The following is a 288,358-nucleotide window of genomic DNA, read 5'->3' as shown; positions in this document are numbered from 1 at the left end:
ATCAGCCAGTGTCTTTTGTCCATTGGTTATGTTTATATGCATGCATACAAGTCCTTTAGTTGATCTCTTACCCCCCTACCTCCTGCCCCCCAACCCTCCCCGGTCTTCCCGCTGCAGTTTGACAATCTGTTTGAGGCAGCTCTGCCTCTGTATCTATTATTGTTCAAAAGTTTATAATGGTCTCTATTATCCATGAATGAGTGAGATCATGTGGTATTTTTCCTTTATTGACTGGCTTATTTCACTTAGCATAATGCTCTCCAGTTCCATCCATGACGTTGCAAATGGTAAGAGTTCCTTCCTTTTTAGAGCAGCATAGTATTCCATCGTGTAGATGTACCACCGTTTTCTAATCCATTCATCTACTGATGGGCACTTAGGCTGTTTCCAGATCTTAGCTATGGTGAATTGTGCTGCTATGAACATAGGGGTGCATATATCCTTTCTGATTGGTGTTTCTGGTTTCTTGGGATATATTCCTAGAAGTGGGATCACAGGGTCAAATGGGAGTTCCATTTTCAGTTTTTTAAGGAAACTCCATACTGTCTTCCATAGTGGCTGCACCAGTCTGCATTCCCACCAGCAGTGAACAAGGGTTCCTTTTTCTCCACATCCTCTCCAGCACTTGTCGTTTGTTGATTTGTTGATGATAGCCAGTCTGACAGGTGTGAGATGGTACCTCATTGTTGTTTTGATTTGCATCTCTCGGATGATTAGTGACTTTGAGCATGATTTCATATGTCTCTTGGCTTTCTGAATGTCCTCTTTTGAAAGGTGTCTATTTAGGTCCTTTGCCCATTTTTGATTGGATTGTTTATCTTCCTTTTGTTAAGTTGTATGAGTTCCCTAGAAATTTGGGAGATTAGGCCCTTATCAGATATGACATTGGCAAATATGTTTTCCCACACAGTGGGTTTTCTCCTTGTTTTGTTGATGGTTTCTTTTGCTGTGCAGAAACTTTTTATTTTGATGTAGTCCCATTTGTTCATTTTCTCTTTAGTTTCAAGTGCCCTAGGAGCTGTATCAGTGAAGAAATTGCTTCGGCATATGTCTGAGATTTTGTTGCCTTTGGATTCTTCTAGAATTTTTATGGTTTCCTGTCGTACATTTAAGTCCTTTATCCATTTTGAGTTTATTTTGTGTGTGGTGTAAGTTGGTGATCTAGTTTCATTTTCTTGCATATATCTGACCAATTTTCCCAACACCATTTATTGAAGAGACTATCTTGGCTCCATTGTATGTTCTTGCCTCCTTTGTCAAATATTAATTGAGCATATTGGTTGGGGCTGATTTCTGGGCTCTCTACTCTATTCCATTGATCTATATGCCTATTCTTGTGCCAGTACCAGGCAGTTTTGAGAACAGTGGCTTTGTAATACAACTTGATATCTGGTATTGAGATCCCACCTACTTTGTTCTTTTTCAGGATTGCTGCAGCTATTCGAGGTCTTTTTTTATTCCAGATGAATTTTTGGAGAGTTCATTCTAGATCTCTGAAGTATGCTGTTGGTATTTTAATGGGAAGTGCGTTGAATTTATAGATTGCTTTGGGTAGTATGGACATTTTAATGATGTTGATTCTACCAATCCATGAACATGGTATGTTCTTCCATGTGTTTATGTCTTCTTCTATATCTTTTTTTAACGTCCTGTAGTTTTCTTAGTAGAGGTCTTTTACCTCTTTAGTTAAGTTTATTCCTAGGTAGCTTAATTTTTTTGGTGCTATGGTAAATGGGATTGTTTTTATAATCTCTCTTTCTGAAAGTTCACTAGTGGTGTATAGAAATGCCTCAGAATTCTTGGGGTTAATTTTGTATCCTGCTACATTGCCAAATTCATGTATTAAGTCTAGTAGCTTTTTGATGGAGTCTCTAGGGTTTTGTATGTATAATATCATGTCGTCTACAAATAAGGACAGTTTTACTTCCTCTTTTCCAATTTGGATGCCTTTTATTTCTTCTTCTTGCCGAATTGCAATGGCTAACACTTCCAGTACTATGTTGAACAGGAGTGGTGAGAGGGGGCATCCCTGTCTTGTTCCTGTTCTTAGGGGAAATGGTGTTGGTTTTTGTCCATTGAGTATGATGTTGGCTGTGGGCCTGTCATATGTGACTTTTATTATGTTGAGGTATGATCCTTCTACTCCCACCTTGCTGAGAGCTTTTATCAAAAATGGGTGTTGAATTTTGTCAAATGCTTTTTCTGCATCAATTGATATGACCATGTGGTTTTTTTCTTTCAATTTGTTTATGTGATGTATCACGTTTATTGATTTGCGGATATTGTACCATCCTTGCATCCCTGGGATAAATCCTACTTGGTCATGGTGTATGATCTTTCTGATGTACTGCTGAATCCGACTTGCTAAGATTTTGTTGAGGATTTTGGCATCTATGTTCATGAGGGATATTGGCCTGTAATTCTCTTTCATTGTGTTGTCTTTACCTGGTTTTGGTATTAGGGTGATGCTGGCTTCATAGAATGAGCTTGGAAGTGTTCCTTCCTCTTGAATTTTTTGTAGTAGTCTGAGGAGGATAGGTTTTAGTTCTTCCTTGAATGTTTGGTAAAACTCCCCTGTGAAGCCGTCTGGTCCTGGGCTTTTGTTTGCTGGAAGCTTTTTGATGACTGCTTCAATTTCTTCCATAGTTATTGGCCTGTTGAGATTTTTAGATTCTTCCTGATTGAGTTTTGGAATGTTGTATTTTTCTAGGAATTTGTCCATTTCCTCCAGGTTGTCTAGTTTGTTGGAGTAGAGCTGTCCATAGTATTTTTTAACAATCATTTGTATTTCTGTGGGGTCTGTTGTTATTTCGCCTCTATTGTTTCTGATTTTGTTTTTTTTTGTTTTTGTTTTTGTTTTTTACCTGTTTGGATTTGTTTTATTTTATTTTTATTTATTTATTTTTTTATTGCTTAAAGTATTACAAAGGGTATTACATATGTGTCCATTTTATTCCCCTGCCCTAGACAGTCCCCCAGCCTCCCCTATCCCCCAGTGTCTTATGTCCACTGGTTATGCTTATATGCATGCCTACAAGTCCTTTAGTTGATCTCTTACCCCCCTACCTCCTGCCCCCCAACCCTCCCCGGTCTTCCCGCTGCAGTTTGACAATCTGTTTGAGGCAGCTCTGCCTCTGTATCTATTATTGTTCAAAAGTTTATAATGGTCTCTATTATCCATGAATGAGTGAGATCATGTGGCATGTTTCCTTCATTGACTGGCTTATTTCACTTAGCATAATGCTCTCCAGTTCCATCCATGACGTTGCAAATGGTAAGAGTTCCTTCCTTTTTAGAGCAGCATAGTATTCCATCGTGTAGATGTACCACCGTTTTCTAATCCATTCATCTACTGATGGACACTTAGGCTGTTTCCAGATCTTAGCTATGGTGAATTGTGCTGCTATGAACATAGGGGTGCATATATCTTTTCTGATTGGTGTTTCTGGTTTCTTGGGATATATTCCTAGAAGTGGGATCACAGGGTCAAATGGGAGTTCCATTTTCAGTTTTTTAAGGAAACTCCATACTGTCTTCCATAGTGGCTGCACCAGTCTGCATTCCCACCAGCAGTGAACAAGGGTTCCTTTTTCTCCACATCCTCACCAGCATTTGTCATTTGTTGATTTGTTGATGATAGCCAGTCTGACAGGTGTGAGATGGTACCTCATTGTTGTTTTGATTTGCATCTCTCAGATGATTAGTGACTTTCAGCATGTTTTTATATGTCTCTTGGCTTTCTGAATGTCCTCTTTTGAAAGGTGTCTATTTAGGTCCTTTGCCCATTTTTTGATTGGATTGTTTATCTTCCTTTTGTTAAGTTGTATGAGTTCCCTATAGGTTTTGGAGATTAGGCCCTTATCAGATATGACATTGGCAAATGTTTTCCCACACAGTGGGTTTTCTCGTTGTTTTGTTGATGGTTTCTTTTGCTGTGCAGAAGCTTTTTATTTTGATGTAGTCCCATTTGTTCATTTTCTCTTTAGTTTCAAGTGCCCTAGGAGCTGTATCAGTGAAGAAATTGCTTCGGCATATGTCTGAGATTTTGTTGCCTTTGGATTCTTCTAGAATTTTTATGGTTTCCTGTCATACATTTAAGTCCTTTATCCATTTTGAGTTTATTTTTGTGTATGGTGTAAGTTGGTGGTCTAGTTTCATTTTCTTGCATATATCTGTCCAATTTTCCCAACACCATTTATTGAAGAGACTATCTTGGCTCCATTGTATGTTCTTGCCTCCTTTGTCAAATATTAATTGAGCATATTGGTTGGGGCTGATTTCTGGGCTCTCTACTCTATTCCATTGATCTATATGCCTATTCTTGTGCCAGTACCAGGCAGTTTTGAGAACAGTGGCTTTGTAATACAACTTGATATCTGGTATTGAGATCCCACCTACTTTGTTCTTTTTCAGGATTGCTGCAGCTATTCGAGGTCTTTTTTTATTCCAGATGAATTTTTGGAGAGTTCATTCTAGATCTCTGAAGTATGCTGTTGGTATTTTAATGGGAAGTGCGTTGAATTTATAGATTGCTTTGGGTAGTATGGACATTTTAATGATGTTGATTCTACCAATCCATGAACATGGTATGTTCTTCCATGTGTTTATGTCTTCTTCTATATCTTTTTTTAACGTCCTGTAGTTTTCTTACTAGAGGTCTTTTACCTCTTTAGTTAAGTTTATTCCTAGGTAGCTTAATTTTTTTGGTGCTATGGTAAATGGGATTGTTTTTATAATCTCTCTTTCTGAAAGTTCACTAGTGGTGTATAGAAATGCCTCAGAATTCTTGGGGTTAATTTTGTATCCTGCTACATTGCCAAATTCATGTATTAAGTCTAGTAGCTTTTTGATGGAGTCTCTAGGGTTTTGTATGTATAATATCATGTCGTCTACAAATAAGGACAGTTTTACTTCCTCTTTTCCAATTTGGATGCCTTTTATTTCTTCTTCTTGCCGAATTGCAATGGCTAACACTTCCAGTACTATGTTGAACAGGAGTGGTGAGAGGGGGCATCCCTGTCTTGTTCCTGTTCTTAGGGGAAATGGTGTTGGTTTTTGTCCATTGAGTATGATGTTGGCTGTGGGCCTGTCATATGTGACTTTTATTATGTTGAGGTATGATCCTTCTACTCCCACCTTGCTGAGAGCTTTTATCAAAAATGGGTGTTGAATTTTGTCAAATGCTTTTTCTGCATCAATTGATATGACCATGTGGTTTTTTTCTTTCAATTTGTTTATGTGATGTATCACGTTTATTGATTTGCGGATATTGTACCATCCTTGCATCCCTGGGATAAATCCTACTTGGTCATGGTGTATGATCTTTCTGATGTACTGCTGAATCCGACTTGCTAAGATTTTGTTGAGGATTTTGGCATCTATGTTCATGAGGGATATTGGCCTGTAATTCTCTTTCATTGTGTTGTCTTTACCTGGTTTTGGTATTAGGGTGATGCTGGCTTCATAGAATGAGCTTGGAAGTGTTCCTTCCTCTTGAATTTTTTGTAGTAGTCTGAGGAGGATAGGTTTTAGTTCTTCCTTGAATGTTTGGTAAAACTCCCCTGTGAAGCCGTCTGGTCCTGGGCTTTTGTTTGCTGGAAGCTTTTTGATGACTGCTTCAATTTCTTCCATAGTTATTGGCCTGTTGAGATTTTTAGATTCTTCCTGATTGAGATTTGGAATGTTGTATTTTTCTAGGAATTTGTCCATTTCCTCCAGGTTGTCTAGTTTGTTGGAGTAGAGCTGTCCATAGTATTTTTTAACAATCATTTGTATTTCTGTGGGGTCTGTTGTTATTTCGCCTCTATTGTTTCTGATTTTGTTTTTTTTTGTTTTTGTTTTTGTTTTTTACCTGTTTGGATTTGTTTTATTTTATTTTTATTTATTTATTTTTTTATTGCTTAAAGTATTACAAAGGGTATTACATATGTGTCCATTTTATTCCCCTGCCCTAGACAGTCCCCCAGCCTCCCCTATCCCCCAGTGTCTTATGTCCACTGGTTATGCTTATATGCATGCCTACAAGTCCTTTAGTTGATCTCTTACCCCCCTACCTCCTGCCCCCCAACCCTCCCCGGTCTTCCCGCTGCAGTTTGACAATCTGTTTGAGGCAGCTCTGCCTCTGTATCTATTATTGTTCAAAAGTTTATAATGGTCTCTATTATCCATGAATGAGTGAGATCATGTGGCATGTTTCCTTCATTGACTGGCTTATTTCACTTAGCATAATGCTCTCCAGTTCCATCCATGACGTTGCAAATGGTAAGAGTTCCTTCCTTTTTAGAGCAGCATAGTATTCCATCGTGTAGATGTACCACCGTTTTCTAATCCATTCATCTACTGATGGACACTTAGGCTGTTTCCAGATCTTAGCTATGGTGAATTGTGCTGCTATGAACATAGGGGTGCATATATCTTTTCTGATTGGTGTTTCTGGTTTCTTGGGATATATTCCTAGAAGTGGGATCACAGGGTCAAATGGGAGTTCCATTTTCAGTTTTTTAAGGAAACTCCATACTGTCTTCCATAGTGGCTGCACCAGTCTGCATTCCCACCAGCAGTGAACAAGGGTTCCTTTTTCTCCACATCCTCACCAGCATTTGTCATTTGTTGATTTGTTGATGATAGCCAGTCTGACAGGTGTGAGATGGTACCTCATTGTTGTTTTGATTTGCATCTCTCAGATGATTAGTGACTTTCAGCATGTTTTTATATGTCTCTTGGCTTTCTGAATGTCCTCTTTTGAAAGGTGTCTATTTAGGTCCTTTGCCCATTTTTTGATTGGATTGTTTATCTTCCTTTTGTTAAGTTGTATGAGTTCCCTATAGGTTTTGGAGATTAGGCCCTTATCAGATATGACATTGGCAAATGTTTTCCCACACAGTGGGTTTTCTCGTTGTTTTGTTGATGGTTTCTTTTGCTGTGCAGAAGCTTTTTATTTTGATGTAGTCCCATTTGTTCATTTTCTCTTTAGTTTCAAGTGCCCTAGGAGCTGTATCAGTGAAGAAATTGCTTCGGCATATGTCTGAGATTTTGTTGCCTTTGGATTCTTCTAGAATTTTTATGGTTTCCTGTCATACATTTAAGTCCTTTATCCATTTTGAGTTTATTTTTGTGTATGGTGTAAGTTGGTGGTCTAGTTTCATTTTCTTGCATATATCTGTCCAATTTTCCCAACACCATTTATTGAAGAGACTATCTTGGCTCCATTGTATGTTCTTGCCTCCTTTGTCAAATATTAATTGAGCATATTGGTTGGGGCTGATTTCTGGGCTCTCTACTCTATTCCATTGATCTATATGCCTATTCTTGTGCCAGTACCAGGCAGTTTTGAGAACAGTGGCTTTGTAATACAACTTGATATCTGGTATTGAGATCCCACCTACTTTGTTCTTTTTCAGGATTGCTGCAGCTATTCGAGGTCTTTTTTTATTCCAGATGAATTTTTGGAGAGTTCATTCTAGATCTCTGAAGTATGCTGTTGGTATTTTAATGGGAAGTGCGTTGAATTTATAGATTGCTTTGGGTAGTATGGACATTTTAATGATGTTGATTCTACCAATCCATGAACATGGTATGTTCTTCCATGTGTTTATGTCTTCTTCTATATCTTTTTTTAACGTCCTGTAGTTTTCTTACTAGAGGTCTTTTACCTCTTTAGTTAAGTTTATTCCTAGGTAGCTTAATTTTTTTGGTGCTATGGTAAATGGGATTGTTTTTATAATCTCTCTTTCTGAAAGTTCACTAGTGGTGTATAGAAATGCCTCAGAATTCTTGGGGTTAATTTTGTATCCTGCTACATTGCCAAATTCATGTATTAAGTCTAGTAGCTTTTTGATGGAGTCTCTAGGGTTTTGTATGTATAATATCATGTCGTCTACAAATAAGGACAGTTTTACTTCCTCTTTTCCAATTTGGATGCCTTTTATTTCTTCTTCTTGCCGAATTGCAATGGCTAACACTTCCAGTACTATGTTGAACAGGAGTGGTGAGAGGGGGCATCCCTGTCTTGTTCCTGTTCTTAGGGGAAATGGTGTTGGTTTTTGTCCATTGAGTATGATGTTGGCTGTGGGCCTGTCATATGTGACTTTTATTATGTTGAGGTATGATCCTTCTACTCCCACCTTGCTGAGAGCTTTTATCAAAAATGGGTGTTGAATTTTGTCAAATGCTTTTTCTGCATCAATTGATATGACCATGTGGTTTTTTTCTTTCAATTTGTTTATGTGATGTATCACGTTTATTGATTTGCGGATATTGTACCATCCTTGCATCCCTGGGATAAATCCTACTTGGTCATGGTGTATGATCTTTCTGATGTACTGCTGAATCCGACTTGCTAAGATTTTGTTGAGGATTTTGGCATCTATGTTCATGAGGGATATTGGCCTGTAATTCTCTTTCATTGTGTTGTCTTTACCTGGTTTTGGTATTAGGGTGATGCTGGCTTCATAGAATGAGCTTGGAAGTGTTCCTTCCTCTTGAATTTTTTGTAGTAGTCTGAGGAGGATAGGTTTTAGTTCTTCCTTGAATGTTTGGTAAAACTCCCCTGTGAAGCCGTCTGGTCCTGGGCTTTTGTTTGCTGGAAGCTTTTTGATGACTGCTTCAATTTCTTCCATAGTTATTGGCCTGTTGAGATTTTTAGATTCTTCCTGATTGAGATTTGGAATGTTGTATTTTTCTAGGAATTTGTCCATTTCCTCCAGGTTGTCTAGTTTGTTGGAGTAGAGCTGTCCATAGTATTTTTTAACAATCATTTGTATTTCTGTGGGGTCTGTTGTTATTTCGCCTCTATTGTTTCTGATTTTGTTTTTTTTTGTTTTTGTTTTTGTTTTTTACCTGTTTGGATTTGTTTTATTTTATTTTTATTTATTTATTTTTTTATTGCTTAAAGTATTACAAAGGGTATTACATATGTGTCCATTTTATTCCCCTGCCCTAGACAGTCCCCCAGCCTCCCCTATCCCCCAGTGTCTTATGTCCACTGGTTATGCTTATATGCATGCCTACAAGTCCTTTAGTTGATCTCTTACCCCCCTACCTCCTGCCCCCCAACCCTCCCCGGTCTTCCCGCTGCAGTTTGACAATCTGTTTGAGGCAGCTCTGCCTCTGTATCTATTATTGTTCAAAAGTTTATAATGGTCTCTATTATCCATGAATGAGTGAGATCATGTGGCATGTTTCCTTCATTGACTGGCTTATTTCACTTAGCATAATGCTCTCCAGTTCCATCCATGACGTTGCAAATGGTAAGAGTTCCTTCCTTTTTAGAGCAGCATAGTATTCCATCGTGTAGATGTACCACCGTTTTCTAATCCATTCATCTACTGATGGACACTTAGGCTGTTTCCAGATCTTAGCTATGGTGAATTGTGCTGCTATGAACATAGGGGTGCATATATCTTTTCTGATTGGTGTTTCTGGTTTCTTGGGATATATTCCTAGAAGTGGGATCACAGGGTCAAATGGGAGTTCCATTTTCAGTTTTTTAAGGAAACTCCATACTGTCTTCCATAGTGGCTGCACCAGTCTGCATTCCCACCAGCAGTGAACAAGGGTTCCTTTTTCTCCACATCCTCACCAGCATTTGTCATTTGTTGATTTGTTGATGATAGCCAGTCTGACAGGTGTGAGATGGTACCTCATTGTTGTTTTGATTTGCATCTCTCAGATGATTAGTGACTTTCAGCATGTTTTTATATGTCTCTTGGCTTTCTGAATGTCCTCTTTTGAAAGGTGTCTATTTAGGTCCTTTGCCCATTTTTTGATTGGATTGTTTATCTTCCTTTTGTTAAGTTGTATGAGTTCCCTATAGGTTTTGGAGATTAGGCCCTTATCAGATATGACATTGGCAAATGTTTTCCCACACAGTGGGTTTTCTCGTTGTTTTGTTGATGGTTTCTTTTGCTGTGCAGAAGCTTTTTATTTTGATGTAGTCCCATTTGTTCATTTTCTCTTTAGTTTCAAGTGCCCTAGGAGCTGTATCAGTGAAGAAATTGCTTCGGCATATGTCTGAGATTTTGTTGCCTTTGGATTCTTCTAGAATTTTTATGGTTTCCTGTCATACATTTAAGTCCTTTATCCATTTTGAGTTTATTTTTGTGTATGGTGTAAGTTGGTGGTCTAGTTTCATTTTCTTGCATATATCTGTCCAATTTTCCCAACACCATTTATTGAAGAGACTATCTTGGCTCCATTGTATGTTCTTGCCTCCTTTGTCAAATATTAATTGAGCATATTGGTTGGGGCTGATTTCTGGGCTCTCTACTCTATTCCATTGATCTATATGCCTATTCTTGTGCCAGTACCAGGCAGTTTTGAGAACAGTGGCTTTGTAATACAACTTGATATCTGGTATTGAGATCCCACCTACTTTGTTCTTTTTCAGGATTGCTGCAGCTATTCGAGGTCTTTTTTTATTCCAGATGAATTTTTGGAGAGTTCATTCTAGATCTCTGAAGTATGCTGTTGGTATTTTAATGGGAAGTGCGTTGAATTTATAGATTGCTTTGGGTAGTATGGACATTTTAATGATGTTGATTCTACCAATCCATGAACATGGTATGTTCTTCCATGTGTTTATGTCTTCTTCTATATCTTTTTTTAACGTCCTGTAGTTTTCTTACTAGAGGTCTTTTACCTCTTTAGTTAAGTTTATTCCTAGGTAGCTTAATTTTTTTGGTGCTATGGTAAATGGGATTGTTTTTATAATCTCTCTTTCTGAAAGTTCACTAGTGGTGTATAGAAATGCCTCAGAATTCTTGGGGTTAATTTTGTATCCTGCTACATTGCCAAATTCATGTATTAAGTCTAGTAGCTTTTTGATGGAGTCTCTAGGGTTTTGTATGTATAATATCATGTCGTCTACAAATAAGGACAGTTTTACTTCCTCTTTTCCAATTTGGATGCCTTTTATTTCTTCTTCTTGCCGAATTGCAATGGCTAACACTTCCAGTACTATGTTGAACAGGAGTGGTGAGAGGGGGCATCCCTGTCTTGTTCCTGTTCTTAGGGGAAATGGTGTTGGTTTTTGTCCATTGAGTATGATGTTGGCTGTGGGCCTGTCATATGTGACTTTTATTATGTTGAGGTATGATCCTTCTACTCCCACCTTGCTGAGAGCTTTTATCAAAAATGGGTGTTGAATTTTGTCAAATGCTTTTTCTGCATCAATTGATATGACCATGTGGTTTTTTTCTTTCAATTTGTTTATGTGATGTATCACGTTTATTGATTTGCGGATATTGTACCATCCTTGCATCCCTGGGATAAATCCTACTTGGTCATGGTGTATGATCTTTCTGATGTACTGCTGAATCCGACTTGCTAAGATTTTGTTGAGGATTTTGGCATCTATGTTCATGAGGGATATTGGCCTGTAATTCTCTTTCATTGTGTTGTCTTTACCTGGTTTTGGTATTAGGGTGATGCTGGCTTCATAGAATGAGCTTGGAAGTGTTCCTTCCTCTTGAATTTTTTGTAGTAGTCTGAGGAGGATAGGTTTTAGTTCTTCCTTGAATGTTTGGTAAAACTCCCCTGTGAAGCCGTCTGGTCCTGGGCTTTTGTTTGCTGGAAGCTTTTTGATGACTGCTTCAATTTCTTCCATAGTTATTGGCCTGTTGAGATTTTTAGATTCTTCCTGATTGAGATTTGGAATGTTGTATTTTTCTAGGAATTTGTCCATTTCCTCCAGGTTGTCTAGTTTGTTGGAGTAGAGCTGTCCATAGTATTTTTTAACAATCATTTGTATTTCTGTGGGGTCTGTTGTTATTTCGCCTCTATTGTTTCTGATTTTGTTTTTTTTTGTTTTTGTTTTTGTTTTTTACCTGTTTGGATTTGTTTTATTTTATTTTTATTTATTTATTTTTTTATTGCTTAAAGTATTACAAAGGGTATTACATATGTGTCCATTTTATTCCCCTGCCCTAGACAGTCCCCCAGCCTCCCCTATCCCCCAGTGTCTTATGTCCACTGGTTATGCTTATATGCATGCCTACAAGTCCTTTAGTTGATCTCTTACCCCCCTACCTCCTGCCCCCCAACCCTCCCCGGTCTTCCCGCTGCAGTTTGACAATCTGTTTGAGGCAGCTCTGCCTCTGTATCTATTATTGTTCAAAAGTTTATAATGGTCTCTATTATCCATGAATGAGTGAGATCATGTGGCATGTTTCCTTCATTGACTGGCTTATTTCACTTAGCATAATGCTCTCCAGTTCCATCCATGACGTTGCAAATGGTAAGAGTTCCTTCCTTTTTAGAGCAGCATAGTATTCCATCGTGTAGATGTACCACCGTTTTCTAATCCATTCATCTACTGATGGACACTTAGGCTGTTTCCAGATCTTAGCTATGGTGAATTGTGCTGCTATGAACATAGGGGTGCATATATCTTTTCTGATTGGTGTTTCTGGTTTCTTGGGATATATTCCTAGAAGTGGGATCACAGGGTCAAATGGGAGTTCCATTTTCAGTTTTTTAAGGAAACTCCATACTGTCTTCCATAGTGGCTGCACCAGTCTGCATTCCCACCAGCAGTGAACAAGGGTTCCTTTTTCTCCACATCCTCACCAGCATTTGTCATTTGTTGATTTGTTGATGATAGCCAGTCTGACAGGTGTGAGATGGTACCTCATTGTTGTTTTGATTTGCATCTCTCAGATGATTAGTGACTTTCAGCATGTTTTTATATGTCTCTTGGCTTTCTGAATGTCCTCTTTTGAAAGGTGTCTATTTAGGTCCTTTGCCCATTTTTTGATTGGATTGTTTATCTTCCTTTTGTTAAGTTGTATGAGTTCCCTATAGGTTTTGGAGATTAGGCCCTTATCAGATATGACATTGGCAAATGTTTTCCCACACAGTGGGTTTTCTCGTTGTTTTGTTGATGGTTTCTTTTGCTGTGCAGAAGCTTTTTATTTTGATGTAGTCCCATTTGTTCATTTTCTCTTTAGTTTCAAGTGCCCTAGGAGCTGTATCAGTGAAGAAATTGCTTCGGCATATGTCTGAGATTTTGTTGCCTTTGGATTCTTCTAGAATTTTTATGGTTTCCTGTCATACATTTAAGTCCTTTATCCATTTTGAGTTTATTTTTGTGTATGGTGTAAGTTGGTGGTCTAGTTTCATTTTCTTGCATATATCTGTCCAATTTTCCCAACACCATTTATTGAAGAGACTATCTTGGCTCCATTGTATGTTCTTGCCTCCTTTGTCAAATATTAATTGAGCATATTGGTTGGGGCTGATTTCTGGGCTCTCTACTCTATTCCATTGATCTATATGCCTATTCTTGTGCCAGTACCAGGCAGTTTTGAGAACAGTGGCTTTGTAATACAACTTGATATCTGGTATTGAGATCCCACCTACTTTGTTCTTTTTCAGGATTGCTGCAGCTATTCGAGGTCTTTTTTTATTCCAGATGAATTTTTGGAGAGTTCATTCTAGATCTCTGAAGTATGCTGTTGGTATTTTAATGGGAAGTGCGTTGAATTTATAGATTGCTTTGGGTAGTATGGACATTTTAATGATGTTGATTCTACCAATCCATGAACATGGTATGTTCTTCCATGTGTTTATGTCTTCTTCTATATCTTTTTTTAACGTCCTGTAGTTTTCTTACTAGAGGTCTTTTACCTCTTTAGTTAAGTTTATTCCTAGGTAGCTTAATTTTTTTGGTGCTATGGTAAATGGGATTGTTTTTATAATCTCTCTTTCTGAAAGTTCACTAGTGGTGTATAGAAATGCCTCAGAATTCTTGGGGTTAATTTTGTATCCTGCTACATTGCCAAATTCATGTATTAAGTCTAGTAGCTTTTTGATGGAGTCTCTAGGGTTTTGTATGTATAATATCATGTCGTCTACAAATAAGGACAGTTTTACTTCCTCTTTTCCAATTTGGATGCCTTTTATTTCTTCTTCTTGCCGAATTGCAATGGCTAACACTTCCAGTACTATGTTGAACAGGAGTGGTGAGAGGGGGCATCCCTGTCTTGTTCCTGTTCTTAGGGGAAATGGTGTTGGTTTTTGTCCATTGAGTATGATGTTGGCTGTGGGCCTGTCATATGTGACTTTTATTATGTTGAGGTATGATCCTTCTACTCCCACCTTGCTGAGAGCTTTTATCAAAAATGGGTGTTGAATTTTGTCAAATGCTTTTTCTGCATCAATTGATATGACCATGTGGTTTTTTTCTTTCAATTTGTTTATGTGATGTATCACGTTTATTGATTTGCGGATATTGTACCATCCTTGCATCCCTGGGATAAATCCTACTTGGTCATGGTGTATGATCTTTCTGATGTACTGCTGAATCCGACTTGCTAAGATTTTGTTGAGGATTTTGGCATCTATGTTCATGAGGGATATTGGCCTGTAATTCTCTTTCATTGTGTTGTCTTTACCTGGTTTTGGTATTAGGGTGATGCTGGCTTCATAGAATGAGCTTGGAAGTGTTCCTTCCTCTTGAATTTTTTGTAGTAGTCTGAGGAGGATAGGTTTTAGTTCTTCCTTGAATGTTTGGTAAAACTCCCCTGTGAAGCCGTCTGGTCCTGGGCTTTTGTTTGCTGGAAGCTTTTTGATGACTGCTTCAATTTCTTCCATAGTTATTGGCCTGTTGAGATTTTTAGATTCTTCCTGATTGAGATTTGGAATGTTGTATTTTTCTAGGAATTTGTCCATTTCCTCCAGGTTGTCTAGTTTGTTGGAGTAGAGCTGTCCATAGTATTTTTTAACAATCATTTGTATTTCTGTGGGGTCTGTTGTTATTTCGCCTCTATTGTTTCTGATTTTGTTTTTTTTTGTTTTTGTTTTTGTTTTTTACCTGTTTGGATTTGTTTTATTTTATTTTTATTTATTTATTTTTTTATTGCTTAAAGTATTACAAAGGGTATTACATATGTGTCCATTTTATTCCCCTGCCCTAGACAGTCCCCCAGCCTCCCCTATCCCCCAGTGTCTTATGTCCACTGGTTATGCTTATATGCATGCCTACAAGTCCTTTAGTTGATCTCTTACCCCCCTACCTCCTGCCCCCCAACCCTCCCCGGTCTTCCCGCTGCAGTTTGACAATCTGTTTGAGGCAGCTCTGCCTCTGTATCTATTATTGTTCAAAAGTTTATAATGGTCTCTATTATCCATGAATGAGTGAGATCATGTGGCATGTTTCCTTCATTGACTGGCTTATTTCACTTAGCATAATGCTCTCCAGTTCCATCCATGACGTTGCAAATGGTAAGAGTTCCTTCCTTTTTAGAGCAGCATAGTATTCCATCGTGTAGATGTACCACCGTTTTCTAATCCATTCATCTACTGATGGACACTTAGGCTGTTTCCAGATCTTAGCTATGGTGAATTGTGCTGCTATGAACATAGGGGTGCATATATCTTTTCTGATTGGTGTTTCTGGTTTCTTGGGATATATTCCTAGAAGTGGGATCACAGGGTCAAATGGGAGTTCCATTTTCAGTTTTTTAAGGAAACTCCATACTGTCTTCCATAGTGGCTGCACCAGTCTGCATTCCCACCAGCAGTGAACAAGGGTTCCTTTTTCTCCACATCCTCACCAGCATTTGTCATTTGTTGATTTGTTGATGATAGCCAGTCTGACAGGTGTGAGATGGTACCTCATTGTTGTTTTGATTTGCATCTCTCAGATGATTAGTGACTTTCAGCATGTTTTTATATGTCTCTTGGCTTTCTGAATGTCCTCTTTTGAAAGGTGTCTATTTAGGTCCTTTGCCCATTTTTTGATTGGATTGTTTATCTTCCTTTTGTTAAGTTGTATGAGTTCCCTATAGGTTTTGGAGATTAGGCCCTTATCAGATATGACATTGGCAAATGTTTTCCCACACAGTGGGTTTTCTCGTTGTTTTGTTGATGGTTTCTTTTGCTGTGCAGAAGCTTTTTATTTTGATGTAGTCCCATTTGTTCATTTTCTCTTTAGTTTCAAGTGCCCTAGGAGCTGTATCAGTGAAGAAATTGCTTCGGCATATGTCTGAGATTTTGTTGCCTTTGGATTCTTCTAGAATTTTTATGGTTTCCTGTCATACATTTAAGTCCTTTATCCATTTTGAGTTTATTTTTGTGTATGGTGTAAGTTGGTGGTCTAGTTTCATTTTCTTGCATATATCTGTCCAATTTTCCCAACACCATTTATTGAAGAGACTATCTTGGCTCCATTGTATGTTCTTGCCTCCTTTGTCAAATATTAATTGAGCATATTGGTTGGGGCTGATTTCTGGGCTCTCTACTCTATTCCATTGATCTATATGCCTATTCTTGTGCCAGTACCAGGCAGTTTTGAGAACAGTGGCTTTGTAATACAACTTGATATCTGGTATTGAGATCCCACCTACTTTGTTCTTTTTCAGGATTGCTGCAGCTATTCGAGGTCTTTTTTTATTCCAGATGAATTTTTGGAGAGTTCATTCTAGATCTCTGAAGTATGCTGTTGGTATTTTAATGGGAAGTGCGTTGAATTTATAGATTGCTTTGGGTAGTATGGACATTTTAATGATGTTGATTCTACCAATCCATGAACATGGTATGTTCTTCCATGTGTTTATGTCTTCTTCTATATCTTTTTTTAACGTCCTGTAGTTTTCTTACTAGAGGTCTTTTACCTCTTTAGTTAAGTTTATTCCTAGGTAGCTTAATTTTTTTGGTGCTATGGTAAATGGGATTGTTTTTATAATCTCTCTTTCTGAAAGTTCACTAGTGGTGTATAGAAATGCCTCAGAATTCTTGGGGTTAATTTTGTATCCTGCTACATTGCCAAATTCATGTATTAAGTCTAGTAGCTTTTTGATGGAGTCTCTAGGGTTTTGTATGTATAATATCATGTCGTCTACAAATAAGGACAGTTTTACTTCCTCTTTTCCAATTTGGATGCCTTTTATTTCTTCTTCTTGCCGAATTGCAATGGCTAACACTTCCAGTACTATGTTGAACAGGAGTGGTGAGAGGGGGCATCCCTGTCTTGTTCCTGTTCTTAGGGGAAATGGTGTTGGTTTTTGTCCATTGAGTATGATGTTGGCTGTGGGCCTGTCATATGTGACTTTTATTATGTTGAGGTATGATCCTTCTACTCCCACCTTGCTGAGAGCTTTTATCAAAAATGGGTGTTGAATTTTGTCAAATGCTTTTTCTGCATCAATTGATATGACCATGTGGTTTTTTTCTTTCAATTTGTTTATGTGATGTATCACGTTTATTGATTTGCGGATATTGTACCATCCTTGCATCCCTGGGATAAATCCTACTTGGTCATGGTGTATGATCTTTCTGATGTACTGCTGAATCCGACTTGCTAAGATTTTGTTGAGGATTTTGGCATCTATGTTCATGAGGGATATTGGCCTGTAATTCTCTTTCATTGTGTTGTCTTTACCTGGTTTTGGTATTAGGGTGATGCTGGCTTCATAGAATGAGCTTGGAAGTGTTCCTTCCTCTTGAATTTTTTGTAGTAGTCTGAGGAGGATAGGTTTTAGTTCTTCCTTGAATGTTTGGTAAAACTCCCCTGTGAAGCCGTCTGGTCCTGGGCTTTTGTTTGCTGGAAGCTTTTTGATGACTGCTTCAATTTCTTCCATAGTTATTGGCCTGTTGAGATTTTTAGATTCTTCCTGATTGAGATTTGGAATGTTGTATTTTTCTAGGAATTTGTCCATTTCCTCCAGGTTGTCTAGTTTGTTGGAGTAGAGCTGTCCATAGTATTTTTTAACAATCATTTGTATTTCTGTGGGGTCTGTTGTTATTTCGCCTCTATTGTTTCTGATTTTTTTTTTTTTGTTTTTGTTTTTGTTTTTTACCTGTTTGGATTTGTTTTATTTTATTTTTATTTATTTATTTTTTTATTGCTTAAAGTATTACAAAGGGTATTACATATGTGTCCATTTTATTCCCCTGCCCTAGACAGTCCCCCAGCCTCCCCTATCCCCCAGTGTCTTATGTCCACTGGTTATGCTTATATGCATGCCTACAAGTCCTTTAGTTGATCTCTTACCCCCCTACCTCCTGCCCCCCAACCCTCCCCGGTCTTCCCGCTGCAGTTTGACAATCTGTTTGAGGCAGCTCTGCCTCTGTATCTATTATTGTTCAAAAGTTTATAATGGTCTCTATTATCCATGAATGAGTGAGATCATGTGGCATGTTTCCTTCATTGACTGGCTTATTTCACTTAGCATAATGCTCTCCAGTTCCATCCATGACGTTGCAAATGGTAAGAGTTCCTTCCTTTTTAGAGCAGCATAGTATTCCATCGTGTAGATGTACCACCGTTTTCTAATCCATTCATCTACTGATGGACACTTAGGCTGTTTCCAGATCTTAGCTATGGTGAATTGTGCTGCTATGAACATAGGGGTGCATATATCTTTTCTGATTGGTGTTTCTGGTTTCTTGGGATATATTCCTAGAAGTGGGATCACAGGGTCAAATGGGAGTTCCATTTTCAGTTTTTTAAGGAAACTCCATACTGTCTTCCATAGTGGCTGCACCAGTCTGCATTCCCACCAGCAGTGAACAAGGGTTCCTTTTTCTCCACATCCTCACCAGCATTTGTCATTTGTTGATTTGTTGATGATAGCCAGTCTGACAGGTGTGAGATGGTACCTCATTGTTGTTTTGATTTGCATCTCTCAGATGATTAGTGACTTTCAGCATGTTTTTATATGTCTCTTGGCTTTCTGAATGTCCTCTTTTGAAAGGTGTCTATTTAGGTCCTTTGCCCATTTTTTGATTGGATTGTTTATCTTCCTTTTGTTAAGTTGTATGAGTTCCCTATAGGTTTTGGAGATTAGGCCCTTATCAGATATGACATTGGCAAATGTTTTCCCACACAGTGGGTTTTCTCGTTGTTTTGTTGATGGTTTCTTTTGCTGTGCAGAAGCTTTTTATTTTGATGTAGTCCCATTTGTTCATTTTCTCTTTAGTTTCAAGTGCCCTAGGAGCTGTATCAGTGAAGAAATTGCTTCGGCATATGTCTGAGATTTTGTTGCCTTTGGATTCTTCTAGAATTTTTATGGTTTCCTGTCATACATTTAAGTCCTTTATCCATTTTGAGTTTATTTTTGTGTATGGTGTAAGTTGGTGGTCTAGTTTCATTTTCTTGCATATATCTGTCCAATTTTCCCAACACCATTTATTGAAGAGACTATCTTGGCTCCATTGTATGTTCTTGCCTCCTTTGTCAAATATTAATTGAGCATATTGGTTGGGGCTGATTTCTGGGCTCTCTACTCTATTCCATTGATCTATATGCCTATTCTTGTGCCAGTACCAGGCAGTTTTGAGAACAGTGGCTTTGTAATACAACTTGATATCTGGTATTGAGATCCCACCTACTTTGTTCTTTTTCAGGATTGCTGCAGCTATTCGAGGTCTTTTTTTATTCCAGATGAATTTTTGGAGAGTTCATTCTAGATCTCTGAAGTATGCTGTTGGTATTTTAATGGGAAGTGCGTTGAATTTATAGATTGCTTTGGGTAGTATGGACATTTTAATGATGTTGATTCTACCAATCCATGAACATGGTATGTTCTTCCATGTGTTTATGTCTTCTTCTATATCTTTTTTTAACGTCCTGTAGTTTTCTTACTAGAGGTCTTTTACCTCTTTAGTTAAGTTTATTCCTAGGTAGCTTAATTTTTTTGGTGCTATGGTAAATGGGATTGTTTTTATAATCTCTCTTTCTGAAAGTTCACTAGTGGTGTATAGAAATGCCTCAGAATTCTTGGGGTTAATTTTGTATCCTGCTACATTGCCAAATTCATGTATTAAGTCTAGTAGCTTTTTGATGGAGTCTCTAGGGTTTTGTATGTATAATATCATGTCGTCTACAAATAAGGACAGTTTTACTTCCTCTTTTCCAATTTGGATGCCTTTTATTTCTTCTTCTTGCCGAATTGCAATGGCTAACACTTCCAGTACTATGTTGAACAGGAGTGGTGAGAGGGGGCATCCCTGTCTTGTTCCTGTTCTTAGGGGAAATGGTGTTGGTTTTTGTCCATTGAGTATGATGTTGGCTGTGGGCCTGTCATATGTGACTTTTATTATGTTGAGGTATGATCCTTCTACTCCCACCTTGCTGAGAGCTTTTATCAAAAATGGGTGTTGAATTTTGTCAAATGCTTTTTCTGCATCAATTGATATGACCATGTGGTTTTTTTCTTTCAATTTGTTTATGTGATGTATCACGTTTATTGATTTGCGGATATTGTACCATCCTTGCATCCCTGGGATAAATCCTACTTGGTCATGGTGTATGATCTTTCTGATGTACTGCTGAATCCGACTTGCTAAGATTTTGTTGAGGATTTTGGCATCTATGTTCATGAGGGATATTGGCCTGTAATTCTCTTTCATTGTGTTGTCTTTACCTGGTTTTGGTATTAGGGTGATGCTGGCTTCATAGAATGAGCTTGGAAGTGTTCCTTCCTCTTGAATTTTTTGTAGTAGTCTGAGGAGGATAGGTTTTAGTTCTTCCTTGAATGTTTGGTAAAACTCCCCTGTGAAGCCGTCTGGTCCTGGGCTTTTGTTTGCTGGAAGCTTTTTGATGACTGCTTCAATTTCTTCCATAGTTATTGGCCTGTTGAGATTTTTAGATTCTTCCTGATTGAGATTTGGAATGTTGTATTTTTCTAGGAATTTGTCCATTTCCTCCAGGTTGTCTAGTTTGTTGGAGTAGAGCTGTCCATAGTATTTTTTAACAATCATTTGTATTTCTGTGGGGTCTGTTGTTATTTCGCCTCTATTGTTTCTGATTTTGTTTTTTTTTGTTTTTGTTTTTGTTTTTTACCTGTTTGGATTTGTTTTATTTTATTTTTATTTATTTATTTTTTTATTGCTTAAAGTATTACAAAGGGTATTACATATGTGTCCATTTTATTCCCCTGCCCTAGACAGTCCCCCAGCCTCCCCTATCCCCCAGTGTCTTATGTCCACTGGTTATGCTTATATGCATGCCTACAAGTCCTTTAGTTGATCTCTTACCCCCCTACCTCCTGCCCCCCAACCCTCCCCGGTCTTCCCGCTGCAGTTTGACAATCTGTTTGAGGCAGCTCTGCCTCTGTATCTATTATTGTTCAAAAGTTTATAATGGTCTCTATTATCCATGAATGAGTGAGATCATGTGGCATGTTTCCTTCATTGACTGGCTTATTTCACTTAGCATAATGCTCTCCAGTTCCATCCATGACGTTGCAAATGGTAAGAGTTCCTTCCTTTTTAGAGCAGCATAGTATTCCATCGTGTAGATGTACCACCGTTTTCTAATCCATTCATCTACTGATGGACACTTAGGCTGTTTCCAGATCTTAGCTATGGTGAATTGTGCTGCTATGAACATAGGGGTGCATATATCTTTTCTGATTGGTGTTTCTGGTTTCTTGGGATATATTCCTAGAAGTGGGATCACAGGGTCAAATGGGAGTTCCATTTTCAGTTTTTTAAGGAAACTCCATACTGTCTTCCATAGTGGCTGCACCAGTCTGCATTCCCACCAGCAGTGAACAAGGGTTCCTTTTTCTCCACATCCTCACCAGCATTTGTCATTTGTTGATTTGTTGATGATAGCCAGTCTGACAGGTGTGAGATGGTACCTCATTGTTGTTTTGATTTGCATCTCTCAGATGATTAGTGACTTTCAGCATGTTTTTATATGTCTCTTGGCTTTCTGAATGTCCTCTTTTGAAAGGTGTCTATTTAGGTCCTTTGCCCATTTTTTGATTGGATTGTTTATCTTCCTTTTGTTAAGTTGTATGAGTTCCCTATAGGTTTTGGAGATTAGGCCCTTATCAGATATGACATTGGCAAATGTTTTCCCACACAGTGGGTTTTCTCGTTGTTTTGTTGATGGTTTCTTTTGCTGTGCAGAAGCTTTTTATTTTGATGTAGTCCCATTTGTTCATTTTCTCTTTAGTTTCAAGTGCCCTAGGAGCTGTATCAGTGAAGAAATTGCTTCGGCATATGTCTGAGATTTTGTTGCCTTTGGATTCTTCTAGAATTTTTATGGTTTCCTGTCATACATTTAAGTCCTTTATCCATTTTGAGTTTATTTTTGTGTATGGTGTAAGTTGGTGGTCTAGTTTCATTTTCTTGCATATATCTGTCCAATTTTCCCAACACCATTTATTGAAGAGACTATCTTGGCTCCATTGTATGTTCTTGCCTCCTTTGTCAAATATTAATTGAGCATATTGGTTGGGGCTGATTTCTGGGCTCTCTACTCTATTCCATTGATCTATATGCCTATTCTTGTGCCAGTACCAGGCAGTTTTGAGAACAGTGGCTTTGTAATACAACTTGATATCTGGTATTGAGATCCCACCTACTTTGTTCTTTTTCAGGATTGCTGCAGCTATTCGAGGTCTTTTTTTATTCCAGATGAATTTTTGGAGAGTTCATTCTAGATCTCTGAAGTATGCTGTTGGTATTTTAATGGGAAGTGCGTTGAATTTATAGATTGCTTTGGGTAGTATGGACATTTTAATGATGTTGATTCTACCAATCCATGAACATGGTATGTTCTTCCATGTGTTTATGTCTTCTTCTATATCTTTTTTTAACGTCCTGTAGTTTTCTTACTAGAGGTCTTTTACCTCTTTAGTTAAGTTTATTCCTAGGTAGCTTAATTTTTTTGGTGCTATGGTAAATGGGATTGTTTTTATAATCTCTCTTTCTGAAAGTTCACTAGTGGTGTATAGAAATGCCTCAGAATTCTTGGGGTTAATTTTGTATCCTGCTACATTGCCAAATTCATGTATTAAGTCTAGTAGCTTTTTGATGGAGTCTCTAGGGTTTTGTATGTATAATATCATGTCGTCTACAAATAAGGACAGTTTTACTTCCTCTTTTCCAATTTGGATGCCTTTTATTTCTTCTTCTTGCCGAATTGCAATGGCTAACACTTCCAGTACTATGTTGAACAGGAGTGGTGAGAGGGGGCATCCCTGTCTTGTTCCTGTTCTTAGGGGAAATGGTGTTGGTTTTTGTCCATTGAGTATGATGTTGGCTGTGGGCCTGTCATATGTGACTTTTATTATGTTGAGGTATGATCCTTCTACTCCCACCTTGCTGAGAGCTTTTATCAAAAATGGGTGTTGAATTTTGTCAAATGCTTTTTCTGCATCAATTGATATGACCATGTGGTTTTTTTCTTTCAATTTGTTTATGTGATGTATCACGTTTATTGATTTGCGGATATTGTACCATCCTTGCATCCCTGGGATAAATCCTACTTGGTCATGGTGTATGATCTTTCTGATGTACTGCTGAATCCGACTTGCTAAGATTTTGTTGAGGATTTTGGCATCTATGTTCATGAGGGATATTGGCCTGTAATTCTCTTTCATTGTGTTGTCTTTACCTGGTTTTGGTATTAGGGTGATGCTGGCTTCATAGAATGAGCTTGGAAGTGTTCCTTCCTCTTGAATTTTTTGTAGTAGTCTGAGGAGGATAGGTTTTAGTTCTTCCTTGAATGTTTGGTAAAACTCCCCTGTGAAGCCGTCTGGTCCTGGGCTTTTGTTTGCTGGAAGCTTTTTGATGACTGCTTCAATTTCTTCCATAGTTATTGGCCTGTTGAGATTTTTAGATTCTTCCTGATTGAGATTTGGAATGTTGTATTTTTCTAGGAATTTGTCCATTTCCTCCAGGTTGTCTAGTTTGTTGGAGTAGAGCTGTCCATAGTATTTTTTAACAATCATTTGTATTTCTGTGGGGTCTGTTGTTATTTCGCCTCTATTGTTTCTGATTTTGTTTTTTTTTGTTTTTGTTTTTGTTTTTTACCTGTTTGGATTTGTTTTATTTTATTTTTATTTATTTATTTTTTTATTGCTTAAAGTATTACAAAGGGTATTACATATGTGTCCATTTTATTCCCCTGCCCTAGACAGTCCCCCAGCCTCCCCTATCCCCCAGTGTCTTATGTCCACTGGTTATGCTTATATGCATGCCTACAAGTCCTTTAGTTGATCTCTTACCCCCCTACCTCCTGCCCCCCAACCCTCCCCGGTCTTCCCGCTGCAGTTTGACAATCTGTTTGAGGCAGCTCTGCCTCTGTATCTATTATTGTTCAAAAGTTTATAATGGTCTCTATTATCCATGAATGAGTGAGATCATGTGGCATGTTTCCTTCATTGACTGGCTTATTTCACTTAGCATAATGCTCTCCAGTTCCATCCATGACGTTGCAAATGGTAAGAGTTCCTTCCTTTTTAGAGCAGCATAGTATTCCATCGTGTAGATGTACCACCGTTTTCTAATCCATTCATCTACTGATGGACACTTAGGCTGTTTCCAGATCTTAGCTATGGTGAATTGTGCTGCTATGAACATAGGGGTGCATATATCTTTTCTGATTGGTGTTTCTGGTTTCTTGGGATATATTCCTAGAAGTGGGATCACAGGGTCAAATGGGAGTTCCATTTTCAGTTTTTTAAGGAAACTCCATACTGTCTTCCATAGTGGCTGCACCAGTCTGCATTCCCACCAGCAGTGAACAAGGGTTCCTTTTTCTCCACATCCTCACCAGCATTTGTCATTTGTTGATTTGTTGATGATAGCCAGTCTGACAGGTGTGAGATGGTACCTCATTGTTGTTTTGATTTGCATCTCTCAGATGATTAGTGACTTTCAGCATGTTTTTATATGTCTCTTGGCTTTCTGAATGTCCTCTTTTGAAAGGTGTCTATTTAGGTCCTTTGCCCATTTTTTGATTGGATTGTTTATCTTCCTTTTGTTAAGTTGTATGAGTTCCCTATAGGTTTTGGAGATTAGGCCCTTATCAGATATGACATTGGCAAATGTTTTCCCACACAGTGGGTTTTCTCGTTGTTTTGTTGATGGTTTCTTTTGCTGTGCAGAAGCTTTTTATTTTGATGTAGTCCCATTTGTTCATTTTCTCTTTAGTTTCAAGTGCCCTAGGAGCTGTATCAGTGAAGAAATTGCTTCGGCATATGTCTGAGATTTTGTTGCCTTTGGATTCTTCTAGAATTTTTATGGTTTCCTGTCATACATTTAAGTCCTTTATCCATTTTGAGTTTATTTTTGTGTATGGTGTAAGTTGGTGGTCTAGTTTCATTTTCTTGCATATATCTGTCCAATTTTCCCAACACCATTTATTGAAGAGACTATCTTGGCTCCATTGTATGTTCTTGCCTCCTTTGTCAAATATTAATTGAGCATATTGGTTGGGGCTGATTTCTGGGCTCTCTACTCTATTCCATTGATCTATATGCCTATTCTTGTGCCAGTACCAGGCAGTTTTGAGAACAGTGGCTTTGTAATACAACTTGATATCTGGTATTGAGATCCCACCTACTTTGTTCTTTTTCAGGATTGCTGCAGCTATTCGAGGTCTTTTTTTATTCCAGATGAATTTTTGGAGAGTTCATTCTAGATCTCTGAAGTATGCTGTTGGTATTTTAATGGGAAGTGCGTTGAATTTATAGATTGCTTTGGGTAGTATGGACATTTTAATGATGTTGATTCTACCAATCCATGAACATGGTATGTTCTTCCATGTGTTTATGTCTTCTTCTATATCTTTTTTTAACGTCCTGTAGTTTTCTTACTAGAGGTCTTTTACCTCTTTAGTTAAGTTTATTCCTAGGTAGCTTAATTTTTTTGGTGCTATGGTAAATGGGATTGTTTTTATAATCTCTCTTTCTGAAAGTTCACTAGTGGTGTATAGAAATGCCTCAGAATTCTTGGGGTTAATTTTGTATCCTGCTACATTGCCAAATTCATGTATTAAGTCTAGTAGCTTTTTGATGGAGTCTCTAGGGTTTTGTATGTATAATATCATGTCGTCTACAAATAAGGACAGTTTTACTTCCTCTTTTCCAATTTGGATGCCTTTTATTTCTTCTTCTTGCCGAATTGCAATGGCTAACACTTCCAGTACTATGTTGAACAGGAGTGGTGAGAGGGGGCATCCCTGTCTTGTTCCTGTTCTTAGGGGAAATGGTGTTGGTTTTTGTCCATTGAGTATGATGTTGGCTGTGGGCCTGTCATATGTGACTTTTATTATGTTGAGGTATGATCCTTCTACTCCCACCTTGCTGAGAGCTTTTATCAAAAATGGGTGTTGAATTTTGTCAAATGCTTTTTCTGCATCAATTGATATGACCATGTGGTTTTTTTCTTTCAATTTGTTTATGTGATGTATCACGTTTATTGATTTGCGGATATTGTACCATCCTTGCATCCCTGGGATAAATCCTACTTGGTCATGGTGTATGATCTTTCTGATGTACTGCTGAATCCGACTTGCTAAGATTTTGTTGAGGATTTTGGCATCTATGTTCATGAGGGATATTGGCCTGTAATTCTCTTTCATTGTGTTGTCTTTACCTGGTTTTGGTATTAGGGTGATGCTGGCTTCATAGAATGAGCTTGGAAGTGTTCCTTCCTCTTGAATTTTTTGTAGTAGTCTGAGGAGGATAGGTTTTAGTTCTTCCTTGAATGTTTGGTAAAACTCCCCTGTGAAGCCGTCTGGTCCTGGGCTTTTGTTTGCTGGAAGCTTTTTGATGACTGCTTCAATTTCTTCCATAGTTATTGGCCTGTTGAGATTTTTAGATTCTTCCTGATTGAGATTTGGAATGTTGTATTTTTCTAGGAATTTGTCCATTTCCTCCAGGTTGTCTAGTTTGTTGGAGTAGAGCTGTCCATAGTATTTTTTAACAATCATTTGTATTTCTGTGGGGTCTGTTGTTATTTCGCCTCTATTGTTTCTGATTTTGTTTTTTTTTGTTTTTGTTTTTGTTTTTTACCTGTTTGGATTTGTTTTATTTTATTTTTATTTATTTATTTTTTTATTGCTTAAAGTATTACAAAGGGTATTACATATGTGTCCATTTTATTCCCCTGCCCTAGACAGTCCCCCAGCCTCCCCTATCCCCCAGTGTCTTATGTCCACTGGTTATGCTTATATGCATGCCTACAAGTCCTTTAGTTGATCTCTTACCCCCCTACCTCCTGCCCCCCAACCCTCCCCGGTCTTCCCGCTGCAGTTTGACAATCTGTTTGAGGCAGCTCTGCCTCTGTATCTATTATTGTTCAAAAGTTTATAATGGTCTCTATTATCCATGAATGAGTGAGATCATGTGGCATGTTTCCTTCATTGACTGGCTTATTTCACTTAGCATAATGCTCTCCAGTTCCATCCATGACGTTGCAAATGGTAAGAGTTCCTTCCTTTTTAGAGCAGCATAGTATTCCATCGTGTAGATGTACCACCGTTTTCTAATCCATTCATCTACTGATGGACACTTAGGCTGTTTCCAGATCTTAGCTATGGTGAATTGTGCTGCTATGAACATAGGGGTGCATATATCTTTTCTGATTGGTGTTTCTGGTTTCTTGGGATATATTCCTAGAAGTGGGATCACAGGGTCAAATGGGAGTTCCATTTTCAGTTTTTTAAGGAAACTCCATACTGTCTTCCATAGTGGCTGCACCAGTCTGCATTCCCACCAGCAGTGAACAAGGGTTCCTTTTTCTCCACATCCTCACCAGCATTTGTCATTTGTTGATTTGTTGATGATAGCCAGTCTGACAGGTGTGAGATGGTACCTCATTGTTGTTTTGATTTGCATCTCTCAGATGATTAGTGACTTTCAGCATGTTTTTATATGTCTCTTGGCTTTCTGAATGTCCTCTTTTGAAAGGTGTCTATTTAGGTCCTTTGCCCATTTTTTGATTGGATTGTTTATCTTCCTTTTGTTAAGTTGTATGAGTTCCCTATAGGTTTTGGAGATTAGGCCCTTATCAGATATGACATTGGCAAATGTTTTCCCACACAGTGGGTTTTCTCGTTGTTTTGTTGATGGTTTCTTTTGCTGTGCAGAAGCTTTTTATTTTGATGTAGTCCCATTTGTTCATTTTCTCTTTAGTTTCAAGTGCCCTAGGAGCTGTATCAGTGAAGAAATTGCTTCGGCATATGTCTGAGATTTTGTTGCCTTTGGATTCTTCTAGAATTTTTATGGTTTCCTGTCATACATTTAAGTCCTTTATCCATTTTGAGTTTATTTTTGTGTATGGTGTAAGTTGGTGGTCTAGTTTCATTTTCTTGCATATATCTGTCCAATTTTCCCAACACCATTTATTGAAGAGACTATCTTGGCTCCATTGTATGTTCTTGCCTCCTTTGTCAAATATTAATTGAGCATATTGGTTGGGGCTGATTTCTGGGCTCTCTACTCTATTCCATTGATCTATATGCCTATTCTTGTGCCAGTACCAGGCAGTTTTGAGAACAGTGGCTTTGTAATACAACTTGATATCTGGTATTGAGATCCCACCTACTTTGTTCTTTTTCAGGATTGCTGCAGCTATTCGAGGTCTTTTTTTATTCCAGATGAATTTTTGGAGAGTTCATTCTAGATCTCTGAAGTATGCTGTTGGTATTTTAATGGGAAGTGCGTTGAATTTATAGATTGCTTTGGGTAGTATGGACATTTTAATGATGTTGATTCTACCAATCCATGAACATGGTATGTTCTTCCATGTGTTTATGTCTTCTTCTATATCTTTTTTTAACGTCCTGTAGTTTTCTTACTAGAGGTCTTTTACCTCTTTAGTTAAGTTTATTCCTAGGTAGCTTAATTTTTTTGGTGCTATGGTAAATGGGATTGTTTTTATAATCTCTCTTTCTGAAAGTTCACTAGTGGTGTATAGAAATGCCTCAGAATTCTTGGGGTTAATTTTGTATCCTGCTACATTGCCAAATTCATGTATTAAGTCTAGTAGCTTTTTGATGGAGTCTCTAGGGTTTTGTATGTATAATATCATGTCGTCTACAAATAAGGACAGTTTTACTTCCTCTTTTCCAATTTGGATGCCTTTTATTTCTTCTTCTTGCCGAATTGCAATGGCTAACACTTCCAGTACTATGTTGAACAGGAGTGGTGAGAGGGGGCATCCCTGTCTTGTTCCTGTTCTTAGGGGAAATGGTGTTGGTTTTTGTCCATTGAGTATGATGTTGGCTGTGGGCCTGTCATATGTGACTTTTATTATGTTGAGGTATGATCCTTCTACTCCCACCTTGCTGAGAGCTTTTATCAAAAATGGGTGTTGAATTTTGTCAAATGCTTTTTCTGCATCAATTGATATGACCATGTGGTTTTTTTCTTTCAATTTGTTTATGTGATGTATCACGTTTATTGATTTGCGGATATTGTACCATCCTTGCATCCCTGGGATAAATCCTACTTGGTCATGGTGTATGATCTTTCTGATGTACTGCTGAATCCGACTTGCTAAGATTTTGTTGAGGATTTTGGCATCTATGTTCATGAGGGATATTGGCCTGTAATTCTCTTTCATTGTGTTGTCTTTACCTGGTTTTGGTATTAGGGTGATGCTGGCTTCATAGAATGAGCTTGGAAGTGTTCCTTCCTCTTGAATTTTTTGTAGTAGTCTGAGGAGGATAGGTTTTAGTTCTTCCTTGAATGTTTGGTAAAACTCCCCTGTGAAGCCGTCTGGTCCTGGGCTTTTGTTTGCTGGAAGCTTTTTGATGACTGCTTCAATTTCTTCCATAGTTATTGGCCTGTTGAGATTTTTAGATTCTTCCTGATTGAGATTTGGAATGTTGTATTTTTCTAGGAATTTGTCCATTTCCTCCAGGTTGTCTAGTTTGTTGGAGTAGAGCTGTCCATAGTATTTTTTAACAATCATTTGTATTTCTGTGGGGTCTGTTGTTATTTCGCCTCTATTGTTTCTGATTTTGTTTTTTTTTTGTTTTTGTTTTTGTTTTTTACCTGTTTGGATTTGTTTTATTTTATTTTTATTTATTTATTTTTTTATTGCTTAAAGTATTACAAAGGGTATTACATATGTGTCCATTTTATTCCCCTGCCCTAGACAGTCCCCCAGCCTCCCCTATCCCCCAGTGTCTTATGTCCACTGGTTATGCTTATATGCATGCCTACAAGTCCTTTAGTTGATCTCTTACCCCCCTACCTCCTGCCCCCCAACCCTCCCCGGTCTTCCCGCTGCAGTTTGACAATCTGTTTGAGGCAGCTCTGCCTCTGTATCTATTATTGTTCAAAAGTTTATAATGGTCTCTATTATCCATGAATGAGTGAGATCATGTGGCATGTTTCCTTCATTGACTGGCTTATTTCACTTAGCATAATGCTCTCCAGTTCCATCCATGACGTTGCAAATGGTAAGAGTTCCTTCCTTTTTAGAGCAGCATAGTATTCCATCGTGTAGATGTACCACCGTTTTCTAATCCATTCATCTACTGATGGACACTTAGGCTGTTTCCAGATCTTAGCTATGGTGAATTGTGCTGCTATGAACATAGGGGTGCATATATCTTTTCTGATTGGTGTTTCTGGTTTCTTGGGATATATTCCTAGAAGTGGGATCACAGGGTCAAATGGGAGTTCCATTTTCAGTTTTTTAAGGAAACTCCATACTGTCTTCCATAGTGGCTGCACCAGTCTGCATTCCCACCAGCAGTGAACAAGGGTTCCTTTTTCTCCACATCCTCACCAGCATTTGTCATTTGTTGATTTGTTGATGATAGCCAGTCTGACAGGTGTGAGATGGTACCTCATTGTTGTTTTGATTTGCATCTCTCAGATGATTAGTGACTTTCAGCATGTTTTTATATGTCTCTTGGCTTTCTGAATGTCCTCTTTTGAAAGGTGTCTATTTAGGTCCTTTGCCCATTTTTTGATTGGATTGTTTATCTTCCTTTTGTTAAGTTGTATGAGTTCCCTATAGGTTTTGGAGATTAGGCCCTTATCAGATATGACATTGGCAAATGTTTTCCCACACAGTGGGTTTTCTCGTTGTTTTGTTGATGGTTTCTTTTGCTGTGCAGAAGCTTTTTATTTTGATGTAGTCCCATTTGTTCATTTTCTCTTTAGTTTCAAGTGCCCTAGGAGCTGTATCAGTGAAGAAATTGCTTCGGCATATGTCTGAGATTTTGTTGCCTTTGGATTCTTCTAGAATTTTTATGGTTTCCTGTCATACATTTAAGTCCTTTATCCATTTTGAGTTTATTTTTGTGTATGGTGTAAGTTGGTGGTCTAGTTTCATTTTCTTGCATATATCTGTCCAATTTTCCCAACACCATTTATTGAAGAGACTATCTTGGCTCCATTGTATGTTCTTGCCTCCTTTGTCAAATATTAATTGAGCATATTGGTTGGGGCTGATTTCTGGGCTCTCTACTCTATTCCATTGATCTATATGCCTATTCTTGTGCCAGTACCAGGCAGTTTTGAGAACAGTGGCTTTGTAATACAACTTGATATCTGGTATTGAGATCCCACCTACTTTGTTCTTTTTCAGGATTGCTGCAGCTATTCGAGGTCTTTTTTTATTCCAGATGAATTTTTGGAGAGTTCATTCTAGATCTCTGAAGTATGCTGTTGGTATTTTAATGGGAAGTGCGTTGAATTTATAGATTGCTTTGGGGAGTATGGACATTTTAATGATGTTGATTCTACCAATCCATGAACATGGTATGTTCTTCCATGTGTTTATGTCTTCTTCTATATCTTTTTTTAACGTCCTGTAGTTTTCTTACTAGAGGTCTTTTACCTCTTTAGTTAAGTTTATTCCTAGGTAGCTTAATTTTTTTGGTGCTATGGTAAATGGGATTGTTTTTATAATCTCTCTTTCTGAAAGTTCACTAGTGGTGTATAGAAATGCCTCAGAATTCTTGGGGTTAATTTTGTATCCTGCTACATTGCCAAATTCATGTATTAAGTCTAGTAGCTTTTTGATGGAGTCTCTAGGGTTTTGTATGTATAATATCATGTCGTCTACAAATAAGGACAGTTTTACTTCCTCTTTTCCAATTTGGATGCCTTTTATTTCTTCTTCTTGCCGAATTGCAATGGCTAACACTTCCAGTACTATGTTGAACAGGAGTGGTGAGAGGGGGCATCCCTGTCTTGTTCCTGTTCTTAGGGGAAATGGTGTTGGTTTTTGTCCATTGAGTATGATGTTGGCTGTGGGCCTGTCATATGTGACTTTTATTATGTTGAGGTATGATCCTTCTACTCCCACCTTGCTGAGAGCTTTTATCAAAAATGGGTGTTGAATTTTGTCAAATGCTTTTTCTGCATCAATTGATATGACCATGTGGTTTTTTTCTTTCAATTTGTTTATGTGATGTATCACGTTTATTGATTTGCGGATATTGTACCATCCTTGCATCCCTGGGATAAATCCTACTTGGTCATGGTGTATGATCTTTCTGATGTACTGCTGAATCCGACTTGCTAAGATTTTGTTGAGGATTTTGGCATCTATGTTCATGAGGGATATTGGCCTGTAATTCTCTTTCATTGTGTTGTCTTTACCTGGTTTTGGTATTAGGGTGATGCTGGCTTCATAGAATGAGCTTGGAAGTGTTCCTTCCTCTTGAATTTTTTGTAGTAGTCTGAGGAGGATAGGTTTTAGTTCTTCCTTGAATGTTTGGTAAAACTCCCCTGTGAAGCCGTCTGGTCCTGGGCTTTTGTTTGCTGGAAGCTTTTTGATGACTGCTTCAATTTCTTCCATAGTTATTGGCCTGTTGAGATTTTTAGATTCTTCCTGATTGAGATTTGGAATGTTGTATTTTTCTAGGAATTTGTCCATTTCCTCCAGGTTGTCTAGTTTGTTGGAGTAGAGCTGTCCATAGTATTTTTTAACAATCATTTGTATTTCTGTGGGGTCTGTTGTTATTTCGCCTCTATTGTTTCTGATTTTGTTTTTTTTTGTTTTTGTTTTTGTTTTTTACCTGTTTGGATTTGTTTTATTTTATTTTTATTTATTTATTTTTTTATTGCTTAAAGTATTACAAAGGGTATTACATATGTGTCCATTTTATTCCCCTGCCCTAGACAGTCCCCCAGCCTCCCCTATCCCCCAGTGTCTTATGTCCACTGGTTATGCTTATATGCATGCCTACAAGTCCTTTAGTTGATCTCTTACCCCCCTACCTCCTGCCCCCCAACCCTCCCCGGTCTTCCCGCTGCAGTTTGACAATCTGTTTGAGGCAGCTCTGCCTCTGTATCTATTATTGTTCAAAAGTTTATAATGGTCTCTATTATCCATGAATGAGTGAGATCATGTGGCATGTTTCCTTCATTGACTGGCTTATTTCACTTAGCATAATGCTCTCCAGTTCCATCCATGACGTTGCAAATGGTAAGAGTTCCTTCCTTTTTAGAGCAGCATAGTATTCCATCGTGTAGATGTACCACCGTTTTCTAATCCATTCATCTACTGATGGACACTTAGGCTGTTTCCAGATCTTAGCTATGGTGAATTGTGCTGCTATGAACATAGGGGTGCATATATCTTTTCTGATTGGTGTTTCTGGTTTCTTGGGATATATTCCTAGAAGTGGGATCACAGGGTCAAATGGGAGTTCCATTTTCAGTTTTTTAAGGAAACTCCATACTGTCTTCCATAGTGGCTGCACCAGTCTGCATTCCCACCAGCAGTGAACAAGGGTTCCTTTTTCTCCACATCCTCACCAGCATTTGTCATTTGTTGATTTGTTGATGATAGCCAGTCTGACAGGTGTGAGATGGTACCTCATTGTTGTTTTGATTTGCATCTCTCAGATGATTAGTGACTTTCAGCATGTTTTTATATGTCTCTTGGCTTTCTGAATGTCCTCTTTTGAAAGGTGTCTATTTAGGTCCTTTGCCCATTTTTTGATTGGATTGTTTATCTTCCTTTTGTTAAGTTGTATGAGTTCCCTATAGGTTTTGGAGATTAGGCCCTTATCAGATATGACATTGGCAAATGTTTTCCCACACAGTGGGTTTTCTCGTTGTTTTGTTGATGGTTTCTTTTGCTGTGCAGAAGCTTTTTATTTTGATGTAGTCCCATTTGTTCATTTTCTCTTTAGTTTCAAGTGCCCTAGGAGCTGTATCAGTGAAGAAATTGCTTCGGCATATGTCTGAGATTTTGTTGCCTTTGGATTCTTCTAGAATTTTTATGGTTTCCTGTCATACATTTAAGTCCTTTATCCATTTTGAGTTTATTTTTGTGTATGGTGTAAGTTGGTGGTCTAGTTTCATTTTCTTGCATATATCTGTCCAATTTTCCCAACACCATTTATTGAAGAGACTATCTTGGCTCCATTGTATGTTCTTGCCTCCTTTGTCAAATATTAATTGAGCATATTGGTTCGGGCCGATTTCTGGGCTCTCTATTCTATTCCATTGATCTATATGCCTATTCTTGTGCCAGTACCAGGCAGTTTTGAGAACAGTGGCTTTGTAATACAACTTGATATCTGGTATTGAGATCCCACCTACTTTGTTCTTTTTCAGGATTGCTGCAGCTATTCGGGGTCTTTTTTTATTCCAGATGAATTTTTGGAGAGTTCGTTCTGGATCTCTGAAGCATGCTGTTGGTATTTTAATGGGAAGTGCGTTGAATTTATAGATTGCTTTGGGTAGTATGGACATTTTAATGATGTTGATTCTACCAATCCATGAACACGGTATGTTCTTCCATCTGTTTATGTCTTCCTCTATATCTTTTTTCAACGTCCTGTAGTATTCTGAGTAGAGGTCTTTTACCTCTTTAGTTAAGTTTATTCCTAGGTAGCTTAATTTTTTTGGTGCGATGGTAAACGGGATTGTTTTTATAATCTCTCTTTCTGAAAGTTCACTAGTGGTGTATAGAAATGCCTCAGAATTCTTGGGGTTAATTTTGTATCCTGCTACATTGCCAAATTCATGTATTAAGTCTAGTAGCTTTTTGATGGAGTCTCTAGGGTTTTGTATGTATAATATCATGTCGTCTACAAATAAGGACAGTTTTACTTCCTCTTTTCCAATTTGGATGCCTTTTATTTCTTCTTCTTGCCGAATTGCAATGGCTAACACTTCCAGTACTATGTTGAACAGGAGTGGTGAGAGTGGGCATCCCTGTCTTGTTCCTGTTCTTAGGGGAAATGGTGTAAGTTTTTGTCCATTGAGTATGATGTTGGCTGTGGGTCTGTCATATATGGCTTTAATTATGTTGAGGTATGATCCTTCTACTCCCACCTTGCTGAGAGCTTTTATCAAAAATGGGTGTTGAATTTTGTCAAATGCTTTTTCTGCATCAATTGATATGACCATGTGGTTTTTTTCTTTCAATTTGTTTATGTGATGTATCACGTTTATTGATTTGTGGATATTGTACCATCCTTGCATCCCTGGGATAAATCCTACTTGGTCATGGTGTATGATCTTTCTGATGTACTGCTGAATCCGACTTGCTAAGATTTTGTTGAGGATTTTGGCATCTATGTTCATGAGGGATATTGGCCTGTAATTCTCTTTCATTGTGTTGTCTTTACCTGGTTTTGGTATTAGGGTGATGCTGGCTTCATAGAATGAGCTTGGAAGTGTTCCTTCCTCTTGAATTTTTTGTAGTAGTCTGAGGAGGATAGGTTTTAGTTCTTCCTTGAATGTTTGGTAAAACTCCCCTGTGAAGCCGTCTGGTCCTGGGCTTTTGTTTGCTGGAAGCTTTTTGATGACTGCTTCAATTTCTTCCATAGTTATTGGCCTGTTGAGATTTTTAGATTCTTCCTGATTGAGTTTTGGAATGTTGTATTTTTCTAGGAATTTGTCCATTTCCTCCAGGTTGTCTAGTTTGCAGGAGTAGAGCTGTCCATAGTATTTTTTAACAATCATTTGTATTTCTGTGGGGTCTGTTGTTATTTCGCCTCTATAGTTTCTGATTTTGTTTATTTGGGTCCTCTCTCTTTGCTTCTTGGTGAGTCTGGCTAGAGGTTTGTCAATCTTGTTTATCCTTTCGAAGAACCAGCTCTTGGTTTCATTGATTATCTGTTTTATTTTTTTGGTCTCTGTTATTTATTTCTGCTCTAATCTTTATTATCTCCTTCCTTCTGCTCACTCTGGGGTTTTCTTGTTGCTCTCTTTCTAATTCTTTGAGTTGTAGAGTTAGATGATTTACTACCGTTTTTTCTTGTTTTTTGAGATAGGCCTGTAGAGCTATAAACTTCCCTCTCAGGACTGCTTTCATTGTGTCCCATAGGTTGTGGATTGTTGTGTTTTCATTGTCATTAGTTTCCAGGATGTTTCGAATTTCTTCTTTGATTTCATTGGTAACCCAATCAATATTTAATAGCATGCTATTCAGCTTCCAGGTGTTTGAGTATTTTGGGTTGTTTTTATTGTAGTTTATTTCTAATATTATGCCATCGTGGTCTGCGAAGACGCTTTTTATGATTTCAATCTTCTTGAATTTGGGGGTACTTTGCTTGTGACCCAATATATGGTCTATTTATGAATATGTGTCATGAGCACTTGAGTAGAATGTATATTCCGTGGCACTGGGGTGAAGTGTTCTGAAGATGTCTATTAAGTCCATCTGATCTAGTGAGTCATTTAGGATTGCTGTATCTTTGCTGATTGTTTGTCTAGAGGACTTATCCAGTGATGACAGTGGTGTATTAAAGTCCCCTACTATGATTGTATTGTTGTCGATCTCTTCTTTGATATTATCCAGAAGATTTTTTATGTATTTGGGTGCTCCTGCATTGGGGGCATATATGTTTATCAGGGTTATATCTTCTTGTTTTATTGATCCTTTTAGTATTATGAAGTGGCCTTCCGTATCTCTTGTTATGGCCTTCACTTTGAGGTCTATTTTGTCCGATATAAGTATTGCTACCCCAGCTTTCTTTTCTTTTCCATTAGCCTGAAAGATATTTTTCCATCTCTTCACTTTCAGTCTGTGTGAGTCCTTTCTAATGAGGTGGGTCTCTTGTAGACAGCAAATGTATGGGTCATGATTTTTTATCCATTCAGCCACTCGATATCTTTTGGTTGGAGCATTTAGCCCGTTTACATTTAAAGTTATTATTGAAAGGTACTTGTTTGTAGCCATTTCTTTTTTTGTGTGTGGCTGTTTTCTTTCTGGGATTTTTATTTCTTCTTTTTACACCAATCCCTTTAGCATTCCTTGCATTGCTGGCTTGGTGGTGATAAACTCCCTTAGCCTTTTTTTGTCTGTGAAGCTTCTTATTTCCCCTTCAATTTTGAATGATAGCCTTGCTGGATAGAGTATTCTTGGATTCAGTCCTTTGCTTTGCATCACTTTGTAAATTTCTGTCCATTCTTTTCTGTTGAGAAATCATTTGACAATCTAATGAGAGATCCCTTGTATGTAACTTTCCGTCTCTCTCTTGCAGCCTGTAAGATTCTCTCTTTGTCCTGAATATTTGCCATGGTAATTATGATGTGTCTTGGTGTGGGTCTTTTCGGGTTCACCTTGCTTGGGACTCTCTGGGCTTGTGTGACTTTTTTCTTCCCCACCTCAGGGAAGTTTTCTGATATTATTTCTTCCAATAGGTTTTCTAATCCTTGTTCCTCTTTCTGTTGTTCTGGCACCCCTATTATTCATATGTTGTTTCGTTTCATGTTGTCCCAAAGCTCCCTTAGGCTCTCCTCCTGTCTTTTAATTTTTTTCTCCAACTGAAGTACAGTTTGGGTGTGTTTTGCTTCCCTGTCTTCTAATTCACTAATTCGGTCTTCCGCTTCTCCTAGTCTACTGTTGATACTTTCAATGGTGTTCTTTATTGCAGCTATATTGCACTTCATTTCTTCTTGGGTCTTACTTAAGTTGTCGATTTTTTCATCTGTTTCTTCTTGCTTCTTGGATAAGTTGTCGATTTTTTCCTCCATCCGGTGTATGCACTCTAGGACCCTTATTCTGAATTCTTTTTCTGTCATGTTGTATGCCTCTGTATCACTTAGCTGCTTTTCTGGTGAGTCCTCCTTTTCTTTCCTTTGGGGATTTCTTTGTCTACCCATGTTTGATCTCACTGACGTATATAGATATTGAGTCGTTCAGTGGCTGCTCCCTAGGTGGCAGTGGCTCCTCGGGCTGTGGTTGCTCCTTGGGCGGTTGTGGTAGCAGCTGCTCCTCTGTTGTTAGCGGGTCTTCTGATGGGTGCTGTTCACAGCTGTTGTGGCTCTTCTGGCTGGTGGAGGGAGGCTTCACCCACAGCAGCTGTTCCTCAGACAGAGCGTGTGGAGATCAGGAGGCCGCTGTTGCTTGGATCTGCTGCGTTGATTTAAAGGCACAAAATACAACACAACAAGGCACAACGTACCAGGCACTTTCTGTGGGGAGAAGCAGAGATTCTCTGAGTTCACGTAGTCGTGCTGCTTGAGAGCCATTGTTGCCGGGTTAGTAGCTGGTCTCTGGATGCCGGTGACAGTCACCCAAGATGGCACGGTCTCCGCGGTTGTGCCGGCGAACCTGGAGAGGTTTCAGCCTCAGCCTCTAACCGTTCCCTTTATCTAGGATTTCTCTGTCTTTCCTGGCTGCAGACTGTCTCAGCTGAATCTCCTCTGCTTATTCGGGCTGTATGCTACCCGTTTCAGCTGCCCGCCCTTATCTGCTCCGGTACAAGGCACCGACACGTCTGTCTAAACCTCCGCCATTTTCTTCCTCTGTTTCTGATTTTGTTTATTTGGGTCCTCTCTCTTTGCTTCTTGGTGAGTCTGGCTAGAGGTTTGTCAATCTTGTTTATCCTCTCAAAGAACCAGCTCTTGGTTTCATTGATTTTCTGTATTGTTTTTTTGGTCTCTATGTCATTTATTTCTGCTCTAATCGTTATTATCTCCTTCCTTCTGCTCACTCTGGGGTTTTCTTGTTGCTCTCTTTCTAATTCTTTGAGTTGTAGAGTTAGATGATTTACTACCATTTTTTCTTGTTTTTTGAGATAGGCCTGTAGAGCTATAAACTTCCCTCTCAGGACTGCTTTCATTGTGTCCCATAGGTTGTGGATTGTTGTGTTTTCATTGTCATTAGTTTCCACGATGTTTTTTTTTTCAATTTCTTCTTTGATTTCATTGGTAACCCAATCAATATTTAATAGCATGCTATTCAGCTTCCAGGTGTTTGAGTATTTTGGGTTGTTTTTATTGTAGTTTATTTCTAATATTATGCCATCGTGGTCTGCGAAGATGCTTTTTATGATTTCAATCTTCTTGAATTTGGGGGTACTTTGCTTGTGACCCAATATATGGTCTATTTTTGAATATGTGTCATGAGCACTTGAGTAGAATGTATATTCCGTGGCATTGGGGTGAAGTGTTCTGAAGATGTCTATTAAGTCCATCTGATCTAGTGAGTCATTTAGGATTGCTGTATCTTTGCTGATTGTTTGTCTAGAGGACTTATCCAGTGCTGTCAGTGGTGTATTAAAGTCCCCTAGTATGATTGTATTGTTGTCGATCTCTCCTTTGATATCTTCCCGGAGTTTTTTTATGAATTTGGGTGCTCCTGCATTGGGTGCATATATGTTTACCAGGGTTATATCTTCTTGTTGTATTGATCCCTTTAGTATTATGAAGTGGCCTTCCTTACCTCTTGTTATGGCCTTCACTTTGAGGTCTATTTTGTCCGATATAAGTATTGCTACCCCAGCTTTTTTTCTTTTCTGTTTGCCTGAAAGATATTTTTCCATTCTTTCACTTTCAGTCTGTGTGAGTCCCTTCTAATGAGGTGTGTTTCTTGTAGACAGCAGATGTATGGGTCATGTTTTTTTATCCATTCAGCCACTCGATGTTTTTTGTTTGGAGCATTTAGTCCGTTTACGTTTAAAGTTATTATTGAAAGGTACTTGTTTGTAGCCATTTCTTTTTTTGTGTGTGGCTGTTTTCTTTCTGGGCTTTTTATTTCTTATTTTTATACCAGTCCCTTTAGCATTCCTTGCATTGCTGGCTTGGTGGTGATAAACTCCCTTAGCCTTTTTTTGTCTGTGAAGCTTCTTATTTCCCCTTCAATTTTGAATGATAGCCTTGCTGGATAGAGTATTCTTGGATTCAGTCCTTTGCTTTGCATCACTTTGTAAATTTCTGTCCATTCTTTTCTGGCCTGATGTGTTTCTGTTGAGAAATCATTTGACAATCTAATGGGAGATCCCTTGTATGTAACTTTCCGTCTCTCTCTTGCAGCCTGTAAGATTCTCTCTTTGTCCTGAACATTTGCCAGGGTAATTATGATGTGTCTTGGTGTGGGTCTTTTCGGGTTCACCTTGTTTGGGACTCTCTGGGCTTGTGTGACTTTTTTCTTCCCCACCTCAGGGAAGTTTTCTGATATTATTTCTTCGAATAGGTTTTCTAATCCTTGTTCATCCTTCTGTTGTTCTGGTACCCCAATTATTCGTATGTTGTTTCGTTTCATGTTGTCCCAAAGCTCCCTTAGGCTCTCCTCCTGTCTTTTAATTTTTTTCTCCAATTGCAGTACATTTTGGGTGTGTTTTGCTTCCTTGTCTTCTAATTCACTAATTCGGTCCTCCACTTCTCCTAGTCTACTGTTGATACTTTCAATGGAGTTTTTCATTGCAGCTATATCACTCTTCATTTCTTCTTGGGTCTTACTTAAGTTGTTGATTTTTTCATCTGTTTCTTCTAGCTTCTTCCATATGTTATCGATTTTTTCATCTGTTTCTTCTTGCTTCTTGCAGAGGTTGTCGATTTTTTCCTCCATCTGGTTTATGCACTCTAGGACCCTTATTCTGAATTCTTTTTCTGTCATGTTGCATGCCTCTGTATTACTTAGCTGCTTTTCTGGAGAGTCCTCCTTCTCTTTCCTTTGGGGGTTTCTTAATCTAACCATGTTTGATCTGACTGACATATCTAGACGTTGAGTCGTTCAGTGGTTGCTCCCTTGGTGGCAGTGACTCCTTGGCCTGTGGTTGCTCTTCGGGCGGTTGCGGTAGCAGCTGTTCTTCAGTTGGCAGCAGCTCCTCTGGTGGGTGCTGTTCACAGCTGTGGTGGCTCTTCTGGCTGGTGGGGCGAGGTTTCACGTACAGCTGCTGTTCCTCAGCAGAGGGTGTGGTGCTCAGGAGGTTGCTGCTGCTTGGATCTGCTTTCCAGGGGAGTTCTGCTCTTCCCTGCTGCAAACCGTCTCACCAGCTGAGCAATTTTGCCAATTTGGGGTGGATGTTATTAGTTTCAGCTGCTCACTCCATTTCCTCCGGGACACAACCTGGGACGCGTCTGCCTATATCGCCGCCATCTTCCGTCTCCAATATATATTAATTCAATAAATTTTCCCCAATCTTGTTCTAACTGGTTTGGCTCAATTGACTGAAGGGTCCCAGGTTCGATTCTGGTCAAGGGCACATGCCCCGGCTGCAGGCTTGATCCCCAGTGGGGGTGTGCAGGAGGCAGCCAATCAATGATACTCTTTCAGCATTGATGTTTCTATCTCTCTCTACCTCTTCCTTCCTCTCTGAAATCAATAAAAATATATTTTAAAAATAATAATATAACAGTGAATATTAACTGTAATTGAAAAAAAAAATTTCCCCAAACTAAAGGGCATGTGTTTCCAGGTTGAAAGATCCCATGACTAATGAAAATGGACCCACAGAAAGATACATCTTCATAAAATTTCTCAAACTTGGGTTAAAAAGATCATATAAGCTTCCAGTAATAAAAACAGGTCATATATAATGGATCAAGAATCAGAATGACTTTGTATTTCTCCATATCAATATTGGAAACTAGGAGATGATGAAAAATGCCTTCAAAATTCTGAAGAATAATTATTTTCAATCTAGAGGTCTGTACCTAGCCATGCTGTCAATCAAGTGTGAGTATAGAATAAAGACATTTTCAGACAAGCAATGTCTCAAAAATTTACCCCTCATGTACCTCTTGGTTAAAACAAGTTTTAAACTGCCTTAGCTGGTTTGGTTCAGTGGATAGAGCGTCGGCCTGTGGACTGAAGGGTCCTGGGTTCGATTCCTCTCAGGGCACATGTCCAGGTTGTGGGCTCCATCCCCAGTGGGGGGCATGCAGGAGGCAGCCAATCAATGCTACTCTCTCATCATTGATGTTTCTATCTCTCTCTCCCTCTCCTTTCCTCTCTGAAATCAATAAAAATATATTTTTTAAAACAAGTTTTAAACCAAGAAAGAGAAAAGACTTGGGTTAGTGGGAAAAGAATCCAGCATAAGAAAGAGGCAAAAGGTAATCTTCAAGGTGATGGTTAAGTAGATCCCACCAGCAAAGAATAGAAGACAAACAATTCATACAGGCCAGAGGCTTCCGTAGAGATATCTTGATACCTGACAAACCTAAACACATGGACAGGAGATGGAGGTAATAAAGTGTTTCAAGTTGAATTCCTGTTAAGCTACTTAAATAAAATTATTTTTAAAAATACAATAATTATTAGTTCCAGGAAAACCAAAATTTTGTGTCAGTAAGAAAAGTATTTGTGATACTTCATGGCTCAATTGCAAATAATGTCTACTTAGCCACCATACCATAAACACTAGATAGTGTTCAAACCAAAATCATGATATTCCTATACTGGAAGAACGTAGAGATAGGAAGTGTCCTTGAGTGAGGTAGAGGACAAGCTGTGTGTAAGTTTTTCAATAGACAATGACAAAAACTTAAAAGTGAAGAAGTAACTATCAGATGTTATTTAGAGAACCAAGAAGTACCAAAAGAATAAGCTAAAAGAGTTGAAAGCTCTTGCCTCAGGGGAGTAGGAAATTATGGGGGGAAAATCACTTTTTTCATAACAGAACTTGTAGAATTATTTAACTTTGTAAACTATAATATTGTATAAGTTTAATGAAAATATAAAGAAAAGGCATGCCCATTATAAAAACTTAGAAAATTTGGAAAAGCAAAAAAAAAATTAATGTTTTAAATCACAAAGAAACTTACTACTTCTCAATATCCATATTTAATATTTTGCTATATTTTTTTTCAGGCTTTTTACATGACCAATATTTTTTCTGTTAATTTAAAAAATATGGAAGGTATGTTTCACAAATTTGTGTGTCATCCAATTTTACATAGTTGTGATTATCCTGATACCTTGGCTTTTCTCTCTATTAATGTCAATGCATATATATTTTCCTGTTATATTATTTTAAATAGCTGTGTAGTGCTCCACTGTGTAGATATACTATAATCAATTTGACTATTCTCTACTATTGAGCATTTAGATTGTTTCCTTTTTTGCCAGCATAGCTAATGCAGCAATGAACAGCTTTATAATTTTTCTGTACTTTAAATTATTTCCCTAGTATATATTCTGTAGAGTGATACTGAATTGTATGCCCCCAAAATTCATATGTTGAGACATTATCCCCTAATGTGGCTGTTTTGGAACTAGGACACATAAGGTTAAGTGAGGTCATAAGGATAGGGCCATATTTCCATAGGGCTAATCTATATCTATATCTATATCTATATCTATATCTATATCTATATCTATATCTATCTATATCTATACTAGCAAAAGCCTAAGTGACCATTATGACCGAATGACCCGGAACGACTGTAACAACTGGTGGCTATGATTTGCACTGACCACCAGGGGGCAGATGCTCAACACAGGAGCTGCTCCCGGCCCACAGATCCAGATTGCCGCAGGATGGGGCCTGCCGGCCAGCTCCCAGCCCTCCCCGCAGCCAGCAGGCCCCCATCGCCTGATCAGGGCCTGACACAGGGCTAGAATGGGGAACAGGGGGTAGGTGGTGATGGATGCAGCCCTTTCCCAGGGGGACTGAGGGCTGGCTCCCTACTCGGGCCTGGCAGCCAACCTCCAGGGTTCCTACCCCTGGCCAGCAGGCCCTGATCAGTCTGCCACCTGCCCTTGGCGGTTGGCCCCTCCACCTGGCCAGCAGGCCCTGATCGCCTGATGGGGGTTGGGCCCCAGGCTGGGATGTGGAACTGGGGGTGGGTGGCGGTGACCAACCTCCCATGGCGCCTGGGCGGGGGTCTGCAACCTCTCACCAGCTACCTGGGAGTGGGAGTGATGGTGATGGAGGTGCGGTGAGAATGCTGGGTGTCTGCCGAGTTCGCTCTCACTTCCCCTGCTACCCTTCCCCTGGACGCCAGGGCTCATGCACCGGGGAAGCTCCTGCGCTCAGGTGCTAGATGCCCATGAGGAGCCCACACACACACCCATGCAGCCTCTTCCCAGTGAGCCAGGCTGCAGTTACCAAGGCCACATGGGCGAGTCGGGCTCCCCGTGGGTTCATGCAGGAGCCAGTCTGCGAGGCCAGCCGGGAGAGAGTGTGCTACCTGCCCAGCTTCTGTGCAGTGCTGCTGGGTGGCCCAGAGGCCCATGCTGACCCCTGGCCGGTGGCATCTGGCCACGCTCACCACATCTCTGCATGGGGACTTGGGCACTGTGACTCAGGTGGAGGGGGGTATGTGGGGGCCCAGCTTCCCAGGTGCTGCCCAGGACCCAGAGGTCAGCGGGGACCTGCCCTTCCATATCAAATGCTCGTGCTTCAATCGCCATCCAGGCCTAGGGACTGCACCGGTGCAAAAATGTCATGTACCGGGCCTCTAGTGTCCTTATAAGCAGAGGAGGAAACACAGGAGGTCTTTCCTCTCTCTCTTTGTCTCCCTTCCTCTGTCTCCCATTCTGTGCACACAGAGGCAAGACCATGTGAGGTCGAAGCAGAAGGAAGCTTCTCTGCAAGCCAGGAAGAGAGCTCTCACCAGAAACCAACCCTGATGGCACCTTAATCTTGAATTTCTAGCTCCAGAACTGTGAGAAAATAAATTTCTGTTGTTTAAGCCTCTCAGTGGTATTTGGTTATGGCAGCACTAACACACATGCTTACACTGTATCTTTTTTTTTTATTGCTTAAAGTATTACAAAGGGTATTACATATGTGTCCTTCCCCCCCCCCACCCCACCCTTGACAATCCCCTGGCCTCCCCTACCCCCCATACACTGGATCTTAAAGCACCCATGGATGGAAATGTGGACATAAGAAATACCCAAATCTATAAGAATTTTTATGAGTTTATTTGAGCCAAATTGATGACAATTGCTGGGAAGCAAAATCTCAACAGATTGAGAAAATGCTCCAGAGAATGCCAGTTTTGCACCTTATTTTATACATTAGAATCAGAGAAAATATAAGGTGGTTACATTAGTGGTAGGTTAGGGAGGCAAAAGAAAGCAAAGCAGGGAAAGCTCTGGGATTGGATAAAGAGTAAAATGTAGAGGTACATACTTCTTTTACATTGGTGAGTATAGGATAGTTATAAATTAACATTTACAACACATAGAGATGGTATGTGGGGAACAAGATAACAATGTGGTCTCTGCTCTGGTGGAAGGTTATGTCCTGAGGGGTCTGGAAAAGGGAGATTATTCTGCCATTCCAAAGGCATGTTATTGTAGATGCAAAAAGACAGTAGACAGGCTCATTAAGGTAAAGATTGACTTTTGTCAAGGAAGACACCAGCCTAGGACACGACAACCCACCATGACTCATAGGAAGTTTTAATTTCAGACCATCCTATGTGGTTACTTTAGGTCTCTGAATTTGTAAGCCCCCCTGAGTTTGTCAGGTTTAGTATGTGGCCCTTTTTTTTGTCCGTAAAAACTAGACTTCTGGTCTATAGTGTATGTAGATATCAAATTATAATGTTGTATACCTGAAACTTATATAATGTTATTAATCAATGTTACCTCAATTAAAATTAATAAATAAAGCCTTCATGTAAAAAGGTCAATGTCCTTGGGAAGAATTACACAAAGGGCTATTGTCAGTTGTTCATGCCCTAGTGTGATAATTTTATATGCTGCTTTCTCCTTTACAGTGGAGTGAAATACTGGCACCTGGAGGTGGAACTCATTGCAGCTAACAAGGGATTGGCAGGGCTTCTGGAAATCACAAAGACCTAGCAGTACTGAGTTAATCAATGCCAAAACAAGACTTAATAATTATTTAGATTTGTAGCTCAAGTTGTATAAATTGCTTATCAATATGAATAAACATTGTCTGTCCTCCTCCTCTTCCAAATATATCATAAGTCCACACTTTCTTCCTATCTCCACTGCTCAGACTCTAGGACAAGATATCTGACTATGCCCCCTGTGCCCATAATCTGTTCTTTTCACCACTACCACAGTATATTTATACAAATTGGAAATCAGATCTTGTCTCTTCCCTGCTCAATACTGGTTTCTATCACATTTAAAATAAAATTCAAACTTCTTACCATTTTATATTTTGCTAGAGGCCCAGTGCATAAAATTCGTGCACTGGGGGGTGGGGAATCCCTCAGCCCAACCTGCGCCTCTTGCAGTCCGGGACTCTTCGGGTGATGTCTGTGGGGATTGGGCCTAAGCCGGCAGGTGGACATCCCTCTCGCAGTCCAGGACCACTCGCTCCTTACCGCCTGCCTGCTCGCTACTCCTTACCACTCAGCTCACTGCTCCTTAGTGCTGCCCAGCTTCTGGCTGAACAGCACTCCCCCTGTGGGAGCACACTGACCACCAGGGGGCAGCTCCTGCATTGAGCGTCTGCACCCTGGTGGTCAATGTGCATTATAGTGACTTGTTGTTCTGGTCATTCCGCCCTCACTTAGTCTTTTATTATATAGATACTAGTAGCCCAGTGCACAAAAATTTGTGCACTCGGGGGTGAGGGTGAGGGGTGGGGCCAGACGCCTCAGCCCGACCTGCACCCTCTGTCATGTTCCTGGACCCCGGCCACTCCTGGCCTAGGCACAGGCCTACAGGCTTGGGGTAGCCTGGCTCCTGAGGCCCCATTTTATCAAGAGAACAAAGTCGGCATTAGTTACAGCCCTCACCAAACCCAGTACAGTGCATCTGTGCATACAACTGCCTCGTTCATGTGCCTGCTTCGCCCTACTGAATTACTAACATCTTGAGGTCATAGTGAAAGGGCGAGGGCTATGCCCTCCATCTTACCCCGGATCCTCCATTTTTGGTCAGCAGCATTAGCCATGTGCTTGGCAAGGAGCTTCTTCCCGGAAGCCCAAGCCTCTGCTAGCCACACCTAGGATTTCTTTAAACTAACCAATGACAATCAAGGGAAGTGCGCACCATAGACACAACCACATCCTGTGTAAAAAGACCCCGACTTGCACCTGGCCAATCGGCAGGGCCCACAGTCCTCTCTCCTCCCCTTACTCCAACCCCCCTATAAAACCCCTCTTCCCACAGTGGACTTCAGGCAGCCTGGGAGCTAGCTCCCACAGAGCTAGCATCTCTGGCCCCTGCCACTGCATCGGCGAGTGTGGTTGGGGAGCACGAGCTAGCTCAAATAAAGACTCTATCTGCTTTTGCATCAGACTCGGCTGGCTCCCTGGTGGTCTATTGGGGATCCTGAAATCTGGGCTTAACAATAGATCTGTCTTATCCTGCTTCACCTTCAGTGCCTGGCCTGGTGCCAGGGACCTGAGAGGGTTTGCTGAGTGAGTGAATAATGAGTGAGTGAATGAGCGAATGAGTGAGCGAGCAAATGAATGAGCAAGCAGCTAAGGGGCGGGAACTTCTGCCACGTTGCCAAGGCAACGTGGCAGAAGTTCCAGCCCCACTCCAGGCTGCCTGAAGTCCACTCTGGGAAAGTTCCCACCCTGCTCCCAGAGGCCTGGTGCCCCTCTCCTGGCTGCATACTGAATTACTAACATCTTGAGGACATAGCTCTGTCTTATCCTGCTTCACCTTCAGTGCCTGGCCTGGTGCCAGGGACCTGAGAGAGTTTGCTGAGCGAGTGAATGAGTGAATGAATGAGAAAGTAAGTGAATGAGCAAGCAGCTACCTGTCGGGATAGCTCGCACTCCACTCTGGGCTGCCTGACGCAAACCCTGGCCAGTTCCCGCCCTACTCCCAGTGGCCCCATTCCCCTCTCCCCGCTGCATAGTATGTGCAGGGCAAAGGCGGCCCAGGTGTGCGTGTTGGCAGATCAGTGCACCTGCCAACCTGGGATCCCTGGGGGAGGGCTGTTTGTGGGCTAAGCCAGTGGCTGATCAGTGCATTAGGACCTGCCAGCCATGCATCCCTGCGAGAGGGCCGTTTGTGGGCGTGTCCGGTGGCAGATCACTGTGGTCCCGCCTGCCAGCCCTGGGTTGGGTCCCAAACGGGCAACCTGCCGCCCCGGTCGCAGATAGCAGGCCCGGATGGCAGGGGGGCAGGCGGGATGGCGCTGTCCCACCCTGCCTGTAGTATGCAAATTAGCCGCCATCTTTGTTGGTGGTTAACTGCGCCATCTTGGTTGGCAGTTAATTTGCATATCACCCTGATTAGCCAATGGTAAGCGTGTCAGAGGAACGGTTAATTACCATGTTTGTCTATTATTAGCTAGGACTAGTGGCCCGGTGCACGAAATCTGTGCACTGGGGAGGGTATGTTCCTCAGCCTGGCTTGCACCCTTTCCAATTTGGGACACCTCGAAGGATGTCCTACTGCCAGTTTACGGGGATCGGGCCTAAACCAGCAATTGGACATCCCTCTCGCAATCCAGGACTGCTGGCTCCTAACCACTCACCTGCCTGCCTGCCTGCCTGCCTGCCTGCCTGATTGCGTCTAACCACTCTGCATGCCGGTCTGCTCACCCCCAACTGCCCCCCCCCTTGCTGCCGGCCTGATTGCCCCCAAATGCCCCCCCCCGCCAGCCTGATCACCCCAAACTGTCCCCCCTCGCTGTCCTGATCACCTCCAACTGACCCCCACTGATGGCCTGCTTGTCCTCAACTGGCCCCCCTGCTGGTCTGCTTACCCCCAACGGCCCTGCCCCCCACCAGCCTGATCACCCACAACTGCCCTCCCCTCTTGTTCTCTAACCGCCTCTACCTCGGCCCTGCCACCATGGCTTTGTCCAGAAGAACATCTGGAAGGTCTCCCAGTCTAATTAGCATATTACCCTTTTATTAGTATAGATGAATTATTTTATAGAATTGGCATTTTATTACAGATGGTTTCCCATGGCATTTTTTCTAAAGAAGTAAAAATTACTTTAAAAAATGTTTCAGGAAGACTTTGAGAAATTTACAGTATCTGCTTTTCTTCCAAGAAAGTTGTCACTTTTATGCCATAGTGAGAATTATTTGTATGCTTTGTATGTCAGCATTGGGCCACTGTGACTGGGGGGCACTTAGCTTGACTTGAGAGTAATTATCTTGCTCACTGGCTGGGAGGGAGGGTGTGTGGCAGAGGAGATAAATACTCGGTTCTGGATTATTCATAGATTGCTGACTTTCTGGATTGCTTGTGCAAGCCCCTCTTTTTATTGATGTCCACCTTCTATTGACAGACATCTACCTTGGTAGAGAAATGAGATGAAACTCTTTCTTTTCATTGTAAAAAGCATTTGAATTTCTAAGGTGTGATCAGGCCTCCCAGCCATCCACAGTCAAGGTACACATTTTCATGGAGGATGTTCCCACTCTTGAACAAATCAAAACAATTTTTTTTTTAATTTAAAGTTTCTTCTATAACTGCTTTCTCGTTACTTAAAAGTTAGTTTTTTTGAAACTACTTCCAAAGCTTTTCAAGCTGTATATGTCCTTGGAATGAATTTATAAATTAGAATTGAGCCTCGCCAGTGTGACTCAGTGGTTTAGCATCGATCTATGAACCAGGAAGTCACAGTTTGATTCCAGGTCAGGCCACATGCCTGGGTTGTGGGCTGGGTCCCCAGTACAGGGCGTGTAGGAGGCAGCCGATCAATGATTCTCTCTCATCATTGATGTTCCTTTTTTTAAAAACATATTTTATTGTTTTTTTACAAAAAGCAGGGAGAGTGATAGAGAGTTAGAAACATCGATGAGAGAGAAACATCAATCAGCTGCCTCCTGCACGCCTCCTACTGGGGATGTGCCCACAACCAAGGTACATGCCCTTGACCTAAATCGAACCTGGGACCCTTCAGTCCACAGGCCGATGCTCCATCCACTGAGCCAAACCGGCCAGGGCTCATCATTGATGTTTCTATCTCTCTCCCTCTCCCTTCCTCTCTGAATCAGTAAGAATATATTTTAGAGAAAGAGATAGAGGAGTGTATATGTTTGTAATTAATGAAACATGTATTTGATGCTCTTAGAAAGTCATTTTCTTTCATTAAAACTTGTGCGGTATAGGGAACTACATAGATTCTCTTAATTTGAAGAAAGAGGGAAAGGTACTAATTCAGAGTTCCTTGAAAAAATGTGTCACTTATACATTCTTTTTATGTTTATTTTTTTAAAATCAAAAACTGAAATATTTTCTATTCAGAAAATGTATTTGGATCTAAATATCTTCTACAATTTAAAACCTAAAATATAAATTTAAATATTTTAAAAATGGTTGGGATGTTTGTTTGTTTTTTAAATAAGTTAGGTTACTGAAGTTCTACATGTTACTGGATCACCTGGGGTAATTTTCTGATTGGAAAATTAACAATTATAGTTAGAGGGGAGGACATGAGAATTTTTAAAGAACATATTCAATTTACTTTAGAAGCCGAACCTCTCTTATCATGTGACTTGTTTTGCATGTTTGTTAAACTATTTTATCACATAAGCATTGCTGCTATTGGAACAAATAGTGACAGTTGATTCAGGTCATTTGAATGTCCACTGTCTGTTTTAATTTGTATGTTCGTTTTGACTCTGTCAAATGCTCAAACTTCAGTGGAAGTCATGAGAACCTATTACTTTTGCCTGCTCCCTCCTTTACTTTAGAAATATTCTTTTTTACTCTGAGGGACCTTAACTTTGATGTAAGGGATTGTTTCCATTGCCAACTGTTTTCTTCCTTGCCAAGTAAGACAGTTGTTGTGAACTAGTCATGATGCCTTCCCCAGGATATTTGCAGATGTAGTTGGGAAAAGTCATTTCATCCCCAACCTCTGCACGTCAGGTGCTGGGGTGCTGGGGGTGCCATGGCAATCACGGGGAAGCAGGCCAGCCGGCATCTCTGGACCCGGGGGTTCCGGGGTGCCGGCTGGCCTGGGCCGAGGCTCTCTCTGCCTCCGATCGCCATGGCGATCACGGGAGGGCAGGTCAGCCACCCCGGGGGGTCCTGGGGTGGGGCTGGTCTGCACCTAGGCTCTCTCTGCCTCCGATCACCATGGCGATCAGGGGGAAGCAAGCCAGCCGGCACCTCTGGCCCCTGGGGGTTCTGGGGGTGCCTGCTGGCCTGCGCCTGGGCTCTCGCTGAATGCAATGCCATGGCGATCACGGGGAAGCAGGACAGCCGGCACCTCCAGCCCCTGGGGGTCCCGGGGGTGCCAGCTGGCCTGTGCTGGGGCTCTCTCTGCCTCCAATCACCATAGCGATCACAGGGAAGCAGGCCAGCCGGCACCCCCGGCCCCGGGGTCCTGCTCCGGGGTTCTATCTGCCTGTGATCGCCATGGCGATCACGGGAAAGCAGGCCAGCCAGCACTCCCGGCCATGGGGGTTCCGGAGGTGCCGCTGGCCAGGGTTCTCTCTGCCTCCAATCGCCATGGTGATCATGGGGAAGCAAGTCAGCTGGCACCCCAAACCCGGGAGTCCTGTGCCAGGGCTCTCTCTCCCTCCAACCGCCATGGTGATCACGGGGAAGCAGGTCATCTGGCACCCCTGACCTGGGGGGTCTGGGGGTGTCAGCTGGCCGGGGCCGGGCTCTCTCTGTCAGCAATCGCCATGGCGATCACAGGGAAGTAGGCCAGCCAGCCCCAGGGGTCCGGGAGTACTGGCTGGCTTGGGCCCGGGCTCTCTTGTTATGGGTTGACTAAGTGAGATAGACCACAGACTCAGAATTTAAATTTAGGAACTTTTATTAAGCTGGCCAGCTGTCTGCAGTCCCAGCACCCCGCCGAAGCAAAGGCGAATTGCAGCAATGACTGCAAGCGTTACAGCCTATTTATTTGCAAAAACTACAAAGTTACAAAGCCTTGTTTACGCAATTTGTTCCCGACACAGTATAGCATTATCACCTTCCTATCTATGTTCTCCGGGAACAGAGAGCACAGTATATTGAGGAGGGACCATGAGACCATATCTCAAGGCCTGACCTGATGTCAGTACCTTCCTATCTGTCTGTTCCAGGAACAGACAGTACAGCGCGCCCAGATATGCAGCCCAGTACATTCCCTACTGGTCTTATTGGGAATCAAATCTTTGATTCAGCGTCCTCCTCTAAGATTCTGGAGTATTGGGTGTATAAAACCATTAACTTTACAGCCTGTATTTGATTTTGTATGAAATTGAGGAGGCATCTGGCAATGCAGGGGCCAAATATGAGCCCTAGGAGGAGCAGAACGACTGGTCCTGCCAAGGAGGAGAGCAGGATAGTTAGCCAGGGGGACCAGGAAAATAAATTCTCATACCAATTGCCTTCAGCCTTTCTAGCCTCTTCTCGGTCAGCCAGCCGTTTTCGCAGCTGGCTAAGGCTTTCCCTGATCACCCCCGAGCGGTTGGTGTAAAAACAGCAAGACTCCCCAAGAGCCAGACAGAGGCCTCCCTGCTTCAGGAAAAGCAGATCTAGGCCTCATCTGTTTTGTAATACTACCTCTGCGAGTGAACCAAGGGAGTCCTCCAGTTGGCTAACAGAATTTTCGAGAGAGCTTAAATCTTGATCTATCTGCCTACTTAACTCTTTATAATTCTGGTGGCCGGTTGCTAGGGCAGCTGTTCCAACGGCCGGGGACCCTGCTAGTCCTATTCCCATAAGGAGGGGGACTAGGATGGGGGCCCTTTTAGCCCTTCTGGGTTCGAGGTTTAAATGTTCTCGGCCCCCTTCTCCCAAATAGTAATATACCTGTGGGAGGATATGAGTTAGAATGCATAGTCCAGGGTTCATCCGATTCTGTAGGACTGGAGAGAAGGTGCAAGGGGTTATACCAGTTGTACATGCCCACCAAGTCCCCTTCGGAGCTGCTAAGTAGGTGGGGGTCTCTCCTGTATAATTCTTTGGAAGTATGATAGATGAATTACATAGATCTGTATAGGTGGAACTGCTAAGGGGGTAGTTCATAGGGTACACACAAGTCCCGGGGTTTAAGATGTCCCCAAGAGTAAGTCCTTGGTGTTTGTGTCCCCACATACACAGTCCGTCTGGCAGACTTTCTGCCAAAAGGTTCCTGATGGCAGAAGCGTCCTTCCCGAGCTGGGCCCCTGCCCCTATCCCAACATAATAAGGAGGTTCAGGGTTGAGGCACAGCCAGCAATCCGCGGTCAGGTTTGGGGAGGTGCGATTTAGGAAAGAAAACATTAAGTCCAAGGATCCCAGCAGCTTCTGGTTTGGTTTTCCTGCGACTGTATCCAAAAGCTGTTGTAGGTCCCCAAGGGCTGGCGAGGTCGTGGCTGCAGGTGGAGTAGGGCTGGGGCTCCCAGAGCTTTGTGACCCAGGGGAACCAGGAGGTTTAGCTGGGGCTGGGTGCTGTGGCTGGCTCGGCCTCTCTGGCTTGTCTAGGGGACGCAAGGGGCCAATCGGGTTGAACCACCGGGGAAGAGTCCGGCATTGAATGGTGAAGAGCTGGCCAGGGTCTCGGCCGCTGACATAGAGTCTTAGTCCCCACATCTTTGCCCCTTCCCATTGGTCAGTCCGCCAGGCGAGAGGCATGAGGAGGACGGGGTTACAATTTCTGATCCTGCAGTTCTTCTTTGGGGCCCCAGGTCGGACCTCTCTGTTGGGACGGAGGAGCTTGTCGGTGGAAGGTTTTTTCCATGGGGCTAGGGTCTCACAACCCCAAGAGGCACAATAGAAGTCACCCTCTCCTCCAGTTACTACCCCCTTCCCGGGGGCAGACATAATGTCGAGTGTGCCACAATTCTTGCTCTAGGGGTAGGTCTCCGCACCCGTAACCCCTGGCTTTGGTGACCCGGAAATGGCCCCCGCAGCCATACCCAGTCGATGCAGTTTTGCTACGGGAATTTCCCCAGTTTTCTCCAAACAGTTTACAGAGATCTGTCGGGATGACAGGCGCCGCTTTTCCAACAACAGAGCCTATAACAGTCCCATCAATAGTACGTGTGACCTCCCAAGAGTAATTTCTGGCCGAATGGGGATTTCCCAGTCCCGGCTGCAGGCAGATGAGGAGAGTTAGGAAGAACACCGAGTGAGTCTGACCTTCAACAGGTCTCCGGTCTTCTGGACCCGCCATCCCTCGACGCTGTCGTTCGTTTTCTTAACCTGCGTACCATGGATCCAGTGCCTCTTTCCTGCAACTTTGATGGCAGTTGGAGTGCTCAGCACCACCTGGTAGGGTCCATCCCATCTAGGTTCCAGGCTGCCAGGGTCGTGGCGCTTTACCCAAATGAGTTCTCCCGGAGAGCAGGCAGGCTGTGTTGGACTGGATCTCAGCATGTCCTCCTCCTGTAAGGCTCTCCCCACCCGTCGTGCCGATGTGGCGCTGCTCTGCAAAGCCTGTAAGGACTTAAGCAAATTTTGGGTAGACAGCCAGGCAAGATCTTCCTCTCTTAGATGGGGAAGAAGAGGTGGTGGCCTGACATACATAATTTCAAAAGGGGTGAGTCCCTTTATGTATGGAGTGCACCTAGCTCTGAGGAGAGCAAAAAGGAAGGAGACTTACCCAGTTTTCACCAGTCTCTAATTTTAACTTAGTTAATGTTTCCTTTAAGGTCCGATTCATCCTCTCTACCTGTCCAGAACTCTGTGGTCTATAAACACAATGCAATTTCCAGGTAACCCTCAGGGCCTTAACTATGGATTGTGTAACTTTGGCGATGAATGCTGGGCCTTTATCGGACCCCATGTATAGTGGCAGGCCAAACTGGGGGACAATTTCAGTGAGGAGTTTTCTAACTACTACCTGTGCTGTCTCTGCCTTGGGTGGGTATGCCTCAGGCCAGCCAGAGAAGGTATCAATGGAAACCAGCAAGTATTTATACCCTCCTTGTCCTCCTGGTATCTCGGTGAAGTCCACTTCCCAGTGTTCTCCAGGGTTCTGTCCTCGGAATCGCTGTCCCAGCGCGGCCACAACAGGGGGCCCTTGGTTTACCCGGGAACACACTTGGCACCTCCTAGCCACATCTTGGGATATTTTCTGGAGCCCTGGGATGTAAAATTCTCTTCCCAGTAGCTCTGATAGCTTCGTTCCCCCCAGGTGGGTGCTCTGGTGGGTCTGGGAAGCAATGGTCTGCCCCAGGGCTTCTGGCACTACAGGCCTCCCATCTGGCAGAATTAGCCATCCAGCCTCTCCTTCCCGGGCCCCTAGTTTCACAACTAGCCTCTGCTCCCCCGTCACATAAGTAGGCTTCTCTGGGAGCCTTCGTGCTGGCAGGGCTACGAGAACTTCCAGGGGCCCTACTGGTCTTTTAGCCACGTCCTTGGCGGTTTGGTCTGCAAGTCGATTTCCCTATGCTTCGGGACTATCACCCTTCTGGTGCCCTCGGCAATGAATTACTGCCACTTCTTTTGGCCCCCATATGGCTGCCAGGAGATTAAGTATCTCAGAAGCATTTTTAATGTCCTTTCCTCCTGAGGTCAGGAGGCCTCTTTCCTGATATAAGGCCCCATGCATGTGTACAGTGGTGAAAGCATGCCAACTGTCCGTGTAAATGTTCACTCTTTTTCCCTTTCCCCACCAGAGGGCCTGAGTGAGTGCTATGAGTTCTGCCTTTTGGGCTGAGGTGCCTCGTCCTAAGGCCTCTGCCCAGAGAACCTCCTTTTGTGTCACCACTGCCGCCCCCGCATACCGGGTACCTTCCTCTACGAAGCTGCTCCCGTCCGTGTAGAGCAGGGCTGGGCAAACTACGGCCCGCGGGCCGGATCCGGCCCTTTTGAAATGAATAAAACTAAAAAAAAAAAGACTGCACCCTTTTATGTAATGATGTTTACTTTGAATTTATATTAGTTCACACAAACACTCCATCCATGCTTTTGTTCCGGCCCTCCGGTCCAGTTTAAGAACCCATTGTGGCCCTCGAGTCAAAAAGTTTGCCCACCCCTGGTGTAGAGGGTCTCATCTGGATTCTGCAGGGGCTGGTCCATAAGGTCCTCTCGGAGGGAAGTGAAGGCAGTCAATGTCTCCTCGCAGTCATGCAAAGGGGGCTCTGCCTCCTCATCAGGGAGGAGTGTGGCCAGGTTCAAGGCAGCTGTTTTCAGGAAGCTGATTCGTGGTGGGTCTAGCAGTAACACCTGGTACTGGGTAATGCGGGCGTTGGACATCTATCTCTCTGGGGGGGCTCCTTAATAAGGTCTCAACTGCATGCGGAGCAACTACTTGGAGATTTTGGCCAAAGGTTAGCTTTGAGGCTTCCTTTACTAGTAGGGCAGTGGCTGCAATGGCTCTCAAGCAGTTGGGCCATCCCGATGCCACTGGGTCAAGTCTCTTAGAGAGATAAGCTACGGGGCATTTCCATGGTCCCAGGGGTGCGTGAGGACCCCTTTCGCCACCCCTTTGTTCTCAGCTACATATAGCTGGAAGGGTTTGGTTAGGTCTGGCAGGGCAAGTGCCGGGGCGCTTACCAGGGCTTCTTTCAGTCTCTTATAAGCCTCTTCTTCCTTTTCTGTCCAGACCAAGATGGCCTCCTTTCCCCCCGTTGCAGAGTATAGTGGTCTCGCAATTTCTGCAAAACCTAGTATCCATAGCCTGCAATAACCCACTGCCCCGAGGAACTCCCGGACTTGCCTTTTGGTGGTAGGCCTGGGGATTGACAAGATGGCCTTTATTCTGCTACTGGATAAAGTTCGCCTACCCCCTTCTATGTTGTAACCCAAATATGTTAGTGCATAGCTGAGCTTTCTTGGTTGGAACCCGATACCCCAAATGATCTAGGGTGGTCAGCAACTCTCGAGTGGCCTGTCTACAGTCCTGTTCCTCCTCCGTGGCCAGTAGGAGGTCGTCTACATATTGGAGCAGAGTCACCCGTGGATGGTCCTGACAGAACTCCTGGAGGTCTTGGTTTAGGGCCTCATTGAACAGAGTGGGTGAGTTCTTAAACCCTTGTGGCAACCTAGTCCAAGTTAACTGTCCAGACTCTCCCTCTGTCGGGTCCACCCACTCGAAGGCGAAAATAGATTGACTCTGCTTTGCCAAGGGAAGGGAGAAAAAGGCATCCTTTAGGTCTGAAACAGTATAGAACCGGTGCTCTGGCTTGAGGAGGCTGAGAAGAGTGTAAGGGTTCGGAACCGTGGGATGGATAGTCTCAACCCTCTTGTTTACTTCCCTTAAGTCCTACACCAGCCTGAAATCCTCAGTCCCTGGTTTCTGTATTGGCAACAGGGGAGTGTTCCAAGCAGATTGGCAAGGAATCAAGATTCCAGCCTCTTTCAGCCTCTTAATGTGCTTGGCGATTCCCACTCTCGCCTTCTGGCTCATTGGATATTGCCGGACTCTGACTGGGGTGGCACTGCTGGTCAGCTGGATTACAATTGGAGGCCAGTGTTTAGCTAACCATGGCAGATTGTCCTCCGCCCAGACTCCCGGGATAGCCTGTCTTAATTGTTGGAGATAGGCATTTGCTGAGACTTCCCCAGGCTCCTCCTCATGTAGTAAATATTCCTCCTGTAAGGGCAATGTCAGGAGATAGATCCCCGCAGTCCCTGGGTCTTGCAACTTGACCTCTGGCCCTGGCCCTTCAAAAGAGATTGTGGCCCGTAATTTACTCAGCAAGTCCCGGCCTAGCAGAGGGTAAGGGCACTCTGGCATTACTAGGAATGAGTGAGTCACTGAGCCATTTCCTAGGTCACTGATTCGACCTTTAGTCCATGGGTAGGATTTCACTTTTCCAGTTGCCCCTTTGATGGGGATTTTGGTCTTAGAGACTGGACCCGCTGGCTGTTGCACGACAGAGAAGGTGGCTGCCGTGTCCACAAGGAAGTCCACCTTTTGGCCCCCCACTGTCAGAGTTATCCTGGGCTCTTGGGGGCCAGCTGAGCCCTGACAACCCTAATCCACCTCCTCCACCAGCACGGGAGTCGGTTCCCCCGCACGTACAGGGCACTCCCTTTTCCAGTGTCCTTCCTTTTTGCAAAGTGCACACTGATTTCTTCCAAGCCTGGGTTGGACTCCTTTTCTCCCACGAGGCTTTCCTTTATTCTTATTGTCACTCCGGCCCCTTGGGCCTTTTTCCTCATTCAGGGCCAGGAGGACCTTGGCCATCCGGGTGTTTAAACCTGCCGTCGGGTCCTCCCGATTGTTAAAAACCTTCTGCGCTACCTCAACCAACTCAGAGATTGATTTCCCCTCAAAGCCTTCTAACTTCTGCAATTTTTTTCTAATATCTGGGGCCGACTGGGAAACAAATGCAACAATGACAGCCCTCCGATTTTCTGGCTCATCAGGGTCAATGGGGGTATACACCCGATAGGCCTCACACAGCCTCGAGGAAAGCTGCCAGGCTCTCATTAGGCCCCTGGACTGTCTCTGTCACCTTAGAGAGGTTTGTGGGTCTCCAAGCAGCAGCTCGGATGCCCCCCAACAGAGTCTGGCGATACCGATCGAGAGCCTCCTTTCCCCTCTCACTATTGGGGTTCCAGTTAGGTCGCCTGGAGGGAAACACAGCCTCTAATCTGTCTTGGTCAGATGTAGGCTGCCCATCCGGGCCCAGAACAAATCTCCTCCCTTCTGCCTATACTCTCTCTCTCTCCTCTGAAGTGAAAAGAGTTTGCATCAACTGTTGGCAATCATCCCAGGTAGGTTGATGGGTAAAAAACACAGACTCTAAAAGAGAGATTAACCCCTATGGGTTCTGGGGGAAAGAAGGATTCTGGTTCTTCCAATTGTACAGGTCACTGGTAGAAAAGGGGACATAGACCATGAAAGGTTGCCCGTCTGGACCCAAATCTAAAGGGCCTGCCTGCCGTAGTGGCAGCATAGGAACTGCAGGATTGGCGGATGCTGCTGGGTCCTGCAGGTTCTTCCCCTCTCGCTCTCTCTCTCCATATGCTGTCCCTTGCCTAGTGTGAGGAGGGGAGAACGAAGCTGGGTACTGGACTGGTGTTTTCCGAGGAAAGGAAACCGGCTGTGGAGGAGGCAGAGGTTCTGGGCCAGGGTTTTTAGCCACCGCCAGGCCGGCGGGTGGGGAAGCATACGGGGGAGGTCTGACCTTGGGGAGTGCCTCCTCACTTGAATCCTGGAGAACAGGGGGAGTCTTGTCCTTCTGGGCCGAAGCCAAGAGGACTGTCTGTCTCTGTTCCAATTTCTTTTTCTTATTCTGACAACTCTTTAACCACCTTGGTTTTTCAGCCAAAATATCGACCCACACTTGAATATAGGGAATTTGGTCAGGGTGACCCGGCCAGCCATAGACAACATGGTGAACCCGAAAAGCGGTGGTTAAATCATAAGTCCCTACGTCCGGCCATCCCACCTGGAAAGTGGGCCACTCCCGTTCACAGAATTTCTGCAAATCAAAAGCATTAACATCATATTCGTAGTCTCCGGCTCTCTTCTTGAAGTCCTGAAAATTCTTAAGAAAACATTGCAGCGGGATGCACACAGAAGCAGACGACGACTGCCCCATTTTGAAAAACACCAAGACAACAAACACTAAGACAAACAAATACCAGACAGACAAACCCAGTGCAGCCTACAGCCGCACGAACCAGGGACCCCGGCCACTGTCGTGGCCGCGGGTCAGGACCAGGAGTACCGCTGCGTCCAGCCCTCCGTATAGGTCCTTCCGTCGGACGTCCCAATTCCTGTTTAAAGATCAGTCCTTACCTCTATCGAGAGTCCAGGTGGCTCGGTTTCCGAATTGAAAGTTTTGGGTGGAGTGGAGGCCTCCTTGGTAGTCGTTCTCCACAGGTGTGGGGTATCTCGCTGAGTGCCTGGCGACAAGTGGGGGAGAGCCTCCTGCCTTGAATAGGGGGTCCCTCTCCTCCCTGCCTTGAATAGGGGGTCCCTCTCACCCCTGCCGGGGGAGAGCCTCCAGCCCTAAATAAGGGGTCCCTCTTCTCCCTGCCGGGTATCTCACTGGGGCCTCCAAATGTTATGGGTTGACTCAACGAGATAGACCACAGACTCAGAATTTAAATTTAGGAACCTTTTGCCGAAACCAGTTTGGCTCAGTGGATAGAGTGTCGGTTTGTGGACTGAAAAGTCCCAGGCTCGATTCCAGTCAAGGGCATGTGCCTGGGTTGCGGGCACATCCCCAGTAGGAGATGTGCAGGAGGCAGCTGATCGATGTTTCTCTCTCATCGATGTTTCTAACTCTCTCTCTCCCTTCCTCTCTGTAAAAAATCAATAAAATATATTTAAAATAAAAAAATAAAAATAAATAAATTTAGGAACCTTTATTAATCTGGCCAGCTGTCTGCAGTCCCAGCACCCCGCCGAAGCAAAGGCAGAACTGCAGCAATGACTGCAAGCGTTACAGCCTATTTATTTGCAAAAACTACAAAGTTACAAAGCCTTGTTTACGCAATTTGTTCCCGACACAGTATAGCATTATCACCTTCCTATCTATGTTCTCCGGGAACAGAGAGCACAGTATATTGAGGAGGGACCATGAGACCATATCTCAAGGCCTGACCTGATGTCAGTACCTTCCTATCTGAACAGACAGTACAGCGCGCCCAGATATGCAGCCCAGTATACTCTCTGCCTTCGATTGTCATGGAGATCATGGGGAAGCAGGCCAGCCGGCAACCCCGCCCCGGGGGTTCCGGGGGGGTGCCAGCTGGCCTTCAACGGGGCTCTTTCTGTCTTCATCGCCATGGCTATCATGGGAAAGCAGGCCAGTCAGCCCCAGGGCATCCAGGGCTGCCAACATGCCTTGGTCCGGGCTTTCTCTGCCTCCGATCATCATGGCGATCACAAGGAAGCAGGCCAGCCAGCTCTGAGGGGTTCGGGGGTGCCGGCTGGCCTGGGCCCGGGCTCTCTCGGCCTCCGAACACCATGGAGATCATGGGGAAGAAGGCCAGCCGACAACATGGGCCTTGGGAGGTCCAGGGGTGCCGCTGACCTGCGCCTGGGCTCTCTCTGCCTCTGATCGCCATGTCGATCACAGGGAAGCAGGACAGCCAGGGCTCCCGCAGGTGCCAGCTGTCCTGTGCTGGGGCTCTCTCTGACTCCAATCACCATGGCGATCACAGGGAAGCAGGCCAGCCGGCACCCCTGGCCTCGGGGGTTCTGCGGGTGCCGGCTGGCCTGAGCCGGGGGTCTCTAAGCCTCTGGTCACCATTTCAATCACCAGAAGCAAGCTAGCCAGCCCGGGGGTTCTGGGGGTGCCAGCTGGCCGGGGCTCTCTTCCTCCAATCGCCATGGCGATCACGGGGAAGCAGGTAAGCAGGCACCCCCGCCCCGGGTGTTCCGGGGATGACGGCTGGCCTGCGCCGGGGCTCTTTCTGAATCCGATGTCATGGTGATCACGGCTAAGCAGGCCAGCCGGTCCCGGGGGGTCCAGGGTTGCCGCTAAACTGCGCCTGTGCACTCTCTGCCTCCGATTGCCATCGCCATCACGGGGAAGCAGGTCAGCTGGCACACCCGGCCCTGAGGGTTCCGGGGGTGCCGGCTGGCCTTCAGCTAGGCTCTCTCTGTCTCCAATCGCCATGGCGATCATGTGGAAGCAGGCCAGCCGGCACCCCTGGCCATGGGGTTCCTACGCCTGGGCTCTCTCTGCCTCCGATCGCCATGGCGATCACGGTGAAGCAGGCCAGCCGGCCCCAGGGCTCGGGCTCTCTCTGCCTCCGATTGACATTGCGTTCAGGTGGAAGCAGGCCAGCCGGCACCCTCGGCCCCAGGGGATCCTGCGCCAGGGCTCTCTTCCTCCGATCACCATGGCGATCATGGGGAAGGTGTCCAGGGGTGCCGGGTGGCCTGTGCCAGGGCTCTCTCTGCCTCTGATCACCATAGCGATCACGGGGAAGCAGGCCAGCCGGCCCCAGGGAGTCCGGGAGAGCTGGCTGGCCTGGACTCGGGCTCTCTCTGCCTCCAATCGCCATTGAGTTCAGGGGGAAGCAGGCCAGCTGGCACCCTCGGCCCCGGGGTTCCTACGCCGGGGCTCTCTCCCTCCAATCGCCATGGCGATCACGGGGAAGCAGGCCAGCCGGTCCCGGGGGTCCTGGGGGTGCCGCTGAACTGCGTCTGGGCATTCTCTGCCTCCGATCTCCATGGCAATCATGGGGAACCAGGCCAGCCGGCACCCCCTGCCCCGGGGTTCCCCGTTGGCCGGCTGGCCTGTGCCGGGGCTCTCTCCGTCTTCATCACCATGGCAATCATGGGGAAGCAGGTCAGCTGGCACCACCGCCCCAGGGTTATGCGTCGGGCTCTCTCTCTCTCCGATCGCCATGGCGATTATGGGGAAGCAGGCCAGCCGGCCCCAGGGTGTCCGGGGGTGCCGACATGCCTGGGCCAAGGCTCTCTCTGCCTCCAATCGCCATGGCGATCATGGGGAAGCTGCCCAGCCTGCACCCCCGGCCCCAGGGTTCCACGAGTGCCCGGTTGCCTGTGCCCGGGCTCTCTCTGCCTCTGATTGCCATAGTGATCACGGGGAAGCAGGCCAGCCAGCACCCCCAGCACCGGGTGTCCAGAGCTGGGGCTCCCTCTCCCTCCAATCGCCATGGCAATCATGGGGAAGCAGGTCAGCTGGAACCCCCGGCCCTGGGTGTTCCGGGGTGATGGCTGGCCTGCGATGGGGCTCCCTCTGCCTCAGATTGGCAGGGCAATCACAGTGAAGCAGGCCAGCCAGCCCGGGGGTTCCGGGGGTGCCAGCTGGCCGGGGCTCTCTCTGCCTCCAATTGCCATGGTTATCTCGAGGAAGCAGATCAGCCAGCACCCCTGCCCTGGGGGTTCCGGCGGTCCCGGCTGGCCTGCGCCGGGGCTCTCTCTGCCTCAGTTCGCCATGGCAATAACAGGGAAGCAGTTCAGCTGGCACCCCTTGCCTCTGGTATTCCGGGGGTGCCAGCTGGCCTGCCCCTGGGCTCTCTCTACCTCCGATCACCATAGCGATCACGGGGAAGCAGGCCAGCCTGCCCGGGGGTCCAGGGGTGCTGGCTGGCCTGCGTCGGGGCTCTCTCTGCCTCCTATCTCCATGGCGATCACGGGGAAGCAAGCTAGTCGGCACCCCAAGCCCCGGGCGTCCGGGGTTGCCTGTTGGCCTCCACCAGGCTCTCTCTCCCTCCGATCCACAATGCGATCACCGATCACTGGCCGCAGGCAGCCCACAACCCCTGCCTGCGGTTGTTGCCTTGCCTGCCTTCAGGCTTCCCAATGGCGATCTCCTGATGGGCAAGGCCGCCTATGCCCTCCCCCCACCTCTTTCCTGCCGCCTGGGTTTCCGATCCCTTTCGCCTCCCATGATTGTGCCTATGTATGCAAATTAACCGCCATCTTTGTTGGCATTTAACCACCATCTTGGTTGGCAGTTAATTTGCATATTGCCCTGATTAGCCCATGGGAAGCGTGTCGGAGGTACGGTTAATTACCATGTTTGTCTATTATTAGATAGGACTAGAGGCCCGGTGCACAAAAAATTGTGCACTTGGATAGGTCTCTCAGCCCGCCCTGTGCCCTCTCGCAATCTGGGGCCCCTTGGGGGCCCCTTCCCCTGGCTGCTGGCACCAGTTTTTCTCCGGCGCCTGGAACCCAGGCCTTCGCTCTTCGCCGGGAGGGGCCCGCACAGTGGGCGAGGGCCTTAGCTCTTTTAAAAATACTTCTGAATGTTTGGTAAATAACCCTGTAGGAATCTACTTTCTGAAACATGTTGGTTGTTAAGGGCTGATTTGGGTAATCAACAAAATGTATGTTAAAACCCTAATTCCCAGAACCTCAGAATGTACCTGTATATAGAGATAAGATCTTTAAAGAGGGGATTACATTAAATGGAGGCAGTTCCAGTGGGACCCTTAGCCCATCTCACTGAAGTCCTTATAAGAAGAGGAATGTTGGGGTCCTGCCTCAGCAGATCCAGGGGTTCCCAAAGGTGTGGATGGAGTCGGCGAAGAAGGAATGACACAGAGGCAGTGTTCAGGTGATCATCATAGCCAGGTTCTCTTTTTATTGTCCAGTGACATCTGTATTTATACTATTTGATCCTATAAGCATGCCTCTATAAGCTTTTTTTTTGCCGAGGAGAGCATGGGGTCCATTTATTGGGGGGTCAGTCAAAGGGGGAGCTGGCTAGGGTGGGGTAGGGCAGCAACTTGTCTGGCCCCCAAGAAACCCAACTTGAGTCCCGAGCCTCAACCGCTTTGTAGCCAAAGTCTTCCTCCCCCTTTATCTGCACGGGGGCCAGCTCTGGAGTCAGCGGGACTCCCGCCCAGCACCCTTCCGCCCTCTGGGCCACTTGCCAGAGGCCGGGCTGCTGGCTTCTTTAGGCGCTGGAATCCTCCTGGGCGGGGACAGCCCCTCTTTCTCCGGAGGCTCGTTCTCAGCATTGCCTGGGGTGGGGGTGTCTGTGCCCTGGCTGCCCCCATCCTCCAGTAAGATGGGGAACTGGCTGGACAGGTAGTCATTGCCGTAGGAGTCCAGCACCTGCATGAGGAACCTCCGCTCCTGCTGGAGTCTCTGTGTTATCCTCTGTATCTGATGGAGCCTGTTCAGGACCCACTCGTTCACCTGCTCGATCTCCCTGCAGTGTGACCCAGCACATGGTACTTCCTGTGATTGAGTTCCCGTTGGCACCTCCGTTGCTGGCCTCCAGCTTTGCAAAAAGACACAGCCCATCCAATTTCACAGCCAGGCACCCAGGCCCCAGCCACTAAGCCTCCTGGGAGTTGTAGTTCTCTATTTCCGGCTTGCCTCCCTCGCCCCACCCCCACCCAGAGTCCCAACTGAAAGGCCCTGCTGGCTGGTCTAACCCTGCGGCCAGGCATCTGAATCACCTCCTCTTTATTCCTGTCCCGACACCACGCCATCTGACCATGGAGACTCTCCTCTTGGGAGGCCCCTGGGTCTCCTTCTGGGTCTCCTCAGCCCAGGCACTGGATCGCATGCCCCAGCGGCGATGCAGCCCTGGCGCCTGGGTCTCCTTCTGGGGCCTGGCTGCATCGCCCCGGGGACCGGATAGCGTGCCTCAGCTGCGATGCAGCCCCAGCCCCTGAGTCTCCTCAGCCCAGGCACCAGATTGCGTGCCCCAGCGGCAACACAGCCCCGGTGCCTGGGTTGCCCTCTGGGTCTCCTGCTGGGGCCTGGCTGCATCGCCCCTGGGGTCCAGATGGTGTCCCCAGGCAGCTATGCAGCCTGGCCTCTGGCCCCACCTCTGGGTGTTCTCCCATCACTGGTGATCAGTGATCTGAGAAGCCAGGTGGGGCAGGGAAGAGGCAGACATCCACCTCTTCCCTGCCCCACCCAGCTTGTCCGATTACTGGCCCAGGGCCGGCAAAGGCAGCCAGGTTCTCCTATCACAGAAGCCAGCAAAGGCTTGGCTTCTCCGAGCAAAAGCAGCTCGGTTCTCTGGCTCTTGGCTGCCACCTGGGTTTCCGATCGCAGTCAGCGGCAGGCGGCTTCTTCCCTCCTTCCCCTTTTGCCTCCCAGCATTACGGCTACATATGCAAATTAACCGCCATCTTTGTTGGAGGTTAACTGCCATCTTGGCTGGCAGTTAATTTGCATATCGCCCTGATTAGCCAATGGGAAGGGTTGCGAAGTTACGGTTAATTACCATGTTTCTCTATTATTAGATTAGATGTGCATTATTTTATATTGCCTACAATTTACTTCAAAACTTTAGGGTATTGCTGTGTAATATACCTTATTTAATCTACTGTAAAATGTATATTTTTCCACTTTTTATCACCCCTGAAATTGGGGTGAATTTTATCATTAATCGTATGTCATAGTTTGAAGGCAAATTTCTTTTTCTTGGTGCATAAGAGAATGACAGATTTCACAACCTATGACATCTTGGTTTCACAGAAGCAATTATTTAATGAAATGGCGTATCTGTCTACAAAATGATCTTTTGAAATACTGGTCTAGGGTGTGGGCAGTGGAGGTAGGCAGAAGGGGTGAATTTAGTGTATGTTTTGTTGTTTTATTTTTTATAGAATTTATTGGGGTGACACTGGTTAACAAAATTATACAGGTTTCAGGTGCACAATTCTACAACACATCATCTGTGCACTGTATTGTGTGTTCACTACCCCATGTCAAGTCTCCTTCCATCACCATTTATTTCCCTTACACCCTCCCCTACACCCCTCCCCCATCACCACACTTTAGTATGCATTTTGAAGTGGAGAAGAACCAGGCAATGTTTATTCATATTGATAAGAAATTTATACAATTCATTGTAAATTAGTTTTAATCCACACTCTGGGAGTGGTTAGTCAACATTTAAATCATCCTAATCAGGAATATGCACTCAGGAGTGGTTAGTTAGCATTTGAAAGACCCTACTCAGGTTTCCACACTCCAGCCCCTGGATGTTCACATTTTCCAAAATGAGCCTGTGCTAAAGCAGGAGTTCTTAAACTTTCTTTGTGCCATGTGCCCCTTTTGTCAGCTGGTGAACTCATCAGTCATTTTTTTTATCAATTTATGTACATTTATGGCTTTATACAATAACAGCAAAGATCGTTCTTGTGTCTGTCAGTACATCAGCATCATCAGGCACTTCTCAGAAAGTATTGGAACAGGAACATGAATCTTCACTGTTACTAAACTCAAGTAGCTGTGCCAGGCTGTGCACCACACTCAAGGAGGAGGCAATGATTCACACCCGGCATCATAAACCACACTATGTTTTTACTGAATGATTGCTCCCAAACTAAAATCACAAGAGAAACCTCTCATTTAAATGCCAGTTATAAATTAGACCTCTTAAGAGCTGAATGTAAAAAATTCAGCTTTCGGGGTAGGTAACACATACCTAGTGGTTGAAAGTCTAAATTGCACTAGTATACCTTTCGAGAACTGTTTCCATGTTAAGTGGCCTTCTCTTCTTGGAATGTTCTATTGACTTGTATATTTTAATTCACTTTAAAAGCTTTTGCGTAAGTTAAGAATTTCTTTTTTTTAACGTATAGATACTTTTGGGATTTTATTGTGTCAACTTGACTGGGTTTGGGGTGCTCAGATATTTGGTCAAACAATATTTGGGTGTGTCTGTGAGGATATTTCCAGATGAAATTAACATTTGAATTGGTAAACTGAATAAAGCAGATTGCTCTCCCTCATGTGGGTGGGCTTTCCAATCAGGTTTTCCAATCAGTGGAAGACCTGAATAGAAGAAAAATATTGACCCTCCCCTAGTAAGAAAGAATTATTTCTTTCTGGCAGCCTTTAAATTGGGATATTGTTTTTTTTCAAACTGACATATCAGCTCTTCCTGATTCTAAAGCTTGCTGGCATTTGGATGGTAACTAAAGATCAGTTCCCTTACCTGCATACTCTGCAGATCTTGGGATTTGCCTACCTCTTATCATACCAGCTAATTCATATCTCTTTATATATATTCTTTTCTTTAGCCTTTAGCAACCTAAACTATAATTCTGATCACTGTTTTAATATTTTTCAATTACCTGTAACTGAAAGACCAAGTTAATTTGCTTTGTGTCCCACTTAAAGCACTGGCATTTTCAAGTCATAAGGATGCCTGAAGTCAGCACAATAAAAGTAACAGGTGAACAAAAAATGGTCCTCTTGCCTGCTTGAGAAGGCTGTGATTTCTACATACTTAGCCCAAAACACATTTGCTTTGGTTTGTCTGTAAATTACATCTCTGTTGCCTTGGTTTTTCCTACATGTTTTATAAGAACACAAGTGTCCCTGATAGATTTCTTACAGAAGGCCAGCTCTATGGTAAGATTACCACTGTAACTTGTACTATTTTGAAAATTCATTAAACAACCACGTCTCTAACCATCTTCATAGTTGGTCACTCCAAAATATGTCTGGTTTTAGAAACCCTAGTTCCCCTCAGTAGTGCCTCCTGCATATGGAACAGAGTACTCATGTTTCTGTTACCACAACTACCACTTCTCCTCCCATGCCATTACACATGAACCTCAGAGACAAATACAGCTAACACTACTATTAACATCTCACTGCTTCATAGAGTGACTTGTAAAAATATATTTCTTCTTCCCAAGTCCGTGTAAATATCTTTTTCCCTTCAAATGTTTCTTTGTGTAGAATTCTAACACGAATCCTGGCTATAATGAACTCCAGTGAAAGGCACCTTGTCTATTTTGAAAACATTATGTGACCTCTATAATTCTTTTCCTATATGAATCCTGACTTTCTGGAGTAATTAGTGTATCAGTGATTGCACATGATTGCTTCGTGAATTGTTCAAATATCACCTATGCAGCTTGTTTGATTTATTTTTTTTCTGGTTTTTACTGTTATTAAAAGCATATTGTATTACAGTGTCATGTTTTTAGTGCATAAAGTAAAATACAAAGGATAATAATTAAAACCAATTGTGTTGAAATGCTGTTAGCAGAATGTTAGAGATATAATTTTGACATTAATATGTGTGCTTCTTTATTAACTCAGCAAATAAGAAGATCTAGCAGCAGGCCTAATAATCACCATAATTTTGAAATAGTGATGAATATAAATGGTCTTTTGAGATATTGGCAACAGTTATAATGGGAAGTGAAAATATCTTCAATATGTGTTGGTGACAAAGTCACAGGTATTGCTAGTAAGACTATGGTATGTTGACATTCAGTTAGAAATTGATAAAAAATATAGGCACAATTTTCTCCCAACAAAGTCCCCAGGCTCCCCTGAATTATCTCTGCAGGACCCAAGTTTAGGAAACCTTGCACCATAGACTCCATTAATTAGCATGAGATATAAGAAATAATATTTCATTGGTGAAATGAATTATGTTCAAAATATGTGGAGTGGCTAGAGATATTGTCTAGATGCCTCTACCCTTTCATGAATAGAATATAAAAATCTGGCAAGTCAGCCCAGTAGCTCAGCACTCTTGGGAATGGCTTTATAGGCCTCAGACTCTATTCAGTGGTTCTCAACCTTCCTAATGCCGCGACCCTTTAATAAAGTTCCTCATGTTGTGGTGACCCCCAACCATAAAATTATTTTCGTTGCTACTTCATAACTGTATTTTGCTACTGTTATGAATCGTAATGTAAATATCTAATATGCTATATGTGTTTTCTGATGGTCACGACCCACAGGTTGAGAACCGCTGCATGTGGTTCCATATCCTGCTATATGGTCCCTAGTGATGCCTTCCTTGTGTAGTCCCTTCTCACGTTGAATAGGAATGACCTGTGGAACCAATAGGTTACTATATTATGGAAATGACTGTGTGTGACTCCCAAGACTATGTCAGAAAATACATTGCAGCTTTTGTTTTTCTCTATCTTGGATCATTGTTATGAGAACATTGAAGCAGCCCTATGGAGAGGCCTAGGTGGTGGTGAACTGTGATCTCCCTCCAGCAACTAACACAGTCTTACTAGACATGTGTTGAGGGCCACTAGTAAACAATGGGCATCTTTAAATATGTTGACTGAAACTCATAGCAAAGGCAGAGCCACGCCCTGGGGGCGGACCTAATCAAGAGATTGGGACACCACTCAGTTTGACCTTCCCGCCCAGTGTTAATGGGGTGGATCTCATGATGTCGCCAGGAACTCAAGGCTCACCCAGATGTGATGTAACTTCCTGTTATTCAAGTATAAATAAATCTGCTTATGGTGCTGACGCTCTCTGCATCTGTCCTTCCATCAGAGGGCAGATGCCACACCCAGGCCTAGCTTTCACTCTATTTCTGTCTCAGTCTTGTGTTTTTTCATTTTTCCTTAAACCTCATTGCGTTCTAATCAATATTTATCAACCCCCATTTCTCTCTTTCTGCTCTGGTTGCGGGAAGAGAGAAACCCCCCTCCAATAGACATGTAAGTGAACCACCTTGGAACTAGGTCCCCAGCCCATTCAAGCCTTCAGATGGCTGTAGCCCTAGCCAACATCTTGACTACAACCACTCAACTAAGCTACTCCCAGATTTCTGACACACAGAAACTATGTGAAGTAATAAATGTTTGTTGTTTTGAGGCACTAAATTTTGGGGTAATCTGTAACACAGCAATAGATATACCACTTAATAGAAGATTTTCCTGCTCCACTGATCCTGTTACCATACAATTAAGTCATCTGTTTCAGGGAAATCTTTTTTTTTTTTTTTTTTTTAAATATATTTTATTGATTTTTTTACAGAGAGGAAGGGAGAGAGATAGAGAGTTAGAAACATCGATCAGCTGCCTCCTGCACATCTCCCACTGGGGATGTGCCCGCAACCCAGGTACATGCCCTTGACCAGAATCGAACCTGGGACCTTTCAGTCCGCAGGCCGACGCTCTATCCACTGAGTCAAACCGGTTTCGGCTCAGGGAAATCTTTTATGCAAGGAACTTCCTGGAGTTCCCAAAGGTCAGAGAACATGTACCCAGTTTACAAGATGAGGCTATATGGATGCTTTGGTCCCTGATGGGTAAAAACTGTATGAGCCATATAATTCTTCCTGACAGTTACCTTCAATGTCAAGTTTTATCTAGTAAGGAGATGGTGGGAGAGGTGACCTATAGCTCTCACCTACCTTTAATTTTCAGAGGCTCCCTAAGTCTACAAAAAACAATGGGTTTAGGTCTATTTGCAACACATTTGCAAAAGCCTACAGGACCTTAGATAATCAGACTTTTATCTACCTCTCTGAACTAATTTCTTACTACCTACTCTCACTTCTCTCCAGCAACACTGTCTGTACTTGTTTGCTAGAGGTGCTGTAACTAAGTACCAAACACAGAATGGCGTAAACAAAAGAAATTTGTTGTCTTGCACTTCTGGAGGCTAGAAGTGGAGATCAAGATGTAGGCAGTATTTGTTCCTTTTGAGAACTGCGAAGAAGGATCTATTTCAGGGGTGGGCAAACTTTTTGACTCGAGGGCCACAATGGGTTCTTAAACTGGACCGGAGGGCTGGAACAAAAGCATGGATGGAGTGTTTGTGTGAACTAATATAAATTAAAAGTAAACATCAGTACATAAAAGGGTACAGTCTTTTTTTTTTTTTTAGTTTTATTCATTTCAAAAGGGCCGGATCCGGCCCGCGGGCCGTAGTTTGCCCACGGCTGATCTATTTCATGACTGTCCCCTCGCTTCTGGGGTTTGCTGGCAATTTGGGGTGTTCCTTGGCTTACAGAAAGAAGCATTGCCCTGACCCCTGTCTTCATCTTCACATGGTTGTTCTTCCCATGTGCATATCTGTGTTACATTTCCCCCTTTTATAAGGACACTAGAGGCCCAGTGCACAAAAATTTGTGCACTCAGGGGGGTCCCTCAGCTCGGCCTGTGCCCTATCGCAGTCTGGGACCCCTTGGGGGATGACCACCTGCTGGCTTAGGCCCACTCCCCAGGAAATTGGGCCTAAGCTGGCAGTCAGACATCCCTCTGGCAGCCCGGGAGCCCTCGGGGGATGCCCACTTGCCAGTGGGGAGCAGGCCTAAGCTGCAGTCGGACATCCTTAGTGTTGCTGAGGAGGCGGGAGAGGCTCCCACCACCACCGCTGTACTGGCAGCCGTCAGCCTGGCTTGTGGCTGAGCAGAGCTCCCCCTGTGGGAGCGCACTGACCACCAGGGGCAGCTCCTGCATTGAGCATCTGCCCCATAGTGGTCAGTGTGTGTCATAGTGACCAGTCATTCCCAGTGGTTCTGCTGTTAGGGTCAATTTGCATATTACTCTTTTATTATATAGGATAGAGGCCTGGTGCATGGGTTGGGGCCGGCTGGTTTGCACTGAAGGGTGTCCCAGGTCAAGGTGGGGGTACTGCTGGGGTGCCTGGCCAGTCTGGGTGAGGAGCTGATGGCTGTTTGCAGGCTGGCCACAGCCCCTTCAGGGTGCGGGTCCCCACTGGGGTGCCTGGCCAGCTTGGGTGAGGAGCTGATGGCTGTTTGCAGGCTGGCCACACCCCCTTCACAGTGGAGATCCTGCTGGGGTGTCTGGCCAGTCTGGGTGAGGAGCTGATGGCTGTTTGCAGGCTGACCAAACCCCCCAGCGGGGACCCTCACCCCATGAGGGTGTAGCCAGCCTGGGTGAGTAGCTGATGGCTGTTTGCAAGCTGGCCACGGCCCCCAGGCACCCAAGCTCCCAGTTGAGGTTGGCTGAAAGCAGGTATCTGGGATTTATTTATCTTCTATAATTGAAACTTTGTTGCCTTGAGCAGACCTCTATTCCTGTCCCGACAGGACAGGTGGGAAGCTTGGCTTCCTCCATCGCCGGGGCAACCAAGCCTCCTGCTTGCTCCAGCTCTGTGGCTGCCAGCCACCATCTTGGTTGGGTTAATTTGCATATAGTCACTCTGATTGGCTGGTGGGCATGGCTTGGGGCATAGCGGAGGTGCAGTCAATTTGCACTTTTCTCTTTTATTAGATTAGATTGGTCATATTGGATTGGAAGTCCACCCTACTCCAGTCTGACTTTACTTAATCAATTACATACAAATAAGGTCATATTCTGGGGTACTGGGGGTTATGCCTTATGGACTCTGAGAAAGAAGATACCTACTAAGAAGGGTTCCTGTGGCTAACTAGGCTCAAATTAAAAAAAAAAAAACACAAACAAACAAAAAAACAAAAAAACAGAGCCTAACAACCATTTCTACACTGGAGGCTTCTCACACAACTGCACTTCAGGGAGAAGCCTACACTCTGTACTAAAATGCCTGTTTGCACTGTGTTTCTGCTGTCTGACCCAGCCCTTATAAAGGAGTTTCTGGTATCCTATTTCCTCATCCAATCAGAGCTGTGCAGCTATATCCCCCATTACATCATCACTGGCCAATTAGAGCAGCTCATTTCTGGCCAATCTGGAGAGTGCCTTTTGGACCAATCAAACCTCAATTATTTGAAGTCCTCATCTGCATGAGGATGACCCAATCAAGGACCAGGGGCAGGAGCTTCTGTCTATATATAAGCCAGCTCTCCTCTGGCTCTGGAAGTGCATGTTCTTTTTCCAACAAAGACTGGAGACTTCATTTCCCCAGCTGAGCTGAAATATCCAAGGTGTCTCCCTGGAACAGAGTGGAGCAGACCAGTGGAGCACAAAGCAGATTGGCATGGAGCAGAGCAGAGCTGTCTAGCCAGAGAGGGGCTTGGCCTCTGGACCACCTGGCCCCAGAGCTGGCTCACAGTTGAGCTGTTTTTACAGCTGTGCTGTATCACAATTGAACTGTTTTGCACTGAATAAAGTTTCCTTCATCACTGCATCCCAAATTGGGGATTCTTGTTGGCATTGACTTGGCACCAATAACCATAGTTTGATAGCCTTCAACGTATACATTTTTCAGATGACACAATCTACCACATAACACTGGACTTCTTGCTGTTTCTCTAGAACACTGAGCTCATTTCCACCTCATGTCCTTTATACTGGTCCTTCCATCTAATACCCCAAAGAAGCATGACTGTTCTCTTCTCAGCATTAAATGTCATCTCATATCACCTTCTTAAAGAGAGCTTCCCTGTTTCCCCAATCTAAAATAGCCCCTCCACCACATATACATCATTCTCTGCTCCATTACATTTCAATTTTCTTCATAGCTCTCATCACTACCTGAAATAGATGTCTTTTTAACCTGTTTTTATTAGCCCTTCTCACCAGAATATAAGTTCTATGAGGACAGGGAACTTGTCCATTTTATTTATTGCTGTACTATCATCTCCTAACACAGTGCCTATTAGTACATCCTATATAATAAAAGCATAATACGCTAAGTGTCCGGTTGATGGGTCGGCCATTCAACCAATCAAAGCATAATATGCTAATGATATTGTAAGGCTGCTCAACCACTCGCCATGACATGCACTGACCACCAGGGGGCAGACAGTTGACCAGTCAACCAGTCACTATGACGTGCACTGAACACCAAGGGGCAGATGCTCCAACCAGTAGGTTAGCTTGCTGCTGGGGTCCAGCCAATCAAGACTGAGTGAGACAGGCTGGACATGCCCTGGAGCCCTCCTTCAGTCCCTCTCGCTGTCCCTCCTCAGCTGGCCAACCTCCCATGTCTCTCCCTGGCCCCAATCATACACCGATGGGGTCCCTTGGCCTGGCCTATGCCCTCTCACAATCTGGGACCCCTAGGGGGATGTCAGAGAGCCGGCTTCAGCTCAACCCACAGGGGTGTGCTGCTCAGCCAGAAGCCGGGCTCATAGATGGTGAGCACAGTGGCGGTGGTGGCAGCACTAAGGATGTCTAACTTCTGGCTCTCTGATATCCCCCCGAGGGCTCCTGAACTGCTGAAGGACCCCCTCACCCCTGAGTGCACGTATTTTGTATTTAATAAATGTTAGTTAAATGAGCATTAAATGATTAAATGTTCACTTTGTTGAGTTTCTCATTTAGTCTCTGGAAAACCTAGTAGAATCAAATTTTCCCTGACAAAATGGAAGTTTTCATAAACTCAAGATATTAATTTCCCTCCTTTGAAATGAACTAATCCTCTTTAAGAGACCAATTATAAAGCAATAAAATAATATTGCTTCTCTCCCACAGAGTTACCTGTTTTTCCTCTGCTTTTACTACCAGGAAACCATCCAATGATAGCAAACAATCAGAGATCAGAGTGAAGAGAGGTCAGTTCCAAGGCAGAGGCACATTTTTAATGTTTCCTCAAAGATTGTCTACCACCTGCTCTCTCTCCAGCCTGACTAGTTCTTTTCAGGTACAGTAGGCACACATTAATGTGTGTGGCTGGACTAATATAAAAACCTTGAGTTAGAGCAATGGCTATACTTTGTTCTTCAAGGTGTTTTTTTAAATAAGTGTCCACTTTCAGTTCTAACCTGCTTGAAAGTAGAGAGGTGAGTTTATTGACCTTCCACCTGCCTCCCAGCTTGCAGCTGTAGGGCAGGTGCAAAGATGAAGTAATATCCAAACAGTCTTTTGGGGGTTTTGGTTATTGTTTGTTTTCATATTTCCTTAACCATCAAAAGAGAACTCTAAACAGAACTTTTAATGTGTATTCACCTAAACTCAGGCTTTTCCTGTAATAAAAAGAAGGGATTGTTTGTGGTTTGTGAACTGAGAAGATTCAAGCAAGGGGGGAAGGGAGGTTTAGTTTCTAAACTAATTTTTAAAAGACAAATTTTTGTTAAATAAAGGGAAGTATGAATTTAATTAAAGCATTTTTTTGCGAGATCCATTCTCAACTTTTTTCCATTTATCCTTATACCAAACATTCCTAAGTCAGTAGGTTTTGAGTCCTTGTGGGTTGCAGACCCCTTAGAACAGTGCTTCTCAAATTTAATATGCATGTGAATCACCTGGTGATCCTGTTAAAATGAAAATTCTAATTCAGTACATCTGGAGAGGGAATTGTAGCATAAACCAAGTGGGTTTTCAAGCTTTCCCTTTTAAGGACTCACTTTGACTTCAGCCAACCTCCAAATGCCCAATGCAGCCCTGTTTTCCAAAGCCCTTTGCTGCAGTACCCCATTCTAAGTACCTCTTCTTGCCAGACACCCCAGTTTACAGATCTTGCTGTTTATACCCCATCTTCAAATTTGCCTGTCTTTTTAAAAGATATTTTACTTTTCAAAAAATATGTTTTTATTGATTTTAGAGTGAGAGGAAGGGAGAGAGAGAGAAACATCAACGTGAGAGAAACATCCATATGCTGCTTCCTACACATCCCTTACTGGGGATCTAGCCCACAACCTGGGCATGTGCCCTGACCAGGAATTGAACTGGTGACCTCTCGATGCATGGGATAATGCTCAACCAACTGAGCCACACTGGTCAAATCTATAGGCAGAAAGAAGATACCAGAGAGCAGAAAGCAATTGCTAGGGGCTCAAGGAAGGCAGGAATGATAGTAACTGTTTAATGGTATGAGGTTTCCTTTCATGGTGATAAAAATATTCTTTGACTAGATACTGGCTATGGTTGCATAACATTGTGGATGTACTAAGTGCCACTGTGCTGTGCACTTTAAAATGGTTAAATGGTGAATTTTATGTGTATTCTTGCCCGTGTATAGACTGACCAGTGGGCACATGGCTCTCCTCTCAGTTCACTGGCCTAGCGGTAGGTGTGGGGACAGCATTCTAGGATTGAGCCTCAGAGCACCTGGGCCACCTTCTTTAACCCATCCAGCAATTCTCTTCTTTGTCTCCCCCACTAGAAATCCTCCCTGGGTTTCAGGATACCACTTGTCTATCCAAAATCCAGTTCTATTTTCTTTACTAACTTTGATGACCCATGGTGAAGAGTCTTAAACCAGAGTCCAAATCCTTAATAATCAAAAACTTGTTTTTGACAGCAAGAAAGTCTCAGTCTTCAAATTTTAGATAATCTCATCTTGTACTCTCTGGAAGGAAGGACAACTATTTGCATCCTGTTCTGGGAAAGTTCCCTTACCCCTAGAATGAGCTAAATGTTTCTAATAACACAAAAGAAAAATATTTTACAAAACAAGTTGCAAAGAGAGAATCTTAAAAGCAGCAAGAGAAAGAAACTCAGTTACCTACAAGGGAATACCCATACGACTGTCAGCTGATTTCTCAACAGAAACTTTGCAGGCCAGAAGGGAGTGGCAAGAAATATTCAAAGTGATGAATACCAAGAACCTACAACCAAGATTACTTTATCCAGCAAAGCTATCATTCAGAATTGAAGGTCAGATAAAGAGCTTCACAGATAAGGAAAAGCTAAAGGAGTTCATCACCACCAAACCAGTATTAGATGAAATGCTGAAAGGTATCCTTTAAGAAGAGGAAGAGGAAGAAAAAGGTAAAGATACAAATTATGAACAACAAATATGCATCTATCAACAAGTGAATCTAAGAATCAAGTGAATAAATAATCTGATGAACAGAATGAACTGGTGATTATAATAGAATCAGGGACATAGAAAGGGAATGGACTGACTATTCTTGCGGGGGAAAGGGGTGTGGGAGATGTGGGAAGAGACTGGACAAAAATCGTGCACCTATGGATGAGGACAGTGGGTGGGGAGTGAGGGTGGAGGGTGGGGCGGGAACTGGGAGGAGGGGAGTTATGGGGGGAAAAAAGAGGAACAAATGTAATAATCTGAACAATAAAGATTTAATTAAAAAATAAAATTAAATTAAATTTTAAAAAGTTGCATTTCATTATTTTAAAAAATGAATTATTTATATTCTCCTTTACTTGCAACCAAAATCATTCTAACTCATTTACCCCACAGCATATGTTATGTTAATGATAGGGATTATACTCTGTCAAGCTTGAGCTCTGAAAACTTGAGGTTTTACCTTCATTCTCAGGCAGAGTAGGAAGTTCAGTGGCAGGGAATAGTCACACAAAGTCATTGTTTGCTGTCTGTATTAGTTTCCTATATCTGCTGTAACAAATTACTACAAACTTGGGGGCTAAAGACAACACAAAGCTATTGTCCTACAGTTTTGGGTGTGAGAAATCAGCAATGGATCTTACTAGGCTAACATCACGGTTCTGGCAGGGCTGCATTCATTTCTGTAGGTTCTAGGGGAGAACCCATATCCTTGCCTTTTCCAGCTTCTAGAGGCTGTCTACATTCCTTAGTTCATGGCCCCATTCCATCTTCAAAACCAGGAACAGGGGGTTAAGGTCTCGCATCACATCACTCTGATCTCTTCTTCTGCCTCCTTCTTCCACTTTTAAGGATCCTTGTGGTTACACTGAGCCCATGTGCATAATCCAGAATCAACTCCCTATTTTGAGGTCAGCTGAATAGCAACCTTAATTCCATCTGAAACCTTAATTTCCCTTTGCCATGTAAGGTGACATATTCACAGGTTCCAGGAATTAGAATGTGGACATCTTTGGGGTCATTTTACTGCCTACCACGCCAATAGTTGACAAATGTTTATTGAGCACCTACTATTCATAGAGATCTTCATGCTCTGCCTTAGGGAGCCACCTGTGTGAAAGAGGACTTAGTCAGAAAGGGTAAATAAAAATGGAAGGTTTCACAGGCTGCAGGAGAGATAAGAAGAAAAGAGGAAATACTGCTATGAAAATTAGAAGAGGGTGTGGTGTGATTGTTGAGGTGTTCAGAGAAGGCTTCCTGGAAGAGTCAGAACTTGCTTAATCAGATTCAAAGAAAGAGAAAAACTTGAATATTGCTTTAACAATATTCAAAGATTGAACTGAATTCAGTGAGTTAAACAAGTCTTACAGATAGTTAAATTAATTAAACAAGGAGGCCATTAGATTGAGATGGCTCTAAAGCATTGGTGGCCCATGTAAGCAAATCAAAATCTATGTCTGTTAATGCCTCAAGGTTAAAAAAACAGAAGCCTAAGGATACCCAATCACAAACAGCCAATTAGGCTTGAAGCTATAATCCATCAAATAATTTCTTGTTTTTGCTGCTGTACCTTCTCTATATAAGTAATTTCCCTAGCTAGTGTCCCTGGAGTGCCCCTAACCACTTGTGGTTTGGTGCTGCTCAATTCAAATAGATTTTTGCTCAAATAAACTCTTTGTATGTTTAATATGCCTCAATTTAACTTTTAACAATACATATTTTGAGTGTGTTAGGTCTGATCAAATAATTGAATCAATGTCCCCTCCCCTGGAAAACTGACCTTTAGATCATTTTGCAACCAACATTCACTTTCACTTAGACCACATTCCATTTGCTAAGACTAGTGACTTTCTGCTCCAGACTTGCTCCGGATCTGGACCCACCTAGAGAATTCCCTACCGAAAAAGCCTGCCTAGAGCCCTTTAAAACCTCTGACTCCCTGGTCCCTCGGGGCTAGAGCCATTTTAGAGTTCAGCCCAATCTGGTTTCCAGATGACCTAATAAATTTATAATTCTTACCCCTTTTGGCCACCTGCTTACCTCCTTTGGCAACCCTAACATTGTGTAGCTTTTCAATGTAACAGTTGCAAAATTGGTAACTGGAATGGTGAGCTGAGGGGTTTTTTCTTGGGGTCCTGTCTCGTGATGCCGAAGAATGAGCTCTGTGGACCAGAAGATTTAAGCAAAAGTGTAGGAAATTTATTACAAACAGATTCAGACTCCCCGAATGGGCACGGGGAGCCCAATAATGGGCTGCCCCCTAAATCCTTGTAGTCCAGGGGTATATATTTGCTACAAGCCTACCTCTGTATCTATCTGTGTTGTCACCTGATTGATTCCTTGGATTGTTTTTGCCTAGCAGCAGACCTGAACTTTTCCTTTCCTATGTGTTCTTTCTCTGTTCCTATGCTGAACTTTCTGTTGCTGCAGGCCCTCCCTTATTTCCCCCTGCCTCCTGCTTTGAGTCCAGAAACATTTTATTAATTCTGCTTGGTTGGTTCCTGCAGTTAGGTTGGCTCAAACTGCCATGTCTGCCCCTGCCTATGTTCCATCTGTCTTTGTTTTCCACTGGACCCCTGCTCTCTCAAAATGACAGTACTCACTGCTATACCAGTGACACCTCTATAACACTTACCCACTTCAAAAGCACTGTTACAAGCTCATTTGATGCACACCAAAGTCCTGTGAGGGAAATAGGGAGGGCAGGGAACCACATGAACTTTGTCATCATTAAGTCCTCAGGCCCCTTTCCAGGCCTAGGTCTGTGCCTCATGTTCCTTCTTCCTGGTAGCCCAGGCACACAGCCAGTTTTCTCTCCTGGTAGCTGTCTTCGTAAACCTCATTGCAGAATGAGACACTGTTTCTCCACCTCCCTGCTTCCTTGCTGCCATTTAAGTCAAACAAATGGGTTCATTTAATTGAAGGTTTACCTGCTGACTACTTTGGACAAATGGGGATAAAGCTAACAGATAAAGGAATGGCAAAGGTTCCATAATCTTACAAAGTTTATATAATGAATAGCCTTTATAATTTCTGTTCCCTTTTCAATGGTAAAAGCAAGTATTAATTGGGTCCAGGCCCTCAGTTTATATTTTCTTAGAGATCATTATCATCGTAGCAGCAAGCCGTATTGTTCTAATGGCATAGTGACTCTAATTTTCACAAAATTTAATTTTATGAATAAATAAAATGAGGCAGACTTCAAACCCAGGTAAACTGGCTCTGGATTCTGTGTTTCTAACCACTACACAGTACTGCCTCACTGCCTTTTCCCTGCTACCACCCACCGTCTGCCATCAGTATAGGTTGACACGTGGACATTTTCTCCATGAGGACATTTAGCTCACTAAACTACAGATGAAGAAACTGAGGCCTGGAAAAGGTAGACTTTTCCAAGGCAGCATTGGTAGTGAGCGGGGAGCTGGAAATTAAGTCCAGCTCCATCAAACCATTATCTTTAAGAATGGCTACTTTGTGAGGTCTGATTCTGATCTAACACAGTGAAAAAAACCCTGATTTTAAATTATTCCACATGCACTAATCCCTCTTATCATTATGGAATATTTCATTTTTGGATACTGTTCAAAGCAAGATTAATACTTTTAAGGGCTCTAAGCTCTAAAAAGAGAAGGATGCTCTACCAGCACCATCTTCTATGGTTACAAATTAAAAACAATTATAAACAATAAAATAAACACAACAAAGTATTACTTTTCTTAGTTCTTTTTGAAATTTTAACGATTAAATACTTCAAATAATTATTAGAAGCATTTTTTTTCTGGGTGTCCTAAGCACATGTTTAAACTGTTAAGTAATTTAGCACTGACTGTTACATATTAATTCCCGGAAAAGGTGTACAAGAGTTATCATTGTAAAGGTAAGTTGGAGACAAATGATGACGAAGACAAGTGATCAGGAAGAAGACAAAACAAGCAAATCAGGGCATGGCTCTGTGTTTGCAATTTACAGAAATCCACCTACCATGGATGGGATCATCAGTATACAGGAAATATTTCCAAAAGACTATGGCCTATAGTATAACTGTGGATGAGGTATTAATGACATTAGAATACTCCCTAGAGGTCTCCAGGAAGTAGTCAACCTTAAACTTACAGTTAATCTATAAACCTGGGAAATGCAAACATTAAGACAGGTCTTGTGAAACAAAGAGGGAGGGGAGGTATTATAATGTCTAGAGCATTGGTTCTCAATATGGGGCACATGCCCCACAGGGGGGCAATTCGAGAATGAGTTATTAACATTGAATTTTTTGTACTTCTTATGGTTCTAGGGGGCCTCATATACAGTATGTAAATATGTATATACTATATCTATATATATACATATAGTGACATATTTATGCATTTCAGTTCTCTATTATATGTTTTGAAACTTGCTATTTTTTCATATCACTTCATATTATTATTTTTTAAACAGTTTCTTAGTGATTTCTTCCTCAGTACTTCAACTGTCATTTTGTTCTTTTATTTTTCTCTTTCATGGATGCCATGTTCTTTGGAAGCTTGTTTAGACCAAGTTAATGGCCTTTTAGGCTTCCTCCATGTGAATAGGAGTTCGCTTTTTGTATAATAAGAATTATATGTCATCGGGGGTGGGGGATCAGGATTTTAGAGATGTTTAGGTGGGGCATGGCCAAAAAAAGGTTGGGAACCACTGGTCTAGAGCCAAAAGAAGGAAAACAATTCTTAGAGAATTTACAAAAAAAGGAGATGGATGGTAAAAATTTAGTGTATTTAGTGTGTCCAGCATTGCCCAAGGAACGGGGGCCTCAGATTTGGGCCAGAAATATTTTAGTTGGATTAGCTGGTATAATCTTATTTTGAAAGGACCCAACCTATTCTGCTGCTGCAGCTTAATAATAATATTTATATATATATAAATAGCCAAAGTACTCTTGAAGAACAAGGTGGGGCAACTTGCCCTATCAGATGTCAAGACTTACTATAAAAACCATAGGAATTAAGGCTGTGGCATGGAGAAAACTAAATAGAGAGTTCCAGAACAGACCCACATATATATAGACATTTGGTGTATAATAAAACTGACATTTTAGATCAGTGAAGAAAGTATACTTTTATTTTCTTTTTTTAAAACAAAATATATTTTTATTTCAGAGAGGAAAGGAGAGGGAGAGATAGAAACATCAATGATGAGCGAGAATCATTGATTGGCTACCTCTTGCACATCCCTTACTGGGGATCAAGCCCACAACCTGGGCATGTGCCCTTGACTGGAATTGAACCCAGGACCCTTTAGTCCACAGGCCAACACTCTATCCATTGAGAAAAACCAGTTAGGGCAAGAAAGTATACTTTTCAAAATTGGTGCTCAAACAATTCATTTTCCGTATGGAAAAATAATACATTGGACCCTACCTCACAACATACATGGAAAAAAAAAAAAAAAAAAAAAGGAACACCAGGTGGAACCGAAACATAAATGTGAAAGGCAAAAATATAAAAACTTTTAGGAGAAAATATTAGAGAATATCTTAATGATCTCTGGATAGTAAAGGATTTCCAAAAGAAGGCAGAAAATGTATGTCATAAAGGAAAAGACTGGTAAATCAGAGTACATTAAAATTGAGAACTTCTATTTATCAGAAAACACTATTAAGAGAGTGAAAAGACAAGCCATAAATATAACTAGCCAAAGATTAATCTCAGATTATAAAGAGATGTCTAAGAATCTATAAGCCATAGAAAAATAAATCAATAGAAAGGTAGGCCAGAAACCAGAATAGGCGCTTCTCAAAAGAGAAACCTCAAATGGCCAATAGCTGAATTACAAGATGCTCAACATCATTAGCAACCAGGGAAATGAAAATAAAAATAAAATAGTATTTTATACTCACTAGAATCCTAAAAACAAAAAAGTATGGAAAGTACCAAGTGTTGGCAACCATGTGGAGGAAGTAGAATGTTCATCCATGGCTCATTGGAGTATACATTTATGTGAGCACTTTGGGAAAGGGGTTTGGCATTACACAGTAGAGTTAAACATATGCAAATCCAGGAATCAGAAATTCCACTCTAGGGTATATAACTTAGAGAAACTGTAGCACATGTACATCATTCCATCAACATTATTCCATCATCATATCAAAAAATGGTAGAATGAATAAATAATGGAATATTATATAGCAATATAAATGAACTGAAACTAGACGTATCAACATGTGTTAATCTCAAAACACACAATGTTGAGTAAAAAAGAAAATCATGGGAGCATATATACATACAGCTAAGTTCCATTTATTAAAAAATTCAAAAATGGGAAAAGTTAAATAATATATTGGTTAGGGATGCATTTAGTTAATAAAACTATAAAAAACCACACAAATCAATGATTATCCCCAATTTCAGGAAAGTGGTTACATCTGATGGGGGAGGGGAGAGAGCTAGCAGGGGGATGTTGTCAGGGAGGGTCCCACAAAGGGTTTTAAGATACTGGAAATCAATGTTCTATTTTGTTAACTTAGGTGGTGAGTACATAGATATTCATTCCTTAAAATTATTCTTGATATTATATCAATATTTTATATATCCCTTTGTGTATATTTTATCATTTTATAGTAGAAAAAAATCAGTGCCTAGAACTGAACACACAACTCTAGCTATTCAATCAAACTGGAGACAATCAACTCCCTCATTTTGAGTACTCTGACTTTGTTTTGTGAACCCAGGTGTACATTTATACTACTAAATTTTCTATTATTGTATTTGATTTGGCCATTCTTTTCACTTGTCCAGAACCAGATCATCTTCTTCGATAATAATCATCTTTCAGATACTGAAATTTCTGAGCCAGCCAGGCTTGAGGTCCAAATCACAGCTGGCAGATGTGACAACTCTTCTGAAAGCCTATCTTAAAGCAGATTCCCTAACATGCTCACATCCTGTCCTGCTTCACCTGAGGTTATCTGTTTATAGCTCACCCTAACAAAGGCAATGCCTCACATGAGGTTATGTTGATAAGATGATGAGAGCATATTCTCACTCAAGAAGACTGCTATTTCCTGAAGGGATAAAACCCCAACCGGGAAAACCCCTGTAGTTCTCATAGGTAGGGCTGGTCTGCTACCCAAGCTGATAAAACATAGTTCCGTCCAGAGAAGGAAGGCTGAATGCACTTATTTATTCCTGGAAGCTCTGTGGGTAGGTGTGCATCTTTCATATCTTAAAGACTCACAGAACTTGAGCTGGAAAGAGATCCCAACCCTGAAGAACCTTTCCAGAATCCAGGTTGCTGAATTTTTCCTGCTGCCTAGAGAGGTTCCAAACCACCTCTTCAGAATGGCAAACTGGTTGGTTAACCATTGGCTCTCAGTTTTGGTTCTGGTAAGTGATGTTTAACTGCCTATTTAATTAATCTTAACAGAGTAAGGAGACATTCTGCTTGCTCATATTAGTAAAGCTATTTGAAAGGAAAAGATTACATGCCAATATTGGGCTCATTGATGTCAGTTATCAGTTAGAATTCCAACTCTATGCTTTATATACTCTTCTGTGTACAATATATTCACCACTTTAGAGAAGGGGGGGAAATCCTACTCTAGAAATTGATTGGTAAAGAGATAATAATGTGTTCTTAAGCCACAAGTATTTGAAATTTCAACCTGTTTTCATTTCCTGTCTTCTCTTTTTCTCTTCCATCTCAATTCTAACTACTGCCATGGAGCATTCTATTCTCTCCATCCTTCCTATAGTGCTTACATCAAAATTTCATAAGGCTCTGGCTCAGTAGCTCAATTGTTTAGAGTGCCGTCTCGATACACCAAGATTGTAGGTTCAATCTCTGCTGGTCAGGGCACATATAAGAAGCAACCAATAAATGAGTAAATAAGTGAAATAACAAATTGATGCCCCCCCCAACTCTCTCCTTTCTCTCTCTAAAAGCAATAAAAAAGATTTCATAAAATCATTGAACATTTGAGTTAGAGGTGATCTTAGAGCCTTATAGATAATCGCACAGCACTGTCTATTAGAAATATAATGTGGGCCACATATGTGATTTTTAAATTTTCTAATACTTACATTGAAAAACGTAAAATGAAAAGGTGAAATTAAATTCTAGCAATATATTTGTTAAATCCAATATATCAAAAAGATTATCCTTTCAACATGTAACCAACATTGAAAATATTGGCAGGTTATGACTTATATTTTCAGCATTTCAATCCCCTACGTTTAATTTAGGAAATAGCGCACCTAGAAATTAGTTTCAGTTCTGCTACTAATTGAGTGACCTTGATCAAATTATTTATCCTCTTTAGACTTCAGGGTTGTGTGGTGGGAATTAATGAAGTGACTGGATTAGATACAAATGTAAGGGTGTTTCTAGCTCTAAAATCCTCTGTTTTGTATCCCTATTTTTTGCTTGGAGAGTTCATTGCCCATGATGATGAGTTACATTTAACTGTCTAGTTTTGAATTTATATCCCTCACCAATCATGCTGGCAGGTTCAGGCTTCTTGACATATACTCCTATGCACTATTTTTTAAATGAAAAAATAAATTACTCAAAACTATTTTTATTCCTCTTTCTTGTCAGGTCTTTTACTCCACTTTCTTTTCCATTCATAGCAGAGGAAATGACGTGGGAAATGAAATTATTTACTCTCAGATGTCACTGTATTTCGTCATTTACCTTACCTACAATTTTTTATTAGACCTCTCTGTCCCTCTCAGATCCTGAAATATTTCTTCTCCCTCTAAATTAGTTTCTCTCCTCTATCTTCTGAATCTTGAGATATCTTTGGCTTTCATCACATTTTCCGTTAGGGTCAAAGAGTCTCTGGAAGACACTTATCTCTGGAAAGGGCCTCTAAGCAAAGGATGCAGGAAGAAATTAATTGGTAAAGACAGTCTGATAACCATGCAACTCTATAGCCAGCATTTACTGAGCTCTTACTATGCACCAATCATTGCATTGATTACTTCACATGAATTATTTCATGTAAGACTCACAGCAGTGCTGTGAGGTAAATATTGCTATTATTTTCATTTTACAGGTGAAGAAACTGAGGTTCCGAGAAGTTAATCACATTTATGGCTAAGATTATAGAGATAAAAAGTAATGGAGCTAGAATTTGAACCCAGGGAGTTTGACTCCAATATCACACATTAAATCACTATGCTGCTAGAGGTGTGAGAGTGGTCCAGAGCTAGTGAATCTGAATGGGCAATGTCTGAGATGGTTCTGATCCATCCTGGGGCCAGGGATATATATATTGCAGGCTTTCCCATGCCAGGAGTCCTGATAAATTACAAATTAGCACCTCCAAGCTTTGGCTAGAGCCCAATTGATAGGTCTCCAAGGCAGTGGGCAGTGGATTCCAAATTTCCCCTTTTTGCCAATGCAGAGACAGACCTGGGGATAGACAAATGCAGTTTTAAGAGCTCAAATGAGTCCAAAGCAATGATATGTTAATTTAAAAAGAGACTCACAATCTAAAAACAGGAAAATGTGTGTCAGGGTGTAATTAAAGAGGCCAGCCAATCTGGAATGGTTTAGTCCTTTTCAGATGAGTATTGTTACAGCTATTAAATTTATTCTTTGTTCCTTTGGAAATCCACTATTCACTGATTGCACTCTTTTAGGCAATATTTTAAATGCTCTAGACCAGGAGTTGACAAATGTTTCCTGTAAAGGTCTGGGTAGCAAACATTTTAGATTTTGCAGGTCTCTGTCACAACTACTCAACTTGTTATCACGAAAGCAGCCATAAACAATACAGAGATAAGTAGGCGTGGCTAAATTCTAATACCACTTTATTTATAGACACTGAAATTTGAATTTCATATAATTTTCATGCAATAAAATATCATTCTTCTTTTGATTTTTTTGCAACTATTTAAAAATGTGAAAAAAATGTAAAAACCTTTCTTAGCTTATAGACTATACAAAACAGGTGGTGAGCCAGATGGACCTTGGTTTGCTGAGCCTGCTCATTAGTGTCTAATTCATGTTTCAAAGTTCTAACTCACTCTGAAAGTAAGTTATATACTAGCAAAATTGTATTCATTTAAAATGTAAACAGACTATCTTGGCTGATGTGGCTCAGTTGGTTGAGTGTCTTCCCATGCACCAAGAGGTCACTGTTTTGATTCCAGGTCTGGGTTCCAGGCTCCATCCCCAGTAGGGGCATGCAGGAGGCAGTTGAATGATGTTTCTCTTTCATCTGTGTTTCTCTCCCTTCTTCTCTCTCTCTAAAATCAATAAAAATGTATTTAAAAAATAAAATGAAATGAAAATAGTTAAACACAAAATAGCCAAAGGATGACACTATTTCCTACCCCTTATCTCCTGCTGCCCATACCCAAGTTTCACTTTATTCTTTGCTTTTTTTTCTTCCTCTAGGTTACTTGGTTGGGGCTGAATGTTTTCTTGTTTGTTCATGCCTTCCTGTCATATGAGAAGGGGGACAAGTACTACTACACAAGAGAAATCCTGGGGGTGAGTATCATAGTTATAATGAGGAATCTAGGCATTTTTCTTGTCTCTGACCCTGGCTCCTTTGAGACTCAATTTCCTGATTTCCTCTAGGGGTAGGGTTGCCAGAAAAATTATAGGATGCCCAGTTAAATTTGAACTCTAGAAAAATAACAATTTTTTAAGTATTCCAAATATTTCATAGGTATCCAGTAAGTCCTCACTTAATATCATCAATTGGTTCTACAAGTTCATGCAAAACTATGTATAACAAAACCAATTTTACCATAGGCTAATTGATATAAACAAGAGTTAAGTTCCTATGGCAGCTCATAAACATTATAATTAAACTAGAGGCCCGATGCACAAAATTCCTGCATGAGTAGGGTCCCTAGGCCTCACCAGCAATCGGGGCCAATCAGGTTTCCCGCCTCCCCACTTCCGCCTTCTTCCCTCGCTCCCTCAGCGTCCCGCCACTGCCACTGGTCGCTGCCATGTTCCGCGCTGCCCCTTGGTGGTCAGTGCACGTCATAGCGAGCAATCGATCTCATAGTCGAACTCCTGAGGGGAAACTTTGCATATTAGCCTTTTTTATATATAGATGACCTTAAACAAAACTACTTTATTCTAGGATCTGCTGTACTAAAAAAATTATAGATTTCCCCCACAATCTGAAAGTAGAGCATTCCTATGAAATCTTTTATAAGCCAAAATGGCATAAAGCAAAGAAGCAATAACCATTAATTTATATGGAAAACTTTTTAGCATTTCTAGACCCCCCCAAAATAACCTACCAAATCATACCAAATACACTTAATTACACCTGGTTTTATGCTAAGTGTAACACTCTTATGAACTCTGATATTTAGGACACACATTGCTAACAGATGCACCTAATGAATTAGGATCAAGCATAGATGCTCACAGGTGCATTTTGAAGTTATGGGGGCTTGGTGCTGAGGTAATTCCTGGGAAAGGGCTTAGTGAGGCCAGCCACTGCTCAGGCTGCACACTGCCTCTATAAGAGCTGACTGCAAAACAAATGCTGAACACTATTTTCGCTTTTAACCTTTAAAAAAAAAAAAAAAAAACAGAATCCTCTTTGGGTTGTTTTTGTTTGATTTTTGTTTTTCGGTTAGCAGAAAAGGTACTAATGTAGATCTTTTGCAAAAGCTAATTGGCAAAATGTGAACTTTCGAAAATCAGGGTGATACCTTGTTCCTTTTTTAAATCTGATGTTCAAATTTATCTGAGTGTTCTGTATTTTTGTTCACTAAATCTAACAGCCCTATCTAGGCACATTCCCCAGACCCATTAATGAAAACAAACAATAAACTAGTAGGCAGTGGTTTTCAAACTGGTTTCCACAAAAACAGGTTCTCCTACAGGGTGTGAAGTTCTCCTACTTCAACCAAAGCAGCTTTATCTGTTTTATGGACTCCTGCTTATGATTTTGAGTTTGGTTAAAAATAAATAAACATCTTAAAACAACCGCTGTGGATATCACACAGAAAAATAACTTCCATCAAACAGGGATATAAGAGAGGTGTGTAGGGTTGAGTGGGGCTGTAGAACTCAAGGCCTTCAGAAAGGTGGGGTCAGGTCAGAGTAACAAGATGAAGGAGGCTGGGGAAGTGGCAGATTAAGAATAGAAGATGTAGAGGAGAACCAAGATGGTGGCATAGGTAAACACCTATACTTGCTGCCTCTCACACACACATCAAAATTACAACTAAAAGGCAGAACAACTACCACCCAGAACCACGGGAAAGCTGGCTGAGTGGAAGTTCCACAGCTAGAGAGGTGAAGAAAGCACATTGAGACTGGTAAGAGGTGTGGAGGCGCGGAAAGTGCTGGCACCTGGATATGCTGCTCTTTTAATCGGGAGGGAGACACAAGCTCCTGCTTGCTCTGAACTCCAGTTCCAGGTGAGATTCTGGGGGACCCAGACTCATATGGGGAGAAATTGGACTGTCTGGAATCAGGACAGGAATGCGAGGGCGACTTTCTCTCAGAGGTGCTCGCAGCCATCATTATTCCGCACGGGGGCATGGGGCGCGGAGACCCCAGGGACGTCTCTGGTGCAGGGCTGACTGGCAGCCATTGCTGTTTGCTCCACCCTGGTGATTCCCAGAGACCCCCCCCCCAAATTTACAACCCCACCCAAGCTGTGTGCATCGGCTTTTGCATATGAATGACCTGTCCTTTCTCCGCCTAAAACTGTCAAACTGCAGCTGGGTCAGAGAGCCCAAGAGCTTCCAAAAGAAGGCCCAAGGCCTGGCAGCAGCAGCCTGCCTTGCTTCACAGCTGGGCCTCATTTGGGCACTTCCAAACCCCATACAAAGAGGAAAAATCTGCAGATGTCTCTGTAGCTCCTGCTGGGTGGCCCCAGACAGTGGCTGACCTTGCACCACCTTGGAGATCCCAGAGCCAGTGTACCTAGTGGTCAGAGTGAGACCATACCAGATTACAACTCTTCACATCCATAAGAGACACACTCAAGGGGCAGACTCAGTGAGCACCAAAGCCCCACTGAAGCAAGTCCTGCTCCATAAGGGTGTTTCCTGCTCAACAGATCTTCCAGTGTAGACCAGCTGGTCATCACAGCCAATTGACCTGGAGATCAATTCCTCCCACTGATATCAACAGCAATCAAGGCTTAACTACAACAAGACTGTGCACACAGCCCACAAAGGGGTGCACCAAGAGTGTCCACCTCAGGTGACTGGGGAGGTTGAGCCACTGGGCCCTATAGGACACCTATCACACAAGGCCACTCTATCAACTCAAGGAGACTTAGCAGCTACCCAGTACATGGAAACAAACACAGGGAAGCAGCCAAAATGCAGAGACAAAGAAGCAAGTCACAAATGAAAGAAATGGATGAAAGCAAACTACTGGATATAGAGTTCAAAACCACGGTTATAAGGTTACTCAAGAATCTTCTAAAAACCTCCTAGAAATTTAGGAAGACCCTCAAGGATATGAAAAAGGACCAATCAGAAATTAAGCATACACTGACTGAAATAAAGAATATTATACAGAGATCCAACAGCAGACTAGAGGATCCCAAGAATCAAGTCAAAGATTCAAAATATGAAGAAGCAAAAAACACCGAACCAGAAAAGCAAAAAGAAAAAAGAATCCAAAAATATGAAGATAGTGTAAGGAGCTTCTGGGACAACTTCAAGCATACCAACATCCGAATTATAGGGGTGCCAGAAGAGAGAGAACAAGATATTGAAAACCTGTTTGAAGAAATAATGACAGAAAACTTCCCCTACCTGGTGAAAGAAATGGACTTACAAGTCCAGGAAGCACAGAGAATCCCAAACAAGAGGAATACAAAGTGGACCACACCAAGACACATCATAATTAAAATGCCAAGGGCAAAAGCCAAAGAGAGAATCTTAAAAGCAGCAAGAGAAAAACAGTCAGTTACCTATAAGGGAGTACCCATACGACTGTCAGCTGATTTCTCAACAGAAATGATGAAGGCCAGAAGGGAGTGGGAAGAAATATTCAAAGTGATGAATAGCAAGCACCTACAACCAAGATTACTTTATCCAGCAAAGCTATCTTCAGAACTGAAGGTCAGATAAAGAGCTTCACAGACAAGAAAAAGCTAAAGGAGTTCATCATCACCAAGCCAGTATTACATGAAATGCTGAAGGGCATTCTCTAAGAAGAGGAAGAAGAAAAAGGTAAAGAGAAAAAATTAGGAACAACAAAGTGACAACAAATACATATCTATCAACAAGTAAACCTAAAAATCAAATGAATAAAAAACCTGATGAACAGAACAGACTGGTGAATGTAATAGAATCAGGGGCATGGAAAGGGAGCAGATTGACAATTATCAGGGTGAAGGGGTCGTGGGGGGTGCGGGAAGAGATTGGACAAAGAGTTTACACCTATGGACAAGGTCAGCTCGGGGGGTGGGAGGAAGACCTGGAGTGGGGTGGGAACCGGGGGGAAGGGAGCTATGGGGGAAAAAAGAGGAACATCTGTAATAATCTGAACAATAAAGATTAAAAAAAAACCCAACCACACAGTATATCCTCTGGTGAGGTTTAAAAATAATACTAAATGAAAAGAGATATTAAAAGGCAAAAAAAAGATGTAGTACATGTGTACAAGAGAATATTACTCAGCCATAAGATGAAGTATTGCCATTTGCGACAACATGGAGAGATCTTGACAGCATTTTGGTAAGTGAAATAAATCAGACAGAAAAGGACAAATGCTGTGTGGTTTCACTCATATGTGGGATATAAAACAACAAACAAAACAAAACAAAAGCCTTAGCTGGTTTGGCTCAGTGGATAGAGTGTTGGCCTGTGGACTGAAGGGTCCTGGTTTTGATTCTGTTCAAGGGTACCTGCCTGGGTTGCAGGCTCAATCCCTAATAGGGGGCATGTAGGAAACAGCTGATCAATGATTCTCTCTCATCATTGATGTTTCTATCTCTCTCCCTCTCTGAAATCAATAAAAATATATTTAAAAAGCCCCCACAAAGAAACAAACAAATTCAAAAACCCCACAAATTCATAGATACAGACAACAGAATGGTGGTTACCAGTGGGGAAGGAGAGTGGGGGAGGATGGAAGATGAAGTGGGTAAAGGGGATCAAATACATGATGACAGAAGGAGACTGACTTCGTGTAGTAAGCACACAAAAGAGTATACAGATGTCATATTATAAAGATGTACACTTGAAATTTATGTTATGTCATCCCAAATTTTAATATATATAAAAAAAGAATAGAAGAGGAAGGGGGTAGATAGTGCACATTGGTGTGGAAGTTTTCAGGGGAAAGCATGGAGGTGAGAACGGCTCTCTCACAGGCCCATCAATCTGACCATTACCTAATTAGAGAAGGAAATGTGACTGCTAATTATGGTCTGTTATTCAATAACAACATGTGAGGGATTTGGTTAAATCACTTTCATCTTAACAGTGCCTTTTTCTTTGTTTTTAATCCTCATCTGAGGATATGTTTTTAATTGAGAGAGAGAGAGAGAGAGAGAGAGAGAGAGAGAGAGAGAGAGAGAGAGAGAGAGAAATGGATTTGAGAGAGAAACATCAATCGGTTGCCTCCCGTGTGCACCCTGAGTGGGTGGGGATCAAACCCACAATCTGGCCCTAACCGGTTTGGCTCAGTGGATAGAGTGTCCGCCTGCAGACTGAAGGGTCCTGGGTTTGATTCTGGTCAAGGGCATGTACCTTGGTTGCGGGCACATCCCCAGTAGGGGGTGTGCAGGAGGCAGCTGATCAATGTTTCTCTCTCATCGATGTTTCTCTCTATCTCTCTCCCTTCCACTCTGTAAAAAAAAAACAAAAAAAAAAACCCCACAATCTGTGCCCTGACTAGGAATCGAACTGGAGACCCTTCAGTGCAAGGGAAGATGCTCCAGTCACTGGAGCCACACTCACCAGGGCTTGACATTGCCTTTTCCACTAGCTTTTCACAAAGACCCACCCAATGTACATGTTTAAAGATAGCTTGTCCTTTTAAAAAATCCTTCTTTTCTCTCCATAATCAAAAGATCCATGTTAAGATCACAATTAATTTGAATGTTCTATTCATGGTTTCTTTTATCCTGCTGTTTTCCATTTTAAATGTTGGTTCTTGATCCTCCTTTGGAAACTATAACTCCAAAGGAAGTGTTAATTTGTTTTTAAAATAGCTTTTTATTAAGAGAATGATGCAATTGCCCTAGCTGGTTTGGCTCGGTGGATAAAGCGTCCGCCTATGGACTGAAGGGTCCCAGGTTCAATTCCAGTGAAGGGCACATGCCCAGGTTGCAGGCTTGATCCCCAGCGGGGGGCATGCAGGAGGCAGCCAATCAATGATTCTCTCTCATCATTGATGTTTCTATCTCTCTCCCTCTTTCTTCCTCTCTGAAATCAATAAAAATATATTTTAAAAAGAGAGAGAGAATGATGCAATAAGTTGACGAGTTATTAAGAGCTGAATTGCTTTATGATAAAAAAGACAGCAACAAGAAAATGAATCATGATGATTTCCTGTGGGAATTTCATTTTTAAAGGTCTTCTCTATTAAAAAATCAATTATAAATAATGCTTCATTCAATGAGATCAAATGACAGAAAAATGTATAAATGTGAAAATTACTCTCCCATCCCACTCCCCAAAGATAACCATCCTATATAATAAAAGGGTAATATGCAAATTGACCCTAACAGCAGAACCACTGGGAATGACTGGTCACTATGACACACACTGACCACCATGGGGCAGAGGCTCAATGCAGGAGCTGCCCCTGGTGGTCAGTGCGCTCCCACAGGAGGAGCTCTGCTCAGTCACAAGCCAGGCTGACGGCTGCCAGTACAGCGGTGGTGGTGGGAGCCTCTCCCGCCTCCTCAGCAGCACTAAGGATGTCCGACTGCAGCTTAGGCCTGCTCCCCGCTGGCAAGTGGGCATCCCCCGAGGGCTCCCGGGCTGCCAGAGGGATATCTGACTGCCAGCTTAGGCCCAATCTCCCGGGGAGTGGGCCTAAGCCAGCAGGTGGCTATCCCCCGAGGGGTCCCAGACTGCAAGAGGGCACAGGCCGGGCTGAGGGACCCCACCAGAGTGCACAAATTTTTGGGCACCGGGCCTCTAGTTTATTAATAATTTGGTGTGTGTGTAGTGTGCATAAATACACTGAGATGTTCACAAATGCATCAGACATACGGTTATTTTGTTTTTGAGGTAGATACTATTCTTATTCACCAAAATATTGCTCTTTTTGGTATACCATTCTATTAGTTTTGATAAATACATCAGTAGGACACATCACTTTTTAAAAAATTTTAACCAAAAAAGGATCACGTTGTAGGTATTGGCTGGAAATTTCTTCCCACACTTAGTGTATCGCAGATATCTTTCCATGTTGCTATGTGACAGGTGAAATGCTGGAACCAGCTTGTACCATCTTGCAGTAGCCAGTTGTGTGCATCTCTTACCCAGCATTCAGTGGCGTTCAATGACATCAAGTTGGTATCTTGAAATCTGCCATAGTGGGAGTATTTATATCATGTAAATCAGCAAATCCTGGAAATAAAGACCGTTGTCTCCCCTGAAGGCTGATTATTAAACATTTACTACATCTGTACCACTGCATATAGCTCTTATCCTTTTAAGAACCATAGCACTCCATAGCATTGATGTGCCATAATTTATTTAATCATTCCATAGGCTATTTCTTAAACTTGTGCTCCCTCTAGGAAAATGCAGAGTTATTTGATTTAGTATGAAGTAGAGCAAATACGTAGCAGAGGAAGGAGTTTAAATCCATAGTCAATGAGGCATTAAAGGCAGCAGCAGTGTAATTAGAATATCGGTTAGTGTTGATGATGAAAAGTGAACATAATTTGGGATATTTCAGTGTGCTGCAATGACAAAAAAGATTTGTTCTAGCCCTGGCTTGTGTGGTTCAGTGGTTGGAGTTTCGGCCCACACACCAAAAGGTCGTGGGTTCAATTCCCAGTCAAGGGCATGTACTTGGGTCGCAGGTTCGATCCTCAGCCCCGGGGCGGGGGGCGGGGGACACATTTGGGAGGCAAAAAATCAATGTGTCTCTCTTGCGCCAATGTTTCTCTCTCCCCCAACCTTCCACTCTCTCTAAAAATCAATGGAAAAAATATCCTCAGGTAAGGGTTAACAACAACATCAAATAGATTTATTCTAAAAAGAATTCATCCTATACAAATGGCCCTCACAAAATATGGAGCTTTGAAATTGAAGTTCTGTATTTTTAATTCACTTGCCAATTTTAGCCCTAAGAAACCTCTGTGACTTAAATAAGCAAGATGTGGGAACCAATGTGGAAATGTAGGATCTTTGAGATGAGCAGAGAAAATTTACTTAGAAGTGGAACAAGCTGTTTCTATCAAAAACAGTCGGAGTATGACTCAGCTAAGGGAGAAACACAGGTTATATGGTGGAGCCAGAAATGGAAAACAGTAGGGCAGCTCTTGTTCATTGCACTGCCTGACATTGTAAGCTATTATGGATGTGAGGGAGATCTTGTCTGGCTTATTAAACATATGCAGCAGTGCTTAAGGTTTAGGTTGTATGGAAAAATAGCTTTTGAGCCAAAAAGATTACTAGAAAAAAAAGGCTGAGAAATTGTTAACTCTAACCCATATTCTTCCTTTTAGTAAGTCATTGACAGGCACATATATAAGACCGGCCAGTCAGCTGAACTGCAACAGTAATTGCCTGGCTGCTGTGAGATGGTCATACTCCATAGCCTGCAGTTTCAAGTACATGGAACCAACTCAAAAAACAGTTGTACAGAGTTGAGATAAGTTGGATTTAGCTACCATGGAGTTGAGCATATTCTTTTCAGTATATACCTAATCAAACCTGTTTCTGGGCTAAATACTTCTTTGAAGAACTGATTCATTGTCTCCTTTTCTAGCAGCTTCTACTGCTGGATCAGATTGATCTTGATGTCTGTTGCCTGACTACAGGAAATCAGTTTGAAATTCTGTTCTAAGAAGTTGTACCTTCTCAAATCTCTACCTAAGTTTAACATTTTTGCTTTAAGAGATTCACTAGTTTTGCCTAGGCTTTCTTCAATTATAAAAGACATCTTAAAAATAAGAGGTTATATTTTAATTATTTTATTATATGAATACTAGGGGCCCAGTGCATGAATTCCTGCACCTTGAAAGGAACTGTGTGCCACAAGGCTGTGGTGGGCACAGGGGCAGGTCTTGGCCCATCCTCTGTGCCACCACCCAACCCCTCCCACAGCGGCCCCTGGTCCCGTCTGCCAGCAGTCCTCTCCCACCGCTGCCGCCCCTCTCCTGCCACCGCTCCCACATGCTGATGGCCCTGGCCCCACTCACACCCACTGACAATGCGGAGCTGGTACTGGCACTGGGTGTGAACAGTGGCTCTGGTGCCGGCAGCGGGTGCAAGCAGGGCTGTTGCCAGCAGCAGGTATGAGAGATGGCTGCTGACCCTGATTGCCCCTCAGGAGCAAGGGGAAGTGGAGAAGCCCTGAAGGGTGATTGGGGCTAGCGCCAGGTGCTGGCAGCGGGTCTGAGCGCTGGGCAGGACAGCAGTGTGCAGGAGCAAAGAATTTTCAGTAACCACCAGAGGCTTGCCCTGATAACAGCGACCAGTGCCCCTCCTTGGTCTGGTGCCCCTGCTCACCTACTCTACCATCCTGCTGCTGCTGACGCCTGCACTGTTCTGCACACGCCCCCCTGGTGGTCAGCACACTTCATAGTGACCAGTTGTTTGGTTGTTCTGCCATTCAGTCTATTTGCATATTAGGGTTTTATATATATATACTAGAGGCCCGGTGCACAAAAATTTGTGCACTCAGGGGGAAGGGAGGGCCCCTCAGCCCGGCCTGTGCCCTCTCACAGTCTGGGACCCCTCGGGAGATAACGCCCTGCTGGCTTAGGCTTGCTCCCGGGTGGCAGAGGGTAGGCCCAATCCCTAGGTGCAGCCCCTGGTTGGGCTCAGAGCAGGGCTGATTGGGGAGTTGGGGCGCCGCCCCTGTCATGCACAGAGCAGGGCGGATCGGGAGGTTGCGATGCCACCCTCAGTCATGCTCAGGGTAAGGCTGATTGGGGGGGATGGGGCACCACCCCCTGTCACACTCAAGGCAGGGTTGATGGGCAGGTTGTGGCGCCACCCCCTGTCACGCACAGAGCAGGGCCAATCAGGGGGTTGGGGCGATGCCCCCTGTCACTCACAGAGCAGGGCCCATCACGGGGGTTGGAGCTCCATACCCTGTCATGCACAGAGCAGGGTGGATCAGGGAGTTGGGGTGCTGCACCCTGTCACACTCAGAGCAGGGCCGATGGAGAGGTTATGGCTCTATCTCGTCACACACAGAGCAGGGCCCGTGGGGGGCGGTTGGGGCGTTGCCCTCTATAACCTACAGAGCAGGGCCTATCAGGAGGTTGGGGCGCTGCCACTGTCACACTCAGGGCAGGGCCGATGGGGAGGTTATGGCTCTACCCCGTCACACACAGAGCAGGACCCGTGGGGTGGGGGGCCGCCGCACCCTGTCACACACAGAGCAGGGCCAATCAGGGGGTTGGAGCACTGCAGCCTGTCACACACAGAGCCGCAGGGTGATCAGGGGGTTGGGGAGCTCCCCCCTATCAGGCACAGAGCAGGGCTGATCAGGGGGTGGGGGCGCCTTCCCCTGTCACGAACAGAGCAGGGCAAATAGGGAGGTTGTGGCCCCGCCCCCTGTCACACACAGAGCCGCAGGGCGATCTGGGGGTTTGGGTACTGCCCCCTGTCACGCTGATCCCGGTGCCGGGAGGCCTCGCAGCTCCGCTGATCCCGGTGCTGGGAGGCATATTACCCTTTTACTATATAGGATAGAGGCCTGGTGCATGGGTGGGTGCCGGCTGGTTTGCCCTGAAGGGTGTCCTGGATCAGGGTGGGGATCCCTACTGGGGTGCCTGGCCAGCCTTGGTGAGGGGATGATGGCTGTTTGCAGCTGGTCACACACCCTTCAGGGTGGGGGTCCCCACTGGGGTGCCTAGCCAGTCTGGGTGAGGGGCTGAGGGCTATTTTCAGGCTGGCAGGTGACTGAAGCTCCCAACCACTCCTTTTTTTCTTTTTTTTTAATTCTGGGCCTTCTTTAGCTCTGAGGCTCCAGCTCTTAGGACTCCGCTGCTTGAAAGCAGGTTTCTGGCCTTTGTTTACCTTCTGTATTTGAAACAATGTTGTGATCCTACTGGCTAAAGCCCAGCGACTAAAGCAGGTTTCTGGGGTTTTGTTTAGCTTCTATATTTGTAACATAGTTGCTTAGAGTTGAAGCTCAGAGGCCGGCAGCGGCAGGCGAGGAATGTTGGAGTCCTCCGTCACTGAAGCAAGCAAGCCTCATGTTCGCTTCCAGCTGCCTGGCTGCCGGCCACCATCTTGGCTGGCAGTTAATTTGCATATCGCCCTGATTAGCCAATGGGAAGGGTAGTGGTTGTATGCTAATTACCACGTTTCTCTTTTATTAGATAGGATATAGATTACATGCTTATAATTGCTACATTAGAAAATACAGAAAAGAGAAAAAACAGTCACCATCTTCAATTATATCTTTAAATGTATAAACTTTTTTTAAAATGAAATAAAAGTATATATGATCCACAAGATTGTTTTACATGTGAAAACAACAAAATAATAACTGAGTGCATTAAGCAATATACTAGTTGCAAAGTATTACATCTATAGAATGTGTTTGTTAACATGGAATCATTAAATCCTGTTATCTTTCATATTGATAAATGTACAAACATTTCCAAATCACTGTCATAGGAATTTCTCAATTCAATATTAAATTCAGCAAATTTTCAGTCATTTGCAAACAGAGAGCCTGGCCTGATTGTCCTAGCTACTGAGAAAGAGGGGAGGAAGCTGCAGACTGCCCATTTCCAGGTCTCAGACAAAAGGACTGGACTCATACTTACTGATAAATGCTGAGATAAAGCAGCTGATGGTGTCTTCTCTCCTCTGCTCTAGTCGGCATTGGCCTGGGCCAGAGCTTCTGCTCGCTGCCTGAATTTTAACAGCATGCTGATACTGTTTCCCATGTGTCGGAATCTGCTGTCCTTCCTGAGGGGCACCTGCACAGTGAGTCCCAACCACTCATAGGTCAACTTTTACATTAAAGAAGGTGACTTAGAACACTGAAATGGGAGAAAAAGTGAATTAGGGTAAAGTGTCAAAGAACAACAGTTTTTTTTGAATTGCAGTACATCTTGTATTTCCTTTAGGGCATTCCTCTGAACATCAGTTTATAAAGTACTTTCAATGAAACTAAGCCTATAGGGGAAAAAAGCAAACACATCACAGGGTTTTTAGGAAAAAAATGAGAAATAGGATGGGAAATGACTATAGTGTAAAATGTAACTTTCTCTTAATTTTCACAACCACTCTGAAATATTCATCATTTATGGTTTATAAATAAAGACAGATTTTTTAAAAAGACCCTGGACTCCTTAGTTGGCCAGCCAACACCCAGGCCCTAGGAATGGAAGCCAGAGGTCTCCTTTGGTAGCCAAGGGGGTGGACAAGGGTGGGTGAGTATTAGCATGCTCTGTGTAAGACATGTTGGTTATGGGTTGGTGAATTTCATAAAGCTGCCTGGGAGAAATCTTACCTCCATCACTTTATATTTGTAGTTTTGCAGGCGTACTCTGAGAAAGCAACTGGATCACAACCTCACCTTCCATAAGCTGGTGGCATATATGATCTGCCTACACACAGGTAACTGAGGCAAACCATGAAACGATAGGCTTCCGGGCATTCAGAGTCAAGTCTCCTTCATCCATGCATATAGTCATTCAAAAAATATGTATATTACCTCCGGCATTATTTGCCAGGCCCTGTTTTAGGCCTATTTTCATGGAACTCACATTCTATTCCTTTGGGAACAGGGTGCGTATTAAAAAAAAGGTCTTGGGTCTCTCTACAATAAAGGTTTATTGGGCACCTTCTGTGGACTTGGCATTCTGCTAGACACTATATACAGTATTCTCCTTTTCTAGTGGGGCATGCCTGCCATGATGCTCCTGGGACAGTTCTAACAATCCTTTTCATCTTTCCACTTAGCTATTCACATCATTGCACACCTGTTTAACTTTGAACGATACAGCAGAAGCCGACAGGCCACAGATGGATCCCTTGCTTCTGTTCTCTCCAGCCTATCTCGTCAAGAAAAAGAGGGGGATTCTTGGCTAAATCCCATGCAGTCCCCAAACATGGTGAGTTGACTCAATGGCAAAGCATCTGGGCTCTGGTCACAAACAAGAAATGCATGGTATCCTTGGTGGATATTGTGTCAGGCTGACATTTCTCCTTTCATAGACAGTGATATATATGACATTCACCAGCATTCCTGGTTTCACTGGAGTGATCATCACGATAGTTCTGGTTCTCATGGTGACTTCATCTATGGAGTTTATCCGGAGGAGTTATTTTGAGGTCTTCTGGTATACACATCATATTTTTATCATTTACTTCATCGGCTTGGGGATTCACGGCATTAGGTAAGGTCCTCAGACACCTTTCTCATGTCTAGCTCCTGACCTTGCATAATTCATTGCCTAAACTGTCCTTCTTCATCTATTTCAGTGGAATTGTCCGAGGTCAAACAGAAGAAAGCATAAAGGAGAGTCATCCTCATAGGTGTGCAGAGTTTTTCGAGAAGTGGGATGATCATGATTCCCACTGCAAGAGTCCCCAATTTGAAGGGAACTCTGCTGAGGTAAAAATCCTATGGACAAGGATAGACTCTTGTTAGGAGCTGTTATTTATATTGTTGTTATTATTATTTGTTATTATTACCATTATTAGTTCAGCCAATATATCCACAAAATTCCTACTACCAAGGAACTCCAATATCGCTGGCAACAGGCGATGGTCAGCAAACTCAATAGTCAATAGAGCCAAATATCAACAGTACAATGACTGAAATTTCTTTTGAGAGCCAAATTTTTTAAATTTAAACTGTATAGGTAGGTACATTGTTATTAACTTAATTAGGGTACTCCTAAGGCTTAGGAAGAGCCACACTCAAGGGGCCAAAGAGCCGCATGTGGCTCGCAAGCCACAGTTTGCCAACCATGGGGCTAGGGGATTAGCATTAGCAGAGCACCCTGAAAAGGAATGAATAATGGTTAGTACATGTTGTAAAACCCTCTCCAAAGGCAATAATGATAGCCCATGTTATTAATAGTTTACAATGGGCCAGGTTTGCTGCATAATATGGATGATCCCATTTATGCATAGCAATAACCTATGAAGTAAGTACTTCTTCTGTCTCCATTTTGAGACAAAAGGACTAGGATTCATGGAGATGAAGTAAACTGTAAAGCTCCCACAGTAAGTAACTAGTCCAGCTGGAATTCAGTCCAGGCATTTAGGACTCCAAAGATTGTGTTCTTAACAACTATATTGTCCCAAAACTTAGCTGTGAAATTCCAGTCAATGTTTTTTAGGGGCAGGAAAGCATTCTTTTTTAAAGCTTTATTGAAATACTAGAGGCCTGGTGCACAAATTTGTGCAAGGGTGGGGTCCAGCCGGCCTGCCCTGATGGGGGCCCATTGGCTGGGCTGGCAGGGCAGAGGGCCCATGGGTGGTTGGCCGGCCCACCCCACCCCCGATCAGGGTGTTGGGGGCTGATTGGGGGCTGGGCCAGCTGGGGGGGGGCAGCGATTCGGGCCCAGATCAGGCTGGTTGGCTGCTGCAGTGTGTGTCATAGCCACCAGTCATTCTGGTTGTTCTGGTCGTTCTGCCATTCTGGTTGCTGGGCTTTTATATATAGATAGATAATTGACAAATAAAATTATATATATTCAAAAGTGTACAATGTGGATGAATGATATACATATACTTTGTGAAATGATTACCATAATGAGGTTAATTAACACATCCATCAATTCACATAGTTACCATTATTTTGTGGTGAGAATGCTTAATATCTACTCTCTTAGTAAATTTCAAGTATACTATACAGTATTATTAACTATAGTCACCATACTGTACATTAGATACTCAGAACTTATTCATTTTATAACCAAAGGTTTGTACCCTTTAACCAACATTCCCCATTCCAGACCCCTCACTCCCACCACCAGCCCCTGGTTAACCACTTTCCTACTCTCTGTTTCTGAGTTCAACATTTTTATTTTTTTTTAAATATATTTATTGATTTTTTACAGAGAGGAAGGGAGAGGGATAGAGAGTTAGAAACATTGATGAGAGAGAAAGATCGATCAGCTGCCTCACACCCCCTACTGGGGATGTGCCCGCAACCAAGGTACATGCCCTTGACCGGAATTGAACCTGGGACCCTTCAGTCTGTAGGCTGATGCTCTATCCACTGAGCCAAACCGGTTAGGGAAAGTTCAAAATTTTTAAAAAAGCATTCTTGAGGTTGGCTTTCATTGGTGTTATAAGAACATGCTTAGAAATTATTGTTAGATAGTGATGATCAAGAAATTGGGTTCCAGGGAACTCAAGGTGTGCCTCAGGGTAATTATGTGGATGTTATGGCTTTACTTTGGTTTGCTCATAAAATATGTTAGATTGAAAAATAAATGGAACGGAAAGGTTAACTTGTGGTGCCTCAAAGTGCTCTGAGGATGATTAAAGCTTTTAAATCAGATGCAGAATGAAGAGCAATAGCTCAGTCCTCATCTAGAAAGGGAAAAATACCTAAAGAAATTCTCTAAAGTTGGCATTTAAAATCAATGTGAAAAAGATAAGTGTTCAGTATACTTTTAGGATAATAGGATAGTCATCTAGGGTGAAAAAGCTGTATCTTAATTCCACACTTTACATTAAAATATCGATCAAGAATTCATGGATCAATAATGTAAATGTTAAAAAAAATCATAAAAGCACCCTAAGGCCACATGGAAAATTTTTTTTCTAATACTGGAATATTAATAAAGATATTCTCTAAATAAGATTTACAAAAAGCTAAGAAGCCAGAAAAGAAAACATAATAAATTTGAATAAATATATATTCAAATATATTATTCTTTATATATACTATATATAGTATATCTATATATACACATAATTTTCTATAGCCAAAAAAACCCCATCATAAATAATAAAGACAGGCAACAAATTACTAAGTAGGAAAATTATTTACAACTTACAGACCATAAACTAATTTCCTAATTAATAAATGACTCCTACAAATTAATAAGAAAAAGCCTAACAACCTCATAAAAAAGATATAGAAGATCGAAGAAATGACGATATGTGTTAATCTTAAATATATTAAATTATGGTAAATGTTTTTAACAGTGGAAGAAATGAATTACATTAAGATACTTCTTTTTAAAAACAAACAGATCAGCAAAGATATGAAAATCTGCTCATGTGCTGTGTTGGCAATGCTCCCACACATTGCTGGTGAGAGTGTGCACCTATACAACTGTTTGTAAGGGTGATTTGGCAATATTTATCAAATTTTTAAATTCTATTTCCAGGAGTTTTTTCTAAAAATATACTTGTATATGTGTTAACATGTATTAGGTTATTCATTGTAGCAGTGCTGGATAGAACAAAATACTGGAAATAAATGTTCATCAATAGAGGACTAGTTAAATCATGGGACTTTCCTACAATTATGGGAGTTTTCAGCAGCCATTAAAAAGAAAGAAGCAGCTCTATAGGTACTAATATGGAACAGACTCTAAGACAGCGGTTCTCAACCTGTGGGTCGCGACCCCTTTGGCGGTCGAATGACCCTTTCACAGGGATCACCTAAGACCATCCTGCATATCAGATATTTACGTTACGATTCATAACAGTAGCAACATTACAGTTATGAAGTAGCAATGAAAATAATTTTATGGCTGGGTCACAACATGAGGAACTGTATTTAAAGGGCCAGAGGTTGAGAACCACTGCTCTAAGATGTTAAATGAACCCTGGATGGTGTGGCTCAGTTGGTTGGAGCATTGTCCTGTATGCAGAAAAGTATTGGATTTGATTCCCAGTCAGGGGCACATATCCAGGTTGCAGGTATATACAGGTTACCCAAGATGCGGGTTTGCTCCCCGGTACATACCAGAGGTAACTCATAGATGTTTCTGTCTCACATTGATGTTTCTCTCCCTCTCGCTTTCTTTCTTCCTAAAATCAAATACACACACACACACACACACACACACACTCAAGTGAGGATTGAAAAATTTTAAAAATTTAAAGATGTTAAATGAAAACAGCATCAGGGCAGTGTGTATAGTCTGTTACCATTTGCATTTTAATGCAATATTATCACTTAAATGCATATTCTCCAGAAGGAATTACAAAATAATAACATTGATTGTCTGCCTCTGGAGAGCTGGGGAGCAGGGATGGAAGGGAGATTTGTACTTTTGAATTTTGTGCAGTGTACATGTTACTTACATGTATTACTTATTAAAAATAATTGTAAAAGGACATCCCTGGCATATGTTAACAGCACACTTAATTTCAAAAGTCATAGGAACTTGGAAGCTATAACCAGAAACCTTCTGTATTATTTGATAAGAAGAAAAACAGAAACCTATAAAGCTTGATCAGCCCCTTACTAGTTAAGGCAGTTAAACCCCGGTCTTACATTGCACATCAACATCTATCTTTTCCCCATATATTACCTGAGATAAGGTATATTTGGCCTATTTGGAGGGATACTTAAAACTCAAGGGTTCCTTGATTGGTTACATAATATCCCAAGGGAGAGAATACCAGTTTTGCTATCTAGTTGAATATATTGGTTTGTTTCTTCCATAAACATTAAGAAAAAACTTTCTTCACATTCTCCCCATTTAAAAATTATAAAAAGAAGTCATGTTTATTGTAGAAAGTTTAGAAAATGTAAAAACATATTTAGAGGAAAATAAAAATTTCATAGAGTTCTACCACGTAGATGTAATACATTTTTACCTTCATCTATATCATTGGATGTTTTCCTCTCTTGTCAAATATTCTTTTGAAACATCAGTTTTTAAAAAGTTGTACAGTATACATTTTTTTTCTAGATGGTCATTTTTAAAGACCTTGAGGGCATTATGCTTATTGAAAAAGTTAAAGAGAAATACCATGTGATCTCACTTATATGTGGAACCTAATTAAAAAAAAAAACTGAGCCCTAACCGGTTTGGCTCAGTGGATAGAGCATCGGCCTGCAGACTGAAGGGTCCCAGGTTCGATTCTGGTGAAGGGCATGTACCTTGGTTGCGGGCACATCCCCAGTAAGGGGCGTGCAGGAGGCAGCTGATCCATGTTTCTCTCTCATCGATGTTTCTAACTCTCTATCCCTCTCCCTTCCTCTCTGTAAAAAAATCAATAAAATATATTTAAAAACAAACAAACAAACAAACAAAAACTGAGCTCATATATACAGAGGAGAGATTGAAGGTTGCCAGACGCAGGGGATGAATGGTGGGCAAAATGGGTGAAAGTGGTTAGGAGGTAAAAACTTCCAGTTAGAAATAAATAAGTCCTGGGAATGTAATGTACAGCATGGTAACTAAAGTTAATAATACTGTATTGCATGTTTCCAAGTTGCTAACAGAGCAGATCTTAAAAGTCCTCATCATAAAAACACACACACACAACTTTTGTAACTATGTGAGGTGATGGATGTTAACTAGACTTACTGTGATAATCATTTTGCAATATATACAAATATGGAATCATTATGTTGTACACCTAACACTAACATAATATTATCTGCCAATCATATTTCAATACAAAAAGAAATTAAAAAGACAGTTTGGTATTGACAAAAAATCTGTATGGTATACCATTTTTGTTACTTTTTTTTCTTAGTAAATACTGTGGCCATTATTATACTTGTATATTTATGCACACTTTAATTATTTCTTTATGCTCCATTTCCTAGAAGTGAAATTCTTGGGTAATAGAGAAAGCATGCTTTCCAGGATGCTGAGATGTATTGCCAAATTGTTCCCTGGGAAGATGCTATTAATTTTCACCAGCTGCACATGTGAATGTGCCCATTCCCCTGCATCCCAGTTAATGGTGGACATTATTGTTTAAAGCAGCTTTTCAATTTGAGGGCCTCAAATGCTATTTAGTTTTCTAATTCATTTCTCTGATTAGTTCTCAGGCCAAAAAATTTTCCACATTGTTAACAGTCATTTCTTAATTTTTTTTTCCAGTTTTTCTGAATTCAGCCAGGGATTTTTCCCAAATAAGAAGTAGCATCAAATTGTATAAAGCCCACTCTCAGGTTCACTAGCCCCATTTTCTCCCCAGAGAGACCTAAGGAAGTTATTTACCTGAAACAGAATGAGAAACCTCACTGCACATAGTTCTGATGTATTATGCTTGAACAATTGTGGAAGAAAGGATATAACATTACGAGAAAATACATTTTTTGGTAGCTCCTGTGCATATGGAAGCAACTTGCTATGTTTAAAAAGATTTCAGGGATAAAAAGGCTGCTTTAAAAAAAACAAAAACATGTAGACAAGATAAAAAGTATAATGCCAGCCCCGCTGGTTTGGCTCAGTGTTAGAGCATCAGCCCAGAGACCTAAGGGTCGAGGGTTCAATTCCCGATTAAGGGCATGTACCTTGGTTGCAGCTCCATCCTCGACCCTGGATAGGATGTGTGTGGCAACCAATTGATGTGTCTCTCATACCGATGCTTCTCTCTCTCCCCCACCTCCTCCCTCCCTTCCACTCTCTCTAAAAATCAATGGAAAAAATATCCTCTGGTGATGATTAAAAAAGAAAAAAGTATATTACCATGTTAGGTGTTTTGAGCACCTGAGAAAAGAGGTGATGGATAAGTATCAAGTTTTACTAGGTGAATCGGTTAATAATGCAGATTTTGTAATCAAAGAAAAAACGATTAATTTCAAGAGAAACATCAAAAGTGCTTTATTCAAAGTAATGTCCATCGCTAGCTACACATTGCCCCCATCTTTCAGGTAATTTGTGGATACTGTCCCAATAGAACTTTCCTTGTTTTGAGGCAAACCATTCAGAGACCCAGTTTTCCACTTCTTTGTACGTTTTGAAGTGCTGCTCAGAAAGTGCGTGTGCCATCGGTCAGAACAAGGGGTAATCTGATGGAGCAAGGTCTGGTGAATATGGCGGGTGGGTTAACACTTCCCAGGCAAGATCTTTTAACGTGTCTTTAACTGGTTTGAAGTGTGTGATGGTGCGTCATCATGAAGCAAAATTATTTTGCCATGTCTTCTGGCACATTCTGGTCATTTCATGATCAAAGCGTGGTTCAAATTGATTATTGGTTGTTGGGAGCAGTCAGTATTAACGGTTTCACCTGCTCTTAGAAGCTCATAATACACCACACCTTCCTGATCCCACCAAACGCAGAGCATTGTCTTCTTTCTGAAGCGATTTGGCCTTGCAGTCGATGTTGATGGTTGACCTGGTTCAACCCATGGTTTTGTGCGTTTAGGATTCTCAAAATAAACCCACTTTTCATCGCCAGTCACAATTAGATGCAAAAAAAGACTTTCTTTAGTGCCGTTGAAGCAACAATTTACTGATGACTTTTTGGTTTTCCATTTGTCTTTCATTCAGTTGATATGGAATCCATTTTCCTTCTATTAAGATCTTTCCCATTGCTTGTAAACGATCAGAAATTGTTTGCTGAGCAACATTTAATCTTTCTGCAAGTTGTTTTTGAGTTTGACACACATCTTCATCCAATAATGCTTGTAACTGTTGGTCTTCAAACTTTTTCCGTTGACCTGGACATTCTTTGTCTTTCACATCGAAATCATCACTTTTAAAGCATTTAAACCAGCGCTCACAAGTATCTTGAGATGGAGCATGTTCACCATAAGCTTCCCAAAGTATTCAGCAGCACTTTTCTTCAAAATAAAGTAATAAATTAAAACTTCCCGCAAATGCTCTTTTTTTTGGCACGAAATTCGACATTTTTAAGCGTAAAAATATCTATGATGTTAATACCTTCAGAAAATTTGACATATGAAGTTTTGAAGCTTGTTGTCAATACAACAAAATAGCATACATATCAAATCGCATATATATACCAACACATGTGTAACTCCATCTATTGAAAAAAATCCACATTATTAACCGGTACACCGTATTGTTACCAATAGTGTCAACCACTTTCACTTTTGTTTTCTGTTGTTGTTGTTGTTAATCCTCTCCTGAGGATATTTTCTTCCATTGACTTTCAGAAATAATGAGAGAGAAAGAGAGAGAGAGAGAGAGCGAGAGAGAGAGATTGATTGGCTGCCTCCTGCACGAGCTCTAACTGGAGCCAGGGATTGAATCTGCAACCCAGGTAAGTGCCCTTAACCTGAAAATCGAACCTGCGACCCTTTGGTGTGTGGGGCCAATGTTCTAACCACTGATCTACCTGCCAGGGCAGTTTTTTGTTGTTAATCCTCACCCGAAGGTATTTTTCCACTGATTTTTAGAGAGTAGAAGGGAAGAGAGACACATAGAGAGAAATATTGATGTGAAAGAGACACACTGATTGGTTGCCTCCCACTGGAGAATGTGCCCCTGACCAGAATCAAACCTGGGATCCTTCAGTCTTCAGGCCGACACTCTAACCACTGAGCCAAAGTGACTAGGGCTTGTTTTGTTCTTAATCATCTTCAATTTCACATCTACCTTTTCTGTTTGTTTTTCAGATTGGGCAAGCTATCCTGGAAAACAGTCTTAGATTCTGAAAATTAAGTTACATATAAGTAGTGTCCCCCAAAATGTATACACACTTTAACAGCTGACAACTCAATTTCCTTTTAAATGTTGAAAATGAACTGTATGTTAATAAACACTGACTTTATATATGTATAAAAATATATATGCTTTGGGGGGGACAACCTGTATTTACCATATACTTTCTTTCTGTGCTTTTCTTTTGCTTCCTGGTGAGACCTGTAAAATTTCAGGAAGTGATCTGTTTTATGAGTAACAGATTAGCAAAAGAAACTATTGTAGCTTATTCCTTTCCATTTCTGTTCTCAAGATTTGGTGAAATTAGTGGCTTAATAATGATACACAGCAGAGAATTCAATAAATATTTACTGAAAGAAGGAATAAACTGCTACACAAATAAATCCTAAAGAAGAGATTAATGTGTAACCTTATTCTGTACTCTGTTTCTTTGCAGTCTTGGAAGTGGATCCTTGCACCAGGTGTTCTTTATATCTTTGAAAGGATCCTCCGATTTTATCGCTCCCAGCAGCGGGTTATGATTACCAAGGTAAAGCATATGCACTTTCATGTTGCTGTGATAAGAGTTCTGGTCTTCCCGATTATAGAAATAAATTTCCATGCTGTTACCCTGTAGGGAATAAAAAAAAAAAATCTTGGAGGTAACATACTTCAGTTCCTCCAGTGCTGGACAGAACTATGGGAAGAGGGGTTTAGCAGAAATCATCAACATGGGTCTATGTCAGAGGCTGCAAACAGGCGGCCTGTGCCAGATGTAGCCTACAGACATGTTTTGTTTGGCCCACACACTCATTGTTTAGAAAGTTGAATTAGTTGCTAACACTTAAAAATCTGGATGGAGGCTTTTACATTAAAAATTGCATTTCTGGCTTCTCTTGAAGAATCAGGCAACCTAATAATGCTGTCGGTTCCATAGCGTAACCAATTGCCTGAAGTAAGTAACTGCTATTCCCTTTAGAAAGCATTTATGCTAGCAGTTCACCACTGTCACCAGCCCTCCAGCTTTATTCATTTACTTTGTCTACCGTTCCTGTCACCATTTGAAATGGCCTCCTTTGGTCTCTGTGCCTCATTCATAGGTTGTCATGCACCCATCCAAAGTTTTGGAATTGCAGATGATCAAGCGTGGCTTCAGCATGGAAGTGGGACAGTATATTTTTGTTAACTGCCCCTCAATCTCTTACCTGGAGTGGCATCCCTTTACTCTGACCTCTGCTCCGGAGGAAGACTTCTTTTCCATTCATATCCGAGCAGCAGGGGACTGGACAGAAAATCTCATAAAGGCTTTTGAACAACAGCATTCACCAATTCCGAGGTAGGTCCTAGAGAACTGCAGAGACCCAGACCAGGATGCAGACAGGCAAATATGAGAATACAATTCCTCATTGAACCTTATGTTTGGTACAATAGAACGTAATAAAAAAAAAAACAGGCTGAAATCAGCCATGGGAACTGCTATGTCTCTGGGAGGGTGTTTGAGGTTGTGGGGGGAGGGAGGTGAGACTTCACTTGCCTATTGCCTTCTGTCTTCTGCCAGGATTGAGGTGGATGGTCCCTTTGGCACTGCCAGTGAGGATGTTTTTCAGTATGAAGTGGCTATGTTGATTGGAGCAGGAATTGGAGTCACCCCCTTTGCTTCCATTTTGAAGTCCATCTGGTACAAATTCCGGCATGCAGATCACAACCTCAAAACACAAACGGTACGCTCCCTCATACCACCTTTTATCTGGTGTGGGCCTGACAGGTCCATTGCTTTCATGGGCTAAGCTCTTTACAACTGATGAGCAAGCACCCCTCCCTGGAGTTATGAGACCGAGTGATCACTTCTCTCTGCCAAGGCATCTGCTTCTACAGATTGACCATATGAATAGGGTCTTCATTTTCAATTTGGAGTTTAAAATTACCTTGAAACAAAAATGACATTGGCGGGTGATCTTTCTCCACAAGGGAAATTGTTAGGACTCTGGACATTTGAGCTGCCTAAGGTCTGCTGTTCTGTAGAGGTGATTTCTCGGGTCACCCTAAACTTGATCAACAAATATACAGTATATCTACCTAATCATGTCACTACAATGCACATTGTAAAGGGCATTTATAGAAGGCTATGTTCTCTCTTGGTGATTCCAGATATATTTCTACTGGATCTGCAGGGAGACAGGTGCCTTTGCCTGGTTCAATGACCTATTGGCTTCCCTGGAACAGGAGATGGAGGAATTAGGCAAAGTTGGGTTTCTAAACTTCCGTCTCTTCCTCACCGGATGGGACAGCAACATTGTGAGTTCAAACAACACACTAATTCCCATGTTCGATGCAAGCTGAATGTCAGACCAAAGACGGTGTGTGCTGATTGGAAATAATTTTTGTGTGTGTGATTTCCTACCTGCTCTCACCCTCACATTCAAGTTTAAAAGTAGCTGAAGGAAGAGACAACTAGCAGGGCCTTCTTTTTCTAACTTTTTATTTCTCTGACTCCAGGCTGGTCATGCAGCATTAAACTTTGACAAAGCCACAGACATCCTGACAGGTCTGAAACACAAAACTTTCTTTGGGAGACCTATGTGGGATAAAGAGTTTTCTACAATAGCTACCATCCACCCCAAGTAAGTGTATTCTCCTCTCATTAGTTGAGTTTACAGACTTAGGGTTTAGGAAAGGCATTATGGTATGTTGAACACTCTTGGGAAAAGACCTCCGGGGCAGAAACTACTTGCACCATTCCTAGATTATTGCTTAAAACTGAGGAAATTCCATCTGGGGTTTCAGCCAAATAAGGGTCATGATCTCGTAATTGATGTGAATACGTTTGCTGCACCACAACCCCCCATTCAAATACTGAGGCAAGGAGACTCAGTTCTGATTTGTATTACCAAATGAAATAGAACTGGAACAGTTCAAATGCATTGCTTTTGGCTTAGTGACCTCAAAGCAGCAAGGATTTGGGCTGTATTTATCTAGTTAGCTGATGACCTGACCTCAGTCTTTCTGGAGGGGTTTGAAACACAGGAAAACCTAGTGCCCTGAGGTCAGACATTCTGATGAGAAGGAGATTAAGCTGATTGTATTAGATAAATTCCAGGAACAATTGGCAGGTGAAGATCAATTCAATTACACAAATGGCTTTAATGGCAGCTATAATTTTTATTTAAACCTTAAAACAATCCTGTAAGGTGGGTACTGTTTTTATCACCATTTTAGAGTGGGGGCAAATACTGAAACACAGAGAGGTTAAGAAACTTTCCTAAAGTCACACAGCTGGACAAGTGTCAGAGCTGGGATTTTAACCCAGGCAGCCTGGCTCACTAGTCTAGCTAGCACTTAACCACTACAGGGCACTACAGCTGAACATGTTCTGAATAGAATAGGCAAGGCTGACTACCTAGTGCAGTGGTTCTCAACCTTGGCTGCACATTAGAATCACCCGGCAATCTTTTTAAAATCCTGATTTCTGGGCCTCATCCTCCGGAAATTCTGTTTCTTTGTTATGGGGTGAGGCCACAACATTAGTAACAAAGAAACAGAATTTCCGGAGGATGAGGCTCAGAAATCAGGATTTTAAAAAGATTCCCAGGTGATTCTAATGTGCAGCCAAGGTTGAGAACCACTGATGTGATAAGGGCTGAAAGCTCATTTGGAGCTTGTAAGAAGAAAAAGTAAGAAAACTACTATGAAGAATGTGAGAAGGGTGTCAACAACTGAATTTCTATGCAGAGTTGTCAGTAGTAGAGACCTCATTTTTCCATTCTAACAACATCGCAGCCTTTACTAGCCAACTATTCTTTTCTTGCAGGTCTGTGATTGGAGTCTTTTTATGTGGTCCTCAGGCTTTGGCAAAGTCCCTGAGCAAATGTTGTCACCAATACTCCAGTCTGGATCCTAGGAAGGTTCAATTCTACTTCAATAAAGAAAATTTCTGACTTATAGAAATAAGGACCACAATCTGCATTTCGTCTCTCCTTTGTATCTTCAACAACTTACTTGGTCTGGTCAGACACTTAAGGACAAGAACGTGCTTCTCAAGACTTGACTCTCAGGCATTTTTTTGGTTGGATTCAGTTTTGTTTTTTGAACTTAAAGACAAGTGCTGGCGAAGATGTGCATAAAAGGAGATCCTAGTTCACTACTGGTGGGAATGCAGAGTGGTGTAGCCACTTTGGAAACAGTATGGAGCATCCTCAAAAAATGAAATATGGAAATGCCATTTCACCCACTTCTGGGAACATATCCCAAGAATCCTGAATCACCAATCAGAGAGAATGTATGCACCCCTATGTTCACAGCAGCACTATTTACAATAGCTAAGATCTGGAAACAGCCCAAGTGCTCAGTAGATGAGTGGATAAAGAAGCTGTGGTACATTTATACAATGGAATACTATGCAGCTATAAAAAAATATCTTACCCTTTGAGCCAGCATGGAGGGACCTGGAGAGTATTATGCTAAGTGAAATAAGCCAGACAGAAAGACAAGTATCACATGATCCCACTTATATGTGGAATCTAATGAACAAAATAAACTGATGAACAAAATAGATCTAGAGGCATGGAAGCATCGAAAAGACTGACAAATCTCAGAGGGAAGGGGGCGGTAAGAGATTAACCAAAGAACGTATATGCATATATGCATTGTCCTTGGACACAGACAATAGTGCTATGAAGGCCTGAAGGTGGGGTGGGGGAGGGGGCAGAAACAGAATGGAAGAGGTCAATGGGGGAAGGGAACTTTTGTAATACTTTCAGCAATAAAGATAATTTTTTAAAAGGAACCCAAGAATTTCAGAAGTCACAATAATTGCAAAGTCCATGGAGCCTTTCTTCAGAAAATAGCCATAAATCATTTTAGAATGCCATAATAATTGCAAAGTCCATGGAGCCTTTCTTCAGAAAATAGCCATAAATCATTTTAGAATGCCATGACTACAGCAAGGCCTGATAGCAGAGGTGGATGACAATTTAACCCCAGGTGATTTTGTTGATTGCAAGTGTTACTTTCGCCTGGACCTTGGGTCATATTCTCCCCTCCCTCCCATCATCAAAAAAGATTTCGAAGTAGGGTGCTTTTTTAAAATAAAATTTTATTTAAGAATTAATGACAAAACACAATAAGCATAAATAAAACATAAAAATACCAAGAACCCCATTTCTATATACAATATGAACAGTCTTACTGTTATTTTTAAACATGGTCTTATCCAGTGTGAACAGCCATTTATGCTATACTTATTTTTGCTTGTCAAAAAAAAGGATTTTCTTCTTTGCTTAATGAATGCATCTTTTATTACTTTATCTGGGGTCTCCATTTGGGAAAGAAAATCTTGAAAGTATGCTAATCATAACTGAAATTGTATAACTGAGAGTCAGCTATAGTCATTAGCTTGCATTGTTCTGTTGGAAATAATTGCAAAAACTTGAATTTGATCTTAGGACAATTTAGTCAACAGGGCTCTTTATCGCCATTTTTATTAAGGGGGTGTATTAATCTCTAGTTTTAATAAAAGATAATTTAGAATTTTGATAACATCTTTTTGCTCCGACATACTTATTCATTAGGGAATCATTCCCATAATGACATAAGTCAAATGCCTTTTTTCTCCTGTCAAAATGCTTTTTAATTTCTTCTATCCTCCTGGCTCCGGGATGTTAGTAGTCACAGTGAATCAGTAAAAGGAAAGACCAGGGCCTTTAAAAGAGGGAAAAACCTCACATTTCATTGTGCCCAAAGTCAATTCATCAGATTTAAAAGACTGTTTCTACTGAATTAGCATTATAGCACCTATTTCTTTCTCTTTTTTTAAGTGACCAAAAATGAATAAATGATAGTTTCTAATTATCCAGAAACCTGTATAACTTGTAACTTGGAGTATTTTTCAGTCACTAGTCTGAACAAAATAAAGGTAAGTCCAGATCTTATGGTAGTGAATTATGTTTCATGTATTAATTGGACATTAGTAAAAAGTACTAACAGATGTTTCTGTAGGAATAGATTGGGGTACCCTTACTGTTGCCAACTTCCTGGATTTCAGCTGTCTAAATTTAATAAGGCTTTAGAAACATGCACAATGGAACCTTGACAATATGGTTCTTATTAGACAGCTGCTGACCAAATGATAATTTGGTTTTCAATGAGTTTGGTTTGGAAACTTAGTATTCCTTGAATATCTTATGAGTTCCTAATGAGAGGCTTTACTCTTGATCTCAATGTCTAAATTGTATTGACACTTCCAAGATATGACTGCTGCTAAAATCAACATACCAAGGTTTAACAGCAGTCACCAACCGGTGGCCTGTGGACCACTGGTGGTCCGTGAGGTCCGAAACGTTGGCGACTGCTGGTCTAGACTATTCATGTAAGTAGGCAGAAAAGGTAATGATAATAATAAGTCCAACATATAATCAACATCCAAGCCCAATTTCGGGCTGTGCATGACACCTAGAAATCTCCTAAGCTGTTTTGAGCAAGTTTTTCTTCTTAGGTTGTAATACGAAGTATCTTATTCAGCAAACTCTTATAGTAAATGTTTATATATCAGAGTAGAAAATCTCTCAATTTCAGTGTCTCATAAAGTTGATTATCTTTGCATTCTTTTGCTTGATATATAAGCAATATGCTATTACATTCTCTAAGCCTATTGCAGGCTTTAATTCACTTGACTATACTCCTAATCTGGGGGTAGGATTCTGAGAATATAAATAGGCTCGAGTAGTTCCAGTGGAACTTTACTAATTATTAAGGCACCTCATAACCTCTTGAGGTTGGCCTGATGGAGAGAAATCATGTTTCTCCTTAATGCTACTATGAGAGAAGGAACAGTAGGCTGAAAGAGCCATAAGTCAGAGCTAGGGCACTAATTATGTTCATATCTATCTGCAAGGAAGCAGGCAGGGGAAACAACCATATTTATCTGCTTGCACTCTACATTTGGTCCTCTTAAAATAAATAGGAATGTAAAAGTTTTAAGGTTTTCTGTTTTAATTTCCCAGAATAAATCTGGTTACAGGGTAGGCCTATAGGTTAGTGACTTAGGTAGGATGAAATACATTTTATGCATTTGATTGCTGTTCAGTTTTTATTTTATCTTGAACATGTGAAAAATCAGTGGATTTTGTAACTTTTAAGGTTGACTACCTAGACTGAAGGGTTTTGGGAGAAGGAAATGTCCAGTTTCGTGTTGTTGACACATTAGAACCAGTGGCTAATACATTTTTGTCTTACCTCTGAACTATGCATGTGAATAGACCTACTACTGACAAAAAATGCATTTTGATATTTGGATTTTTATAAACTAAATACATTACTCTGCTAGGCTCTCTGTTTTGTTGGCCTTTTTATCATTTTATAGCTCTAAGCACATTTTATTTTCTTCCTGTAGACTCAGAAGTTCTAGCAAGTTCTCAAAGGGCAAATCTTACTATTCCACAGGAAGCAGACTAAGAAGAAACTAAGTTTCTGAAAAATTTGTTTCTGAGAAATTCTCAAATATAATAAAGAAGAATAAATGGTTAACTTAATAAAAACAGAACTATGGCAATATAACATTGAAGTACAATATTGCAGTAAGGGTAGAAAATACATTAAGGTTTCACCCTTGGTATTCAGCTTTTTAAAGCAAAAAGTTCATGTGTATCAATTTGCATTATACTAAAACTGTGTTCAAAGTTTATTTCAAGTCACAGAAAATATATAAACTAAGACAACAGAATGATCTAGTTTTGTTCTGAGAGAGGTGATGGGAATCCTCCACCTGGCACCAATTTGAGTCATTCAAGGATTAGGATGTAGAAGTCATCTTTTTGCAACATTTCAACAGAGTTATGGAATTATTTTCCATATTTGTTGCCAGGTATTTTTGAAAACCTGTAAGGAAAAGTTGGGAGAAAGCCATTAGAATTGGAGACAAAGTTCTCTTCTCCAAACAGCAGGAAAAAAATTAAAAAGTTGGGGAGAGAGACTATGCACAAGAGTAAAACATCCGGGGCAGATTCCTAAGGTATCTGCCTCCTGCCTCTCAAAAGTAATCATCCTTTACAGCAGGGCTTCTTAACCTCAGCACTATTGACATTAGGGGCCATATAAGTTTTTCTTATGGGAAGATGTCCTGCACATTACAGGATGTTTAGAAGCAACTCTGGTTTCTACCAGTGAATGCCAGTAGCATCGTCCTTCTAAAGCTGTGGCAACCAAAAATGTCTCCAGACATTTCAAAATGTCCTGTAGGTGGCAAAATTGCCTGTGGTTGAGAAACAGTGTTCTAATGGCAATGGTATATAAGTGTGTCAGTGATAGCAGGGATGGATCACAGGTAGTGAGGTACACAATGGAGGGAGAGCCAATACTTTGGCTACAGCATGCACAGATACCAGCAAATAAACATTAAAACCTTGCCTGTGTAAATTGCACAGAGAAAGATTAAAAATGGCCGCAGAGTAGGAGGATGCTGCACTGACATGCTTCTAGGAACAAGCTGGAATTACAAATGAAATATGGAAAGGCTTCCTGAATAATCAACAGAAAACTCACAGGAGAGAACCCTGATACCCAAGAACTGAAGGTGGAGACCACATAGAGACTGGTAGGAGGGGCAAAGGCGTGAAAGGGCTGGCCGGGCGCCCACAGATAGCAACTGAAGTCCCAGAGAGATATCTCAGCTATGTGCGGGGTGCCACTGAGAACTCTGGGATCTAATCCCGAAGCTGGGCTCCCCAGCAGAGAACACCAATCTGAGGAGGGTACCTACATAACATCTAGCTGTGAAAAGCAGTGGGGTGCTGTCTGCCAGGGAGTGGCAGCTCAAAGTTTGGGTACCCTCTTGAAGGGCCAATGCACAAAAATTCCCTGTGCAGCCACCCACCTTGTGCTCTGGCAGAGGGAGGGTGAAGTGGACTGGAGCTGTGAGAGCAGAACCCAGGACTGGGGATTCAGGGGATAGAGTTCAGAAGGCAGACACCCCACGTTTCCTGGGTTGTCATTCCCTCACACAGTGAAGAACATCTTTCCCACCTAGACATCTGCTTTGTCTGGGGGGAAGATAGTCGACACACCCTATTGGAAAACACCTTGCCCCGAGGCCACTTAAGAAATTAAAAATAACAATTAGGCCCTAACCAGTTTTGCTCAGTGGATAGAGATTCGGCCTGCGGAACCCAGGTTCGATTCCGGTCAAGGGCATGTACCTTGGTTGCGGGGCACATCCCCAGTGGGGTGTGTGCAGGAGGCAGCTGATCGATGTTTCTCTCTCATCAATGTTTCTAACTGTCCCGCTCCCTTCCTCTCTGTAAAATATCAATAAAATATATAAAAAAATAACAATTTGCCTCCAGGCAAAAACAAGTGCCCCGCCCTGTTGGAAAAAAAAAAAAACTCACCACACCCGAGGATGATTGCCTGGGGCAATTTAATTGGAATCCTATTAGTCTGCAGACAGAGGCTTTGAATCTTTGCCTGATTCAATTAGTCAGAAATAGCCTTTAACACTGCCCTGCACTAGAGATTGAGAGGTGTAGAGGATCTATACCTAAAACATAGTCACAAACCCAAACAGATAGCCAAAATGAGGAGACAAAAAACAACCTCCAAATGAAAGAACTAGAGAATTCTCCAGAAGAAGAGATAAATGAAGCAGAGATAAGAAATTTATTTGAAACAGAGTTCAGAGTAATGATGTTAAAAATGCTCAACAGTATGAAAAAAAGATATAGTAACTATGAAAAAAGAACAGTCTGAGATAAAGAATGGCATACCACAAATAAAGAACACATTGGAAGGAATACATAGCAGATTAGGGGAAGCTAAGGATAGAATCAGTGAATTAGAAGACAGAGTTGAAAATATCACTCAATTAGAGAACCAAAAAGAGAAAACAATTAAAAAACAGGAGGACAGCTTAAGGGAGCTGTGGGACAATGTGAAACGTAACAATATTAGGATAGTAGGTGTGCTGGAAGAGGCAGAAAGAGAGAAAGGAATAGAGGTGTTTGAAGAAATAATGGTAGAAAACTTACCTAATCTGGTAAAGGAAAAAGTCACACCAGTTCAGGAGGCACAGAGAACCCCAAACAAGAAGAACTCAAACAGACCCACACACAGACACATCATAATTAAAATGCCAAAATTTAAAGACAAAGAGAGAATCTTAAAGGCAGCAAAAGAAAAGTGTTACCTACAAAGGAGTTTACATAAGGCTGACACCTGATTTCTCATCAGAAACTCTACAGGCCAGAAGGGAATAGCATGAAGTACTCAACGTAATAGAAACCAAGGATCTGAGATCAAGATTACTATATCCAGCAAGGCTATCATTCAAAATAGACTGTCAAATAAAGAGCTTACTAGATAAGAAAAGGCTAAAGGAGTTCATCACCACCAAGCCAGCATTATAAGAAATGCTAAAGGAATTGCTGTAAGGGATTGCTGAGAAGAAGAAACAGGGAGAGAAACCTAGCCATACAGAATTAAAGTGGCTATAAATAAGTACCTCTCATTAATAACACTAAATGTAAATGGATTAAATGCTCTAATCAAAAGGTGTAGGGTAGCTGAATGGATACAAAAACATGACCCAACTATATATTGTCTACAAGAGACCCACCTCAAAACAAAAGCAAAAAAAGCTGGAGTAGCAATACTCATATCCAACAAAATAGACTCTAAAAGCATCATGCTAAGCAAAATAAGCCAGTCAGAAAAAGATAAATATCATACGATCTCACTCATTTGTGGAATATAATGAACAACATAAACTGATGAACAAAAATAGAGCCAGAGGGGGGAAAAATATTCTAGAATATAATAGAAGTAATCCTACAACTTTTGTGATATCATACTATGTTAGTACAGTTTTGGTAATATTATTATACTTAAAGTATCTTTATTCTAAAAATATTAATTTTTATTGCATGTAATGTTATATGTAAGATCATTTTCTTAAATAATTGGTTTGTTGCATGTAACATTATCATTTAAAATCATTTTTCTTGAGATATTAATGTTTATTGCATGCAACATTAAGATCGTTTTTCTTGAAATATTAAGGTTTATTGCATGTAACATTATTATATTTAAAATCCTTCTTTAAATAAAAAAACTGAAAAAATAATAACAGGTGTGTGGGGGAGATGTGGAGAAATTGGAATCCTATGCACACTGCTGGTGGGATGTAAAGTGGTACACCGCTATGGAAACCCATCTGGAATTTTCTCAGAAGGTTAAGTGTAGAGTTCCTGTATGACTCAGAAATGCCTCTCCTAGGTATAAACCCAAGAGAAGTGAACACATATGTTCACATGTGCATGAATGTTCTTATACACAAATGTTCTTAGTAGCATTATTAATAATAGCCGAAAAGTAGAACTCAATGTCCATCAACTGATGAATGACTAATTAAAATATAGTATATCCATACAGTGGAGTATCATCTGACAATAAAAATAAGTAAAGTACTGATATATGCTACAAGATGGATAAACCTTGAAACATTATACAAATAACAGAGCCAGTCACAAAAACAACATATTGTATGATTCCATTTAATGAAATGTCCATAGTAGGCAAATCTGTAGTAACAGAAAATGGATTAGTGGTTGATTATAGCTGGGGGAAGAGATAAATCTGGGGACAGGGGGTGATAACTAAAGAGTATGGAGTTTCTTTTTGGGGTGATGAAAAGTCTTAAAGTTGATTGTGGTAATGATTGCAATTCGATGACTACATTGAATAAAAAGCTTTAAATAGGTAATTTGTATAGTATGTGAATTATATTTCAGTAAAGTTGTTATTCAAAAAATATATATAACCTGGATTGGGGTATCAGGGGAGCATGAGTAAAGGAAAAGAGGAAACATGATTGATTGGCTAAGACTTGATCATGTTGAAGCTGGTACCTGGGAGTTTATTATTCTAGTCTCCCTACTTTTGTATATGTTTAAATTTTATATATTTAAAATAAATTTAAATAAAGAAATAAGACAAAAAATAAATTGCATAGAACTACATGCACAGAAATCAATATAGCTTTTAAAAAAATGGTTAAATTGAGTAAGGTCTATCTATAGTCTAGTTAGCAGTAATGTGCCAATGTTGACTTCTTGGTTTTGTACTGCAGACCAAAGAGCTGGAAGGGTACATAAGGTACTATTTTTCTAACTTCCTGTGAATTTACAATTACTTAAAAATAAAAGGTAAAACAAAAAAAACCTTGTCCTGTGGTTTATGTGCAAGGCTTTGAATTGAGATATTTCATAAGTATAATGAACGAATTTTCAGAAACATATCTACCTCCATTATCCCAAAATAATAATTTCCTCACATTATAGGAAATGCCTTCTCTGGCATAAATAAATTAGGAAAAGTAAAAGAGAGGAAGTTCTTTTTATCTGTTCCTCTGAATACAATAGGTACTCTATACTTTTACTGAAAAAAAAAAATAGAATGTATTGGGTATGTGAACTACAAAATTAAAGTACTACCCTGGTCAGTGTGCACTCAGTGGTTAGAGTGTCGTCTCTTGAACCAAAGGGTCACTGGTTCCATTCCCAGTTAAGGGCATGTACCTGAGTTGCAGGTTTGACCCCCAGTCCCAAATGGGGCGTGTGCAGGAGGCAATCAATTGATGTGTCTCTCACACATCGATTTTTTTTCTCTCTCTCTCCCTTCTACTGTAATAATCAATGGAAAACTAGTCTTGGGTGAGGATTAACAAAAAAAAAAATAAGTAAAATAAAAATTAAAAAAAAAAGAAAGTACTGGTCATACCAAAAGTCTAGCTAGCCGTTCATCTATGACAGATATGATGTTTATTTCCAGTCCAGATGTTTTAATGACATTACAAGTATGGATTAAAATACAATGTATTTAGCAAAGACTGCTAGTTAGTGTAAATGAGTTCACTATTATATGATGATACATGGGTGAAAATTATAATATGAAGGGGGTAAAAAGTAGAAATTCAAACTGTGATATCCCAGCTAGTATTGGGACAATGTGAATTTTAAACTGGTTTTAGAAAACAGAATTAGTTATGAAATAGAAGTTGTTGGGGAAATATTTTTTAAAGGAAACACCAATACATGTAATCAAGTTAGGTCCCATGGTTATGATCTCTTTTACCTGACTGATGAGAAAGAAAAATAAGGGCAGCAATGTACAGCCATCTCTCAAATGTATAGGGACTGATGATGATGGTGGAAATTCACTACCTTAATTATGTGCTGTAATAGTTCAATCTCTAAATATTTAATATAAAATAAATACTGGAAACTAAAACATTTATACATTTTACTGAAATGCTTTGTATTTTTCCCATTTTGATGGGACAGTTTGGAATAAAATAACACAACTGATTCTGGAAGGATATATACCAAACTATATTTAAAGGTTATGTCTGCTCAAAAGTCACTAATTATCTGAGAGATGCAAATCAAAACGATAATGAGGTACCATCTCACACCTGTCAGAATGGTTATCATCAACAAATCAACAAACGACAACTGCTGGCAAGGATGTGGAGAAAAAGGAACCCTTGTGCACTGCTGGTGGGAATGCAGACTGGTGCAGCCATTGTGGAAAACAGTATGGAGTTTCCTCAAAAAACTAAAAATGGAACTTCCATTTGACCCAGTGATCCCATTTATAGGAATACATCCCAAAAAACTAGAAACACCAATCAGAAAGGATATATGCACCCCTATGTTCATAGCAGCACAATTTATCATAGCTAAGATTTGGAAACAGTCTAAGTGCCCATCAGCAGATGAGTGGATTAAAAAACCATGGTACATCTACACAATGGAATACTACGCTGCGGTAAAAAAGAAGGAATTCTTGCCCTAACCGGTTTGGCTCAGTGGAGAGAGCATCAGCCTGTGGTCTCAAGGGTCCCAGGTTCGATTCTGGTCAAGGGCATGTACCTTGGTTGTGGGCACATCCCCAGTAGGGAGTGTGCAGGAGGCAGCTCATCGATGTTTCTCTCTCATTGAAGTTTCTAACTCTCTATCCCTCTCCCTTTCTCTCTGTAAAAAATCAATAAAATATATTTTTTTTTAAAAAAAGAAGGAATTCTTACCATTTGCAACAGCATGGATGGAACTGGAGAGCATTATGCTAAGTGAAATAAGTCAGTCAGAGAAAGATAAATATCACATGATCTCACTCATTTACGGAATATACTGAACAACATAAACTGATGAACAAAAACAGATCCAGAGACAGAGAAGCATCGATCAGACCGTCAGACCTCAGAGGGAAGGTAGGGGAGGGCGGGGTTAAGGGGGAGAGATCAACCAAAGGACTTGTATGCATACATATAAGCCTAGCCAATGGACACAGACAACGGGGGTGAGGGCATGAGTGGGAGGGGCAAAGGGGGGATAAGGACACATATGTAATACCTTAATAAAGAAATTAAGAAGAAATAAAGGTTATGTCTGGAAATCGAAATTAAGGAAGCAGAGCTTTTTATCCTGTATTTTTTATATTTCTCTATTTGATTAATTTGGTTAAATTGATTGCATGTTACTTTTGCCATTAGGAAAGAAAGGTTAAAAAAGATTACACCAAATTCAATAGCTGAACAAATGCTCTGTAGCCTTCTGTTGTCCTGATAGGAGCTGACCTACTGAAGGGTGCAGAGAATCTTGCCAAGAGGAGCAGACTGCAGGGAATCTTGATATCAGGAGAGTCTTGTTGCTTAGGGTTGCAGTATATACCCCAAATGCACAAAATTTTTGCCGGACTCAGGCCAGGTAAGTCTGCTCACCTTTCAAGGTGCTCCAGTGGACTTCTGTATTTGTTCCTTTAAGATCAGGATACTCTGCCTCTGTTCGGGAGGCAGCATGGCGATCTGGTCTGCAGTCAGTTGAAGAACCTGCATGATCAAAGCAGCCTGTGAAGAGAAAAAGAAAGGTAGTGAGTTTTAATGATGGCAGTTTAAAAAACCCCACAAAACACCACACCCGCTTTGGTCAAAAAGAAAGGATATTTCACACACAGAAAACAGCCCACCACAAATCAATCCAAACCAAATAAACAAACAAAAACAACAATAGCAGCTGGTGAGAAAAAGCATAATGAAAAGCACAAGCACAACAATATCTAAGATTAGAAGACTCAAAACAGACATCTTTGGAACCCAAAGTTCTTGCAGACTAGAGTGGTATCTGTGAGCCCTGGGAAGTTTTCAGTTTTTCATCATTTTGAACGTCTCTCCTTTTCTCAAGTTTCAGCCCTTCCAGCAGACATGAGTTCCCCACAATGGTCAAATATAGAAACAGAAATATAGTTGTAGGGGATCTGCTACTGTTTTTCAGGGAGAAGGTAGAAAGGGGGAGAAGAAAGAGATCTGGAAATCCAGGTCTATCTGGCCTGCACACAAAAACTGCTATTGGCAGATGAGTCTGAAATGTAAGATAAGCTTCCATTTAAATACATCCATTTAAGGATTTTAGGACTGACTCATAAATTTTCAGGTTAATAAGATCATAAAGAGTTCTAAGAGTAAACACCACTTCCAAAGGGACTCTGAAAATCCAGGACTTGCACATGTTAACTAAAAACAGGAGTCAAAAGAATTTGTGCACACGGAGGCAGTCGGGCAGCATTGTTTACCTTCTCATGGTCCTGTGGAGTGACTTGGTTCTGGCCAGGACTAAAGCCACCAGGCTGGCCTCCACCCTGCATATTGGCTCCTTGCATGCCTGCCCCCTGCATGACTGGGACCTACGTGCACAAAGAGAGATGAGGAAAGAGATTTTTGCAATGTCTCATATAGGCAGACAGAATCCAGTAACAGCAATGTTTAAAAATATGATCTGAGTATGGATATGAGTAAGAAAAGCAAATTAATGATTCTGAAGATCATTTCTTACTGCTAGCAACGGCAGAAGGCAGGGTTTAGGCAGAGATCAATTAACATGTTAGATACATTTGCTTACAACAGCTCCAGCATCAACAAATACCACATAGCACAACTGGATACCATCAAATCAAGCAAAATTCAGCCACACAAGCACAGAGAAAACAGAGCATCCTGGAAAGTAGTGTTCAGTGGAAACAGAAATGAAAGCTGACAGATTTTAGAGATAATGGATGCTGGTCCACTGGGGAAGCTACATTCACAGGGATACCGCCTACCTCTAGTTCAATCAGACATAGGTTGTTCATCCCAAAGGGCCCTATCCCACAAGTAAGGCAGAGACGATCCTAATGGCAGAGGCAGAAAGGAGATGGAAAGGCCTCTGGGGAGAAGACTGCTATTAGCCCAACATTTGTTTTTTTGTAACTTTCCAGAGAGAATATGCAGCAGATGCTAAATGCATACCAAGAAATATATATGACTGGCCCAAATTAAAAGAACAAAGTGCAATTATAACATACTTATTGATATTTAAGATCTTTGGTGAGTTCAATCTTTGAAAACTATCAGAACCCAGGAATAGGCCTCAGAACACCTAGAATAACTTAAATAATCCCTATGCTGAAGTTATGTTTACATTCAGGCATTCACCTACAGTTTAGGTACTCTTATTAAACATAATTGTTAGCAAACTTGTTACCTGCTTCCCCAGCAGATTAGAAGCAGCAAAGCATAGAAGAAATGAGGATAGACTGTTAGGAGCAGATACCACAACAGCAATATGAGGAGCCAGGTGACAGCCTGACAGTGAAGGAAACTAGAAACCAAACAGGAAATAACTCTGCTTTCTATTACAGCATGTACAATAATGGATACATTTAATGGTGACCTTGAGTAGTCAAAATGATTAAAATAAGTTTTTGTATTTTGTTTAAGAAAGGAAGGAAACATAATACACAAAGTTACTTTTCATTTGACTAGTTAAAAATTTGGTAGAATAGTTCTATTATCTACAACATTCATTTACATACATTAACTCACTAGACACTAGAGAGATGAAGCATTAGTACGACTTTATACAGCTTGCTAAAATATTATCACTTCCTGGTCTTTATTGATACTGAATCCGCAGATGAGTCTGAACTTTCATAATCTGTTATAGACCTGAAACATCTTCAAGAACAACCTTTCTGAAGCTTCAGTCAATACTAATTTGAAGTATTGTAATGTGATCTAATCATTCACTAATTGCCATGTAAAGTTTCCAGGAGCACCTATTCCAGGCAGGCAATAATATGGGTGACTACACATCTAGGTTTGCCAAAGACAGTCCCAGTTTATGCTTCTGTCAGAGTAAATACTGACAGCACTCTCACTCTCAAATGTGTCCCTGTTTGATGCGAAGTTATATAATTCCTCTAGCAATAATAATCCTTTTACTGATGACTTTCCAATTTATGTGTTATGGAGGTAATTTTAAAATCTGATTTAAAATGCTCAATTAAGGATATACTGTTAAGTAAAAAACAAGACACAGAACAGCAAAAGGAAAAAATATATACGTATATTCATATTTTAAAAAATAAGAATATATATTATTTGCTAGAATGATACATTAAAAATCTAATAAAAGCAATTATCTATAGAAGATGGGGGTCACAGGGGAGACAGGTACAGGGGAAGAAGTGAGGTTCTTATTGTATATCTATTATATATGAGTGAATGTATTTTAGATATTTAATTATACGTGTACACATGGACTCAAACCATTTTTAAAAAGGTTAGAACATAAAATTTTTATTTTCACTACCTCAGATCTAATTAGCTTTATAGAATCTACTAATGGAAACTATATAAGCCTAATATTACAGAATAATGATTTCAACCACTAGCAGAGATAAAGAAGTAAGACATCATCTAGAAACAGTCAGTCTTCCAACCACTATTTTCAGTGTCTTTCTCCACAGAATTATCAACAGAATTATCTAAACACATCATGTAGTTATTTGCTGTCTGTCTCCCCAACTAGAATGAAAGTCCATAAGAACAGGGACTTCTTTTTTCACAACACTATATCCTTATTACCTATAGTTCTCTTTGGTATAGAGTAGGTGCTCAATAAATATTTGTTGGATGACTGAATGAACACATAAAACCATTTTTATTATAAGGCTACTGACCATAGAGGGCACAATAAACATCGAGGTCCATGAACATATTTTTAAAAAATACAACTTGAGAAACGACAGGTTACAGTTTTCTTCTACACATACCAGAAACAACACACTCATATTTCATGTTACAGAGGGGGGTAGACACACACATATACACATACACAACATGCAGGTAACAGGACAGAGTGGTACAGTGGAAAAAATAGGGGATCCTATTCTTTGCTCTGCCACTTTTTAGCTGTGTGAATTTAGGTAAGTCACCTGAATTCTTGGGTTTCAGTTTCCAAACCTACAAAATGAGAGAACTGGATGACATGTTCCATTTCAGTTCTGACATTCTCTCTCTCTCTGTTTCTCTCTCTCATACACACACTCACAGAGGAGGGAAGGAAGGCACAGAAGCATATGAAAGGGAAAAGAGAGACAGAACTACGTAGAGAAAGGAGGAAGACACATATAGGAAAAAGAATGGGGTAGGGGCTAGAGTGAGATGAAGGTTCTAGCATATAAAAACTCAGGGAAGCCGAAACCGGTTTGGCTCAGTGGATAGAGCGTCGGCCTGCGGACTGGAGGGTCCCGGGTTCGATTCCGGTCAAGGGCATGTGCCTGGGTTGCGGGCACATCCCCAGTGGGGAGTGTGCAGGAGGCAGCTGGTCGATGTTTCTCTCTCATCGATGTTTCTAACTCTCTATCTCTCTCCTTTCCTCTCTGTAAAAACTCAATAAAATATATTTAAAAAAAAAAAACTCAGGGAAGAAAAACACCATCACACAACCAACTGGGGTGAAGAGGGAGGAGATGACAACACACAGACAATCAAAGACAAACATATGCTCTCATAGCTGGAGACAAAAAAGAAAGCAGAGGTAAAAATTCAGTTCCACAGGTTTTAAGGTGAGCATTAGTAAACTGCCTTTCATACTCACTGTTCACTTAGGCTATGCAATGAAAGAAAATTAAAACAGGTTTCTGCAAACCGAAGATTATCTAAATGACCACTAAGAACTATTCATATACTCTAGTGCAGTGGCTCTTAAGGGTTGCGCATTAGAATCGTTTAGGAGTTTTTCAAATGACCCATGTCTAGATTCTATGGATATGATCTTTTAAAAATAATTTTTTAATTTAAAGATTTTTAGAAAGGGAGAGGGGGGGGGGAAGAGGGAGAGAGAGGGGGATTTGTTGTTCCACTTATTATGCATTCATTGGTTGATTCTGGTATGTGCCCTGACCGGAGAGTAAACCCTCAACCTTGGCGTATTGGGACAATGTTCTAATCAACTGAGTTACCTGGCCAGGTCCCAGATATACTCTTTATCTGCTCTGAATGGAAAAGCTCCTGAAATTGTGAGACAAGGTTGCTCTCTTGGACTATAATCCTGTTAATCAGAAATCACTATCCTAAGGGACAGAGAAACTACGGAGATTCTAATCTTCCCTTTCTAACAAGCTGTGAAATAGCCCAAATCAAATAAAGCAGTAATAATCAGGCTCAATAATCAGTTCCAGAATAGATCAAGATTTCACATAGAAGCCAGAAGTGAATGTGTCATACATACCTGTCTGGATCCCTGGGGGCCAACTGCCCCCATGTTAATTGGATTGGGACCCTGGATTCCACTAGGTATAGGGCCTCTAGGGCCAGGGACTGGGCCCCTTGGATCCATGCTTCTGACCTCCATCCCTCTGACTTCCATTGCACGGGCCTCCATTGCACGGGCCTCCATCGCACGGGCCTCCATTGCACGTGCCTCCATCGCACGGGCCTCCAATCCTCTGGCATCTAATCCTCTTGCCTCCATGGCTCGTGCCTCCATCCCTCGTGTGTCCATGCCTCGGGGATCTCTTCCACCTATAAAGTAAGGTCCAAGAAAACCACTGTGTAGCTATTCACCTTTACTGCAAGAAGAATCAAGAACCTAAGAAAGACAGAAATCAATTCCTCTAGCCACATTCCCCCACCCAAACCCCCAATTACAGGAGACTGCTTTCTCCTCCCCAATTTCTCAGATTTGCAGATAAAACTTAAAAATGCCTGCTAGCCCTATTACCCCAGCATTCTTTATCCCAGATTAGAGAAAGATAGCTGGCTTTATCATCAACCCACAACTACCAGTCAATGTTGTGATGTGGTCTGCCCTTACCTCTGCCATCCAAGGGTGGACCCCTCTGATCTAGCATGGGTCCTCTCGGCTCTGCCATTAGAGGTCTGGGCTCAGCTAATGGCCCTCCCCTCATCTCATGTGGGGGCGGGCCACGACTGTCATGGCCAGGGACATGGTGCATGGGTGGACCCTGATGAGGTGGTCCCAGGTAACCTCTACAGATGGAAAAAATTATTTTATTTTAAAACAGAACCTAAAAATAAGACAAAAGTTATCAACCAGAAGATCAGTAAATAAAAATCAGACAAAGAACTTATGTAAACACCAGTCTATGAATGCTAAGAGAGTAACACCAAACAGATTGAAAAAAAAGCTATAGAGATATAAATCAACATATTCTAGAATTTCATATTTGGTCAGGGTACTCATAATTAAAGAGGACTTAAAGTGGATATCCATTATATATAATGAGTATGCAGTATAGTGCTTAAGAACACTGTTAACATATGGGTTCAAATCTAGGCTCCATCACTTATTAGCTGTGTGATCTTGGGCCCATTTACTTAACTTCTCTATGCCTTGGCTTCTTCATCTGTAAAATGGGACTGATATTATATCAACCTCACAGGTTCATGTGGATTTAATGAGATGATCCAAATTCAGTACTCAAAGTAGAGTCAGAGGCATAATTCTCATTAATATAAATTGTTTTAGTATGATTATTACTGCCATTATTAATATTACTACTACTAATAAGCAATATAAGTTTTTCCGGCCTGGGTATGTATGCTAGAATTTCTAACTTCTGAAGATGCAAGCTGTCATGGTTAGTTCAAAATGACATACTCAAATACACAGTTCTGTCCAAGGAGAAGTGCTTAGTCTTGAATAGCAGCCAAGAGGCATAACTGGTATGGAAAGACTTTGTTCTCAAAGCAAGGGAAAATTCTGATTCCTCTAAGCTTTTCCTTCTGTGTCATTGCTTACCTAGGCTCTACCTCTCCAGTTACAGAAAGTAAAGTGCCCCCACGTGGGTCATTTGGAGCATCTCCTAACAGACCTCGAGGAGTTGGGACGTTGGCAGGCAAGGGCCCACGCTGCATAGCTGCTCTGGGGTCTTGCATCGGCACTGACAGGGAAACAAATGGGGAGTTACTGCTGTGAAGGACACAAGGAAACAAGAAATGACTCTATACACCACTGACAACATAATTCAGACACCTTAGAGTGGGTGAAACCTCACCACAGAAGACTCCTCTTGCAGTTCAAGAACAGAAGCAGGGTGTAAGCAGAATCTGTGCCATGTCAGAGGTATGGATGGAATTATATAAAGAGCAAACTGGGGAGGAACCTGCCAAGGACTAGCACTGCAACCTGAAGAAACTTATGGTTTTCCTCATAATCAACCCTAGTTCAAGGACCAGAGTCACAAAAAAGAGGTAGGGTCTCGGAATATGTGAACACTGCCATGGCTCTGCAAGAACCTGCTGTCTCCTTACAGACTGCTATTCCATCCAAGCCTCCTGACACCAGTAGGGAGGGAGTACAGCCTCAGACAGATGCCCATATCATCCATGTTCTCTGCCCTGTGTGAAGAGGTCAATCTTAGGCTTGAGGCTCCAACAGGAAAAAATTTAAAAACAAAAACCCAAAACACTACCCTTTTGGGTTCTGAATGTGAGGATGACTGACAAGCAGCCCTTGTCCTCTCAATGTCCCACCCTGAACACACAAGCAAAAGGAAACCCACAGATACAATGGGTACCTTGAACTCGCTCAATTGATGCAGGCCCGGCGGGTCCCACAGGCGAGTGCTGTAGGGTTCCTAGGTAAGCAGTAAGTTGAAAAGGAGAAAGAGCAGACACTTAAAATAACTTGAACATGCATGCAGAGACATACACATACAGACACTGGAGATTTATATGTGTGAGTTAAAAAGTCAAGAGTTCATTAGTTTGCCTAGGCTATAAAATCTTCCTAAACTATGTTAGCATCTTTGGTTCTGCTTTCATCAGACTGCTTCCAAAGCCGAAGCCTGTGGGACACTGATTTTACTGGGGCAGGAATAACCAGCCACTTTCCATTTTCACCTCTGCTACTATGACTCCCCCTAAATCTCCTTAGAAAAGAAAATATAAAAAGGATGGTTTTGAATTTCTATTTAGGTAAAGAGTATAAACATATTTCATATGTAAAAAATAAAATAACTTATACTGAATGTGAAGGCAAGATTTATTCTGGAGAGGCCCATAACAGAAGTACCAAATGGTGAAATACAGTAAATGATCTTTAGACAAGGAAAGGAAGTATCATTCCTCAAGAAATACTCTGTCACTGCAAGTCTTTCATTATAAACAAACACCATGACAACAGCAAACAAAGACTAATGAGATGACAAAAGCACTAACACTAAACAAAGGTGGCAGAAGGCAAGAGGAAGTATCTTCTTAAACATCTCACGGTCTCCTTTCGCCATTATAAATGTGCCAAAGAAACAGGAAAAGACAAACTAGGTATAAATGGAAAGATTCTTGCTTCCTCTGCTGGATACTGAAGGAAAACCATGAAGGGAAACTCATCTCACTTTGTCTCTTCATGAAGACAGCCTTGAGATGCCTTCAAAACTCGAGCCATTTCCCTGTTAACTTTTGACCAGAAAAATGAAGATAACTACAACAGCAGAAAGGAAGATGTCTTGTGGAAGTATATATTAAAAAGCTATAGCTTGAATTATGGCTTGGCAGAGGTAAAAGTATGACTGAAACCCCAATTCCTTCACACTACTGCAAAAATACTTAAGGTTTATACATAATCTATTGATTAGCTGAGGGGGGTGGGGCACAATTGCACAAAAGCATGGAATACTCAGATGAAGTATTTAGCTAAGAGCTTGTCCTACTATCAACCATCTGACAAGTTTATTAGTTGTCACTTCAGTAACCAACCCCAGAGTATATAGACAAGGAGTAAGTATATAATCCTATTTCTTAATATTTTGCTTAAAAATAGGTTTTGCTTATAGGCCATATGCTAAGAATAACTTAAGCTTCTCTATGCTTGTCCAAAGAAAATATTTTGGAAGTCAATAGAGGTGGTAAGGATTGACAAAAAGAGGATTTTAGGATCAGAGACTTTAGAATCTTAGCTCTGTCACTTACTAGCTGGAAGAGAAGATGAGTTCCCCAAGTCCAGTCCATGTGGCTCAGATATCGGTATTTACTTACCATGTCCCCTTCAGTAAGGGATTCAAAACTCTGAGCTTCCATCTCTTTACGTGAAAACTGAAGTGCTGCTCCCTAACTCACAACGTTGTTTATAAAAATTAAAGTGCCTGACCTATAGTATGCACTCAATTTTATTGTTAGCTCCCTGTTTTCTCACTATCTCTCCTCCTAATGTTGTTTTTAACTGAACCACTGCATTTTCTTTTTCTCCAAACTCTAGTAACATAGAGAATTAATGTGGAGATTTCGTAGTGCTTAATGCTGTGGTATCCAGTGTTACTGCCATCAAGTAGATTTCACAGATCTTTGGTCCCCTCCCAGTATTCTCTGGGGTTTCAATTTAGTCTTCTACATAATCAGCCACACATTACATGCTCATTATTAACATTCCTTACTCAATCAACAGATATCCATAGAGGAAGAGCGAACGTGTCAGTAGAATTATTATAGACTATCAGGAAAAGGTGATATGAATTAAATGGCAACAAAGGATCCTTTGCTTCATCATTAATTCTTGTAGAGCTGGGTTCTGAATCACTAGATGGAAAGTACAGACCAGAGGTGTCAAATTGAATTTTCTGCAATGATAGAAATTATCTGTATCTGTAATATCCAGTAGGGTATCCCCCCATGTGGCCATTGAGCAGTTGTAATATGGAAATGAATTTTAGATTTTACGTAATTTCAATTTGAAATTACTTTAACATTCAAATATGTTGAAGTATATGTGGATAGTGGCTGCCACATTGCCATCTTAGTGCAGATATAGAACATTTCCAAGTCCAGTTCACATTAATCAGATATTACTACCTATTTACCTTGTGCTCGTTCCATGGGCACTGGTCCACTTCCTGGCATTCCAACCTGGGCCGGCATCCCTCCTAGAACATAAAGGGCAAGAAAGAAAACACAAATTAGAACAGTGGGGAAACAATTAGCACGGTGGCTGAGTTAACAAATATCCTCTTTCTGCCTCACAGACAGAAACCTAAAAGGGCAGATAACTACCATCAAACAATGTAGTTATATAGAAGATGGGAATTTGTTAAGCTTCAGTGACAGAAAAGTGAATTAATCTCCAGGAGGAAGCATGCAGGAGGCAGCCAATTAATGATTATCTCTCTCTCCCTCTCGTTCCTCTCTGAAATCAATAAAAAATATTTTTTAAAAAAAGAATTACCCTGCCATGCGTGTGCAGGAGGCAACCAATCACTGTGGCTCTCTCACATCCATGTTTCTCTCTCTCTCTCTCCCCATCCTTCTCACCCTCCCTCTCCCTCCGACTCTCTCTCTCAAAAAAAAAATCAATGGAAAAAATATCATCAGGTGAAAATTAACAAAACAAAACAAACAAAAGATTTACCCTGTCTTGCAAAACTTTCAAATGTCTTGAACATTCACACAAATGAATATCCGTTTATGGTCATCAGAACTCAAAACCCAAGTGTTTTATTTGTAAACAAAAAGGTCCTTTGCCCTATTTATATGTTTGTGTTATATTTTCCAGAAATTCAGAAATGAAGTTACTGAGTAAATTATGGGCACTATATTTTGTTTTGTTAAGGACTTTACCAAGAGCCCTGGACTGATGGCTCAGTTGGTTGGAGCACAGTCCTATGCACTGAAGGGTCTTGGGTTTGCTTCCCAGTCAGGGCACATACCTGGGTTGCAGGTTCGATCCCCTGATCAGGGTGCGTATGGGAGGCAACCCATCAATATTTCTCTCTCACATCAATGGTTTTTCTCTTGCTCCCTAAAGTTAATAAAAACATATTCTTGGGTGAGGATTAAAAACAAAAAAAAACAAACAGAACTTTACCAAGAATTTTCTCCATTTCAGAAAATCACATCACTGATGTCAAAGTACTTGTGGTATTTGTCAGAAAGACATACCTGTATCTGTCTACATTTGTAGCTTTAACATTCATGATATAGATGCAAGCATCTGACTACTACCTTTTATTTTCTAGTATAGTTTTGCCCGAATAATTGTATATTAAAAATATTTTGTTGCCCTAACTGGTTTGGCTCAGTGGATAGAGCAACAGCCTGCGGACTGAAGGGTCCCAGGTTCGATTCGGTCAAGGGCATGTACCTTGTTTGCGGGCACATCCCCATTGGGGGTGTGCAGGAGGCAGCTGATTGATGTTTCTCTCTCATCTATGTTTCTAACTCTCTATCTCTCTCCCTTCCTCTCTGTAAAAAATCAATAAAATATATTTTTAAAAAATTTTTGTTATAAATTAATATATTTTATCTTATCTTTTATGTTATGCTTAGGACATTATGCTGATTTTCTTTTATTTTTGAAATCATGTTAGGTAGGTTATATGTTCTGTGCATTTCATTTCAGGATATTAAAGAGTCACTGCAATGTATCTATTAAGAAAAGGGGCCAAAGATAGAATTGAGAACCATTGGTCTATTCTAACCAGTATGATAACAGTATGATAACTGCTATACAAAAAATAATCATTTACCACAAGTCCTTGTCTGGCCCTTTCCACATAGAAATTCTTCTCTTTTCATCAAAAGAACAACATATGCTGCAAGTGGGGAAAATAGACAAGCTCAACTATTTGCAGTCATTAGTACTTACCTAAAATATCAAGTACACTTCACATTCTCTTATTCCATTTAACATACCAGGCATCAAAGAGCCATGGATACAAAATACCTGAACTGGTGCTAGGCCAAGCCCTGCTACTAAGTGTGATTATGAACAAGTTATTTGATGAAATTAATGTATATCCAGGCTTCCGGATATGTAATGTGAAGGTGTTGGCCTACACCAGTGTGGTTCTTAGAGTATAGTTCTCAGACAAGTAGCATCAGCATCACCAGGGACTTGTCAGAACTGCAAATATTCAGGGCCCTACCTCGGACCTGCTGAATTAGAGTCTGGAGGTGGGGACCTGCGATTTGTGTTTTAATAAGCTCTTTTGGTGATTCAACTTCAAACTAAGTTTGAGAATCACAGGCCAAATTGATTTCAGAGCTGTCTTACAGCCATAACATTTTATGATTTATTCAGACCACTCACCAAAACAATACAAAGATAACTATCTGAAGAAAGTGGTGGCAGAAAGAATTATGGGCATCATTTCTCATGTTATAAATGATCACATAACGGCACTTTTATTGTATCACTTGCTTCTCAGAAATGGAATTGGTGGGTCAAAGTGTATATGAATCTTTAATGTGCGACTTTCTTATAAGGTGGAAAAACTTCACATTTCTGGCAGCAATGTAATTAATGATACCACATTCCCCATCAAGAGTGTCATCTCTCTCTGAAACTCTTGCTGGTTGGATGGGTTTAAGTAAAGCAAAATCCTGCTATTTAACTTGCAGTCCCGACTATAAATGAATTTGTTCTTATTGCCATTTGGATTTGCTCTTCTATGAAGTGCCTATTCATTTTCTTTGCCTACTTTCCTAGTAGGTTATTCTCGCTTCTCATGAACTGTCAAAGAGCTTTGTAAGGGTACCTCAAAAATCTTAGTAGTTTTAAGTTTTAATAACTTCAGAAGTATAAATGCTATACACTCACCAAAAATTATCACTTGAAAATTCATTTACTCTTAATTCCCTCTTCTTGATATCTTTTTTAAAAATTATTTTTCTAATTCTTTAAAACTAGGACTTAAGATTCATTTATTCTTTAATAATATAGGCATTTAAGGATATTCATTTCCTTGCATACCACTTTTATTATTTCCCATAGTTTTTTATATGAAGTGTACTACTTTTTGTTCTTTTAGATAATTTATAAATTTCTACTTTTTTCTTTAATTCAAGAATTACCTAGAGTATGTTCCTAGTACAATTTTTTCCAGTCACCATTTACTTATTTATTTCTAGTTTTATTGGCTTATAATTAGAGAACACAGCCTGTAAAATCTCTGTATTTTAAAATTTGTTTTTATTTTATGGCTAAGTACATGGCCAAGTTTTTTTCTTTACTGTGCCATGGTCATTTGGGGGTGGGGGGGTGTGCATTCTCCAGTCAAAAGATATAAGGCACCTTCTATATATTATATCAAGCTTATTGAGTCCATTATTTTATTCCTTTACATCTTTACTTATTTTTTGTCCACTAACACAATGCTACTCAAAGTGTGGTCCATAGACAATGTCGATCCACATTCTGTGTTAACAGTTCATGACAATGTAAGTATAGAAATGGAGAGCAGTCACTTAGAAACCTTTATAGCAATTTGACATTGCTGTGACATCTGAGTGCATGGTCGTCACACTTGGCTCAGAGTATTTGGATGATTTTCAACTCGTAATGAGCTGCATATGTCATGGCTTGCAGACTTGTCAGGTGTAGTAGGACCATATTACAACTATTTTAAGGTAAATTATTCACTTACAATTCGTAAATATATAAAATACAGGATCTATTTTTTTCACTGAAAATAATTTAAATTTAACTGTAACATTATAGGACAGTGATGGCGAACCTTTTGAGTTCGGCGTGTCAGCATTTTGAAAAACCCTAACTTAACTCTGGTGCTGTGTCACAAAGAAAAATCAACCAAAAAAATGAGTTCGCTTGTACCTCTGACACGCGTGTCATAGGTTCGCCATCACTGTTATAGGATAAATGAAAATTGTGGGTTGCTGAAATTTCTTTAAAAATCCCTTCTTCTGTCCTTTGTCCACTTGTCTCTGTACAAAACAGAATGATTTAGATTCAAATTATCCCCCATGAGTAGTAACACAATCTAACCCAGATTAGATAAATAAGAAGATTGCTTTAAAAAACTTTTAATATTGATATACATTGTGTATTCATACAGGTGTTTCACATAGGGAATCTCGATTTCATGCATACCTTTAGTTACAATTACTGAATGATGAAAATCTACAAAAGTAACAGCAATACTATATTAATTCCTATATATACAATTTCAATGAACAAATTAAGTTTTTAAAATTCTTTTTTCCTTTTGTTCTTTGGTCTGATTATATTTATTTATTAATTTTAGAAAGAGAGGAAGAGACAGACTGAAAACATCAATTTGTTGTTCCATTATTTATTTGATTCATTATTTGATTCTTGTATGTGCCCTGACCAGAGATGGAACGCACAACCTAGGTGTATCAGGAGGATACTCTAACCAACTGAGCTACCCAGCCATGGCCTGGTCTGATTATATTTAATGAAATGGGATTTTATGTCTGTTAAATAAGAAGAAATATGTCCATGTATTCTGTGTTTTTTTCCCCATTATGTTTTTACCCTAATCTAACAGTCTCTGATTTCTAATGGAAGAATTCAATCCATTTACATTTAGTAGAATAATGACTATACAAGACTTTATTCCTTCCCCCTTACTCTACTTTTATTATTACTTACTTCACAATATCATTTTATTTTTCTCTGTATTTGCTGGCTTGCTCTAGTTTCCATTCATTCCAATTTTCCTTTTATTAATTTGGAAGTTTTACTGTACCTTTCCTCTTTACTGTCCTTTTCCCTGCTCTCATAAGATTTGCATATAAGAAATCAATTATTTCTTCCACCTAGGACAGTGGTCGGCAAACTCATTAGTCAACAGAGCCAAATATCAACAGTACAACAATTGAAATTTCTTTTGAGAGCCAAATTTTTTAAACTTAAACTATATAGGTAGGTACATTGTTATTAACTTAATTAGGGTACTCCTAAGCTGGCCTTTGCTAAAAACGTCCTCAATCTGATTGAGGTACATTCGCTGAGGTCAACCCCTTTCAACTCTCCCATCCACACTCGTCTTGTATACTTGTTTCGTCTATCTCCTTTCGTTCATCCTCTCTATATGTCCAAACCATCTCAACATACCTTTCTCAATCCTCGACACTACATCTTCTTTCACTCCACAACGTTCCCTAAAATTAACTTAATAAACTTTACTTTTGTCACCCGCGCACGATCTGCGGACGCGACTAGCACTAACCACTGCACAATGAGACTGCTGACTGACTGGCTCACTCAACTCGTGCATGAATTGTGCACGCCTTCCTGGCACCGCGTCTCCCGTGGCCCGACTGACACCCCCCACTTCTTCTAACGCCACTTCTTCAAAATATAGACTTGCCCAGGCCGAAAACTGACTTCTGCACATGGGCCACAAAGTTTCAATGCCACTGTCCGTGCGCGCCCGCACGTGGTACTTTTGTGGAAGAGCCACACTCAAGGGGCCAAAGAGCTGCATGTGGCTCGTGAGCCGCGGTTTGCTGACCACTGACCTAGGAGATATATTTCCTAGTTGTGTATTAATTTTATATCAAGATCTATCCCATTTGCAATAAAAAAAACTTTAGCAAAATACCAAAATGGTGAAGACTCTAAATGCAACATACCACCGGGAGCTAAGGCACCAGGGCCAGGTCCTGTTACAGCAGTTGGTATTTGTCCTGGTGCTGGAACTCCAGCCTGCATAGAAGCTTGCATCAAAGGAGGTGCACCATTGACATGCATGCCACCCTGACCAGGAGAAAAATCAGAGTATGTAGACATCTCAGTGGAGACTCAACACACAAAGTCTATGACCTTAAAGAACTCTTCAAGCTGATAACCCAAATATTCTACCAAGAATCCTTTTTGTATAGCATGTCTCATGCAAACTTTGAACAGAATATGCAATACACATGAAAAGCCTGGTTATAATACAGTTAAGATGGACCGTATTCTAAAAGCCAAGACTGACAAGTCTTATTTGTGTGTTGAGGCTACATGTAGCACCTATGGTTGACTTCACGACTGGGGCCTAGCAACAAGACTAAAAAAAAAAAAAAAAAAAAGGTGCCTAGGAGACTAGGACATTTTTATAAAGAAACTGCTGGCAGTCTGAATTTTTAAGATGAAATTTTAAAAATCTGACCAATGTTTTCTCACCCCTGTCCTGAGATATAATTCTGGTTTGGGGGGAATATTAATTTTTTAAAGCTACATTAAAGCTCCTGGAGGGAAAGGGATTGTTTTCATTTATATATTCCCCAAAGAAGTGAGCAGTCCCTTGGAATAGAAAGAACTTAATAAAGAAAGTAAAAACTAAGTTGTATTTTTAAAAATTACATATACTCTCAGAGAACACAAACAAAACTCTCAAACAGAACACTGTATTAAAACAGGTTATGAGGTCACACAGAACCAGGTTTAGATCCTGGATGTGCCACTTACGCTATTTTTGGACCAGTTAACCTCTCTGGGTCTTAATTAATTTCATTGTATTTCTGAAAAAATGTTTAATTACAGTAGGGGTTAGCAAACTATGGCCCATGAGCCAAATCTGGCTTGCTACCTCATTTCACAAAGTTTTATTGGAACACAACCATGCACATTTGTTTATGTATTGTCTGTGGTTGATTTCAAACTCCAATGGCAGAGTTGAGTAGTTAGGAGAGATTCCATGGCCTGCAAAGCCAAAAATATTTACTACTGGCCCATTTACAAATGTTTGCTGACTCCCGCCTTAAACCTTTGTATCATCTACGTAAGTGGTTTGCCTCTGCCAATCTGATAGGTAAAAAATGTTAGATTTTTGTACTTTCTGTTTACATTTATCTTTTTTTGAGGTTGAACACTTTCCCATATGTTTAATACATATTTGTATTTCCACTTTCGTGAACTGTTTATGTCCATTGCAAACTTTTCTACTGAGTCATTGGTAATTTTATTACTAATTTTAGATCCTTATAAGTGCTGGAAATATCTACTTTCCAGCACTTATAAGGATCTAATGATAACTTTAAATTCTCTGGAGCTGAGAAATATGTGATTTGCTAGTTTCTTATTTCTGTGGAAGAAAGTGACAAGAGTGTATTTTCTGCTTAGAGTATCCTGAAAAATTCCAGATATACAAATTATATGGTTAATAAAACTAACTACACAGCTTAGGAAATAAATTATATACACAACTGAAGTATCCCATATGGTCCTCCTTAACTGCACCCTGTGTCGCTTTCTTAGACAGCCACTTCAGAAGTCTTACTGGTGTTCTGAAATTTTTTGTAAATTATATACTGAACATAGTCTTTGTAACTCACTCAACATATATTTGGGATATATGCAGATACATGTATCCCATATTTTGGGAATGCTTCCACATTCACTTATTTCCACTTCTGTATGGTATTGTTTTTAAGTTATCTGTGTTGATACCATGTATCCTAGTTCATCTTAACTGCTATATAGAATTATGTTTTTGAAAGTCATTCATTGTGACAAATATAGTTTAACTGTTGCAGAGTGTATCATATTTTCTTCATTCTTTTGCTGATGTACATTTAGAATGTTTCTAATTGTTCACTGTTATACTGTGGCAACAAACACATGCTTCAAGATGACTAAAGGCTCTTAAATAATAACCCTGTTGTTCACATGTGTGGCAAATACTTTTTCCCAATTTGTCATCTGCCTTTGGTGTTTATTTCTTTTCCTCCATAAAGAATTTTTTTCAGTTTTCAAATGTACTGATTTTCTATGGCTTCAGGGTTTTGTGTAACACTTAGAAAGCTAGGTTTTTACTTTTTTCATTGGTAAGAATGGAGATAATAAGAGTGCCACCTCATATAATCGCTGTATTAAATAAAGTATTAAATTATACAGTGTATATAAAATAACAAAGTACCAACCACAGTGCTATACATGCATACACACACAAAATTAGCTTATAAAAGGGGCGTACAGGAAGGACTTCTTTGTTTACGAACTTGGCATCAAATCTATATTCATTCAGATGCCACATAGTCTGCAACCTGGAAACTGCCTTTATGCCTGGAAATTGAAATTACCATCTCTGGCTCTGGTCCATTCTTCTTTCAATATATCCTCCTAAAAAGAAAATGACATTCTAAGACAGATAAAAGAAATGTTAAAGGGTAAAGCCATACCATAGGCTGGGCCCCAGGGGCCTGAGGATTCTGCTGGTTCATTGGCACACCGGCTCCTGAGGGAGGCCCAGCACTGTGGACTGGCTGAGGATTGCCTGCCATCAGTGTTGGGATATTTGTCTGGCGATGCAGAATTTTCTAAAAAGTAAAAAGACAAATCTATGAACTGTCTGTTTAACAAAACAATCAAGTAGTTCCTACCCCTACTCAAGGTTTACCTCAGTATTTCCACAAAAGAACCAGTAGCACTCACCAGGGCGATCTCTGGATCCACAATTCTCATCACTACCTGTGCTTGTAGCAAAGCATAAGCCAGTTGAGGGTTTTGGAGCAACATGTTCCGTGCTTCCTGGGGACTATTCTGGACACAAAGCTGAAAAGATACACAGAATCATCATCAAGTTCAATACTTATTGCTTAGAAATCAATAGTGACTTAGAATTATTCCCATCAGAGAAACGCAATGGTTTTTGCATAGCACACAAAATTCTGTCACAGCAGGCAAGAGAAGGAAGAGGCATTTCAAATACCATAACACAATCATTTAGGAAAAAATTCACATTTTAATATCTACATCTGATATCTATGGGCCACAAAAACCCAGCCAGATTATGTTGATGTGGTTTGTGTACAAAAATGGGAAGCTCTTTGCACAAAATGTAAAATATACTGTGCACATATGGAATAGTAAAGGTGCAAGAAATGGTGGTCAACAGGCACACCTTCTACTTGAGCTCAGGGAATCACTTCCATTTACTTCATCAATAACTCTTGAAAATTTGATGTGATTGGATTTATTCATAATTTAATGCCTCCTCCCACCTTCATCTGTTTCATCAGCTCAAACATCTGCTCCGGTGGAAGACTGGCAACTGCTTTGCTAATAGACTCAGGAGCATCCTCAGGGCTGATGGTCTCTCCATAAGGTGACTCAATGACAGGGGCACCAGTGCCAAGGCCTGATCGGGAAGAAAGTACAAAAAAGTTAAAGAGGCAAAATAAAGAGCTAAATCATTTCAAATATCTACTTTCCAGCACTTATAAGGATCCGATGATAACTTTAAATTCTCTGTAGCTGAGAAATATGTGATTTGCTAGTTTCTCATTTCTGTGGAAGAAAGTGACAAAGTGTATTTTCTGCTCTTAGAGTAAAGCTGGGGCTAGGATCATATAGGTGAACAATGTTACCCTAAATTAGGGATTAAGCATATCAACTTCCTTTGACAAGTAATTTCCAAAGCAAAAGGTTTAAACAGAAAAAGATGCTAATTTCAAAATGGAATTTCTGGATCTACCACCTCATAAAAAAGCCATAAGAATGCCTTAGCGTCTCCACCAGCTACAGATCTGGCAACATAGTTACTGGAGTGGAAAACAACAAGGACATATTTAGTACTACTAATCACTTGGTGGCCTGAATTCATCGTCAAATGGAATTAACTCCTTAGCAACTGAAGGACTTCTAAAGTCAACTTTACCTTGTTTCTCAAAGATATACACTTCCCCAGTGCAGGTACCTCAGGTGGGTCAAGTAAAGAAGCTGTGTGGATAACCATTTAAGCAGATGCTAAAACATACCATAAATGGAAAATCTTCATTGTTACATCTCTACTAACTTGGGTTCATACTCACTCTTCAGTTCTTCTTTGTTCTTTTCACTGGCAGCATTATCAACTCGAAGTGCTCTTCCACTGAATTCACGCCCATTCAGGTTTCTCATGGCACTAAGTGCTGTCTCTTGGTCTTGGTATTCACAGAAGCCATAACCCTTTGGCTTTCCTGTCTCCCTATCATATACCAACCTGAAGAGCAGAACCAAGTATCAGGCATAACTGTTACATACACACAGGGATCCTGCAAACATTGCCATGTTCCAATTTGGTGAACTGTAAGCCAAATAACTATCAGTCTGACTGCCTCACTGAACTATGTTTTAAACAATGAAAAATTTTATTTTAAAATTACAATTGACATTCATAAACATTTTAAAAAATGAATCCCTCTCTCAGCTCAGTTGACAAGATAGGACAGGTCAAAAGGATCAATAGTGAAGGGGCTTACTCAATTTGGTGTGGTAGAAAAAGTCCACACCCAGCAGTGTTGTCAGAAGAAGTGACAATCACAGGGGTGGTTGGGTAGGGAATGCTCACAACTCCACTAGCCTGAGGTTATAGTCATTGTTAGAAAAGGCACTTTTTTTTTTTTGCTTGACTGTGTGTATGTGCAGCAGATTCTGGAGAAAACTCGAACCAGTTACACATACCGGGCTGACGCTAAAGCTGAACATATGTGCATAGGAAACATAAAAGGGGCCCAGGAGATAGTAAACCCTGGGCATACTTGAAAATGGCATGAACTCTGAATGCTGCCTGTATTCCCAAAAATGTATCTTTTAGTAAAAATGAATGTGAATTGTATGGTCTGTGAACTACATCTCAATAAAGCTGTAACAAACAAAAAAACCCCAGAAGAATGCATGTACAAAATCATCAGTAAACCTTGACATTATTTCTAAGGGCCAAATTTGTGGTAATTTTTAAGAAACTCCTACAAATAGCAAAAGAGAATCATACCTGAAACTAACAACGGGTCCAACCTCGGAAAAGATGTCCTTTAACTGCTCTTCAGTAGCTTCATATGGAATGTTTCCCACTAAGGAAGAAAATAGATAACATTAAAATTCTGAGTTTGTAACCTAGATCTTTAGTAAGAAAATAAACAGTATTTTCTTATATCGTGGAAAATATAACAACTGGCTCAAAATACAGTGCTCCTCCAATCCCAGTTCCATGGTACTCCCTTAGACAGGATTTCAATTTTTGCTGACTTTAATTGCAAGAGAAATAAACCACTGAGAATAAATACAAAAGGTGTAGACATGCCTAAATGTCAGTTCACAGACTGATTAGACAAGAGTTAGATTTTCTTTGGTGAAAATACTTAGGCATTGGTATTTACCTGAAGGTCTGCAAGTCTTATCAATAACTACTAAAATAATCTATACTGTAATTTTTAAAACTGGCTCATATGTCCATATTCACACACACACCACAAAGGAGAAAGGCTGTGGATGTAGTGGAAGATGTTTAAAATTATTCTGTACTGCTTTGCCATGGCCCTTCCAAACAGTGCTTTAAAATCAGCACACATACATAAAAACAACTTATTTCGGAAGATTACTTAGAATAGATTCGACGCTCCTTAAAATTTCTTTGATGAGGTCTTAATCGTTTATACATTCATTCATTTACTATCCACCTTAAGACACCAGGTGGCCCCTACCACCATCAACGAACTAAAATGTAAGGGGCTTTAAGCACAGAATGGAAGTCCTTATAAGAGGGTGGAAGTGGACTCAAGTATAATCTCGGCACAATATGTTCTAAAATAGGAGATTAAAAGTAGTATGGGACCGCTGCTAAGCGCCCTCGCTTCTAGAAAACTGAAGCGAGAAAATCAATGAAAGGAGAAACGCATAGAAGCTGAACGCTAGTTTAACTTCCTTAACCACATCGTGGAAAGGCTGCTAAACCGCGGGAGAAGGGGAACATCATTTTACCCTCGAGTCCATCAGCTTGGCCGCCCCACAAGAAAGGCAGGTAGAGCTGTACCCCTGACCTATTACCGGTTCCCAAAGCGATTCCAGAGGTGCAGGGGGCGTTCCTCGCTGCTCCCTGCCTCTTTCTATCCCTCCCTGATGCTTGGCAATACCTAATTCCTCTTACCGAACACCGAACGTAGAGAACGGTCTACCGCTGGATCTCTCACATTCATACCCGCCATAGCTCTCTTCCCGTGGCTTCCGGTTGCCCGGGCACGCTTCCGTACTGCGCGTGAGCCTAACGACCAACACGCTTCCGCACAGCGCGTGAACCGGAAACGCCTGAGCGGGGCTGATGCAAGGCACCTTCCCTGGCGTCATTGCGTCACGGGAGGCGTGTCTTACGTGTTCCGTAGCGTAAACTCTTGGTCTGGGCTGCAGCCCGAGAATAACTCCCTTCTAAGCCGGATTCTTGGCGTTTCCGGGAGAATAGAATCTTCTTCTTTTTTTTTTTTTTTTTTTTTAGGCTAATTCAAGTAATTGTTGACCACAATAATGATTGCAGCAGCGGCGTTACCAAGGTAACAGGGAAGTCATTTCCTAACAAGGGTGGCACTTTGGTTTTAATTATTCCCTCTTAGGGGAGGGAAGTGCTTGGCCCCGCCCCAGGGCATGCAAAAGATTGTCTTGTAAAAGCTGTGAGTGTATGGAGGAAGGGAGAGTGGAGGAAGCCTAGAAGAATGAAAGAATGAGGGGCATTCAACGTCAGAGCATTAACACGTAGCTGGGGAGGTAAAGGGAGAACAGACCCCTCTTTACTCTTTTTTTTTAAAATATATATTTTATTGATTTTTTACAGAGAGGAAGGGAGAGAGATAGAGAGTTAGAAACATCGATGAGAGAGAATCATCGATCAGCTGCCTCCTGCACATCTCCTACTGGGGATATGCCCACAACCCAGGTACATGCCCTTGACGGGAATCGAACCTGGGACCTCTCAGTCCACAGGCCGACGCTCTATCCACTGAGCCAAACCGGTTTCGGCCCCTCTTTACTCTTGTCTAGCCCTTGGGCTCTGTGTGCTTGATGGTGGTGTTGGGGTGGAGTGGCTGAAAGCATTAGAACAGGAAACATCATTGGTGGTACTCAACAAGCAGCTAAGGCATGATTTGAACTAGGGTTGCTTTGACTCCAGAGACTGAATGCTTACTGCCTCCCACTATTACTGAGAAAATGTGGATGGTTTAACATATTACCATTTTGAGGGAAAAGAAGAGTATGTGACCTGGTGATGGTGGATCAATGACTCACAATAATGAACCACCCAAGAATAGGTTGAGGCACTAAGCCAGTGATTGTTCCATTGCAGTTACTCTGTGGAGAATGGACTGTTGGTTCTATCATTTCATCAGCCATCCCTACTCTACTGTTATAAAAGAGGAGGTGGGTGCAAGGTATATTTCCTAAACTTTTGCTTTTTTATAGAGTTTCACTTATAGGCCATGTGCTAATGACCTCAGTGTCTGTTGTCCAGGAGAGTGTTTTTCCTTTTACTGTGACACTTCCAGAGTGACATATTTCTTTTGCCTCCCAGTTATAGCAAAATGAAGACAAGATGGGATGACACTGTTGTAGGTTTTATGACTGAGCCTTGGTTAACACAACGATGTAGGTGCACAATGAAGAGGTGGGGGGGGGGGGACTAGGAAAGGTGTATTTCTACACAAATGGGGCTAAATATATGGGATAGGTGTTATTTGGGACCATTAAGCAGAAGAGAAAAGGCACATAGTGGAGAATCAAAGAATTTGGGAAACCACAGTCAAGATTTGTGGATCATTGGCAGAAAGTTTTGTGGAAAAGTTCTGAGTTTGTATCCAATTGTGTTGATGTTGCTAAGAATCTTAGATAACAAAGTTGAAGGAAGCAGACATTCAAGAGTGTGAGGGCACAGAGACTTAGGTTCTTTTTCCTGGCCATAGAAGGCCAGACTTCTAAGACTGGGGTCAGTACTATTTCATCCTTGACCCACATTTAAAGCTCCTCAAAGAATCAATGGAATGAAATCCCTCATTGATCCTCCAGGGAATACCTGGAAAGGCAGCAACTCCTGGACAGGCATTATTGCATGAAAAAGATCCCAGAAGGCACTGTAGCATTACCAATGTTAGGAGAAATACTCAGTGAGCAGCGCCTAAGGAAACTTGGGGCCCCCAGAGAACACCTGAATGTTTACAGAGATCTGGTCAGTATCTGGATGAAACAATTGGCTTGCTGTCCAGAAAGAAACAACATTCCTAAGTTTGATACTATTGTGTTATCGCACTAGTACTGTACTTTCTGGTAATATTTAAGGGTTCAGCTCTGAAGCTACTCTACAGAGAGTTGTCTAATCCATTAAAACTGGTCATTCTGGTTTTTGATTTTAGCATTTTCATTTTTTATTTCTTACCTAACTACTTTTCTTCTCAGCTCATACTCAGTGAATACATTTCCTGTATTCCTTACCCAGAAGGTTCGGGATTCTTCACCAGCTCAAAGGCTGCCTTATGAGATATGTTGCTTGGGAGCAGGGCAAGGACTTAGGTGGTCAACTTAATTGGAGGAAGATTTCTCGTGCTCTTGGCAATGGCACGATGACCTCTTGTTTCTGATGAGGACTGCTACCAAGCCAAGCATTGGGGAAAATTGAGTAAGGAAAGGAAGTCTGATTTTTATCCTTAGATCCCACCAGGCTTGCCTGTCTAAAACCTTTGTTTATTTGGTGGCATGTTCTGTTTCAGAACCAGAACTCTGAGAGGCTATTGCTTTGGCATGTGCAATCTAGGGCTTAGCAAAATGAAGGTGGATATCACTGGACAGCAGTTAAACTCCAAAAGTGTGCTGCTGGGCTGGATAGTGAATGAGGATAATGGTATTAGGTTGGGGTAAACAGGATGACAATGATTAAAAAGCTAATATTTGTGAAGGGCCAAATAGATTACAAAGCTTTTCTATATAGATCTTATTTGACTCTAACAATTCCTGGGAGATAGCTTTAGTACTGTATTTTTTTTTTATTCTGGTAAAATATACATAAAATAAAATTGACCATTTTAACACTTTTAAGTGTATAATATAGCAATTAATTATATTTACATTGTGCAATCATCATCACTATCCATCTCCAGAAATTTTCATTTTTCCAAACTGAAATTCCATACATATTAAATACTAATTCCCCATTTTTCCCTCTACCCATCCCCTGGTAATCACCATTCTATTTTCTGTCTGTTATGAACTTAATTACTCTAGATACCTCATATAAGTGGAATCATAACAGTATTTTTCCTCTTGTAACTAGTTTATTTCACTTTAGCATAATTTCTTCAAGGTTCATCCATGTTGTAGCATGTGTCAGAATTGTCTTCCTTTTTAAGGCTGAATAATAAATATACCATTGTATGTATATACCACATTTTGTTTATTCACCCATTGAGGGACACTTGGGTTGCTTCTACCTTTTGGCTATTGTGAATAATGCTGCTATGAACGTGGCTGTAAAAATATTGATTTGAGTCCCTGCTTTCAGTTCTTTTGGGTATATACCAAGAAGTGGAATTGCTATATCACATGGCAATTCTATATTTAATTTTTTGAGGAACCACCATACCATTTATGATAGTTACAGCACCATTTTTCATTCCTATCAGTGATGCCAAGGGTTCTCACTCATTTCATTCTCACCATCATTTGTTATTTTCTGTGGGTTTTTTATTTTTAATAATAGCCACCCTAAATGAGTGTGAAGTGGTATTTCATTTGGCTTTGATTTGAATTTCCCTACTATATTGGAAAAAATCTACCATTCCCCTCTCCTGTGTCTCCTTTACTTTCACGCAGAACACTTCACTTCTGACAATTCTGGTGACCAAATATGGGTTGTTTTCCCCACAACAAGCATTTCTCTGCAACACCAATGGCTGTCCTATAATTCAGTTCTGGTACTATCTAGTGTCAGATCCCACAGGTTAAGTGCTCAGTCTTACAAGATTGCCCCCATCTCTCTTCAGATGCCAGTCCCAAATCCAGGTTGTCACCTGTGCTTCTGATCAATTGATTATAAATCAGTTTCCAATGACCCTCTCCTCAGGTTCAAATAATTTGCTAGAGTGGCTCACAGAATTCAGGAAAACAGTTACAGTACTTACATTTACCAGTTTATAAAGTACTAGTGACCCAGTGCATGAAATTCATGCACATTAAAAGGGAATTAATTAGAGGAAATATTTTAATATTGCTATTTTCCCTTTCGCTATAATAGAAGTGTCAGAGATGAAAGAAAATTAGTAAAACATAAATGAAAATCTTCCTCCTGTCAGCGTCTGGGGTGCGTTGCGGGACCCAGAGTCAAGTCCCTGCCCACCTGCGGCACCTCAAAATCACGCAAGATCCAGACCTGGCCAGCCCCACCCTTGTCAAGCCCTGCAGGCAGGGGGCACAGCCTCAGGTCCCCTGGCCCAGCACCAGGTGGGGGGTGTGGCCTCAGGTCCCCCGTCAAGCCCCACATGGTGGGTGGCGCAGCCTCAGGTCCCCCGTCAAACCCCGCCGGGCGGGGTGTGCAGCCTTAGGCCCCCTGGCGCACCCTCAGGTCCCTCAGCCCAGTGCCAGGGTGGGAGGGGGCGTGACCTGAGGTCCCTCGGCCCAGCACCAGGGTGGGTGACACAGCCTGCGGTCCCCCATCAAGCCCCGCTGGGTGGGGGGCATGGCCTGAGTTCCCCTGGCCTGGCGCTGGGGCAGGGGATGCTGCCTGAGGTTTGCTGTCAAGCTCCACCTGGTGGGGGGCGCAGCTTCAGGTCCCCTACCCTGGCCCAGCACCACGCAGCCTCAGGTCCCTGCTGATTGCTCATTAAGGCTCGTTATAGGAACTGGGCCTCCGCTGTTGGTCCAGCCATCTTGTGTTGCAGAAACCCCGCCTCCGCTGTGGGCGCTGCCATATTTGTGATGGTGTGATGGTCAATTTGAATATTCCCTCTTTATTAGATAGGATATGATGAAGGATACAGATGAACACCCAAATGAAGACATACTAATATATAGGGTAAGGTCAGGAGGGTGCAGGTGCTTCTGTCCCCATGGAGTTGGGGAACCTCCTGATAGGTGGATGTGTTCACAGACCTGAAAGTTCTTCGAACGTACTTTTGGGACAGTTATGGAGGCTTTATCAGGTAGGCATCATTAATCATTAACTTAATTTCTAGCCCCTCTCCCCTCTCTGGAGGATGGGGGGCTTGGACTGAAAATTACAAGCTTTTAATCATGGCCTGGTCATTCTGGTGACTAGCTCCCAGCCAAGACCTCACCCAGAGTTGCCTAAGTGCAACAAAAAGTGCCCCTAATGCTCTTCTCACTTAGGAACTTACAAGGGTTTTAGGAACCCTGTGTCAGGGATGGGGTCAAAGACCAAATATCAGAACAAGAGATGGTCCTAGTGTTTTTATCACTAAGGAAATTACAAGAGTTTTAGGATCTCTGTACCAGGAACTGGGGGCAGAGACCCATATACATATTTCTGTTATCTCAAACCTAATGATTAATGAGATTGAACATCTTTTTATGGCTTATTGCCCATTTGTATATTTTCTTTGGAGAAATATCTAAGTCTTTTTCACATTTTTAAGTCAGATTGTTTTTTGTTGTTGAGATGTAGGACTTATTAGATATATGATCTGCAAATATTTTCTCCCAATCTGAGGCTTGCTATTTTACTCTGATAGTGTCCTTTGACACATAACAGTTTTTAATTTTGATGGAATCCAACTTATTTATTCTTTTATTTGTTACTTATGCATCTGGTGTTACATCCAAGAAATTTTTAGAGTTGGAAACCAAGATGGCGGCATAGGTAAACACCGAAGTTTGCTGCCTCGCACAACAACTTCAAAAATACAACTAAAAGACGGAACGGACATCCAGAACCACAGGAAGGCTGGCTGAGTGGAAATTCTACAACTAGAAGGAACGAGAAAAGCATACCGAGACTCAGAGGAGGCGCAGTGCGGAAGTAAAATACTAAGGTGCGGAGGTGCATGCGGAGCGGGCTGGCGGCAGAGACGCGGTTGTCGTTTTTGATCAGGAGGGAGTCTCAGGCTCTGAGCTCCAGTTCCGGGTGAGTCTCTAGGGACCCAGACTCATACAGGAGAAGCGGGACAGTCTGGCATCGGTCAGAACTCGAGGGCAGCTTTCTCTCCAAGGGGCTTGCAGCGATTACCGGGACATTGAGAAGCAGAGCCTCTGAGGGCAGGACTGAGAGCAGCCATAACTGCTAGCCCCGCCCTGTTGATCCTGTGGGACCCGCCCTGCCCAAGCCCTGCAGGGAGGCTTTTGCTGGATAGCCTAAGACAAAGGCTAGATTAGCACCTCCCTAGAGATCCAGGAGCCAGTGTACCCAGAGGTCAGAGTGGGACCATCCAGCTTGCAGCTCCGTGGAACCATAAAGGACACACTCAGGGGGCAGACTCAGTGAGCACCAAAGCCCCATTGAAGCAAGTCTTGCCCCAGAGGGGTGTCTCCAGCACAGAAGTTCTCCCACTGCAGACACAGCTGATTCTCACAGCCAATTGGCCTAGAGGTCAATTCCTCCCAGTGATACCTACAACAATCAAGGCTTAACTACAACAAGACTGTGCACAAAGACCACAAGGGGGTGCACCAAGAGTGCCCTCCTCAGGTAATTTGAGAGGCTGAATCACTGGGCCGTAGAGGACACTTAGCACAGAGAACCACTTTATCAACACAGGGAAGCATAAAAAATGCAGAGACAAACAAAAAGGACAAAAATGACAGAAATGGAGGAAAGCAAACTACTAGATATAGAGTACAAAACCAGATTTTTAAGGTTTTTCAAGAATTTTCTAGAAACTGCCGGTAAACTTAATGAGATCTACAAGAAATCTAATGAGACCCTCGAGGTTGTGGTAAAGGACCAACTAGAAATTAAGCATACACTGACTGAAATAAAGAATATTATACAGACTCCCAACAGCAGACTAGAGGATTACAAGAATCAAGGCAATGATTTGAAATACGAAGAAGCAAAAAACACCCAACCAGAAAAGCAAAATGAAAAAAGAATCCAAAAATACTAAGATAGAGTAAGGAGCCTCTGGGACAGCTTCAAGCGTACCAACATCAGAATTATAGGGGTGTCAGAAGAAGAGAGAGAGCAAGATATTGAAAATCTATTTGAAAAAATAATGACAGAAAACTTCCCCTACCTGGTGAAAGAAATAGACCTACAAGTCCAGGAAGCACAGAGAACCCCAAACAAAAGGAATCCAAAGAGGACCACACCAAGACACATCATAATTAAAATGCCAAGAGCAAAAGACAAAGAGAGAATCTTAAAAGCAGCAAGAGAAAGAAACTCAGTTACCTACAAGGGAGCACCCATACGACTGTCAGCTGATTTCTCAACAGAAACTTTGCAGGCCAGAAGGGAGTGGCAAGAAATATTCAAAGTGATGAATACCAAGAACCTACAACCAAGATTACTTTATCCAGCAAAGCTATCATTCAGAATTGAAGGTCAGATAAAGAGCTTCACAGATAAGGAAAAGCTAAAGGAGTTCATCACCACCAAACCAGGATTATATGAAATGCTGAAAGGTATCCTTTTAGAAGAGGAAGAGGAAGAAAAAGGTAAAGATACAAATTATGAACAACAAATACACATCTATCAACAAGTGAATCTGAAAATCAAGTGAATAATCTGATGAACAGAATGAACTGGTGATTATAATAGAATCAGGGGCATAGAAGGGAGTGGACTGGCTATTCTTGGGGAGGAAAAGGGTAAGGGGGATGCGGGAAGAGACTGGACAAAAATTCTGCACCTATGGATGAGGACAGTGGGTGGGGAGTGAGGGAGGAGGGTGGGGTGGGAACTGGGTGGAGGGGAGTTATGGGGGGATAAAAGAGGAACAAATGTAATAATCTGAACAATAAAGATTTAATAATTAAAAAATGAAATGGAAAAAAAAATTTTTGTCAAATGCAGTGTTATGAAACTTGTCCCTTATGTTTTCTTCTGAGCTTTGTAGGTTTAGCTCTCACATTTAGTTCTTTGATCCAGTATGAGTTCATTTTTGTATATGATTTAAGGTAAAGGTCCATCTTCTTTCCTTTGTGTGTGCCTATCCAGTTTTCCCAGCATCGTTTGTTGAAAAGACTGTCTTTTCCCTTATTGAGTGGTTTTGGCAAGCTTACCAAAAATCCTTTGACCATGTATATGAGGCTTTATTTCTGGGTTTTCTATTCTGTTCCACTGATCTATATGTCTTTCTTTAATACAGTATCACACCGTTTTGATTATCGTAGCTTTGTAGTAAGTTTTGAAATCAGGAAATGTGAGATCTCCAGCTTTGTTCTTTTTCAAGATTGTGTGACTATTCAGAATCACTTGATATTTCATATGAATTTTAGGATGGATTTTTCTACTGCAAAAATTTCATTAGGATTTTAATAGGGATTGCTTTGAATTTTTAGATCATTTTGGTGGTACTGATATCCTAACAATATTGAACCTTCCAACTCATAAACAGGGGATGTCCTTCCATTTATTTGTCTATTCCTTAGTTTCTTTTAGCAAACTTTTGTAGTTTCAGTATAAAAGCCTTTCACCTCCTTGGTTTACTGTATTCCTGAGTATTTTATTCATTGTAAGTTAGATAGATAGTCCTCCTTGGTTTACTTTATTCCTGAGTATTTTGTTCTTTTTAGGATAGATAGATAGACATATATTAGTTTCAAGTGTACAAAGTAATAATTTGGTATTTGTATATATTGCAAATGATCACCACAATAAGTTTAGTACCATCCATTACCATACATAATTACAGTTTTTTTTCTTGTGATGAGAACTTTAAAAAAAATTTTTTTTTATTGACTTCAGAGAGGAGAGGGAGAGGGAGAGATAGAAACATCAGTGATGAGAGAGATTCATTGATGGGCTGCCTCCTGCATGGCCTCTACTGGGGATTGAGTCCACAACCCGGGCATGTGCCCTTGACTGGAATTGGACCTGGGACCCTTCAGTCCACAGGCCAGTGCTCTATCCACTGAGCCAAACCAGCCAGGGCTGTGATGAGAACTTTTAAGATCAATTCTCTTATTAACTTTTAAGTATACTATACAGTATTATTAACTACTAGACACCCGATGCATGAAAATTTGTGCAAGAGTAGGCCTTCCTTCCCCCAACTGCTGGCACCGCCTTCCTTCCGGCACCCGGAACCCAGGCTTCCCTCTGGTCCTGGCTTCATACGGAAGGACGTCCAGTCTAATTAGCATATTACCCTTTTATTATTATAGTCATCATGTTGTACATTACATTCCCAAGACTTACTTATTTTAGAACTGAAGTTTGTACCTGCGACCACCTTCACTTATTTTTTTCACTCCCCACTCCCTGCCTCTGGTAACCACCAATTTGTTCTCTGCATGAATTTTTTTCTTCAGATTCCACATATAAATGAGATCATATGGTATTTGTCTTTCTCTGTCTGACTTATTTCAGTTAGCACAATGCCCTCAAGGTCTATCCATGTTGTCACAAATGATAAGATTTCATTATTTTTTTTATGGCTGAACAATTTGGCATTGTATGTGTATACTACGTTTTGTTTATCCACTCATCTACCCATGGGCACTTAGATTGCTTCCATATCTTGGTTCTTGTAAATAATGCTGCAATGAACATATATCTTTTCAAGTTAGTGTTTTTGTTTCCTTTGGATAAATACGCAGAGGTGGGATTGCTGAGTCATATGGTAGTTCTGTTTTTAATTTTTTGAGGAATCTCCATATTGATTTCTGTAGTGGCTGCACCAATTTACATTTCCAGCATCTTGAATGAGGGTTCCCTTTTCTCCTCATCCTTCCAACTGCTTGTTATTTCTGGTCTTTTTTATAATAACCATTTAATAGGTGTGAAGTGATATCTCATTCTGGTTTTGATTTGCACTTCCCAGATGATTACTAATGTTGAACACCTTTTCAAGTATCTGTTGGTCATCTGTATGCCTTTTAGATCCTTTGCTCATTTTTAATTATATTGTTTGTTTTTGTTATTGAGTTGTATGAGTTATTTGTATATTTTGGATATTAAACCCTTATCAGATATATGATTTGTAAATATTTTCTCCTATTTGATAGATTGCCTTTTCATTTTCTTGATTGTTTTGCTGTGCAGAAGGTTTTTAGTTTGATGTAGTCCCACTTGTTTATTTTTGCTTTTGTTGCCTTTGCTTATTCTTTTTGTTTCTATCTATACCAATAAAAGATAATATGCTAATTAGACTGGACATCTTCTGGACAAAGCCACAGTGGCAGGGGCAGTGGCAGAGGCGGTTAGGGGTGATCAAGCTGGCAGGGGGGGAGCAGTTAGGGGGCGATCAGACCGACAGGCAGAGGCAGTTAGGGGGTGATCAGGCCAGCAGGGGAGCAGTTAGGGGGTGATCAGGCCGGCAGGCAGAGGTGGTTAGAGGCCGATCAGGTCGGCAGGCAGAGGCAGTTGGGGGTGATCAGGCCGGCAGGCAGAGGCGATTAGGGGTGATCAGGCAGGCAGGCAGAGGTGCTTAGGGGCAATCAGGCAGGCAGGCAGAGGTGCTTAGGGGCGATCAGGCAGTTAGGCAGGTGAGCAGTTAGGAGGCAGCGGTCCCAGATTGCGAGAGGGATATCCTGGATTAGAGAAGGTGCAGGCTGGGCTGAGGGACCCCCTCCCCCCATGCATGAATTTTGTGCACCGGTGCTGGGGTTCATGTTCCAGCATCAAGAAGGGTTCAGGAATCTGGAAAAGGCTGTGCGTAGATGACATAGGAATCCAGAGACTACTAAAGAGTCCAGAGACGAGATATAATTTTGAAAGGCATTGGGGGTCAGAGGACTTTCAGCTAAAGGAACTGAAGACTCCCTCCTTGTCTAGGACCCTTGCTTTTATTAACACAACTTGTCCTAAGGCAAGGTAGAGATAATACATGTCGAAGGGTAAGGTTTTAAAGGTACAGAAGCATTGTCAGTTTGGGGAATAGCCTACGGCTGTTCAGGTGTTTGGCCAGTAGAAGGCAATAACATGTAGATTAACACGCCCTTTAACTGTCTGGCAGCCACAAGCAGTTTCCTATTCAGGTTTGGGGAAATGCCTTTAGCCATTCCCAATAGGTGACTACATGTGTGACTCAACCCTGTTGAGTCCCCAAGTTTCATCAACCTTTTGATGAAACTCTTGAAATTATGACATGCTGGAATTGGTTTACGGCACACCAGGCCTCTAGTTATAAATATAATTGTTTTCTTAATTTCCTTTACACATTGTTCATTGTTAGTATATAGAAATGCAACCAATTCTTGTGTGTTGATTTTGTATCCCACAATTTTGCGGAATTCATTTATTAATTAGTTCTAGTGGGTTTGGGGATAAATATTAGGGTATTCTACATATGAGATCATATCATCTGCATACAGAAGTAATTTTAACTCTTCCATTTCAATTTGGATACCTTTATTTTTTTTTTACATAATTGCTGTGTCTGAAATCTCCTTTGTGATGTTAAATATTGTTTATCTGAGAATGTTTCAATTTCACCTTCATTTTTTTGAAGGACAGTTTTGCCAGATATACCAGTAGAATTCTCAGTTGACATTATTTTTCTTTCAGCCCGATAAATATACTAGAGGCCTGGTGCACAAATTCGTGCATGGGTGGGGTCCCTAGGGGTGGCCTGTGGGGATCGGGCCGAAACTGGCAGTCCAATGCCGCTTGCCACTCCTGCCTGCTGCTCCTACTCATCCTGGCCCCAGCTGTGTCTGCTGTGGGCTCACACCCAGTCAGTCCCAATTGGGAGAGGCTCATGCCACCACAGGGGCGCTTGCCAGCCATAAACCCTGTGTCTGGCACCTGTCCCAAGGCGGGTAGGGGCGGGGGCAGGATGCAATTGGGCCTTCGGGCGGGCGGGCAGTGGGATGCCCTTGCTGGATCTGTCCCACTGATGTCCACACCGGTTGTTGGGAGCTACCTGGCAGCTGCTTTTCTATTGTTTCTTCCTTGCAGAGTGTCTAGCGAGGGGAAGCGGCTGCAGTTCCCGAGGCTGACTTCCAGGAGACCAGCGGTGCTGTTGGGATCATGCCAATGGCACCGGTCCATTGGTGCCTGCCCCATTCTCCAGAGATTGGACCTGCAGGACCACTGAGGGAGTGAGTGGCTGCAGCTGGGCTGGTGGGACACTGGGACGGGTTGATAAGCTGAGTGGCGCTACCGCTGTGGGAGCACACTGACCACTAGGTGTCTAGCTTCTGCATTGAACATCTGCACCCTGGTGGTCAGTGCATGTCATATGGACCAGTCGAACGGTTGTTTGGTCGCTTAGGCTTTATATATATACTAGTAACCCAGTGTACGAAATTCGTGCACATTAAAAGGGGATTAATTAGAGGAAATATTTTAATATTGCTATTTGCCCTTTCTCTATAATAGAAGTGTCAGAGATGAAAGTTAGTAAAATGTATATGAAAATCTTCCTCCTGTCAGAGTCTGGGGTGTGTTGTGGGACCCAGAGTCAAGTCCCCACCCACCCACATGTGCCTCGAAATCGCATGAGACTCAGACCCGGCCACCCCCCCCCCCCATTGGGCTAGATCCAGACCCGGCTGGTCCCACCCTTGTCAAGCCCCACTTGGTGGGTCACAGCCTTAGGTCCCCTGGCCCAGCTCTGGGCGGGGGCACAGCCTGAGGTCCCTCGTCAAGCCCTGCTGTGCAGAGGGTGCGGCCTGAGGTCCCCTGATCCGGCACTGGGGTTGGGGGCGCGGCCTGAGATCCTCCAGACAGGACCTGGGTGGGGGGGGGTGCACCTTGAGGTCCCTTGTCAAGCCCCTCCAGGCAGGGGGCGCAGCCTCCAGTACCCTGGCCCAGCGCCGGGGCGGGGTTGCGGCCTCAGGTCCCCTGGCCCAGTGCCGGGGTGAGGGGCACGACCTGAGGTCCCCCGTCAAGCCCCGCCAGGTGGGTGGAGCGGCCTGAGGTTCCCTGGCCTGGCGCCGGGGTGGGCAGCACAGCCTGAGGTGGGGGGCGCAGCCTGAGGTCTCCTGTTGCCCCGACCCGCGGGGCATGCAACGTGGGTACCGTGACGATTCCTGTAAGGGAATGAGAGGATAGGAGACACGAAGAAATGGAGGCAAGACAAGATCCTGATCAAGCCTCAAATTTTACTCTTCCAGCGGCAGAATATATATTGTTTTAGGGACGGGGGTGGGTGGGTGGAGAAGCCTATTAGCTTATCAGCAGGGTTGTAGCAGGCTCCCGTTGTGGCGGTAGTTGCTTCAGGGTATGAGATAATTATCTTTAGCTGCTGACCAAACCTCAGGACACACGTGGTTTCTGGTAACTAGGAGTTCCTACCAGAAACTTATTGTTCTTAAGATGGCTTTGTCTAGGCCAATATCTCTAATGGCTCCCAACATCCTGTTAAGCCCCACTGGGGCGGGGGTTGTGGCCTGAGGTCCCCCAGCCTGGCACCAGGGCATGGGTAGTGGCCTGAAGTCCCCTTCAAGCCCCATGGAGGGGTGGGGGGGGCGCAGTCTCAGGTCCCTGCTGATTGCTTGTTAAAGCTCGTTATGGGAACTTTTCCTCAGCTGTGGGTGCCGCCATCTTTGTTGCAGAGTGACAGTCAATTTGCATATTCCCTCTTTATTATATAGGCTAGATAGATTATCTCATTCCTTCTGGATTTTGAGACTTCCACTGAGAAATTTGCTGATAATTTTATTGAGGATCTTTGTACATAAAGAGTTGCTTTTTTCTTGCTTCTTTCAAGATTCTCACTTTGGTTGTTGAGAGTCTGATTATAATGCATCTTGATGTAGTCCTCTTTGGGTTTATCTTACTTAGAGTTCATTATGATTCTTGGACTTGTATATCCATGGTTTTTTTCAAATTTGGGAAGCTTTCAAATAACCTCTTTGCCCCTTTCTCCTTCCTTTCTTTTTTAACCTTCTGGAACTCTCATAATGCATATATTGCTTGATGATGTTCCATAACTTTCTTAATCTCTGCCCACTTTTTTCTTCATTCTATTGTGTGTGTCTCTTGCTCCTGAGGCTCCATAATTTCAAATGATGTGTCTTAAACTTCACTGATTCTTCCTGTTTGCGTCTACTGTTGAACCCCTTTAGTGAACATTTCAATTCAATTATTATATTTTCAACTCTAGAATTTCTGTTTGGTTCCTTTTTATATTTTTATCTCTTTGATGTTATTCTACTTTTTAAAATACAGTATTTTCCTTATTCTTTTAGTTTTTGTGTTTTCCTTTGGCTCAGAGCATATTTAAGTCAGTTTTTTTAGTCTTTGTCTCATAATTCTGATGCCTGTGTTTTTTTTCAGGGACAGTTTCTGCCACTTTACTTTCTTCCTTTGAATGTGGCATATTTTCTTGTTTTCTTGTATGCTTTGTGATGTTTGTTTGTTTGTTGAAAATTTGACATTAAAAAACAGTTTTCAGATAGGCTCTGTGATGAGGAAAACACTAATTAACCAGGATAGTTGTGTGCCTCGTGATAAGCCTTATGTGGCGGCTTAACGTCTTCTTAGACCTTTTCTAGGCATACATCTTGTATGGGCCTGTTGTGTGCTTTATCCAATTTCCCTAAGTAAACATTTTAAGAAGTGTCCTAGTTTCCTAAAGAGTTTCACCTTTGCTTTTTTTCTGGGGAGTTTTGATGTTCTATTGTGTCTTCTCATCTAATATCTGCCCCAGGTGTTGTGAAGCTGTGGTACTTCTGCAGCTTTCATAGCAATATCCATCATTTCCTGTGGCTTTTCCTAGCCTGACATCTAAGCTATGCCACTTTTCTGTCTGAACTCCAAGTTACGTAATACAGAGATCAGTACCTCAGGTAGCCCCCAGGCCAGTGGTCGGCAAACTGCCGCTCGCGAGCCACATGTGGCTCTTTGGCCCCTTGAGTGTGGCTCTTCCACAAAATACCGACTTTTGTGCATAGGCCATGAAATTTCAATCTCACTGTACATGCGCGCCTACACGTGGTATTTTGTGGAAGAGCCACACTCAAGGGGCCAAAGAGCCGTATGTGGCTCGTGAGCCACAGTTTGCCAACCACTGCCCCAGGCAGATTAGAACATTGCAAAATAGGTCCACCTTCCTTTCTCCAATTAGAGGGATGGCATTGGCAGCTGGGCCACTTCTCGCCCTAAATGGTGCTGTGGACACTGTGGGAGAAGGAGGGGTGGAGTACGGGTATGTAAAAACTATGGTATTTCCTGCCATTTTTGTATGTAGATTTTTTCTTTATTAAGCATTTGTTTGGTTGCTGTAGACTGTTTTTCAGAGCTCCTATAAAGTCATTTTAGCCACTCCCTACTTGCTTATGAAAATGTTAATATGGGTAGCAGGAGGAGAGGCTGCAGCTTCCTAGTCTGCTAAGTTGCAGATGTCACTTAAAAAGGTAATATTCTATCCTATATAATAAAAGGCTAATATGCAAATCGACCAAACTGCGGAACAACCAGTTGCTATGACATGCACTGACCACCATGGGGCAGTGCTCAACACAGGAGCTGCCCCCTGGTGGTCAGTGTGCTCCCACAGGGGGAGCGCCGCTCAGCCAAAAGCCCTGAGCCGGGCTCACAGCTGGCGGTGGTGGGACCCTCTTCCAAGGGCTCTCATACCAGGAGGGGGCACAGGCCGGGCTGATGGGACACTCCTCTCCCCCACCCCCACCCCCCAGTGCATGAATTTCATGCACTGGGCCTCTAGTCTATTTTATAAACAAGGATACCAAAGCTCAGAAAGTGACTTGCATAGATCACACAGTTAATAAGAATCAAAACTGGGATTTAACTCTATTTCTTCTTCCAAGTTCTGTTATTATTTAAAATAAACCTAGTATTTTAGAATAATTTTAGATTTACCAAAAAGTTACAAAAATAGTACAGAGAGTTCTCATATACACCCACCCCCTACCTTGCACACAGTTATCTTTCTAATCAACATGCTAGATTAGTATGGTTCATTTATCACAATTAATGAACGAAAACTGATATATTATTATTATTATTATTATTATTATTATTATTAACTAAAGTCCATATTTTATTCAGATATTCTTAGTTTTTGCCTAGTGTAGTTTTCTGTTCTAGGATCCCATCTAGCATACCACATTACATTGTTGTCAAATCTCCTTTGGGTGCAGTTGACCATGACAGTTTCTCAGAATTTCTTTGTTTTGATGACCTTGACAGTATTAAGGAGAATGACTGAGGTATTTTGTAGACTGTGCCTCAATTGGGATGTGTCTTATGCTTTTCTCTTGATTAGACTGGGGTTATGGGTGTTTGGGAAGACCACACAGATAAAATCTCATTCTCATCATCCTATCTAATAATAGAGAAACATGGAAATTAACCATAACTTCGCAACCCTTCCCATTGGCTAATCAGGGCAATCTGCAAATTAACTGCCAACCAAGATGGCAGCTGGCAGCCAGGCAGCTGAAGTGAACAGGAGGCTTGCTTGCTCCAGTGATGGAGGAAGCCAATGTTCTCCGCCTACCGCTGCCGGCCTTTGAGCTTGCACTCTAAGAAAGTGTTGCAATTATAGAAGCCAAACAAGCTCCAGAAACCTGCTTTCAGCCAGCTTCGGCCTCAGAGCTTAGAGCGGCAGTGATGGCAACAATGTTTCAATTATAGAAGGTAAACAAACCCAGATATCTGCTTTCAGCCAGCTGCAGCCTCAGAGCTGGAGCGGGCTCTCAGCTCCAGTGACAGCTATAGAAGGTAAATAAATCCCAGAAAAAAAGGAAAAAAGAACAAAAGGAGAGGTTGGGAGCTTCAGTCACCCGCCAGCCTGAAAACGGCCCTCAGCCCCTAACCCAGACTGGCCAGGCACCCCAGTGGGGACCCCCACCCTGAAGGGGGTGCAACCAGCTGCAAACAGCCATCATCCCCTCATCCAGGCTGGCCAGGCACCCAAGCGGGACCCCACCCTGATCCAGGACACCCTTCAGGGCAAACCAGCCAGCCCCCACCTGTGCACCAGGCCTCTATTCTATATAGTAAAAGGGTAATATGCCTCCCAGCACCGGGATCAGCGTAGCAGCGAGGCCTCCCAGCACCGGGATCAGAGGAGCAGCGAGGCCTCCTGGCCCCTGGAGCAGCATGACAGGGTGCAGCGCCCAAACCCCCTGATCACCCTGTGGCTCTGTGTGACAGGGGAAGGCGCCCCAACCCCCTGATCAGCCCTGCTCTGTGCCTGATAGGGGGGAGCTCCCCAACCCCCTGATCGGCCCTCCTCTGTGTGTGACAGGGTACGGTGCCCTAACCCCCCCATGGGCCCTGCTCTGTGTGTGACAGGGTGGAGCCGCAACCTCCCCGTTTGCCCTGTCCTGAGTGTGACAGGGGGGGAGTGCCCCAACCCCCTGATCGGCCCTGCTCTCTGGGTGACGGGGCGGTGCCCCAACCCCCTGATCTGCCCTGCTCTATGTGTGACAGGGGGCGGTGCCCCAACTCCCCTATCGGCCCTACTCTGTGCGTGATGGGGGAGCTCCCCAACCCCCTGATCGGCCCTGCTCTGTGCCTGATAGGGGGGAGCTCCCCAACCCCCTGATCGGCCCTCCTCTGTGTGTGACAGGGTACGGTGCCCTAACCCCCCCATGGGCCCTGCTCTGTGTGTGACGGGGTGGAGCCGCAACCTCCCCATTGGCCCTGTCCTGAGTGTGACAGGGGGGAGTTCCCCAACCCCCTGATCGGCCCTGCTCTCTGGGTGACGGGGCGGTGCCCCGACCCCCTGATCTGCCCTGCTCTATGTGTGACAGGGGGCGGTGCCCCAACTCCCCTATCGGCCCTACTCTGTGCGTGATGGGGGAGCTCCCCAACCCCCTGATCGGCCCTGCTCTGTGCCTGATAGGGGGGAGCTCCGCAACCCCCTGATCGGCCCTCCTCTGTGTGTGACAGGGTATGGCGCCCTAACCACCCCCCCCAATGGGCCCTGCTCTGTGTGTGATGGGGTGGAGCCGCAACCTCCCCATTGGCCCTGCCCTGAGTGTGACGGGGGGAGTGCCCCAACCCCCTGATTGGCCCTGCTTTGTGCCTGATAGGGGGAGCTCCCCAACCCCCTGATCGGCCCTGCTCTGTGTGTGACAGGGTACACAGCCCCAACCCCCCTGATGGGCCCTGCTCTGTGCGTGACAGGGGGCAGCACCCCAACCCCCTCATTGGCCGGCTCCGTATGTAACAGGGGTGGCACCACAACCCCCTGACCCGCCCTGCTCTGTGCATGACAGGGGGTGGCGCCACAACCTTCCCATCGACCCTGCCTTGAGTGTGACAGGGGGCGGTGCCCCAACCCCCCAATCGGCCCTACCCTGAGCGTGACTGGGGGTGACATTGCAACCTCTGATCCGCCCTGCTCTGTGCATTACAGGGGGTGACGCCTCAACTCCCCAATCGGCCCTGCTCTGAGCCCGACCATGGGCTGCAGGGCAGGCACCTAGGGTTTGGGCCTGCCCTCTGCCACCTGGGAGCTGGCCTAAGCCAGCAGGTCGTTATCTCCTGAGGGGTCCCAGACTGTGAGAGGGCACAAGTGGGGCTGAGGGACACCCCCCCCCCCCCGCCAGTGCACAAATTTTTGTGCACCGGGCCTCTAGTCTCTAATAATAAAAGCATAATATGCTAATTAGACCAGACAGCTGAATGACCTTCCGGATGTCATTCCAGACATCCTTCCAGATGAAGCCGTGGTGGTGGGGACCAAGGCAGAAGCAGGGGCAGTCAGGCAAGCAGGCGAGCAGTTAGGGGTGATCAAGCAGGCAGGCAGATTGGTTTTGGGCAATGAGGCAGGCAGGCAAGTGGTTAGGGGTCATCAGGCAAGCAGGCAGAGTGATTAGGGGCAATCAGGCAGCAGATGAGCAGTTAGGGGCAATGGGGCAGGCAGGCAGAGGCAGTTAGGGGCGATCAGGCAGTCAGGCGAGAGGTTAGGGGTGATCAGGCAGACAGACAGAGTGGTTAGGGGTGACCAAGCAGGCAGGTGAGTGGTTAGGGGTTATCAGGCAGGCAGAGTGCTTAGGAGTGATAAGGCAGGCAGGCGAGCAGTAAGGGGCGATCAGGCAGGCAGATGAGCAGTTTGGGGCATCAGACAGGCAGGCAAGTGGTTAGGGGTGATCAGGCAGACAGTTGAGCAGTTAGGGGTGTTTAGGCATGCAGGCGAGAGGTTAGGGGCGATCAGGCAAGCAGGTGAGCAGTTAGGGGTGATCAGGCAGGCAGGCAAGTGGTTAGGGGTAATCAGGCTGACAGAATGGTTAGGGGTGACCAAGCAGGCAGGCACGTGGCTAGGGGCAATCAGGCAGGCAGAGTGCTTAGGGGCGATAAGGCAGGAAGGCGAGCAGTTAGGGGCGATCAGGCAGGCAGGCAGAGTGCTTAGGGGCAATCAGGCAGGCAGGCAGGGTGGTTTGGGGTGATCAGGCAGGCAGATGAGCAGTTTGGGGCATCAGGCAGGCAGACAAGTGGTTAGGGGTGATCAGGCAGGCAGACAAGTGGTTAAGAGCCAGTGGTCCTGGATTGCGAGAGGGATGTCCGATTGCTGGTTTAGGCCTGATCCCAGTCGGACATCCCCCAAAGGGTCCTGGATTGTGAGAGGGTGCAGGCTGGGCTGAAGGACCTCCCCCCCACCGTGCACAAATTTCGTGTACTAGACCTGTAGTATCATATGAAGGCCTTGATCATTTGGCCACAGTAGTATTTGTCAGGTAAAGTCACATTCCCTACTGTCTATACTCTATTTTTTATATTTTTTAGAAGGAAGTCACTAAGTCCAGCCCACACTGAAGAAGAGTTGAAGATAAAGCTCTGCTTCCTAGAAGGTGAGAATCTACACAAGTTATTTAGCATTCTTCTAAAAGGAAAAATGATTTAGTTTCTCAAATTGTTACAGTTTTGTCCTTTGGAAGCTATTTCACTTAGGTTCCTATGCCCCTTTGGCATGTCCCCATTGTTTTCATTTTTGAGTAATTTCTTACTTTCTGGTACCATGGGATGCTCATTTTGGATATTCCCTGGCACAGCCATCTCAGAATCAGCCATTTCTCCAAAGAACCCTGGTTCCTTTTTGTAAATCAAAATGTCTTCCAGAATATGAAAGATCTAGTACAGGGGTGGGCAAACTTTTTGACTCGAGGGCCACAATGGGTTCTTAAACTGGACTGGAGGGCCAGAACAAAAGCATGGATGGAGTGTTTGTGTGAACTAATATAAATTCAAAGTAAACATCATTACGTAAAAGGGTACGGTCTTTTTTTTCAATAGTTTTATTCATTTCAAACGGGCCGGATCCGGCCCGAGGGCCGTAGTTTGCCCACGGCTGATCTAGTAGATTATAGTAGCACCAATTAAACCCATTTGGCGGGGTGTGTAAGAAGTGGTTAACAGGTAAAAAGAAGGACAAAGCTGGAAGAATCATAATCTGATTCTCTCCTGAATGATAGTTTATTATACATTTGGTGGCAATTTAAGAGCACAAACTAAGAGTCAGGTACTGTGGGTTTCAGTGCCAGCTCTGTCACTTTCTAGCTGTGTTTCTGTGAACCTCAATTTCTTCAATTATCTACACTAATAAAAGAGAAACATGCAAATTAACCATCACTCCATCACTCTGCTACACACACCAGCCAATCAGAGCGACTATGCAAATTAACCCAACAAAGATGGCGATTAATTTGTATATGCAGGCGCAGAGTGAAGACTGAAGAGAACCGAAGATGGCGGTGTCCATGGAGCTGGAGTGAGCAGGAGGCTTGGGTTGCTCCAGGCGACGGAGGAAGCTAAGCTTCCCACCGGCCCTGTACTCCGCTCAAGGAGGGGCTGGGGGCCTGGGTCACGGGGGGCAACCCAGGCCTCCAGCCTGCCCTGGGCTCCACTTGAGGAGCTGGGGAAAAAAAGGAGGGGCTGGGAGCAGCCGGAGCAGAGAAGCTAAGCCTCGATGCTGCGGCCGGACCAAAGGCCTGGGTCCCGGGTGCCAGAGGAAAACCAGTGCCGGCAGCCAGGGGAAGGAAGGCCTATTGTGCGAATCTTCGTGCAACAGGCCACTAGTAATGAGTATAATAACCTCATGAGGCTGTTGGGATGGTGATTAAATGATAAAGAACACATGCTTTGCACAGCATCTGCCACACAGTAAGCATTCATAATGTTAGCTATTATTAGTTTCAATTGTTTACTTGTCTGAACTAGCTGCTATCATGTCATGAACAACTGTGAGCCCTTGCTTTTTTTGTGTGATGCCTGTATTATTCATTTTACCTCTTATTATATTTCTTTCCCTAGGAATAATTTTGATTTGACCCAGTGCATATTTTCCTTTGAGATCATCACCAAGAAGCTGACCCATGCTGTACAAACACTAGTGGGTCTCTGTGAAGGTGACGGTTTTAAGACCATTGGCTTGAAGTAGCTGCCTCTTCCCCAGACTCCTGTTCAGGTTAAGTCCACTCTTCAGGGTTTTTTTCCCCCATTATCTATCTGTATGCTTTTAAAAAAATCTTTATTGTTGAAAGTATTACATATATCCCTTTTCCCCCCATTGACTCCTCTAGCCTGCCCCTGCCTCCCTGTCCCCCAGTCCTTCACCACCCTATTGTCTGTGTCCCTGGATTATGCATATATGCATACAAGTCACTCTTGAGGACGATAAAGGACGATAAAGCTCCACTCCCTGGAAGTGAGAACATTGTGTTGTTTGTATATTATATATTCATATTAATGTGCACCGAGCACCAAATCTCTTTTTGTTAATAGAATAGAAATTCTTTATTTCCCTCCTAGAAAATTTAGTATTCTCTTGTCAGGTGAGCTCTTAAAAGTGATTCCTTGAGAATTTGTTTGGAGGTTCTAGCAGGGGAGCGCAGCTACTCGTATACCCTTGACCGAAGACCGGTCCTCTCCTCATGGGGGAAGGTCGTCCTCTTCGACCAAGCGCACAGCTTCGGGAGGAAGCACATGGATCGGTGAGGGAGGAGGGGGACACCCGCCTAGCCAGCCAGATCAGCCGAATCAACCCTGGCGGTCAATGGGGTGACAGATGTCGCAGCCAGATCGCCCTCACATCCTAAAAGTGATTCCTTTAAGAAGATATTGTCTTCCTTTTGATCATGTGATTCTCCTCCTAAAGGCCCCTCCTATTTCCTGGATGAAATCTAAAATCTCCCTCCTGAGTGTCAGTGCCTCCTATTAGATTACCACTTTTTTTTATACCTGTGAGCCTTCTCCCATGACTCCCATACCTGACATGTTTTTTTCATAATTTCCTTCACTAGCCCATCATTCAAACAAATAACTTTCAAAACTCCACTTGGAATAATTTAAGGAGTGCTAATACCTCCCTGTCTACTGTCTTTTGAACACTACCATTCAATTATTCTCTAGAACGAACTGGCCTTTGATATGTGTATGGTTTTGTATCTTTTAAATATTTGTATTAATGTTGTGTTCTCCCTAAAGCAGTGGTCGGCAAACTGAGGCTTGTGAGCCACATGCGGCTCTTTGGCCCCTTGAGTGTGGCTCTTTCACAAAATACCGACTTCTGCACATGGGCAACGAAGTTTCAATCTCACCATACATGCACGCCCGCACGTGGTATATTGTGGAAGAGCCACACTCAAGGGGCCAAAGAGCCGCATGTGGCTCGCGAGCTGCAGTTTGCTGACCACAGTCCCTAAAGAACATGTATGTACCCCAGTCACGACAGTACTAAGTATCTGCTTATTGAAGATGAGGAGGAAGATGAAGACTCTCTAATAGGTCTAGAGCAGCAGTTCTCAACCTGTGGGTCGTGACCCCTTTGGCGGTCGAACGACCCTTTCACAGGGGTCGACTAAGACCATCCTGCATATCAGATACTTACATTAAGATTCATAACAGTAGCAACATTACAATTATGAAGTAACAACGAAAATAATTTTATGGTTGGGCCACAACATGAGGAACTGTATTTAAAGGTCCAGATGGTTGAGAACTACTGGTCTAGAGTATACAGTGGGGCCTTGACTTACGAGTGTCCCGACTAACAAGTTTTTCGAGATACGAGCCATCTCTCGGCCGTTTTTTTGCTTTGAGTTACGAGCTAAAATTCGGGTTATGAGCCAGCTTCAGATACCCCACCGCTAGTTGGCGCAGCGAATGTCACAGTGAACGCCACAACATCAGCCCAGCATCATGTGTCTCACTCGTTCACTTTTGATTTGACATACGAGTAATTTGAGTTGCGAGCTCCGTCACGGAATGAATTAAACTCGTAAGTCAAGGCCCCACTGTATTTATCTACACATTTCAATAAGGGGACTTGTTTTTTTGTTTGTTTGATACATCTGAAAAGAATGCATATACAAAAAACTGAGACATGAGAAAGCATTGGTTCAACACTAGTAAGTCTACAAGAATTAGGATTTGGGGAAGGTGGAGAAGATTACCTAAACATTTTTAAAGATTGGAAACTGCAACGAAAATAAGCTGCTAAAATCCCTATTAAAACTTATGAGTTTTCATAAGACTCTTTCCATGATTTTTATCAAACCAGAGAGCCTCAATTGGCTGCTCTAAGGGTCCTCCTGCAAAACAGAAATAAGAGGATTCTTTTAACATGTCTGAATAAGAGGACTCTGACATCTGATGTCATCAGTTTCACTGTGCCTTCTTTAATCTCTTGGCTATGATTATAGGAAATTAACTCTTCGAAAGCTGGATGTTTTCTCAAAGAGAATGCTATTTCTGAGTCTCAGAACTTGGAACCTTTATTTATGGTTGGCCACTTGGGACTTGTGATCTCAAGCAAAGTCTAATCTTTCTGTAGGAATTGACTATTTTACATTGTCATTTCTAGTTCATGCTGGTGTGGACCTCATGCCTGTGATTTGAATCTTCATTGCTGTAGCTGCTCTGAGACAAAAATCTAGATATAAATGGAGTAGCAGATGGGTGCCAAATATACTTTGAGGATAACAGGAAGGTGAGTACAGGGGAAATATATCTTTTGACAATTCAGAGTGACTTTCCACATATATTAACAAGCAATGACGTTCAGAAAATATCCATTTCTCCACAAACAAAACATGACCAACTGTATTGCTTGCCTTCATCACTTTACCATACAAAGTACCATTCTCACATTGAATGATTTTACTCGGGGAGTTTGCATGATACAATGTAGAAAGTTAATTGCATGTAATTGGGTCAGAGAAGGGACTAAGTAGCCAAGGCCTGGAACCAGTAAGATAATAAAGTGCCTGAAATAAAACCATGGGACTTTATTTTTAAATTTTTAATTGATTTCAGGGAGAGAGAGATAGAAACATCAATGATGAGAGAGAATCATTGATTGGCTGCCTCCTGCATGACCCCAGTGGTTGAGCCTGCAATCCGGGCATATGTCCTGACCGGGAATCGGGGTGTGATCTCCTGGTTCATAGGTCGATGCTCAACCACTAAGCCATGCCAACTGGGCACTGTGGGACTTTAGAATTTTAATGTTGTTTAAATACGTAGATGGCCTTCTCTAAAAGTAATTGGAGAAAAAAAACAATGAGAGAAATGTTAAGTTGGAGTGAAAACTCATGAAAGATGAATCATCCTCATTTCCTACAAAACAAGGTAGAGAATAACTTTTTCTTATTTTCTTTTCAAAATACACAACTGGAAAAGAGAATTATGAAGGTCTACATAATAATTTTCCTTCCTGCTGTGCTATGGCTATGTCCCATTTGATAGTACTGTTGTTCCTCGTTTCATTTTCTTTACAACTCTTATAACTGAAACTTTTGCACATCTCTGATAGTGTAATTTTGGGACTCGTCCTTTGCTCAGAAGAGGGCTGGTTCATTTCCTGTCAAATGTTATATCAGGACACTAGAATATTTCCTGAGGAAGAATCTTTAGCATCTTGGGAGCAGGGAAATAGAGAAAAAGCACTGTCATTTTCCTCAGCAAATTATCAGTGACCATTGGAAATATAAAGCTGCAAGAGTTTCTGTGAGGGAAAGCCAGACTGGCAAAGGTGGGTTCAGTCTATAGAAACTTGCATTGCCATTCTTCATAAGCAAGTTCACAGTAAACCATGGAGTACACAGATCATGCATATTCAGCCAGTAGATCCTATGCTGTCCATGTGGATTACATGGCCTGTCCTCTAGTTGACTAGAGCAGGTGAATACTGGCACACAAGGGTTCCAAGTATTATTGCTCTTCTCTTCTAGTGAACTGTTTTAATTTTTCATAGAAAACAGCTTTCTTGTGATGTTAATTCACATTAAAGTATATAATTCAATGGTTTTTAATATATACACAGAGTTGTGGAACCATCACCCCAATCACTTTTAGAATATTTTCATTACCTCAAAAAAAACAACAGCCCTGTAACCTTTAGCTATGACCATCTTAATCCTCCATTCCGACAAGCCCTGTGCAACCATTAATGTATATTTTGTCTCTCTATATTTTTCCTATTCTGGACATTTCATATATTATAAATGGAATAATATAATATGTGGTCTGTTGTGACTGGCTGTTTTTATGTAACATAATGTTTTCAAGGTTCATTTATGTAATAGCATATTAGTACCTCATTTCATATACAGCGATGTCCCTAAAAATGTATACACACTTTAACAGCTGATAGCTCAATTGATGTTTCTTTCTTTTCAAATTTAACCCATTTGAATTAATAATCCTATGTAATAAAAGAGAAATATGGTAATTAGCATACGACCGCTACCCTTCCCATTGGCTAATCAGGGCAGTATGCAAATTAACTGCCAGCCAAGATGGCGGCTGGCAGCCAGGCAGCTTAAAGCGAACATGAGGCTTGCTTGCTTCAGTGACGGAGGACTCCAACGTTCCTCGCCTACCGCTGCCGGCCTCTGAGCTGCAACTCTAAGCAACTATGTTACAAATATAGAAGCTAAACAAAACCCCAGAAACCTGCTTTAGTTGCTGGGCTTCAGCCAGCAGGATCGCAACATTGTTTCAAATACAGAAGGTAAACAAAGGCCAGAAACCTGCTTTCAGCAGCGGAGGCCTAAGAGCTGCAGCCTCAGAGCTAAAGATGGCCCAGAATAAAAAGAAAAAAGAAAAAAGGAGTGGTTGGGATCTTCAGTCACCCACCAGCCTGAAAACAGCCCTCAGCCCCTCACCCAGACTGGCCAGGCACCCCAGTGGGGACCCCCACCCTGATCCAGGACACCCTTCAGGGCAAACCAGCTGGCCCCCACCCGTGCACCAGGCCTCTATCCTATATAGTAAAAGAGTAATATGCCTCCCAGCACCGGCATCAGCAGAGCCGCGAGGCCTCCCGGCACCGGGATCAGTGTGACAGGGGGCAGCAACCAAACCCCCTGATCGCCCTGCAGCTCAGTGTGTGACGGGGGGCGGGGCCACAACCTCCCTATTTGCCCTGCTCTGTTTGTAACAGGGGAAGGTGCCCCAACCCCCTGATCAGCCCTGCTCTGTGCCTGATAGGGGGGAGCTCCCAAACCCAATGATTGCCCTGCGGCTCTGTGTGTGACAGGGTGCGGCGCCCCAACCCCCTGATAGGCCCTGCTCTGTGTGTGACAGGGGGCAGCGCCCCAACCCCCTGAACAGCCCTGCTCTGTGTGTGACGGGGTAGAGCCATAACCTCCCCTTTGGCCCTGCCCTGAGTGTGAGAGTGGCGGCGCCCCAACCCCCTGATTGGTCCTGCTCTGTGGGTGATAGAGGGTGGCGCCCCAACCCCCACCCCAAGGGCCCTGCTCTGTGTGTGATGGGATAGAGCCACAACCTCCCCATCGGCCCTGCCCTGAGTGTGACATGGCGGCGCCCCAACCCCCTGATTGGCCCTACTCTGTTGGTGATAGAGGGTGGTGCCCCAAACCCCTGATCCGCCCTGTTCTATGTGTGACAGGGGGCGGTGCCCCAACTCCCCTATCGGCCCTACTCTGTGAGTGACAGGGGGGAGCTCCCCAACCCCCTGATGGGCCCTGCTCTGTGTGTGATAGGGTATGGAGCCCCAACCCCCCTGATGGGCCCTGCTCTGTGCATGACAGGGGGCAGAGCCCAACCCCCTGATTGGCCCTGCTCTGTGCGTGACAGGGGGTGGCACCGCAACCTGCCCATCGACCCTGCCTTGAGTGTGACAAGGGTCGGTGTCCCAACCCCCCAATTGGCCCTACTCTGAGCGTGACTGAGGGTGACATCGCAACCTCCCGATCCGCCTGCTCTGTGCATGACAGGGGGCGGCACCCCAACTTCCCAATCGGCCCTGCTCTGAGCCCAACCAGGGGCTGCACCTAGGGATTGGGCCTGCCCTCTGCCACCCGGGAGCAGGCCTAAGCCAGCAGGTCATTATCTCCCAAGGGGTCCCAGACTGCGAGAGGGCACTAGCCGGGCTGAGGGACCCTCCGCCCCCCTGAGTGCACAAATTCTTGTGCACCGGGCCTCTAGTATATAATAAGTGTGTATACATTTGGGGGACACCTTGTATGTTTGTGTATGCATATGTGTGTATATCAGTTATATTGAGATATTATTCATGTAACGTACAAGTCACACATTTTAAGTGAATGATTCAACGGTATCTGCACTAATAAAAGAGAAACATTCAAATTGGTGTCACTCCGCTATGCCCACAAGCCAATCAGGATGAGTATGCAAATTACCCAACAAAGGTGGCAGTTGATTTGCATATGCAGGCACGGAGCGAAGACTGAAGATGACTGAAGACTGAAGAGGCTTGGCTTTTCTGCTGCAGCCAGAGCGGAGGAGCCAAGCCTCGCTGCGGTTGGAGCGGAGAAGCCAAGCCTCGCTGCTGCGGCCCGAGAAGCCAAGCCTCGCTGCTGTGGACCGAGCGGAGAAGCCAAGCCTCGCTGCTGCGGCCTGAGTAGAGAAGCCAAGCCTCGCTGTTGCGGCTGGAGCGGAGAAGCCAAGCATCCAGCAGAGAAGCCAAGCCTCGCCGCTGCGGCTGGATCAAAGGCCTGGGTCCTGGGTGCCGGAGGAAAACCAGTGCTGGCAGCCAGGGGAAGGAAAGCCTATTGCACAAATCTTCGTGCAATGGGCCTCTAGTTTAGTATAAGCACAGAGGTATGCAGTTATCAGTCATTTTAGAACACCTGTTTTCAATTCTCCTGGGCCTATACCTAGGAGTGGAATTGCTGGCTCATATGGTAATTCTGTTTAACTTTTTGAGAAAGCACCAAACTTTACATAGTTGCTGCACTATTTTATAGTCCTACCATCCATGAATGAAGGTTCCAATTTCTCCACATCTTCACCAACCCTTGTTAGTTTCTGTTTTCTTGATGATGGCCAGCATAGCAGGTAGAAAGTGATATCTCCTTATGGTTTTACTGGTGGCCCCACAGTGCACAAAATCCATGCACATTAAAAGGGAATTAATTAGAGGAAATGTTTTAATATTGCTATTTGCCCTTTCTCTGTAATAGAAATGTCAGAGATGAAAGAAAATTAGTAAAATGTATATGAAAATCTTCCTCCTGTCAGAGTTTGGGCACACCGCAGGACCCAGAGTCAAGTCCCCGCCCACCATGTGCACCTCGAAATCACGCGAGACCCAGACCCGGCCAGCCTCACCCCCATTAGGCGAGATCCAGACCTAGCTGGCCCCACCCCTGTCAAGCCCCACTTGGGGTGCAGCCTTAGGTCCCCTGGCCCGGTGCTGGGCCGGAGGCACAGCTTCAGGTCCCCCATCAAGCCCTGATGGGTGGGGAGCACAGCCTCAGGTCCCCTGTCAAGCCCCATTGGGTGGGGGGCACAGCCTCGATCCCCCAGCCTGATGCTGGGCGAGGAGTGCTGCCTCAGGTCCCCTGGCCTGGGGTGGGGGGGCGTGGCCTGAGGTCCCCCCTGTCAATCCCTGCCAGGCAGGGGCACGGCCTGAGGTTGCCTCAAGCCCTGCTGGGTAGGGGGGTGTGGCCTGAGGTCCCCCATCAAGCCCCTCCGGATGGGGGGGGCGCAGCCTCAGGTCCCCTGCCCTGGCCTGGTGCCACACAGCCTCAGGTCCCTTCTGATCCCTTATTACGTCTCATTATGGGAACCCCGCCTCTGCTGTGGGCGCAGACTTCTTGTGACAGCATGACAGAGTGAGGGTCAATTTGCGTATTACCTCTTTATTATATAGGATTTTGTATTTTTCAGTGCTGTTGAACAACTTTTCATGTGTTTGTTGGTCATTTGTATAACTTCTTTGGAAAAGTCTATTCAAGTCTTTTGTTTATTTTTAATTGGACTGTTTGTCATTTTGTTGTTGAAGTGTTAGAGCTTTTTGTATGTTCTAGATCAGGGGTCCTCAAACTTTTGAAACAGGGGGCCAGTTCACTGTCCCTCAGACTGTTGGAAAGCCGGACTATAGTTTAAAAAAAAAACTATGAACAAATTCCTATGCACACTGCACATATCTTATTTTGAAGTAAAAAAACAAAACGGGAACAAATACAATATTTGTATTTGCATGTGGCCCGAGGGCCGTAGTTTGAGGACCCCTGTTCTAGATATTAAACCCTTATCAAGTATATGGTTTGTAAATATTTTCTTCCATTCTGTAAGTTGTCTTCTCTTTTGAAGACTATTGTTTTAGAGTAGGTGTAGGTTCACAGCAAATTTGAGAGAAAGGTACAGAGATTTCCCAAAACCCCCCTGCCTCTACACCCTCAGAGCCTACCCCATTTTCTACATTCTCCACCAGAGTGGTACTTTTGTTACAGTTGATGAACCTATGTTGATACAACATGATCTCACAAAGTTCATAGTTTACCTTACAGTTCACTCTTGATGTACATTCTGTGGGCTTGGACAAATGTATAATGACATGTTTCCATGATTGTAGTACTACAGAGAGCACTGCCCTAAAAATCCTTTGTGCCCAGTCCGCTTCTACCCCACAACGCCTGGCTACCACTGATCTTTTTTGCTGTCTCCATAGTTTTGCTCTTTCCAGAATGTCATTTAGTTAGAATCATAAAGTATGTAGCCTTTTCAGATTGGCTCTTTTCACTTAGTTGTAAGCATTTAAGGTTCCTCCATATCTTTTCATGGCTTGATAGATCATTTCTTTATAGTACTGAATACTATTCCATTGTCTAGATGTACTAAGTTTATTTGTCCATTCACCTACTGAAGGACATCTTGGTTGCTTCCAAAGTTTTGGAAATTATTAATAAAGCTGCTATAAATGTCTGTGTGCAGATTTTTGAGTGGACATAAGTTTTCATCTTTTTTAGGTAAATAGCAAGGAGTGTGTTTGCTGGGTTGTTTTGTAACAGTAATTTCAGTTTTGTAATAAACCAGCAAACTTTCAAAGTGACTACACCATTTTGTAGTCCCACTAGCAATGAATTAGAGAATTCCTGTCACTCCACATTCTTGTCAGCATTTTGTGTTGTCTGTGCTCTGGGTTTTGGCCATTCTAATAGGTGTGTAGTGATATCTCCTTGTTGTTTTAGTTTGCAATTTCCTGAAGACATATGATGTGGATTTTCTTTTTATGTGCTTACTTGCTATCTATATATCGTCTTGATAAAGTCTTTGGCCCATTTTTTGGGTGAGTGTTTGCTTTCTTATTGTTTATTTTTAAGACTTCTTTTTATATTTTGGATAACAGTCCCTTATTAGATGTGTCTTTTGCAAACATTTTTATAGAGATATACATGACATGTAATATTACATTACTTTCAGGTGTGCAACATAATGATTTGATATTTGTACATATTGCAAAATATCACCACAATAAGTTAGTTAACAACCATGACCACACATGGTTATAATTTTTTTTTGTGATGAGAATTTTAAAGATCATTCTCTTAGTGACTTTCAACTGTACAATACTGTATTATTGTTTATAGTCACCATGCTGTACATTACATCCCTAGGACTTATCTACACTAATAAAAGAGAAACATGGTAATTGGCGTATGACCGCTACCCTTCTCATTGGCTAATCAAGGCAATATGCAAATTAACTGTCAGCCAAGATGGCGGCCAGCAGCCAGGCAGCTTGAAACTAACATGAGGCTTGCTTGCTTCAGTGACGGAGGACTCCAACGTTCCCCGCAGGCCGCTGCAGGCCTCTGAGCCTGCAGTTTCAAACATTGTAACAAATATAGAGCTAAACAAAACCCCAGAAACCAGCTTTCAGCCAGCTGGGATCTCAGACCTGGAGTTGATACAGAGTTTCGAGAACCAAAACAAACCAGACACCTGCTTTCAGGAGCAGAGGCCTAAGAGCTGGAGCTTCAGAGCTAAAGCTGGCCCAGAAGAAAAAAAGAAAAAGAAAAAAAGGAGCAGTTGGGAGCTTCAGTCACCCGCCAGCCTGAAAACAGCCCTCAGCCCATCACCCAGACTGGCCAGGCACCGCAGTGGGGACCCCCACACTGAAGGGTGTGTGACCAGCTGCAAACGGCCATCATCCCTTCATCCAGGCTGGCCAGGCACCCCAGTGGGGACCCCCACCCTGATCCAGGACACCCTTCAGGGCAAACCAGCCGGCCCCCACCTGTGCACCAGGCCTCTATTCTATATAGTAAAAGGGTAATATGCCTCCCAGCACCGGGATCAGCGGAGCTGAGAGGCCTCCCGGCACCGGGATCAGTGTGACAGGGGGCAGCGCCCAAACCCCCTGATTGCCCTGCGGCTCTGTGTGTGACGGGGCAGGGCCACAACCTCCCTATCGGCCCTGGTCTGTTTGTGACAGGGGAAGGCGCCCCAACCCCCTGATCGGCCCTGCTCTGTGCCTGATACGAGGGGAGCTCCCCAACCCCCCCTCCCCCACGGGCCCTGCTCTGTGTGTGATGGGGTAGAGTCATAACCTCCACATCGGCCCTGCCCTGAGTGTGACAGTGGCGGTGCCCCAAATCCCTCATCGGCCCTGCTCTGTGGGTGATAGAGGGCGGCACCCCAACCCCCCTGATCCGCCCTGCCCTGAGTGTGACGGGGGCGGTGCCCCAACCCCCCAATCGGTCCTACCCTGAGCATGACTGATGGTGACATCGCAACCTCCCTATCCGCCCTGCTCTGTGCATGACAGGGGAAGGCGCCCCAACTCCCCAATCAGCCCAGCTCTGAGCCTGACCAGGAGCTGCACCTAGGGATTGGGCCTGCCCTCTGCCACTCAGGAGCAGGCCTAAGCCAGCAGGTTGTTATCTCCCGAGGGGTCCCAGACTGCGAGAGGGCACAGGCCGGGCTGAGGGGCCCCCCTCCCCCGCGAGTGCACAAATTTTTGTGCACCGGGACTCTAGTCTATATATATAAAAGGCTAATATGCTATGTGTCCGTCCAGGTAATGACATCAGGAAGCAACCCCTGGCTTCCTCTCCCTAGCAATGACTAGCCTCCTTATACTTTCTTCAGCTCAGAAACATGACTTGCTTTATAGCCAGGTGGAAACATTTCACTCGGTAACCAAATGTCTATGAAGCGTTTTCCTGTGCTTCATCTCATTTAATCCTCACAGAAGTCCTGGAGTGAGTAGATAGGAGACTCGGTGCAATCCTGTTTTCTTTTCATTCGCTGGAAAGTAGAGATTTAGAAAGCTTAGAAACTTGACCTGACTGAAAAGAAGTAAGAAATGGTGGACCTTGAAAATGACTTCGGGTTTTCTCATTGCACAGAATATAGTCAAACACTGCTGCACTTAAATAGTTTACCCTTTGTTCTCTCTGTGTGATCTTCAATAATAATCTGCTTTGTGTTGATATTTACTTCTGTGTTACTGATAATTACCTGAAAGAGAAGTTGGGGTGTTTCACTGGGCTGGAAAAAGTTTAGCTACATCAGAAAGCAGGTCTAATTAAGCAAGTTTATTCTATATATATCAAAAGGCTAAGTTAACTTGCACATGTGTGCAAGTGACATACAAAGCTCTTGCTGGCACCAATCGCATGCATTTCTTTCGATCTGTCATTTTTGATCATGAATTTGGTTGACACTTCTATTATAGAGAAAGGGCGAATAGCGATATAAAAATATTCTAATTAATTTCCTTTCAATGTGCACAAATTTGTGCACTGGGCCACTAGTTTATTTTATAACAGAATGTTTCTATCTTTTGACCACCTTCACCCATTTTTCCCACGTTCCATCCCCACATCTGACAACCACCAATCTGTTGTCTGTTTGGGTTCAGTTTTTTTATTTGTTTTAGACCAGCCGTGGGCAAACTATGGCCCGCAGGCCGGATCCGGCCCGTTTGAAATGAATAAAACTATTGAAAAAAAAGACCATACCCTTTTATGTAATGATGTTTACTTTGAATTTATATTATTTCACACAAACACTCCATCCATGCTTTTCTTCTGGCCCTCCCGTCCAGTTTAAGAACCCATTGTGGCCCTCGAGTCAAAAAGTTTGCCCACCCCTGTTTTAGACTCTCCATATTAGTCAGGTCACATAGTATTTCTCTTTCTCCCTCTGACTTATTTCATCTAGCATAATGCCCTCAAGGTCCATCAGTGTTATCTCAAATAGCAAGATTTCCATATTTTTATTCAAATTTTGTACTTTATTTATTTACCTATTTAAGATATAACTGCCATATAAATTAGTTTCAGGTGTACAGCAAAATTATTTGATAGTAATATATATTATGAAGTAGTCACCACAATATGTATAATTAACAGCCATCACTGTACATAGTTAAAATTTGTTTTCTTGTGATGAGAACTTTTAAGATTTACTCTTTTATCAACTTTCAAATATACAATACAGTATTATTAAATAGTCACCATGCTGTAAATTGTATCACATGACTTTATATGTATAAAAGCCTAAGCGACTGTTATGACCGGACAGTAGCTATGATACGCATTGACCACCAGGGGGCAGACACTCAACACAAGAGCTGCCCCCTAGTGGTCACTGTGCTCCCACAGCCAACCTCCTGCCACCGGCCAACCTCCCACAGCCCCTCTCCCTGGCTGGCCGGCCCCAATCACCCCAATGGGGATTGGGCCAAATGGCCCCGATTGGCCCAATCACTGGCTAGGCCAAGGGACCCCACCTGTGCACGAATTCATGCACCGGGACTCTAATTTATATTATAACTAGAAACTTGTACCTTTTAACCCCCTTAATCCATTTCTCCCACTCTTCACCCTGCCTCTGGCACTCCCCACCCCTTAGTCTGTTCTCTGTGAGTTTGTTTTCTTTCAGAACCTAAATATAAATGAGATCATAGGGTATTGCTTTTGTCTGACTTACTTCACTTAGTATAATGCCCTCAAGATCCATCCATTTGTGCAAACGGACAGATTTCATTGCTTTTTATGGCAAAATAATATTCCATTGCCTGTATACACCACATTTTCTTTATCTATTGATAGACACTTAGATTGCTTCCATATCTTGGCTAATGTAACAATGCTGCAGTGAACACAGGCATACATATATTTTTGCACATTAGCGTTTTTGTTTCCTCTGGATAAATACCCAGAAGTGCAATTGCTGGATCATATGGTAGTTCTATTTTTAATTTTTTGACGCATTTGCATACTGTTTTCCATAGTGGCTGCACCAATTTACATTCCCACCAACCGTGCATGAGGGTCCTCTTATCCTTGTCAACACTTGTTATTTCTTGTCTTTTTGATAATAACCATTCTAGCTGATGTGAGGTGATGTCTCATTCTGGTTTTGATTTGCATTTCCCTGATTAGTGATGTTAAACATCTTTTATATACTGGTTAGCCCTATGTATGTCTTTGAAAAATGTTAATTCAGGTCTTCTGCCCATTTTAAAAATCAGATTGCTTACCTTTTTGCTATTGAGTTGCATAAGTTTCTTATATATTTTGGATATTAACCTATTATCAGATAGATGGTTTGCACATATTTTCTTTCATTCAGTAGGTTGACTTTTCATTTTGTCGATGGTTTCTTTGGCTGTGAACAGCTTTTTAGTTTAGTGTAGTCCCACTTTTTTATTTTTGCTTTTATTGCTTGTGCCGTTTGTTGACATATGAAGGAAATTATTGCCAAAAGAATTATTGCCAAGACTAATGTCAAGAAGCTTTTCCCCTGTTTTCTTCTAGAAGTTTTAAGGTTTTATATAGAGATTTAACTCTTTAATACATTTTAAGTTTAATTTTTGTGAAGGTGTAAGATAGGGGTGCAGTTTTATTCTTTTGCATGTGATTTTCCAGTTTTCCCAACAACATTTATTGAAGAAACTATCTTTTCCCCATTGAGTATTCTTAGTTGACCTTGTCAAATATTAGTTAGCTGTATATATGAGGTTTATTTCTATGCTTTTGATTCTGTTCCATTGGTCTTTGTGTATATTGTTATGCAGTACCATTATTTTGATTACTGTAGCTTTGTAAAAAATATAGCTTGAAATCAGGAAGTGTGATACCTCCAACTTTGTTCTTTCTCAGGATTGTTTTGGTTATTTTGGGTCTTATGTGGAGACAGTGAAAATGATCAGTGGTTTCTGTCAGTTGAAGAGGGATGACTAGTCAGAGCACAAAAGACTTTTAGGGGAGTGAAAATATTCTGCATCCATAATAATGGATATATGTCACTATACATTTGTCTAAATCCATAGAAAATACAATTCCAAGAGTGAGCTGTCTGTAATGTAAACTATGGACTTTGGTTGATTATGATATATCAATATAGGTTCACCAATTGTAACAAAGGTACTGCTGTGTTGGAAGATGATGAAAATGGGGGAATCTATGCATATATGCACATATGGGACCAGGGTATACATGGGAAATCTCTATACCTCCCATCAATATTGCTGTGAATTAAAACTGCTCTATAAAAAACAAACTCTTAATAAAAAATCAACTAAACATAAAAGAAAGCAATAATAGAGGAAATGGGAACAAAACAACTGAGAAATATATCAAAAAGGCAAAAATCCCTTATCAGTGATTTAGATGAAAATGAATTAAATTCTCCAATCAAAAGAAAAAGATTGGCTGAATGTATGTAAAAAAACCATGATATACTACATACTGTCTACAAGATACTTTATGTTTTTTCAACCGGAATGTGTTTTATTTTATACTTAACTAGAGGCCCGGTGCACAAAAATTTGTGCACTCGGGAGGGTCCCTCAGCCCAAGCTGGCAGTCAGTTATCCCTCTGGAAGCCTGGGAGCCCTCAGGGGATATTCACTTGCCAGCGGGGAGCAGGCCTAAGCTGCACATCCTTAGCACTGCTGAGGAGACGGGAGAGGCTCCCACCACCACCACTGTACTGGCAGCCATCATCCTGGCTTGTGGCTGAGCAGAGCTCTCCCTGTGGGAGTGTACTGACCACCAGGGGGAAGCTCTTCCATTGAGCATCTTCCCCCTGGTGATCAGTGTGTGGCATAGTGACCAGTCATTCCCAGTCGTTCTGCTGTTAGGGTCAATTTGCATATTACCCTTTTATTATATAGGATGTTTATTATAGGAGATTTGGACAGTACAAAATAGAAGAAATGTCACTCATTAATTTACAATCACAGATTCCCACCATTAACATTTGGTGCCTTTCTTTTGAACTAACTTTGTTGTTGTTTTTTTTTTTCATTTTTTTTTATTTTTTTATTTTTATTGCTTAAAGTATTACAAAGGGTATTACATATGTGTCCATTTTATCCCCCCGCCCTAGACAGTCCCCTAGCCTCCCCTATCCACCAATGTCTTATGTCCACTGGTTATGCTTATATGCATGCATACAAGTCCTTTAGTTGATCTCTTACCCCCCTACCTCCTGCCCCCCAACCCTCCCCGGCCTTCCCACTGCAGTTTGACAATCTGTTTGAGGCAGCTCTGCCTCTGTATCTATTATTGTTCAAAAGTTTATAATGGTCTCTATTATCCATGAATGAGTGAGATCATGTGGTATTTTTCCTTCATTGACTGGCTTATTTCACTTAGCATAATGCTCTCCAGTTCCATCCATGCCGTTGCAAATGGTAAGAGTTCCTTCCTTTTTAGAGCAGCATAGTATTCCATCGTGTAGATGTACCACAGTTTTCTAATCCATTCATCTACTGATGGGCACTTAGGCTGTTTCCAGATTCTAGCTATGGTGAATTGTGCTGCTATGAACATAGGGGTGCATATATCCTTTCTGATTGTTGTTTCTGGTTTCTTGGGATATATTCCTAGAAGTGGGATCACAGGGTCAAATGGGAGTTCCATTTTCAGTTTTTTAAGGAAACTCCATACTGTCTTCCATAGTGGCTGCACCAGTCTGCATTCCCACCAGCAGTGCACAAGTGTTCCTTTTTCTCCACATCCTCTCCAGCATTTGTCGTTTGTTGATTTGTTGATGAAAGCCAGTCTGACAGGTGTGAGATGGTACCTTATTGTTGTTTTGATTTGCATCTCTCGGATGATTAGTGACTTTGAGCATGTTTTCATATGTCTCTTGGCTTTCTGAATGTCCTCTTTTGAAAGGTGTCTATTTAGGTCCTTTGCCCATTTTTTGATTGGATTGTTTATCTTCCTTTTGTTGAGTTGTATGAGTTCCCTATAAATTTTGGAGATTAGGCCCTTATCAGATATGACATTGGCAAATATGTTTTCCCACACAGTGGGTTTTCTCGTTGTTTTGTTGATGGTTTCTTTTGCTGTGCAGAAGCTTTTTATTTTGAAGTAGTCCCATTTGTTCATTTTCTCTTTAGTTTCAAGTGCCCTAGGAGCTGTATCAGTGAAGAAATTGCTTCGGCATATGTCTGAGATTTTGTTGCCTTTGGATTCTTCTAGAATTTTTATGGTTTCCTGTTGTACATTTAAGTCCTTTATCCATTTTGAGTTTATTTTTGTGTATGGTGTAAGTTGGTGGTCTAGTTTCATTTTCTTGCATATATCTGTCCAATTTTCCCAACACCATTTATTGAAGAGACTATCTTGGCTCCATTGTATGTTCTTGCCTCCTTTGTCAAATATTAATTGAGCATATTGGTTCAGGCCCTTTTTTGATCTAACTTTGAAATAAAAAGACCTTTGTCGCAAATATTTGTAACATTTAAATGTCATGACTTTTCTGTCTTTAAGGTAAAGTTTGTTGAAATTAGTTAAAAACATGTTTACAATGTGAAAATTCAATCAAACAATTGTTTGGCATGAAAGAGACAAAATATTCCATTCATTTTTTAAAAATTTAAGATTTAATATTTAAAAATTCTTTATTGTTGAAAGTAGTACATATGTCCCCTTTTTCCCACATTGACCTCTACCAGCCTACTTCCGGCCCCCCAGCCCAGGCATTCACCCCCTATTGTCTGTGTCCAAGACATGGAAAAGGACCATATAAATCGTTGATTTGATTCTCGAAATCCTCTACTTTTGAATCCCTGTAAATTATTTTTTATTTCAGTTAGTGTATGCTTAATTTCTGACTGGTCCTTTTTCATGTCTTTGACATTCTCACTAAGATCCTAGTGTCTCATAAAGATCCTTGAGTACCCTTATAACCATGATTTTGAACTCTGTATCCAGTAGTTTTCTTGCTTCCATTTCTTTCATTTGTGACATGTTTCTTTGTCTCCGCATTTTGGCTGCTTCCCTGTGTTTGTTTCAATGTATTAGGTAGAGCTGTTATGTCTCCTGGAATTGGTAGAGTGGCCTTGTGTAGTAGGTGCTCTGTAGGTCCCAGTGGCTCAGCCTCCCCATTCACCTGAGCTGGGCAGTCTAGGTGTGCCCCTGTGTGGGCTGTGTGCACAGTCTTGTAGTTGAGGCTTGATTGCTGTTGGCGTCACTAGGAGGAGTTGACCTCCAGGCCAGTTGGCTGTGAAGATCAGCTTTGACCACAGTGGGAGAGCTGCTGTGCAGGAAATACCCCTATGGAGTAGGACTCGCTTCAGTGGGGCTTTAGTGCTCACTGAGTCTGCCTCTTGAGTGTTTTGCTTGTGGATGTATAGAGTTGTAATCTGCTATGGTCTGAAGCTGTCCACCAGGTGCACTGGCTCTAGGGCCTCCAGGGAGGTAGAAAGTCAGCCACTGCCTGCGGCCACCCAGCAGGAGCTACAGAGGTATCTGCAGGTGGCTACTATTTGCTATTTTTATTGGGCTTGGAGTTTCCCAGGTGAGGCCCAGGTGTGAAGCAAGGCAGACTGGTGCTAATTCTGGGTCTTGGGCCTTTCATTGATAGGTTTGGTCCACACTATCACTAGCTGTAGCTTGTTTGAGAGATTTTAGCAAAGCTTGAAGCCTGAGCCAGGACAGGTCATTCATATGGAAAAGTTGCTGCAACAGCTTGGGTGGGGCTGCAAATGAATGGGGTAGAGTTTCAGAGAATCCCCGTGGTGGAGCAAACAGTGTGCTCCAGGCTGATGGAGACTCAGCTATGGCTGCCAGTCAGCTCTGCAACAGGAGAGGTCCCAGCACAGGAACAGTGACCCCTGTGAGCACCCTAGTCTGAGAGAAAGCCACCCCCAAGTTCCTGCCCCAATGGCAGACAATCCAGTTCTTCCCCATGTATGTCTGGGTCCCCCAAAGTTGTCCAGTGCTAGGAGTCTGAATCAGTTCATGCACCAGCCCTTTAAATGTAACACCTGAGTCTCCAGTAGCCTCTGTGTCACTCCCTGCTGCTTTTTACAGTCCATAGTTGTGGGGACTTCTCAACTTTGCAACACTGGGCTGGGGTCTGGTGTGGGGCTTGGATTTCTTGCTCCTCATGGGTGGTCTCTGCAGAGACGATCTCCCTCCCTATTAAAAAAATGGTACAGGTGGGTGTCAGGCCAGCCTATTCCTCATCTCCACCCCTCCTACCAGTCTTAATGTGCTTTCTTATTTAATTCTCTAATTGTAGGACTTCCATTCTGCCAGATTTTGGGAAGTTCTGAATGATAGTTGTTCTGTATTTTAGTTGTAATTTTAATGTGGTTGTGGGAGGCAGCAAGTACAGGCATTTACCTAGGCCACCATCTTGGTTCTCCAACATGTTGTAAACTTTAAATTTACACAATGTTATATGTCAAATATATTTCAAATAAGAATGAAATGAAAACTTCTATAAATAAATGAACAATAAAATACAAGGATAATTACAAAATTCTTAAGGACAAATAGTAACAAAACTACCACATACCAAAACTTATGGAATACAGCAAAAGCAGTGATCAGAGGGAATTTGTAGCTGTAAATGCCTGCATTAAAAGATCACAAAATAATAACTTATCCTTATACATTAAGGCCCTAGAAAACGAAGAGTAAACTAAATCCAAAGCTAGCATAAGAAAGGCAATAATAAAGATCAGGTCAGAGATAAACAAAGTAGAAAATAGAAAAATAATAGAGAAAATTAATGAAACCAAAAATTGGTACTTTGAAAATATTTTAAAAATTGACAAACCTTTAGCTAAACTGCAAAGTAAAAAGAGAGATGACACAAATAACTAAAATCAGAAATTAAAGTGGGGGCATTGCTAGTGACCTCATAGAGATATAAAAGATTATAAGAGAATACTATGAACAATTGTGTATTAATATTTTTCTGTATATTATATTTTAACATTTTTCATTATATATTTTATATTTCCCCCAGATTTACTGAGATATAATTGACACATAACATTGCATAAGTTTATGGTATACAATGTGTTTATTTAATACATTTACATATTGTGAAATGATTTCCACCATAACATTAGTTAGCACCTTCATTCTGTCACACAATTATTTCTTTTTTGTGGTGAGAACATTTAGTATCTAACCTTTTTGCAACATCCAACTGTATTATACAGTATTAGCCATAATTACCATGCTGCAATTAGATTCCCAGAAATTGTTAATCTTATAACTGAAAGTTGATACCCTTTGACCAATACCTCCGCATTTCTTCCACCTCCCCACCCCCTGGTAACAACTCTGTTTCTCTGAGTTTGGGCTTTTTTTAGATTCCACATATAAGGGATATTATACAGTATTTGTCTTTCTCCATTTGACTTATTTCACTTAGCATAATGCCCTCAAAGTTCATCCAAGTTGTTGAATATGGCAGGATTTCTATCTTTATCATGCCTGAATGTCTGTATTATATTCCTCTGTGGTGTGTGTGTGTGTGTGTGTGTGTGTGTGTGTGTATCATCTTCTTTATCCTTTCATCCATTGGTTGACACGTAGGTTGTTACCATATCTTGGCTATTATGAATAATGCTGCAATGAATATGGGAGTGCTGATAGCCCTTCAAGATAGCGATTTTTATTTCCTTTAGGTATACACCCAGAGATGGGATTGCTGGGTCATGTAGTAGTTATATTTTGAATTTTTTGAGGAACCTCCATACTGTTTTCCATATTGGCTTCTATGTGTGCTATAATGTCCTTCAGGCCAATGGAGGGGATATAGACAGCAGCCAAATGATCATACCAGTGGAAAATAGAATGTGTACCGATCCCATTACCAGATACCACAGGGGCAACAAGCTTAAAGCCAGAAAGACAGATATTTAGTATAAATTTTTATGGGGAGGTCTTCCCCTTCTATAAAAATAACACTTCTGGCCTGATCCTTAGATGTTAATGTGGCTGAAGCTTTAGGAACTTGACATTGTTGTGAATACCATACATGATGCCCAGAGGAGGCAGCATGTCAGGTACGAGGTGGTAGACTGGGGATTGGATATGCCAGACCAGGATGCCCACCTTCTCCCCTCTTTTAATGGTGTGTGTATCATTCCAGATACAATATGTTTCAATTGGTCCAGCGTGCAGCAGGACAGTAGGATCCCAGTGGTCATTGAGAAGTTCCCCCTCACCCAGGGGTGTGAAGTAAATCACCCATCCTGGTGGGACGTCCTGTTGCAAATTCCAGTAAAAAATTCCTTTCCCAGGCATGATGGGCTTGGCGTTTTTGGCGGTATAGCACATTGATCCACAATGAGAGTCAGAGCTATGGTTGTCTCTTGCAACTTCCGTGCCTTTATATACCTTCATGATGTTTGGTGTTTCCACTGCAGTCCCCGGCCTGGCATATGGACCTACTGGGTGATTATTCAAATACAGAGGTAGGCAAAAGTAGCTTTACAGTTTTTCGCATGGAAAAAGACATGCAGGTTATAAGTATTACAATAGTTTTATTAAATAACACTGTGTTTTGCATACCACAACTGTAAACTTACTTTTGCCCACCCCTGTATATTAAAGCCTGGGGTGGTACTTTTGTAATGTTTTACTTTTTAGTAATGTAATCTGGGGCTTTAATAGTCCATTCTTTCTTTCTGCCAACCCTGCTGCTTGTGGGTTATGGGGGAGATGGAACCTTCATTCATTGTCCTGTTCTTTTGCATAGTCTTACATATCATAACCTTTTAAATGTGATATCCCCCCCTCCAATTACTATCTATTTGACAAGGGTAACCATATGTGATACCCAGATTCTCTAATCCCCCAGTGGTGGCAATATGGTATGTGAGACTGCAGGGGAAAGCTTGGGTTAAACCAGGCATGGTGTCTACACAAACCAAGGCATATTTACAACCCTCACAGGGAGGAGGATCAATATAATCAATTTGCTAATCCCATGTCGCTTGGGAATAGTAGAGAATGAGTTATGTCTATACTAATATATGCTATAGTATTGTTAACGTAAGAAATAGTCAAGCCTATACATAATTTTTGTGAGTTTCTTTGAGTCAAACTGTCTATGATTGCCAGGAAGCAAATCTCAAAGGATTGAAATTATGCTCCGGAAAATGGCAGTTTTGCACCTTATTTTATACATTAGATTCAAAAGAGAAAACACAAGTTGGTTGCATGAAATCCACTGGTGATAGATTAGGGAGGTGAGAGAAAGCAAAGTGGGGAAATCTCTGGGATGGGATAAAAAGTAAAATGATAAACACATACATCTTTTACATAGGTGGGTGCAAGGTAGTTAATAATCAACAATTAACTCAATAACAGTGAAGGGTTTTGTGGTCTCTGCTCTGTGCTTTGAGGTGTCTGGAAAAAGAAAATTACTTTTACATTCCAATGGTATGTTTTTTGTAGATGCAAAAAGATAATAGAAAAGGTCAATTAAGGTGAAAATTGACCTATGCCAGAGAAGATTCTAGCCTAGGACATGACTACCTGCCATAAACTGCTTTTAGTTCAAAAGTTTTAATTTCAGACCATTCTATGTGGTTACTTTAGGTCTCTGAGTTTGCAAGACCATCACGTAGGCCTTCCCTGAGCTTGTTAAGTTTAGTATGTGGCCCTTTTCGTCCACAGCATGGATGAAGCTTGAAAACATTATGCTAAGCAAAACAAGACAGTTTTAAAAGACAACATATTATATAATTCCATTCATATGAAATGTCCAGAATAGGAAAATCTATAGAGACCAAAAGTAGATTAGTATTTTATTTTTTTTGATTAATTAAATCTTTATTGTTCAGATTATTACAGTTGTTCCTCTTTTTCCCCCCCATAACTCCCCTCCACCCAGTTCCCACCCCACCCTCCTCCCTCACTCCCCACCCACTGTCCTCATCCATAGGTGCATGATTTTTATCCAGTCTCTTCCCGCATCTCCCTCACCCCTTTCCCCCCCAAGAATAGTCAGTCCACTCCCTTTCTATGCCGCTGATTCTATTGTAATCACCAGTTCATTCTTTTCATCAGATTATTCACTTGATTTTCAGATTCACTTGTTGATAGATGTGTATTTGTTGTTCATAATTTGTATCTTTACCTTTTTCTTTTTTTTCCTCTTCTTAAAGGATACCTTTCAGCATTTCATATAATACTGGTTTGGTGGTGATGAACTTCTTTAGCTTTTTCTTATCTGTGAAGCTCTTTATCTGACCTTCAATTCTGAATGATAGCTTTGCTGGATAAAGTAATCTTGGTTGTAGGTTCTTGGCATTCATCACTTTGAATATTTCTTGCCACTCCCTTCTGGCCTGCAAAGTTTCTGTTGAGAAATCAGCTGACATTCATATGGGTACTCCCTTGTAGGTAACTGGCTTTCTTTCTCTTGCTGCTTTTAAGATTCTCTCTTTGTCTTTTGCTCTTGGCATTTTAATTATGATGTGTCTTGGTGTGGTCCTCTTTGGATTCCTTTTGTTTGGGGTTCTCTGTGCTTCCTGGACTTGTAAGTCTATTTCTTTCACTAGGTAGGGGAAGTTTTCTGTCATTATTTTTTCAAATAGATTTTCAATATCTTGCCCTCTCTCTTCTTCTGGCACCCCTATAATTCAGATGTTGGTACGCTTGAAGCTGTCCCAGAGGCTCCTTACACTATCTTCGTATTTTTGGATTCTTTTTTCATTTTGCTTTTCTGGTTGGGTGTTTTTTGCATCTTCGTATTTCAAATCATTGACTTGATTCTTGCGATCCTCTAGTCTGCCGTTGGGATTCTGTATAATATTCTTTATTTCAGTCAGTGTATGCTTAATTTCTAGTTGGTCCTTTATCACAACCTCGAGGGTCTCATTAGATTTCTTGTAGGTCTCATTAAGTTTATTGTCAGTTTCTAGAAAATTCTTGAAAAACCTTAAAAGTGTGGTTTTGAAGTCTATATCCAGTAGTTTGCTTTCCTCCATTTCTGTCATTTGTGTCCTTTTTCTTTGTCTCCGCATTTTTTTTTTATGCCTCTCTGTGTTGATAAAGTGGTTTTCTGTGCTAAGTGTCCTCTAGGGCCCAGTGGTTCAGCCTCCCCAATTACCTGAGGAGGACACTCTTGGTGTACCCCCTTGTGGTCTTTGTCCACAGTCTTGTTGTAGTTAAGCCTTGATTGTTGTAGGTAACACTGGGAGGAATTGACCTCCAGGCCAATTGGCTGTGAGAATCAGCTGTGTCTGCAGTGGGAGAACTTCTGTGCTGGAGACAGCCCTCCGGGGCAAGAATTGCTTCAATGGGGCTTTGGTGCTCACTGAGTCTGCCCCCTGAGTGTGTCCTTTATGGTTCCATGGAGCTGCAAACTGGATGGTCCCACTCTGACCTCTGGGCTTCCTGGCTCCTGGATCTCTAGGGAGGTGCTAATCTAGACTTTGCCTTACGCTATCCAGCAAAAGTCTCCCTGCAGGGCTTGGGTGGGGTGGGTCCCACAGGATCAACAAGGCAGGGCTAGTAGTTATGGCTGCTCTCAGAGGCTCCGCTTCTCAGTGTTGGCAATTGCTGCAAGCCCTACCGAGAGAAAGCTGCCCTCAAGTTCTGACCGATGCCAGACAGTTCCACTTCTCCCATATGAGTCTGGGTCCCCAGAGACTCGCCCGGAACTGGAGCTCAGAGCCCGAGACTCCCTCTGGATTGAAAACGACAACCGCGCCCTCAGCCACCAGCCCGCTCCTATGCGCGTCCGCACCTTAGTATTTTACTTCCGCACTGCGCCTCCTCTGAGTCTCGGTGTGCTTTTCTCGTTCCTTCTAGTTGTAGAATTTCCATTCAGCCAGCCTTCCTGTGGTTCTGGATGATGTCCCTTCCGTCTTTTAGTTGTATTTTTGAAGTGGTTTTTCGAGGCAGCAAACTCCGGTGTTTACCTATGCCGCCATCTTGGTTTCTCCTTAGTATTTTCTTAAGGATTGGGAGAGGATTGGAGTGAGGGGGAGTGACAGCTAAATTGTACAGGGTTTCTCTTTGAGGTGATAAAAATGTTCTGAAATTGACTGTGGTGGTGGTTGCACATATATCTGAATATATTGAAAATCATTGAGTTATATACTTTAAATGGGTTAATAGTATGGTATGTGAATTATAAATCAAAAAAACTTTTTAAAAAGAGTATGACCTGACTCATGGAGAGTGGCATCTGCAAGATGTCAGAATAGGAAGCCCCAGAACCTCCTTACCCCACAGAAACACCAATTTAACAACAGTTGCCTTTGTAAGAAGTCAAGAAACCAGTTAAATGGTTCCTGCATCACAGGCAAGCATGAGGCCAACTGAATGAAAGCCTTTTAGAAAAATTTTTTATAGCCTTCACTCACTACAGACCCTCTTCCCAGCATAGTAGGCATGGTGGGAGAAAATTTCCAACTCCCTGCTTCTCCCTGGGGAGATAAAGATAAGAGTAGAACATACAGCCAACTTTCTGACTAATGGGGCAACTGTCTGAGGAAACTGGTTTTTGTCTTACCTGAATTTGATCTCTGACAAGAATTAGGTGCCAGGTTGGGAGCCTCTGAGAACAAAGATCAACATGCACCAGTGTCTGTAGTACCTTAAATAGACACGAGATGGGGCTCCAGTAATGTGGTTTAGTAGACATCCAGCTAGGTTGCAGTAGTGCAGACACCAAAAGGAAGCATATGAATAGAAACTGAAAAATCTCTTCAATTAGGCAATTACACACAGAAGCCCTAGACAACACATTGCCAGAAAAAGCTTTAAAGGTCTCCTGAATCTCTAGCTGGGTGATTAGAGAAAGTCTTCCATGTACCAAACCAAACCACAAAGACTGGGAGAGGTAGCTGATTTTTCAATTGGCAAAGTTCCAACAGAATATAACAGAGTACACAAAGAAACAGGGAAACATGACCTAATCAAAGGAACAAATTAAAAAACCTGAAACCAACCCTAAAGAAACAGATATATATATATATGAATTACCAGACATAAAATTCAACATAACTGCCATAAGTATGCTTTATGAATTCAAGGAGATCACGGATGGACAACTAAACAAAATCAGAAAAATATGCATAAAGCAAAATAGAATATCAACCTAGTTATAAATTATGAATAAGAAACAAATCAAATTCAGGAACTGAAGAATATAATTACAGAACTGAAAAATTCACAAGAGGGGTATCATAGTAGACTTAGAAGAATTAGTGAACTTGAAGAAGGGCTTCAAAATAGTTAAGGCATAGGAAAAAATAAAGGAAAAAAATAATGAAAAAAGGGAACAGAGTGAGGGGACATCAATGGGAGGAACAATATGTACATGAAGAGAAGAGAAGAAAAGGACAGAGAACTATTTGAAGAACTAATGGTATAAAACTTCCCAAATCTTAGGATAAATGGACATACAAATTCAAGAAGCTCAAAAACCCCAACTAGGAAAAATATAAAGAGATCTACACCAAGACACATTTAATCAAATTGTCAAAAGTCACAGACAAAGAGCCCTGCTGGTGTGTTTCAGTGGTTGAGCATCAACCCATGAACCCAGAGGTCACAGGTTTGATTCCTGGTTGGGACACGTGCCAGGGTTGTACGCTCGGTCCTCAGTAGGGGGCATACAGGAGGCAGCTGACCAATCTTTCTTTCTCATCGATGTTTTTATCCCTCCCCCCTCCTCTCTAAAATAAATAAAAACATTTTTAAAAAGTCATAGACATAGGAGCAGTCTTAAAAGCAACAAGAGAAGAACAAGTTGTCACACATAGTGAGCTCCTATTAAATTATCAGCAGACTACATTTCCTATGCTGTATATATAAAATACGGAGATGTAAATTACCACATAAGAAATATAGTCAATAATGTTATAATAACTACGTATGCTGCCAGATGGGTACTGGAAATATCAGGGGGGAACACCTTATAAAGTATATGATTGTCTAACTACCGTGCTGTATAACTGATACTAATACAGAATAATATTGAATACAAACTATAAATGAAAAAGTTAAAAAAACATTCTCAGCAGATTTCTCAGCAAAAACATTGCTGGTGAGAAGGACATGGGATGATATGATATATTTAATGGGTTGAAACAAAAAAAACCTGCTATCCAAGAAAAAAAGGTTAAAGGGAAAATATATTAAAATAATTATAGCTACAAATTTTGTTAATGGATACACAATGTAAAAATATGTAAATCAGGTAATCAAAACATAAAGTTGGGGGTAGTAAAAGGGTAGAGTTTATATGCAATTGAGTTATGTTATCAGATTAACATACTTAAAACTGTAAGATGTTTTATGTAAGCACCATAGCAATAACCAGTTAAAATCTTGCAGTAGACACACAAAAGATAAAGAGAAGGGAATCAATACATAGCACTATGAATTAATTCACAAAGGATGACAACAGCAGAGAAATAAACAAACTAAACAATCAGAAACAAGTGTCTATTACTGCATGACTGTATATAGAAGATGTGTGTGTGTGTGTGTGTGTGTGTGTGTGTAATGGAATATTATTTAGCCTAAGAAAAAAAAGGACATACTGCCATTTGCAACAACACTGATGAGCCTAGAGGATGTTATGCTCAGTGAGATTTGTCAGACAGTGAAGGTAAAATGTTGTATGGTCTCACTTATATATGAATCTAATGGGAGAAAAATCCTCATAGAAACAAAGAGTAGAAATGTGGTTACGAGGGGCTTAGGAGTGGGGTAGTTGAGGACATACTGATCAAAGGGTATAAGCCTTCAGTTTTAGATGAGTAATCTCTGAGGATCTACTATACTAGTATATACAGATGGTGATTACAATCATACTACTGTGTTGTATGTTTGAAATTTGCTAATAGAGTAGACCTTAAGTAATCTTAACCATACAAAAAAAGATAATTACATGAGGTGGTGAATGTGATAATTAACCTGTTTTTGATAATTATTTCAAAAATTACACATATGTAAAGTCATCACATTGTACATTTCAAATATATATAATTTAATTGTTAATTCTACCTCAATAAAAGGTTTATTTTATTTTATTTTAAATATATTTTTATTTCAGAGAGGAAGGAAGGGGGAGAGAGAGATAGAAACATGAATGATGAGAGATAATCGATTGACTGCCTCCTGACACCCCCTACTGGGATTGAGCCCACAACCCAGGCATGTACCCTTGACTGGTATCAAATCTGGGACCCTTCAATCCGCAGGCCAACACTCTATCCACTGAGCCTTACTGGCTAGGGCTCAGTAAACCTGATTTTAAAAATCTAAAATTTAAGGAATTCAGAGAAAGCAATACTAACAGGAAAGTTTATAGTGGTAATTGCTTAGATTAAAAAAGTAGAAAGATCTCAAATCACCAACCTAACTTTACATCTCAGGGAATTAGGAAAAAATCAATCTAAGTCCAAAATTAGAATAAGGAAATATATAATAAGGATTTAAACAGATTTATGAAATAGAGAGTGGAAAAAAATCAATGAAACCAAAAGTTGGTTTATGAAAACATTGATAAAATTGGCAAACCCTTAGCTAGACTAAGAAAAAAAAGAGAGAACACTCAAATACCTAAAATTGAAAATGAAAGAGGGGACAGTTGATGTCACAGCAATAAAAGGATTATAAGAGACTACATGAACAATTATATAATAACAAATTTGATATCCTAGAAGAAATATATCCTGGAAACCTACAACCTACCAAGACTGAATCATGTAGAAATTTAAAAAAAAAATAAACAGAACTATAACTAGTAATTAGGTTATAATTGTAATAAAAAGCCTCCCAAGCAGAGAGATCAACCAGAGGACTTATATGCAAGCATATAGGCCTAACGAATGGACACAGACAACAGGGGGGTGAGGGCATGAGTGGGAGGGATAGGGGGGTAATGTGGGGATAAGGAAACATATGTAATAATCAATACAAAAATAAAAATAAAATAAAATTGCTTTTAATTAGGAAATAAAAAGCCTCCCCCCCCACCCCCCCAAAAGCCAAAGACCAGATAGTTTTACTGGGAATTCTACCAAACATTTAAAAAATAATCCATTTCTCAAATTCTTTAAAAAAAATCGAGGAGGAGGAAACAATTGCAAACTCATTTTGTAAGGCCAATATTACTCTGATACCAAAACCAAGCAAAGACACAGAATTACATACTAATATATTTGGTGAATATTAATGCAAAAATGCTCAATGAAATCCTAGTAAACCGAATTCAGCAGCTCATTAAAAGGATTATACACCATGACCAAGTTGGATTTATACCTGGAAATAAAAGATCGTTCAATATATGAAAATCACTGTAATATACTACATTAACAGAATGAAGGACAAAAGCACATGATCATCTCAATAGATGCAGACTAAGCATTAAAAAAATTCAACTCACCTAACCAATGGACAACGACACGGGGGAGGGGGGCGTGTGAGGGCATGAGTGGGGGAGCAATGGGGGGATAAGGACACATATGTAATATATTAATAAAGAAAAAAATAAAATAAATAAAATTCAACAGCCTTCCATGATGAAAACACCCAGCAAATTAGAAATAGAAGGAAACTACCTGAAGGCAATAAAAGCTATGTATGAAAAGCCCACAACTAACATACTGGTACACAATGGCGAAATACTTAGAGCTTTTCCTCTAAGATCAAAGTATCTGATGCCCACTCTCACCTTGCTATTTGAAATATACTGAAAGTTCTAGACAGAGCATTTGACAAGTACAAGAAAGAAAAGCCATCCAAATAGGAAAGGAAGAAATAAAATGACCTCTGTTCACAATTGACATGATCTTATATGTAGAAAACCTTAAAAATCCCCCATGTAAACCTACTAAAACTAATAAATGATTTTAGCAAAGATGTAGGATACAAAATCAAATATCAGTTGCATTTCTATACACTGCCAATAACAATTTAAAAAGGAAATTAAGCAATGTCATTTTGGGGTATATATCTAAAAGAATTGCAACCAAGGTCTTGAAAACATACCTGCTCTTCCACGTTCATTGCTGTAGTATTCACAATAGCCAAGATATGGGAGCAACCTAAGTGTCTGTTGATAAATGAACGGACAAAGAATATTATATACATATAATATTCAGTCTTAAAAAGAAAGAAATCATGCCATTGCAACAACATGGATGAACCTGGAGGACATTTTAAGTGAAATAAGCTAAACAAAAAAGGACAAATACTGCATTATCTCACTTATATGTGGAATCTTAAAACGTCAAACTCATAAAAGCAGAGAATAGATTAGTAGTTGATAAGGATGGGCTTGGGGAAATGTTGGTCAAAGGGTACAAACTTTTCAGTTATGTAGGATGCATAAGTTCTGGAGATCTCATTTACAACATAATCACTATAGGTTGCAATACCGTATTGCATTATTGGAATTTGCTAAAAGAGTAGATCTTAAGTGCTCTCACCACAAACAAAAGAAAATAGTAACTGTATGAGGTGATGGATATGTGAATTAGCTTGATTTGTGGGTAATCATTTCACGATGTATACGTATATCAAAACACCATAGTGTATAACTTAAATATATATAATTTCTTTTTTATTGCTTAAAGTATTACAAAAAGTATTACATATGTCTCCTTCCCCCCCCCCCACCCTAGACAATCCCCTGGCCTCCCTTACCCCCCAATGTCTTATGTCCATTGGTTATGCTTATATGCATGCATACAAGTCCTTTGGTTGATCTCTTACCCACCCCCCTCCTACCCTCCCACCCTCCCCGGCCTTCCTGCTGTAGTTTGACAGTCTGTTCGAGGCAGCTCTGCCTCTGTATATATTTTTGTTCATAAGTTTATAATGGTTTTTATTATCCAGAAATGAGTGACATCATGTGGTATTTTTCCTTCATTGACTGGCTTATTTCACTTAGCATAATGCTCTCCAGTTCCATCCATGCTGTTGCAAATGGTAAGAGTTCCTTCCTTTTTAGAGCAGCATAGTATTCCATCGTGTAGATGTACCACAGTTTTCTAATCCATTCATCTACTGATGGGCACTTAGGCTGTTTCCAGATCTTAGCTATGGTGAATTGTGCTGCTATGAACATAGGGGTGCATATATCCTTTCTGATTGGTGTTTCTGTTTTTCTGGGATATATTCCTAGAAGTGGGATCACAGGGTCAAATGGGAGTTCCATTTGTAGTTTTTTGAGGAAACTCCATACTGTCTTCCATAGTGGCTGCACCAGTCTTCATTCCCACCAGCAGTGCACAAGTGTTCCTTTTTCTCCACATCCTCTCCAGCACTTGTCGTTTGTTGATTTGTTGATGATAGCCAGTCTGACAGGTGTGAGATGGTACTTCATTGTTGTTTTGATTTGCATCTCTCGGATGATTAGTGACTTTGAGCATGTTTTCATATGTCTCTTGGCTTTCTGAATATCCTCTTTTGAAAGGTGTCTATTTAGATCCTTTGCCCATTTTTTGATTGGATTGTTTATCTTCCTTTTGTTAAGTTGTATGAGTTCCCTATAAATTTTGGAGATTAGGCCCTTATCAGATATGACATTGGCAAATATGTTTTCCCACACAGTGGGTTTTCTTGTTGTTTTGTTGATGGTTTCTTTTGCTGTGCAGAAGCTTTTTATTTTAATGTAGTCCCATTTGTTTATTCTCTTTAGTTTCCAATGCCCTAGGAGCTGTATCAGTGAAGAAATTGCTTCGGCATATGTCTGAGATTTTGTTGCCTTTGGATTTTTCTAGTATTTGTATGGTTTCCCATCATATATTTAAGTCCTTTATCCATTTTGAGTTTATTTTTGTGTATGGTGTAAGTTGGTGGTCTAGTTTCATTTTCTTGCATATATCTGTCCAATTTTCCCAACACCATTTATTGAAGAGACTATCTTGACTCCATTGTATGTTCTTGCCTCCTTTGTCGAATATTAATTGAGCGTATTGGTTGGGGCTGATTTCTGGGCTCTCTATTCTATTCCATTGATCTATATGTCTGTTCTTGTGCCAGTACCAGGCAGTTTTGAGAACAGTGGCTTTGTAATACAGCTTGATATCTGGTATTGAGACCCCACCTACTTTGTTCTTTCTCAAGATCGCTGCAGCTATTTGGGGTCGTTTTTTATTCCAGATGAATTTTTGGAGAGTACGTTCTAGGTCTGTGAAATATGCCATTGGTATTTTAATGGGAAGTGCGTTGAATTTATAGATTGCTTTGGGCAGTATGGACATTTTAATGATGTTGATTCTACCAATCCAAGAACATGGTATGTTCTTCTATCTCTTTATGTCTTCCTCTATCTCTTTTTTCAATGTCCTGTAGTTTTCTGAGAAGAGGTCTGTTACCTCTTTAGTTAAGTTTATTCCTAGGTAGCTTAATTTTTTGGTGCGATGGTAAATGGGATTGCTTTTTTAGTCTCTCTTTCTGCACATTCACTATTGGTGTATAGAAATTCCATAGATTTATTGGCATTAATTTTGTATCCTGCTACATTGCCAAATTCTTTTATTAAGTCTAATAGTTTATTGACGGAGTCTTTAGGGTTTTTTAAGTATAATATCATGTCATCTGCAAATAAGGACAGTTTTACTTCTTCTTTTCCAATTTAGATGCCTTTTATTTCTTCTTCTTATCTAATTGCAAAGGCTAATACTTCCAGTACTATGTCCAACAGGAGTGGTGAGAGTGGGCATCCCTGTCTTGTTCCTGTTCTTAGGGCAAATGGTGTTAGTTTTTGTCCATTGAGTATGATGTTGGCTGTGGGTTTGTCATATATGGCTTTTATTATGTTGAGGTATGATCCTTCAATTCCCACCTTGCTGAGAGTTTTTATCAAAAATGGGTGTTGAATTTTGTCAAACGCTTTTTCTGCATCAATTGATATGACTATATGGTTTTTTTCTTTCAATTTGTTTATGTGATGTATCACGTTTATTGATTTGAGGATATTGTACCATCCTTGCATCCCTGGGATAAATCCTACTTGGTCATGGTGTATGATCTTTCTGATGTACCGCTGGATCTGATTTGCTAAGATTTTGTTGAGGATTTTGGCATCTATGTTCATGCGGGATATTGACCTGTAATTCTCTTTCATAGTGTTGTCTTTACCTGGTTTTGGTATTAGGGTGATGCTGGCTTCATAGAATGAGCTTGGAAGTGTTCCTTTCTCTTGGATTTTTTGTAGTAGTCTGAGGAGGATAGGTTTTAGTTCTTCCTTGAATGTTTGGTAAAACTCCCCTGTGAAGCCGTCTGGTCCTGGGCTTTTGTTTGCGGGAAGCTTTTTGATGACTGCTTCAATTTCTTCCATAGTTATTGGCCTATTGAGATTTTTAGATTCTTCCTGATCAAGTTTTGGAATGTTGTATTTTTCTAGGAATATGTCCATTTCCTCCAGGTTTTCTAGTTTGTTGGAGTAGAGTTGTCCATAGTATTTTTTAACAATCATTTGTATTTCTGTGGGATCTGTTGTTATTTCGCCTCTATCACTTCTGATTTTGTTGATTTGGGTCCTTTCTCTTTGCTTCTTGGTGAGCCTGGCTAGAGGTTTCTCAATCTTGTTTATCCTTTCAAAGAACCAGCTCTTTGTTTCATTGCTTTTCTGTATTGTTTTTTTGGTCTCTATGTCATTTATTTCTGCTCTAATCTTTATTATCTCCTTCCTTCTGCTCACTCTGGGGTTTTCTTGTTGCTCTCTTTCTAATTCTTTGAATTGTAGATTTAGATGATTTACTACCATTTTTTCTTGTTTGTTGAGATAAGCCTGTAGAGCTATAAACTTCCCTCTCAGGACTGCTTTCATTGCGTCCCAAAGGTTTTGGATTGTTGTGTTTTCATTGTCATTAGTTTCCAGGATGTTTTTAATTTCTTCTTTGATCTCATTGGTAACCCAATCAATATTTAATAACGTGCTATTCAGCTTCCAAGCGTTTGAGTATTTTGAGTTGTTTTTGTTGTAGTTTATTTCTAATATTATGGCCTTGTGGTCTGAGAAGATGCTTAGTATGATTTCAATCTTCTTGAATTTGGGGAGACTTTGTTTGTGACCCAATATGTGGTCTATTTTTGAAGATGTCCCATGAGCACTTGAGAAGAACGTATATTTTGTGGCTTTGGGGTGAAGTGTTCTGAAGATGTCAATTAAGTCCATCTGATCTAGTGAGTCATTTAGGATTGCTGTTTCTTTGCTGAGTTTTTGTCTAGTGGATTTATCCAGTGATGTCAGTGGTGTATTAAAGTCCCCTACTATGATTGTATTGTTGTCAATCTCTCGCCTGATATCTTCCAGGAGTTTTCTTATGTATGTGGGTGCTCCTGCATTGGGTGCATATATGTTTATCAGGGTTATATCCTCTTGTTGTATTGATCCCTTTAGTATTATGAAGTGGCCTTTCTTATCTCTTGTTATGGCCTTCACTTTGAGGTCTATTTTGTCTGATATAAGTATTGCTACCCAGCTTTTTTTTCATTTCCATTTGCCTGAAAGATATTTTTCCATCCCTTCACTTTCAGTCTGTGTGAGTCCCTTCTAATGAGGTGGGTCTCTTGTAGACAGCAAATATATGGGTCATGTTTTTTTTATCCATTCAGCCACTCGATGTCTTTTGATTGGACCATTTAGTCCATTTACGTTTAAAGTTATTATTGAAAGGTACTTGTTTGTAGCCATTTCTATTTTTTTTTGTGTGGCTGTTTTCTTTCTGGGCTTTTTAGTTCTTCTTTTTACACCAGTCCCTTTAGCATTTCTTGCATTGCTGGCTTGGTGGTGATAAACTCCCTTAGCCTTTTTTTGTCTGTGAAGCTTCTTATTTCCCCTTCAATTTTGAATGCTAGCCTTGCTGGATAGAGTATTCTTGGATTCAGTCCTTTGCTTTGCATCACTTTGTAAATTTCTGTCCATTCTTTTCTGGCCTGATGTGTTTCTGTTGAGAAATCATTTGATAATCTGATGGCGGATCCTTTGTAGGTAACTCTCTGTTTCTCTCTTGCAGCCTTTAAGATTCTGTCTTTGTCTTGTACATTTGCCATCGTTATTATGACGTGCCTTGGTGTGGGTCTTTTGGGGTTCATCTTGCCTGGGACTCTCTTTACTTGTGTAACTTTTTTCTTCCCCATATCTGGGAAGTTTTCTGACATTATTTCTTCAAATAGATTTTCTAATCCTTGCTGCTCTTCTTGTCCTTCTTGCAGCCCTATTATGCATATGTTACTTCGTTTCATGTTGTCCCGAAGCTCCCTTAGGCTCTCCTCCTGCTTTTTAATTCTTTTCTCCAGTTGCTGTTCAGATTGAGCTTGTTTCTCTGCCTTATCTTCTAATTCACTAATTCGGTCCTCTGCTTCTTCTAGTCTGCTGTTGAAACTTTTCGTGGTGTTTTTGATTGTAGCTATATCACTTTTCATTTCTTCCTGATTCTTGCATAGGTTGTTGATTTTCTCATCCATCCGGTGAATGAATTGTACAACCATTATTCTGAATTCTTTTTCTGTCATGTTGCATGCTTCAACTTCATTAATGTCCTTTCTTGATGACTCCTCATTGTCTTTCCTCTGGGTGTTGTTTCGTCTCTTCATTCTGATTATCTCCCGATGGTTCAAACGTCGAGTTGCATGGGCCTGGGCCGTGTGCAGTGGGAGCCACCCACCACCCTAGTGTCACTGAAGAGCTCTGACACTAAGATGTGTGGTTGTTGTGGGTTGGTGGGAACCAGGCTCGCTTTGAGTCAGTGTTGTCAGCGCTCAATGTGGCCTCGTACGCGCCCTTAGAATCAGGGACCCTGCCTGCACCGTGCTGAAACAGAGATCTCCCTGAAGTGTGTTGAAAACCAGAGCCCCCTAGCGTGTGCCAGGAGTCAGAGTTCCCCAGAATCCAGTATCAGAGTCTCTGTTGCTTCGCGTGACCTTGCCTTGAGAATCAGGGTCCCTGTGTGCCCTTGCACCAGGAATTGGAGTCACTGGCTCTTAGTATGAGTGCACAGGAAATTAGGATCTCAGGCGCAGGTGAAAAGAGACACCGTCAAGTCACTGGTGCTTGGTGCTGCCACCTGCCCAGAGAATTGGGGTCCCTGGGCCTGTGATATGTGGGACAAATTCCTGGTGTTCTCACGATTGCTCCCAGCCCAGGGCTCAGAAGCGGGCAGTATGGCCTAGGCTCAGTTCCTGGGGTTCTCGCGTTTGCTCCCAGCCCAGGGCTCAGAAGCTGGCAGTGCGCCTAGGCTCAGTTCCTGGGGTTCACGCGTTTGCTCCCAGCCCAGGGCTCAGAAGCCAGCAGTGCGCCTAGGCTCAGTTCCTGGGGTTCGCGCGTTTGCTCCCAGCCCAGGGCTCAGAAGCTGGCAGTGCGTGTAGGATCAGTTCCAAGGTGCTCGTGCACTTCCAGGCTAAAGTTCCTGGAGCGCTGAGGCCCTGGCAAGGGGTGGGTCTATCAGTTAGTTACTCTGGCGCTGCCTGCAAGCCTGCGGGAAGTGGGGATGGGCTCTGTTACTCACGGATCTGCTGCGGGGATTTCTAAACTTTTGGTGTCCGCAGGTCTGTAGCTGTGGTCACAGGTCTCTGTCCCCAGTGACTGCAGGGTCCTGGTATGCGTCTGAGATCAGACTGGGTGGTGCTGAGGCCAGGATCCTAGTCTCAAGCAGCTCTGTTTCCCAAGATGGCATGGTCGCCATGCCTGTGCTCGCCACCCAGGATTGTCCACGCAGGGAGCGGGACTCCAGCGCCTAAGACTGCCCGGTTTAGCAGCTCCTTAGAAGACCTGCAGAGTCTAACTGTCCCTAGCTCATACACATACACCACACGCGTCCATACACTCCTCTATCACTTCCTTGCGCTCTCACACCCTCTCCCTCCCTACCTTCCTGCTGGTCGCCATTTTGGAAGTCTCTATATAATTTCTATTTGTTAATTATACCTCCATAAATTGGGAAAATAAAGTAGCCATATATTAAAATAGGTTCTAAATTAAGTTTATTTCTTTTTTTTATATCATATTTTATTTAACTCTATATCTAAAATATTATGTTTAATTTAAAAAAAACTGAGTTAAAGAATGATGCTAGACACCAAAGCCTTTAGGATCACTACATTTTTGTTTAAGGAAACAAATAGAGATGATAAAAATTAAAATCAATTTTCAATTTTTGCTACTGAGATTGCAAGATTTAAAATTTCAAAGAAAAATATGGATAAAGTGATCAGTGTCAAATGTCTACATCAAATATTGAATGATACTCAATAAACTGCAGCCATGAAATGTATAGAAAATTTAGTGAAAATTTTTCATATACTTTGAGGCCCAAATACTAATTTATCAGCAAATAATGTGAGTCTTGAACTCGAATTCCATGTTTAAAGGCCTTTCTTAAAATTACATCTTAAAATTACTCAATAAAAATATTTAAAGTTTTAAACTGTAACCATGTAAAGGTATAAATTATATCTGTAGACTTAGTCACTGAAAACATTCTAGTGGTCTCTTTTTACTGGAACAATTGGTTGCAGACATTCAATTATCTAGGAGGCATAAAATATTCTGCTTGTAGTTATTAATTTAAATTAATATTTATTTCATTTTTTTTAAAATTTAATCACTTATTGAATTTATTGGGGTGACATTGATTAATAAAATTGTAGGTTTCAGGTATACAATTCTATAATACATCACCTGTATATCATATTGTGTTTACCACCCCAAATCAAGTCTCCTTTCATCGCCATTTATGCCCCTTTACCCTCTTCTACCTCCCCCCTCTCCCATTTTACTCTGGTAATCACCATACTGTTGTCTGTCCGTGACAGTTTTTTTGTTGTTGTTGTTAATTCCTTCATCTTTTTCATCCAGCCCCCAACCCATCTTCCCACTGACAGCTGTAAGTCTGTTCTTTGTATTTATGAGTCTGTTTCTACTTTGTTTGAGGACAACAAGAAACTCCAGAGTAATTAGAAGGAAGAAAATAATAAAGATCAGAGCAGAAATAAATGAAATAGAGACTTAAAAAAAACAATACAAGCCCTAACCGGTTTCGCTCAGTGGATAGAGCGTCGGCCTGCGGACTGAAGGGTCCCAGGTTCGATTCTGGTCAAGGGCATGTACCTTGGTTGCGGGCACATCCCCAGTGGGGAGTGTGCAGGAGGCAGCTGATCGATGTTTCTCTCTCATCGATGTTTCTAACTCTCTATCCCTTTCCCTTCCTCTCTGTAAAAAATCAATAAAATATATTTAAAAAAAACAGTACAAAAAAAATCAATGAAACCACGAGCTGGTTCTTTGGCAAGATAAACAAGATTGATGAACCTGTAGCCAGACTCATCAAGAAACAAAGAGAGAGAATCCAAATAAATAAAATCAGAAATGAAAGAGGTGAAATAACAACTGACACCACAGAAATACAAAGGATTGTAAGCAAATACTATGAACAACTATATGCCAACAAGCTGGACAACCTGGATGAGATGGACAAATTCCTAGAAAAATACAACCTTCCAAAATTGAATCAGGAAGAATCAGAAAACCTGAATAGGCCAATAACTACTGATGAAATTGAAGCAGTAATAAAAAAAAATAAAACAAACAAACAAACAAAAACCTCCCAGGAAACAAAAGCCCTGTTCTAGATGGTTTCACAGGGGAGTTTTACCAAATATTCAAAGAATTAATACCTATCCTCCTCAAACTATTCCAAAAAATCCAAGAGGAAGGAACACTTCCAAGCTTTTTTTAATGAGACCAGAATTATCCTAATTCCAAAACCAAGTGAAGACACTACAAAGAAAGATAACTACAGGCCAATATGAACATAGATGCTAAAATCCTCAACAAAATATTAGCAAACCAGATCCAGCAATATATTAAAAAGATCATACCAAGTAGGATTTATTCCAGGCATGGAAGGCTGGTACAATATTTACAAATCAATATATAAGATATATATTAACAAATTGAAAGACAAAAATCACAGGATCATATCAATAGATACAGAAAAAGCATTCAACAAAATCCAGCATGCATTTTTGGCAAAAACTCTCAGGAGTGTGGTAATAGAGAGATCATACCTCAACATAATAAAGACCATATATGACAAACCTACAGCCAACATCATATTCAATGGGCAAAGGCTAAAACCATTTCCCCTAAAACAGGAATAAGACAGGGTTGTTTGCTTTCACCACTTTTATTCAACACTAGAGGCCCAGTGGACAAAATTCGTGCAAGGGTAGGGTATCTAGACCTGGCCGGCAATCAGGGCCGATCTGTGGGGCAACCGGCAGGGCAATTGGGGGGTGAGGGGGCTCCCGCTGGCACTGCCTTGGCCGGTCTGGTGCCGCCCGCTTGCCAGCTGCTGCCAGTTGCCTCCCTCTGTGGGAAGCGACCAGTGGGGCAATTGGGAGGGGCGATTCTGGCCCATTCACCAGCTGGCCCCATCCCCCGATCGCCCCACTGGTCACCTCCCTCTGTGGGGCAGCAACTGGCAGGGTGATCAGGGAGGCCCCCACTGGCACCCGCATGGCTGGCCTGGGGGCTGGGGGCAGCTCCTGCATTGAGCGTCTGCCCCCTGGTGGTCAGTGTGCGTTATAGCAACCAGTTATTTCACCAGTCATTCTGCTGTTCGGTCAATTTGCACATTAGGCTTTTATTATATAGGATAGTACTAGAAGTCCTAGCCACAGCAATCAGAGAAGAATTAAAAAAGGCATCCAAATTGGAAAGAAGTATGTAAAACTGTCATTATTCACAGATGACATGATATTGTACATAAAAAACCTAACGATTCCACCAAAAAACTACTAGCTTTAACAAATGAATTCAGCAATGTAGCAGGAGACAAAATTAACACCCAGAAATCAATATCATTTTTATACACCAATAATGAACTCTCAGAAAAAAACTAAAAAGTAATCCCATTGATCATTGCAACAACAACAAAAAATTAAGATACTTAGGGATCAAAATAACCAAAAAGGTAAAAAACCTGTAGTTGAAAAACTATAGAATGTTGTAAAATATCAAAGAAGTTATATAAACAACTGGAAGAATATACCATGTTCATTAAAATGTCCATACTACCCAAAGCAACCTTAAATTCAATGCAATCCCTATTAAAATACCAATGGTATATTTCACAGATCTAGAACAAATACTCCAAAAATTCATATGGAACCAAAAAAGACCCCAAATAGGTGTAGCAATCTTGAGAACGAAGCTGGAGGGATCATAATACCAGATATCAAGTTATACTACAAAGCTACTGTAATCAAAACAACCTGGTACTGCACAAGTACAGACATATGGATCAATGGAAGGATACCATTTTCAATAAATGGTAGGATAATTGGACATGTAAAAAATGAAACTAGACCACCAACTTAACACCATACACAAGAATAAACTCAAAATGGATGAAAGATTTAAATGTGAGTCATCCTATATAATAAAAGGCTAATATGCAAATTGTCCCCTTGACCAGGAGTTTGATCAGGGGGTGGGGCTGGCTGGCCAACTAGCCACAGCCCTCCCCCCAGCCAGGCCCACCCATAGTGGCTCCGCTCCCCCTGATCAGGGGCAGGGCTGGCCCGCCAACCACCTGTGGCCTCTCCCTCTCCAGCCCACTCGGCCTGATTGGCCTGATCGGGACAGGTCAGACAGACCCCACCCGTGCATGGATTTGTGCACTGAGCCTCGAAACTATAAAAAATCCTTGAAAGAAGCATAGGCAGCAAAATATCAGACATCTCAGGTAGCAAATTTTTCACTGACACAATGCCTAGGGCAAGAGAAATCAAGGAAAAATTAAACAATTGAGACTACATCAGAATAAAAATCTTCTGCACAGCAAAAGAAATCAGCATCAAAATGAAAAGGGAACCCACTGTATGGGAGAACATATTTGCCAATGATACATTTGATAAGGGGTTCATGTCCAAAATATGTAAAATATTCATACAACTCAATAAAAAAAAGAAAAACAATCCAATTAAAAAGTGGGCAGAACTCCAAAGTTTCCCTCAGGATAGCTGGTGCTCTCGCATTTTAAATAAAAGAAAAAAAGTGGGCTGAAGACCTAAATAGACACTTATCCAAAAAGGACCTAAAATTGCCAAGTGACATATGAAAAAATGTCAACATCATTAATCATTAGAGAGATGTAAATTAAAGTGTCAATGACGTACCACCTCATACCTGCCAGAATAGCTACCATTCTATATAATAAAGAGCTAATATGCAAATGGTCATCATGCTGTCACACCATAATGGCTCAGACACTCAACACTGGGGAGAGAGGAATGGGGACCAGCCAGGCACAAATGAGCTCACAAGAGAGGAATGGGGACCAGCCAGGCACAAATGAGTTCGCGAAAGAGGAATGGGGACTAGCTAGGCTGCGGCCTGGGAGAGGGACAAGCCACCCACCCCGCTGTCCTGGGTGCCAGTGTCTGCGCCTGTGCCTGCGGCCTGGGAGAGGGACAATCTGCACACCCCATGGTCCCCGTGGTCCTGGGCACCAGCTGCTGCACCTGTGGCCCAGGAGAGGGACAAGCGGCCTGCTCCATGGTCCGGGTGCCAGTCGCTGTGCCTGTGCCTGTGGCCTGGGAAAGGGACAAGCCACCTGCCCCGTGGTCACAGGTGCCAGTGCCTGCAGCCCGGGAGAAGGACAAGCTGCCTGCCCCACGGTCCAGGGCGCCTGTGGCCCGAGTGAAGCCACCTGCCCACGGTCCCCTGTGGCTGCGGCCGGCCCAGGTGAAGCCGGCCTGGGTCCCGGGTGCCTGCGACCGGCTGAAGGAGGGAATCCTGGGTCCTGGGTGCAGAATGAGGCAAAGGCAGTTAGGGGTGATCAGGCCAGCAGGGGAGTAGTTAGGAGCAATCAGGCCAGTCGGGGAGCAGTTACAGGTGATCAGGCATGCAGGCAGAGGTGGTTAGGGGCGATCAGGCAGGCAAGCAGGCGAGCGGTTAGGAGCCAGTGGTCCTGGATTGCAAGAGGCAGTCAGACATCCCCCGAGATTCCTGGATTGGAGACGGTGCAGGCCAGGCTGAGGGACCCCCCTGCCCCCATGCACAAATTTCATGCACCAGGCCTCTAGTAATAAAATAAGCTGGCTTAAAAATAAACTCTATTCATGCAAAAATATGGAACTAGACCACCAACTTATACCATACAAAAAAATAAACTCAAAATGGTAAAGGACTTAAACGTAAGACGGGAAACCATAAAAATCTTAGAAGAATCCACAGGCAGCAAAATATCAGACATATGTAATAGTAATATCTTTACCGATACAGCTCCTAGGGCAATGGAAACTAAGGAGAAAATAAACAAATGGGACTACATCAAAATAAAAAGCTTCTGCACGGCAAAAGAAACCATCAACAAAACAACAAGAGAGCCCACTGCATGGGAGAACATATTTGCCAATTTTATCTCTGATAAGGGATTAATCTCCAAAATTTACAGGGAACTCATACAACTTAACAAAAGGAAGATAAACAATCCAATAAAAAAAATGGGCAAAGGACCTAAACAGACACTTTTCAAAAGAGGACATACAGAAGGCCATGAGACATATGAAAATATGTTCAAAGTCACTAATCATCTGAGAGATGCAAATCAAAACGACAATGAGGTAACATCTCACACATGTCAGAATGGCTATCATCAACAAATCAACAAATGACAAGTGCTGGTGAGGATGTAGAGAAAAAGGAACCCTCTTGCACTGCTGGTGGGAATGCAGATTGGTGCAGCCACTGTGGAAAACAGTATGGAGTTTCCTCAAAAAATTAAAAATGGAACTCCTATTTGACCCAGTAACCTCACTTCTAGGAATATATCCCAAGAAATCAGAAACACCAATCAGAAAGAATATATGCATCCCTATGTTCATAGCAGCACAATTTACAATATCTAAGATTTGGAAACAGCTTAAGTGACCATCAGCAAATGAGTGGATTAGAAAACTGTGGTACATCTACACAATGGAATACTATGCTGCTGTAAAAAAGAAGGAACTTTTACCATTCGCAACAGCATGGATGGAACTGGAGAGCATTATGCTAAGGGAAATAAGCCAGTCAGAGAAAGATAAATATCACATGATCTCACTCATTTATGGGATATAATGAACAACATAAACTGATGAACAAAAATGAATCCAGAGACAGAGAAGTATCAAACAGACCATCAAATCTCAGAGGGAAGGCAGGGGAGGTTGTGGAGTAGGGGTAAGAGATCAAACAAAGGACTTGTATGCATGCATATAAGTATAACCAATGGACACAAACATGGGGAGGGGTTGATGGGGGGAAAAGGAGACATATGCAATACTTTAAACAATAAAAAATAATAATACATTTTTTAAAAAGAAAAGGAAAAACACCTCTATTCACTGAAATGATTATTGATATAGTCCCAAGGAACCTACCAAAAAAAAAAAAACCCCTCCAATAAATAGTAATTTTATTTAGCAGGGTGACTAATGATGCTAATAATTTGGAAACTGAAATTTAAAACCACAATACCATTTACTATACCTCCAAATAAATAAAGTACTTATGTGTAAATATAAAAAACCATGTGTAGTATTTGTATACTAGAAATCACAAAATACTGATGAAACAAATAAAATAAAACCTAAATATATGGACATACTATGTTAATGAATTAGAAGACCCAATGTTGTAAAGATCTCAATCTTTCTAAATTGATATATAAATTTAATGTAGTTACAATCAATACCCTAACAGGACTTTTTGTAGCTATAGACAAGCTAAGTCTAAAATTTATATGGAAATTGAAAGGAATAAGGTTAGCCAAGATAATTTTAAAAAAGAAAAAGCTGAAGGAACTATGCAATCTATTTTATTTTGTTTTATTTAATGTGGTAAAAACACATAGTATAAAATTTAACATCTTAACCATTAAATTTGCAGTGTAAGTGCTTGACAATTAGCTTTTTCAAAAAATTTAGAGAGAGAGAAAGGGATAGGAATAGAGAGATAGAAACATCGATGAGCCCTGGCTGGTTTGGCACAGTGGATACAGCATCAGCCTGCAGACTGAAGGGTCCCAGGTTCGATTCCGGCCAAGGGCCATGCCTGGGTTGTAATCTTGATCCCCAGTAGGGTGCATGCAGGAGGCAGCCTATCAATGATTCTCTCTCTCATCATTGATGTTTTTATCTTTCTATCCTTTCCCCTTCCTCTCTGAAATCAATAAAAGTATATTTTAAAAAAAAGAAACATCGATGAGAGAAATATCAATGGGCTGCCTCCTGCACTCCTACTGGGGATGGAGTCCTCAACCTGGGCATGTGCCCTGACAGGTAATTAAATTGGTTATCTCTCAGTTCGTGGGTTGATGCTCAACCACTGAACACACCAGCCGGGTGACAATTAGCTTTTTTATTGTAATGTGAGGGCTGGACATTAAGCTTTTTATTGCCAAGACCAAGGCATTCATTTCAAAGACATCCATCTTGAATAAACATATTTCCAGCTATACAGCTGGACAAAAAGCCAGGCTGCCCCATCTGTGAAATTCCCCTTTAGAAAGCTCTGGGTGTCTTAGATAGCTGACCACTTGAGTGATCCTGCATTTCCCTTTTTGTGCTTTAATTCTCAATGTTGTGTTTTATTTCTTTCTTTCATTCATTCATTCATTCATTCATTCATTCATTCATTCATTCATTCATTATTTTTCCCTTTCATTGAATTTATGGTGATGACACTGGTCAATCTTTTGTTTTAAATTTACCAATACAGAGAAAACCCACAAAACCCTAGGCACTCCAACCTCAACCCAAATAAAGGCAGAATCCCAGGTCAGTGCTGTCTCTCTACCTCTAACCTCACTGTGTGGCCCTGGGTATGCTGTGTGTCTTTCAGGACTTGTCACTAAAAAAACTTGTATTTTCAAAGTTCCTTGATGGTTGTTGCTGAGGTGCATCTTGCAGTCATAAGAACCTCAAAGGATGTTCTAGCCATAATATTGGCTCTGGTCACACTGAGAAATGTCTCTGGGGGTCCCCCAATTAGCACAGGCCCAGGTGAGTGCCCAGAACTGATATCATTACTATCGATAGGCCAAGACTGACACAAAATAATTGGCATAGTTGGCAGGATTGCATGAATGCCCTTTAACTGCAGCTGACTTGCTAACCGGCTAAGCCGGTGGACAGTGCCATCTGGGAAGGCAGCAGTGCTTGCTGGAGGTCTGATGCATTGCTATATGCTGTTGCATATTGCCTCTGCTGTGTGTTGCATTGAGGTATCTATCCTAAAATGTCACTGCTGCCCAGATAATTCAATGACCACCGCAGAGCAGCATGATCAAGGCTATATGGTCTAATGATATAATTAGACAATTAATTATAAAGGTCTTAACTGACTGTTAACATATGTGAGGGTCTTCCACTCCTTGAGGCCAAGGAGCATGGACTGGATTGCCAGGCTATTGTCACTGAACGAGGAGAGGCTCCAGGCTGAAGACGTGAGGAAAGCATATTACCATAGGTAAGGAAGAGGGAGACCTCTGCCTGTGACTGCTGAGGATGTGGATTGGGCCAGAACTACCTATCCTGACTCGGATGAGTAAAATAGCCTTACAAGAAGAAACTAATGACACTATTCAAAGGGAAATGTAGCAGAGGCCTATGGTTTCTGCATCACTGTCCCACTTGCTGCTGTTACTCTTTGCCCCCTGCCCTGATGGGATATTTTGGGTCAAATCCTCTGCACAATGTTGCTAAAAACTTAATAGAAAAATATAAATGTCTGAAATATCTGGTGCCAACATCTCCTAAGAACCCAGAGGAAGTATACCAGCTCCTTAATAAATGCAAAAGCCCTGTGGAAGCTTCTTGGGAATTGCTTAATTAGTGCCACACATACTAACATGCCAAAGCTCTGGTTAAGCTCCAGAGACCTAGGGACTTTACCTAGAGAACCTGTGGGTATAGTGCTAGTGGAGGCCAACCCAAATTCTGGGGATGTAGATTGGGACACCCTGCAAAGGAAAATGGCTGCCTAGAGAACCAGAGGGCTTACACTGGTTCTCAACCTTGGCTGCACATTAGAATCACCTGGGAATCTTTTTAAAATCTTGATTTCTGGGCCTCATCCTCCGGAAATTCTGTTTCTTTGTTATGGGGTGGGGCCACAACATTAGTAACAAGGAAACAGAATTTCCGGAGGATGAGGCCCAGAAATCAGGATTTTAAAAAGATTCCCAGGTGATTCTAATGTGCAGCCAAGGTTGAGAACCACTGGCTTACAGGATGTCATTCACACATTTTCTGGTAACAACACAAGGTTAAAGTAACAGGAGAAAATCAGAAAGTAAAAACTGAGGTAAGAAACTATACCTTACTAAAATTCAAGCCTTAAAGATTTAGTGCAACAGGAAGGAGAGAAGGCAGCTAGTTGGTGATTGTGAGGTTTTTGGAACAGTCTCTGAATTGATACAGCTGCTGAAATGTATCAACTGGCCAGGATCTCTAAAAACCTAAAATCCATTACATTCTCAAAGATCCATCTGGACTACCAGTATATGTCTGCTTCCCCTGAATTACCACAGATCCTGAGTCCCTTCTACTTTCCTCTGAATGGGGCAGAACCAAGAAATGTACCTCATGAGCCACCCCTTCCACCAAGGGATCCTCTAGTGAAGATGAAGAGGGAAAGGGGAAGGCAAAGGCCCCTAGAGTCACTGATATTCATACCAGCACCTCTCTTCAGCTGGATATTTATTGCCTTTCCTTTAATCATGGTGATTACCATGGTTACTAAGGTTCATAGTGAATGGAAAACATTAGATAAGGTCCTGCTGTGCAAAATTGGCACAGTCCAACATGTTTATCATTTCTATGACCATCGTGACACAAATGACCATCTCTTCATTTCTAACCATGAAAAGGCCCCATGTGACCCTGAGTCCAGAGAGGTCTATTTATAGGGTGCCTCCCCTAATTACAGGGCAGCACTACTACATTTTATTGGGACTACTGAAACCACCCAAAAGGCACTGGAGGGTGTTGACATGGTGCTAGACATGGAGATTTCCACCCAGATGCTCAGATACTTCAGACACATGGCCCTCCACTCCTGATGCCCTAGAAGGGTCCCCCTCAAATGAATTTCTTTCGCCAGAAAGGGCTCCTCATTTCCTCTCCAATAAACCCTAGATCTAATTTTGCCCCTTATAGGAGTACACAGGCAAACCTTTACTGGGAGTTTTGAAAACTCAGAGTTCCTGGCCATTTGATCCCTGGATAGCTGGTCTCTAAACTCCAGGCCCTGAAACTAGCATTATCCCAGTTATAGCCCCTTTCTTCCATCCATCCAGTTGCTACACAGTTGCTATCTAACCCCTCTGCCCCCTTCCCTAACCTTCAGGACTGGCAGCCACCTGAGCCCATATCCTAGGAAATTGGTGGCTCCCTGGGGCTTGTCCCAGCTCCCAGGGACAATTGCTCCTCTACCACTCTGGTGGTCCATTGAGACAATAAAAATGGCCCTGTTAATGCCCTAACTGGTTTGGCTCAGTGGATAGAGCGTCGGCCTGCGGACTGAAAAGTCCCAGGTTCGATTCCGGTCAAGGGCATGTACCTTGGTTGCAGGCACATCCCCAGTAGGAGGTGTGCAGGAGGCAGCTATCGATGTTTCTAACTGTCTATTCTCCCTTCCTCTCTGTAAAAAATCAATAAAATATATTTAAAAAAATTTAAAAAAGCATCTCCTTAAAAAAAAAAATGGCCCTGTTAAATACTGGGGCCCAAGTCACTGTCATTCCAGGCAATCCTTCTAAATTCCCAAAAGGGGAGCCCTTCTACTTATAAGGCATTGCTAGTGAAATAAGAAAAGGTGTACAAACTCATGTATACTAATAACAGGGTGTTGAGTGTTTCCTTCCATGACTCGCGTGGAGTAGGGTTCGGTATCTGAAAGAGGAGCCGCACAGCAAATGAGAGAAAAAGACACGAGATAATTTTGCAATATTGGGGGACCAGGCGGCAAGTCCCGAAGGACTTCTCTCTCGTGCTCAGGCCTCACCAAGCTTTTATTGATCTGGGATGCACCCATAGCATAGCCCTTAGGCAGGTGACCCCCTGCAACAGGCAGACTAGCCCATCAGCAAGGATTTACATAATAATAAATGGGGGAGTAGTTTCAGCTACCACTGTCTGGACAAACAGAGGTGGCGCCTAGCTCCGACCTTTGGGAGGGCTTCAAAGGCACCCAGCCTTCGGGGGGGTTTCGGGGAGTGCTCTGTTTATGCTTATCAGATAGTGAAGGCAATAAACAGTTTCCCATATCTCCCCCTTATTTTTTCTTTAAAAAATAATCAAGTCCCAATTTCAATGTCCAAAAGTTCTAAGTCTATGTTTCAATGTCCAAAAGTTCATGTGTACATGCCAGCAATGAAATGTTGGTTCTGGATGGTGGAAAATGCAGGTCCGGTCCTTTCTGGTCTGGTCCTGGGCAACCTGCAGCGACGCACAGCTGCTGACTGCTAGCATGGCAAGGCGTCTTCACCATCTCCATCTCTGAACTGTCTCTTCTGTCTTTGTGGCTGGCTTTCTGTGATCCGTTGTTACAGGAATCCACATGGTCTTGGAGTTGTTCTCTGAAAGTATACAAACATATTCTCGACCAAAGGTTAATAATTGAAATTTTACTTGGGGAATCCTTTTTATATTTGCCCAAATGATTTTCCTTTGGCTTATTTTGACACCACATATGTTTTTCATGGGTGTCTTGCTGTTAGCATTACAAAATGAAAAAAGAAATTTTTCTAGATGTAATTTAGTTACAGGATATTTTTCCTTACATGGTATTCTTCCACTATATTTTTCCACTATCCCCCCCTTTTTTTATTTAATTAGGAGACTTCTTGGAAATTTTATAATGCAGTCTAGATAGCTTTAAATATTAATTTTTTGCACACAAAAAAAATGAACCTGAACATGCTTTAGGTTCATAGCATGTTTACCATGAAATGAAAATTTTTGTTAATACTTTTTGAATAATTACTTATTTCAAATTAGCCAAATTTAATTAATTTGAAAACTTGACAACTATTTTACTGTCAAATTTAATATTCTAACAATGATCTTAATTTACACTGTAAATATTAATGAAAAGGATCACTTTACATCCTTGTGAAGGCTCTGAGCATTCCTGTTAGGCTAGATTTAGACATAGGGTCTGTTAGCCAAGCCTCCGTTTATCTGGATTCTGATTTCAGCTGGACCAAATCTCTTCTATTTGGTTCCTAATCTGGGCTGGGCATGGGAAGCAAGAAGCAGCCATGGGGACAGGAGACCTTCCTCAGAAGGGCCGAGTGTTCAAGCCCGTGCACCATTGGGGGGGGTGAGGATCTGTGCCCCACCTTTGTTGCACCCCAAGTTTTCTCCTACTGGCCCCCAGCTGTGCCTGTCTTAGGTTGTCCCACCCTGTGGGATCTTACCCGTCGTTGACTACCAGCTATCTCTGGGCCAAGTAGGGTGATGTGAGGTTCAGTTCTGTCTCCTTGATAGCCTATGTCCCTCTGGCCTCCATGCCCAGCAACTGCCTTTGGATCCCCTCGCCTGCTGGCGGGGTCTCGGCATTGATCATAGGGAACCCAGGTTTCTTCTCCAGAGAGGGCCCAGCTTACGCCATTGGGCAAGAGACAGATCCATGGTACCAGCTTTTCATGATCCCAGCTTGAAAGGAGAGCTCAGGTAACAGCTGTAGGCAATTGGATTCCTCTTGGCAAAAAAAGTCAAGATAGGTCAATACAGAATGCTTAAGTGCCTTCCCCAGGAGGCCCTCCACACAGTGGAAAGGAATAAATCCCTTCATGTAAAGCATTCAAATTCATTTGTAAATTTGTTTGGGATAAATGCACAATATACTGTTGTAAAGCATCAAAAATTTTTAATGAAACTTGTAGAATAATACCATGTAAGAATATTCTTTGTTCTAGGTCATGACAACTTAATTTTAAACTCAAGGTTTGGAATGAGGAACCTAGTTTTCAAAAAAAAAAAAAGAAATTTACAGAAGCAGAGACAGTATGCTATCTAAATTACAGTTTTGGGTAAACACATTATCTAGAGTCCTTGGGTAACCTAGGTAAAACTTAGGCATGTTATCTGAACTACAGTTTTTACCTGAATTAATTGTTACCATACTTCACTTTACCATGCCCCAGGTGGTCTCTGGGCTGTTGGTTGTCTGGTTTGTCTTCCTCCTGCTGGATTACACTTGGAGAACTTTAACTTAAAAAAGAAAAATCTTTCTTTTTTACAAGAAGTAACTTATAGGGTTACTTCTTGGATGTTGACTGATAGTGCCGCTAGGCCATGTATTTCAAGTCAAAGTCATTAAACATTTATGGTGACTGTACTTATTTTCAGATTTGGTATTTTAACAGCAGATCATTAGATTATCCTGTAAATATTAGTGGAAGATATTTCAAAATATTAAACTTTCTCCTTTTTATTAAATTTAAAATAATGTTTTTAAACAGCATTCCCTTTTGGCTTATTTGCATATACAGAGGGATCATGGGAAGCCATCAGTAACTTTTTAGAAGAATTTTACTTTACTAGGATTCAATTGCTTACAAGGATTAGTAAATTCAGTAACGTTTTATGTCTGATACACAAGGTGCAAACGCTGCCCCACCTCCAGCCTAATTTAAAATGCAGTGGTGAGGAGCTTTTAAATAAAAGACATTGCTACTAATAAATCAATTTTTTCTTTTATTTGGCAGAAATTCCTTATGCAACCAAGCATATTATATTTTGAAATATTGTACTCTGGAAAAACTGTCAAATACATATCTAATTAAAAAAATTTTAACACTTAAAAACAGTTCTCAACATAATAGGATCTAGTCTTGACCATGGAATCAATTACTATTAATTTGTGTATGACATATGTATAACTGTGGTTCTACTGAGAATTTTAGATATCTTTGAAAAATGTATCTACAAGCCTTTTAAGAAATATGAGCTCTATTGTCGGCCCTTATAAAGCCAACTGCTTAAAACATTGGTCTATCATACCACTAAAATTATATTAAGACCGTGATTGCTAATTTATTAAGTATTAAAAATATCTTCTTAAAAATAGTATTAAATAAATCCACAAGGCAAGCACACTTTTCAATTAATAGATTTACTTCTATCTTCTAGACTTCATACTAGGCATATTCAGATCAACATTTCAGTATTATAAATTTCAATACTTTTAGATGATTTGAACTTAAAAGTTTTAAGTTTCCAGCCATAGCTATTCATATGTAAACTTGACTATCAACTTCCTGGTGGTACTTGCCTCAGGGCGGGAAATTTCAAAAAAGCTACTTTAAATGGCCTTGGGAAACCAGCCTGCATTTCTTTCTTAGGTTCAACTTTGCCATTTTTAAGGCCAAAACAGTCTCGGGTTTTTATTCTGTACACAGCAAAAGGTCAAGTTCAGCTCAAAACTATGCGCACTCGTTTTTAAACTGGCCTTTTCCCTTTACATGTGCACAGAAATCCCAGATGCATTTATAAATTTGTAAAAGCTTTAAGTCATTAGCTGGAAAAAAAGGATAAAGATGGTGTATTTGTTCCCAAAGTCATGCTTAATAGAAAAAGACATTTTAAATTTTTCCCTATTTTGCTTTCTAAAGTCATGGCTAGCACCCAAGGTTATCTTAGCCAAAGTTTGGTTGTCATAAGATGTTCTCCGGTAATTTTTAAATAAAACATTAAGTAATCTCATTGTGGGAGAGCTTATAACTCTGCCTTCTCCTGCCACCTTCGAATCTCTCCACACCAGAGAGAGATTCGGTAGCGGGGTTTCATTTCTTATTACAGATTGATTGCAAATACAAATTAAGATTTTAATTTGAACAAGAAACCACATTGATGTGACCATGGCACTCTTTTTTCAGCTTGATTTAAAGGAGTACCTTTTAATATTCCAATTTCTTTATAATTTGGCCTTTTTGCACAGGTGATTCTATTAATGGAGAATTAAACATTTAAGGAATAGGACATGGAGGTGGAGGGAGCCATAAAGGCCATTCCTCCCATTTTTTCTTTTCTTTCTGCTCTTAAGGAGCGGAGGGTGCAAGGGGGAGGAGATCCATCCTCCTTGACCTCTCCTAAAGCCTCTAGGAAATGAAATGCCGTGTTCCACAAGCAAGGGGAAACAATTTTGGGCAAGTTCTGATTAACTTTTTGGCAAACTTTCAAGATCTAATGTACCTTTTTCAAGAAACCAAGGGTTATGTTCTATAATAACATGCAAAAACTGTAAAAGATTACCTTCTAAAATTTTAATACTTTAAACATGTAAATCAAAAGTCTATAATAAAGTTTCTTACTTTTTTAAAAGCCAAATATACCTTTTTAAAGCTGAATCTACATTTCTTAAAGCCAAATCCTTCCTCGTTTGTTAGCCTGGTTAAGAAAACGTTCCCAGTGTACTTACAGACCCGGGCTTCTGTAGTTGATCCTGGGCATTGCGTGCGGTGGAATCCCCCTCACCTTTTTTCGGTGAGTTTTCCACACCTTTTAGGTGAAAACTTCCTTTTCTCGCTCCAGCGAGACCTGCACTTCCAGATTACCCGTCGGGCGCCAGATGTTGAGTGTTTCCTTCCACGACTCGCGTTGAGTAGGTTTCGGTATCTGAAAGAGGAGCCGCACAGCAAATGAGAGAAAAAGACACGAGATAATTTTGCAATATTGGGGGACCAGGCGGCAAGTCCCGAAGGACTTCTCTCTCGTGCTCAGGCCTCACCAACCTTTTATTGATCTGGGATGCCCCCATAGCATAGCCCTTAGGCAGGTGACCCCCTGCAACAGGCAGACTAGCCCATCAGCAAGGATTTACATAATAATAAATGGGGGAGTAGTTTCAGCTACCACTGTCTGGACAAACAGAGGTGGCGCCTCGCTCCGACCTTTGGGAGGGCTTCAAAGGCACCCAGCCTTCGGGGGGTTTCAGGGAGTGTTCTGTCTATGCTTATCAGATAGTGAAGGCAATAAACAGTTTCCCACAACAGGGTAATATGCTAATTAGACTGGACATCCTTCCAGACATCCTTCCGGACAAAGCCATGGTGGCGGGGGCTGAGGCAGAGGCAGTTAGGGGCTACCAAGCCAGCAGGGGAGGGCAGTTAGGGCAGAGGGCAGGCTGGCAGAGTGGTTAGGGGCGATCAGACAGGCAGGCAGGTGAGAGCTTAGGAGCCAGTGGTCCCAGATTGGGAGAGGGATGTCCGACAGCTGGTTTAGGTCTGATCCCACAGGAGTCCTGGAATGGAGAGGGTGCAGGCTGGGCTGAGGGACCCCCCCCCCATGCACAAATTTCATGCACCAGGCCTCTAGTTCAGATATAACTATTGAGACCATTCACCACAAAACAGCTTCCTATGGCATTGGACCTCCTAGCTCTTTCTTTCCTCCTTATAGGCATGGATGCGCTGACACTATGGCACAAGCACAAATCCTTGGCTTTCCTGGTGGGACACCCCAAATGGATGCCAAGGACTCGCTCCTCCAGTCAAGATAGTACATACTCCTAACACGCACTTAAAGAGGGGCTCTGATGCCCTGGCTTGTGTGGCTCAGTTGATTGGGTGTCGTACCATGCTCCGAAAGATCACTGGTCTGATTCCTGGTCAGAGCACATACCCAGGTTGTGGGTTCAATCCCTGGTAAGGGCACATATGGAGAACTGATATCTCTCTTTCTCTCTCTCTCTCTCTCTCACTCATTCAACCCCCGGTAAGAGCACATATGGAGACAACTGATTGATGTTTCTCTCTCTCTCTCTATCCCCCTCCCTCCCTCCCTCCCTCCCTCCCTCCCTCTCCCTTCTCTCTCTAAAAATCAATAAAAACATATTTAAAAAATAAAGAGGGGCACTAAAGGCTTACACACTCTGTCATTAACAATTTGCCTGAGTCATTTATGATTTGCTTGAGATAGAATTTATTAAGCCCATAATCTCCCATTTTAATAGCCCATTTGACTGGTACTTAAGCCAGCCACTGATGAACGATGCTTCACAATTTACTACCAAAACCTCAAAGCTCATGTTCCCCCAATAAGGCTTTAATGCCTAATATTATAGAACTGACTGGGGACATACAGCAGACCCAGGAAGCGTCCTTCATTGTTCTGTTCCATTTCCAGTGTGGTGGAATTTCAGGCCCAATTTTGCTTTCATTTTTGAATGGGCTCAATATACAGTTATGCAGCACCCAATGGGATATTTAAACAGCCCTTAAATTGCACATAACCTCTGCTGCCAGGATTTTTAAAACCTTATAGTGGGAAAGGTACTGTTTTGGGCATTATGTTGATGACATTATGCTGAGGGATGCCTCTGAGGAATCAGTATGGGCAGATCTGTACACCCTCACAAACCACCTACACTAACGTGGCTGGGAAATCACCCTTCACAATATCCAAGGCCCAGCATCAAGTTTCTGAGCATCATCTAGCCCTGCAAGGGCCAGAAATCCCCCCATCCATCAATTACCATCAAACAACCCACTACACTGAGACAGACACAATACATACTAGGTCTTTTCAAGTTTTGAAGGCAACACATCCCCAATCTCTCACTAATTCTTCGACCTATGTTCAAAATCACACGATGTGGGAAGCTGTTTATTGCCTTCACTATCTGATAAGCATAGACAGAGAACTCCCCGGAAACCCCCCCGAAGGCTGGGTGCCTTTGAAGCCCTAGCAAAGCCTGGAGCTAGGCGCCACCTCTGTTTGTCCAGACAGTGGTAGCTGAAACTACTGCCCCATTTATTATTATGTAAATCTTTGCTGATGGGCTAGTCTGCTTGTTACTAGGGGGTCACCTGCCTAAGGGCTATGCTATGGGTGCATCCCAGATCAATAAAAGCTTGGTGAGGCCTGAGCACGAGGAGAAGTCCTTCGGGACTTGCCGCCTGGTCCCCCAATATTGCAAAATTATCTCGTGTCTTTTTCTCTCATTTGCTGTGCGGCTCCTCTTTCAGATACCGAACCCTACTCCACGCAGAACGTGGAGGGAGTCTTACCCGACACACATAAACCCGCCACCTATCATTAGGGTGAAGCTCAGCAGTACTCTTTGGAAGCTTCCCAGCAGGTAATCCAGCAAGTCCCACCTGGCTCTACAGTAGAGTCCTGACTATGCCTCCTGGAGTCTCTGGACCAAACAGTAGTCTGTCTACCTGACTTCCTGTGGGGTTTTGGACTAAATGCCTATCCTCAAAGGCAGCCTGATATACTCCCCTTGAGCATCAACTTTCGTTATCCTATTGGTCTCTTTTAGAAACCAGGGCCTTAACTGGTTCCCACCTGATACTACTCCAGAACCAAGGTCACATAATGCCCTAGATTAGAGCTTCATCCCAAGAGAAGCTCAGCGTGACCATTAATGGCTCCTTGGTAAAATGGAAATGGTATCTTCAGGAGAGGGCTTTGTAAAAGGCCTTTCCAAATTGTAGGAGGATGTGGCTTCACCCTTGCCCAAGAGCTTTGAGGACATGATAGTGGCATCCCTGCTTCTTCCTGCTCTGGTACTTGGGGAGTCCCTTGGGAACAACTGTCGGAGATGAACAGGGAGTCAATATTCTTCACTGATGGCAGCACCACCATTGCACCCAATACAGCTCTCTGGAGGGCCACAACATCCCACCTGCCCTCAGGTACCTCTCTAGTTAAGGAGGGCACTCCCAGTTTAGACCAATTGGTGGAACTTGTAGTTGTTCACCTAGCCTTAAGGAAGAGACCTATTATGGATCCACATTTTCACAAACTCCTGGGCTGTTGCTAATGGCCTTGCAGATTGTTGGGTCAATAGCTAAAGGCAATTTCTTCATATAAGTCCCAAATTTTATAATTGTTACTCATGTTTCTGCTCACACCAACCACTCTACACCAGAAGCCATTTTCAACAGTATTGTACACTCACTCACTAAGCCCTCCACACTCTGACTAGTACAGACTCCTTAAGGTATCAACCCTTCATACCAGCTCACAAAATGAGCCCACACAAGCTTGAGTCATTGGGAATTTCATGACTTAATAACTTCAGCTCGAGTGAGGGGACTTACCCTCTTTTCTGAGGCAGCCAAAGTTGTGATAGATGAGTGCATTCTCTGCTCCCATACCAAACAATGGAGACAATCCAAATAGGGAGATATCCCCAAGGGATACTCACCATACTCCTGATGGCAGATTAATTTCATGGGCCCACTTCCCCCTTCTGCTTGGGCTTCCAATATGCCATCACAATCATAGATATTTACATGGGACTCCTCTTGATGACTCCTACCAGAATTCCTCTTAAAAACAGGTAATATGTTTTCTTACTAAATTTATTCTTGTTCCCTTTGGACTGAGAGACATTATTGACTCTAACCAGAGTACCTACTTTACCTCTTAGAAGACTCAACTGGGTTCCCTAACAATATTCTTTGAGAGCTTGTTTGGAGGTTCTAGCAGGGGAGCACAGCTACTTGTACACCCTTGACCGAAGACCGGTCCTCTCCTCTGGGGAGAAGGTCGTCCTCTTCGACCAAGCGCGCAGCTTCGGGAGGGAGCACATGGATCAGTGAGGGAGGAGGGGGACACCTGCCTAGCCAGCCAGATCAGCCGAATCAACCCTGGCGATCAATGGGGTGACAGATGTCGCAGCCAGATCGCCCTCACATCCAACAATATTCTTTGGAAATTCCATCTAGGCTACAGCCCCCAGAGAGCTGTCCTAATTGAGTCTCATAAACAGTCTTCTTAAGGAGACACTACTCAACTACTCAGATTACTTTTAGGCAAGTGGTCCCCAAATGGATCAGACTCTTGCCTCAGGTCTTCACCTTGCTTAAATCTTGCCCTCATGGGCCTTCCTACCCTACGTACTAGTTATTATACAGCCCCCAAAGCTCCACTTTTGATAATCTCTGACAATCCTCAAGCTTTTTACCCTCTAAGACAATGGCCTTTTTATTTTTTTTATTTTTGCATTTTATTTATTTTTTATTTTTTTGACTTCCCTAACTTTTAAAAAAAAATTTGTTTTATTTCTTAAAGTATTACAAAGAGTATTACATATGTCTCCTCTTTTTTCCCCTCTTGACCTTCCCCCGGCCTTCCCTACCCGCCAGTTTCTTATGCCCATTGGTTATGCTTATATGCATGCATACAAGTCCTTTGGTTGATCTCTTACACCCCCAACCCTCCCCGGCCTTCCCACTGTAGTTTGACAGTCTGTTCGATGCTGCTCTGCCTCTGTGTCTATTTTTGCTCATCAGTTTATAATGGTCTTTATTATCCATAAATGAGTGAGATCATGTGGTATTTTTATTTCATTGCCTGGCTTATTTCACTTAGCATAATGCTCTCCAGTTCCATCCATGCTGTTGCAAATGGTAAGAATTCCTTCTTTTTTACAGCAGCATAGTATTCCATTGTGTAGATGTACCACAGTTTTCTAATCCATTCATCTGCCGATGGGCACTTAAGCTGTTTCCAAATCTTAGCTATGGTGAATTGTGCTGCTATGAACATAGGGGTGCATATATCCTTTCTGATTGGTGTTTCTGGTTTCTTGTGGCCTTTTTATTTTGTCCTCTATAACTCCACTTCCCCCTTCTACTATTAACTTTTCAATCATCTTGCCATCTGCTTCATGCCAGCGACCTGATTGAGGGCAGATAATTCAATATGATACCCTCATTGTTGAATGTCCTCGGGCCAAAAGCCCACCAAGTTAGTGTGAGATCATTTCTTTGGAAATCCTGACAATAGTGAGGACTCCCCAAAAGGAGCCACCTTCATGCCTGCCACTCTCCCCATTTACAGTGGCTAAAAGGGCTGGCTAATGAAATGAAATTCCCCTACTAATTTACTAGTACAGAAAGTGGAAATCATTGCTCTGGGACCAATCAGTGGCACAGTTTGGGTGTCTGAAAGGACAGAAAACCTCTGCTTGGTAGATTTTTTTTATTGATTTCAGAGAGGAAGGGAGAGGGGGAGAGATTGAAACATCAATGATGAGAGAGAATCATTGATTGGTTGCCTCTTGCACGTCCCCTACTGGGGATCGAGCCTGCAACCCGGGCATGTGCCCCTGACCAGAATTGAACCTAAGACCCTTTAGTCCACAGGCCGATGCTCTATTTACTGAGCCAAACTGGCATGGGATGCTTGGTAGATTTGAGCCATATGCAGAGATGAGAGTATGGCGAGAAAGCTACAAGTCATGTACTTACCCTGTGCTAGACAAGGTAACCCATTACTTTCTCCCTGAGAGCAACTGCATTCAACCATTAATAAATACACAAATATTTCAGCCAGAAGGAACCCAACCCAAGCTCACTAAATGTCAATGCTCTATCATCGTTTTTTAACTGGTGTGCTGCAAAACATTTTAAAACATGCAATACTTGACTATATTGTTAGAGGCACTGACCTCTTTTCCCTCAGATTTTCAAATTAAAAAATTATAACAGCCAACACAGCAATCGCCATTTGGTGTGAATGAATAAAAATTATACCTACTTTTTTTTCAGGTCAGCAAAAACTATATTTTTTGGTGTGCCACAGAATTTTAATAATTAGTTTATGTGTGCCATGAGATGAAAAAGGTTGAAAATTGGTGCTCTCCATAGCTATGACTATTGTTATTGTTTTGCATGGCCTGGATGATAGGCTTACTGGTAGATCCCTCAGGCTTAACTATCACACAGATACAATGCTGGAGCAATACCATTACAACCTGCAATTGCACTACAGGTGGGAAAAGCAGGGACTGTTGGAGAGGCCTTTTGGAAGGATTCAGGCCAGCATGCCACTGAGTCTGGGCAACAAAAAGATTGAATCCCTTACAGACAATGGGCTCTCTGGAACTGATGTCTTGATGACACTCACCACCTGATTTCTGTACATAAAATATCTCCACAAGCTAATTGGCCCTATGATAGCTCATAAATAAAACCCACCTGGTTACAGGGACTGTGCTCCTATAACAGTGATGAGAACCTATGACACGTGTGTCAGAGGTGACACGCGAACTCATTTTTTGGTTGATTTTTCTTTGTTAAATGGCTTTTAAATATATAAAATAAATATCAAAAATATAAGTCTTTGTTTTACTATGTTGCAAATATCAAAAAAAAATCTATATGTGACACAACACCAGAGTTAAGTTAGGGTTTTTCAAAATGCTGACACGCCGAGCTCAAAAGGTTTGCCATCACTGTCCTATAATTTTTCCTCGTAGGTTGGTCTTGGAAATGCCTAAATAGCATTCATAATATCTTCTTTATCCTGGGATATAAATGTGCCTAGAATCTTTATGTGCTTTAGATTAGCTTCTCAGAGAATGAAGGGGCAGCCACCTGTTCTTTTGCTGATTGTGCCTCTGATGACCCCAGGGAGCTCTTAATTTGTTCCACTAACAGCAGGTATCAGATATGCAACTCAGTTATATCAGGCTGGCTAGCCTATCTCCAGCCTATGACCAATACCCCAACTGGATAGCCACATGGAAGGATCACCTGTCCCTGGGTGGCCACCATTCCAGGGGATCTCACCTCCAAATGAGTTGGATTCATCACTGGAGATGCCTATGCTTCCTAAACCAGAGGTGACATCTCAGGGACATGTCACCAGGTTGGAGACCTTGCTGCTCATCCAGTTTGTGCTACTTCCCCATTTACACTGAACTCAGCATAACTCAACAATGGAGACTAAGATTTACTGGGAACAATGGACTAAATATACTTCCCTGATGGAATTACACTGGAATATTATTTTGCCAAATTTGCCTGGTGCTTGCCTGATGACCTTACCCTATCTAAGGGCCCTGTCAGACTGTGAGTACATTCCCTGCTGACTACAGGGCAGCATTGTATCACATTTCCCCATCGTGGCAGACCAAAATATGCATTGAGAAACTAAGTTCCTCTGCCTACAAATACTGTTCACTTAGACCCGTGGTGGGCAAACTGCTGCTCGCGATCCACATGCGGCTCTTTGGCCCCTTGAGTGTAGCTCTTCCTAAGCCTTAGGAGTACCCTAATTAAGTTAATAACAATGTACCTACCTATATAGTTTAAGTTTAAAAAATTTGGCTCTCAAAAGAAATTTCAATCGTTGTACTGTTGATATTTGGCTCTGTTGACTGAGTTTGCCGACCACTGACTTAGACTGTTTGCCCTCATCTGCTCCTCTTTCCTGTCCTCTTTTGTGTGCTTATACTGGAATTCCCAACCATGACTTCTGCTGGCCACAGTAAGCCCTCATCACAGTTTCCCCTGACATTATTATAACCTCTTCAACCACACCTCACCCTTGTACCTTCCAAGGCACTGGCAAGACACTTCACAAACATCTCCACCATTTTTATCCAATGGGCTAAGAAAGCTCCCCACACTTGAGAATAAAAAATGGTTGGACTTGTTATATGGTCTCCAATTGCCTATTCAATTTCAGCCAACTCCAATAAACAACCTTTTTACCCTGGGCTTCCATTAGGTGCCCCACCCATTTTCTGCCCTAACTGTTCCTCAAGGAATCATTTTGAGTAGCCCTCAAGGCCAACTTGGTGATTCTGTGCCCAAGCACAAATAGCTCTTAGCCTACAGATCTCTTAACAGCACCACTAGGACTCATATAGCAGAGATAGCTGATGAATGGGTACAAGTTCCTAGCTGGGGAGTCTGCAGGTGAGGCACCCCAGGGGGCTCATGAGTGGGGCTTCTGGTGCAGTTCATGAGCTGACTAGTAGGATCTGCATCCAGCTGAGTTCCTCATACTGGCTGCTGAGAGCATTACTCTTTTTCCCTGCTTCTAGCTGCCTCCAGATTCTTCAGCCGTGCTGATGCCCTCAGTGTTCTGGGTGGGAGGGAAGGCTGTGAAACTTGGGCCCTCATTTTTCTCTTCATTTCCCCTGGAAAGAAAATGAGGGCCAACGGGATCTCTCTTAGCACCGAGCTGTGCCACATTAAGGGAGGGGGTGACTGTTCTTCTTACCCTCTTTGTTTAGTCTATCCTCAGATATTTTTGCTTCATTATGGTGTTGAAACTTCTCCACTGGACTCCTAGGCCCCCACAAAGGAATTCTCCTCTGTAGTTGGCTGTTAAAATTAATCTTTCTGTGGAGGTTTGAGGGCTCAAATCTCCTATTCTGCCATCTTCCTGGCATCTTCTTCTAAACTACTTTTTAATCACTGTATTCTTTGTCCTATGTGGCAAATTCCCAGGTTTTTCACTGGAGGCTCTGATGAGAACTTCTGACTTTGGGATTTATTGCAAGACCACATTGCAAGGCTCACATCTAGTGCATTATTCTCTCCCCAGTCATGATGGAGTTGTACACAGAGTACTGGGAGCAAAAGTCTTTGTTTTGTTACCTAGGTAGTCAGCTGGTATTTTGACAGGATTTCACTAATGCCTGGAGCTAAGAAAAGAGAATGAAAAAAAATACTCTCTGAGTCCTTGCAATTTATTGCTGAGTAATATTCCATTGTATGGCTATACCATATTTTATTTATTCATTCATCACTTCATAAACATTTGGGTTATTTTTCAATTTTTATTATAAAAAATGCTGCTATGAACACTGATGTCCAGGTTTTTGTGTGAACACACTTCCAAATTGTGTATATGTATAGATAGATAGATAGATAGATAGATAGATAGATAGATAGATAGATAGAGATAGATAGATAGATAGATAGATAGATAGATAGATAGAGATAGATAGATAATTACTGGGTCATAAAGTAACTCTATGTTTAACTTTTAAAAAATTTATATTTTTTATTGATTTCAGAGAGGGAGAGAGAGAGAAACATCAATGGTGAGAGAAAAATCATTGATTGGCTACCTCCTTCACACCCCATCCTGGGGATCAAGCCATGTGCCCTGACCAGGAATTGAACCAGTGACATCCTAGTTCATAGGTCAATGTTCAACCACTGAGCCACGCCAGCCAGACATCTATGTTTAACTTTTTGAGGAACTGTCAGACTGTTTCCCATAGTGGCTGCACCATTTTATATCCCCATCACCAGTGTATAAAGGTTTCAATTTATCTACATCCTCACCAGCACTTGATATTATCTGTTTGTTTGTTTTTTATTGTAGGTATCTCAGTGTGTGTGAAGTAGTAGCTCTTCATGATTTTGATTGGGATTTCCCTAATGACTAATGATATTGAATGTTTGTTGACTATTTGTGTATCTTTTTGGAGAAATGTGTATTCATATTTTGTACTGTTGAGTGTTTCCTTCCACGACTCGCGTGGAGTAGGGTTCGGTATCTGAAAGAGGAGCCGCACAGCAAATGAGAGAAAAAACACGAGATAATTTTGCAATATTGGGGGACCAGGCGGCAAGTCCCGAAGGACTTCTCCTCATGCTCAGGCCTCACCAAGCTTTTATTGATCTGGGATGCACCCATAGCATAGCCCTTAGGCAGATGACCCCCTGCAACAGGCAGACTAGCCCATCAGCAAGGATTTACATAATAATAAATGGGGCAGTAGTTTCAGCTACCACTGTCTGGACAAACAGAGGTGGCGCCTAGCTCCAGGCTTTGCTAGGGCTTCAAAGGCACCCAGCCTTCAGGGGGTTTCGGGGAGTTCTCTGTCTATGCTTATCAGATAGTGAAGGCAATAAACAGTTTCCCACATGTACCTATTTTTTAAGTTGTCTTTTTGTTGGTGAGTTGGAAGAGTTCCTTATATATTCTAGATACATGTCTTTTGTCAGAGATAAGACTTGCAAATATTTTCTCTCATTCCATGGATTGTCTTTTTATTTTCTCAATATTGTCCTTTGAAGCACAAAGTTTTTACTTTTGATGAATTTTTATTTGTCTGTTTTTTATTCCTTTTAGTGTCATATTCAAGAGATCATAACATGATCCTAGGTAATGAATATTTATGTCTATGTCTTCTTTGAACTTAAAAGTTTTAGTTCTTACATTTAGATATTTGATTTATTTTGATAAATGGTATGAGGTAAGAAGTTGACTTCATGTTTTTGCATGTGGATATTCAATTGTACTATTACCATTACGTTTCCCATTACGTTTCCTTGACATTTGTTGTTTAAGTTTGTCTTTATGCCAGTATAATACTGCCTTGATTTTAAAGGTTTGTAATGAGTTTTAAAATCAGGAAATATGAGTCCTCCAAATTTGTTCTTTTCTAAGATTATTTTGGCTATGCTGAGTTCCTTGAATTTCCATATGAATTTCAGAATCAGCTTATCAATTTCTTCAAAGAAGGCACCTGGGATTTTGATAGAAATTGTATTGAATTTGTAGATCAATTTGGGAAGTGTTGATATATTAACAATATTAAGTCTTCTGATCCATGAACATGGGTTGTTGCATTGGTTTCTTATTAGGTGTAACAAATTTCCACAAACATAGTGGCATAAAACAATGCAAATTTATTATCTTATAGTTCTGCAGGTCAGAAATTTGTAATGGGTTTAACTGGGTGAAAATAAAGATGTCTGTGTGTGGGAAATGTATTTCCTTGACTTTTTCAGGTTCTAGAAGCCACCTCTATTCCTCATGGCTTTTGGCTCATGCCATCTTAAAAGCCAATAGTGTAGCATGTTTTAATTTCTCTAACTCTTATCCTTCTGCCTCCCTCTTAAAAGAAACAACAAATAACCAAGTGTTGCTCACTGGTTAGAGTATCGGCCTGTGCACCAAAGGATTGCAAGCTTGATTCCCGGTCAAGGGCATGTACCTTGGTTGCAGGTCAGATCCCAGACCTGGTTGAGCCCTGTGCTGGAAGTAGCCAATCAATGCATCTGTGTCTCGCTCACATCGATGTTTCTCTTTTCCCTTCCCTTCCCTTCCCTTCCCTTCCCTTCCCTTCCCTTCCCTTCCCTTCCCTTCCCTTCCCTTCCCTTCCCTTCCCTTCCCTTCCCTTTCCTTTCCTTTCCTTTCCTTTCCTTTCCTTTCCTTTCCTTTCCTTTCCTTTCCTTTCCTTTCCTTTCCCTTTCTTTCTTTCTTTCTTTCTTTCTTTCTTTCTTTCTTTCTTTCTTTCTTTCTTTCTTTCTTTCTTTCTTTCTCTCTCTCTCTCTCTCTCTCTCTCTCTCTCTCTCTCTCTCTCTCTCCCCAAAATAAATAAACAAACAAAACTTCAGATCACATTGGGCCCACCCAAAGTAACTAGGATAATCTTCCCATCACAAGATCCTTAACAAACCACATCTGCAAAGTCTCTTTTGCTTTTTTTAATTTTTTAAAATTAAGTTTTTAAGAGAAAGAAAGGGAGAGAGGGAGAAAGGGAGAGAGATTTGTTGTTCCAGCTATTTGGTTGATTCTTTTATATGCCCTGACCTGGGATCGAATCCACAACCTTGGTGTATTAGGACGATGCTCTAACCAACTGAGCTACGTGGTGCCCATGTCAGCAAGGTGTCTTTTTCCATGTAAGGTAACATATTTACTGTTTTTTTGGATTAAGATGTTGACATCTTCGGAAGCCATTATTGTCTACCACAGATACTTTTCCATTTATTTAGATTGTATTTAATGTCTTTTCAAAATGTGTTATAGTTTTCAGAGAATAGGTTTTGCAATTCTTCTGTTAAATTCATTCCTAAATATTCTCTTGGTTGTTTTCGTAAATAGAATTGTTTTCTTAGTTTCAATTTCGAATAGTTCATTGCAGAAATACAATTGATTTTTGTATTTACAGAAATGCAATTGATTTCGTATATTGCTCTTGTATCCTGAAACCTTGGTGAGCCCATTTATTAGTTCTAGTAGTTCTTTTGTGGAACATCTGTAAGAAGAGGATGGGTGATGAACCATCAGAAAATTCAAGGTCCAGACACTGCTATAAAGTTTTGGGAGTCATTTGGTCAGGTAAGACACATATTGTTGCAAAAGCTGGGAATGATAAAGTGCAAGACTATCCAACCTCGGGTGTAAGGCTCTGTAAGGATTTAGGGATTTGGGAGTACTTTTATTTCCCACCTGGCATACTGCCTTTATCCCTTATAACACCTGGTAAAGAAAGGACATGTGTGGGCCTGGGAATGAGAGGTAGCTCCATTGGTTAGAGCATTGTCCCATATGCCAAGGATACGGGTTTGATCCCCAGTCGAGGTAAATATGGGAGGCAATTTATCAATGTCTCATTTTTAAAAATCAGTAAAAAAATTTAAAGCAAGCTTCCTTTGAGAAAGCACAAATACTAGTATAGCATATTAAAGCCCTGGGCATCTCGCAAGCAAGGCTACTATTTGAGTTAAATGTGTTTGTGACTCCAGAGTTAAGGGTCAGACACTGTGGTAGTGGCAACAGAAGGGAAAGGTAACCTTAAGATTTTGGTCTGCCAAAGGAGTCTGGGCCATCCACCAGAGTTCTTAACACGTCTGAGTTTAGCAAACTGATTATACTGCCCCCACTCACTGAAAGTGAGGGTTGTAAATATGCCTTGGTTTGTGTAGACGCTGTGTCTGGTTTAATTCAAACTTTTCCAGTAATCAAGCAAACCAAGCTGCCACCATTCTCGGATTAGAGAAGCTGAGTACCATATATGGTTACCCTTGTCAAATAGACAGTAATTGGATGGAGGGGTATCACACAGGTTATGATATGTAAGACTGGGAAAAAGAACAGGACACTGAATGAAGGTTCCATCTCCCCTCTAACCCACAAGCAGCAGGGCTGGTAGAAAGGAAAAATGGACTATTAAGGCAGCAGATTACATTACTAACAAGTAAAACATTACAAAATTACCACCGCAGGCTTTAATATATTTGAATAATCACCCAATAGGTCCTGTTGCTGCATATGCCAGACTGGGGACCCAAGTGGAAACACCCAACACCATGAAGGTATATGAAGGTGTGGAAGTTGCAAGAGACAGTCATGGCTCTGATTCTCATTGTGGATCAATGTGTCATGCTGCTGAGAATGCCTAAAATCAGGAACATGGCAATGTTTTTGCTCTTACCACTTCTAATCAACACTGTATTGCAGATTCCAGCTAGGCCAATTAGAATAGACAAAGAAACAAAAAGTATACAGTTTAAAATAAAGAACTAAAACATTCTATTTGTAGGTGGAATAAGCTTGCAAATGTCTACAGAGTCCTGTAACAGAGGCAAGTCTTCACATGTTAACATCATGCCATCAATGTCATGAGTCCATTTTACTGATATGGAGAAGGAGAACAGGGACAGGTCTCAGGCTCCCATCCCATAAATCTCCTTGAAGATGAAGTACCTTGGGAGGAACACTTTTGTAAAAGCATCAGAGTAAAACAATAACTGTCTGCAAGTGACAGAAGACTTCAAAATGGCCATAAATACCTGGTTAGAGTTCACATATACACACAAAATGAGTCAATTGTCTTAGTTATGCTTTCCAATTTTAGCTTGACCACACATAACATTCCATTCTCAAGATTTCTTTTCTACAAACCTTCAGCAACTTCCACAAACCCTTTGCAATGTTCATATACAGTTTAGCTTTCATCCTATATTTTTCCTTTTTATTTTGAAACAATAATTTTATTTTAGGGCAAAATTACTTTCTTTTCTTTACCAACCTCCTTCCCCTCATGTCCTTTATATATTTCCTTATTAGAAAAATACATTTTATTTTCCTTTTCCTCAACAAAAATGACCCAACTTTTTGGCCGTATTCGCCAGAAACTTAGTTTCTTCAACTTGGAATAAGGGGATGAGAAGTGCTGGTGGCTTGCCTCTCCCAATGAGATATGGTAACCTTGATTTAGAGCTGAGGGGTGAGAGAAACCTTTCTTTTTGTCCACATCCTCCTGGAGGGGAGCTTCCATTAAACCAATCTGGGAGGTGGGGAGGGAGGGAATTGGTCTTTGCTGAACTGCTACATATTCTTGCTGATCTAATTGAATTTTAGTGGATATTCTTGAAGAAATGTTTCTGTATTTGCTGTTTGCCCTATGACAGTTTCCAGGGACTTTAAATATTGTGGGTTTTTTAAAATGATTTCATCAGTTATGATTGTTTTACTTTGGAGTAGATCTACAATGTCCTCATATGTTATTATAAATGTGGAATTTATTTACCCCCACCTTTAACAACATGCTGCTCTTTCTGAGAAATTTTATTGTTTGGTGGATCTGATAGCACTCAGTTCATGAAGACAGGTTTGGACTGTATAGCCATTTTGTGTCCGATCTATCAGGGCCCAGTAGTAAACCAGCAGCTAGTTTTCAAATGGAGAATTATTATCAAAAGAGGAGAGCATAGTCTTACTCATAATCCATAATGATGTTAACAGTGATTTTCTATCGGGGCTTGTCAGAGGTTTCATACTGCTTCTCTGCCTGCTACAAACATGACATTTTGAATAGCATTGGGTCTGCTGGGTCATAAGACCCAAGTGGCAAATCAGTTTCCACTGCAATTAGGACCTGCTCCAAAGCTGTTTCCTGCTCTTAGATTCACTCAAAAGTGTAGCCTTAGCTGAAACCGGTTTGGCTCAGTGGATAGAGCGTCGGCCTGCGGACTGAAAGGTCCCGGGTTCGATTCCGGTCAAGGGCATGTACCTGGGTTGCGGGCATATCCCCAGTGGGCGATGTGCAGGAGGCAGCTGATCGATGTTTCTCTCTCATCGATGTTTCTAACTCTCTATCTCTTTCCCTTCCTCTCTGTAAAAAATCAATAAAATATATATTTAAAAAAAAAGTGTAGCCTTATAAGGTTCCTTATAAATGGGACAGTACAGTATATCAAAATACAGTATGATAAATATTACCTTCAACATCCAAAGAGGCTCACCAATCATTGTGCCTCTTTCTTCATGGTAATGATGCAAATGCAGGGGTTTATATCCTATTTTATAAGGAATATTCAGATATGCCCCATACCACTTAGAAACATCAACAATCTGGCAGGTCCTTGGACTTCTCCAAATTTCATCCCCCCTCCTTTGGCATAGTGTGTCTTGCTAAGGTATTTGTTTATTTGCTGTTTCCTATTCACTGGGTTCACTTAGCATAATGTCATAAATGTAATGAACCAGTGTGATGTTCTTTGAGATATAAAGACAATCAAGTATCCTCTGGACTATGTATGACAGTGAGCAGAAAAGTTAACATAGCTCTGGGGCAACAATAAAGGTATACTGCTATCCTGCTGTCCCTGCCCTGTAAATGTAAACTGTTTCTGATTTTGTTTATTGATAGAAATGATAAAGAATGCATTTTTCCAGATCAATAACTGCATAACAATAGATATGTCACATATGGACCCTAAGCTGCAATTGGCCTCACTTGATTAAATTTCTGATAATTTTTCACAAACCATCTGACTTACAATGGCCAAACAGGTGTGTTAAATGAGGATCTGGTAGAAATTGCCTTTATAGCATCTTTCAATTTTTGATATGGCATTGATCTCTGCAGTTCCTCCAGGGACATAATATTGATTTTGGTTTAACTATCATGGTAAGTATGGAGGAAGTTCCGGGGGCTCTCCACTTGTATTTTCCTTCTGTAATAATTCTCACTCCATGGGTCAGAGAATCAATTTGGGTGTTCTGCCAGTGAATAAGTATATCTATTCCCACTATATATTCTGAATCTTGGGAAATAACCATAGCTGCATCCTTAGTCCCACCATAAAACATATTCAAGCCCAGACTCCATATAGCATCTAAAGTCCATATATTCCCTATTATCAGTGGATAATAGTAGTTATTTTGGTTGTTTAGGAAAAAGCATACCTTCACAGCCAGTATCTAACAATCTCCAGAAGGTCTGGGTATTTCCTTTTCTCAAGGACAGTTAACCTGATAAATTACCATAAGACCCTTGAAGGAAGATTCATGATACACATCTGTAGCTGCATTGCAGGGATCCTTCCTTGGTCAGGGGACTCTGTGTCTGTGATCTGGCTTATGATTGTGAACTGGCATAGAAGCCATGAATTTTCTTTATGGTGACCAAAGGAAGTTAGGTTTCTTCCCAACAGACCTGTAATTTTCCCTCTTATATATGTCAAAAAGAACTTTAGTAGACTAACCGTATATTTCATTTCTAGGACTCCTATGATAAATTAGCCATTATCACAGATCCTTGAGGATCAAAATCCTCAGATTACCATTCAGTCCCTGTGTGTTATTGTGTTAATTATTACTATTTTGTGATTAGACTGCCACCTGATATTTATAACTTTGTGATCCCATTAGGCCCCACCATTTGAGATCGGGGAATGCAATTTCACTGCAGTATTCCCCATCATCATCTCTGGACTTTAGAGTATGGCTAATACAGAGCTTGTCAAGGTTACAGGTGCTCCTCTTATCAATGCATATTTTAATGAATTTTTAATCAAAAGTGTATAAAAAACTTATAGAAAAGTGGCAAATACAACTTTTTTCTTGGAATATTTATAGAGTAAGTTGCCAACCTGCTGCCCCTCTACCCCGGAATACTATTTCCACAGATACTTAAGTGTGTACTTCTGATAAACAAGGACATCCTCCTCCATAACCACAAGACAACTATCAGTTTCAGGAGATTAACACTGATACATTATTACCATTGAATCCTTGGACACCACTCAAGTTGTGTCAATTGTTCATCAGAGTAAAGGGACTCAGGAAAGAATTATGCATTATGTTAAATTGTAATGACATTTTAGTTTAGAATAATTCTTCAGTCTTTCCTTAACTTTCATGATCTTGAAACTTTAAAAAAATTACCATTATATTATGGACTATTCCTCAATTTCAATTATTCTGATATTTCCTCATGATTAGATTCATGTTATGTATCTCTGGTGACTTTGTCATTTGTCAACTGATTAAGGTGAACTGCATTTCCCAAAACTCCCTTTTGTCTGTTTCTTGTTGAGATGGGCCACAAAAGAGATTCTTATGGGAGGTTCAGAGGGTGGAAATGAAGCAGCAACCATTTTGTAGTCACACACATTGTTGCTCATCTGTTGGCTTACCTTGTTGGTGTGGGGAACCACCTGCGCCTGCAAGTTTTCCACCTTAACCTAGATTATCCTTAAGCTTCCCCCAGGCCAGGTGTAGGTTTAGCATTGTGACCCAGCTTCTGTGGGATACCCACACCACTAACGGCAGAGGCAACAATAACTGCTAGCTTGTGCTTGTGGGTTCCAGCTTGTCTTTATTATCCTCTGTTTTTACATCTTTCTTACCTTCCCAGATGCCTGACCTGCGGACTGCAAGCTCCAGCATCAGATGCAAAGACAAGAGTCTTGCATATACTGCTTAACCACCTCCCACAATGTATAAAGGCAAATCTGTAACAAATTCCTTGTGGTTCTGTTTCTTTCATTGAACCATGACTGATAGAGCATCTTTAGCAGAAATATCACAGCAGTGATGCTGCATTCTTCTTATCACATCCTATCAGGTGGTAAATGATCTCTATTTGTTCTGTTACTAATGATGTTCACTTTGATTACTTGATCAACCAGCCTTCTCCATCATAAAGTTACTCTTTTTATCTCTTGTAATAAATACTTTGTGAGGAGATACTTCAAAATGATGTAAATAACCCATTCTTCACCAAAATTTAGTTTTATTTATTTATTTATCACTATGGACACATGTTTTCCAATTTTATTCAATAATTTGTTACTATCATTACTATGATGCTCAAATTGCCACTGACCAAAGGAAGTTAGGTTTCTTCCCAACAGACCTGTAATTTTCCTCTTATATATGTCAAACAGAACTTTAGTAGACTAAAGTATTCCTTTTAAACTGGCATAGTTGTCCTTTTGACATGCCACCATCATTCTCCATGCATTTCTTCGCTTCCTTGCTTTCTGGTACAAAAAAGTGCTCTAGGCCCATCTTATAATTTTCCTGGTCCAGCTCTGTAATAGGCCACTTCAGCAAGCAGCTCCGATTTCCTTTAGCAGATAATGGAATTTAGAAAATAAGATCTGAGTTCTGTGTGTGATAATTGCTATTGGATGTTTTTTTTTAATTAAATCTTTATTGTTCAGATTATTACAGTTGTTCCTCTTTTTTCCCCCCATAACTCCCCTCCTCCCAGTTCCCGCCCCACCCTCTGCCCTCACTCCCCACCCACTGTCCTCATCCATAGGTGCACGATTTTTGTCCAGTCTCTTCCCGCATCTCCCACACCCCTTTCCCCCCCAAGAATAGTCAGTCCATTCCCTTTCTATGTCCCTGATTCTATTATGATCACCAGATTATTTATTCACTTGATTCTTAGATTCACTTGTTGACAGATGCATGTTTGTTGTTCATAATTTGTATCTTTACCTTTTTCTTCTTCTTCCTCTTCTTAAAGGATACCTTTCAGCATTTCATATAATACTGGTTTGGTGGTGATGAACTCCTTTAGCTTTTCCTTATCTGTGAAGCTCTTTATCTGACCTTCAATTCTGAATGATAGCTTTGCTGGATAAAGTAATCTTGGTTGTAGGTTCTTGGCATTCATCACTTTGAATATTTCTTGCCACTCCCTTCTGGCCTGCAAAGTTTCTGTTGAGAAATCAGCTGACAGTCGTATGGGTGCTCCCTTGTAGGTAACGGAGTTTCTTTCTCTTGCTGCTTTTAAGATTCTCTCTTTGTCTTTTGCTCTTGGCATTTTAATGATGATGTGTCTTGGTGTGGTCCTCTTTGGATTCCTTTTGTTTGGGGTTCTCTGCGCTTCCTGGACCTGTAAGTCTATTTCTTTCACCAGGTGGGGGAAGTTTTCTGTCATTATTTCTTCAAATAGGTTTTCAATATCTTGCTCTCTCTCTTCTTCTGCCACCCCTATAATTCTGATGTTGGTACGCTTGAAGCTGTCCCAGAGGCTCCTTACACTATCTTCGTATTTTCGGATTCTTTTTTCATTTTGCTTTTCTGGTTGGGTGTTTTTTGCTTCTTCGCATTTCAAATCTTTGCCTTGATTCTTGCGCTCCTCTGGTCTGCTGTTGGGAGTCTGTATAGTATTCGTTATTTCAGTCCGTGTATGCTTAATTTCTAGTTGGTTCTTTATCATAACATCGAGGGTCTCATTAGATTTCTTGAGGATCTCACTACATTTATCGACGGCTTCTAGACAGTTCTTAAGAGACCTTAAAAGTGTGGTTCTGAACTCAATATCCTCCATTGACAGTTTTGTCCTGTTTCTTTGTCTCCGCATTTTTTATGGTTTCTTGGTGCACCCCCTAGTGGTCTTTGTGTGCAGTCTTGTTGTAGTTAAGCCTTGATTGTTGTCGGCAATATCGGGGGTGATTTGACCTCCAGGCTAACTGGCTATGAGAGTCCGCTGTGTCTGCAGTGGGAGAGCTTCTGTGCTGGATCTCTAGGGCGGTGCTAATCTAGCGTCTGCCTGAGGCTATCTGGCAAATGGCTATGCGCAGGGCTTGGGTAGGGCGGGTCCCCGGGGATCTACAGGGCGGCAGGAGCGAGCAGTTATGGCTGCTCTCAGTTCCGTCCCTAGGGGCTCTGCCTCACAGAGTCCCAGCAACAGCTGCAAACCTCGGAGAGAAAGCTGCCTTCGAGTTCCGACTGAAGCCAGACAGTCCCGTTTCTCCTGTTTGAGTCTGGGTCCCTAGAGACTCGCCCAGAACTGGAGCTCAGAGTCTGAAACTCCCTCCCGATTGAAAACAACAACCGCGCCCTCCGCCTCCAGCCCACTCCGCGTGCACTCCGCACCTTAGTATTTCACTTCAGCACTGCGCCTCCTCTGAGTCTGGCTATGATATTCTCTTTCCTCCTAGTTGTAGAATTTCCACTCAGCCAGCCTTCCTGTGGTTCTGGATGATGTCCGTTCCGTCTTTTAGTTGTTTTTTGAAGTAGTTGTTCGAGGCAGCAGTCTCCGGCGTTAACCTATGCTGCCATCTTGGTTTCTCCTCATCTACTTCTTAATAAGGATTTAACAGTAGTGCCAGAAGACATATCCCTAAGGGTCTCTGTTCGGGTGCCAGATGTTGGGGTCCAGGGGTTCCCAAAGGTGTGGACGGAGTCAGTGAAGAAGGAATGACAAGGAGGCAGTGTTCAGGTGATCATCATAGCCAGGTTCTGTCGCTATTGGATGTTATTGCTTCCAGGTCCTCTTAGTGGACAGAGCTAGAAAATATAGAGGTGTGTGTGTGTGTGTGTGTGTGTGTGTGTGTGTGTGTGTTTAGCTGTTTATCTAAATATGTATATATACATATACACACATTTATATCTACATTTGTTTTAATTTTTTAAATGAGAGAGAGAGAGAGAGAGAGAGAGAGAGAGAGAGAGAAGAGAAGAGAAGAGAAGGGAAGAGGAGAGGAGAGGAGAGGAGAGGAGAGGAGAGGAGAGGAGAGGAGAGGAGAGGAGAGAGAAAGAGGTGAGAGAGAAATACCAATTGGTTGGTTGTCTCTTCTGTGCTGGAGATGAAAGTTCTTTGCGCAAAGGACAGAAATGGTTTCTGAGTAACAAAAATGGTAGACTGTGCTAATTATTCTTTGCCCTACCCCCATCCAATTTCTATTCTTCCTAGCTTTCCTCTCTGTCCTAGGTTTACCCCTGCAGACTGTATATTCTTGGTTCCCTTGTCTGTTGGTTTATAGTTGAGCTTGATAAGGAGGTAGAAATGGTAAGAGAACTACTAATGGGAAGAGAGGGGGTCAGAGTACTTTTCCCCAGTCCCTTCCCGCTCTGGCACTGCATCTGTGGCAGTAGCTGCATACCTGCACAAGTAGAGCACCTACTTGGCTCTTCCTCCTTCATGGTTATAGTATTCACTGGGCTCTGAAACTCTGTTGCTTTCCTTGACCCCTTAGCTCTAGGGATGGTAATGGTTTTCTACTCATACTTCACCAACCTTGTTATTTCCTGTAACCCTGAACACTCACTGTAAATAGTATTTTCACAAACTCTATTCATCTGAATCACTTGGAGTGAAGTATTTTCCTGCTGAGGCCCTGCTGATAAAGTCTGTTCATATCTTCATCCTTTGCCTTATCTCTCCATGATTTTAAAGAACAATAATGCTGGAACTGGAAAACTCCCCATTTGGGTGTTTTTCTGTACACTTTCTGGGCTGTTCTACAGTACTTGGAGATAGAGCACCAGGGAAATAAAAATGACTCATTGAGGAAGGTTACCTTTTAAAAATAAGCTTAAAAATGTACACAAATAATGCATGGTCATGTAAAATATAGCAAACCACAAAGAGAAAATAAAATCCCATTACTTATCAGTAATCCCACTCTACATAAATAAGCATTGTTAATATTTCTAAGTTGCACACTTCTTTAAAATATCCACAGTTCCTGAAGCAATGCCAGCTTGAAGTCTTGGGCTTCTGGAATTTTCACAACTGGCCCCATCTGTGGTAATGTGCACAAAGCAGGACTAATTGAAGAAAAAAAGAAGCACAGAGGAGGAGGAAGCGGACCTTGGGTAGTTTCAGAGTTCAGTCCCTTTCTGGACTGTCATATTTGATGCACTGGATGGACCCCACCCACACTAAGTCCTGTTGTGCTGGGCTGGGCTTGTGTGCTCTCTGGGAGGGGCTGTCTTCTCCAGTTCTCACACTCAGAGGAATCTAAGCCAGAAGCATAGGTAAATAAGCCACAGTTGCATAGCTGGCTGCCCTGCACAAAGCTCCTTGGAATACTAAATGTAAACCTCGAGAGCCCAAGGCAGCTCAGAGAGAGAAGTTAAGACCCAATTAATTCTCCAGCAGTTCTGAAAAGGTTAATCCTAAATGGCCTGAAGATACTTATGTATTTCCACAGGGAAGAATGTAATCTTATTGTGGGTAATAAATTCAGTCTTTGGAACTTATTTTTTAGATGCCAAGGTCATTTTGTTTTCCCTCAGAATCCTAAGAGCCAAAAATTTCTGCCATTTGATTCCTATGTCTCCTCAAAAGAGATTATACTATTATGTATGTGTAGAACATATTGTCCCTATCCTCTGTATTTGATTTTTCATTTTCCAATGTTATGATGACCTCAAATAATAAACCATTTTGACATCAATTTTATAAATTAAGCTGGGAAATAAATCCTAGAGAGGGGGAATCTGACAAGCAGAGATTTACATAGAGTGGAGGCTACTCTGAGCTGGCCGATTGGTGCCAGTCACAGTTTTTCTTCCTGAGGGATGTCCCATCTGATTATTTGTCTCACTAATTCAGAGAAATCAAAGCATCAACTTTCTAACAGTTTCTTCTCCTAGATAGTTACCAGTAGCAACAGAAGGATGGAATTTTGGATCATCCTTCAAGCTTGTTCTTTCTTTCTTGTTATATTATCCTTCAAGCACCTAGTGTCACTCTAATAAGATCCTGTTGTAAGGCTGCTTCTTAAAAAAAACATAAAGAAAGATATGTAAAAAAAGATATGTATGGATGGAAATGGAGAGCATTATGCTAAGTGAAATAAGCCAGTCAATGAAGGAAAAATACCACATGATCTCACTCATTCATGGATAATAGAGACCATTATAAACTTTTGAACAATAATAGATACAGAGGAAGAGCTGCCTCAAACAGATTGTCAAACTGCAGCGGGAAGGCCGGGGAGGGTTGGGGGGCAGGAGGGAGGGGGGTAAGAGATTAACTGAAGGACTTGTATGCATGCATATAAGCATAACCAATGGACATAAGACACTGGGGGGTAAGGGAGGCTAGGGGACTGTCAAGGGCAGGGGGGAAAAAGGACACATATGTTATACCCTTTGTAATACTTTAAGCAATAAAAAAAGAAAGATATGTGAAAATTTTGTTACAGGTCAATCATAGGACTTAGAGTGCAGAGGAAAACAATCTTCGTATTTTATTTTATTTATTTTATTTTATTTTATTTTATTTTTTTTTAATATTTTTTATTGATTAAGATATTACATATGTGTACCCTCTACCCCCCCTCTCTCCGCTCACCCCCTCACCCCCCCGTTGTCCGTGTCCATTGGTTAGGCCTATATGCTTGCATATAAGTCCTTTGGTTGATCTTTCCCCCTTGCCCCCACCCTCCCCTACCTTCCCTCCAAGGCCCGACAGTCCAATCAATGCCTCTCCGTCTCTGGATCAGTCCTTGTTCATCAGTTTATGTTGTTCATTATATTCCACAAATAAGTGAGATCTTGTGGTATTTATCCGCTCTCCAGTTCCATCCATGCTGTGGCAAATGGTAAGAGTTCCTTTTTCTTCTTCCTCTTCTTAAAGAATACCTTTCAGCATTTCATATAATGCTGGTTTGGTGGTGATGAACTCCTTTAGCTTATTCTTATCCGTGAAGCTCTTTATCTGACCTTCCATTCTGAATGATAGCTTTGCTGGATAAAGTAATCTTGGTTGCAGGTTCTTGCTATTCATCTCTTTGAATATTTCTTGCCACTCTCTTCTGGCCTGCATGGTTTCTGTTGAGAAATCAGCTGACAGTCGGATGGGTACTCCCTTGTAGGTAACTGACTGTCTTTCTCTTGCTGCTTTTAAGATTCTCTCTTTATCTTTTGCTCTTGGCATTTTAATTATGATGTGTCTTGGTGTGGTCCTCTTTGGATTCCTTTTGTTTGGGGTTCTCTGCGCTTCCTGGACTTGTAAGTCCATTTCTTTCACCAGGTGGGGGAAGTTTTCTGTCATTATTTCTTCAAAAAGGTTTTCAATATCTTGCCCTCTCTCTCCTTCTGGTACCCCTATAATTCTGATGTTGGTACGCTTGAAGTTGTCCCAGAGGTTCCTTACACTATCTTCATATTTTTTTGAATCTCTTTTCTTTTTTCTTTTTCAGTTGGGTATTTTTTGTTTCTTTGCATTTCAAATCTTTGACTTGATTCTTGGGATCCTCTTGTCTGCTGTTGGAGCTCTGTAAAGTATTCTTTATTTCAGTCAGTGTATGCATAATTTCTAATTGGTCCTTTTTCATGACCTCCATGGTCTCACCATACTCCTTGAGGAATTCATTAAATTTATCGGCGGTTTCCATAAAATTCTTGACAAACCTTATAAACGTGGCCTTGAACTCTATATCCAGTCGTCTGGCCTCCTCCGTTTCTGCCAATTGTGACCTGTTTCTTTGTCTCCGCATTTTGGCTGCTTCCCTGTGTTGATAGAGTGGCCTGCGCACCAGGTGTCCTGTAGGGCCCAGTGGCTCAGCCTCCCCAGTTACCCGGGGTGGACACTCTTGGTGCACTCTTGGTGCCTCGCTTGTTGTAGGATCACTGGGAGGAATTGACCTCCAGGCCAATTGGCTGTGGGAAGCAGCTGTGTCTGAAGTGGGAGAATGGACCCCCTCTGACCACTGGGTACAGTGGCTCCTGGATCTAAGGAGGTGCTAATTCAGCCCCTGCCTGAGGCCACACAGCAGGAACTACGAAGAGGCTCAGCTGTGAAGCAATGCAAGCCGCTGCGGGGCCTTGGGCCTTCTCTTGGAAGTTCCGGGTCTGGCTGGCCCGGCTGCAGTTAGGTAATTATCAGGTTGCAAAGTTCTGGGGCATTCACATGCAAAAGCCTCTGCCGCAGCCCGGGTGGGGCGGGGTCTCAGGGAGTCAAAGGGCCAGAGAAAGAAGCAATGGCTGATTCTCTGCGCCCAGAGTCGCGCGTCTCAGTGTCCCGGCAATGGCTGCAAGCACCTCCGAGGGAAATCTGCCCCCAAGTTCGCCCGCTGCCGCCTGAGAGAGCAGCCTCTCCCCGTATGAGACCTGGGTCCCCAGAGACTTCCCGGAACCGGAGATCAGAGCAGTCGGGAGCTTGTGATTCAAAAAGACAGCCCCGTCCTCAGGTGCCACCCCCTTTCCGCGCTTGCGTGCTCGCACGAGCCACCGCGTACCTCTGCACTCAGCCTCCGCAGCTCCTCTGGCTCTCAGCGTGCTTTTCTTTTCTTCTAGTTGTAGAAATTACACTCAGCCAGCCTTCCTGTTGTTTTGGACGATGTTTGCTCCGTCCTTTGGGCTAATTTTCAATTGTTGTGGGAGGCGACTATTTCCCGGTGTTTATCTATGCCGCCATCTTAGTTTCTCCCCTATTTATTTTATTTTTTATTATTTTTTTTATTTATTGCTTAAAGTATTACAAAGGGTATTACATATGTGTCCATTTCATCCCCCCGCCCTAGACAGTCCCCTAGCCTCCCCTATCCCCCAATGTCTTATGTCCACTGGTTATGCTTATATGCATGCATACAAGTCCTTTAGTTGATCTCTTACCCCCCTACCTCCTTCCCCCCAACCCTCCCCGGCCTTCCCGCTGCAGTTTGACAATCTGTTTGAGGCAGCTCTGCCTCTGTATCTATTATTGTTCAAAAGTTTATAATGGTCTCTATTATCCATGAATGAGTGAGATCATGTGGTATTTCTCCTTCATTGACTGGCTTATTTCACTTAGCATAATGCTCTCCAGTTCCATCCATGACGTTGCAAATGGTAAGAGTTCCTTCCTTTTTAGAGCAGCATAGTATTCCATCGTGTAGATGTACCACAGTTTTCTAATCCATTCATCTACTGATGGACACTTAGGCTGTTTCCAGATCTTAGCTATGGTGAATTGTGCTGCTATGAACATAGGGGTGTATATATCCTTTCTGATTGGTGTTTCTGGTTTCTTGGGATATATTCCTAGGAGTGGGATCACAGGGTCAAATGGGAGTTCCATATTCAGTTTTTTTTTTTTAACCTAATCCCAGTTCATTCTAGAGCAGCGGTTCTCAACCTATGGGTTGCGACCCCTTTGGCGGTTGAATGACCCTTTCACAGGGGTCGCCTAAGACCATCCTGCATATCAGATATTTACATTACGACTCATAACAGTAGCAACATTACAGTTATGAAGTAGCAACGAAAATAATTTTACGGTTGGGTCACAACATGAGGAACTGTATTTAAAGGGCCAGAAGGTTGAGAACCACTGTTCTAGAGAGGTAGCTTCAGTGAATATAGCCTTATCCATACTGGAAAGTATTTCACTTTCCCAATAAGAGTGTAACTTTTTATTTTTTTTAATTTTTTTTTCTTTTCTCACCGATTCTCACTTTATTTTTTTTTAATTTATTGCTTAAAGTATTACAAAGGGTATTACATATGTGTCCATTTTATCCCCCCGCCCTAGACAGTCCCCTAGCCTCCCCTATCCCCCAATGTCTTATGTCCACTGGTTATGCTTATATGCATGCATACAAGTCCTTTAGTTGATCTCTTACCCCCCTACCTCCTGCCCCCCAACCCTCCCCGGCCTTCCCGCTGCAGTTTGACAATCTGTTTGAGGCAGCTCTTCCTCTGTATCTATTATTGTTCAAAAGTTTATAATGGTCTCTATTATCCATGAATGAGTGAGATCATGTGGTATTTCTCCTTCATTGACTGGCTTATTTCACTTAGCATAATGCTCTCCAGTTCCATCCATGACGTTGCAAATGGTAAGAGTTCCTTCCTTTTTAGAGCAGCATAGTATTCCATCGTGTAGATGTACCACAGTTTTCTAATCCATTCATCTACTGATGGGCACTTAGGCTGTTTCCAGATCTTAGCTACGGTGAATTGTGCTGCTATGAACATAGGGGTGCATATATCCTTTCTGATTGGTGTTTCTGGTTTCTTGGGATATATTCCTAGGAGTGAGATCACAGGGTCAAATGGGAGTTCCATTTTCAGTTTTTTAAGGAAACTCCATACTGTCTTCCATAGTGGCTGCACCAGTCTGCATTCCCACCAGCAGTGCACAAGTGTTCCTTTTTCTCCACATCCTCTCCAGCACTTGTCGTTTGTTGATTTGTTGATGAAAGCCAGTCTGACAGGTGTGAGATGGTACCTCATTGTTGTTTTGATTTGCATCTCTCGGATGATTAGTGACTTTGAGCATGTTTTCATATGTCTCTTGGCTTTCTGAATGTCCTCTTTTGAAAGGTGTCTATTTAGGTCCTTTGCCCATTTTTTGATTGGATTGTTTATCTTCCTTTTGTTGAGTTGTATGAGTTCCCTATAAATTTTGGAGATTAGGCCCTTATCAGATATGACATTGGCAAATATGTTTTCCCACACAGTGGGTTTTCTCGTTGCTTTGTTGATGGTTTCTTTTGCTGTGCAGAAGCTTTTTATTTTGATGTAGTCCCATTTGTTCATTTTCTCTTTAGTTTCAAGTGCCCTAGGAGCTGTATCAGTGAAGAAATTGCTTCGGCATATGTCTGAGATTTTGTTGCCTTTGGATTCTTCTAGAATTTTTATGGTTTCCTGTCATACATTTAAGTCCTTTATCCATTTTGAGTTTATTTTTGTGTATGGTGTAAGTTGGTGGTCTAGTTTCATTTTCTTGCATATATCTGTCCAATTTTCCCAACACCATTTATTGAAGAGACTATCTTGGCTCCATTGTATGTTCTTGCCTCCTTTGTCAAATATTAATTGAGCATATTGGTTTGTGCCGATTTCTGGGCTCTCTATTCTATTCCATTGATCTATATGCCTATTCTTGTGCCAGTACCAGGCAGTTTTGAGAACAGTGGCTTTGTAATACAACTTGATATCTGGTATTGAGATCCCACCTACTTTGGTCTTTTTCAGGATTGCTGTAGCTATTCGAGGTCTTTTTTTATTCCAGATGAATTTTTGGAGAGTTCGTTCTAGATCTCTGAAGTATGCCGTTGGTATTTTAATGGGAAGTGGGTTGAATTTATAGATTGCTTTGGGTAGTATGGACATTTTAATGATGTTGATTCTACCAATCCATGAACACGGTATCTTCTTTCCTCTGTTTATGTCTTCCTCTATATCTTTTTTCAACGTCCTGTAGTTTTCTGAGTAGAGGTCTTTTACCTCTTTAGTTAAGTTTATTCCTAGGTAGCTTAATTTTTTTGGTGCGATGGTAAACGGGATTGTTTTTATAATCTCTCTTTCTGAAAGTTCACTAGTGGTGCATAGAAATGCCTCAGATTTCTTGGGGTTAATTTTGTATCCTGCTACATTGCCAAATTCATGTATTAAGTCTAGTAGCTTTTTGATGGAGTCTCTAGGGTTCTGTATGTATAATATCATGTCGTCTGCAAATAAGGACAGTTTTACTTCCTCTTTTCCAATTTGAATGCCTTTTATTTCTTCTTCTTGCCGAATTGCAATGGCTAACACTTCCAGTACTATGTTGAACAGGAGTGGTGAGAGGGGGCATCCCTGTCTTGTTCCTGTTCTTAGGGGAAATGGTGTTAGTTTTTTTCCATTGAGTATGATGTTGGCTGTGGGCCTGTCATATATGGCTTTTATTATGTTGAGGTATGTTCCTTCTACTCCCACCTTGCTGAGAGCTTTTATCAAAAATGGGTGTTGAATTTTGTCAAATGCTTTTTCTGCATCAATTGATATGACCATGTGGTTTTTTTCTTTCAATTTGTTTATGTGATGTATCACGTTTATTGATTTGCGGATATTGTACCATCCTTGCATCCCTGGGATAAATCCTACTTGGTCATGGTGTATGATCTTTCTGATGTACTGCTGGATCCGATTTGCTAAGATTTTGTTGAGGATTTTGGCATCTATGTTCATGAGGGATATTGGCCTGTAATTCTCTTTCATTGTGTTGTCTTTACCTGGTTTTGGTATTAGGGTGATGCTGGCTTCATAGAATGAGCTTGGAAGTGTTCCTTCCTCTTGAATTTTTTGTAGTAGTCTGAGGAGGATAGGTTTTAGTTCTTCCTTGAATGTTTGGTAAAACTCCCCTGTGAAGCCGTCTGGTCCTGGCCTTTTGTTTGCTGGAAGCTTTTTGATGACTGCTTCAATTTCTTCCATAGTTATTGGCCTGTTGAGATTTTTAGATTCTTCCTGATTGAGTTTTGGAATGTTGTATTTTTCTAGGAATTTGTCCATTTCCTCCAGGTTGTCTAGTTTGTTGGAGTAGAGCTGTCCATAGTATTTTTTAACAATCATTTGTATTTCTGTGGGGTCTGTTGTTATTTCGCCTCTATCGTTTCTGATTTTGTTTATTTGGGTCCTCTCTCTTTGCTTCTTGGTGAGTCTGGCTAGAGGTTTGTCAATCTTGTTTATCCTTTCAAAGAACCAGCTCTTGGTTTCATTGATTTTCTGTATTGTTTTTTTGGTCTCTATGTCATTTTTTTATGCTCTAATCTTTATTATCTCCTTCCTTCTGCTCACTCTGGGGTTTTCTTGTTGCTCTCTTTCTAATTCTTTGAGTTGTAGAGTTAGCTGATTTACTACCATTTTTTCTTGTTTTTTGAGATAGGCCTGTAGAGCTATAAACTTCCCTCTCAGGACTGCTTTCATTGTGTCCCATAGGTTTTGGATTGTTGTGTTTTCATTGTCATTAGTTTCCAGGATGTTTCGAATTTCTTCTTTGATTTCATTGGTAACCCAATCAATATTTAATAGCATGCTATTCAGCTTCCAGGTGTTTGAGTATTTTGGGTTGTTTTTATTGTAGTTTATTTCTAATATTATGCCATCATGGTCTGCGAAGACGCTTTTTATGATTTCAATCTTCTTGAATTTGGGGATACTTTGCTTGTGACCCAATATATGGTCTATTTTTGAATATGTCTTATGAGCATTTGAGTAGAATGTATATTCCCTGGCTTTGGGGTGAAGTGTTCTGAAGATGTCTGTTAAGTCCATCTGATCTAGTGAGTCATTTAGGATTGCTGTTTCTTTGCTGATTGTTTGTCTAGAGGATTTATCCAGTGTTGTCAGTGGTGTATTAAAGTCCCCGACTATGATTGTATTGTTGTCGATCTCTCCTTTGATATCTTCCAGGAGTTTTTTTTATGAATTTGGGTGCTCCTGCATTGGGTGCATATATGTTTACCAGAGTTATATATTCTTGTTGTATTGATCCCTTTAGTATTATGAAGTGGCCTTCCTTATTTCTTGTTATGGCCTTCACTTTGAGGTCTATTTTGTCTGATATAAGTATTGCTACCCCAGCTTTCTTTTCCTTTCAATTTGCCTGAAAGATATTTTTCCATCCTTTCACTTTCAGTCTGTGTGAGTCTCTTCTAATGAGGTGGGTTTCTTGTAGACAGCAGATGTATGGGTCATGTTTTTTTATCCATTCAGCCACTCGATGTCTTTTGTTTGGAGCATTTAGTCCGTTTACGTTTAAAGTTATTATTGAAAGGTACTTGTTTGTAGCCATTTCTGTTTTTGTGTGGCTGTTTTCTTTCTTTGCTTTTTATTTCTTATTTTTATACCAGTCCCTTTAGAATTCCTTGCATTGCTGGCTTGGTGGTGATAAACTCCCTTAGCCTTTTTTTGTCTGTGAAGCTTCTTATTTCCCCTTCAATTTTGAATGCTAGCCTTGCTGGATAGAGTATTCTTGGATTCAGTCCTTTGCTTTGCATCACTTTGTAAATTTCTGTCCATTCTTTTCTGGCCTGATGTGTTTCTGTTGAGAAATCATTTGACAATCTAATGGGAGATCCCTTGTATGTAACTTTCCGTCTCTCTCTTGCAGCCTGTAAGATTCTCTCTTTGTCCTGAACATTTGCCATGGTAATTATGATGTGTCTTGGTGTGGGTCTTTTCGGGTTCACCTTGTTTGGGACTCTCTGGGCTTGTGTGACTTTTTTCTTCCCCACCTCAGGGAAGTTTTCTGATATTATTTCTTCTAATAGGTTTTCTAATCCTTGTTCATCCTTCTGTTGTTCTGGTACCCCTATTATTAGTATGTTGTTTCGTTTCATGTTGTCCCAAAGCTCCCTTAGGCTCTCCTCCTGTCTTTTAATTTTTTTCTCCAATTGCAGTACATTTTGGGTGTGTTTTGCTTCCTTGTCTTCTAATTCACTAATTCGGTCCTCCGCTTCTCCTAGTCTACTGTTGATACTTTCAATGGAGTTTTTCATTGCAGCTATATCACTCTTCATTTCTTCTTGGGTCTTACTTAAGTTGTTGATTTTTTCATCTGTTTCTTCTAGCTTCTTCCATATGTTATCGATTTTTTCATCTGTTTCTTCCTGCTTCTTGCAGAGGTTGTCAATTTTTTCCTCCATCCGGTTTATGCACTCTAGGACCCTTATTCTGAATTCTTTGTCTGTCATGTTGCATGCCTCTGTATTACTTAGCTGCTTTTCTGGAGAGTCCTCCTTCTCTTTCCTTTGGGGGTTTCTTTGTCTACCCATGTTTGATCTCACTGACATATCTATACGTTGAGTCGTTCAGTGGTTGCTCCCTTGGTGGCAGTGACTCCTTGGTCTGTGGTTGCTCTTCGGGCAGTTGCGGTAGCAGCTGCTCTTCAGTTGGAAGCAGCTCCTCTGGTGGGTGCTTTCACAGCTGTGGTGGCTCTTCTGGCTGGTGGGGCGAGGTTTCACGTACAGCTGCTGTTCCTCAGCAGAGGGTGTTGGTGCTCAGGAGGTTGCTGTTGCTTGGATCTGCTGCGTTGATTTAAAGGCACAAAATACAACACAACAAGGCACCACATACCAGGCACTATACACAAATATATTCATGATATTAATAACCCCAAATAAAGGTGACCACCTGAATTAAGAGAATTAGGGGATAAGGAAGAAGGAAGAGAAAAAGATAAAAGAGAAAAAAGAAAAGAAAAGTAGGGACCAAAAAAAGAAGTGCAAAAATGAAATTGGGAAAAAGGAGGGGGAAAATAAAAGTGAGAAAAGAAAAGAAAAGAAAAAAAAAGAGTGAAAAGAGAGAATGAAGTGGAAGAGGGGAAGAGACTTTTTTATATGAGGAGAATACTCCTATAGAACAGTCATTAATCCCAACAAATTCCAGCAACAGCTCCCTGGAGATGAATGCAAACTAGAAACAACCAATAATATAATGATGAAAATAGAATGGAGAACACTAATCACAAAATAAAATAAAGAGAAAATAAAATGGCACTTTAAAAAAAAATGGTAAAATGGTACCAGTAATAATACTGGTTAAAAATAAGAAGGTAGTAATTAAAAGGGTAAAATCAGGTGATGGAAAAAAGAAGAAAAAATAAAAAGAAGAAAAGAAAAAAAAATTGGTTTCTTAGTTAAAAGGTGAAAAAAGAAAAAAAAATTGCAGTAGTGAAGGTCCTTCGGTTCTTCTATTCTTCAGTGTGGCTCGCCTTAGACCTGCCAGGTATTCAGGAGAGTGTTGAGTTTCCCTGTGATACACTGTTCCTCTGTGTTGTAAACCACAGTCCTTATTTTAAAGCAAGCCGCATTTGTTTCCCAGACTGCCTTATTTTGTGTTTAGCAAAGAGTCAGTTTGTGGGTCAGCCTCTGGGTGGCAGTGTTCTGGGGTTGGCCTCTGAGGCTATAGGGCCTCTCTGTCCAGTGGAAGTTCACTGCCCAGAGCTGGCTGTGCAATAGTTAGTTACTGGCGCTGTGTTGTTGCTGGGATTCAATCTTCGTATTTTAAAAAGAAGACTGCTTTACACTTTAATTCTGTGAGTCAAATGCTTTTCTTTTTGGAAATCTTGTTGCACCTTTTCAGTTCGTGCTGAGGTGAGATAGTTTCAGATTTACTGAGCTTCAAAAGAAAGGTATCTCGGAAGGGTAGACTCTCAATAGAGTTGTTTGTTAGCTCAAGATGAGTGCTAGGACTCAACAAATATGCTGAAGCTTCTTACTAACTGCCTGTACATTTCATTACAGTTAATTTTTGTTAGCTTTATTCTCACATGCCTTCTTTGGCTACACATTAAGAATAGCCCCATGATTGTCAAACAGAAGTTCAAGAAGAACCACAAAGAGACTTTTAGGAGAGGAGGCAGAGATTGAACCCAGGTGAAGAGATGAGCAGACAGTTCCTCCAAGTAAGTCTGAAGAAGAAAATTTTTAACTGAATTATCAAAAAGAAATGGCAACAGCAAGATAGGTGGGAATGTGACTTCAAGGTCCCTGAAGACAATGCCTGTAATATTAGAGTAGGTATAAACAGAGTGCGGGAAGGGTACTAATGCAGGTTATGGTGTGCAATGGTCAGACTATGTGCCACAGCATCAACACAAACTGTTCTTTGCATTGAGGCAACTGTTGATGATTGAATAATTGAGGCATTGTAAGGTAGGCACAAGTCTATTACAATGACTACCACTCATTCCTATGAAGCATTACATATGGTGCCAGAGCAGTCTTTAATGGTGTTCTTAATAACAACAGAAAAATTGCATGATTCATGCTTTCATCTGATTCTGGCCCATGCAATAGTCACTGCTTGTAAGGGAAGGATTCATTTAGTAATGGTATAACAGGTTACATAAAAAGAACTTCTATGATTGTCTTCTGGAGTATTGAGATTGTTTTCCACTCTGCAGAATAGGGGAAGGGGAATATTGATGAGAAAGAATTCCAAGGGGATATAAATGATGAAAGCACTTTTGGAAAGTGGAAAAGGCAGACTGAATCCTGGGTTTTGGCTAGGGAGTGTGTCTGGTCTTGAGAAGGGACCTTGAAGTTGAATACAGTATTACAATGGCCTATGTGCGGGATATTTCACATCTATCATAGCCTGTTGTTGTCATAATGAAACTTTATAATTTTGCAGGTAAGTTACAGACAAAGGAATAGTGAGGTAAATATCCCAGTCAAGCCCTAACCAGTTTGGCTCAGTGGGTAGAGCGTCCGCCTGCGGACTCAAGGGTCCCAGGTTCGATCAAGGGCATGTACATTGGTTGCGGGCACATCCCCAGTAGGGAGTGTGCAGGAGGCAGCTGATAGATGTTTCTCTCTCATCGATGTTTCTAACTCTATCCCTCTCCCTTCATCTCTGTAAAAAAATCAATAAAATATATTTTAAAAATATCCCAGTCAAATTTTCAACTACATGTGATTAATTTAATGAATTCATATCTTTTGATTCCCAGCCCAGGCATGATCCTATTAGACTATAGTGCCCCTGAATGGAAATGTACCAAAAGAAGATGGGTCCTACTCAAGTGTGAAGAAGCAAACAAAGGATCAACTCGACTTAGTGTGGATGCCAAAGTACTTTTTGTTTTTTAAGTTTGAAAGAGGCAAACAAAGTGTTGAAAGTATTAGAAGAGATGTTTTGCCTTGAGAACTTGATTTTTATGTGCCTTGAACACTAAATCATCCTAGCATGGTGTAATAGAAAGACATTGTATTTAAGTACTTATTTCTTCACTTAGTGTTAATGTTACAACAGTTTTCTCATCTGTAAAATGGAAAGAAAAACAGTGTTTAACTTATAGTGCTATTGTGAGAATTAAAAGAGATAATTCACGCAAAACACTTTTTACAGTGTTTGGCATATAAATATAGCTCAAAAATGTTCATTAATATTTCCTTTTCTACTTGTACAGGAATTTGTCTAGTATGCTTAGCTTGAGTAAAAAAATAATGGCTCTACAGAGTTATCTGAGTTCACATTTGTAGAATGGTCCATCTCTCTGTAATTGAGCATTTTCCCAAATATGGGTTTTAGCATATATTCAACTGTTTTTGCTCATCTAGCAAAACCCCAGCCCACAAGAACTTTATCTTTATGACTCCTTTTCCTCTTCCTTATTATCTTAGACTCAGAAGACAGGACTGAATTTCACAGGCAGCTCTGTAATTCAGCATGAAAATTCACCATAGTTGAGGGGTTTTGCTTGCTCTCAGGCAGGGTTTCTTAGCCTCTGCACTATTAATGTTTTTAGCTGGATACTTCTTTGTTATGTGTGCGTGCGAGTGTGTGTGTGTGTGTGTGTGTGTGTGTGTGTGTTGCGGGGGGGGGGGGGCACACTATGCTGTGCACTACAGGAGGTTTAGTGGCATCCCTGGCCTCTACAATCTAGTTGCCAGTAGCACCCTACTCTTTCCCTGAGTTGTCACAACCAAAAGTGTCTCCGGACATTGCCAAATGTCCCCTAAGGAAAGGAGCAACATTGCTCCTGGTTAAGAAGCAGTCCTAGGAGGAACAAATCTGCTAGCTATTTAGCATAAAAACATCCTGAAGAGGTATAGTAAGGGAATCTTTAGGACCTGCTGTGTGCCAGGCCAGCTCAGCCAAGGGTTTGGTGAGCCTGAGCGGGGGTGGGGGTGGGGTGGGGAGTGGGGGGAGTGAGGGGGCGGGGCGGGGGGGAGGGTGCATCGAAGGATGTAGAAAAGACAGACGAAGAGAATAAGCTGGGTCTACTAGGTGGATCTTCCTGTGCCTGGCTGAGGCCACAGGAAGAGATCCAGACAGCAAGCTGAGCCTTTATTTTATAGCCAGAGGTAAACAAGGTAGTGGTCACCATAGTTACAATGTTCTTGTGAGTTTCACTTGTTTTGGCAGCACTTGCTACATCTCCCTCAGCCAATTAGCTACCCAGATAGGATCTAGGGAGGTCATAAGGTCAAGCCTAATTATGCTAAGTGGGCTGTGTCCTCTAAGCTGGGACTTTTTGTGGCTTTGCCAACAGGTCAGTCCAAGACTTAACCCTATAGCCGCTCCCTACACTACTGAAAATTTAAAGATTGAGGACGAGTGAGGAAAAGAAGAGTTCAGGCAGAGGAACTGTCAGGATTTTGAAAGAGAACCTATTTTATATGCCAGGCCTTGTGGATACAGAGATTAATGGCAAAGATCCTGTTCTGGACATTTCAGTGGGAGGGCCAACCATGTGAACAATGAGAATGCAATAGAGTTAAGTGCAATGTCACAAATATATAAATGGTGCTAATGGACAATGGGAACACAGAGGAGGGGCACTGATCTTAGTGTGGTGCAGAGAAGCCTTTCCAGAAAAGATCACATCTGAGTTGGACAATGAGTAAGGATTAGCCTGGAGAAGATAAGGGTAGGATAGATGAGACATAGAGAATTTGGAGTTTGGAGGGAAGTGCAAATAATTTAAATTTGCTGGGAGGGGAGTGCTAAAGAGCAAGGAGTTGTGAAAGAGACAGATTGTAAGATAGATAGGAAGCAGATCATGAAAGTCCTTCTAAGCGACATGAAAAAATTCTAAGAATTACAAGCGCTATTGAGTTCCTCCATAATCCTATTTGGATTTAGGGATGATTACTTCAGCAACAGTATAGAAAATAGATTATAAGTAGGGTGACTAGTCAGGAGGCTATTATTGTAGTCCAGGTGATAGATGATTACATCTTGAGTTAGGGTAGTGGCAGTGGGAAAGCATTCAAGATCTATTTAGGTGATGAGAACAATAGGATATAGGGATTAGTTAGGTTTGGGGACAGTTTATAGCTTGTGCTACTTGTAGTGCTATTCAGTAAGGATGAAATACATTGGAGTCAGAGAGGTTTGAAGGGGAGATTAAGTTTGGAAAAGTTGAATTTGAGGTGGTTGTAATCGTTAAGGGGGGGGGCTATCTGATAGGCATTAAGTATATGAGTCTGAAGATCAGGAGAAAATTTAGAGTAGTAATACAAGATTGAGAGTCATCAGGGCAAATTGAAGCCTTGCAAATGGATGAAATCATCCAAAAAGATTGTGTATACTGAAAAGAGATGAAGGCTAAGGCTAGTCCTATGGCTTAGTCTTCAATTATTTTGTGCCACATCCTCTGAGATGTTTTCCTTGACTACCATATATTAAATATCACTCCTACCACTCTCTATTCCTTTACTGTGTTTTTTTTGGTAACATGTCATCATCCCATATTATGTTATGCAGTGTAACCTATTAGCTTTTTGGTTACTCTCAGATGTTTGTAATAGTTTAATTCATAAGCATTAAAATGTTCAACAATTTAAAATCAAATATTTTTTTTTATCTCATTCAATTTAAAGCTTCTCCTCTAGCTGCCAACCTCCAGTGCAGCTTGAGGAGAGATCCCACAGATCTCTAGTAAAGGAAAGTAACTTGGTCTGTTCTTTCACTCTCCTTGCTTTACCTCCTCCCCTACTTGCTCTGCTGCTTCTGGCTCCTCCAACATTCAGGGGCGGGGTGGATAGGGAGAGGGAGTCTTAAAGGGACAGTGAGAGGTTTAATTGATTGGGGCCAGTGTAATCTAGCTATCAATACCCTTCATGAGGGGGATGCCCAAATACTGCTTTTTGTGTGTGATACGTTTTTGTGGTTTCTTCAGGGACCCCACTCACTCCCTATCCCCCTACTGGGGGCCTCTTCCCTGTACCATTCCTAATGTACCATCTGACTGTCTTCCCCCTTGGCTCTTACCTATACAGCTTTCTTCTCATGGGATCCTCATTCTTCTGTTGGAGTTGCCAGGTACAGTCAGAGAAAACTACCTGGCCCATAGAAAATCTGATACCTTAGAAGTTTAGACCTTTGCTCTGCCATTGTGAACAACTTCAACAAGCCTTCTGCCTTAGATTTCTTCAGGTTAAAGTCAAGCAAAAGTGTCTATCTTCTGTAGACACCAAAAGACACATGTGAGATTCTCCCATATCTTCCTGCTTCAGTGGCAACACAGGCAAGAAACCTATCATTTTTTTTCTGTAGTGCAGCAAGACTCCAGCCTGGGAGTAGGAAGCCAGTCTCCCCTCTTGTAAGGTTTAATTGGGGACTTTTTGCTTGGTTTGATCATGGGAACAATAGCACTCTATACTGTCATGAATTCTCATAAAAAATCCTTTCCCTTCCTCCAGCTGATCTCTAGAATTCTCTTTTATAGACTGGAGTTGAATGGTGAGGAATGTTCATTGAAATACTAGTTTGGCTACCTCTTAGCAAGTACTAGTTGCTATATTTATTTATTTTTGGCAGGCAACATAGAGAACTAGTGAAGAACCTAAACTTTGGAGTCATAACTTCGGGCTTCAATTCCTGACTTAACCATTTGGCCTCTCTGTGTTTCAGTTTCTTTATTTGTAAAATGGGGATAATAATCGTATTTAGAATTTTTATGATAATAGTATCATAGAATTTTTGTGAAGACTAAATGTGTGTGTATCTTAGATTAATACCTTAAAACAGTATGTAGAATAATAGTGTTATATGTTTGCTATTATGTTAGTAGTGCTATTACTTATTTTTCATTGACTTAGAATGTAAGCTCTATGCATTCAAGGTCTTTTTTTTTATTGACTGCTACATTTCCAGCTTTTAAAAACAGTGCATATAATAGGCATTAGTAAATGTTAGTGCCCTCAGACTTCTTCTGAATAAATTAATGAGGCATTTGAGCTTTAGAAGTTAGGTGTGGGCAGGGAAAGTAGGGTCTGAGAAGATTGAGAAAGATAGCCAGGAAGCTTTGACATTTCAGAAATCACAGGAGAGGCGACTTTAACAAGGAAGGAATGGGCAACAGTGTCAAACATTGCTAGAGTGTTAAAGAAAAATAAAATATGGTCATTGTGCTTTGTAATAAGGGGCCCCTACCTTTTTGTTTTCATATCCTGGCAAGTAAGGGTTTTCTTCCCCCCAGAGATTCTTTTATTAGAATGAATTACCACTCAGAATGAATCTTTGAATAGGTCTTAAAAGTTTTAACCATGCATTATTAACCTCCAAAGAACAAATCAGTCCTGCACTTACTTAGTTTTGGCCATAACCACAAAGGACCCATTCTTAATATGATTCAGTCCATTTTCCCTGCCTCGGGCTCTCATCCTGAATCAAACAGCAAAGATTGCTATTGACATGTCCATTCCAGTTCCCCACCTAAGAATTTTCTTCCCCCTTCTCCCACCCACTTTGCTTTTCAAGAGTATAAGTAGAATATATACAGAACTGTATAGCTCAATAATAAAAAGACAATTTAAAATGTACAAAAAATTTGAATAGGCATTTCTTCAAAGGAGATACTAATGGCTAAACATATATGAAAAGACAGTCAACATCATTAGTTGTTAGGAAAATGCAAATCAAAACTACAATGAGATACCATTTCACACCCACTGGGATGTATATAATAAAAACAAAACAAAAACAAAAGAAATGTTACCAAGGATATAGATAAATTGGAACCCTCATACATTGCTGATGAAAATGTAAAGTGGTGCAGCCACTATGGTAAGCAGTCTGGCAATTCATCAAAAGGTTAAACATAGAGTTACTATATGACCCAGCTATTCCACTTCTAGGTACACACACAAGACATTTGAAAACATAGGTAAAAAAAAAAACCCTGACACATGAATATTTACATCAGCATTATTCACAATAGTGAAAATGAGCAAACAACCCAAATGTCTATCAACTGATGAATGAATAAGCAAAATGTGGCATATTCATATAGTGGACTATTATCCTATATAATAAAAGCCCAATATGCTAAGTGCCCGGTCAACCGGTCGGCCATTCAACCAATCAAAGCGTAATATGCTAATGATATGCTAAGGCCGCTCAACTGCTCACTATGACGTGCACTGACCACCAGGGGGCAGACGCTCCAACTGATAGGTTAGCTTGCTGCTGGGGTCCCTCCCCATCTGGCCAACCTCCCGTGTCTCTCCAGGCCCTATCATGCACTGGTGGGATCCCTCAGCCTGACCTGCACCCTCTCGCAATCTGGGACCCCTTGGGGGATGTCGGAGATCCAGTTTTGGCCCAATCCCGCAGGCCAGGCTGAGGGACCCCACTGGTGCATGAATTCATGCACTGGGCCTCTAGTTTAGTCATAAAAAGAATGAAAAATAATTTGAATGATGTCACTAAAAATGATGGAGTAAAGAACTCCAGGTCTCTTTGAAAGGCAGTAACTAATTACCTGGCTAAACATATTCTTTAACCTGGCTCACAAGGCCTCTGAAGTTCTAATCCTTACCCATCTGTTATGGGTGAAATTATGTGCCTTTCTAAAATTCATATGTTAAAGTCCTAAACCCAAGTACCTCAGGATGTGTCCTAACTTGAAAATAAGGTAATTACAGATGTAATTAGCTAAGATGAGATCGTTAGGCTGGGCCCTAATACAATATGATTGCTATCTTTATAAAAAGGGGAAATTTGGACACTGGGACACATACACAGGGCAAATGCCATGTGGAGATGAAGGTAGAGAAGAGGGTGATGCTTCTATAATCCTAGAAATCACAAAGATTGCCAACAGACAATTAGAATCTAGAAGAGAACGTGTTTGCAGGATTGTTTTGTTCTTTGGAAGTTTATAGTGCAGAGCTAAAAACTTTAAAGATTTTCCTCATACCCCTCAGAAACAGCTAACGCTGCAGACACTTTGATCTCAGACTTCTAGCCTCCAGAACTGTGATACAGTAAGTTTCTGTTGTTTATGCCACTAATACACCATCTTTATAGTTTCATCTGTGATTATTTTTTTCCTTACATGTTATGCTCCACCACCACCACCACCTTCCTTATATACTTCCTTTGGATAGGCCTTGTTCTAGCCTTTTGTTCTTGCTTATACTATTCTTCTGCCTGCAATGCCCTTTTGGTCAGCTAATTCCTATTTCTGTTTTAAGATTACTTTTTCAAGGGACCCTTCACTGACCACTTCCCACCAGGCTGGTGTAAGTAAGTGGCCTTGCTAGGTATTCCCACATAATCTGTACATCTCCCCAGCTCTTCACTTTACACATTGTATTATAATTGTATGTTTATGGTTTGTCTGTCTCCACCTACCCCATGTAATAAATAGTGAACACTGTGAGGAAAGAGTCACTAAAATCCCAGTGTCTATCAAAGTATACTTTCCACATAGTATATGCTCAACACATATCTTTGAATGAAAGGACTTTTAAAAATTTTCAGTGTCTATTCATCTGATTTCTTCCCATAGCACCTACTAAAGTGCTTTGCATATAATGGATGCTCAGTACATCTTGACGAGTGGTTCTAAACTGAGAACATGTGGCAATAGCTGAAGACATATTTGGTTGTCACTATTGGCATCTAGTGAGTAGATGTCATAGATTCTGCTAACCATCCTACAATGCACAGGATAGCCCCCAACATGTTAATAGTGTGGAGGTGGAGAAACCCTGATCTTGACTGAATAAGAGACTAAATCTACTTTTTACCCCCTGAACTCATTAGACCACTAGTACACTAAGTATGCTTGGTCAAGAAGCCTTCTATTTTTTGTTCATTTTTTTCAAAAGTAAACTATTACTCAACAAGAAAGGAAGAGAAAGTGTCCTAGCATCCAGAAGTAAGATTTGGCAATTGAAAAGTACTTGATCAATAAGAGAACACATAAAATTACAATATTATTATGCTTGGAATGCTTTATAGCAGTGAAAATGAATTAGAGCTACATCTATCAACAGGGATAAAACTCATAAACATAATGTTGAGTGAGGAAAGTAAATTGCAGAAAGTACAAACAGTTATATTATTTATGTAAAGTAGTACATATTGTTTAGGAATAGATGCATATGTAGTAAATATCTAAAGACACAGAGGGAAATGATCAAGATCAAATCTGGGAGAGTGAAAACCTTGGGATGGAGGTGTATACTGAAGGCTTGGATTGCAGTGGTAATGCCTTATTTCTTAAGCTGGGTAGTGGGAATATGTTGTTATATTATCCATTATACATGTATATATTTTTGAAATATTTAATACTTTTCAAAAAGAGCAATTGCTCAATATTGAGGCATATTGTCACCTGGGGCTGAGGAAAAACTCCATCTTAACACTTTGTACTAGCCAGAACTCCTTCAAAGTGGTAAAACTGAGCCACTCATTGAATCCAATCATTTACTATGGGACAGGAGTTTACATACTATAGATAGTATACTAATCCATAAGTTCCTGTTTACATTATTGCACAGGATGATACCTGGGTTTGCTTGCATTGAAGCCTTCACAATATGTGGCATAAGAATTTGAGCACAGAATCCTTGTGGCAAACATAGAGCATCAAACAGAAATGGACGGCAGTTTGCAAAGCATAGCCAGAATCTGTGGAAACAGGCCATTGAATAATTTTGTTTTGGTTCATTGTTTATGTTTGTCTCTGTATTTGCAGCTGGTTTAGTGATACTGTCTTAGAATAAATGAATCAGGTACACATCCTCTTTAAGGAGGTGGATCTTGGAGAATGAGAAACTGCACAGGTATAAAGAAGTAAAAAGTTGAAATAATAGCTGGAAATTTTGCTGTGGAAATAGAAGATTGAACTGAATGTTTTCTGAAATCTCTTCTGGCTAAGGTATTTCCAACTCCTGCCAAGCACCGCCTACAAAGAAGGAGCAGAGAAGTGCTTGGTCTGAATTCCTGCAGACCAGGTTAAGAAAGTGAAAACAAGACAAAAAATCATCAAAGGAATAGCAATTCTAAACGACTTATTAGAACAGATGGAATTAATTGACATCTTCAGAATGTTTCACCCAAAGCTACAGAATATACATTATTCTCAAGTACACATGGAACATTTTCAAAGATAGACCACATATTAGGGCACAGGCTAAGTCTGTACAAATTCAAGAAGACTGAAATTATATCAAGCATCTTCTCAGATCACAATGATATGAAATTAGAAATCAACTATAATAAAAACAATAAAAAACAATCAAACACATGAAGGCTAAATAGCATGCTATTAAACAATGAATGGGTTAAAAAAGAGATCAAAGAAGAAATTAAAAAAAAAACATTCTGGAAACAAATGAAAATGAAAACACAACAATCCAAAATCTATGGGACACAATGAAAGCAAGTCCTGAGAGGGAAGTTCATAGCACTACAGGCCTACCTCAAAAAACAAGAAAAACTGGTAATAAGTTATCTAACCCTACAACTTAAAGAACTAGAAAGAGAGCAACAAGAAAATCCCAAAGTAGAAGGAAGGAAATAATAAAGATCAGAGCAGAAATAAATGACATAGAGACCAGAAAACCATACAAAAGGTCAATAGAACCAAGAGCTGGTTCTTTGAAAGGATAAACAAGATTGATGAACCTCTAGCCAGGCTCACCAAAAAACAAAGAGAGAGAACTCAAATAAACAAAATCAGAAATGAAAGAGGTAAAGTAACAACCAACCCTACAGAAATACAAAGGATTGTAAAAAAAAAAAATACTATGAACAACTCTACTCCAACAAACTGGACAATCTAGACAAAAATGGAGATATTCATAGAAAAATACAACCTTCTAAAACTCAATCAGGAAGAATAAAAAAACCTGAATAGGCTGATAACTACTGACAAAATTGAAGCAGTAAACAAAAAACTTCCAGCAAACAAAAGCCCTAGTCCAGACGGATTCACAGGGGAGTCTTACCAAACATTCAAAGAAGAACTAACACTGGTCCTCCTCAGACTATTCCAAAAAAATCAAAAGGAAGGAACACTTTCAAGCTCTTTCTATGAATCCAGCATTACCCTAATCCCAAAACCAGATAAAGACACTACAAAGAAAGAGAATTATAGGCCAGTATTCCTGATGAACATAGATGCTAAAATCCACAAAAAATATTAGCAAATTGCATTAAGCTTTACATTAGAAAGATCATACACCATAACCAAGTGGGATTTATTCTGCGGATCAAAGGCTGGTGCAATATCCACAAATCAATAAACGTAATGTGCCGAAACCGGTTTGGCTCAGTGGATAGAGCGTAGGCCTGCAGACTGAAAGGTCCCAGGTTCGATTCTGATCAAGGGCATGTACCTGGGTTGCGGGCACATCCCCAGTGGGAGATGTGCAGGAGGCAGCTGATCGATGTTTCTCTCTCATCGATGTTTCTAACTTTCTATCTCTCTCCCTTCCTCTCTGTGAAAAATCAATAAAATATATTAAAAAAAATAAAAAAATAAACGTAATGCATCACATAAAAATTGAAAGACAAAAACCATGTGATCATATCAATTGAAGCAGAAAAGCATTTGACAAATTCAAATACCCTTTTTTGATAAAAACGTTCAGCAAAGTGGGAATAAAGGGATCATACCTCAACATAATAAAAGCCCTATATGACAAACCTATAGCCAACATCATCCTCAATGAGCAAATACTAAATCCATTTCCCCTAAGAACAAGAACAAGACAGGGATGCCCACTTCCACCACTCCTGTTCAACATAGTACTGGAAATGCTAGCCATAGTGATCAGACAAGAAGAAGAAATAAAAGGCATCCAAATTGGAAAAGAAGTAAAACTGTCATTATTCACAGATGACATGATATTGTACATAGAAAACCCTAAAGACTCCATAAAAAAACTACTAGATTTAACAAATGAATTCAGCAATGTAGCAGGATACAAAATTAACACCCAGAAATCTAAGGTGTTTTTATACACCAATAATGAACTTACAGCAACTAAAAAAAAAAATCCATTTACCATTGCAACAAAAAAATTAAGATACCTAGGAATAAACTTAAGTAAGGAGGTAAATGACCTGTACTCAAAAAACTACAGGACATTAAAAAAGAGATAGAAGAAGATATAAACAAGTGGAAGAATATCCCATGTTTATGGATTAGTTGAATCAACATCATTAAAATGTCCATACTACCCAAAGCAATCTATACATTAAATGCAACTCCTATTAAAATACCAACAGCATGTTTCACAAACTTGGAACAAACTCTTCAAAATTTTATATACTATATAAAAAAAGGCTAATATGCAAATTGTCCCCTCAAGCAGGAGTTTGACTGGGAGTTCGACCAGGGGGCAGGGCCGGCGGCCAATGAACCACAGAACCTCCCCCCATCGGCCCCGCCCCTGATCGGACCACCCCACCCCAATCAGGGGTGGGGCTGGCTGGCCAACCATTTGTGGCCCCTCTTCCTGGCCAGCCCAACTCAATCGGCTCCAATTGGAGTGGGCCAGCCAGACCCCACCCGTGCACAAATTTGTGCACCAGGCCTCTAGTGAAATAATAAAAAAACAACCTGAATAGCTGCAGCATTCCTGAGAAAAAAGAACAAAGTTGGAGAGATCACAATACCAGATATCAAACTATATAACAAAGCCATGGTTCTCAAAACTTCCTGGTACTGGCACAAGAACAGACATATAGAGCAATGGCACAGAATAGAGAACCCAGAAATCGACCCAAGCCATTATGCTCAATTAATATTTGACAAAGGAGGCAAGAGCATACAATAGAGTCAAGACAGTCTCGTCAATAAATGGTGCTGGGAAAATTGGTCAGATAAATGCAAAAAAATGAAACTAGACCACCAACTCACACCATACACAAAAATAAACTCAAAATGGATAAAGGACTTAAACGTAAGATGGGAAACCATAAAAATCTTAGAAGAATCCACAGGCAGCAAAATATCAGAGATATGTAATAGTAATATCTTTACCAATATAGCTCCTAGGGCAATGGAAACGAAGGAGAAAAAAAGCAAATGGGACTACATCAAAATAAAAAGCTTCTGTACAGCAAAAGAAACCATCAACAAAACAACAAGAGAGTCCACTCCATGGGAGAACCTATTTGCCAATGTTATAACTGCTAAGTTTAATCTCCAACATAGGGAACTCATACAACTTAACAAAAGGAAGATAAACAACCCAATCCAAAAAATGGGCAAAGAACCTAAATAGACACTTTTCAAAAGTGGACATATCGAAGGCCAAGAGACATTTGAAAAAATGCTCAAAGTCACTAATCATCTGAGAGATGCAAATCAAAACAACAATGAGGTACCATCTCACACCTGTCAGACTGGCTATCATCAACAAATCAACAAACGACAAGTGCTGGCAAGGATGTGGAGAAACAGGAACCCTAGTACACTGCTGGTGGGAATTCAGACTGGTGCAGCTACTGTGGAAAACAGTATGGAGTTTCACCAAAAAATTAAAAATGGAACTCCCATTTGACCCAGTGATCCCACTTCTAGGAATATATCTCAAGAAATCAGAAACACCAATCAGAAAGATATATGCACCCCTATGTTCATAGCAGCACAATTTACCATAGCTAAGATTTGGAAACAGCCTAAGTGCCCATCAATAGATAAGTGGATTAAAAAATGGTGGTACATCTACACAATGGAATACTATGCTGCTGTAAAAAAGAAAGAACTCTTACCATTTGCAACATCATGGATGGATCTGGAGAGCATTATGCTAAGTGAAATAAGCCAGTTGGAGAAAGTTAAATACCACATGATCTCACTCATTTATGGAATATAATGAGCAACATAAACTGATGAATAAGAATAGATACAGAGACATAGAAGCATTGAACAGACCATCAAACCTCAGAGGGAAGGCAGGGAAGGGAGAGGGAGGGGATAACAGATCAACCAAAGGACTTGTATGCATGCATATAAGCATAATCCATGGACACAGATAGTAGGGGGGTGAGGGCATATGCTGGGGGGTGGGAGTGGCCAGGGAGAGGTCAATGGTGGAAAAAGGGGACATTGGTAATACTTTCAACAATAAATAATTTTAAACAATTTTTTTGAAGAAAAAAAAATAGGCAGAAACATGCAATGCCTAGTGTTGAGCAGAGAAGCCTTGAGGATGGAGTTGGGAAAGCTAGACAAAACAAAAGGTTTTTCTTTTTGTTTGTTTGTTTGTTTGTTTTTTAATATATTTTATTGATTTTTTACAGAGAGGAAGGGAGAGAGATAGAGAGTTAGAAACATCGATGAGAGAGAAACATCGATCAGCTGCCTCCTGCACATCTCCTACTGGGGATGTGCCCGCAACCCAGGTACATGCCCTTGACCGGAATCGAACCTGGGACCTTTCAGTCCGCAGGCCTACGCTCTATCCACTGAGCCAAACCGGTTTCGGCCGGTTTTTCTTTTTGAAATGGCTTTTTTGCACTTCAGGCTGTAGGCAGGGTATTGAAGAATTCAAGTATGTAAGAAAACACTTGGTAGACCCTGGGAGCTGAATTTTACTGTTTTGTCTTCTAGAAATAAAATGATTTTTTTTCTTTCTCTATTAAAGAGTTTCAAAAAACATGTTTTATATTATCAAAGCTATACATGCTCATTATAAGAAAGTTGACAAATACAGAAAAGTAGGAGGAAAAGAAAAAATTCATTTAGTTCCAGCACGTAAGATGGCCACTATTAATATTTTGCATAATTCTTTCTAGCCTTTTTTTCATGAATATCTCCCCATTTCCATTAATTGTGATTATATTTTGTATTAAATGTTGTATCCTACTTTCAATTAATATTAGTCACAAGCATTTTCTTGAACTATGTGTGAACACAGTATTCCCCATTATCTGCCAATTTGCATTCTATGATTTCAGTTACCTGAGGTCAACTGCAGTTGGAAAATATTAAATGGAAAATTCCAATAATAAACAATTCATAAGTTTTAAATTGTGTGCCATTCTGAGTAGTGTGATGAAATCTCATGCTTTCCTGCTCCAATCCATCCAGGATGTGAATCATCCCTTTGTTTAGTGTATCAATACTGTAAATACTATCTGGCCATTATTAATGTCTGGCTGTCTAGATTATCAGATCAACTGTCACAGTACTGCAGTGCTTGTGTTCAAGTAATCCTTATTGTACTTAATAATGGCCACAAAATGCAAGAGTAGTGATGCTGGCAATTTAAATATACCAAAGAGAAGCTATAAAGTGCTTCCTTTAAATGAAAAGGTATGTATAGGGAAAAAAATCATAGTATATATAGGGTTCAGTACTATTTGTGGTTTCTGGCATCCCCTGGGTGCATTAGAATATATCTCTCATGGACAAGGAGGGACTATTGTGCCAGTTTTACTGTCTATATAATATTCTGGGTCCCGTGGTGTGCCCCAGACTCTGACAGGAGGAAGATTTTCAAACCTTTGCCAATCTCATTATTATTCCAATTCGCTCTTCTTTTATTATGCTGAGTTGAATGTACCAGTTGTGTCCCTGTGTGAATTTAGTCTTATGTCCTTTGCTCAAAATGTTTCTATTTTAGACGGACATTTTTCTTTGCCATAAAAGACGGAAAGTCAAATGATCAGAATGGTATCATATTTTATTTCCCCACATTATATGGTCTACTTTAGAGTCTTCATCTTCCTAAAAGAACACGACAAAAGTTTGATAACTTTGGCTCAGTTGATTGGCAGAGGCAGGTAATTTATCATCTGTGAGAGCGGGGTCAGGTCTAGTCTTAGACCCTTATCTTTAGTCCTCAAGCGCCCTTTCCTAACCCGGGAGGACATCCGTCCAGTGCTTTAAGGCTTTGGCTCCAAGAGCTCTCCTTGGAGTGGCGCGATCCCCCACTAAGGAGCCCGGAGCCCTGTGCGGCCCCTTTAAGAGTCCAGCTCCTCCCCGCTCCAGGGAAAGTTGCAGCTTTTTCCGCCTCCCAGGAGGGTGAGAAGGGCCGGCCGCCTGAGCGAGATTGCAGTCTTCCCCGAGCTGTAGACCCTGTTCTGAATCGGACACTGGGACGTCTCGCCCTCTCGTGGCACCTGTTGCAGGTGACAGGTAGGTCCGCGGCCAGAGGCCGCCACTTCGCCGGGCCCCCACTCCTCCCGGGCCCCCAACCCCTTATCGCTGCGCCCCCACCCCCTTCTGAGGGACCTGCGCCCTTCCCAGTCTTTCCTGTCCCTTCCCCTGCCTGCCTCTCTGGACCTCAAGCCCCAAGCCTTCACTCCTGTCTGCTTCGGGTGATCCCTCCCCGCCAGTTGGCTTTCTCCCGGGCCCCTTCCTTTCCCGGACGTCGCTGAGGCGGGCTGTGCCCCTCTGTGCACCCTGTCTCGCCTTGCGCGGAGTGGCTGGCTTTTCCCGCCTGCGGGAGCTGGGGCACGTCCCTGGGGCGGGGGTGGGGCCGAGTTCCTAGCGGGAGCTGCGCCCTCGGAGGCGTCGAGTCACCTTTCGCTGGGTCCTCTGGCAGCACCCAGCCTTTCCGCGTGGTCTCAGCCCCGCGCTTCTTCCGGACGGAAGGACGGGCCGGGCTGGGCCGGGCCGAAGTCTGGTAGCGTCTGCTTCCCGGGCCGGCTGGCCCGCAGGTAAAGGCTGCTGGCCCCAGTCCTGCCTTAGTGGGCTTCCTCAGTGCTTGGGGCCCGGACGCAGCTGTGTGCTCTGGAGCTGAACTGCTTTTTCTCACCACCCTTCAAGCAGGCTTCAAGGATTTGCTCCTGGAGGAGGGTCCCCAGAACCCCCAGAAAAGGCACAGAACACTTCTGTCTTCTGTGATTGTTTGTAAAGGGGTAGATGAACGCCTTCAGCCCTTAATGTAGAGTGAAATGGTTGATTTTTTGGTGGGGAAATCATTTGGTTAGAACAAGTGATTGAACAAATGATCTGTTTCTCATTAACTAACCTCTTCTTCCCCCAGTACCCTGCTTCTTCAGAACCAGAGGACCTAGCATTCCAGAATACAGCCTTTACCAGGGTTGGCCCTAGACCTTGAACATTTGTGGCAGAAATTAGTCTTCAGTACATCCTAGACCTCCTAGTTTTAATTGGCTTCTTTTCTGCTTTTTCAGGTTCCCACCTCCACCCTTCAATAAGTCCATTAATATTGCGGTATTATTGACCTAATGTGTTTACCCGCTGGTTTGTGGAGAGAACAATGTCTGATGCAAAGAACTGGGGCCCTGAGGAAGTATTTTGTTGTAGTTGTAGTTGACTTTTTTTTTTTTTTTTTTTTTTTTTTTTTTTTAGCATCTGCTGGAATTCCTAGCAGGAAAAGACCACCAATTTGGTGTTTGAGACTTTTCCTGGCAGGGGGTGAACATTTCTGGTAACACAGCTTCCAGGTAATAGCTCTAGGTCAGAGTATGTTGAGGGATAATTGGTCTATGAGCATATGTAGCATTCTGGATGATACTCTCTGAGCTTTTCCCCTTAAAGGCTGCTACTAATAATGGTTGTTAGAATCCACTGAGCCAGGCACTTTGATAAATTCTTGACATAATTATCTCATATAATCCTCATAACTCTATGCAGTAGGCACTACAATTATAACTGTGTTGTGATGAAAAGGAGACTCAAAGGTTAAGTGCCTTGCCCCAAGTCACCCAATAGATGAGGGGCAGAGCTGGGTCATCTGACTGAACTGCTGTGTTCCTATCCCCTGTCACACCACCTCTGCTGTATTAGATGTTAGAAACACTAAATAGCTCACAAGTGAGGACAAGTGATTAAAAATTTCCCAAGCTGAAGCATACATAAGTTTTGGTCCTTGATTCCACCCTGGATGCACTGTGGAGACTTTGGACCATTTACCTCACTGGTGTCTTACATCACCATTTCACTTCCAATAGGGGTCCAGTCACCACATTGCCACCATAAGCACACAGCCCTGAATGTACCTAGCTGAACGAAACATCTGGGGCTCTTAGCTCAATAGTAATTGTCCTGAAGTTAGAAATGGGTAACTCTGGATTCTAGGGATATGTGTTCTTGACTCAACTTCTTCCTTTTTTGCTGGCCAGGGGAGAAATGAGGATGTGGTATGTGAAAAGGATTCCCCAACAGCCAGTCCATAGAGCCTGAGGGGGGAGTGTTTGCTTGTTTTATGGTGGGATGGGAGGGGTACCTTAGGCAGGGACAGTCCAATAGAAAATGTACTCCTTTATCTCACCTTTGGGCCTTTGTTCAAACTTCTCCTTTTTTTCCCCCCTGAAAAGCTAACTTTCTACCCATACCACTCCCCTGCCATTAAATCCTATTCATCTTTCAAGATTTAGCTCTAAAGTTGCTCATTTTGTTTACACCTCAGGAAAGCCCTTAATCCCTGTCTTAATTGTTTTTTCCACCTGGAACATTGTAACCTCTTTAAGGGCAAGGTCTGGATCATAGAGCTCCCTTTGTTTTAGGCACAAGAAATTAACAAATATCTGTGCTAGGAACTGGGGATACCAAGCCTTCAAGAGCCTGAGGTTTGGTGATGGTGGGGTTGAAGTACAAAAGAGGCACTTAAAATCCGACAGCTAGGAGTTTGTACTTAAATGTCATCTCCGTGGAACCTTCCCCAATTATGTTTAAACTTGCAACCCTTCCCTGAACATCCCATGTGCCCCTTCCTTACCTTATTACTATAATATATCAGAGTGTGTATTTCATCCATTTTTCTTTCTTGTCTGTTCCTCTCCCCTCTCCATAATGTAAGTTCCATGTGGTTAGGGTTTTCTGTTTGTTTTATTCACCAGTGAACCACAGCATCCATAAGGGGGCCTGGCACATAGGTGCTTACTAATATTGTTAAATGAATTAATGCATGACATTACTGTTCTAGGAATCAGCACTTTTTTTTTGTGGCCTCCCGGAACTGAAATCGAGGGAACCCTGGCTGTCACCCTACAGCTGTGAGGTTGCCCTGGGCCAGTTCTCACTGTTTTCCTTCTGAGTTTTGCTTTGAGATTGCATTCCTGATAACAACTTTGACCTAGTTGGAAGTACTTCCTCTCTCTTTTTTAAGGCATGAGTCTCTGAATGGAAACTTCAGAAGTTTAAAGTGGAAATGTAAAGATACTGTGCTTCAGGTGGATAGGGAGGGAGGCTGCACTGAGAGGATGGGGTGTGGATTGTCAGATGTCTTGAGGCATTGTAGGCATTTGGTGAGCTCAGTACAAGCTGGAGAAAGTTACTGTGTAATAGGGAAGTGAACAGCCGAAAATTATAAAAGATGCCACAAATTAAGCATCTGGTTTCAAGTCACCTTTAGCCTTTTAGGCCTGAGGTAGTTACTGGATTATGAATTTATGGAAAAGCCATTGCTGAGCATTGTATAGTACTTGACTAGTTTTTTAAAATTGATTTTTAGAGAGGGAAGGAGGAAAGACAGAGAGAGAGAGAGAGAGAGAGAGAGAGAGAGAGAGAGAGAGAGAGATATCAAGAGATCAGTTGGTTGTGTCCCATATATGCCCTGACCAGGGATGTAACCTGCAACCTAGGTATGTGCCCTGATCGGGAAATCACACCCATGACCTTCTGGTGCACAGGACGATGCTCCAACTAACTGAGCCACACTGGCCAGGGCAGTACTTGACTAATTTTATGTTAGAATTATACTGTGAGGAAACCATAGGAAACATAAAAGAATAAAAGTACTGTTCTGTTTAAATGTGCTTTGAAATATTCAGAAAAAAGGGGCTAGAATCCCTTAAAAGACAAGCTTGCAAGGAATTTGGCCCTTGATATGGTGGTAAATATGTGATTCTTCACCATTTGATGTATGTTAACTTATTCGATACTCAAATTTGTACAGAAAACTTCTGCTTGCCCCCCCCCTATTCTACTAAATTTAGCTCCCCAACATTTGAACATTGGAGTGGCACAGGACTCAGTTCATGGACTTTTCACCATCCAAAATCTTCCTAGAAGCATTCATCCAGCCCTATGGCTTTAAATACCATGTATATATACACTCATCACTCAGAAATTTATGTCTCTTACCTAAGCCTTTCTTCGAAGATACAGCCTCATGTATCCAATGGCCTTTTTGATGTCTCAAATGTAACATGGCCAAAACAGTACTCCTGATTCCTCTTACATCCCTAGCCCCTTCCCTCAACTTCCCCTATCTCAGTAAAATGGCACCAGTATCCATTCAGTTGCTCAAACTAAGAATCTGGGGTTACCCTTCATTCCTGTCTTTCTCTCAACCTCCCAACATCCAATTCATCAGCAAGTCCTGTTGACTGAACTTCTAAGTGTGTCATATATTCTGTCATATGTATCCATCTAATTTGCCTGTCACTCTAGTCTGAACCATCACAATGCTGAAATAAATATCTTTGCACAATGCTCAAGGAGGGATATAGATATAAGATGCACACACATACAAATATTTATGTAGGATAACTTTCTATTAGGAGAATTGTTATGTCAAAGGATATATATTTTTAAAAATGTGAGTGGGCACTGCTGAAGTGACATCTAAGAAGGTTTATATTGTCACCATGGAAAGTGGCTTTTCTTATGTCCTTGCTAAGGATGGACTTTCTTTTTAATTTTTGCCCATCTGATAGGTGAAAAATAGTATATAACTGATTTATTTTGCATTTTTCTGATCACTGGGGTTATATTTTCATGTATGTTAACTATTTGTATTTTTCCTGAGACTTGCTTCTTAATATCCTTTGCACATTTTTCTTTTGGCTTATATGTTTAATTTGTTTGCAAGATCTCTGTGTTTATTAGGGTTATTTACCCATTGCCTGTTATATAGTACAAGCTTTTTTTTTCTCTCTAGTCTGTCATATGTCATACTTTGTTCATGATGTGTATCACTCTTGTAATCAGATAAAACACACTATAAAACATTTAAAAACATGTTCATTAGATTTGGCAATTAGGAGGTCAATGACGACATCAGTGCAGCAGGAGGAGAGAAAGGCAGATTGTAGAGAGCTGGGGAGTGAGAACTGAGGACTGATAAGGAATATGGTATACACTTTGAAGGGGCTTGGCTATTATGGGAAGGAGAGAGTGTTTCTTATAGACAGTCAAGAAGATGTTAATTTTGTTTTGTTTTAAATATAGAAGAGGGGTGAGCCCACTTATGTGTAGATGGCACAAAGCTTGACGATGTGAGGTTGTTGAGAAAGCAAGAGGATGGGGGCTCCGGATTGAAAGAGGTGAAAAGACTGGCCTTAGAGGATGAGAGGTGGCTCTTCCATTGAGACAGGAGGGAAAGAGGGTGGTATTGGTGAGGCTGTGGAGAAGGAAGGAGCTGTAGAAGGACAGGATTTTGAGAGAGGTCCCATCTGATGAGAGTGGTGAAGAGTTGGAAAGGCATTTGAGAGGGATGGAAAGAGGAGCCCATTAGAGGCATATCATCCAGATTGCCACATCATAGAAACCCAAGAAAGTTTTGGATAATTTGAATGTGTTTCTGCCCCAAGTCACCGAACCCTATGTCCATTCTCTCCAGCACTCACCAGCCTAGGTGTAGAAACAGAGTCTAGACAATCTAGTTTGGGGGATTTTTCTGGGTGGCTGTGACAGAAATATAAGAAGGCATAAGATTGGACACTGCTGGCAGAATAGTTGAAATGATGGACCACTGTGGCTTCCATATCTGTGACTATCTAAATCTACCTTGAACTTAAGTAATTCTTAAGACCTGGAAAATTTCCATGGCATCTGCACTGTTTCTTGTTTGTAGCTCTATCAATTCTGGTATCAGAATAGCTTTAGTATCAGTGTCTTTAAACTATTGCTTGCAACTTTTAAGAAAACATGAGTTGATTTACTGAGGGCCTACAATATGCCAGTTTCTAGACTAGGTGCTTAAGATGTAGTGGAGAAGAAGATAGATGATGGCTTTTTTTTTTAAAAAAAATTATTAAGTTATTACATATGTGTCCTTATCCCCACATTATCCCCCCATCCCCCCCACTCATGCCCTCATCCCCCTGTTGTCTGTGTCCATTGGTTAGGCCTATATGTTTGCATATAAGTCCTTTGGTTGATCTTTTAAATCAGGTTCTCAACCTGTGGGTCGCGACCCCTTTGGGGGTCGAACGACCCTTTCACAGGGGTCGCCTAAGACCATTAGAAAACACATATATAATTACATATTGTTTTGGTGATTAATCACTATGCTTTAATTATGTTCAATTTGTAACAATGAAAATACATCCTGCATATCAGATTTTTTTTTGCATATCAGATATTTACATTACAATTCATAATAGTAGCAAAATTATAGTTATGAAGTAGCAACGAAATAATTTTATGGTTGGGGGTCACCACAACATGAGGAACTGTATTAAAGGGTCGCGGCATTAGGAAGGTTGAGAACCACTGTTTTAAATGGAACATATTTTAGCAGGGGAAATATGTGTTAAACAATGTATCACATAATCAATAATTTAATCACAATTGTGATAGTTCTCTGAAGTTCAGTTTTTTTTTAGAAATCAATTGTTACAATAAGACATTGGGGGATAGGGGAGGCTAGGGGACTGTCTAGGGCGGGGGGATAAAATGGACACATATGTAATACCCTTTGTAATACTTTAAGCAATAAAAAAAAAAAAGAAATCAATTGTTACATTACTTACTCTAACAGGTTTTACCAATTTACATTTTATTTATTAATTTATTATTGACACTATTACAGATGTCCCCTGCCCCCTTATCCCCCTTTGCCCATCTCTACATAGTCCCCCCTCCTACACTGAACATTGCCCACCTCTACGCAGTCTGTCACCACATTGTTGTCTGTGTCCATGTGCTATGCATATATGCATATACTTTCTTTGGTTAACCTCTTCCCACCACTACCCTTCCCTCTGAGATCTGTTAGTCTTTTCCATGCTTCCATGTCTCTGGACCTATTTAGTTTGTCAGTTTATTTTGTTCATTAGATTCCACATATAAGTGAGATTATATGGTATTTGTCTTTCTCTGGCTGACTTATTTCACTTAGAATAATAATCTCCAGGTCTATCCATGCTGTTGCAAATGGTAAGAGTTCCTTCTTTTTTACAGCAGCGTAGTATTCCATTGTGTAGATGTACCACAGCTTTTTATCCATTCCTCTACTGATGGACACTTGGGATCAATGTCACCAATTTATACTTGCAAACAAAGTATTAGAGTACCTCCTACATCTTCCTTCTTTAAAATTGAATATTGTCTTTTTAAAAATTTGCTGAATTGATAGGTAAATAAAAAAATGTTATTACTATTAAGAGTTAAACTTTTACTTTTTTATATCTATTGGTCATTTGATCTTCCTCCTTCAAGAATTATCCGTTCATTCTCTTTGTGTATTGGATACGTATCTCTCCTTGTTTTTAGTGTATCTCTCTTTCCATGTTTGAAATCATTAATCACCCTTCTCTTTCTCCTCCCTTAGCTTTGGAAACACTAAAATAGATTTCACCCAGTCTCTTAGGCCATTCCCTTTCTAGCTCCTTTGAACTTCTTTCTTAATTATTTTGGAAATGTTGGTGTGCTTATGGACTGACTATATTTTTATTACTTGACCCCAAAAAGATAACATAAATCTTCTTTTCTCCTCGCTACATTCCACTCCCTAGAGGTAACAATATTAAATGTGTATTTCTTTCCATTTATATATGACTATATAAACATTTCTTTCCTTCCTTCCTTCCTTCCTTCCTTCCTTCCTTCCTTCCTTCCTTCCTGCCAGTATGCACATAAATGTTAAAAAAATACAAATGGAATAATAATATATGTTTTACAGTGTATTGTTTCCTTAATATTTATGACAAGTTTTCAATGTCAGTATATATAGAACTACATCTGTCTTTTTAACAGTGGCATTATATGTATGTACCATACTTTTTAAATCAGTTCCCTATTGGTAGATGTTTAAATTATTGTGGTTTTTTTTTTGTTTTTTTTTTTGCTGGTTCAAACATTGAGCATTCTTATGATATATATTTGTGAATCTACTTGAATATCAGTAGGATAAGTTTTTCAAGATGGAATGACTCCATCAAAAACTGGTCAGTGGTGCTAAAGATTCAGAGAGGTCTAGGAAGATAAAGACTGATTATTGTCCATTGGATTTAGAAGGTTCTTGGTGACCTTAGAGTAATTTCAGGGGAGTGGGGGGATGGAATTCTAGACTTTGGTAGGTTGAGAAATGATTGGGATATGAAGGAGTAGAGGCAGTGAACATGGATCATTCCTTAGAGAAATTTGGCTCTGAAGAGCAGAGAGAGGGTGGTAGTAGGGGAAGGGTTGAGATTGGGGGAAGTTTTTTTCCCCCCTTTTTTTAAGTTTAGAAGGGACTTACTAGTAGATGTCTTTAAAAGCTGATGGTAAGGAAGGGATAATTGATAGAGCAAAATCCTCACAGGGCAGAGTCCTTATACCAGATGGAAAAGGATCCAGAATGAGGTGGAGTGATTACCCTTAAATAAAAGGAAGGTCATTAGTGTTGGGGAAAACAAAAGTGAATATAGACGAAAACAAGTTTATAGATTTGACAGAAGGAACTTACCTGAGAGCATTTTTATTTCTTGATGATAAAAGAGAAAAGCTCATCCTTTTAGAGCAGTGGTTGCAGTGGAGCAAAGTTTGGGTTGGAGATTTGAGTTACTTGAGGAAGGTTTGAAATAGTTATCATGGTGACCAGGAGAGCAAATTAGGATCAGGGAAGCATACTTTGAGTGTCAGGCAGTGTTGAGGTGAGCCTAGTGTCTAAGAATTGATATTGATAATAATCCACCAGATTGTGATTTTTATTTTCTCCAGTAGATCTCAGGAGTCCTAGTCATAAAAGCACAACAGTTGGGCTCTTCTAGGACTATATATTTTTTAATCAGATATTTGCAATGAAAATATGGGTTATTGAGGATATTGACAAGAGTGCAGTTGAAACAACAGAATGCAAACTGTCTAGGAAAGGAAGAGAAGACAGGAAGGAGCTGACAGGGTAAATGTAGAAGGGTCTATGGAAAGACAAACCCTCCCCTATGGGGTCTAAGAACCAGTGGGAGCAGTTTAGAAGGATAGGGGATTGTAATTGGAGTGAAGTATTTGAATTAATGATATCAAAAGTGGAGAAGTTCTGGGTTATAAACTCTTAGGTGTGGCTGGGTATGATATATGGTATTTTTGATATCCGCTTATTCATTCAACAAATATTTATTGTGTGCACATTATGTGGCAGACAGTGCTCTTGGCACTGAAGGTATAGAGATGAATAAAACAAAGTCCCTTCTCTCACACAGCTTACTACCTAGTGCAGGAAATTATTCATTTTTATAAAATAAAAGGGAATCTTCACTGATATGCTGATTATTGAATGTGTAGTTCTATTTAGAAATAATAATAATGTCAAGGTCAAATATTTACATATATGGGGCTAGGAATTCCAGCTTGACATTTTGAGTTCCTTAGTTTATTGTACCTTACATTAACTGAACTATGAAAATTCCTGCCGAAACCGGTTTGGCTCAGTGGATAGAGCGTCGGCCTGTGGACTGAAAGGTCCCAGGTTCGATTCCGGTCAAGGGCATGTACCTGGGTTGCAGGCATATCCCCAGTAGGAGATGTGCAGGAGGCAGCTGATGGATGTTTCTCTCTCATCGATGTTTCTAACTCTCTATCTCTCTCCCTTCCTCTCTGTAAAAAATCAATAAAATATATTTTAAAAAGAAAAGAAAATTCCTACTTCCTCCTCCTTTAAAACATTTAAAGGTACTTTCATATGTTATGTCAGAATTGAAGATAAAACAAATATATACACATGTAATTTATAATTTTAGTACTTTAGTATTTTCTAATGTTAGGACATTGCTTCTAGCTATTGACCAGATGTGGACAATGCATGTACTAATCTTGTTCTAGGGATTTGATGTAATGTGTAAAGTAATTTTGGTTAAGAAGGCAGTTTAGTAGGGAAAGAGGGCTTACGGTATGTTAATATTTTACCTTTATTTTTTATGTTCTAATATATATCAACTCCTTTGTGTATGTATACTCATATATGTATTTATTAATATTTTATTTGAAATAAACTAGTATTTATTTTATGTCTTATTGGCCTTAAATAACACGTTAAAATTATCTGCCATGTATACAGTTCAATTTAAGTTCAACTACAAGTTGGTTGATTGTGTTTAAGGTTTTTGTGGCCATAGCTAGATCACAGCATCCCTAAAATTAAAAAAGAAACCAAATGCGTGAAATCACAGTTATGTGTGAACATGGGTTGGATTAGTCATGAACCATCATGATTTCTCGTTTAAGGGGACTGTGTGGGTGATTTTTAGGTGACGTGGCCTGCAAGAAAGAATTAGATGGTAGCTAGAGTTCAGTTTAGAAATCCCCGCCATCTGTGATCCTGGCAAGGAGAAGAGGGTCTTCTCTGTGGGGGCTGCGGGTTTATCAAAGCTTGTTGACTAAGGAAAGATAATGGTGTTTCACAGTGATGAGGCTTATCATTGAAAAATGACATGTCAGGTGTCACCAGACTTGAAAAAATATTTTATGCATATAAATGACCTGGATTTTTAAACAGTCTGTTCTTTTAGTTGGGGATTTTTTTATCTTTTTAAGCTTTGACGCTATTAAGGAAAGGGACTTTGGCAGAGGAGAGGATGAACCTGCCATCCTTCACCTACCGACTTCATGGGGCCCTTGTCAATCCACTTGGCTCATGTGAGAGGAAGCCTCAAGTGTAAGTCTTGCAAGCTGAAACACCAAATGGGATTTGTCTTAATATGCATTTACCCTGCCGGGGGGGTGGGGGGAGGCGTGTATTTGCATTCATGGTTCCCTTTTCATAATATTTTCTACTTCTATGTACCATGTTTATGGAAATATGCCTCTAGGATTGGTGGTAGGTTTAAGGTATCTGGAATTGCTGAGGAGCAGGAAAAAATGTGAAATCATGAAAATAAGGCAACATTTCCATGTATCCAAGTAACCACTCTGCAGGAGAAATTTATAAACATACACACACACACACACACACACACACACACATAGGTGGGGCAAAAGTAGGTTTATAGTTGTTCGTATGAAAATAATACAATAATTAATAAATAATAATACAACAATAAATTCTGTTTCACATACAAATGTAAACCTATTTTTGCATATATATATTCCCTCTGGAATTCACTTTAGAGAAGTATATATTATTTTCAGTGGGAATTTCTTCAAGCCATTTTTGAACAGAATTTGGTGGTATGGAAAGGTAACTTGAAATATTGGGGGGATCACTTTATAAAGTATGATTATCTAATCACTATGCTGTATAACCAAAACTAATAGAAAATAAGATTGAATATCAACTGTAATTGAAAAATTAAGTTAAAAAAGGTAGCCTTGTGGATTCAATCTATAGGAACTTGTACACTCTTATGATTCTGAGGACTAACAAAGGAGTTTATATTTTAGTTACTCCCTCACCCCCATATTCTCCTATCATGCTTGAGAAGGAATTTTCTGGATGAGGAGAATGGATCCTTTCCCATGCGTAGAGTTAATCTGAACCTGTTATACATCATTGCATGGGAAGGTCAGAGAACTGAGAAAGTAAGCTGGACCGAGGGCCTCTCAAATGTTCATCTGTTATTAGCTGAGGACTTTAAAAAAAAAAAAACGATGCCTCTAGTTCTAGGTAGGATGTCCCCTTTCCCACATATCACCATGTATGAACAATATTATCAGAATACGAAGACACTGTTTACCATAGTGGTTAAGAGCTCAGACTCTGGAACTAGACTGACTGGGTTCAAAAACTGGACTATCGTCACAGGGCATATGACCTTGGGCAAGTTATTTGCTCGATGTGTTCCTCACTTTCCTCAATTGTAAGACATGATAATATAGTACCTACCTCATAATATGATTGTGAGAACTAAATGATTTTATATATGTAAAGTGCTTAGAAATTTCTTGGTACATAGTAAACATTATGGAAACGTTATCTGCTTTCTTCTTACCTCCCCCACCCCTCCTCTTCCTTTCCCATCCCCATCATCATCACTATTATCTTAAAAGGAGCTAAAACTGCAAAATACCTCAGTATATGCAAACTCCACTTTTGTAGAGCCTGTGTTGAAAAGGATTGTGGGGGCAAAAGAAAGTGAAAAACCAAAATCAGAATTTTGTAAAATTGAGAGCTAGTTATAAACATTTTGTTGTTAGAGGGGAAAAAAACTTGGCTACCATAATACTTTTGAGAATGGACCCTGTGTGGGCAGGCCTAGGTATGTTGTCTGAGGCATGGGTGTGCTCCATGGGTGGGCTTGCTAGAGCCTAAAACTCAGATGACCACTGGGAAGCCTCATTTGCCCTTTGGTTTTAGAGCCTGAATTCTGACTCTACTTTGTGTTCCTACTCTTGTTTTTTTTTCTTCTTTTTGATCCTATTTTTAAAATTTATGCTATTTTGTTATGTTTTATGTATTTTAGTAAGTCACTTTAAATCCTGTCTGGAACAGTGTATAAATAAGTACCTTTTAAACTGATCATATCTAATTACTAACATTTGTTTAATATTTATGCTTGTCAGCCTGCTTCTGTACAGAGAGGTACGGTAGCTTTCTATCTGGGCAAGAATACTGATTAGATTTCTCAAGTTTCATAGTAAGATGTCAAAAGAGCCATATGCTAATATATTTTCCAAAGCATATGGTTAATATAATAATTCAAATTAAATAGCTACCAACATTGGGTGCTTATTCTAGACCAGGCTCTATTTTATGCCTTTAATGATGATGTATACTTGAATCATCATAGCCTTAGGCAGGAGCTCTTGTTATTAACCACTGTTTTTACAGCTGTGGAAGATGAGACTCAGGGAGGTGGAATAACTTGCCCATGGTCACACAGCTAAAAAGTTGTGAAGCTATGATTTGAACCCAGGCACCCTGACCCCAGATCCAGTGTTCACCTGCGCTAGTCCATGCTATACTACTCTTAATAAGAAATCCAGCACATCAGAACTCTAAGTCTTAGTAGAAACGGCTGTTCTGTGTTAGAAAACATTCACAGGTTCTGCACATTTTAACTCTGTGTTATGTCTTCAATATGCCCCTTTCCATCTCTGCTACCAATGTCCTGTACTTTGGGCTTTCACCGTCTTTCCCTCACATGTACAGCCACTCCAAATCTATATTCTGCATAACTGTCACAGTGATCTAGCAAGTCCTTGCCTTATCTAAAATACTTCCATGGTTCCCATTGTCTAAGGCTGATTAGCCATGTTGCTGAGCATAGCCTATCAAGATCTTCTGACCATGTGATATGATTCCCACCTGTCTCTTCCACATCCTGCCTTACAATTTACTATGCAGTATCACTGCACTGCTTGCCCACACCATGTTGCATTGTGACTCCATACTTTTATAAATGCTGTGCACGCTACCTGGTTAACCTACTGGTATACATTATTTACAATCAGTTCATATGCTATTGCTGGTATCACTTTCTAGTCCCCTTCCTCCAAGTTGGAGTAGGTGCCCTACTTTGATATTCTCATAATACCTTGTACTCATGTTTCTTTGATTGCCATGCTCTTTTTATGATTATTTAAGTATCTCCTTTGATAGACTGTGTGCTCTTTGTGGGCAGGGTTTATTCATTATTCCTTTTGCTGCTGTTGTTAATCCTCACCTGAGGATATTTTTCCATTGATTTTTTTAAGAGAGAGGGGATGGGAGGGAGTGGGGGAGGGAGGGAGGGAGGGAGAGAGAGAGAGAGAGAGAGAGAGAGAGAGAGAGAGAGAGAGAGAGAAACATTGATGAGAGAGAGACACATCGATTGGCTGCCTCCTGCACATGTGCTGATCAGGGCTGGGGATCAAACCTGCAACCCAGGTACATGCCCTTGACTGGGAATTGAACCCGGGACCCTCCAGTGCGTGGGTCGATGTTCTAACCACTGAGAAAACTAGCCAGGGCTATATATTATTCTTTTATCCTTAGCCAACTAGCGCAACACTTAGCACATAGTTGGCCCTTCTAACTAATGAGCATTGTGTAAACAGTGCAAAATACAGAACTTCAGGTCAGTGAAAGAAGTAGGGTTTTGAAGGCCTGAAACCACATGCAGAGATAACTGCAAGGACAGCAGAGGGAGGTTGTACAGAAGAATCTTTGAGGCCAGATGCATTTACATTATTTAATCCAGGAGCTGGAAGTGGCTTGGGATGATGGAAGGGGGTCCGTATCCAAAGAGAACTTGGCTAGATCTGAGAAACCAGATAGTAGCTTTGTAATTAGAATCTACATTAAATTTGTCTGAGTGACCTTGATTAGAAATCCAAGATAGACACATTTTAATAAACATATTTAGAATTGTTTTTGGAAGGACACCATCTTAATATTGAAATGAAGAATTGACAAAATAACCAACATAGTTTTCAATGTCAATTTTATTGACTATAGCAATGTTGCATGCTTACTCAGCTGTCACCAACCAAAAAGATATCAGTCCTGGCCTGTATACTCAGTGGTTAGAGTATCAGCCCACACACCAAAGGGTCGCTGAGTCCCTGGTTCAATTCCCAGTCAAGGGCACATACCTGGGTTGCAGGTTTGATCCTTAGCCGCAGCTGGGGGCATGTGTGGAAGGCAGCCATCCGTGTGTCTCTCTCATATTTCTCTCTCTCTCTCTCTCTCTCTCTCTCTCTCTCTCTCTCTCTCTCTCTCAAATATCCTTGGGTGAGGATTAACAATAAATAAATAAATAAATAAACAAATAGATGAATAAATAAATAAGATGTTATTAGTGGATACCTTTGTGCATAGGTGACTGGATCCAAACAAGGGTATTCAGGGAATATTGCATCCCTGGAAACTTTCTTTTCTTTTTCTAAATTTTTAAACATATTAAATTTTTTTATTGAATTTATTGGGGTAACATTGGTTAATAAAATGATATCGGTTTCAGGTATACAATTCTACAATACATCATCTGTATTTGTATTGCGTGTTCACTACCCAAAGTCAAGTCTCCTTCCATTACCATTTATCCCCCTTCTCTGTCTCCTACCTTCTCCCAACCCCCTTTCCCTCTAGTAATCATCATACTGTTGTCTGTGCTTATGAGGTGTTTTTTTTTTTCTGAGTGACCTTCACCCTTTTCGCCTAGCCACCAGCACCCCTCCCCTCTGACAGCTGTCATTCTGTTATCTGTATCTATGAGTATGTTTCTATTTTTTGTTTGTTAGTTTATTTTGTTCATTAGATTCCACATATGAATGAAATCATATGGTATTTGTCTTTCTCTTACTGACTTATTTCATTTAGCATAATAATCCCCAGGTCCACCCATGCTGTAGCAAAAGGTAAAATTTCCTTCTTTTTTTTATGGCTGAGGAGCATTCCATTGTGTAAATGTACCACAGCTTTTTTTATCTACTCATCTAGGGATGGGCACTTGGGCTGCTTCCAAATCTTGGTTGTTATACATAGCTATGTAATGAATGTAGGGGTGCATATATTCTTTTTAATCAGTGTTTTGAGTTTCTTCAGTGATATTTCCAGAAGTGGAATTGCTGGTTCATAAGGCAGTTCCATTTTCAATTTTTTGAGGTAACTCCATACTGCTTTCCATAGTGGCTGCACCAATCTGCATTTCCAACAGTGCACAAGAGTTCCCTTTTCTCCCCATCCTCGCCGACACTTGTTGCTTGTTGATTTATTGATGATAGCCATTCTGACATATGTGAAGTGATATTTCATTGTGATTTTAATTTGATGATTAGTGACATTGAGCATATTTTCCTGTCTATTGGCCATCTGTATGTCTTCTTTGGAAAAGTGTTTATTCATGTCCTTTGCCCATTTTTAAAAAATATTTTTTATTGATTTCAGAGAGGAAGGGAGAGGAGGAGAGAGATAGAAACATCAATGATGAGAGTCACTGATCGGCTGCCTTCTGCATGCCCACCACTGGGGATCGAGCCCGCAACCTGGACATGTGCCATTGACTAGAATTGAACTCGGGACTCTTCAGTCCGCAGGCTGACACTCTATCTATACACTAAGCCAAGTCAGCTAGAGCTCCGTTGCTCATTTTTAATTGGATTGTTTGTTTTTGGTGTTGAGCTCTCTGAGTTCTTTATAAATTTTGGATATTAACCCCTTATCAGATGTATCATTGGCGAATATGTTCCCCCATTCAGTAGGTTGTCTTTTTCTGTTGTTGATGGTTTTCTATGTTGTGCAAAACCTTTTTAGTCTGATGTAGTCTCATTTGTTTATTTTTTCTTTTGTTTCCCTTGCCCGAAGTGATATATAAAAATGTCAGAGATTTTACTGCCTACGTTTTCTTCTAGGATGTTTATGTCCTAGAAACTTTTTTTCTACATGGAGACTGTTTTTTTAAGTTTGGCAGACACATAGTTTGTATTTTGTCTTGGTTTTCCATGCTTTAAAATCCACTCTTTTTTAGGGTAAAGGAGGAATAAATGGTGATGGAAGGAGGCTTGAGTTGGGGTGGTAAATACACAGTGCAATATATAGGTGATGTATTGTAGAATTGTACACTTGAAACCTATATAATTTTATTAACCAATAGACACCCCAATAAATTCAAAATTAAAGAAAAAATTGATTTTCAAATAATTAGTTTTTCCCCCAAAGGGAGCTGGATTTTACTAGCCTTTAGTGCTATGCTTTACCCATGTTTTGGAAACTCAGATACATAATAGGTATTAATTCTGACAGTACTTTAGATTGGTCTGCTTCAGATCCTGCAATTGCCTTGGTCACAATTAGTTAATAGAGTCCACTTTGGAATGTACCTTATGCCAGCACAAATCCTTATTCATTATCCTGCTCTACTTGCATTAGGGCAACTCCATTACAGTCATCAGAATGATTTATTCTTTCCTAATTGACATACATTATAACTTTAGGCAAGCAGAATCATGATAACATATGGCAATTTGTAAGAATGGTTTGTTTCCTTTCTCCTTCCTTTAAGCAAAGGGTTTCCCAACTTTTTGATCACTCTCCCTTACCTCCAAAATTTTTTATCAACCCAAATATACACAGGTTTATTTTTAAACTATATATTTATCGCTGTGGTAATAGTATATATTATAAAGCATTCACAAAAATGAAATAAAAAGGATGAAAGATGAAATGAATACTATATACAATTAATTTTAATGTTCATTAATATTATAATAACTTTGGGGTCTCATTTCAATTACAGCAGTGACATTGCATGCTTCATTTAAACAATATCTTGGTTTATGATAGAGCTCTTTGAAGGTCTGATTCTAAGTTCTGTTTATTTTTATACTTTATTTTAATGACTGTTGTAGCTGAGAAAGATACCTCACAAAACATATCCTCCTATCTAATAAAAGAGAAACATGGTAATTAGCGTATGACCGCTACCCTTCCCATTGGCTAATCAGGGCAATATGCAAATTAACTGCAAGCCAAGATGGCGGCCGGCAGCCAGGCAGCTTAAAGCAAACATGAGGCTTGCTTGCTTCAGTGACAGAGGACTCCAACGTTCCCCGCCTGCCGCTGCAGGCCTCTGAACTGCAACTCTAAGCAACTATGTTACAAATATAGAAGCTAAACAAAACCCCAGAAACCTGCTTTAGTCCACCGGGCTTCAGCCAGCAGGATCACAACATTGTTTCAAATACAGAAGGTAAACAAAGGCCAGAAACCTGCTTTCAGCAGCGGAGGCCTAAGAGCTGGAGCCAAGCCTCAAAGCTAAAGCTGGCCCAGAATAAAAAAAGAAAAAAAGAAAAAAAGGAGCGGTTGGGAGCTTCAGTCACCCGCCAGCCTGAAAACAGCCCTCAGCCCCTCACCCAGACTGGCCAGGCACCCCAGTGGGGACCCCCACCCTGAAGGGTGTGTGACCAGCTGCAAACAGCCATCATACCCTCACCCAGGCTGGCCAGGCACCCCAGTGGGGACCCCCACCCTGATCCAGGACACCCTTCAGGGCAAACCAGCCGGCCCCCACCTGTGCACCAGGCCTCTATCCTATATAGTAAAAGTGTAATATGCCTCCCAGCACCGGGGTCAGCAGAGCTGAGAGGCCTCCTGGCACCGGGATCAGCGTGACAGGGGGCAGCGCCCAAACCCCCTGATCGCCCTGCAGCTTTGTGTGTGACAGGGGGCGGGGCCACAACCTCCCTATCCGCCCAGCTCTGTGCATGACAGGGTATGGAGCCCCAACCCCCCTGATGGGCCCTGCTCTATGCGTGACAGGGGGCAGCGCCCCAACCCCCTGATTGGCCCTGCTCTGTGTGTGACAGGGGGTGACACCGCAACCTCCCCATCGACCCTGCCTTGAGTGTGACAGGGGGTGGTGCCCCAACCCCCCAATCGGCCCTACCCTGAGCGTGACTTAGGGTGGCATCGCAACCTCCCAATCCGCCCTGCTCTTTGCATGACAGAGGGCGGCGCCCCCAACTCCCCAATTGGCCCTGCTCTGAGCCCGACCAGGGGCTTCACCTAGGGATTGGGCCTGCCCTCTGCCACCCAGGAGCAGGCCTAAGCCAGCAGGTTGTTATCTCTCGAGGGGTCCTAGACTGCGAGAGGGCACAGGCCGGGCTGAAGGATGCCCCCTCCCCCCGAGTGCACAAATTTTTGTGCACCAGGCCTCTAGTACATCTATAAATAAAAGAAGTGCATTGTTGGATGTACTCACTAAATAAAATTGTACTCATATTATAGTTCCAGGAAATAATTAGACATTTTGGTGCTGTTCCATCTTCCTGCTCTTTCACATTTTAAACAAATGGTTGAAAACTCTCTGAAATTGCTCATTTGGAAGAATGGGAAAATAAAACACATATTTAGGCAACAAAATTAAGTAATAATGGAAACTTTTTTTTTAGATTATACAGGTAAGTGAGATCATACAGTATTTGTCTTTCTTTGTCTGATTTATTTCACTCAGCATAAAAAGCCAAGGTCACAGATACGGAAAACAGATTGGTGATTGCCAGAGGTGGAGGATGGGTGTAGGCAAAATGGGTGAAGGGAATAAAAAAGTACAAACTCCAGTTATAAGCCAGGGGATGTAATGTACAGCATGGCTACTATAGTTAAGTTATACTGTATTGCATATCTGAAAGTTGCTTAAGAGAGTAAATCTTAGAAATTCTCATCACAAGAAAAACATTTTATAATTATGTATAGTGACAGATAATAACGACTTTTTGTGGTGATCATTTTGCAATCTATACAAATATTGAATCATTAGGGTGTACACCTGGAACTAATATAATGTTTGTTAATTATATCTCAATTAAAATAATAATGGAAATATTTTCAAATCTACTCTGTTTTAGTTATTATCTATGGAAGAAAACCCATCTTTGACATAAAACAACATTTTATTAGTTGAACTGCCTTATAGGTATTCTGAGATTATAAAACTTCTGATTACAATAATGATTAGTTACATTTAATCTGAGTTTAAAAAACAATTAATTGAGGTATAATTTACATACAATAAACTGTGTATAATGAAAGTATACAATTTTATAAATTTTGCCATCTGTATATACCACGAAACCATCACCAACATCAAGGTAGTGAAAATATCCATCCCCTTCGAAAGGTTCCTGGAGCCATTCCTTTCCTTCCTGGCCCTCTCTGTACTATATCCCCCTGCAACCATTGATCTGCTTTCTGTCACTGTAAATTAGTTTGAATTTTCTAGAGATTTATATAAATGAAATTATGCCAAAACCGGTTTGGCTCACTGGATAGAGCGTCGGCCTGCGGACTGAAGGGTCCCGGGTTCGATTCCGGTCAAGGGCACGTACCTGGGTTTCGGGCACATCCCCGGTGGGTGATGTGCAGGAGGCGGCTGATCGATGTTTCTCTCTCATCGATGTTTCTGACTCTCTATCTCTCTCCCTTCCTCTCTGTAAAAAATCAATAAAATATATTTAAAAAAAATAAAAAAATAAATGAAATTATGTAGTATGTGTTCTTTTTGTCTGACTTTTTTTCAGTCAGCATAATTATTTTGAGATACAGACATTATTGCTGTGTGTCAGTAGTTCACTCCCTTCTGTTGCTGAGAAGTATTCCATTGTATTGAAATACAACAAATATACCACAGTGGTTTTTTACATCCATTTACCACTTGATGGGCATTTAAGTTGTTTCCAGTTTTGGGCTATTACAAATAATGCTATTATTAGTGTTTATATGCAAGTATTTGCATAGACATGTGCTTTTGCTGTCCTTGAGTAAATTCCTAAAAGTGAGAAGGCTGAGTCATATGAGAGATGTATGTTTAAGTTTTTTTAGAAAGTACCAAACTGCTTTTCAGTATGGTTGTAGCATTTTTACATTTCCACTGCAGTGTCTGAGAGTTCCAGTTGCTCTAAATCCTGGCTAATATTTGGTATATTTTAAAATTTAGCCATTCTAATAAAGTGTAGAAATATCTCATTGTGGTTTTAGTTTGCTTTTCTCTAATGATTAGTGATGTTGAGCATCTTTTGTATGTGATTATTTTGCTATTAACATATCTTTTGTTGATGTAATTGTTCAAATCTTTTGTCCACTTTTAAAATCTGCTTTTTTTAAGTTATGGAGTTTTTATTGTTGTTAATCCTCACTGGAGGATATATTTTTCATTGATTTTTTTAGAGAAGTAGAAGGGGAGAGAGAGAGGGAGAGGAGAGAGAGAGAGAGAGAGAGAGAGAGAGAGAGAGAGAGAGAGAGATGAGAGAGGTGAGAGAGACGAAGAGAGATGTGAGAAAGATGTAAGAGAGACACATTGATTGGTTACCTCCTGCATGTGCCTGACCAGCACCGGGGATCAGGGATTGAATCTGCACCTCAGGTATGTGCACTTGGTGCAGACTCAAACCTGCAACCTTTCAGTGTGCAGGGCAATACTCTTACCATTGAGCTACTGGCCACTGTGTAAATTATAGAGTTTCTAGAGTTCTTTATATATTCTGCATTTAGGTCCTTATCAGATATACTATTTGCAAATATTTTCTTCGACCTTATGGCTTATCTTTTTATTTATTTTTATCATCTTTCAAAGAGCACAAGTTTTTAATTTTAATTAAGTCCAATTTATCCAGTTCTGGATCATGTTTTAAGTGACATATTAGGAAGTGTTTACATTTATTTGCATATGGATATCCATTTTTTCTAGCACCATTTGAAAATACTGTCATTTCTCCACTATACTGAATTTCCTTGTACCTTTATGAAAAATGAAGTGACTATAAACATGATGATTTACTTCTGGATTCTATTCTGTTCCATTGATTTATTTGTCTATCTGTATGTCAATACCATACTTACTTGACAACTGTAGATTTAGAATAAATCTTAAAATTAGGTTTTGTAAATTTTCAAACTTGGTTCTACATATGTTTTGAATCTCAAAATATGTTATTTAAATATCCTTTAAGATATAATAGACTGCTTAGAACAAAAAATATTTTTATACATATAATTAACATTCCATGTGTTCTTCATTCTTTTTTGTAGACCCATATTTCTACCTGGTGTTATTTTTCTTCTGCCCGAAGTACTTCCTTTAATATTTTTATAGTGTGGGTCTGCTGGTAATTAACTATTTCAACTTTTGCATGTTTGAAAAGTCTGTATTTTACCTTGGTTTTTAAATATTTCACTGGCCTTAGAATTCTAGGTCGATAGTTTTTTTTTCCCTTTCAGTATTTTAGAGGTGTTCCACTGTCTTCTCATTTGCATTGTTTTCAGTGATAAATTTGCTTTATTCAGTATCTTTGTTCCACTTTATGTAACGTCCTCCTCCCCTGGGGTTCCTTTTATGTTTTTCTCATTATCTTTGGTTTTAAGCAATTTGACTATTATGTGCCATATGGTGTAGTTTCCTTTATAGTTTTGTGCATGAAGTTGATTGAGCTGCTGGATCTGTGAGTTTATAATGTTCATCAAATTTAGAAAAATTTTGGTCATTATTTACTCAAATATTTTTTCAGTCTCCCCATTTCCTTTGGTGACTCAATTACATGCACATTATGCAGCTTAAAGTTGTTACACAGCTCATTAGTGCTCTGATCTCCTTTTTCAGTCTTTTTTCTTTCTGTTTTATGGATAGTTTTTACAGGGTGTTCCCAAAAATGTGTACACACTTTGAATAATTATTAATTCCATTAGGTTAAATCTGAAAAGAAGCATCAATTGAACTGTTACGTGTGTATACATTTTTTGAGACACCTATATTGCTATGTCTCCAAGTTCACTAATCTTTCCTACTATTATGTGTAATCTGATGTTAATCTCATCCTGTGTATTTTTTTAATTAAAATTTTTTCTTGTTAATCCTAACCCAAGGATATTTTTCCATTGATTTTTTTAGAGAGAGTGTAAAGGAGGGGGATAGACACACAGAGAGAAACATCTGTGTGACAGAGACACATTGATGGTTGCCTCCTGCATGAGCCCCGAACAGGGCCAGGGATCAAGCCTGGAACGCAGGTATGTGCCCTTGACTAGAATTGAACCCAAGACCCGTAAGTCCACGAGCTGGCACTCTATCCACTGAGCCACACCGGCCAGGGCTCATTCTGTGTATTTTTCCTCAGTTTTTAATCTCTATGTTTGATTTGGGGCTTTTAGAATATTTTTCATGTCTTTATTATTTTGAAATACGGAATGCAGTAATAATATTTTAATGACTTTGTTTGCTAATTCTAACATTTGTGTCAGTTATTGGTCAGTTTTTTATTACTTTTTCTCCTCATCATGGACTGTACTTTTCTGCATACCTGTTAATTTTTTATTGGGTACCAGATATTTTACCTCACTGGGTGCTATATATTTTTATATTACTATACATATTCTTGAGCTCTGTTCTGGGATGCATTTGATTTACCTGGAAACAGATTGATCCTTTCAGGCTTTGCTGTTTAGATTTGTTAAG

The 288,358-nt window shown here is 41.4% G+C and overlaps 2 protein-coding genes and 1 long non-coding RNA gene across 5 annotated transcripts; 2 read left to right on the top strand and 1 right to left on the bottom strand.

The window, feature by feature from the left end:
- Window positions 1-78,559: 78,559 nt before the first annotated feature.
- On the top strand, window positions 78,560-112,834 carry NOX1 (NADPH oxidase 1; the record flags this gene model as incomplete). The annotated part of the gene is made up of 14 exons (XM_081081657.1): window positions 78,560-78,604; window positions 83,629-83,775; window positions 86,798-86,893; window positions 98,377-98,487; window positions 99,039-99,123; window positions 99,469-99,620; window positions 99,724-99,905; window positions 99,991-100,123; window positions 108,517-108,609; window positions 109,160-109,395; window positions 109,618-109,780; window positions 110,208-110,354; window positions 110,556-110,680; window positions 111,868-112,834. The coding sequence occupies 14 exons, from the start codon at window positions 78,560-78,562 to the stop codon at window positions 111,992-111,994; spliced, it is 1,842 nt and encodes a 613-aa protein (XP_080937783.1). The 3' UTR covers window positions 111,995-112,834.
- Window positions 112,835-113,870: 1,036 nt separating this feature from the next.
- On the bottom strand, window positions 113,871-144,135 carry CSTF2 (cleavage stimulation factor subunit 2). Of its 3 annotated transcripts, XM_081081853.1 has the most exons (16): window positions 144,036-144,135; window positions 142,884-142,962; window positions 141,943-142,112; window positions 141,133-141,269; window positions 140,564-140,683; window positions 140,311-140,448; window positions 137,779-137,902; window positions 133,905-133,970; window positions 132,243-132,305; window positions 129,966-130,025; window positions 129,188-129,329; window positions 128,240-128,415; window positions 127,655-127,947; window positions 123,675-123,785; window positions 122,827-122,952; window positions 113,871-115,931 (listed from the first exon to the last, which is right to left on the bottom strand). In XM_081081853.1, exons 1-15 carry the CDS (start codon window positions 144,091-144,093, stop codon window positions 122,830-122,832), a joined length of 1,860 nt encoding a protein of 619 aa, XP_080937979.1. In that variant the 5' UTR covers window positions 144,094-144,135; the 3' UTR covers window positions 113,871-115,931; window positions 122,827-122,829. The 3 variants fall into 3 exon arrangements, with proteins under 3 accessions (XP_080937979.1, XP_080937980.1, XP_080937981.1); XM_081081854.1 differs by lacking the exon at window positions 129,966-130,025; XM_081081855.1 differs by lacking the exons at window positions 129,966-130,025; window positions 133,905-133,970.
- Window positions 144,136-144,233: 98 nt separating this feature from the next.
- On the top strand, window positions 144,234-230,449 carry LOC308510842. Its single transcript, XR_013995442.1, has 6 exons — window positions 144,234-144,432; window positions 155,940-156,082; window positions 163,689-163,753; window positions 165,213-165,366; window positions 167,764-167,889; window positions 229,107-230,449. It is a non-coding gene; the product is annotated as an uncharacterized lncRNA (long non-coding RNA).
- The last annotated feature ends 57,909 nt before the right edge of the window (window positions 230,450-288,358 follow it).

The sequence above is a fragment of the Myotis nattereri genome (genome assembly GCF_964212035.1).
Source record: "Myotis nattereri genome assembly, chromosome: X".
NCBI classification, from domain to species: Eukaryota; Metazoa; Chordata; class Mammalia; order Chiroptera; family Vespertilionidae; genus Myotis; species Myotis nattereri.
Note: the sequence above shows the minus strand (reverse complement) of the source record. Positions and strands in the feature narration are given on the sequence as shown.

What these genes read in the sequence shown, in the direction of transcription:
- CSTF2 (XM_081081853.1), bottom strand. Translation starts at nt 144,093, where the DNA reads ATGGCGGGTATGAATGTGAGAGATCCAGCGGTAGACCGTTCTCTACGT. An exon ending in CCCCTGGGGCCCAGCCTATG is followed by an intron (nt 137,903 to 140,310) that starts GTATGGCTTTAC and finishes TCTCCTGGTCAG; the next exon opens with GGTGGCATGCATGTCAATGG. An exon ending in GCCCATGGAACGAGCACAAG is followed by an intron (nt 130,026 to 132,242) that starts GTAAATAGGTAG and finishes CTGCTTACCTAG; the next exon opens with GAACCCTACAGCACTCGCCT.